We start from the raw sequence: 288,358 nt of genomic DNA on the forward strand, positions 1-288,358 counted from the left end.
TTTATAATGCTGGTTTTTTGCTTCACATTTCACTTACAAGTTATGTAAAGCCTCCACGGAAAGCCTCATCATCACCTTGTGAGACAGACTAGTCATTTTCTCTCTCAAGCCCCCAAATTCATTCCCCAGGAGCGTCACGCAGAGATCTTCAGGCAACGAGAAAATGGAAAATGCACGTTTCTTCACTGTCTGAAGTGTGTTTAGTTTCCAAAAGAAAAATAAAGAAGCATCTGAATGACTCTGTCTACTTTGTATGTAAAACCAACCACAGAAGGGATGAAGGCAAACACAGACAAGGTGCATAAAGGGCCCGCATTGTGGAGATGGGCCCCTGCTAACTCACTGAGGCCTTTCTTACCACCCCTCTGAGGAGTTTCTAAAGCTGAAACAGCGTCTTAGAGATTTAGGCCCTCGCAGGAGGCTTCCCAGACTAAATTCGTTCCAAACTAGAGGTTCTAAAAAGTTGCCCTGTTTAACCTCCTGGAGGCTTCACTTCCTCTTGTGCAAAACAGAACCCTTGCTCCCCAATATATCACAGTTGTCATGAGGATTGAGTCAATGAATGAGCATAGAGGAAATGCTCTGCACAGGGTGGGGAGGGCATCCTAACAACAGCGACTTTCCTTGCAAGGTTACTATCAGAGAAGCTCTGAAGAAGGCTTTTAAAAAAGAGAGTTTTCTCCAAATCCAACCAGGCTGGGAACTCTGAGAGACCCCACTTCTCATGGGGCACAGGGGGTCCGGAGTGCCTTTTCTGGTCTTGTGGGACCTGCTCGCCCAGCTGGAGTTATCCATCTTAAGCAGCGTGGGACATCTCAGCACCAGCGACTGCCACCCAAGGTTCACTGCGCAAGGTCTCCTGAGAGGGAACTCTGGTGAGTTAATGTATTACTTAGGGCTCCTCCTGCTCCAGCCCCACAGCCTCAACAGGAAGGGGCCAGGAAACAAGCCGCTCCTGCCCCAGGGCCCCAGTGAGACATGTGTCAGTGAACTGCCATCACCAACAGGGGGTGCAGTGGCCTCTCCACCTGCCAATGCTGATGTTACTCAAGTGTTCAAGGTGACTTTCAAGTCCACATCCACCTCTCGGTATTTTTTTATCAACGATTTCACAAACTGTAAACAAAAACTTGTAAATGAGCCAGTTCTTTAGAGAAGGAACTGAAAATGATAAACGGCATTCTATATTGGCGTGGATTCTGAGTTTGCAAATACATTTTTGTGTGCAAAAAAAAGACACCATTTGAAAAATGTTAAGCTACTTACATATGGTATATATGCTACACACACACACAGCTTGTTTGCAAATTAATTTGAAAGGTTATTTAGCTGTGAGCTATCACTGCATTCAGTTATATCTGACTCACACAGCCTGCAAGTCCAGTAGCGATACTTTCCAATAGCAATTCTTTTCCTGGGATTTGTTTGAAAGCGTTTAGGTTTTCACGGATCACTGGAGGTTCTTCATTTTTTTCCCCCTTCTGTGTCATGTAGGTATAAGCTGTCTCTCTAGACATAAACTGTCCACTGGTAAAAATCAATTTTGATTTTATCAGTATTTATTACCGCTGCTGCCAGCAGTTTAGAAGACCAGAGAGAAGGAAAACATGCAAACGAGGAGGAGAAAAAAAAAAATTAAAGCCAGGTCCTCATGCCTACAAATAACACAGCCTGCTGGTCTTTTAGAGGTGTTCCGTATGGTGCCAAGGGAGCCTAAATTATCAATTATCAGTCAATAAAAATTTATAGGACTCTGTTGCTGCTTGCAGTCTCTTTTGTATATGTGAGCTCAGGGGTGGATATTTCTATACCAGGGAGGGCACTGCCCTCACAGGTGCTATGAGCAGTGACTAGGGCTGCAGGCACCGGAGCTGCCTGACCGTGCCTGCCTAGCCTCCCTTCCCAACCGACACTCTAACCAGCTTCAACCTAGCCTGATCCAACCCCGTTTATTCCAGTGACTTGACTCACCAGCTCAAGACAGAATAGTCTACGGGCAAGACCACCATCTACCTGCCTCACTCTCAATTTCCAGAAAAGAAACCCCAAATCTCCACACTCGTCCAGGTTCAAGATCTTGAGTGTCCCTGGCTCTTAAAATCATGAACCAAAGCAGCAGCTGCTCCACACACGTTTTCCTCTCCTGACATGCTCTTCCCTGACCAGGGTCAGTGACATGAGGTCCGGTCTTCGCATCACTACCCTTCTCTCCCTGGCGGGGGTTCCCTTCTTCCACTCAATCAGAAAGTTCAACAAACTAACAGGTGTTCACCAAGTCCTAACCCCTAAAGCAAGAGGTTTAATGAGATGAATAGTTTGAAAAGACAACCTTGGATTTTAAATTTTGATTTTTAGCTACACACAAATAGCCCACATCCTCTGAGACACGGATTTGTTTTTTCTAGATGTACACAAAATACTAAGCAATTTTCAAACACCTGAAACACAGGTGCCCCAGGCACTCTTTTTGAGAACTTAAGACACTTGATACAGGCACCAGCAACACTGTCTCACGGGCCAGATCCCAGCAGCTGTTCTTGTGAATAAAGTTTTATTGGCACACATGGCAACCTCCTTGAAGGAAAAGTCTTCGGACTCCTGCTCTAAGGAAATGGGACTGCGCTACATCCACAGGCACTATTTGTGCGTGCTCAGTCATATCCGAGACCCCATGGACTGTAGCCAGCCAGGCTCCTATGTCCATGGGATTCTCCAGGCAAGAAACTGGAGTGGGGAGCCATTTCCTCCTCCAGGGGATCTCCCTGACCCAAGGATCAAACCCGTCCTCCTGCACTGGCAGGCAGGTTCTTTACCACTGAGACACCTGGGAAGTCCCAGGCATGATGTGAGGCCCTCCTAATCACTGCCCTTTCGAGGCCAGGAGTTGCAGCAGGTTTATCACATGAAGATTAACCTGCTGCAACTGCTACACTTAACAGAAACTGGCAGAACGCACACACTTCCCTGCTCAGTCTTCTCACCCCTTTTCTTAAGTACCTGGATCCACATGGAATAGACACTGGAGACTAACTCATAACTGCTGGCCGGGCTTCCACAGCTTCACGCGATAGGTCTGTGATTGGGAACTAGGTCTCTTCAATGTTTACCGAGAGTGCTCAGCATGTAAACATATGTATTTCTCATACATTGGGTCATTTTTCTTTTTAAATAGGGGTCATTTTTAAATCAAGCTTTCAATGACAAAATAATAATGATAAAAATAGTAAGTACCCCCACCCACTTAGCAAAAGTGACAAAATGACAAAAGATCTCTTAATTTGGGGGCTTTATTTTTTTTTTTTTTCTTTTTAAGATGCTACATAGTCAAACAGAACTGGATTGGTCTTTTATGGCATAAAATTAATTCACAGTCAAGCTCTCCATCACTACTTGACGGCTCATCCAAAGTTCCTCTCAAAGCCCCTCCCGCACCACCCCCACGCCCCGGCCTTGCCTAGCTGGCTCCCTCTCCCCAGCCCCTCTGCTGCCTGCCTCTCTCGCCCTGATTCCAAGTCAGGGCTGCCTGGGAAAGCCAGGACTACACTGGGGCATGGGTGCTGAAGTGTGGGTGGTGGTGAGGAGCAGAGAAAGACGGCACAGGAACTGGCTACTCTTTCCCCTAGACAGTGACCTCGAGCTGACTGCCGCCACTGAGTCCTCTCCCCATGGTGCCTATTACTTATCTACACAGAAAACATTTCCTGGCAGTTGTTCTCCAACGTTCCCATGAGCACAGCTCCGTGTGTATGTATGTGCACATGCACACAGCCCTGAACCTTCGGCAGCAACGCCAGCTTCACTCCATGGTGTTAGGTAGCACAGATGGGTTTTAGGCCACAGAATTAATTATAATCTTGTGACAGAAGACATGAGATGAAATACATTATATAAGTTAAATATGCATTAAACATCTCTGAATAATAATTCAATCTCACTACATGAACCAATAGTTATCTGGCTTGGTCCCTTGAAGAGAACAGCATTCAATGACTTTGACTTCCAGAGCGTTGGGTCAATCAGCAACACACACTCCCCACTGCTGATGAGCACAGCGCCGTTCTTGGTGCCTTCAGGCCCTGTTCATCAGTCCCCAGCAACTGACAGCCAGGGTGGACATGGAGAGGCTGCCTGCAGTGAGTGAGTGGCGCGGGGAAGGACATCGACAGGGTAGGCTCCAGCTTCCCAGAGGCCAGCACCAACAGACAGGGAAGACTGTCATGTTTGCAGAGAGGAAATCCAGCAACGTGGACCAAGGCTACAGACGCTTAAAATGACATTTACAACATGCCATTACCATTTAATCATGGTTTCCCTTGTCATTAATAAGGTTCACTCTTTGCCCCAATCATTTACTATGCGTTTTAAACTTTCTAAAAGATTGTTATATTATGTTCTATTTGTGTGTGTGTGTGCATGTGTGCACGCAGGTGCACACAAGCGGGGAGGGGTAATTTAAAGGCAAGACCTGTGAGATGTCATCATACATTAATTTCTCTTTACACATGGTTATGATAAATTTAAATCCCACACTACGGCGGACCCATCAATCCAATCCCCGTCTCGCATGCTGCCTCTACAAGGCGATCTTCCCTATGATCACGCCAACGATAAAGAAGAGGACGACGAGCGCCAGCAGCCGGGTGCTCAGGCCCTCCTCTTTCCCAGCCGTGGCTGACGCGGGAGCGGGGCTGTTGCTCTGCACTGTCTTCCTCATCCGAAGTCCGTCTTCCTCCTAGGGGAGCAAACACATGTTTCAAAGACAGTCCAAAGCACCAGAAGTGGAAGGCAGCTGTACAGCTTAGCTGCGGTTTGGTGGGGGTTGGGGGGGAGGTGGGCAGGGAGTTACGCCCCGACTCCATCACACGAAATGGTCCCCACCTCCTCATTTTGCAAATGGAGAAACAGCCTACAGAAGAGACTGGCTTGAGGCCCCTCTTCTTCCAAGCATCCACCACAGTGCTGCTGGTCCCTTTGTTTCAGCAGTGCACTAATGCGTTTCTCTGAGATTTATAGAAAAAAGTTCTTCACAGAAAAGAATCCCAAGAAATGACTGAGTAGGGGACCTGGATGCTTTTAAATGTAGAGCTCTGTCCATGGTTGATACTTGGTGAGTTACACGGAGACTGCGGGACTGAAAATGGGATGTCTGTAATATCAAAATATAACTGAACTGGATATACATGTCTCAAATATTTTCTACTTAATGCATGGAATTTCTACCAAAGAAAGAATCTTTTTCATACACATGAAGATAACTTGGACATTTTCCCCACCTACACAGACCTGTGAGAATCGACACTTTTCCTTTCTTCACAAGCCCAAATAGGGCATGCATCAAGGCCTTCCTGTTCTAATTACCCTCAATCCACCCGACGCCCTCCACAACAGCTGCACTTTCTTTTCTTCTCCTTCAGTTCGTTCACACTAATCAAGTGTCTGATAGATCTGACGACAAGAGGCAGCCAGCACCTTAAGCCCACCCCCCACAACACTCATGGCCACCTCTGTGGGGCTGGTTATCAGTATTTGTGTCTCCCCGGCTACCCTGGGGCTTATTTTAAAGGCAGGGACCACCCATGTCTGTATCCCACAGTGCCGGGCACACAGGAGGGTCATAGGAAATGTGTGGCCAAATGAAAGTATGAAACAACACAAAACAAGAAATCCCTGCTTGGCAAGATAAAGAATCTTCTAATGTCAAGACTGGTCTGATAATATTTTAAAGACACTTTGCTTGAGGGGCATGGCCAATATTGCTGCATGCTGATAAATGACTGGTGCTATTCGATTAACTTCAAAAAAAAAAATGGGCACAACAAAATACAGCATTTATTTTATTGGGTTTATATAGAAGCTATTTCCACCTATTTATCACTTTAAATGGCACAGAAGAGAAATACATTCAAGAAGAAGCTTTAGGCGTATCTTAGACTTTTAGCCAAAAGTAGAGTGTCAGCCTCATAATTTACTCCATACCAACAGCAGTCACTGAATGAGGCAAAGCATGATTACTGCAGAGAAAGACAAGGATGCCACTTTCTAAACCCCGTTGGCCCCCCGTGTCTCCTACCTCATTAGAGTAAGAGAAGAAGAGTCACCTGCAGTGAATTTATGGTTGTGTACCTGGTGCTACGCAGTCAGAGAGTGACAGTCTATGGTCGCTGGGGACATGCTCAAGATGAAAAGAACAGATCAGCCTCAAGACTTAAGCTGCAACAAAAGATCCTACAATCAGATGTTCAGAATCACTCTCTTTAACCCTGTGTATGAAAGGCATACTTTCAACACTGGAAGGGGCCTTAACAGGGTCTTGCAAACAGAGGCCAGAAGCCGCTGTGATGGACAAAGTTACACAGTGAGTCCAAGTTTGGCTGGTCATTTCCACACTACCACAGGCCTCCAAAGCCAAGAGGAGCACACCTGCCTCGCTCCAGCACCAGTGCAACCTCACCCCCCAGCACCAGAGCCACTCGCCAGGTCCAGGGCCACAAGCTGGAGCCCCTGGTTCCCTGTAATCTCCCCCATGGATGTGACAGCATCCCAGCTCCAGTCTCCAGACCATACTGATAGAGGATGAGACCCCACTGCTAGACCTATTTAGGATATTCAAAAATCAGAATGATGATCGCCTTAAAACAGAATACACGTCAGTCTTCACTCTCTTCAAAAAGATTCTCATCCAATGGGGATGGAAAAGGGGCTTGAAAATGTGAACTCAAGATAACCATTGTTGTTTTTTTAATTTCAATTTACACTAATGGATTTTTTGTCTGTTGTCATTTTATGAGGGGACAGGAGTTTAAATAGTTGAAAAACTACTGCTCAAGGGACACTGGTTCTTACTTTGGGATGCACGTAGGCATGTGTCCAAGGATTGTTTTGAGAACCTTAGGAAACTTCAGCCTGGAGGAAAACCGTGCAAATACAAGACAACTCCACAAATTTCATCAACCTCCTCACCCAAGACCATAGTAGCAAAGCCCCCATTCCCTGGAGACGATCAGGAAACAAAATGCCATTACCTTGAACTGCTTGTTCTCCTCCCGCAGCCTCTGGACTTCGCTCTGCAGCCTCTTACACTCTTCCATCACCTTCTTAACTTCAGTGTCATCCAAGGAGGAACTCAGAGCTTTAGACACCGTTGGTGTTTCTGTCTTTGATGTAGTTGTGGGTATAATTTTATTTATTTCTACATCATGCTGTTCAGAAATAAATGAAAGCCCAAGTGTCACCAACCACGTATTAAAGGACTTCTTCATGCAAAGTAAAGTAGGTCTCAGCAGACACCACCCAGGGTAGCGTTTCATCCAAACTGTACAATGTCACATTTACTTTTAAAACAGATCACTTTATCACCTAGTATCTTCATAATCTAAAACCGGGCTCCAGAAATTATGGATGAGGGCAAATAATGAAGTCCGGCTGAGACTAATACTTCAAAGAAAGAAAAGGGGCTGTGCGCACTGCACTATCAAATTCCTGCCATGAAAAATCAGCAGAGCATAGCTGCACAAGCTCAGGAATCATCAGCCACAAATTACCGTCACTACAAAGACGCGAACATCCCCCAGACCGGCTGGGCGGGGGTAGAAGGCCAGAGGGGACGTAACTAAGACGGTGATTTGTCTCCTGAACTTAAGACAACTGCAGCGATGGGATGAAGGTGCAACAAATTCAGTGTCTATGGTATTTCATCCTGGGGAGGCAATGTGTTCCTCACTTCCCCAGCCACAACTGCGCTGTCATCCCCTCTGAAGACCCACTGGGGATGAGTGAGTATGTGGGGGCCGGGGAAGCACGGAAGCCCTTGGGGGTCCATGCGGCAAACGGAGAACAGCGAGCTCTACCCTTAGTCTCCCAGGGGAGAGGAGTGAGGCCCTGGCAAGCAAGACCTCAACACGCAGAGCTAACCTCCAAGCGCACAGCTGGGGCCAGAATACAGTCCTCAACTATCCACAACTGACAGAACATGCTGTGGGAAGAGGGAAGGGAAAAAAGGAACGAAGACCACCAATCATTCAAAGAAATGGGATAGTGACGGTGGTCAATTAGCGAGCAGAAAAAAAATGTTAAGTAGTTTTGAAACAAAGCATCAGCATTCCTGGAGATTGTTATGGATAACGTTGAGAGTTTGAACATTTCTATTCCCACCACCAGCTATTAACAGCCAGGGTGGTTTAATACTCTGCATGGGTTTTAAACTGTGTTAACACAGTTTAAGTTTTTTGACTAGGGTGAAGGGAGGTTCATGCCAACCAGGCTCATGCTTTGGTTTCACACAGAGAAAAGTGAGCCAGCAGCTGGGAGGGAGTCACTCCTTACCCTCAGTGCTCAGGCAGCAAAGAGGGTGATTCTCAACGGGAACTGACTCTGCCTCGGGAAGGGCATACCGGGCAACATCCAGAGACGCTTCAGGTCGTCACGACCAGGGATGCTACTGGGGTGAGGTCAAGGGTGCCACAACACACCCTGCAAGGCACAGGACAGCCCCACAGCGAAGGACTCCTGGCCTGAAAGTCAGCAGGGCTGAGGGTGAGAAATCCTCATCTAAAAGCACAGTTTGACTGAAGAGAATCTGGGGTTCAAGAGGTGGAGAGTTGGTGCTCAGGAGAAATGCAGACAGGGAAGCCTGCAGCAGCACTGTACAAGAGGAGCTGAGCGCTCACTGTCTTTCCCACTGTTAAATATAATAGCAACCTAGAACTTTGCCCAAGTCAAAGAAGCTCTTCGGAATTTATGACATTTCAACAGTCAACAGGTTGTGCTTTTCAAAGGCAAAAAAAATTTCAGTGAGTTCTTTCTGTGAATCTTTCAAAGGCAGATTTCACAAAGGCCCACTTATTTGTTGACTTCAGCTCATTTTTCTCTTCATACATCAGAAGAAGGAAAATAATTTGCCAACTTAAATCTTGGTTTTGCAGGAGATGGTATGCAAATAAGTATCAGCTTGCAACATTCAATTATTGTTAACTATAAACATACTTACTGGTTTATCATTTTCTGCTGGCAATTCAAACACACATCTAAGTTTTGAATCCATAAGGTCTTCCGGTTTTGCCTCCTTCCACTAAAACAATTTAAATTCAATAATCAGGATATTATAAAGCTGCTAGAAGAATGATTTTCTTCCTATAACTGACAATTTCAGAAAAATACGCTTAATGAGAAAGCCCTGATGTACATCAAATAAAGAACTTAAGTCTGCTGAGATTTCAATATTTTTAACGTGACAAGATTAAATACACCAGCTCCCCTGAACATTGATTATTCTTCACCAGCTCCAGTCGTGCTGCCTGACTCCTCTGTGTCCACCGGAGCTCCTGTCACCAGGCTGTGAAAAGCACACAGGACAGAGGAGACCACCACTGGACCCAGAGGCGTCTTCTAGCCTGCATCTGGATGGCCTAAGGACATCTGGGCTCTCCTTAAGAAACGACAACTTACTTAGCAGGGCATGTCTTTCTAAGCGGAAGCCCATACTACTTGGAGGTGATTTTAGAACACTGCCAACTACCAGCAGGGCACGGGAATGGGAAGGCCACTCTCTGTGACCCCTACTGTCTGGGCTGAACCCCACTCCCTCAGCCTGCTGGGAGGAACACGTTCCTGACTAAATCCATGTTCTGGGAGGAGGCACTCCTGGCTTACTGCTCCTCGTTTTGGCAGAGGAGAACAGGAATCCCAGATGTTCTGAGAATTACAGAATAAACCAGCACAGCAAGAAGGTGATACAGCAAAAGGAACGAATCCCCCCACCCTGACCCCAGAACCATGCAAGAGGCAGAGAGAGCAACAGGTACCAAAAGTCAAAAATGGGAAATAATCTCTGTGTCAAGCAAAACAGGAACGCCAAAGTAAGCCATGGTGGGCACAGTCATGGAACAGCATGCCATTCAAGGGATACCGAAGACTGTTTAATTACACGGGGAAAATTCACAGAAAATAAATGAAGAAACTGCAAGCAGTATTTTAAGTCTGTTCCTCTGTACACACACACACACGTGTGCACAGATACATGTGCCTGTGCGCGTATCGTAAGAACTTCAGGCAAGGATCATCTCAGCATGTTAAAAATCACCAAGTGAAAGACTGCTGGCAGGCAGGAAGTTCAGTGATCTTCGAGGATCTGACTGCTCTGAGTATCAGAGGTCACCCCTTAACTGCGGGGCAGATGTGCTCTGCACTGGACAGAGGTGGCAGTCACCACCCTAACCAAGTAATCAGACCTGATGTCACCAAAGGAGGGACATGATGCCCACAGGACACTGCCTTGCAAAAAAACCCAAAAATACCGAACCTGAATTTGGTCGTGAGGGGATAATTTGGTAACTCCAGGATGCGGGACCTTCTCCGAGGCACCTGGTCTGGACTGTGGACAGGGTGAGTGTGCACCAGTAGACGAACAACCAAAGGCCATCCTTGAACCGGGAAATGCTGATGTGAGTTCCTCTTCTAACCACATTGCTGAATTAACGTTGAGCCCCTTAGCCATGAGTGACAGGCTACTTAACAGAGCTGAGTCTATGAAAGAACCTGCCCTTGTTACAATGCATTCAGGGATGGTGAAGTGTCATGAACAGTCAGGGAACTCGGCAAAAAAACAAAGTTTAGGGCAGAAAAGAAGCAAACGTGGCATAAAAGGTGAATCTTAGTAAAGGTTAGACGAGTAGGCACTACTGGTTTCTCAACTTTCAGTACATCAAAAATATGGAGAATAATATTTTAAAGTGAAGAGAAACCACCAGGCTCTCACTAACAGTGGTTGGGTCTAGTATAAAAAACTATGTGACTCCAGGTCACACAGTTTTATTCTTGCTTGTTTGTATATATCTCAGATTTCCAACAAAGTACATTTCATTTTTTAATTGTTATGAACATTCTCATGAAAGAAAGTAAAATTCACTTTTATTGTACCCTGAGGCCTGGCCTACAGCAGCACTCAGATTAACCCAGTTAATGAAAACTGCCCGAGGCCACAATGTTAGTAAAAGGCAGAGTCAGCTTCACACCCAAGACACCCAAGGCCATGCTCTTGCACCAAGCCATGCAGCAAAGCCAAACAGGACACATTCTGGAGTCCACGCTGTGCATCTGCCATACATTCTTTTGCTCACACAAAGTAACATGAAGCGACACACCATGTTCCAGGAAGTGAAGGTAGTGACTATATCAGTAATTATTTCTATGAGAAAGAATGTGGACACAAAGCCTAAGATTGCTGGTCTCTGTGAAACCTCACTTGTCTGTGAAACTTCTTGTCTGTTTCACTTCTCTGTGAAACCTCAAATGTCTCCTTTACCGCTCACCTCCTGCCCACGTGTTACATAAGCATAAAGGTGGTCAGCTATGCTTTTCTAAGAATGAAAGAAATGGCTGTGTGGTCACACAGGGGCCTGAAGGTAGGCTGTGCATGAAACAGTACTTCAAATAAAACTTCGAAAGAGAAAAAAAAAAACCTAGTGTGAATCCTAGCTAACTCGAATTTGTAGGCATTCCTCGGACGACTCCAGTCTCTAGGTTTCAGCTGATGATCTGGAAAGTGGTGAATATGTTGAGGCAGTCCTGCCCTTCTTTTCCAAACTGTGAGGACTAGACAGTCTGTCCTTCCTGGGCTGTGGATATTAGGGGTCTATCAGTATCCTGTGACTCTCGCTCACAGCACCAGGATGCCTGCTGATTTATTCACGCGTGTAAAAGGCTGGGGGTAGAACTGCCATTATCATCATCTTCTAGAAAAATCAATACAGGGGACTGGCTGTGGTGCTCTGTCCCCATGGCGACCAAAGTCCGTGGACGCTCAAGTCCTTCATATAAGATGCAGCTGCTGCTCGCACTTCACACCCACAGAGCAGAACCCAGAGAAACGGAGGCCCAACCATAACGTATCAATTGCTTATTTTATGAAAATGAAGTCAGCTTATTTTTACCAAAATTAAAAGATGCAGTTGAACATGTATTTAAGGGGAGGGTGTAGAAAAATCGAAGGAATCTGGGGGGGGGGCAGGGATACAACAACAAAAACACAAAGAATGGCACTTACTAGAACCAAGCAGGGGGGGAAAAGCCTAAAGGGTTGAAGGATACTTAATATTCAACTCTCCCCCATCCCTCTAGATTCTGGGGGATCGGGAAGAAGAGGCAGAAAGCGTTTTCTAGAATAAAAATTGCCCTTTTCTGTAGGGGGAGGGAAGGGGGTGAAGGTAGAGAACCCTCAGACCATTCAAGACACAACCCACCAGAACAAGGAACTGCTGAAGGAAACCAGGCAGAAAAGTCAGAAGAGTGTTCTGAAAGTTACATAAAATGTTAAAACCAAAGTTCTAGAAACCCATGAAGGCAGTCAAAGTACAAACCTCCTGAAAAGCACCATTCCCCTTTAAAAACAATTTTGACATATTTTGAAATGCATGCACCCACAATTCTGCACCTATTCATTTTTTTTTTTTAATTACTTGGGGGAAAAAAAAAGCATTCAGTACTTACTACTGCTTCCATATCAGAAGTGTCAGTTGGAGCAAACATAGACTGAACCATAAACTTGTGTTTACTTTTCTCATTGGGATCATAATCGAAAGGCTGTAACATCACTGAGAAAGAAAATATTTCATTAGGAGGGTCAGAGCTTGGTTACCGGCAACCATTTGTTACGTTAATACTTGCACTTTGGTGGTAAAGCAGTTCACCAGGATGCTCTTCTCTGAGCCTCATGAAGCCCCTGGTGAAGTGAGCACTTTGAGATGAGCAGCCTCTTCCCCACCCTGCGGGTGTCAGACCTGAGGTCAGGGACGTGAAGGGACCTGCCCGAGGTCAAACAGCAGGCAGTGGCAGAGCCAGGACCGGGGCTTAGGACCCAGGTCTTCAGACTCGCAGCCCCTGATCTGCCACCACGGCACACCTGACCAAACACCTGCCACAGGCCTTCTATCCAGGTCAACCAGATACAGACACCTGTACCTGTTCTGCTCAGGGAAGCACCCACCAACGATCTCCTCAAGAACTAAGGACGGTCCACGACATCTGAGGAGTGGTTCAGGCTTCTCTCTGTGCTATTCTCCGTGTCAAGATCGTCATGATCACACTTCAAATACAATTTTGCTAAGGATGTTAGAGAATTTTCACAACCCACACCCTCACAGCATGGAGAAGACCCCATCAGCTTCCACAACCTTTCTCCCAAGAACCTAGAGGACTCTCCCTTGCAGGCTCCCCGGACCGAGCACATCCACAGAAGGAGGGGCTGTCCTATTCTGGCCAGCCTCCCCAGGACCTACCACCCTACCCTGCTAAATGACAGCTGCTTTACAACACGAGGTTTCCTACAAGGCTCTGAGAAACCACACATCTCGTTGAGCTCCCTGAAACCTAACTTGTTCACACGCAGAGAAAGCCTGCTGTAGCCCTGATGAGCGACGAGCTCCCCGGGACTGAGCGTCCCCCTGGGGCCAGAAGCTGGACTCTGCCCTTCAGCTTTACCATCACTTTAGTTAATCCTTCAGAGGCAGGGAGTGTTGCGGAAGGTATTCTGACGCTTACTTGCAGATGGAAAAACTGAAGCACAAAAAGGTTAGCTAACTTGCCCAATACCATGACGGAGCGGCCTGACTAGAGGGTCAATATTCAGGGCCACAAGAGGGCTGAATCTCTGTCCATCCCCACCAGCACCTCCTGGGCTGGCCACTCACCAGTGTTTTCCTGCCTTTGAGCTCACTGAGAACTACCTGGGTTCTTAAAGCCTCAGTCATCCACCCCTGCAGCAGACAACCGGCCCTGCCCTAAGCCTGGTTTATAAAGGAATCCGGGACCAGACAAAGTGAGGGACCTGCTCAAGGTCACCACTCTGGGAAGCAGCAAAACATGCAGTTCAGCACCCCTTCTGCCACACTGGATACTCTGAGACAGGTGGGGTCACATCCCCAGATCCCCCATCACGGATCTTACACGTGATGAGGAAGAGGAACACAAACATCCCTCTCTGTCTTGGAGGTGCACGGGTCCTTTCTCTCTTGGGGATAGAGAAAGTCTATCAATAAAATAATACGTTCAATCTGAGGATCTGATATTCAAAGTGAAACCATCAGCAGAGAGAACAAAAGGTCATTTAAAACAGGCACAGGGCTACTCCACTTGAAATTTTATTCTTGCAGGTGTAAAGGCAAGGCTCTATCCTGGAAAAGCAGTCCTTGCTGGTGGCCTGGGACCTGGGATGGAGACAAGTCTGCTGCTGGCCTCACTGAGCTAGTAGGAGCTCTCCTGGAGCATCGCTACACACTGGGGTTTGACATTGAACCCCAGGGACAAATGGCCAGACTAGCAGGTCAACATCACAAACTTTTATTCTGAAAGCTGAATTTCCATTGCATTTTTTCCACCTCTAAGATTGCAGTAAGGAAGATGTATGTGATAAAGAAGCCACTATCTTCACATGCACTGTGATCCTGCCTGGACAGGGAATGTCAGCTTTACTGGAGTTGGGTCACAGTCTTCCAACTACTATCAGATTAATGTTTATTTAAAAAAATTAAAGTGAATTAGGTTTTGAGAATTTCAGATCTCACCTAGCTATGACAAAATCACGCTCTAGTATTTTTTAGAACGGGAAAGAACTTAGTCTTAGACTGCATTTAGATTTCAGTAGAGCACAGGTCCAGCAGAAACACTGTCTCATCCTTGAGGCTCTGCTTTCCCGGCTGTGAATGGGTTCCAGTCCTCCACCATGCAGGCCTCTAAGGCTGAGCCAGGATTATCTGTAAAGATGCCCAGGAGATGAGAGCCATCAGAAGACACTGCTAATTCTCAGAGAAGTTGGCTCTTTAGCTTCAACGACACTGGGTCACACACAAAGAACGGCTGCATCCAGAGACCCTAAGACAACCCCATGTAAAGAGCTGTTTCCTCCCACTCTTTTCCCCTTTCCTCCAGAGGTGCAAGCCAGAAAGAAGGGCCTGTGAGTTGCAGGCCCGTCCTACAGTAAACTGACCCTTCCTTTTCATCTCTCCATCTTGTACCATGCTCCTGTCCCCAGTGCCTTCACAATGTCCCGAGAGCAAAAGAAAATAATTCTTACTGGCACCTAGTATGGACCAGGCACCAATGAAGGCATATTTTCCTTAGTTCTCCCATCAGTCTTCACAACAACCAGAAAGATGGTCATGTCTTCCTTTTCTAGATGAGAAGACAGGGCTTAGAAGGGCTAAGCAGGCTTCTTGGGCCTCACGGCCAATATTAACTGACGGACCAGAACTCCACACTGGTTCTGCGTCCACAGTCTGACTTCCACGGCACAGGTTCTCAAAGCATTACTCGCAGACCCCGAGACACTCCCACCCTCACGTCAGGTGGCCCATAAAGTCAAAGCTGGTCCTGATGATACCAAGACATTACATGTCTTTTCCACTGCACTGCTACCCCCAGTAACAGTGGGCACAAAAGCAACAGTGGGTGAACCTGCTGGTGCCTAAGCGTGGACACCGGATGGCAGGCACCGCCACTCACGTGCAGTGTGTTTAAAAGGCCACCTCACTTAAGAATATTCTTGATGAAGCAATAAACATCACTCACTTCACTAAATCCCAACCTTGGACAGTGCATCTTGGCACTCTGCTCTATGAAAACACACATCAAGCATCTCTGCTGCCCTGGGAAAAGCACTTACGTAACCGTTCTGGGTTATGAGCTAAACTGGACACTTTCTCATGGAACCACTGACAGAAAAACTATGGTTCATTCACACCTGGGTATATGGCAGATATTTTCCTAAAAATGAATGAAGTGAACCAGTCACTGTAAGGAAAACAACTTGTAGCTGTGGTTGGTGATAAAATCCAGGCTTTCAAAAAAACTTAGAATCTTGGGAAACCTCTCTCAGCCACCAAGTGCTTCAGTCTCCCCAGTGAGATCAGTAAGGAGAGTAACAAATGTACGTTTTTGGTACTGGATAATGAAATCTGTCGACAGCTGGAAGGTCTGTGTAACTCAGCTGGCATAATACTACCAAAGCCATCAAGTGCACGGGAAAGTGCAATGCATCTTGGTGAAACAAAGTTCAAATGGTTTACTAATATGGTGTCAAAGTCTACACTGTACTGACGAACTTGAAGAAAAGTGTTGCTCGGCAAGTTCTGGCATAGTATCAAAGAAGAATACCTACAATTACAATACATATCAGTGGTAAAGGTGGTTTTACTTCGTATACATTCACCGAAACAACACACTGTAACAGACCGAAATGCAAAAGCAACAGAGAATCCAGCCTGTCTTCTATCAAGCCAGAAATTAAGGAAATTTGCAAAACGTATCAAATAATGCCATTTTTTGAAAAGTTATCTTTCACTAAAAATGTGTGAATTGTATTTATTAAAGTTATGAAAGAATTAATACTTTAAAAATTTCTCAGTTTAATTTGCAATACGACAAATATTGATACAACCCACAAACCAAAAAAAAAAAAAGCTTTTTTGGTCTTTAATTTCTAAGCATATACAAAAGGGGCCCTGAGACCAAAAGGTCTGAGTACCATTATTCTACATCAGGGTGCCTCGCAGGCCCCTCTAGAAGGAAAATTATCTGGTTGCTAATTCAAGTGAAGGCACTGGTGGCTTCCTACAGTCCCCTCTTGGGAGAATGTGCCATTTAAAAGAAAAAGCAGTTCACACAAACCAAGTTTCAAGCCCCATGTGCACACACCTGTCCCTAAGAGGAGGAGACTGGGGCACCCCGTGCTCGGCTAACCAAACCACCTTGCCACAGCCTGCTCCCCTCTGCAGGTGCTGCCGTCTGACACCCCTGCCACCCTCAGAACTCACAGATGTCATGAGCCCAACTCCAGGCCTAGACTGCACTGCCTGCCAAGTCGCCATGTGCAGAGTTAGAAGGACCTCAAGAAGACAGAACTTACACGGAGACCTCCAAGCTCACAAGAACGCAAGCACACAAAGAAGTGGGTACTGGTGGCAACTAACCCACCTCACAGGAGCACTGGAGACAGCGGGGGGGGGGGGGGGGGGGGGGTGGTCAAATACCCTCTGTAAAAGGCAGGGACTCAAAACATAGAAGCACAGATGCCCAGTGCACCCTTAAGGCTGGGGAGGAGAGAGCTTCCAACTGAGTGAAAACGGTTACCACTGGTGACCTTCAGGAAGCACAGGGTGTGAGACGGGTGCTTGGCCCCTCCCTCTCTGCAGCGACGCTCCCTCCACCTAGACCAGCAGGTGGAAAACAAGGCATTTGCCACCTACCAGCTCTCCTTTTCTGTGGGCTCCCCGATCAGCGAGCAAGAGTGAGGAGGGCAGGTGGCACCCAGACTTCCTGAAACTTCATGAAGGCTCCTGGGCTTCAGCATCTGCATCGTGTTGCCCCCAACTCATGCCCAAAAGGCTGTATTTCTCAGCCGCTATCATCTCATGTCAAGTTCAATTTGCTATACCCTATTAGCTGGAACTTTACGAGAACATGACAGAATAAATGTTGTTAATCGTTTGTTCTCTCAGCTCCATACATGCAAATTGTGACAGAAATTATGTATTTTTTTCCATGACAGGCTATAAAAGAGCTTCCCATTAACTTATTTCACTTGAATTCCAGAGACACTGATGATAAAACCCTCTTAAATGAACCATCTATCCTACTCTTTAAAATGTATCGCTGATACTACATTAAAAAGAAGCCCGTTACCAGGAGACGGCCTGGAGACCAGGTCACCACTCACCAGCATTAATGCTTTGTGATACATTGTCAGCTGAATGCAGGTTGTAAAAGTGGGATCCTGATAGAAAAGGGCCTTTCATAAAACACTGGATCAATAAGATCAGACTTTCTTCAGAAGATATGCAGAATATACACTACTTAACACACACAAGCACACACACCTCGGAGAAATGACTTGATTAAATGCTGCATAAAAGCTTTTGAGAACCCGGGCAAGTCACAGATCACTTTCATCTCCATTATAATGGCAACAGAGCAAATGAACAAAAGCTTAACAGGCACCTTGGCAACTGCTTTATTATTATTTTTTCATCTCAGGATTTTATCTTTGACGTGCCTCTCTCCTGTTCACAGGACCATCTCAGTGCAGGCCTCCTCCAACATCCAAGTTTCTCCTCCCAGACCTCCTACCTCCTCCCAGTTTCTCTCAGACAAGTTCTCTGCAGAGCCCCCATAACCCACGTACTCCATCTCCCCTAAGCACCCGGCTCTCCAGCTCGATAGTCCTCAAACGAAAAAACCCCCTTCCCAAGTAAGAGGTCATTAGTCCACGCCCATAGTCTCGCTCTCGCAGTGTCCTGATGTGATCCAACAACTGGTCGCGCTGCTGGCCCAACAGGCGTGCACAGGGCGCCGGCCACGCCCACACCCCCGGTGCTCTCTACGGCTCCTCCCACCACGTTGGCCTTGGGCGGCTGGCGCCTCCCGCAGTCTACGGGCCCTACTCCCATCCCAGTACGCCACACCTTCTCAGGCTTTCTCAGACTCTGAACCTTCTACTGGTCTGACTGTCACTAGGGGGTCTCCAACTTCAGCTTGCAGCAGACGTACCTGGAATGCGCGTTAAAACACAGCTGGCAGGGTCCCACCTCCAGTTTCTGATTGCACAGGTCTGGAGTGGGGTGACCTGTTCCCAGCTGTTGCTGGTCCAGGAACCATGCCCGGAGAAGGTGGGCTGAAAGCACCCCCTGAAGGCCGTCTCACCCTCTCGTCCTTCCTGGGGATTTACTCTGTCAGCGGACACCACCCATACAGAGCTCTCCCACAGGCTCACCTTTCCCACACTCACTCTTCATCTCGTGGTTTAAGACAGTGGTTTCTAAACTTATCACCACTGTCCTCTCACAATCTCTTCACTTTATGCCTCTGTCAAACTGTCCTCTACCAAACTGCATTTACAACATCATAATGAAGTCACTGTTCCACTTCTTGGGAAACTGATCAGAGACAAACCAGAACTCTGCCAACAGATTAGAATAACCAGTGTTACCACAATGAGGTGACAGAATTCTAGCCTAAAGCAAAGGACTCAGACATTTTAGTTAGACTAGGTGCCCTTATCAGGAATAAATTTATTGTTTCCTTCAGGATACTCAAAATGTTGAAAACAAGACTAATTTCCTGGACTTCTGCCTATTCAGGGACCCATGGATGGAACTATGAGTCTAGTGGGTAATTAATCTTATCTACTTATAAATTAGTTGACGTGGAATTGTCCTTGCATCCTCTAAAGGATCTTCCAGTTCAGCACAGATCATCTTAGATAACAAACTCCTCAGAGTCTGATTATTTGTGCAGTGTTCACAGTACAAATGTACCCCAATACTGCTGGAAATGAGGTGCATCATATACACGCCTAAGAACATGGCTCACTCACTCTCTTTCATAAGTATCTTTTAAAATGCACATCTATTTTCAAAATTCCAACACACTTTCCTATCTCCATTAATGCTTTGTTGAAGAATCCCACATAGCCTTTCCTGAGTCCTCTCATGTTCTGATTATCAACTCACATTACATCTGTCTTAATATGAACCACATGCCAGGGCCACTGTGCAGGGAGAAAGGTTTGTCCTGAGGCTGGGGTTAATTTCAGACCCCTGTTATCTCTCCCATACTTGTCCTCTGGAGTGTTCCTGTCCAGGCCTTCACTGTGGCCACCTCTCACAGCTCTTCCCTTTCATTCTGGCTTGTGATGGGCTGGACATCGCAACAGGTTAATAGAGAGTCTAAAGTAAGAGTATAAACAGGAGAGTTAAGGTTAGAAGCCCAGGTGTATCAATGTGCAGGGAGCTGCCATCAATGAAGGAACATGACTTTTGGCTGCTCCCAAGTTGTGCTTGGTTTCTGCTCCTTGGTCACACTGTAACAGCTGACACTTTCGTCTAAGTGAGGTGGACTGAATGTACTTGGATAAACCCTCTTGACCATGATCTTTTAAAATGGAAAGACTAAGTAAACTGTGTTAAACTCATAAAAAGTGAAACATGGGATTCTTCTTAAGAAACTTAAAAATTATAGTAATCTTTTAAAGAAACCATTAAAAGCACGATTAAGCTAAATTTTTATTGGTAATCTACCCCCCTCTTTTTAAAAAAAACAGAATCTCAACTGGGGAAAAAGATTAAAGGCATCTTTTAAGTATGACTCTGAGTTGTTCTTATCTGAGAGTAGTAAGCCTGATTCATGAAAACCATCTATAACAAGGTTTCGCTTATCAGAGACTTCCAAAACAGACGATCACACGAAGAATGATGCTGTTAAGATGCCCGAAGCCCCCAAATACAGCTCGCGCTATCAGCACTTGACAGACGGATGCCCGACTTCCTTCTCTAAGGGCAGTGGGCTTAGACTCTGGTGCTAATCACCTAAAAGCTGCTGCCCAAGGTTGGCTGGTCCAGGGCAAGCGGGCTGTTCCACTAAACTGAGTCAGCAAAATCTTAGGAGGATTAATTATCAATTGCGATCCTACCCAATTACATTAATTGACCAGTGATTCCATCCAAGAAGAGCTGCTGATATTCATTCTCTGTCCTCAGGATTTTACTGGAAGAACTCTGTGCTTTAAATGTGATTGAAGTGAGTGCTGAAAGGGGCTATATGTCAGGAATGAACATTGTTCCTGAATTCTTTGAATTTAAAATACAGATTCAGACACCAGAAGATTTGTGTCTGTTTGTCTTTAATCCACTTTTGATTCCCAGGGTACACTTAGTAAAGTGTATCTGTACCTACATACTGGTATCTTTAACAACTCTTTCCAAGGCCCAACCCGCCAAACAGATATTTTGCATTTCTAATTTGCTTGGTACATAGGCAACCAATGTGCATAATTGAACTGCAAATGGAAGCGCGCTTGGTACTTTAGTGAAATTAGAATTCAGTGAAGGTTATAAAAATATTAAACTTAATATCATATTACAGGAAGCGTAAGTATTTTTGATGGGCCCATAATTTTACCACTTCACCTGCTGTATCTGCTGGCAAACATGGTTTGGAATATTAATGGAAAACTCCCTCGTTATTAAACAGCAGTATTAAAAAAAAAAACCTACAACCACTAACAGCTTACCACAAAGACATTTTCAGAAATTATCTACCTTAAAAATATTTCCCCACCAGACAGTTCAGAAAACAGATTTAATTTTGTAAAGCTAGAACAAATGGAGAGACCCCCCCACCGCTTCAAACAATTCATTAATTCAAAAAGTTCTATTTTCCTTGCATTTAAAATCTCTGGGGGAAAAAATCCAATCTCCTCTTCTCCAATCTCCATTTAAGTGTGCCTATTTTGCTGAGGTCCAGATCTGAATAATTCAAAACCATCTCTAATAGATGGTGTGTATCAAAGAGCAAGGGGCCAAAACCATGGCATTCTGGGCCAATTAATGCAAACACAAAGCACCCAGCACCCTCCCACCCACTGCACTGCCTCATCCAGCAGACAAGACCCTGACGGGGCAATCAGAAAGAGATGAAAGGAGGACCTATCCTCATCTAAAGGGCAAAGAGAAGGACTCACTCAGAGACTCGGGTGACTAGACCCCACCCACAACAGCCTGCTGGGAAGTCCATAAGTTTCCAGCTATGGCACTTAAAGCTCAGTTCATACCGGTTTCCAACTGTAACTTCACCATCTGAGTTTATAGCACGGGGATTTGTTCCATTTAAGGACCCCAGTACGAGACAGAAAGTGCCACTTTCTGAAGAAAATAAAACAGGTCAGAGCCGAGATTTTTGACGCAGAATGCGAGGTCCCGAGTATCAAACTAAGCTGACGGTGGAGAAAAGGTTCACAGGGTACATCTTGAAAGACATCAGACAGCTAGAACGTCTCAGTCCCCCATAAAAACCCAACCTGCAAGCCTTCAAAACCGCAGTCTCTCTGGCCAGCTCCAGATACCATCCTCCTCCTCCTCTTTCTCTCCCTGCTTGCTCCCCTTCTCTAACAATGATTTATAACCTTTCCTAATAGCTGTTAGGGTTTTCAGAAATGGGGAAAGAACAACTTCCCTGTACAGTATGTTGCGACAGTCTGTGTAGACAGGGCAACACTGCTAGTTATTTTTGGTTGACCTGATGACCTCCTTTTCATATTTGAAAATCTACTAGTGACTTTTCGCATAAAGAAGAAAAAGAAAAATTTTTTGAATTAGAATTAGAAAAATTCCATAAATTAGTTAAATACATCAAACTGATGTTATTTCTAAAAATGCAATTCAGATATGTACAATCCACCTTCAACAGAAACCAGCCAGTCTTTGTCAAAGTTAGTCAAAGAAAATGCAACCCCACTCTTGTGCCACACTTCCAGTTAAAATCCTGCAGCACTAGTAGAACACTTTGCGACATGAATGCCATCCCCTCCATCTTACAAATGAGCAAACTAGAACCGTCAGAGGTTAGTCCTGGCCAAAGACCGGCCAGCGGGCTCAACAGCAGGGCTTGGGTTTCCTCTCAGGTTTCTACACCCAGGCCTACTCATCTCTGAGTAGAGTGGGTGCAGTCCAGCTCAGCCATGCGTGCCCACAGAAGGGAAGCTGGCCTGAACCCTCTGCACTGCCCCCCGCTGGCATCCTCCTCCTCTTCCTGAGGAGAGGCTCTCAGCTGAAGGAACCCGGAACTCCACGTTCTCACCTAGACGGCATCACCTGGCTGTATTGTAAGAGAACCCTTGAAAAAGTACAATGCTTTCTGCCCCAAGACAAAGCTGTCTAATAAACAATACAGTGGCACCTCAGCACAGAAAACCCCAGCAAGCAGAGGCTGGCCTCCTTTGCTGACAGGTGAAGCTGTCCTGGAAAGGCAACGAAATCAGGCTTCACCCAGGTGCCCCTCAGGCACTGAGGCCAATGCACACCAAATAAAAACAAAGGAGCCCTTTCTCACGTGTAAGCATCATCTTGTCTCATTAGAAGGAAGGCCTGCAAACACAGGACATTTTGTTATTCAACTGCTTTTTCCCCCAAGTACATGATACTCTGAGAGCCAAGGTATTTTGTTCTATATTTATTTGTAAGCGGGGCCATCCCCTGACACTGCTGAGGCAGTTGTTTTGTTCAGTCACTAAGTCATACCCGACTCTGCAACCCCGTGAACTGCAGCACGCCAGGCTTCCCTGTCCCGCACCATCTCCTGGAATTTGCTCAAATTCATGTCCACTGATGCCATCCGACCATCTCGTCCTCTGTCGTCCCCTTCTCCTCCTGCCCTCAATCTTTCCCAGCATCAGGGTCTTTTCCAATGAGTCAGCTCTTCACATCAGGTGGCCAAAGTATTGGAGTTGCAGCATCAGTCCTTCTAGCGAATATTCAGGGTCAATTTCCTTTAAGACTGACTGGTGTGACCTTGCTGAGGCAGTTGGTGTCACCAACGAGCCACTGGATCAGGACAGACACCTGGCTTCCACTACCAGCTCTGCCATCATCATCACGTGCCTCTGATTACCCCACCCCCCACCCCCTGAACCTTTCCTTCTTATCTGCAAAAGGAAGGCCACAACCACAAAATCTTGGTCTTCCTTAGCAAACAATCATAAATCAAAACAAATGCCCAGGGTTAGTTATTACTTTAAAAACCACTCCTCTGATGGGGGAGGGGTGAGTCTTTCTGAAAGACATACACTTCTGCTCATCCATTCATATTGAATATCAGAAGGCACACCTACACTGTACATCTGCCTGTTGAGACTATTTTATATTCAGAAAACGATGCTGCTGCCCCAAATTTATTGTGAAAAGTGGGTAAGTCTCATCTACTGACAACCGTGCTTAAATATGTCATGGGCAACGAAATCAAGAGGTAAAAAAGAAGTCAACTTTAAAAAGGGAATAAAAAACATCAATTGCCCTTGATTTCAACAGAAAAACGCAAACCACATGAATCCAAGGAATGCTGAAATGCCAATATCCTGGGTCCCCCTCCCTGACCAGTGAGCTACAGTGCAGAAGGTTTGGGGACCAGAGCCAGACAAGCAGGATCTACATCTTGGTTTTGTCGCCGGCCAGTTTCGTGAGCCTGTGGCCACCGGAGTCATTCTGGTACAACGGGGTAACAACAATGCATTACACGCTGGGCAGATAACAGAAATTACATGAGATAATACGGGTGCAGACCCAGCACAGATATCCTCAACAAATGTTGGCTCCCACCCTCCTGATTCCTCCTGGATAATAACCTGATTCGAGAGTCCGAATCAGGTCTTGCAGCCTCAGAGAGAAATACACAGGGAGACAGCCAGTGTGGGTGCACCCTAATGAGAGAACCCACAGGATGCAGGGAACAAGAGTCTGCAGAAATCATGAGATAATGAAACACCTTATATCTTTCCAAAGAGGTGAGTCATTTTCTTTCAGGTGTCAAATGAATAGCCAAATGTATCACAATCAAAATTCGTCAGGAAAAAAGTCAGCCAGATACCCATTTCAAATGAGGAGTAGCTTCTAATGATGCCTCAGAGGCCCTGGTGACAGTCTCCTGATACTTGAAGGATTAACACACACTCCCCCACACCTCCTCCACAAATACAAAAGGCACTGCTGGATCCAGAAGTCCTAATGAGCTCAAAGTTTATTTCATTTCTAAAATACATTTAAACTCAAACCCATCGCTTACATCTCCTTAATTCTGAAATCCAATTCTCAGTTTGGGCACTCTACCAGCATCTTTTCAAAAGTTGGACTCTGGAAAATAAATGCACTCTCAGACAGAAGCGGGGAAAAAACCCATCAGACATGCACAAAACTTGCACCCTTGAATACATTCCAATTTCCTCAGCCTTCATCTCCCTTAGCTTTTCACAATCAGTAAAGTGCAGTTACCAATCATTGGAAATGACATGAGCTTAATGTCAGAAATCATTTAGCTTAAATAAGAAAATAACTCCATTTAGCTTTCTCCCACAAAGTAAAATTAAGTTTGTTTAGCCTTTTTTTTATTTATTGCCAAAGGGCAGATTTAATTTCAAGGGAGTGAAAACCCAACTCATTCTCAAGTAAAGTCTGATGTTACCACTTTAATTTTGCTCTAACTATTGAGGCACAAAGGCTGTAAGCATTAAACTAAAGAGGCATTAATTATGGAAAAACAATAGGTGAGTGGGACCCACCGAGCTTTTTAATCAGAGGGTAGGGAGCTGGGGGGAGATGCCTACCATCTTCCTTTGCCATACTGTAAACACAAGCTTGAAGAGATCCCACTGAGTCTAGGGAGCCTTTTTAGCCCACCCTTCAGGCCTTCATTCTCAGAACTTACCAGATACGTTAATCGAGGCCCCTGCATCAATGATCCCACTGTTGGGCCTCACGCAGTACCTACGTGGTGCTGTGGTCTTCACTTTAAAACACACATTTCGATCTGTCGGGTTGCCAAGCTTCAGGTTGGTGGTGACAACATCGGTGAAAGGACCTGCAGAATGAGACAGGGACTGGTTCGGGATCCCATGAGGACCACGCGGAGGAAAGACTGATTTATGGTATGGGGTCAGGACGGATGTGGAACGTGGTTGACTCATGATCATTTCATCATGACACGCAGGAGAGATGGGCTGAGGCCAACACACTAACAGTGACAGCTAAAATCCACCACGGTCTCGTCATACCACCGGGCACCTGGCCTAGTGGGCATTCCAGCAGACAGGGTCTCCCTGATACCTCACAACTTTACTGCCGGACAAGAACACTGAGGCTTGGGAGAACATACCACTTGCCTAAAATTTTCATGGTAGTTAGTGGTAGCAAGGGTCTGCAACCAGGCAGCCTGAGTCCAAGGCCAGCTCTTAACCTATGCTGAACACTGATTCCCACAGTAACCAGATGAAATCTAACACAGAGAAGGTAAAGGACTAGACTTGGGTCCAAAATGATGATCAAAGGCAGCGTGCCAAAGGCAGCAGATTCAAGAAAGACTTCGGGGTGTTAGTGGTCTGTAAACATAACCCCCCAACACACAATACAGTGATGCTACAGCAAGGTCTGAGTCCTGCAGGGCAGCCCACACCTAAAACAGCGCGTTCACTTTTAACTACCCAGGGTATTGGAAGATTGAAACAAAGCTTAGTGCCCTAAGGGTATTTTTTATTATTATTTATTCATTTTCTACTTTATTAGATTTTTTTAATTAAAAAAGTAAAACATGCTTCTTAAAACAAGCCAAACAATAAAAGATGTATAAAGAGGAAGTTAATAAGCTTTCCCCTGTCCCTTGAGGTAACTAATATTAACACTGTGGGAGATCCAGCCGCATCATCTATGCTTACACAAACTGTACATACATACAGGAGTGTGTGAGTGTGTGTGTGTGTGTCGGGGGGAGGGGGGGGTAACAAAAATGAGATCATACTACTCACAGTACTCTGAAACTTCCCTGAAACCTGACCCGTAAGGTTTACAAAGGAGTCAGGTGGGAGGGTTGAACTATAATGTCTCTTAGGTCCTTTTCAACCCCTTTTCAAATTTACATCTTTTCATTGTGTACAGCAACAGTGTCTTTGTGCATCTTCCAGGCAAGCTCTTTACGCCTATCTTTATGTTCACAGGGAATTCAGAGATGGGGTGGGGAGGTATATGTGGCCCTGTGCTCACAAACTAGGAAATACATACAGTTGGTTCATCTGCTCCATAAGAAGATCCTCAACAAAGATATTTACATCTGTGCCTCGAACATTTTTCAATGAAACTCTGAGCTTCTGAGGACAAGAATGATACCGTACCAGTTTTCACATCTCCGACACAGTGCCTGGGATCTAGTAAAGGGATGGGGGCAGGGGGTGAGAGATCGAGATTGACTGACTGAGAGTCCTTCACCAAGGAGGAAACCGCCTCGTGGATTACCACCAGCAAAATTAAAATCTCAGGCTGCTTTCTCGCCTCTGGAGGTACTCTGGGTATGAAAAATCAATCTGATATGGGCTTAACAAATATAAATTAAGAAATCAATAACGGTGAAAAGAAAGAAAGGAAAAGAGACTCAATTCCAAAATAAAATAAACTACAGCCAGTTCTGCTAGAAAGCTTATTTTGAAAATGTGAATCTGTTTCAATGTGATTGATGTGCATATTAGAGGGACAATCTGAGCATAAAATGAATTTCACATTTGCTTATGTGTGATTTTGTCTGCAAGTAACGCTAAGTGATCACAGAAAACAACATCCAGCTGAACTGAATGGCACAGAGATACAGAAAACACAGCTTCACACATCTCCACCACCACCAGCTAACCGGGCTCACCCTGTGGCCCTCGCAAACTGTAACTCTTCCAACGACCACTTCCACAGGCAAATGTCAGTTTTTCATGCTAAAGTATCATATTTATTGCAGTATTTATCTATTTCTGAGCCATTTAATGTGTGCTAAACTGTGCTTCTGCTTATATTAGGTTCCCATTTTTATGTCTCTGACCAACAAAGCTTTTGAGTGTTACGCACCTAACCTTGTTCCTTCCTCTTAAGTCTTAGTCTTTTGTGCTATTTTGTATAGGATGGCGATTTTTAGGAATGCATATATCATATTATAGCAGGAACTACCATACTACTGGATTATCTATAGTTTTGTAGTTATTTATACCAAAAGCTACTTTCATTCTTTGAGCAATGACACCTTCAAGAATGAAATGGCTAGGGAATTTCCCAGTGGTTCAGTGGTTAAGACTCCAGACTTTCACTGCCGAGGGTGATAGTTCAATCCCTGGTTGGGGAACTAAGACCCTACAAGCCACGTGGCGAGTTAAAAAAGAAAAAAGTGAAATGCCTAATAACAATTTCTCCATTTGCTTACCTTTCCCATAAGCCCTGCCTTTGACCCTCTGGTAGCCAAACTGGAAGCCACAAGAGCAGGGCATTCTCCAGGTCCAACTGTGGCTAGACATGGGGTGTTCTGTCTCCCCTACTGACTCCACCACACAAAGCCTCTCCCTACAAGCTACGTCACCCCCTTACTGAGGGTGGGCACCCTGTGGCTCCAGGGGATTTGCAGCTACAGTGAGGGAAAGCCAGATGCTGACCACGCTTCATCCTTGTATCAAGTTGTTGGGAGGGAGAAACAGGACACTTGGTGCTGAAGGCAGCACCTTTATGCCCGACTATTCAGGGCCCCACCCCTTTCTAATCCCCAACACACGCAGCCTGGCTCACAACGAAGATGGAGGAAGTTTTCTCCCAGTAAGTCTCTTTGCTTGAAATGGTATCACTTCAGCAATGGTTAAAAAAAAAAAAAAAACCACAACTCTGGTTTCCTGGAGTTAAAGAAAGCGATTAAACAAGCACACAAACATAGCTCAGACCTACACGGGCACGATCACCATGTGCATGCATTCTCCGTCCCTCACATAAAAAGGGCCCACTACAAGAACTCCACATAACCATAGCTCCAGCTCTACAGGCGCCACATTACTTGGGGGGAAAGGAGAAGAAAACAGATTTTAAATATGTAGACATCTGAAAAAAGGTGAGCTTTCAAATACAAAGCCTATGGGGGAACAGTACTCTCACTGATGATCTGAATCTGATTCATAATCCACCAGGCCTTAAAGCTTTCTAGATACAAGGTGAAATCTGTTCAACAAAATTCTGCTTCAAGAACATGGAAGCATCTTCAGATAAGAATGCCAAGAATTCATAAGCGCCCACAAATCCACATCCACCACCCCACCCCGCCAAAAAACAGCATTTTCTAAGGTGGTTTGAAGTGTACTAAGCAGAAAACAGGGATTTGGCGAGATTTCACTGTGATGAAATTAAGAATACTCATTTCCAACTCAGTTTCTCCTGTCCCTTCCTCCTCCTGCTGCCTCATAAATCGGAGTCACGGATAAGTTTAAGTGCATTTACCCTTTGCAATGACCTTTTCTTCTAGGTAGTCCACAAAAATAAAGCAAATTTAACTGCGGACACTAATCTGCTTCTGGAAACTCCATTGGTTAACCTATTACACAGCAATCTAAATAATATTTTAACCTATATGATTCACTTACAAGGTAGTTTAAACTATTAAAAAACAAACATTATTTGTAATAAATAAGCAGAATAAATATCCCAGATTTCTCCCTCAACACTCAGTCCTAAACCTTTAAGTATTAGAGACTTATTGGGCTTACGTAGAGCTTTTTTTTTTTAATCTAGAGGAAACAATACTAAAAATATATGCAAGTGAACAACATCACTGATAAAACAGCAAAGTCTAATGTGAAAAAATCAAGACATTCTGTAAAAACAGGCCAACCCTTCAATCCACACTCCGGACAATTCAAGAATTTTATTGAAAACAAATTCTATTTGATTTCAGTAATTACAAGAAATAAACTATGTTAGTGTTCTCCTTTTGTCCTGTATTAATGAATTAGAATACACAAAAATCCCAATAAAAATGATGTAAGAGCTTGTGAGCATCATTCAGATTTTTACTAGTTACTTTCCTTTCATAAAACTGCCATTTCCATTAAAGCATTATGTAAAAATGGGATTTTACTATACCAACATGGGTGTTTATCTCCAATGAACGTAAACACTGCTTACGTAGTAGAGTCAATTTTATAAATGAAATATTCAAAAACTAGACTTTCTTCTTTGAAGAGATGAAAAAACGATTTGTTATCTCTAGAACTGCAGCACATTCATTTAATCAGTTTTCTTTCTAATCTTCTAGTCTTTCAACAGTTATGCAGATATTTTAAGAACATCTAAAATGTGAAATAGGAGGTCCCCCAAAATGAAACAACATGAGTTTGAGAGAATAGGAATATTCCTTAAAGTCCTAATTTTTTTCTTTTCAGCCATTTGAATAATGTTCTTTATGCCCTACGTTATGCATATTCATCTGTGAAAATGCTTGTGAGTTTGATAGATGCTCATGAATAGCATTAACTAACTTGAATTCAAATTCCGGAACATGCTTTAGCATGTATTAAGATAAAACTAAGCACAGTATAAACCATTTCCTCACTCAGGTTCAGCTTATTGTCATTTGAAAGTGTATATTTTAAGATACGAAGAACATCTAGAATTGTCCTGTCTTAGAAAGTAAATAATAGAATGTCAGCAGAAATATGCATAGCATTAAAAGTAAAAGCAGAAACAGTGAATCTTTCAGTCTTACAGAAATGGAGTGTCATAATTATAAAGCTCTGGTTTTAAAGGTCAAGGAAACAAAGTCACAAGCCAGCAAACTTCTCAACAACATGACATCAGATTTCAGGTAGTGGCAATTTCATAAAAAAATGGCAGGATAAACTTATCAATCAAGAAACACAAGAGCATTTTGTGGAAAAAGTATTCCATTAAATCTTGAAAGATTTTACCAATATATGCATGGTTTAAGTACTTCCTTTCTGTGACCATTCACTCCAAGATCCATGAGAGAAAAGACTATAACAAAACTCTTCCTTTCAGAAAGAGGAAACAACCATTTTCATGAAAGAATGACCTAAGCATTCAGGTCCCAAAGACTTTTTAAAAGCTAACAGTGGAAACGCCAAGTGAACTCAAAACTCAATCTTGACCTTACTTATCTTTGTAACTCTAGCAGATCATATCACCCCGCATGTAAAGCGCAGGACATAATTTAAGCGGTATTACTTTTACTTAGCAACTCAACTAGAAAATAAAGATACACACACACACATACAACTATAAACCCCCTAGAAGATAACATAAGAAAATCTAGATACCTTGGGTTTGACATGACTTTCCAAAAGATACAACATGGAAGGCACAATCCATGAAAGAAATAGTTAATAAGCTGGACCTCATTAAAATTAAAAAGATTTGTTCTGCAATGGATACTGTTAAGGAGAATGAGAAGACGAACAAGCCAAATACTAGGAGAAAATATCTGCAAAAGACATATTTAATGAAGAATTGTCACCCAAAATATATAAAGAACTCTTAAAATTCAACAATAAGAAAATGAACCACCGAACTTTTTAAAAAATGGGCAAAAGATCTGGACATCTCAGGAAAGAAGATATACAGAAGGAAAATAAGATCTACAGATAGAAAAAAATATACAAATGAAAAGATGCTCAACATATGTCATTAGGAAATTGCCAATTAAGACAACACATGAGATACCAATACACACTTATCAGTGGCCAAAATTTAAAACCCTTACAGCATCAAAGCCTGGCAAGGATGTAGAGCAACAGTTCTCTTTCCTCACTGCTGCAAATTCAAACCTCTGGAAGACAGTCTATTTAACACACACACACACACACACACACACACACACACACACACACACATACTCAATATACTCTTACTACACAATCCAGCAATCACACTCCTTGGTATTCACCCATGGGAGCAGAAAACCCACATGCACACAAAAACATGCACACAGATGTTGACAGCAACTTTATTTATACTGCCCAAACCTGAGAGCACCAAGATGTCCTTCAGTAGGTGAATAAGCTGTGGGACATACAGACCATGGAGTATCATTTCACACTAAGATGAGCTATCAGACCACAAAAATTCAGACGCAGGTGAGTCTTAAATGCCCATTACTCAGTTAAAGAAGCCAATCTGAAAAGACTATACTCTACATAACTTCAATTATATAACATTCTGGAAAAGGCAAAACTATGGAGAGAGCAGTTTCCAGGGCTTATGAAGGAATGGAGGGATAAACAGACTGAGTACAGAGGGTTGTCAGGGCAGTGAAACTATTCTGTATGATACTACAATGGTGGATAAGTGTTATTACACACCTGTCAGAGCCCACAGGATGTACAACAGCAAGGCTGAACCCGGACTTAGACCGTGGACTTTGGGTGACAAGGACGTGTCAGTGCAGGTGTATCAGCTGTAACAAATGCACTACTCTGGTGCTGGATGCTGACAGCAGAGAAGGCTGTGCATGCAGGGGCCAGGCACAACTCTGTGCTCAAGTTTGCTGTGAGCCTAAAACTGATCTTAAAAAATAAAGCTTTCCACCCTGCCAAAAAAAAAAGAAGCACCCTCAACATCTCAGATATTAAGTACCACTGATTTTTAACAGACATTATGTAGATGTAACTGGATAAAGATAAATGAACAAAGATGCTGTGTTTTGCTCTTCCTTTTCTGGAGTTCATGAAAAATTCTGGTGTTGCAAATAAATATTCTTCCTATGTAATATGTCTCCTGATGTAGCTACAATACTTTGAAACTCAAACTGTGTGTTACCAAGAAGTTATATACCAATCTGATATACTATCTATCAGGTCTCAGCTTTCCAGATATAAACTTAGAGTTATTAGTTCCACACCAGTTTTTTTCACACTGCATAAAAAGAGCTATATTATTTTATACTCTTGCAAACACAATTGAGGTACATCATCTCTCTTTTCTTCAACCCTTCCAAAAAACATGTTACCATATTTCACTTCAACTCTGAAAAGATTACCTTCTGGGAAGGTAATAATCTGTCTCCAGAAGCCTAGGACTCATGATGGATTTTGTTAAGACAATGCAATTATGCTTGAGGTTTCAATACAACAGACTCTGTGTATGGGAAAATATATTAAAATGGGGGAAATGGCCACTCTGAAGTAAAAACTGGCTGGATATCTTACAGATGTCTTCAAAACTGATCCTTTGACAGTCTGTTTTCATTAAAGGTGTCCTAATGCTTTCTGCCTTCCCAACCTACCTGCAGTACAACAGCCTTCTCTTTATTCTTGTTTATGTTAGGCTTCCGCTTTCAGAATGTAAACTGCCTGAACAGAAAGACTTTTCTTGTTCACTCCTGATCACAGGTTTCCAGACGTAGCATGGATGCTCAATAAATGTCCTGGAAAATGAGTGAATGGCCATGCCACCCTTCCATCTATTTTATTTTATTATTTTGTTTATTTATTTTTACTTTACAATAGTGTGTTGGTTTTGCCATACAAGGCTTTCACTCTTCCTGCACCCTCCCTCCTGGAGGCACCACTAGGCTCCGGGTGAATCAACACTGAGCTAGCTACTGCTCCCTCTGCATGATGAGTCCCCTTCTCATCTTCTGCACAGAATCAACGGACAGTTCACGTGTTCCTTTCCTGATCGCTTCCCACCTGGAGTGAACCTCCACACAATTCAGCACCGGACGTCCAAAGCCTAGAACCGCGCGTACAACACGCAGAGTAAAGGGCTCACTAAGCGTGGGCAGTCTGAATGAATACCAGGCTTCCTCAGAGGCAACCCAACTCTGATTCTGACACGTTTCCTGTAAAAGAATGCCTCATCCATAACTTCGCTCTGAAATCATGATATATTTGCACGGACCATACACAGGTTGAAGGGACTAGGAATAAAAATGTTCACTTGTGTCAATAAGGCTTTCGTCACTATTATTCTATGATAATTTTGTTTAAAGTTGTCCCTCTAAAAAATGAAAAACAGATTTCATAGTAACAGATATTCAAAGAGGGTAAACTCTTAAATAACCATGAATTCAAGAATAACAACATTGGGAGATTTTTTTTTTAATCTATTTTCTTGATTTAATTCTTAGCTCACACATTAATTCAATGTTTTACAAACAAAAATAAAGCTTTGCAATTAATGTGCCTTTACTGGCAGACACTGGATTCCAACATTTCAGCAGAAAGCCTTATTATATATCTCTGATTCTGAAAATACCACAAATAAAAAGAACCTGACACACACAAAAAACTTTCCTAAAGAAATCTTAGAATGCAAAGTGTTCTAAATTAATAGAGCAACCAACCCACCTGATATTCCTGGAAGACAGCCAGCTATTGAGAAGCATCACACCCATTATTACAGCAAGAAAAATCAAAACCCAAGAATATTCACTAGTGATCCCATCAAAGGCACACTAGACGCTGGCTTGATTGAAAAAGACTATACCAACCTCTAAGGCTGCTTATTCAACTCACTAGTTTCCTAGCTCCTCTGGAGCAAGAGGAAATAAAATTCAGTCTCCCATCAACTCCATGGGTGGGAAACTACACCATAAGGCGCCCTACTGTAGTGGAAGAACTCAGTGGATGAAAGTACTATGGAAGCTCAAGAACAAACTCAGGAAAGCTCCCTGCGAAAAATAAAAAGCTGGACAGCAAGGGACAACCGCCTAACAAGTGGAAGGATATTTGGAGCTTACGTTAACAGACAAGCAATTATTCAGAACATATAAAGAACTCTTATTAAGAACAAATGTGTCAAATTCTTATGAAGGAACTCTACACAACAACTGAAAAGAATGAAGTAGATCTGTATTTTAACAACAGATGGCCTTAAAAACATGTTAAGTGATACAAATAGCATAATACCACATTAGGTAAAACAAGAAAAAAAAAAAAAAAACGAAATATTTCACACTAAATTCCTCTGAAAAGTAAAGAAGAGAGGAGCATGAATGGGCAGAGGTGGAGGGCAGACATGTCTTCAAATTCTTGGTGAAGTTTATTCATTAAAGAAAAACTTCAAAACAAGTCTAAAAATTATTAAAATTTAGTTATTTTGTATTTAGATGTTTATTACATGATCTGTATTTTTCTGTAATTGTATTTTTTCCACATGAAAAGAGCTATAGTTTATGTAAGATTCAGACAATGTTCTGAGAGAATTTTCTTCTTGCCTAGAATACTCTGTATATATAAAAATACTAGAATCCTGAATTGTGGAGTTTCTTGAAAACCTATACACACACACACACAGACATACACATCAATAGCCATTCTTATTTTTATAAAAATCAAAGTAATTATTTAAAACATGTTTAGAGTAGCAGTGGTCTCAATTCAAGACAGAAACCCAAACCCCAAATTCTTACAAAATCTATTGTGAAAACCTTGAAGACTATAATAAGCCTTTACACACCTAGAAGTAAGACTAGAAGCCTTTACACACCTAGAGATAAATTCTATGACTACTTTCGTTAATGCAACACCTCTTTTTTAAACAGAATAATGGCAGAATGTTTATATAAGAGCTGAAGTTTTGTACATTCCATCAATACACAGCACTAAGACAGATTATGGTACACCAGTGAAGATTATTTTAAGGTGATGGCACACCTGTCTAGTGTGAATTTTACATCAGTTCTAAAAAGATCTTAGACTCAATTTTTTTTCAATGCAGAATCTTTGGTCCCACTAACAAAACATCTAGTAATTTTTCTCTATTTAGAAGATCAAAATTTGTGATTTAGAGAGATCAGGGAAATAAACAAAAAGGTAAGCAATACTCTGCCGAATTAAAACTCTACTTAAATATGAGGGGCAAAACATGACATTTTTTTCACACAAAGCAGGAAGAAATCAAGACAGAATTATGCCCAAATGAGAGAGACATGCGTGATTAGAGAGCAAGGGGTCCCAATTTCTCCCGGTCATGGTTGTGGCTGTTAACTTGACAGAGTTATAAATTAACAGTTCAAGTCAAGTGTTGAGAGTCAGTATCAGCAGAAGTAAAAATTTCCCCAAAATGTTCAACCTTTAATGGAGATGAGAGACAGCATACAAACAGCCGCCACACCAAAATCAACACATCCCAATTCACAGCAGACACACAGAGGAGAGAAGCAAACACACACTTAGCATTCTGCACCTCTATGGTCCAACGTGAATTTTCAATTTGTGAACAATGAGAAACAGCAGAATTCGGTTTATCAGTTAGTATGTAATCTGCTTTGGTTTCCTTTTCAACAGAGAATCTAAGTGGCTATACCAGTGAAAAGAGATTATCAACCAGGTCAGCAGCTTCTTAAACAAATTCAACAAGAGGCCAGGGAAAAAGGCTATGAGACTTAGATGAAAAATATCTTCTATTTTCCTCCTCTGCCTTTGGAAATCATATTCATTCTTCAAAGTTTTGCTCAAATGCATTCTCTTTTGAAAAGGCTTACCTAATCTCTCAGCTGGAAAAATTATTCCTTCCTATACTGTGTTCTAACAATAAGCTGATGATGACCAAATTTATATCCTGACCCTCTCCTCTGGTGTCCACTTGTGGCTGTAATAAGCATCTTAAGTTTATCATGGCCAAACAGCAGAGCCCCATTCCCTTCACCCAAACACACTGCTTCCCATCTCAGGGAAAAGAAACCACCATTCACCAAAAAGCTTGGGCCAAAAGCAGTTACCTTACTTCTCCTCCCATTCCACATTTAATCCTTCAGCCAGCTCTACCTTCAAAAGAGATTTGGAATCTGAGCACTTCTCATCCCATTCTCTTCATTGCCACCATGCTGGTCCAAGCCACAGTCTGTTGGCCTGGGTTAGGGATAACTTATGGATGATGCATGCGTGGACAGATTATCAGGTAACTGTGTGGAGGGTGGATGGGTGGATGGATAATGGGTAAGTGTAGCTGCCTCATGGCTTCCACACACACCACCAACCACACATCTAAATAGCCTACTTTCCCCACACCAGCCATGGTCTTTTAAAAAGACTCCTGCTCAGAATCCTCCATGGTTTTCCAGCTCAGAACAAAATCCAAAGTCCCTCCCATGGCCAGCCTGTCTACCGGGAAGGTGTCTCCTTCCCCTCTGAGCTCCTCTGCAGGCATACTGTCTCTGCTGCTCCTCGAACATACCAAGCTTATCGCCACCCTAGGGCCTTGCACTTGTCCTTTCTTCTCTCTTGAACGTTCTTCCCCTCAAATGTGTGCACAGCCTGCAGACTCATTTTACACAGGTCTTGGTTCCAATACTGTATCGCCTTCTCAAAAACTTGGCCTTCTCCAATTGCCCTCTCTATAACAGAACCCACTTCCAAACCCCTTTAAACTTCATCCACCATCCTCTCAACCTCATTTAGCACCTACCATTATCTCAAAGTATATTCTACATATTTCCCATTTTCTTATTTAGTGCCCATCTCCCCCACTAGAAGATGAGCTCCATAAGGCAAAGGTCTTGTCAGTTCTTTCATCTCAGTCTCTCAAGCATCCAGAACAATATTCAGCACAGTGCAGGCATTCAGTAAGTAGCTGAGGACTGCACAGGCCAGGTACTGTGCTAGGCCCTCAAGCTCAGCGGCAACACTGCTCTCCTGCCCAGAACCCTGAAGAGGCCGAGCCAATACACTTGGACAGCCGTCCCAGGACCCAACCAGAACTAACGAACAGGAATCTCTGAGACTGAGGCTCCGGAATGATATATCTTGAAAAAAGAAAAAATCAAACAATAGTGACGTTAGTTAACACTTAACAGGTCTATTCTAAGCACTTCATATGCACCAACTCACTTAATCCTTCTAACATACCCAGAAGTGAAGAATTCGAGGCATGGAGACATTAAACATTTTATCCTAGATTTTCAGGTGGCAGATCCAGCAGTCACATCCAGGCAGTCTGGCCCCAGAATGCACACTCTCAACTGCTGTGTTGTACTCGACCTCTCACTGCACAGAAGACCATGTGGAAGTTAACACATAAAGTGTTGTGTAAACACAGGAGGGTGTGGAGGGCGGGGAGCTGAACACCGAGGGGAAATCCCAGAGTTTGGAACGATGAAGGAACACACTTTCTGAGTTGAAGGAAAAGTGTTGGTGTGAGTACGGTGTGGTGTGATCAAAGCACATGGGGGCCTTGAGAAAGGAGGCCACATGGCTACAGCAGAAGGGGTCTGAGCGAAGGGAGTGAAAGGAGAAATGGGGCGAGGGGCGATCCCATCTGCTGTGCTTTTAACACCTTATAGTTTCAAAATAAGCTGTAAAACTTCATACCTATACAAGTCTGGCAATGGGCTCTACAGGAGAAAATGAAAGGAAGAAAATCAAAAGTGTCTCTAGGAATGCAGGTGTGATGAAGGAAAATGGGCTTCCCTCTTCTCTTCATGGGCTCTAAACAGTATCCACTGCCTCTGCCAGCCTCTGGGGGAACCCAGATGTAAGTAAGAAGAGACGTACTCACACAAGTCTGTGTGTGTCTGAGTGTTTGAACATTTCAGGTGTCTAAAATGGAGAATAAAAGCTAAGACTGTTTAAAAAAATAAAAAAAAGCATGGCCCAGTTTGAAAGCCTGTGATGCTGGCCTAAGAATTCTCAACACTAACCTGTAGGGTTGAGGGAGCCAACAAATGTTTTCAAGTTTAGAAAAATAACTCTGACAAGTGTACGCAGGGTGGCCTGAAGGGGCGGGGAAGGAGAGAGTATATAGAGCCAGAGGGGCACATGGGGCAATAATCCTACACTCAGGATATGGCAGTGAGGAGAAGCGGAAGCAACGGGGTGCAGGAGACACTGCTGACGACAGCGACTGATGAGATGGGAGTGGGATGGGAAGAGGGGGCAGTGAAAGACTGGCCTAGGATTCCTGGCTTACCTACGTGGGTTCAGGGGCCACTCCCAAGACAGGGAAGGCACATTTGAGAGTGTAAGTCAGAAACACAGCATGGAATACAGCGAGTCCTGATGTACTTTCATGACAACCAACAGGCAGGAATGCCCAGCAGGCAGAAAGCCTCGAGACCAAGATACGCTTGGAGATACAGATTTGGAAGTTTTCTGTGTAGCAGTGAGAGTTGAAAGGACTGTGAATGCGATAACACACAAAGAATGCTTAAATGGAGAAGATGGAGAACAGAAGCTTGGGAAATGTCAACATCCAGTAACCATGATCAAGGGCTAGGGAGTTCACCAGAAAAGTCAAAGGGAAAGTCGCACAGAGAAAATGGGTGAATTGAAAAGGGCTTCAGTGGAATGTAAGGTATGAGAACTGAAAGGAAACTAGATGTAAACCACTCACTGAGATTCACTGCTTCCAAAAATTAGTTGTGACGTAAGACTGGGCATCTGCTTAAGCGGGGGAAGATCTGGAGGAAGGTCGTTTCTTTTCAGGAAGGGGAAACTTAAGCATGTTTGTAGGCCCTGGGAAAGCATCAAGTAGAAGAGAAATCTTGAGGCACCAGGAGGAGGCTGACTAATGGAGCAAGACACCACAGGGATGGAAAAGGAATGGAGCAAAGCACACTACATGAGAGGTGGTGCTGGGTCTCTGTAACAGGAGGGGAGGATGGTGGAAAGATACATTTGCAGAAGAGAAAGAAGTGACCAACCCTAGGCAGAATATCTTAATACCGAATGTCAGCTGCACACAGCAGGCCTTGTTGATGGGTTCCACCATTCCTTTCCACAGAAAGCTGTCTTTTGTCTTCCCTCTTTACCTTTCTCGACACTCTCAGACCTGGACACCGACTCCCTGGAACGTGCCAAGCACCGTGCATCATGCTGAGCACTGGGATCAGGGGTAAAGAAACCCATCCCAAAGGGCAAAGGCATTGCTGGTTAGTGGGGAAGGAAAGCAAGTAACCAAACACAGCTGACTGTGCCAAGTGCAGGGGCACAGGCATGGTGCGTGTGGACAGTGTCAGGAAAAGGACCGCAAAGACGCGGAGGAGGGAGCAGTGGGACAGGAGGAGAGGTGAACGCAGCTCTGGGACTGGGTGAACCAAAGGCCAAAATGCAAGCACGAGGCAGTTGACGCCGGGGAGATCAAGGGCACAAACGACTTCGCAGGTGTTATTAGAGAATGCAGATTTTATTCTTTTGGCAATGGGCATACAAAAATTTAAGATTTTTAAGAAAGCAAGAGAGAAGCTGAGATTGGCCCATCTCAAAGTGCCATCAGTACAGAGACAAGCATAAGGACTGGGACAGGAAGACCAGGTAAGAAACAATTACAGTCATCCACGGGAAAAGGAGGCAGTCACGGAGGGGACAAGAAAGAAAGGGCAGACCTGAACACCGGGCTTTCAGAGTGTGAGCTGCTTAACTGTGTGCATGTGGGTACCATTCCAGAAGGTGTGTGTCAGAAAAAGAGGTCCAAAGGAAAAAGGGAAAGGGAGTGGGGAAGAAGACATTTTGGGGCGTGCGGCACGTAAAGTGCCTGCAGCCCACATCTGAGCTTGGGTCAGTCCTAGGATCATTCTAAATGCTGGAAGAACCCAAGGGAACTGGCAGAGGAGACAGGGAGCCTGGGCGGGGGCTGAGAGAAGGAGAGAAGAGGAACAAGAGCCAGGAAGGGAAACCTGTGCCCCTCAGCACCATCTTCAGGGCTCCTTAAGGAGCAGGCCGAAAAGGCCAAAGGATGGGGAGACAGCCGAAAGGTGGTGCTGGTGCGGGAGGAGGTGAAGGGGAGAGCGTTGGGTCCCACGCCGTCACAGATGCCAAATGCTCCAGAGAGTACTGTACATGTGAGGTAAATAATAATATAAAATAACAGATGTAGTAACAAGGCAGTGAAGTTCCCAGGTCATGGCTCAGGAGTGAAGCTTGCTAGCATATACGCTCCATCTGGAAGGAAGGAGTGAGGAGAGCAAGCCCCCCCGCGGACCTGAGAACGCAGTTAACTCTTGTCTGAAAGTGGACAGGGAAATATTCAGATGTTTACTGAAGAGGGCTAATTGCCAAAGCTGGGCATGTATGCCTAGAGTTAGGCATGTAAAAGAAAAAAAAACAAAAAAATCTTATTATGAAGGGCACTGAAAGCATAACTCATTAAAAAAAAAATTTTTTTTAAAGGAATAAAATAAAGAGACCCAGGTAAACTGACTGAGTTTTCTCTGGACTGCTCCAGATGACCTCTCCCATCTTTTTCATTTCTGTCATTCTCTGGGCAAGATGGGAGGTTAACCAGGCAGGCACAGTAAACTGTCACCTCCCTGCACCCAAACTACATGAGAAGTTCTGAATGACTGGATTCTCCAAGGAGTGATTCAGGACTTTGCTTCGTTCAATTAGTAAAGCAGTGTCTGACTTTTAAAAGGTCAAAAAGCATGAATTTGGATTTTCAGAGCAGTCCATCAAGATATATTAATATGCCAACAAATCAATTCAACCAAGAGAATGAGAATTCAAATAAGCCTCCACGAGGACAAACCTTTGGTTTTTCAGCAAATCCTTCTTTTTATTCTTTACGTATGTGTCTATTTCAAATGGTCAAGCCAAACACTGAAAAGATGACCTAGTCCAGGACTGTATCCCTTCTTTGGGGTTGCTATTAAATAGCAGAAGACAAGAACATACCCCATAGTTACCACCGGGGAAATCTACGGAAACAAAAACTATGGGGCCTACAGTCTACAGCACGGAAGCCACCATAAATGAAGCACAAGGAGCAGGGGCCATAAACACGCACATGGTGCCCGGTTTGTACAGTTTGAGGTGATGCAGAAAACACTGGAGCTGGATAAGAGTACCCAAGAATGCTCAGGAAAAGTTACTAGAATACAGTGAGCTTTTCAACAGGAACAAAAGGGCTCATTAATTAAAGATCTGACAGCCCTCTAGTGCAAAGCACTGGTCTGTACTAAGAAAAATACAAACCCCAGTTTCTGCCCTCAGGGGGCTTTCCATCTTTCTTCTTCAACTAAAACAAATTTCAACAGCATGTTCTCAAGACTGGAGCTGTAAGGAACTCCAAGCGGTCTTGGGGTCAAGCTTCCTCATCCAACAGGAAAGGGGATCAAAGCTGGGCAGGGAGTGACAGGGAGGGCAGGAACACAAGCCGCCCTTTGTAATACAAAGCACACAAGCTTCAGGGGCTGAAAGCCAGAGGTGCAAGTTCTGCATTCCGCCAAGTGCCAGTCCAGTTCCTCTCATCTCTGAAACGCAGAGGATGATAATCCTGGCTGTTTTCCTAGATCTGAAGTGCTGGTGATGGGGCTTGGAACATTTAGGACTCTAAAGGCTGGAGAGTGCTCAGACTGTGCAGAAGCACAGAAAACTGACCCAGGTACCCTTCCTTTCTATCCCTTTCCCCCATTATACTATAAATGTTGAGTGATGTAATTAAATGGTAAAACAGTACCCAATCAGCCTGCATTGTTTGTGATAACAAGCACTGAGGCAACAGGACACGTGAGGAATGATGGTAGAAGGGAAAGTATAGTGATAATATCAGCAAATAATTTTCAACATTAATACAAAAATGACACAATCAGAAGTCACTGAGTTAGGATGAAAAGTTCTTAGGGGAAACAGAATTGGTACAATTATTTTTTTTAATCAGTCACTCTAACACTCCAGAACAACACTGCACTTCATGGAAGCAGTGACAAGGAAGCCATTACTAGATTACAACGACAATTAAGCACTTTTCCTTCATTTTTATATTTCATTTGTCTTTCAGTGCTCTTTCTCAATTCCCCGTGTCCCATTTCCAGTCCTCCTTTCATCTTCCTAACAACGTAATAAATAAGATAAAGTCCTGGGCCTTCCTCCTGGGTCACACGCCCACTAACTTTTTAAGAGGAGCAACACAGTCAATGTGATGATAAAGAACAGGGGCTCTGCAGTCAGAAAGATCTTGCTTCAAATCCACATCTAATTCAGGTTACAAACCTGAGAATCGTAACTATCTACTTCCTAGTCCTGTTTTAAGAATAAATGAGCACTTACTTATAAGAGGCTGGACACTTTAGGGCCAGGATGCCTCTCCAGCCCTCACCCCAGGGCCTGGCCCATAGGAAGCTTTTGGGATGTGGCAACCAGACCAACCCTGAATCCCAACCACGTTATACTCCATCAGACAAGAGGGGGCCCTCTGTCCGTGAAGAACACCTCAAAGCCTGGGCTGTGGAAAAAGAAGAAACTCCAAACATTCCCAACTGGACAATCGTCTACTATGCACACAATCACCACACCCCTGCACATCTCATGATTCCTATGAGTGGCTGTCATCATTGAAGGAAGGAAGACTTCCCAAAGTATACCCCTACAGAATGGAAGAGCACCTTCTAATATTCACTGTGAGTCAGTCTCTTGCAGCGTTTGAGAAATCGCTAGTCATCTCAGCCCCACCTGTAAGCTTTACGGTAGCACCAATGAAGGTCATATTTCAGACATTCTTATCTTTTTTTATTATGTGCATAATATCATATATAGTATTATAGTATAGTAAAACATAAATCTTTCATGTTGTTATTTAGTCACTAAGTCGTGTCCGACTCTTTTGCAACTCCGTGGACTGCAGCCTGCCAAGCTCCTTTGTCCATGGGATTTCCCAGGCAAGAATACCAGAGTGGGTTGCCACATCCCCCTCCAGTGACATTCCTATTCCTAATAAACACCCTTTTGAACTCTAAATTCCCACTTTACAGATCTTCAAAAACCTGTGATATCTCTACCTCACACAAGTTTCATCCTATCTTCCAAAGACTCCAGAGCAGATCTGCAGATTACTTGAAAGTTAATGTGTTCTAAACATACAGAATCATTAAACACCAACGGTTTCTGTTACAAAAAAGAAAAAAACAAAATTCACAAGGTAAATCAAAGAATGCTTTGGAGTCATCTGTAAGACTTTTTCAAAGAAGTAAGAAATTCCTCCTAAAAATTCCACAAATAGTAACTCTTAATTAACTAATATTCTTAAGAAATTATCCTGACAGCTACTAAGACATCCATAATGGTTAAAAATTCTCTGCCTTCCTTCCCCGCAAAACGAAACCTTGTTCATGAGTTCCTTCCAGAGATGATGTGAAAGAAATGGGCTTTGCCGCTACACACCTGGGCTAAATCCCTGCACCACTTTTTACCCAGTGGCCCCATCCAGGGGCAGGCCTCCTGACCACTGAGTAACTCATATCACAGAACTGTGCTATAGATTAAACAACAAGATGAAGAACCTAAAGCCTTTACCATTGTCCCCACCTTCTGGAAATCAAGCGTTTCTCTTCTAGAAACATTCATTCTTCCCTTCCCTTTCCTTTCATATTGCATAACGGGTGGAAGCATCACTACGGCCACTGCTTTAAATTCCAGACCCAAGTAACTGCGGGGGAGTGGTGGTGTCAGTCTAGCACTTAGCCCCTTACAAATATGCCCTCTGTTCCGAGCTCAGCCAGTTTTCTGCTCCACTCCACTCTCTGAGCATCCTTTAAAGACAGCCCAAGGAACTTGGTTCCTAAAGCTTATAAGCAATTCAAACCTAGATAAATGGCCCAGGGGGCCATTATATTGTCTTAAAGTGGTTCAGATGGCAAAGAATCTGCCTGCAATGCAGGAGACCTGGGTTCAAACCCTGAGTGGGAAAGTTCCCTTGGAGAAAGGAACTGCTACCCACTGCAGTATTCTTGCCTGGAGAACTCCATGGACAGGAGGAGCCTGGTGGGCAACAGTCCATAGGGTCGGACAAAGAGTCAGAAACGACTGAGCGACTAACACACAAAAAGCACAATCCAAAACACACAACAGCCTCAACCTCACTCTCCTCCAAAACATGTATTTCCCCAACCCCCTCCCAGACAGGTTAGGGCTGAAGGACCTCATTGAAATGCCAACTGTATACTAATTCAAGCACATCAGCTATCTGCGTGAAGGTGTGCCCACATGGGCCTGCACACAAACGCACAGGCACAAACACACACACACACAACCAGAAGAAGCCTGATTAAGACACTACTTGACAGATGAAAAGAACTGCTAACCTACTCGTCAGAAAGTAATAATAACCCTTCTGAAAGGATAAAGGAAACCTCTAGGAAAGTATTCCTATACCTTTAGAGTTTTGTGCCATCAATGCTAAAATATTATTAAAAGAAAGCACTACAAGATTTTCCCCATGGGATGATGCCATTTTCTCAAGGATTTTTTTTTTCCCCCATGCCAGGGGCAGGGGGCCAGAGGCGGGGAGAGGGGGGATCCAAAAGCACATTAAGGCATTGTTTCTAGACATCAACAGCTTTTGTTAAAACAACAGTTTAACATTTTGAAAAAACAGATATTCTAGAGATACTATTTTGACACACTGGCATTTTAAAAAATAATCTTAAATTGACTGTTGAGTTCAGTAATTTCGCTTGCATAATGAAGCTCTTTAAACAACTCATGTTTTTGGAAAGCCAACAGCCTAAGTCTGTCAGGTAAAAACTTCAAAGAATGAGCCGATCCAGCAGGCAAGGGCCAAAGCAATCCTGGATACGCTATGCCGATGACAGCCTGAGAGGGGCCTAAAAAGACAGAAAATGAGGGCACAAGCCCGCAAACCATAACGCAACTTTGTTTCTAACACAATCCCAGTGCGAAATGACTGCAGAAGACTTTTATTTTACTAAAGACATTCGATGGCAACCTTGTCTTGACTAATGGAAGTCAGCACTCTTTTTGTTCCTCTTTCTTGTGCTGAAAGCTGTGCTGATTTGTTTCAAATCATGGTCATCCTTCAGACGGCAAATTCTTCACATACAAATGGGAGATCTATGAAGCAATCTCGGAAATAATGCCTTATGTAAAAACTCAAGTTTCAGGTTCTAAAAATCAAGCCTAAGGGCCATGTGTGAGCATAATCAATATAGTTTATTCCCCTGATTCCTCCCCTAATTTTCAGCTACTTAGTGGTAATATCGCTGGGTCAAAGTTCTCATATTTTACCTTCAGCACTGGAAGGAAAGATGCTATATAATTTTAATAAATAAAAGTGTTAATAATGTTTAAGAGTTCATTTCTTTAATAAGCATCAATTCAGACTAATTATTTTAACAAATCTACACTTGCATGCAGACCTACCAGGTAATTATCAAGATAATCGTGTTCACATTACAAGCGCACACAACAAGGAACCATCACCATTTTCCAAATATAAGCACACAGCCAAGAACTATCCATTTTCTCCTCAAGGAGTTAACTGTAAAGAAAAGAATAAGTGAGTAAAAATAAGTTAATGTCTAGTTCACATTTTTCTCCCAGGAACAAAAATTTAGGAGTTAATAACACAATCTATGAAGACTTAAGTTTGACTAAAGGTTGGTAAGTTTAATGCCACTTGCTTCTGATGAGCAAGCTGGTTAATATTTAAATAAATGAACATAATCTATTCAGGATGGATTTAAACCACAACCATAAAGAATCTTAAGCACACTGCTGACATTTTGTTGTGCTGTAAAACACAGTCTGCTCTATGTGATCATGAAATGTTAAGGAAATCAGGGCTATGCTAAAACTAAAGAATTAATGCTGTAATTATCATCTGAAAGATAATTACTGCATAGAACAGACTATATCTACAAGGTTTTCTATTTTTTAGCTTCCTAAACAATCTTCAGCTACAAGTTAACTAAAGAGGGTGAACTAAAGATTCTAAGCACTTTCCTCAAACAAAGAGAGGTCCCTAACCCACTGACCCAAGCTCCTCTTTCCTCCGCAAAGTGGTAATCAACCACAACAATCCAGTGGTGCTACCCCACCTGTTATCCACACTGACCAACAGGACTACCTGAGGTTTCCTGAAGGTCACTGGTTCAGTCGCAGAATCAAGCAAAGGTAAATGGGTCCACAGTGGATTTAAACCTTAACTAACCAGCTCCTGAGGACAGTCAAGAGACCATTCTCACGTGACAGTATCATGAGATGGAGGAGGACGCTAGGGTATGAAGAAAGAGGAAGAGTCCTGGGCAATGACCAAGAAAATACACAACATACTACTTAACTATGGATGAATCAATGGAAGGGGAGGGAGAGGAGAAAGAAAAGAGATATGAAATGCCCTAAAAGTTGACTCTTTCAGAAAACTCTCATTGAGCTGGGCAACAACTGGAACCTCAGAGAGAGAAAGTAAAGGATTTGGCCTTAAAGGAAGAACAACAGAAAAGAATAACAATGCAAAGCACACTTTTCACAGGTTTTAAAAGCCTTTAACTCTTTTCAGAAGGGTGACTCCAATCCAAAGAGATCCTACTGTTCCACCATGGCAAGTATCATGGCACCGTGCTTCTTTTGGGAGGCCAGGAGGCCTTCTCCTTCTGACACTTAACCACAATGCAGATCAGCACTTTCTTTAAGACTGAACAAGGTTCTGCAAGGCTGTGTCCTCTTTTCTTCTGTAACATTCTTAACTTCAACATAATCACACAAAATTTCCAAGATGAAAAATATACAACTCTATACCATCTCGCCGCTGCTGCTAAGTTGCTTCAGTCGTGTCCGACTCTGTGGGACCCCATAGATGGCAGCCCACCAGGCTCCCTGGTCCCTCGGATTCTCCAGGCAAGAACACTGGAGTGGGTTGCCATTTCCTTCTCCAATCCATGAAAGTGACAAGTGAAAATGAAGTCTCCCGGTTGTGTCTGACTCCTAGCGACCCCATGGACTGCAGCCTACCAGGCTCCTCCATCCATGGGATTTTCCAGGCAAGAGTACTGGAGTGGGGTGCCATCGCCTTCTCTGCTATACCATCTTAGGCTACGCTTAAAAGATGACTAGTTCTTTTCCTCTAGATGACAGACATTTAAATTATATCTTCTTATGTAAAGTTAGCTTAGAAGTTTAATTCATCTAAGTGAACTGTCCGAAGTCAGAATCATCATTCCAAGTAATCTGGAAGATACTAGTTAAATGAGCCAGTTCTCATCCTGAAATGAATGCTCTCTATACAGCAAAACAGGGTATTGAACCTCATTTCATGATTTTAGTGCTCAGTTTAAAACAAACCCACAAACAAATAATGAAAGTGCTTTACTGAAGACTGCATATGCCTCTTCTGAAGCCAGAAGCAACAGCCCTCAACAATCTGATACCAGGACTTTCCTGGATCACTTCCCCAGCCAACATATCCAGCGACTTTGGCCATCATTACTCTGGCCAACCCTAGGCTGAGAGATCACTCCTCAGCCACACCGTTCAGGTAAAGAAATTGAAATGATGAAACCAGTTGTGTAAAATACAACCAATCTCTGTACAATACTGCAGATTTACGAAGCAGCTGAACAGCCATAATCTCAACCAAACTTTCTACAGGAAGCAAGGTAGATATGAGCGCCACTCCCATGGAGAAAAGAGTAATCCTAGGTTTTGGAGAGCAAAGTGGTCAGCCTAAGCTCAAACATCATTAAGTAAAAGAACTGGAACAGGAACTGAGGAGAGTGTATGTACAAGAGTGGGGTTAAGGCTGCAGGGAGAGGTGGGGTTAATCAGGGAGAACTAGCTGAGGAGACACAACACAATCTGCACTTGGACACAGGCTGTATCTGTTCACAAAGGCCTTGGAAGATATGACTCCTGTCAACCAGCCAGCCTCACTGTTGCCTCGTGACCCCAACAAAGGCTCTGTGCCCTAGTCATTCAGATATACTAATGGCATCCCAAAGGAGCCCAATAGTCTCAGCCTTTGTGCCTCTGTACCTGCAACTTCCTCCAACTGACACACTCCCCACTCCTTTCTCCCTTTCACCCACTTCCATCTGACCTTTGAACTCAGGTCAAATGATACCTTCTTTGGGTGTTGATCTTGGAGCAATCTGGATTGCCTTGTATCACAGCACTGTTCTGGCTGATTCTGTTGTTAGCTATCTTGCCAAGACCTAAGCTCTGGTGTGGGGGGTTGAGGGAGAATGGGGGCATCTATGTGATGTGATTCATCTTTTCCTGTTACCTGTCACAGGGAGCAGGTAATGGGTAAATGCCTGTGGACTCACAGAATGGACATGCCAACTTCCAGGAGTTAAGCCAGGCTTCCAGGGTAGAGAATTTCAGACAACTCAAGTGGAAACCATCACCTTCCACATTCACTTGAGTTACCAGATTCCTCTCTCAGCCTGGCTCCTCTAGAAGGCCTGACCTTAAAGTACTGCCATGGAATTATAATCCACGTCACGGTTTTGTCGTCTGTGTTTGAACTGGAAAACCTTCCACTGTTTATACGTTTGGAATCACTTCCAAATGTGACAACCTGAGATTGTTAACCTGGGAGGCAAAATGACAGCCACCACAGTGGAAGAATGCCCAGGGATCAAGAAAGCATAACTGTTAAAAGAGCGTGAGCTCTGGAATCTGGGTTCCAATGTGCCATTTGCCAACTGGGTGACTCTGGGTAAATTACCCACACTACCTCCTGCCTTAAAGTGGGGTGTGTGTAGCCAGCAGTCATAGCAATGCCCCAAACATCTACTGAGGAGCTACTCTGGGCCAAGTGTTGGTGACACTGCAGTGACCTGGCTGTTCAATGGAAACCATGCTTGCATCACGCCAGCCTGTGTTAGTCCCTCCTGAAATACTCTGGAGTACAGGCTTGCCAACCTTCCCTAGAAGCTAATCTTTAAGAAAGCAAGGGTCTTGTCTGTCTTGTCCACTCACCCCTCTCAAGTGCCAATCAAACGTCTGCCACACAGTCACTCAGTACATTTGGAAAGAAGGAATGGTCAAATCAGATGAAGACCTTCTTGTCCCCTAGCACTGTGTTTTGGTGGTGAAAGTAGGGAATAACTAAAGATGAAGGCACACATTACAAGGGGCTTGGGCTCGCCACAAACATATAGGTGGCCCCCTGGGCTTCCTCGGACTCCAGTTCCAGGCTCTTCTGGGTGGGGAGGGGGAAGATCTGACAGCCCTTCCCCCGCCCCCTTCCCACGGCTGCACAGCTGTGAGCCACAGGCACAAGAAAGGCAGAAGAAGGAAAGTTGAGTCCAGTGCCGATGAAACTTCTGAAGAGGTTTCTATCATTCACTTACTCAACAGGTGCTTATCAGCGCCCTAAGGTGTGCGGGGGATAAAGCGGAGACGTGACCAGGTCCTGTCCTCATGGAGCTTCCCTCCTAATGTGGAGGAGACACAGTACTCAAGTGTGTAAAGTGGTCCTCGCACGCAGGACTAAGTTGCCGAGCTGCCAGGAATGATGCTACAGGGGCGGCCGCAGGTGTCCCGGGAGGGGTGGCGGGTCGGCGCGGGCCTCCCGGGGAGGCGACCTCTGACCTAGGACCTGAGCCTTCCGGGGACAGGCGGTCGCCGGGGCCCACACTCTGGGCGGAGGCCGCAGACCGGAGAGGAAGGGTCACAGCGGCAACTGTGCGAGTGTCTGGAGGGCGAGGCGCGGGAGGCTGTGGAGGAGCAGGCCCTGGACTCCCGCACCCGACCCTCGGGGCCGGGGAGGGGGTGCAGGCGGACTCGCCGTCGGACGGGGGCGGGGCGGGGGCCACGGCCGGGGGGCCGACGTCACCACCGCGCCGCCGGGCCCTCCGGAGCGCGGGAGGGAGCGCGGGGCGGCGGGCCCGGCCCGCGGCCGAAGATGGCGGGCCTCCGGGCTTACCTCGGAATTTGAGCTCGTGCTGCGGCTCGAGGCTCAGGACCTGCTCCACCTTCGCCATGTTCCTCGGCGGCGGGGCAGCTCGGGCGGGGAGACCACTGAGAGGTCACCTGGGGCGGGACGCGTGAATGCTGCGCCCCCTTTAAATTTGGAAAGGGGGGGCCTGCCGGGGCTCGGGCGGGGGTCGCCTATGGGTTGCGCGCGGGGGGGGGGGGGTGACGGCCTACGCGGTGCAGGCGCAGGGGCGGAGGGCGAGGGTGAGGCCGCGGTGCCCAGCGAGCGTACGACACGCACGCACGCACGGACGCGCCGACGCACGCACGCACACACGCAGCAGGCCGGCCGCCTTAACCCGGCGCGCGCTCGGGAACGGCGGGGAGCAGAGCGCGCGAGCCCCTGCCGAGCAGTGCGCAGGCGCGGCGGTGGCCGTGGAGGCGGGGCTGCCGGGAGGCAGGGGGCGGGGCGTCGCTCAAGTCCGGGGGAGGGGCGGGTCCGGGACACCCAGAATTGAGGACCATCATCCTGAAGATTATTTATTTAGGCAGGGCGCATGGGAGGCAGATTTTGTGTTAAGTGCTTTAGTCAATAATTAATAAAAATGAACTTCCACTTCTCCTTGCTAATGCCAGGCACTTAGAGATTTTGAATAATAATGAAAGCACGATTTATTCTTATTATAAACATGATGTTTGTGAGTGAATGATGTGTGTTAGACACGGTGACTTGTGGTAAGCAATAAATATAAATTTAGTAAGCTACCAATTATTGCTTGCTTATTTTGTGCCACTCTGCTGAACGCTTCACATAACAACAGCATCGATTATAATAAATAAAAGCTACTCTACTTTAAATGTTTACTATGTAACAAGCACTGTGCTGAATCCTGTACTGCTAAATGCAACAAATATTTAGAAATACAGTGATCAGAAAAAATGACCTGGTTCCTGCTTCTTACTAGAGGCCATAGATGAGACAGCCTTTGAATAAATAACCACCCACACAAACAAATACACTTTTAAAAATTACTGAGAACCTATATCTGTTTGGTTTTAAAGTGAACACTCTACCTCATTATCTCATTATTGACATTTAAACTTTACTTCATTATGTAGTGTGTACTACCTGAAATATGTTATTAATATTTTCCTTTTCATATATAAATGAAAATAGCAAATAGCTAACATTGACTCTACATGACAGACATAGAGGTATTCTTTGTACTGTTCTTTCTACTTTCCAAATTGAAATTTTTTGTAATTTTTAAAAAAGGGTTTTTTTTTTTTAAGATAATCTTTGTCTTTTAACTACAGCATTTGGTCCATTTATACTTATTATATTTATGATATATATGGATATATATCTACCATCTTATTTTGTGCCTTCCGTTGGTCACATTTGTTTTTTTCTTTTTCCTTTCCTTTTTGCATTTTTAGAGCTAATTTTTTTCTCATTCCACTTTTCCTCCTCTTATATACTCTATGCTGTTTCAATGATTACTCTTTACTTGCCTCCCTGAAAATAAAAGGACTTAAGTGTACTTTAATAGCCCATCCTCTAAATTATGTGCCTTAATTATACTATATTTTAAGTTTAATCTTTTCCTTTTTCACCCTGTGAGCCATTACGAAGTTATTTTATACAGTCAATATTGATTTAGACTCAACCACACAGTTACCAATTTCTTTGCTCATCTTTTCTTCCTGCATCTCAGAATTTACAATCAGGATCACTTTCCTCATGCCTGAATCTTTAAATTCTGTTTCAGGAAGTTTGTTGGAGCAAATGCTGTTGGATTTTGTTCTTCTAAAATTGATTTTATTTTTCTCCTGTTTTTACAAGATATTTTGGCTGGTTTACTAGAGGGACAATGGTTTTCTCTGAGAGCTGTTGGAAGCTACCACTGACTTCCAGCTCCCATTGTTACTGCTGAGGTTTCAAATGACAATCTCCTCATCATTCCTTAAGAAATGTCCTGTTTCTTCCCATTGCCCTGGGGTTCTGCAGATTTATCACAATGTATCTTCTAATTTATTTGTCTTAGCTCATTCAAGCTGCTTTAGCAAAATACCATACAGACTGGATGGCTTAGATAACAACATTTATTTCTCAGTTCAGTTCAGTTCAGTTCAGTCGCTCAGTCGTGTCTGACTCTTTGCGACCCCATGAATCGCAGCACGCCAGGCCTCCCTGTCCATCACCATCTCCCGGAGTTCACTCAGACTCACATCCATCGAGTCCGTGATGCCATCCAGCCATCTCATCCTGGGTCGTCCCCTTCTCGTCCTGCCCCCAATCCCTCCCAGCATCAGAGTCTTTTCCAATGAGTCAACACTTCGCATGAGGTGGCCAAAGTACTGGAGCTTCAGCTTTAGCATCATTCTTTCCAAAGAAATCCCAGGGTTGATCTCCTTCAGAATGGACTGGTTGGATCTCCTTGCAGTTCAAGGGACTCTCAAGAGTCTTCTCCAACACCACAGTTCAAAAGCATCAATTCTTCTGCACTCAGCCTTCTTCACAGTCCAACTCTCACATCCATACATGACCACAGGAAAAACCATAGCCTTGGCTAGACAGACCTTAGTCAGCAAAGTAATGTCTCTGCTTTTGAATATACTATCTAGGTTGGTCATAACTTTTCTTCCAAGGAGTAAACATCTTTTAATTTCATGGCTGCAGTCACCATCTGCAGTGATTTTGGAGCCCCAAAAAATAAAGTCTGACACTGTTTCCACTGTTTCCCCATCTATTTCCCATGAAGTGATGGGACCAGATGCCATGATCTTCATTTTCTGAATGTTGAGCTTTAAGCCAACTTTTTCACTCTCCTCTTTCACTTTCATCAAGAGGCTTTTGAGTTCCTCTTCACTTTCTGCCATAAGGGTGGTGTCATCTGCATATCTGAGGTTACTGATATTTCTCCTGGCAATCTTGATTCCAGCTTGTGTTTCTTCCAACCCAGCGTTTCTCATGATGTACTCTGCATAGAAGTTAAATAAGCAGGGTGACAATATACAGCCTTGATGTACTCCTTTTCCTATTTGGAACCAGTCTGTTGTTCCATGTCCAGTTCTAACTGCTGCTTGCTGACCTGCATACAGATTTCTCAAGAGGCAGGTTAGGTGGTCTGAAATTTCAAGACTGAAGCACCAGCACATTCTGTGCCAGGCGAGAGCCCACTTTCTGGTTCATAGTCAGCTGTTTTCTTGCTCTCTGGAGTCATTTTTATAAGGACACTAACCCTGTTCGTGAGGTTTCCCCGCACATGACCTTATCACCCCCAAACACCCCATGTCCTAACACTGTCTTTCAGGAATCGCATTTTGCGTATGAATTTTGGGGAGGATACAAATGCTCAGTCTGTAGCATTTATCCTGTTTGAATACTCAAGAGTTTCTGAATTTGTTGACTGGAATTTTTCATCATTCTGGAAAATTCTCAGCATTTAAAAATTTTTAAAAATTGTTGTAAAATACACATATGATTTACCATCTTAATCATTTTAAGTGTACAGTTCAATAATATTGAATACACTTACACTGTTGTGCAACCATGACCACTATCCATCTCCAGAACTCTTTCATATTGCAACTCCATATCCAATAAATAACACCCTCTCTTTATTAAAAAAGAAAATTTATTTATTTGGCTGCATTGGGGCTTAGTTACAGCACACATGTGGAATCTAGTTCCCTAACCAGGGATCAAACCCAGGTCCCCTGCTCCCATGGAGTCTTAGCCACTGGATCATCAGAGAAGTCTGAATAGTTATCTCTTTTACATGTTACCTTAGCTCCATCCTCACGCTTTTCTCCTAGATATCTGACTAGTAGTTTATTCAACCTAGATTTTTCAAGCTGTAGGTTGTTTCCCAAAGGTGACTTATAAAATCAATTCAGTAGGTTGTTACCAGCACTGAGAGAGAAAATGAACAGAAAATATCAGACTGCATTATATATTTTCATGAAAATTTTGTTTCATTGTGTTTATTAACAACATACCGATACATAAAACTGTCAGTTCAGTTCAGTCGCTCAGTCGTGTCCGACTCTTTGCGACCCCATGAATCGCAGCACGCCAGGCCTCCCTGTCGACCACCAACTCCCGGAGTTCACTCAGACTCATGTCCATCAAGTCAGTGATGCCATCCAGCCATCTCATCCTCTGTTGTCCCCTTCCCCTCCTGCCCCCAATCCCTCCCAGCATCAGAGTCTTTTCCAATGAGTCAACTCTTCTGTAGTGAGTTACAAATAAAACCTATTCATTAGACCTTCTCACACCATTCTCCCTGTCTCCTTGCCTCTCTGTCAGGGCTTCATCTCTCATCTCTGTATCCCATATTGTGGGTATGTCTTCAGATCTTTCAGTCCGTAATTGTTCCTGAGGCTGCAGATAAACCTATTCCAGGAGTTTTTCATTTCAGTTTTTTTTTTAAGCCTCTATGTTCTATTTGGGCTTCCCTGGTTGCTCAGTTCCTTTACACAACTAAGGATCACACAGGCAGGTCTTTAACATCAGTTCCAGCCACGCCCCACCCCACTGAGGGGTTTTGGTGTTGGTCTCCACTATCGTCACTTTAGGCAGCGGCAGTGGCCAGGTCATCTTGATGGGGGTAAGTCCATGTTCTTGGGCCCATGCAGAGCTTCTACACCTGCCTCCACGGGCACTTTAAAATAAAACTCAGCATGTAAGCAATGGCTGAGGGGCCCAGAATGAGTCACCCTGTCCACTGGATTATTACTGAGTCACTGATGCCCTTGGTGAACATTCACAAGGGACACTGTGAACACCTTCAGATTGTGCCCATCCCAGGAGGCATCCCCATAACCCCTTCCCACACCTCCTTCTCATGAAATTCAATTCTGCTGTATCTGTTCCTAGCTGCCCACTACCAACGGGTCAGTGTACATCTGTGCTTCTGGTCGTTTCTCAGCCAGATAAACATCTGAATGGACATCTTGAGATTCTGGAAAATCAATGGATTCTCTTTATTTTTTAATTCTGCAACCTAACCAATTTAAGTTTTGGGTAAGTGTGCATGCTAAGTCACTTCAGTTGTGTCCAACTCTTTGTGACCCCATGGACTGTAGCCTGCCAGGCTCCTCTGTCCATGGGATACTCCAGGCAAGAATACTGGAGTGGGTTGCCATGCCTTCCTCCAGAGGATCTTTCTAACCCGTGGATCAAACATGAGTGTCTTATATCTCCTGCACTGGCAGGCAGTTCTTTAACACTTGTGCCACCTGGGAAGAACCTATTTGGGGTATGGTTTTCAGCAAGGTCAAAAACCTATAGTTGCAAGAAATAAAGGATTATTTCAGGGCTCCATGGAATCCCTCTGGCTTTCCCACTGGGACTTAACTGAATGTTTAGAGAGCTTGTCATTTTCTTTCCATAATAGCTCCAGGGAACTCAGACATAGCTACTACCCACAGTCCCGGGATCATCACGGCGACATCAGGGCAGTGGCCGCAGGACTCTCCTGGGCCCTTGTGGTTGTGGGTGCTAGTCACCCTCATGATGTGAAGGCAAGTAGTACGGCTGCCACTGCATATACTTGCAGATTACTTGTAACCCGTGCTCAATGCTAAACTGACTCTCTGGGGTAAAAGTAACTCTGAGCTATAGTTTTTGCAGATTTCTGTGGTGCAAACACTCACACCATGACTAATTTTAAGCGACCCGGAGGTCATTGCTGAACACAGAATTAAAAGAGGAGTGCACCATTGGCTCCTGCAAGCTAGTCTGAGCCCAGCACACCCCTGCCTCTATTCCACGCCCTGTGGACACCTCAGTCAGGCATGAGGATGTGGACTAGTCAGACTCTGCATCCTGTCTGAGGGTCCATCTCCTGGGACCACTCTTGGTACTAAGTGTTCTACCAGTCCAGGTCCAACCAGGAAAGCAGAAGTTACACCAGTTATTTTGACAAAGATAACTTAGCATGAACAAATGGTTAGTGGGGTAATGGGGAACTGTAAAAGCAAGAAGATGAAGACACCAAGGTGTCTTGTGGGTAGGGGAGCAGGGGAGCCAAGAGACACAGGCAAGATATTGGGTCATTAGGACCCAGAAGCTCAGAAGAGGGACTTCATTCAGGTAGGAGCAGAATTCTTCTTCCTCTTTTTTAATACTTACTTATTTGGCCATGCTGGGTCTTAGTTGTAGCACATGAAATCTTAAATGCTGCGTGTGAGATCTAGTTGCCTGACCAGGGATCAAACCCAGTCCGCCCCTGCCTGGGAGTTCAGAGTCTCAGCCACTGGACTGCCACAGATATCCCAGACGGGAGCAGATTTCTGAGGAAGGGGTACAGACTGGCCAGTGCCCAGGCCCCTGAGGAGATGCAGTGAGGCTGCCTCTGGGCTAATCCCCCCAAAAGCTGCAGATTGCTGCCAAGGTGAAGGGTGGCTGCTCAGATGACACTGAGAGCAGACGGGAGGAGCAAGACCCCCTTCTTAGTCCTCGGGTCTCCCTCAGTTGCCTCAACTGAGGAAAGTACCTGAGGAGAAAGAATAGAGGGAGCCGCAGCCCCCGCACCTCAGAGCAGACAGCAGAGGGTTGATTTAGAGACCAGGGGAAACGGATTCCTAAGGCCCACACCCTCTTTTACTTCTTTAAACACTGAAGACACACTTCTGTTTCTAGCCTCCTGTTGCTGAAGTGTGTGCCATTTCGAATTACAGTTCCTGCTGACTCAGGGCGTCCTGTTTCCTTGTGTGTTTTATGATCTTTCAATCTATTTAGGGGAATTCTTTGAGGCCTGGTGTTGCCATCACCTATCACCACTAGCTAGTCACTCCAAAGTTTGGTGCTTCAGACATCAACAATTCACATCGTCAGTCTCCCTCAAGGGCATTGGGGTTGCCTGGGCTCTTGCGGGGCAACAGGAGGAGAGTGGCTAGAGCCGGGCAGGGAGTTTAGGTGCCCCCAGCCCCTGGGGGCACCCTAATTTCCAACATCAACAGCTAAGACTCTGCTCTCCCAATGCAGAGGGCCCTGGTTCAATCTCTGATCAGGGAACTCAGATAAGAAGTGGTGCTCCTAAAACCACCCTCCAGTGTGACAATTCAAAAAGAGGACTCACAGAACTCATGGAATCGCTATACTCATGGTTATGGTTTATTACAGGCAAAGGATGCAGATTCACACCAGACAAGGTAAGAAGCACACGGGGAAGACGATTCTAAACACGGAGCTCCCATCACCCTCTCCCTGTGGAGTTGGGGTATATCACTCTTCAAGTTCAGTGTGTAACAGTGTTCGCAGAGGATCACCACCCTCCTCCTTGCAACTTTTTTGTAACTCCAGATCTATTTTAAATTTAAAAGTCTATTTCAAATATTTTTATTGGATTCTCAACCTTCTAAATTGGCATTCTCTGCAGCGCAATCAGTTATTGTTACTCTCCGGCATTCAAATTCTGTGATAACCAGGATGCAGGCAGGGGGCTGAACCACATTGAATGGATAAGAAAGCTGTGGTACATATACACAATGGAATATTACTCAGCTATTAAAAAGAATGCATTTGAATCAGTTCTAATGAGGTGGATGAAACTGGAGCCTATTATACAGAGCAAAGTAAGTCAGAAAGAAAAACATCAATACAGTATATTAACGCATATATATATATATATATATATATATATATATATGTATATATGGAATTTAGAAAGATGGTAACGGTGACCCTATATGTGAGAGAGCAAAAGAGACATGGATGTAAAGAACAGACTTTTGGACTCTGTGGGAGAAGGTGAGGGTGGGATGATTTGAGAGAATAGCATTGAAACATGTATATTATCATATGTGAAATAGATCGCCAGTCCAGGTTCGACGCATAAGACAGGGTGCTCAGGGCTGGTGCACTGGGATGACCCTGAGGGGTGGGATGGGGAGGGAGGTGGGAGGGAGGGTCGGGATGGGGAACACATGTACACCCATGGCTGATTCATGTCAATGTATGGCAAAAACCACTACAATATTGTAAAGTAATTAGCCTCCAGTTAAAATAAATTTTTTAAAATTAAAATTAAAAAAAAAAGAAAAAATGGGTAGCTTTGTGGAACTGGTGTCTCACCCCTTTTCTTGCTTCAGAAATGCTCCTGGTTGTCCAAGGCCCACCCATCCTCCCTGCTGTCACTCATTCATTCTCTCTCTCATTCATTCACTCGTCCAAGTGGCATTTCCTAAGGACCTGCTACTTCAGCATCCCACAGTGGATGGATTTAACCCTGGCTCTAAAGGACTTTACGTCTGCTAAGGGGAGTTAAAAAAAAAAAAAACAAAAACCCACCAAAATTGTTACAATCTGTGATAAACACTAAAATAGATGAGAAGAAAGCTACTAAGAGAGACTTCCCCAATGGTCTAATGGCTAAGACTCTGCACTCCCAATGCAGAGAGCCCTGGTTCAATCTCTGATAAGGGAACTAGGATTCTATATGCAGCAACGAAGAGCTTGCATGCTGCCAAATAAGACCTGGCACAGACAAACAAATAAATAAATATTTTAAAAAGAAAGCTACCAAGACACAATGAACTTTACTCTGGGGGCTGGAAGAAAACTTAAAAGCTCATATGGCATTAGAGAATAATCTTGGAAAAATAGTAAGAAAGATCTTGCTAGACAGAAAAGAGAAGGAAGAGTCCTCCAAGTGGAGGGAAAGCAAATGCAAAGGCCCTGGGGTACATGCCTGCTGGGGCTGATCTGGAGGAAAGGCAAGGAGGAATAATACTTTCTCAGGGGACCTCTCTGGAGATCCAGTGGTTAAGATGCTACGCTTCCAAAGCAAGGAACATGGTTTCAATTCCTGGTTGGGAAGCTAAGATCCAACATCACACAGCACAGCCAAAAAATAAGCAAGTAAAAATTTTGAAACTTATAATATTTTCTCACATTTATTTAGCTCCTGCTCTGTGTCAGGCAGTAGATTAGCATATGTTTTCATTTCCTCTGGTGCTGTAAAATGACCCACAAAAGTTCTGGAGGTTGAACGTCCGAAATTGGCTCTTACGAGGCTAAAATCCATCTGCATTCCATGGTCTGCAGGCTCCTTGCCTTTTCTAGCTCCTGGAGCTTGGCCAGAGACCTTGGCTCCATGCCCCTTCCTTCATCTACCAAGCCGGCAATATAGCATCTTCAATCTTACTCTCCCTTGGACCTCTAAATCCATCAGATCAAGTGGATAACTGTGGGCCAGATACTGCACCAAGGGCTTTGTTTATGTTATCTGGTTTAATCCTCCCACGTCAAGAGGATCATTTATCCCCACGTTACTGATGAGGAGACCAAGGCCCTGAGAAGTGTACCAGGATGGCCCAGGGGTGATGGGTCTTCTGTTGTGCTATGCAGTCTAGCTGTCATGGTTGGATGCCCTTGGTTGTCTCAGAGGACATTCTATTCAGATGAGTAACATCACCAAATGCAGTGGTTCTTTGTGTGTGTGTTCTGTTAGTTTGCATTGTTAAATTTTTAAATTTTTGTTTTTTAAAATGTATTGTGTTTACTTATTTTTAAGTTGAAGGATAGTTGATTTACAATGTTTTAGGTGTACAGCAAAGTGATTCAGTTATACACATCGAATGTATTGTTTTTCAGAAATAGATCCACAGCCATAGAAAACAAATGTATGGTTACCAAAGGGGCAAGGGGAGAGGGATAAATTAGGAGTTTGGGATTAACATATACACATTGTTGTTGTTTAGTTGCTAAATTGTGTCCAATTTTTGCTGACCCCATGGACTGTAGCCTGCCCGGTTCCTCTGTCCATTGGATTTCCCAGGCAAGAATACTGGAGTGGGTTGTTATTTCCTTCCGCAGGGGATCTTCCCGACTCAAGGACTGAACCCGAATCTCCTGCACTGACAAGCACATTCTTTACCACTGAGTCACCAGGGAAGCCCCAACATATAGACGTTCAGTTCAGTTCAGTTGTTCAGTCGTGTCTGCCTCTTTGCAACCCCATGGACTGCAGTACGCCAGGCCTCCCTGTCCATCACCAACTCCAGGAGTTTACTCAAACTCATGCCCATTGAGTTGGTGATGCCATCCAACCATTTCATCCTCTGTCATCCCCTTCTCCTCTCGCCTTCAATCTTTCCCAGTATCAGGGTCTTTTCCAATGAGTCAGCTCTTCACGTCAGGTGGCCAAAGTATTGGAGTTTCAGCTTCAACGTCAGTCCTTCCAATGAGTACTCAGGACTGATTTCTTTTAGGATGGACTGGTTGGATCTCCTTGCAATCCAAGGGACTCTCAAGAGTCTTCTCCAACACCACAGTTCAAAAGCATCAGTTCTTCGGCGCTCAGCTTTCTTTATAGTCCAACTCTCACATCCATACATGACCACTGGAAAAACCATAGCCTTGACTAGATGGACCTTTGTCGGCAAAGTAATGTCTCTGCTTTTTAATATGCTATTTATGTTGGTCATAACTTTTCTTCCAAGGAGTAAGTGTCTTTTAATTTCATGGCTGCAATCACCATCTGCAGCAATTTTGGAGCCCCTCAAAATAAAGTCTGCCACTGTTTCCACTGTTTCTCTATTTGCCCTGAAGTAATGGGACTGGATGCCATGATCTTTGAGCTTTAAGCCAACTTTTTCACTTTGAGCTTTGAGCCAACTTTTTCACTCTCCTCTCACTTTCATCGAGACTCTTTAGTTATTCTTCAGTTTCTGCCATAAGGGTGGTGTCATCTGCATATATGAGGTTATTGATTACTATACATAAAATAGATAACTAATAAAGACCTACTGTATAACACAGGGAACTATACTCAGTAATAACCTATGAGGGAAAAGAATCTGAAAAAGAATATATTTATGTATACATACACATATATATGTATACATATATATATAAAACTGAATCCCTTTTCTGTACATCTGAAAGTAATACAACATTGCAAGCCTATTATAGTTCAATAAAAAACAAAATAAAGAAATAAATAAAACCATTCCAGTAGTCAGTTCAGTCAGTTCACTCCCTCAGTCATGTCTGACTCTTTGCAACTCCATGGACTGCAGCATGCCAGGCTTCCCTATCCATCACCAACTCCTGGAACTTGCTCAAACTCATGGCTATCGAGTTGGTGATGCCATCCAACCATCTCATCTTCTCCTGCTTTCAATCTGACTATTTCAGTAGTCAGGAAGCCTTAAAAATAATAAAATATTTAAAACAAAAAATAAAATGTATTATTTTAAAATAAACTCTTAATCTTGCAACCATTTTAGACTTACAGAGGAGTTACACAAGTGGTCTAGAGGGTTTCTTCTACTTCTTACCCAGTTTTCCCCATGTTATCATTTTACACAACTACGGTGGCAACATTGGAACATTATCATTGTAAACTCCAGACTGTTTGTAGATGTCACCAGTGTTTCCACAAATGTCCTTTTCTTTTCCTGGATCCAGTCCAGGATACCACATTGCACTTAATCAGTTTGCTTTCCACAGAGATGCCCTGGAAGCTGACTGGGGGACAGATTGATGTCAACAACAATCGTAGCCTCTGAGAACCAAGTGCCACGTGCCTGGCACCATCCTGAGAAGCATGTGTGTTTCTCTCTGCTCTCACAACGATGATAGGTGACATCAATTCCTCTGGCTTGAAGCTGAGAAAACCGAGGCACAGGGAGGTTCAGACACTCACCCAAGAGGAGTGAGAAATCGGAGATGGAGGATGAGGACCTGGATGAAAGGGACCACGGGGTGGGGGAGGGGTGCATGTCTCAGAAGTGGGGGTTATGGTGAGGGTTGGGGGTGACCACAGAATTCCAGTGGCCCTTCCCCAGGCCCCTTCAGTGGCTGTTCCTGTTCCTGCAGTGGTCTTCCTATGGCCACCTGACATTGCCACTGTCATCCGATCACTTCCTGACCACTTGCTGTATGTCAGGCACCTTGCTCAGTCCTGGGCACACGTGGAGACAGGTGCATACAGGTGAAAAAGAACCTCCGGGGGGTGGTATGAAGAAAACATGGCTAGAAAGCTGTTCCGTGAGGCTTCTGGGACGCCAGCTCGTCAGGCAGGCTTTTCCTTCCCAGCACTTTGGTGATGTGCAATCACTTCTTTATCTGTGGCCTGTCTCCCCACTCGGAGAAGGCAATGGCACCCCACTCCAGTACTCTTGCCTGGAAAGTCCCATGGACGGAGGAGCCTGGTGGGCTGCAGTCCATGGGGTCGCGAAGAGTCAGACATGACTGAGCGACTTCACTTTCACTTTTCAGTGTCATGGATTGGAGAAGGAAATGGCAACCTACTCCAGTGTTCTTGCCTGGAGAATCCCAGGGACGGGGAAGCCTGGTGGGCTGCCGTCTATGGGGTTGCACAGAGTCGGACATGACTGAAGTGACTTAGCAGCAGTCTCCCCACTGAGACACGAGTTTCATGAATGATCCATCCCTGATTTGAGCTTCTAGCAAAGGCTTGAAGCAATCCGCAGAGGGATGAGTGGAGGAAAGAAGGAAGGAATGGAGGAAGGCAGGGCGAAAGAGAGAGAGAGAGGAAGATCCAGGGTCACCAGGCGTTGAAGTTTCAGAACTAGCTCATACAGTGTTGTTGTTTAGTTGCTAAGTCATGTCCAAATCTTTTGCAACCCTATGGACTGTAGCCCACCAGGTTCCTCTGTCCATGGGATTTCCCATGCAAGAATACTAGAGTAAGTTGTCATTTCCTTCTCCAGGGGATCTTCCTGACCCAGGGATTGAACCCATGTCTCCTGCATTGGTAGGCGGGTTCTTTACCACTGACCCACCAGGGAAGCCCAGCTCATACGTAGGACTTGTTAAAACTCATGCAGACTGAGCACCTCCAAGCTGGCCTGGATGGAGGTGGGGGTCATACTCAGAGCTGCCCCACATCTTTGCACACAGGGGTGTGCAAAGGCCTAACCCTTATCCAAAGAAGTGGGCCCTCCAGGCTCAGGCAGGAGGACTCAGGAGGGGCTGTCTGCTCAGGGAATGGGGTGGTTGTTGGGAGGTGCAGAGGAAGGAAACCAGTGTTTTTCTCCCTTTGCCCCCATAAGCAAACTCGCCCCGCCACCCTGAACCCCCTTGGTCTCTAATTCCTAGCTGGGAGCAATCAGAGAGGAGATGGATTCATGGTCCCCATCTCTGTGCCTGGCACATAAAAGGTGCTCGTTACATGTTTGATGAATGAATAAAATAATGTAATTAAAAATTTGAAGGGAGGTGGGAGAGAAAGTCTTTTCCATCCTTAGGCCGTGTCCCTAAGCACCCAGAAGGCCACATTTGCATACAAATAATTGATATTCTAATTACAAATCATTCGTATTGATTTATTAACAGATCCCCAAAGGATTTCTAGAAGATAATTAGATTCTAAGCTCCTTAGGGGTTAGGAAGGCATATTTACCTCGCTGCTCCCCCCGGGCCGTGCAAGGAGCGGAGCTACCTGATAAATGTTTGATGAGGTCAGGAGTAAGCCTGGTTTCCCTGTGGGGAGAGGCGATAGCCGCCCCACAGACAATTTCCAGTGTGTATGGGGTTCTGTGGCAGGGGGAAGACGGTGCATCCACTTGTATGTGTGTGTTCTTGTGTGTGTGTGTGTGTGCGTGCGCTTAAAATGTGCAAAGCTCGCTAGTCTCTAAGCCCCAGTGGTTTTTCACTGTATATGCAGCTTTCCCTCCAGAGTCCTCGCCAGGGGGTGGCAGGGGGCTGGGGGTGTTAGACCTTCCTCATCGTCTCTATGGGCCTTTCCCCGACACCCCAAATAAATAACATTAGTACATTAAGAAAAAAAAAGCAACTAGTGAAGGAAGTCATCAATAGAAAACTTGACAGTTTTCATTGATCTGATTAAAAACTCTGCTGGCTCTCTGAATGCAGCTTCGAGTCCCCCACCTCTACTGTCTTGCTGAGCCATTGGCCACTCCCCAGGGCCCTCTGAGAACAGAAACTGTGCTGCAGCCCCGGACGCCAGGCTCAGAAGAGGAGGATGAGTCCCTGTAGCCTGACCCCCCCAGAATGTGGTGGCAAAGCCAGTGGAGCAGGGGCCCCAAGGGGAGGGTGGAGGGAGGCAGAGGTGATGGGGTGGAGGTGTTTAATGTTTGGCTTCTCCATTTTCATGTTCCTGCGATAGCTCCCATGAATCCTTAGCGCCATGGATTCTCAATACTGTCACGACTCTGCGTTTTTATCTGGGGGAAAAAACAAAACAAGTGATCGCAATATGTAAAGCAAATGCAGTGTTCTCAGGAAATCTGAATGGTTGCCATTAACACCATCATTTCATGCTGGGAAAGGTGTGATCCTATGTGGGGCAGTGGAGCCTGCTACCTAGGCCAAACCCCAACTGAGCAGCTCTCGACCCGGATAATCACAATGGTGTGATCACTCATCTAGAACCAGACATCCTGGAATGTGAAGTCAAGTGGGCCTTAGGAAGCATCACTACAAACAAAGCTAGTGGAGGTGATGGAATTCCAGCTGAGCTATTTCAAATCCTGAAAGATGATGTAGTGAAAGTGCTACACTCAATATGCCAGCAAGTTTGGAAAACTCAGCAGTGGCCACAGGACTGGAAAAGGTCAGTTTTCATTCCAATCCCAAAGAAAGGCAATGCCGACGAATGCTCAAACTACCGCACAATTGCACTCATCTCACATGCTAGTAAAGTAATGCTCAAAATTCTCCAAGCCAGGCTTCAGCAATATGTGAACCACGAACTTCCTGATGTTCAAGTTGGTTTTCGAAAAGGCAGAGGAACCAGAGATCAAATTGCCAACATCTCCTGGATCATGGAAAAAGCAGGAGAGTTCCAGAAAAACATCTATTTCTGCTTTATTGACTATGCCAAAGCCTTTGACTGTGTGGATCACAATAAACTGTGGAAAACTCTGAGAGAGATGGGAATACCAGACCACCTGACCTGCCTCTTGAGAAATCTGTATGCAGGTCAGGAAGCAAAAGTTAGAACTGGACATGGAGCAACAGACTGGTTCCAAATACGAAAAGGAGTACGTCAAGGCTGTATATTGTCACCCTGCTTATTTAACTTCTATGCAGAGTACATCACGAGAAACGCTGGGTTGGAAGAAACGCAAGCTGGAATCAAGATTGCCGGGAGAAATATCAATAACCTCAGATATGCAGATGACACCACCCTTATGGCAGAAAGTGAAGAGGAACTCAAAAGCCTCTTGATGAAAGTGAAAGAGGAGAGTGAAAAAGTTGGCTTAAAGCTCAACATTCAGAAAACAAAGATCATGGCATCCAGTCCCATCATGGGACTGGATGGGAAATAGATGGGGAAACAGTGGAAACAGTGCCAGACTTTATTTTCTGGGGCTCCAAGATCACTGCAGATGGTGACTGCAGCCATGAAATTAAAACACGCTTACTCCTTGGAAGAAAAGTTGTAACCAACCTAGATAGCATATTAAAAAGCAGAGATTAAGGTCCATCTAGTCAAGGCTATGGTTTTTCCTGTGGTCATGTATGGATGTGAGAGTTGGACTGTGAAGAAAGCTGAGTGCCGAAGAATTGATGCTTTTGAACTGTGATGTTGGAGAAGACTCTTGGGAGTCCGTTGGACTGCAAGGAGATCCAACCAGTCCATTCTGAAGGAGATCAACCCTGGGATTTCTTTGGAAGGAATGATGCTAAAGCTGAAACTCCAGTCCTTTGGCCACCTCATGCAAAGAGTTGACTCATTGGAAAAGACTCTGATGCTGGGAGGGATTGGGGGCAGGAGGAGAAGGGAACGACAGAGGATGAGATGGCTGGATGGCATCACTTACTCGATGGACAAGAGTTTGGGTGAACTCTGGGAGTTGGTGATGGACAGGGAGGCCTGGTGTGCTGCGATTCATGGGGTGGCAAAGAGTTGGACACGACTGAGCAACTGAACTGAACTGAGAGGTGCTAGGTGTGTGACCTCTGGCAGGTTCCTAGGCTCTGGGCAATTCCCTCCAGCCAATGCTCCGAGAACACACCTGTAAAGGAATGCATGCCTGAGTGCTCAGTCATGACTGACCCTTTGTGACTCCATGGACTGTAGCCCACCAGGCTCCTCTGTCCATTGAATCTTCCAGGCAAGAATACTGGAGTGGCTTGCCATTTCCTCCTGCAGGGAAAGTTCCTGACCCAGAGGTTGAACCTGTGTCTCCTGAGTTTCCTGCATTATAGGTAGATTCTTTACTGCTGAGGCACCTGGGAGGCCCCTCTAGAGGAATGAGGAGGGGTTATTACTCACTGTGGCAGGGAGGAGAGAGCTTGCAGAACGCCTGAAGGACTTGAGGAAGTAGGGTTTCGCTCGGGGTTAGATGCCACGTGGCATGCTACAGTCCATGGGGTTGCAGAGTCAGATGCAACTGAGTGACTGAACAACAAAAAAGATGCTGCCAGGAAGGGGTGATTCCATGATCCGACGGGGATCCAGAGGGGGCAGACCAGAGCCAGCCTCGAAGTGTGAGCAATTGGCAAAGCAGCAGCCTGCCCACCACTCAGGTTAGCTGAGAGAGGTCAGTCTGGGTGGGGTTAGACAGTTTTCTTTCTGGGCTCAGAATGACGACTGGAGCAGATTCTTGTTATTGTCTGGACTCTCTGGTCATGCAGTGGCCTGTGTGATGCTGGTGTCCTGTGAAATTCTGCTCAATAGGAGAGAGAGCATCAGGACCCACTGTGAGTGCCTGGCCAGTTCCTGGCCACCATGAGTGGCTTTTCCTTCCCTGTCCATGCCCTGTCTGTAAGGTGTGTGCATGATCAGTTGATCAGTCCCTCAGTCGTGTCTGACTCTTTTTGAGCCTGCCAGGCTCCTCTGTTCATGGAATTCTTCAGGCAAGGATTCTGGAGTGGGTTGCCATTCCTTTCTCCAGGGGATCTTCCCGACACAGGAATCAAATCTGCGTTGATTTGAACACAGGGCCTTCTGCGTTGCAGGTGGATTCTTTACCATCTGAGACAACCTGTAAGGTGGGATATAGTCAGTTTCTCTTGCTAAGTTTGGGGTAGGATGCAATGAATTGGTCAGTGCCAGGAAAGTCCTTACTGCCCTGTTCTGGGCACATGGTAAATCCTCAGTGAAGTGTATCTATGACCATGAGGGTGGCATTTCAAAGAGCTCCCCTGGTCCCTTGTGTTACATCTGGGAGGCTTGTATGCTGTGTGGGGTTGGGAGCAGTGATGTTCCTGGAGATTTTAGTTATTTCAGGGCAGGTTTGTTTTTTGGTAATTTGTAAAGGAAATGAGCAAATATGTCTCACTCTAAGTACAGCATATCCAGGAAACAGCATGAAAAACAGGCTCTTCACAATCAGTGTGTAACTTGGTGAAGACATCCCCTATCCACCTATCTTTTATTCAACACAAGCAAGCTATTCTTCATTCTCAGCAATTAGAAAAGGGGGCATGTAGTAAATGCCTTCTGTTATTTCCTGCCATGGGAAAGGTATCAGAAAGAACCAGCTTTATCTCTTAGAAGATTAATTCCCTCATGGGGTCCTCAGGTATTTGTGTTGTGATAATGCATGGTGTGTGATAGGGGTCATAAAACCTTGTGATTTTTCATCCAGTTATTCCTCCCTGTCCAAGATGTAGGGCTTTGCAGTGGCAGGAAAGTTTTAACATTGGACGATATTAGTAACAAATGATGATGGATCAGCCTCTGAAAGCTGGTACCTGCGAGGGCAGGGAGTGGCATTTATCTTGCTGTGGCCATGGGCATCAGTGCCTTTGGGCCCAGGCACTTCATCACTTCAGCTCTTCTTGTCCACTTCCATCTCCTCTGTGCTTCCCCCTCATAGCCTCAAAGTTCTCCGGTCCAAACCCTTCTCATTCTGTGCCGTTCTCCTGAGACTGGGGCTAAAGACCGCTTCTTTTTTCTTCATTTTACTTTGCCATTTAAGTCATTGCCTTTGCTTCATTTTGTGTTAGCGTGTGTACTCAGAGGCATGTGTGGGTGTGTATTTTTATTTAAACTACAGCATTATGAAAAACAAAGACAAACTTTTATATTTTTTAGGCTGTAATATAGAAACAAGCAAAGAGTCCCTAAAGGGGCCATGGTGGAAAAAAAGCAGGCACTGACCCTGTGTGGTTTTGTAACAGGCTATCAGATGCCAGAGCTAATAATAGAATTTGTATGTTTATTATTGATGCAATTAATAATATTGATTTATGGAGCTTGAGTGCTTGCCATCATTAGCTATTCACAGTAGCCCCAGGAAGTTGGCATCGCTATCATTTAGCAAATAAAATCACACGCTGCTTCACAGAGGAGGTAGCCAGAGTTGAAGCAGTCACTGAGTTGGCAAAATACTAAATGTCTTCGGGTTGGCCTTGGAACCCCCTTCGAAAAACGAGCCCTGAGTTATTCATCTCAGAGAACAGCTCAAGGAAACATAATCTTATTCCATATCTTGAAATGCTCTCTTCAAGATTACTGGATCACTGAAGCCTGCACATCATTTTAATCCAGTTAATGCCAAAGAGTCTTTCCAGGTTGGTCTTCCCTTCAAGGTGGCCTGAGGTTTCTTTTTTTGGGGGGGGGATAACTTGATACACACAATAATCATCACCATATTCGTATCATAAGAGGCTGTCCTTTCAGCACCGTGAGGTCATTAACAGGCCATCTATAAAAACTGCCACTTGGCCGCCCATGTTCCCATCTCCTGTTACATTCAGAAGCAGATTTGTCTGGCAAGGAGTAATTTAAGACCAGGGAAAAGAAAACCCACAGAGACTCTACTTCTTTAATATGGGGCTATCACAGTGGAAATATCAAATATAAAAATAAAATTAAAAAAATTCAAATACCCTCATTGTTCAGCCACCAAGTCATGTCCGACTCTTTGTAACCCCATGGGCTGTAGCACTCCAGGCCTCCCTGTCCTTCACCATCTCCTGGAGTTTGCCCAAGTTCACGTCCATTGAATCAGCAATGCCATCCAACCATCTCATCCTCTGTCACCCCTTCTCCTTCTGCCCTCAATCTTTCCCAGCATCAGGGTCTTTTCCAATGAGTCAGCTCTTTGCATCAGGTGGTGAAAGGATTGGAGCTTCAGCTTCAGCATCAGTCCTTCCAGTTAATCTTCAGTGTGGATTTCCTTTAGGATTGACTGGTTTGATCTCCTTGCTGTCTCAGGAACTCTCAAGAGTCTCCATAGTGGGATCTTTTATGATTTGATGGCTCCAGGTACTCATAACTAGTAATTCAGGCAGGCCTTCTATTGCCTTGCTGGTAAACAGCACCCAGGTCATTGCTATCATGTCTGCTCATTTTTTCCTTTGCCATTTTTCCAAAAAATTACGATGTGTTCTCATTTATATGCAAAGAAAGAGGTGACCTGACCTGGTTGCTGGAGTGGGTGATTGAAATTCCAGTGTTGATGATGGTATATCGTGGGCACAGATTTTGTGCCCAAATACCGAGCATTATCCTCACATTTTTATCCACGACCCTACAATTTTCTTCTTAAAAGTGACCTTTCTCTAATGGAGTGGAGCCTTGGTAGCTTTCCCGTTATGTTTTCCATATATTTTATTTAACAGAGGCCTGAAGGTAATAATACTGAGTACACTGAGTCTTAATAAAGAGAATTCTGACCCTCTTGTCCTGTTTCCCACCTCTTTAACAGTGATACCTGTGGTTGTGTCAGCATGACGCACACATCTTAAAAGGTGATCTCTGCATTCTTACATTGTTTTCTGGAAGATGCTGAGAGGTTATACTGAAAATAAAAAACCTGAGTGACCAGAGGTCTGATTAAAATTATTAACAGTGATTCATTTTGACAAGGTGTTGGCTGTAAAGTCTTTCTTTTTTCCCCTTCTTCTCCCTTATAAGGGCTTCCCTGGTAGCTTAGGTCTGCCTGCAATGCAGGAGACCCCGGTTGGATTCCTGGGTCAGGAAGATCCACTGGAGAAGGGATAGGCTACCCACTCCAGTATTCTTGGGCTTCCCTTGTGGCTCAGCTGGTAAAGAATCCGTCTGCAATGTGGGAGACCTGGGTTCAATCCCTGGGTTGGGAAGATCCCCTGGAGAAGGGAAAGGCTACCCACTCCAGTATTCTGGCCTGGAGAATTCTACGGACTGTATAGTCCATCAGGTGGCAAAGAATTGGACACGACTGAGTGACTTTCACTTCACTCCCTTTCAAGCTCCAGCAGTGGTATCTCAGAAACAGAATAAAAAGAAGTGGTTGTTTAATATTCCTGGTAAATTCTAGAAGCCTAGTGATGCTTTACTTTTCAACCAACACTGACATTTTCAGTGGAGAATCATGTTTTTGGCTAGTGTTATTATAAGCCAAACAACTGAAAAGTTTTAAAGGTTTTGCATTTTAGATTTATAATTTACCATCTTAATAGAAATGTAGTTCTAAAGTTTTAGTGGGGAAAGAAAAATCTGCAATAAACATTAAAATTGCTTAGAAACCTGGGTCCGTGATTTAGTTCCTATTTGTTCTAAGGCAATAGCCAGTTGCTTGTGGAAAAATAAAGCACAGTTGTTTTGTGCATGTGTTCAAAACATCTTTGTTTCGGGTGGGCGCTCATTTGCTGCTTCCCCTTTGGCACGGAGTCTTCTCTTTCTTGGCATCTCTAAATAAGACTGGCTTGGGTACTATTTTGACAGGTTAACAGTCTAATATGTGGGCTTCCCAGGTGGTGCTAGTGGTAAAGAACCTGCCTCCTAACGCAGGAGACATGAGATGTGGGTTTGATCCCTAGATTGGGAAGATCCCCTGGAGGAGGAAATGGCAATCCATTCCAGTATTCTTGCCTGGAAAATCCCATGGACAAAGGAGCCTGGTGGGCTACAGACCATAGGGTATAAACGTGTACATGTGTGTAATTTGTTTTATATACTCATACTCTATACATCCTGCTATTTTTCACTCAGCAATACACTGGGCACACCTTTCCACATTAATTTGTATCTGACATTTTATTCCTTTCTGCTCCTTTTCTAGAAACTATGTACAAGGCTGCAAAGACTATTCTACTCTTTGTGTAAATTCTTCCACAGGATCTCCAGGGGGTGGTGCCTTTAGATGAGGACTGAGGGGTGGGGTGTTCTCCTCTAAGAGGTTGGGTTGTGTTTCCTTTTCACCAACAGGCCAAACACTAGTTCACCAGTTTGGATGTGCATTAGTGTAGTTTAATCCTCTGTAATTTGTTAATTTGCTACTTGTGTTTTTTTGTGAATTGTTTTCTCATGTTATGGGTCCTTTCATTTCCCTTTGTGAGGGTGGTTCTTTCTGCATCCTGGACACTCTTCGTTCACTATAGATAGTAATTCATTCTCTCATATATGCAGCAAGTATTCCCCCACCAGGTTCTGGTTCCCCTTTCAACTCCATCTATTGTCTGTTCTGGTGTATCTGAACAGACTAAGGACCTGTGAGTCGAGCCTGGGTCTGGGGCTCCCCACACATGCAGCTCTAGCTGTGGGTGTCGTATCACTTGTAACACTGGAGGATGTGGACTAAAGAACCCATATCGAACAGGAAAATGCAAATTCCACTGTAAGATATCACTACCCCCCTGCCAGAATGGCTGAAGTGGAAAAGAACATACCAAGTGTTGGCAAGGATGCTAAGCAACTGGAGCTTCCTGCAGGTCTCAAAAAATTGGAAGAAACGAAAAAACCCAAACTAATGACAAACAACTATTTTATCTGAAACAGATGAAGACTCTTCAGTTGAATTTTCAAACAAATTATATGCAAGGACGTACTCTTTGTTAACACTGCGCTGAATGGCACTTATACGAGCATCTCCCCCCAACAGTCAAGTGTACTTGGCTCTCTTTCACCTTCTCACTTTACGGATGCAGGCCACAAAACTCAGAGAGGGTAAGAACTTTGTCTAAGGCCACATAGCCCAGGAAGGGCTAAGCTGAAGCACAAACTCCAGTCTGTCGATCTGCAGGCTTCTCTGCTCTCAGGTTCCCTCAGGTGAACACACCTGCTGTTAACACAAACACGGCATGAAGACAACCGTGCTTCTATATCAGAGGGAGGGCAAAGAGAAAACCAGTGTGTGAAGCTGTGCTTCTGTGGGCACTGCATGGCACTGAGGACATCCAAGCTGAAGTCCACTCTGAATGGCAATGCTGGCATCTTTGATGAAACCAACCAGATATCAGAAGATGGTATAAAACCTTTTGCTCATGAACCTGAGTTAGTGAGAAAACAGTGTTCCCTCAAAATGCTTGCTGGAGGCTTTGCGGGTCTGTCTCCAGAAGGGTTCCCCATCTGAACCCTGGGAAGGACATGGGACAGGAAGCAGGAGGTGACTAAGGGAGAGATGCTGGGAGCTGGGTTGATGGATACAAATACCATGCTGCTCACCAGACACCACAGCTACCAAAGTTCTGGCATTTTAGTTTTCAAAAATCATTTTAAAATGACTCCAGGAGATTCAGTTAAGAAAAACACATGATGAAGGACTGGAATGATGCTAAAGCTGAAACTCCAGTACTTGGCCACCTCATGCAAAGAGTTGACTCCTTGGAAGACTCTGATGCTGGGAGGGATTGTGGGCAGGAGGAAAAGGGGACGACAGAGGATGAGATGGCTTGATGGCATCACCGACTTGATGGACGTGAGTCTGAGTGAACCCCGGGAGTTGGTGATGGACAGGGAGGCCTGGTGTGCCGTGATTCATGGGGTCGCAAAGAGTCGGACATGACTGAGAGACTGAACTGAAGGACTTCCCTGGTGATTCAGTGGTTAAGACTCTTTGTGCTTCCACAGTGGGGGCGATCCCTGGCTGGGGCACTAAAATCACACATGGCCCAAGACACAGTCAAAAAAAAAAAAAGGAAAAAGAAAAATGTGTGATGAAGACTATCACAAAGAGAAACCAGCTGAAGGACAAATATGTTATCTGTAAACATAGCACTTTATTAACAAAATGTTTACACTCGCCTTACAATACAACAAATTTTGTAGTGACTTAGCATGTTATACTCTATAAAAGTTTAGTATAGAATATTCAAGCTGAAACAATACAGTTTAGAAGTATGCCAAATCAACCACCATTTGCAAATGATCTATTACCAGCCTAAACATAAAAAGAAAAATCTTACAACAAAAATCAAAAGATCAAGTTTTCTTTCGTCAGCATCTACAAACAATACAGACACCATATGGTTTATATATAGACTTAGGTCCAGCCCAAGGTTATGACTGCAAAAATAAAGTCTTCAAACATTCATACAAGCTTGGCAAACCATCATTACAATATTTCATCACAGGTAGTCAAGCAACGCATCATGCAGGGGAGCCATGGCTAAGAATCTGGGCTGCTTATAGTGCAACAAGGCGGTCTAAACTGTAAGCAACTTGATTTTTTTTTTTTTTTTTTTTGCCATAATAGACACTATTAGAAAAAGGCACAAATATTTTACTCCTTGCATCAGGTCTTGAAAAGGCATGACATTCTTAGGAGAAATAAGAATTGCTGGTACATCGGCTTTAGCTTAATTTTTTTAAATGTCTAGGCTCATCTACCTCCGTATCTCTTTTCAAGACTTCAGGCTTAGGGTTTTCCAAAGTTTAACAAATGTTCTAGTACAAACTAAGTGAAAGTTCTGACACTTAACCTGCCTTGTTGCCAGTGGTCGAAAACATTTTGTGACGCGGTCATATTGCCACTGTAAAGCAGTACCACCCATCTCTCTGGAAATACTGGGCTTCTTCCCCTAAATTAGTCTGTGTGTTGCCTGACATCACTGGTTGCCTCTTGCTTTTTCCCCCCGCCATGGGCCGAGGTGGGCAAATCTCATTGCTGTGACCAAGTAAGGCAGTACAAGAAGGCACGTCGCACACACTGAGGTGGTGGCGGGTGCCCTGCGTCTTTAAGGGAGAGCCCGCAGCAAAAAGCGAAGGAGAAATAAGGCAAGAATCACGGCCTCGATCACAAGGAAGTCAAGATGTCAACTCTTAAGAAGGTCAGAGGCGTGATGGACCATTGTGTGAGTGACTCGTAACGTGGGATGATGGAGAGACTGAGCTGCTGGAGGAGAGTGAAAGAAAAAAATCTTTTCCAGGGCCATAAAACTGTCTACACGACACAACAAATGGTTTAAAAACAGAGGCACCCATCGGTGGCTCTGACCAACCAGATGCTGGTAACTCTCCCCACGCTGGATTGACCTGACATTACGTGCATAACCCATATTAAGAAAAAGTGTCCTAAACTGTGTAATAACCTCATAGGCAAAGTAAGTGGAGGTATACAAATTTAAGCCCTGCTTTCAAGGTTTTTCCAGTGGGTGGGTATGTGTGTGTGTGTGTGTGTCAAACTGACAATTCAAGTATAAATTTCATGAAAAAATTAGTAACAATTAATTAAGCGTTAAGCTCCAATGTGAAATCATGGGCTGCTGGGTGCTATTTCTGAAGTAGGAGGGGGCGTGTTGCCTGCAGCCCTGGCCTGCCCCACGGCAGCTGGGTGCTCAGTGTGGGCTCTGGCCTTGCCTTGTGGAAGAAGGGGTGGTGGGCTTGTCTCTGTGACCTGAAAGGTGGGTGCTTCCTGAACAATTTCAATCCTGAGTGAAGATTACTGGCTGTGTGTGTGAAATGCTGTTTTAAAGATGGATTTCTTCTTCAGTATTGCATTAAACCATTCACTTCCGGAAACACGAAGACGTTCCCAAATCAAGAAGTTGCATCAAACCAGTGTGTTTTGTTTCTTTTGTGGGATTAACCAGATGATTAAGGTCTACACTTTAAAACTGCCAATTTAGAGAAGGCGCTTTCAAAAAGCAATCAGTACTATCTGAGGATTTTCCATTAATTAGCTGAATTCTTGGCACTTGAATTCCTGCTCATGGAAAGCTACCCAGAATTTTGTTTCCATTATGAAGCATTTTGATGAGGCACTGGACGCCAGGGCCATCCACACTGATCTGAAAATGAACTGACAATGAATTAAAAAAAAAATTCGGTTAAATTTGTTAAGATTCCATGGTTTTAACTCTACTATCTACTGATGATAGATTCTAATCTTACTATCTAACTAAAACGTTGAAGGTAATAAAAGGAAAAGATGGAAGATTCCATATTTTTCTTTTTATTAAACTTCTGAATCCTTTTGTTTGGAAGCCACACATATTCTAACCTATCTGGAATTGATTATGCTCTAAGAGGAAAGAACACAGACATTAGTTATTTCTGATGGTACAGACCAAAAATTAAAGTTGATCTATGACACTGGAAGTCCTTCTAGATTTGGAGGGTAAATCATTTTCCTTATATGCTATGAGAATCCTGAAGGACAAACTGAGAAACAAGGAGAGTCTTGGTTCTATTTATTCCCTTTCTTCATTATGTCTAATGAAACTTCATTGTAACAGTTCGCTCACTTATCATTCTCTTGGACTGAAAAAGTGGAGGCTCCTGAAAAATGTAACACCTTCCTAATTTTTTTTTGAACTTTCATTTGCACATAAAACAGGACAAATGTCCCAGAATTTCACTAATGTTTCTTGCAAATCGGATGATCACATTGCCTGGATTTCTATTACTAGAAGTTGAGACAAGTAACCTTACTGTCAAGAGAAATGGGCAGAGGTCATTTCTTTTAGTCCAAGGCCAGCCAAATTCTACCCCCACTTCCCTCTGCTAAAACCATACAGCATCATGTTTATCTCCTGGATAATTCTGTTGCTTGGACTGTTTTTTAATTACAGTACCACAGGAGTTAGAACACATCTCCTAAGTATTCTGAATCACTGAAACATTTTTGATGGACCACGTGTAAGTGAGAGCAGGTCTATAGTTACTGCCCGACCCCTGAAGGTACATCCTGTTTGTTCTTTTAAAAAATACTAACTTTAAAGAGGGAGACGATCTCCTGCAGACAAACAAGTCATGCTGCTGGCCCCTTTACAACAAATTTAAATAAGAAAGGATTTTCACAGGTTTCCACTCTCCAGCTTATCACTGTCGTTTAACTTTCATTACGGAGATGGGGGAGAACATTTGCAGCCTAATGAGTTGAGAGAGGAAAGGCAGCCTGAGTCTGTGGGCTGTCATTACCCCCAGATGTTCTACAGCGGGTCCCTGGTATAGATGAGAGTGAAAGGAATTCCAGTGACTTTTCCCGTTTCCTCACTGCTTATACAGGTTCTTGCAGAGACATCTGAATGTATGGGGTGGGGGTCTCATCTGTCACATACGTAACATGCTGCACACGTTATTTCTTATACACTAAGGGGCCATGAATCATGTTCTCAGCGTGTTCTGAAAAAAAACAAACAAAAAACCAACAACAGTGAAAAGATGCTTGTAAGAATTTATATAACCTCTTTTGAAACATACTCTCAGACCATAAAGGATGCATTTAACAGTGAACAAATGCCTTTTCAAGCTCTGAGGCTGACATGCCAATTAGTGTACTGCTGTCTCAATTAAACTTCCCCATTTTAATGTGATGCTGTAAAAGTTTGGATACACTGGTCTGACGTCTCCAGGAAAGCCATGGAATGTCATCTGAGGATGTTTTCATTACTCTGTCAGGGTTTAATTTAGAAGGTCTTGCAGACCTATGTTCCTTCTTGAGAACAGAAAAGAAATAAATACAAAAACGTAAAGAGAAGTTCTGGAAGTAAATATGGTTTTCTTACCTTTCTACACATTTAGAAATGACAAAACCTGATAGCCTCAAGAAGGACACTGGCCCACTTAAGACATGGAGCCTCTGGCACAAAGGGTCCAGTCCTCTCAGATGCGAGGAGGCACCCAGGAAGTGTGTATATAATGTGGGGCAGGCACTTCCCACAAAATCATACATGGGCGACAAGGAAGTGAGTTATTGTAAAGGAACCGAACCTTTCTGTTGCAACGTGTAGCACTTGGGCCTGACTGTGGCTGAAGAGCAGGTGATGGAGGTTTCATTTAGAACCAGAAGGACTTGCAGTAGGTACTTCTCCCTAATCACTTCTTAAAAGGAGTTTAAGATGAAGGACACTTAATCATACTCCCCCTTTATGTTCTTTTAATCACCAAATGTTAATTAATGAGTTATTACAGAATCAGAAAAACACCTGTGTGAAAGGAGAGTTCTGGAGATCACTGGTTCCTAGGACTGGACGCCAGCAAAGACCTGATTTTCATTTCTCTGAGAGGAATCAACAGACACTCAGAGCTAATGAATGGCTTTTCTCTTTTCAGTCCCCCAAGTTCTTAAAGATGGCCCTGCGTCATAAGAGAACCGAAAGCAGATTTTTATAGATGGGCTGTGTCTCAATTCCTTCAGAAGCTAGCTTTTTCTCATGATAAGAACTAGGAATAAAGGATGTATGAAACATGTATTAAATCACTGTTTACTCAGGTGAATAATCCAAAGTGGGCTCAAAATAAAACACTGCTTCTGACGTTAATATCCATCTTTGTGCTTTAGAAGCAAACAAGGTAACAGAAAACATCCTTTCCCCTGTTCTCATCGAGTATGGATTATGGACTCTGAGAGAGCAAGGTGCAGTTGTTGCTGTTGACTATTAAGAAAACATCATGTGAGGTACAGAGCCACCTTGACTTCTGAGACAGACTGAGGAAAATGAGGGCAAGAGAGGGCCCCGAACTGTGTGGGGAGCATGTGGAGAGGACCACGAGGATTAGGAGGAGAAGGCGGCTGCAGGGGCTGAAGGATGGACTGTGCTGGGCTCTGTGCAGCCCACGTCACAATGAGGTGAGAGACGCTTGGAGGGGAGGCCTCACCCACCAGAGAGGCATGGAAGCGCTCTGCCCGCCGTTCCCTGTGCACCCAGACACCATGAAACCAGCCATGCTGATGGACAGCTGTGGTAGAAAAACTGTGAAGGTCATAGATCAGAGCCATGTCATCTTTTGGTGAAATAAGAAAGGGCCACACGCGCCTCACCTCTTGGTAAGTCGAGTGTTTTTATTTTGTTGTCATGGAGACAGAGGCCCAGTGGGAGGAACGTCAGGGACCAACCAGGGCAGTGGCCTGATGGCCAGTCCATTTGGATGTATGTGAAGTAAAGCCTAACCACCCTCAGGTGTGAAGTGCCTGGCCCTGGAATCACGCATGCTGTCCAAATCTTGCTAATCTCACACTGGGGAAGAAAGCTAGATGCCAGGGGAGGAGAGAGTCCATGCGCACTTTAAACAAAGCAACATGAGAATGTTCACTACCTACATTCCTTCTGTATGATTTCAATAAGAGAATAAACAATTCCAAATGCTCAAGACATATACACTATGGGGAAGGGAATTGTTTTTCACTTAATCTGAGTTATAATTTTCCCATTAAAATCTAACTGTATCAAGTGGGGGGCATGAAGAAATAATCATTATTTTTAAAAGTTTTGACTGTTCAGTTTAAGGATAGCTCTGAAAACACAATTTGGTTTGAAATTCAAGCTGTTTCATTTCCTATTTAATCTTGTAAATTTCCTTCCCTTACAATACTCAGGTTGGAAGGGTGCCAGATTAGACCAGTAACAAATTTTCACCAACTTCACTTCAGTGCTTTATTTTTAGATTATATTAAAAAGCTCATTAGGCTCCCTGAGGGAAAAGAGTGTTAACCACTAAGAGAGGCAGGGGAAAATAAGGGAAAGAGACGCAGAATTGTTAACAAGAGAAGAAGCGCTCTTCAAACAGTTGGTCCGAGGCTGCTGTGAAAGCTAGCAGCAGCTTTATTTCCAAGACCAGGTAAATGACATGGGCTCAGGAGCTTGGTCTTGTACCCCGAGGCTAGGAGGGACTCGTCAGGCTTCTCCAAGTGGCATCTGTCTGCACCGTGGCTTCCAGATGAGACTGCAGGGGAGGGGTGGTGGGAGGGAAGGCAGACAAACCCTTGACAACCTAGAGCCACATGCTCTATGCTTCTGCACCACATAAAATGTGCTTCAAAGAACTTCCCGTGCACAAACTGAGAAATGGGGGGCGCGCGCCAGGCCGGTGCAAGAGTAAATGGAGTGGTAAACGAAACATAGAATTTATTAATGTATTTACATAATTTATAATCTGTAAGCAGTGGTCTCATAAATATATGACTACAACTTTACATGTGCTGAGCAAGCGGCAGATAACTGTTTCCCCCACCAAGACAACTCGGTTAAATAAAAAACGGACAGCATTTATTCCACTTTCTGGGCTTCCTCTCTTCCTTTGGAAAACATGGCCAGTCAGTTTAAACTGAATCTGCAATTCAACATGTTCCAGGCAGCCTCTCTACCACCACCATCTTGATCATCAGAGCTTACCTAAAAAGGTGCCAGTGACGTGCCTGGGGACACGCATGTGACAGGGTCCTGGGCTGCTGCTCCCAATGGAAAGTGCATCAGAGACGGCAGGAGTGGGTGCCTCTCCGTCAGCCCCGGAAACCACCCACGTTAGCTTTAGACGATCATAACTGCCATCTCTCCACGGTGGTAACTGCACACATTCTAAATGCTACCACTCCCTCTAACAGTGGCAATGGGAAACCAAGGGAAGGAATGTCTCCACAAGGCCGTTTTTTTTTCCCTCAAGAACCACGAAAGTGCTAATTTTCCCTTTACAAATGTGACATAGAATCTCGACTACAAAGCTACTCAATGATCTCATTCTACCATCCACACAACTGTACATTCCTTCTCAGCAAGATCAGGAGCCAACGATGCAGTCCCTGTGTACAGAGATTCTTTACAGGACGGAAGTCCACAGACTGACGTATTATTGCTGCAGTCTCCCAAGAGGAGACGAAACCGGTCAATTCCTGTGAATCCTTGTTGCCCGAAGAAGATCCAAGACTGGCAGGTGACCCCCGGAGGCGGGGCCCAGCCCTCCCGAGACCTGTCAGGACCACCTACTTCATCAGGAAGCCCGGGGGGCCGAGGCCCGGTCAGCAGCAGCTCCGCTTTGGCTCCGAAGGCTGTCTGCGGAGTTTGAAGCCCTTTCCGCCAGAAGGTGGGCTAGCGTCAGTGGATGGAATTCTTCGACCTAAACCGAGAGGACAGGAGGGAGGGCAGTGAGCATTCACTTTCTCAGGCTTCATTCGCATACATGACCATTCTACACCTGCAGTTTGACAGGTCTCACTAAAATTAAAAAAAGGTAATAAATCTCTAACTTTGGAAGGTGTTTACATGTACAGAAGAGCTGCAAAGGTGACATGCAGCACTGCTGGGTTCCCTCACCCAGCCTCCCCCGGTTTTGGGACTTCATGGGATGACCGTGGGATTCGGCAAAAATGAAGAACTTGACACTGGAACATCACTATTCACCCAACTCCAGACTTTCTGTTGCCATCAGTTTTCCCACTAATATCCTGTCATGTTTTGTGGTCCCAGGGTCCAAAGAGGAGTATCACCTGGCATTTAGTACACACTTTTTAAATGTGTAAAAAAGATTTAACATGTTAAAAAAAAACTGCATCAGAACGTTCCTGTCCTGTCTTGTAACAGAGGCCACCTTCCAGAGAGAGGTGTGCGCAGACGTGCATGGAACACACACGCACCCATCCCTGTTCTTAAAACCCAGGCAGGAGCACAGACTCTTCTCATGTCATGCATCTGGGCACTGCTCAAGCAGAGTTCGTCTACAAGGCTCTGTGATGCTGAGTCTGTGGATGTCCTGCCATTGATTCCCAATTCACAGATAGTTAGCTTGTTTCCAGTATTCTGATGTCTTTAACAGCAATGCAAAGACTATCTTGGTATAGGATAAATGGACTGGCTGGGAAGAGCTGGGTCATGCAGTTCCACTCCTGGGTGTTCGTCTGATACACACTGCACTCCCAGGGTCTATCCAGCACAAATGCAGGAAGGACGTGCAATTTAAATTTTGACAGATGCTGCCAAATTGCTCTCTGGAGAGGCTGCACCACTTTATTCTCCTACCAACAGTGCATGAGAATGAATGGGTTTCACTTTACTGCTCTGTGAAGCATAGTGTCAGTTTCGAGAGAAGCCTTAAATCACCCAGTCACCCACACTCCCTGATAACTTCAGGGCTGCTCCCGGTACAAGGAGCAGTTCCTAACTCTGTCTAGCACCTTGGACGCTCACATTAGTCAGGAGCCAGAAGCCCATTATCCCACGTTTGCTCAGGCAGCGATCTCCTCCCCCCTTGAATGGGGCCCAATGCTCTTGGAGGAAAGCAGCATGCCTCTGGCTCTATGTTCCCAGTGTCCATTCAGCACACCACCTGGTGCTGAGGTACTTTGAAACCATGGGACGAACTGACACCCACGTTTGGCATTAACGAGGCAGAACAGCAATCTGCCAACTCCCAGGTCCTCAGGTGCCTAGACTGGAGCCTCCAGCATGTCCAGCAGCCTGCAAACTGGGGGGCGGGGTGGGGGGGAGGGCAGTACATAGCATGGTGCCTACGAGGCGAGGAAGCACCCCTAGTAAGTCCTACAAGCACTTTCAAATGCCTGCATGCACTGTTATGACCACAACACAAATTTATTTAGAAGTTCTACTGACTCTTGTCATCATTTATTTCTCAATAAATGAATGCTGAAAACACAGCTGGTATTACAGAGCCATCTCTGAAATACTTTTAGAAGAAAGCAGAGGAGAACACCTTCGTGACCTGGGAATAGGGAAGGATTTCTTAAGCAGGAGCTAACTGCAAGGGAAAGTAAGGACAAAGTGGATACAATTAAGATTTAAAGCTCCAGTTCACGGAAGGAACTGATCCAAAAATGAAAGTCAAGGCGCAGAGTAGAGCTTTCCAATAGACATAATCAACAATGGACTCACAGCCAAAATAAACTATAAACATTAAGACAAAGGCAGATAAATCCAACAGGAATACAGGCAAAACTACACAGAAGAGGCTATCTAAATATCATAAAAATGTAAACAAATGCCGGAAAGGTGCTTGACTTCATTCACTGTCCAAAGTGGTGGGTCACGACCCTGCCGGCCCTACATGGAGTGACTGGGGTTCTCAGATCCCACTGGTGTCCGCGTTGACGGGTGTGACCACCCTGAAGGCTGCTGGGCAGTAAACCTGTACTCAATGTTCGCATACCTGATGACTCGGCAAATCTTCTCCTGGGTGTAAACAGACCCCTAACAAAAAGTGTCCACGTCGTGCCCACACTGGACATGAAGCAGAATGCTCACAGAGGTTCTACTTGTCACAGCTTGAAACTGGGGACAACTACCAGATGCCTATCCACATGGCGGGTAACTGCCCTGAGGAGGTGGCCCGTCCTGACACACACTCCACAGCGATGACAATGAGTCACATGCTCATGGGGACCTATCTACCAGATGTGATGCAGAGTCAAACACACCAGACACACGTAAGCAAACCCAGTTCATTTTAAAAAGCATAAAGTCTAAAAACAGGTAAAACAAGAAGAGCTGGTGGTCAGGATGGGGGTTCCCTGTGGGAGGGGGAGGAGTGAGGTTCACATGCGTGCTGACCCAGGAGGCTACTCAGTCCATGAACACCCCTGGAGCATTATACTTCTGATGGGAGCACTCTGCAGCATGTATATTAGACTCCGATAAAAAGCCAGCAAACCCAGGCCCCATGCTAACTCGATTTTACAATGCCCAGTAAATAATAAACTCAATTTACATCTAAGTTTTTCTAATCTTTTGGAACAAACATTTTTTTTTTTTAATTCTTCACAGTTAAAATCAGTATGTACAGGCTAGTTTTTATATAGGAATTTTCACTGTTGGTAGGCTTCACTACCTTCCTATTCTTAATATTGCTATAGAACACTTTACAAAAACAGTGATAATTATGATACCACATACCTAGATATTTTAGCTTGAACTAAACTGTGAAAAATTCCCGACTACCTTTACACACTGCCTTTTAGGAATGCATCTGAGTAACTGCTATTTACAATCTAGGAAGACGATAAATATTGTTGCTGTTTAATGTTGGAAAGAAGGGGCTGGACTAGAGCTCACACACCAGTGTCTACCAGCTGTTCCAGGTGGCAGATGGGCCCAGCAGGCCTGCATGGTACTCTGAAAATATTTCAGTAAGTGGCCAGATTTAAGAAGTGTGACATGTTACATAAATTTCAGATCTCTGAACAAACTAAAAACATCAAAAATTAAAAATAAAACCAAAAGTAACCCCAGTAATGGGGTGGCCAGGTAGCCAGGGGCCTACCTGCCACTGTTGTCCACTTGCCAGAGCCGGGCCTGCCGTGGCCAGCTGTCAGGGTCACCAGGGCTTCCTGCAGCCCCCAGGTCCTGGTGCCCCTAGGTCTGCTTCCCTGGGGGCCGTCCCAGCCTGGCCCTGCTTGCCCTTCCTCTACATGCTGGCCAAGCGCCCTTCCACTTTCAGATCTCCCCAAAGGATGGATCTCAGTGTGGCTTTCTCCTATCCTTCTTGTGCAAGTCTGACCTGTTCAGTTAACACGAACCTTAGGGCTCTGCACATCTGCTGTGTCAGGGTCTGGCTCCAATAGTGCCTCCTCAGAGAAGCCTTCCCTGACCATCTGCAGAAACTCTTTCCTTTCAGTCTATCTTATGTACTTTGTATTCCTGCTCATCATCAGAAAGGGTCTCGCTTCCCTGTGTGCTGTCTCTCCCCCAGTGGACTGCAGAGGCTGCCCCGTCACGCTTGCTGCTGTCTCCCCCGAGTCTGAAACAGGTCTCAGTGAACAGTCTGATGAATTGGAATGAAATGAATGAACAGATACGATCCATGGATGCTCCCAGAGGTATGTGGCAGACTCTCCCATTGAGTGTCATCACTGTAACATTTCTGAAAAGGTAAAGAGGAGGGGAGGGGAAGAGTGTCTCAACCTCTCACTGGCAAGAGCCTCATATTAATTTCTGAGGACTTTCTTACGGGGGAATTACACACACAGTCCATGTCCCTTTTTTTATCTTATTCACGCTCCATGACTTTGGATGACTAACTGAAACACATTTAAAGAGAGAGAGGACGATGACAGCTTCCAGGACCCCAAGGCCTTGCACATTACTGATTCAGGAGCAACACTCCTCCTAGAAAGAAGGGCCAGTCGTCAGGCAGCAGCTCTCCAGCAATTATGGCCCAATATGAAAACCCGTCGTCACTCTTCAATTCTCAAATCTCATTCCACTGAGAACACCACCAGTCTAGACTGCTCTGTGTAGGGAGGAAATTCCCCCTGACCAGATAAAGCTGCATTAAGTTGCTCCGCACAGAAGAAATGCATGAGGTAGGGATACTCACTAATTTCTATAAAGAGTTCATTTATGTTTATCGCATTCTTCGCACTTGTCTCTACAAAGACTGCATGGATGGAGTCAGCGTAGTCCTTGGCATCTCTCTCCATGACCTCTCTGGAAAACAATAAACTGTAGATCACAAACTCTATCTGTCAGGAGCTTAATGTGATCCCCATCTACCCAGTAATTAACCAGATTTATGATGATCAGAACGGAACCTGGAACCACTATCAATGCGTCTAATGGAAGAGTCAGAGAATCACCATGGTTTCTCCCCTCCCCCCTCCCCCACTAGAGCCCTTGCTTGGAAGATCATGGAAGTGGTACAGAGAAACTGCCAATCGACGTGCTTTCCTTAAAATATCCCTTCCCCATTCGAGTACCCTGTGCTACGGGAGCTGAGGCTACATCAATCTCAGATCATGTTCAAGTGTGCTGCAACTGACGTTTAAATAAATTACACACCTATCTTGATACATAATCTAATGAGCTCCAAGTGTCTGAACTCTTAATTTTAGTTTGAAACTTCAGGACCCCAACCAAACAACAAAAAGGAATTTTTCAATGTTAGAGATAGAACAGAAACTAGATTCTTCTACTGGATAGTGTTCTGTCAGAAGAACACACAATCAGCACTGGTATCTCCTGCACTAGTAACTTACCTTACATCGATAAGATCACACTTATTTCCTGCAATGGCAACTACAATATTGGGTGGGCCGTGCTGCCGAAGCTCTTTTACCCAATTCTTTAATGTTGAAAATGTCTCCTGTAACACAAAGGAGGAAAGCAACTGGAGACTGAAGCGACCTAAACAGAGTTTTCAGAATAGTCTCAAGAAGATGGTATGTCAGGCCTTACTTCTTTCGTGATGTCATAAACAATTATAGCTGCAGCCGAGCCTCGGTAGTACATTGGCGCTAAGGCACGAAACTGCAGAGAAGAGGGAAAAATAAACAACAAAATCGGGAAAACTGGTTAAATATGCTTCTTACTAGACTTTGAAGCCCATTATCCCCACACAAAAGGTAATCTTTCTCTTAAGCCAAGAAAGATGACATGGTGCTTTAAAGCAAATGAACCAGTAATTACCAAAGGCAAAAACTTCAAATCTAACACTGAAATGCCACTCAGAAGGTAGTTTAGAATACAGTTTTATGGGAATTAAATACGTGCTATAAACAATTGTTTCAGCTGAAAAGGCTAATTGAACTCAATGTTATAATTTCCAAATTTATTTGTTCAGTAGTCTTTTAAACTTTGGCTCCCCAAACTAACAAGGAGATAAAAATAATGCTGTAAATAGTTCTCCAGAAGTGCCTGCATTTGGGTGCAATCTAAATGCTGATTGTGCTACAGAAATGAGTATACATTTACATTCATGACCTGGATGAGCTTGTAACTCGCTTTTTTGATATCGTCCACATACGTGGCAATTCCCCAAAGCAGGTACATATCTCATTCCATTTACATGCATTTAACTCTGTGTACAGGGCTTCTTCCCACCAATCACCCTCCAGCTCTCCCCCTCCCCCCAACACAATAGGGAAGAGAAGGAAGGACAATCTAAATAGTGAGGCTGATTTAGCGGGCCATTTGTTTTGATAGGGTGTGAGATGGAAAATGGGATGTGCCCACCCCAGTCAACCCTGGTTTCTGGGCATGTGTGTGTGTTGGTCAAGCCTCCCGCTCGGTGAATGTGAGGTCAGTGTACGAGACAAGACACTGACTTGTGCTTGATCTTTGTCGTATCCCCTGACTTTGAAACCTGACCCCTACACGTGATGTGAGAGGTACTACGGGACTCCCCTCCTGCTCTCTGTTCTGTGGCTTCCCTCCAAAACACAGGAAGACACCATTATCAGAAGTGAGTACCTAAGAACTGTTTAGGTGCAGGGCAATGCCAAAATAAATGCCAGCCTCAAACATCCATCCAGGTTCAGTTCAGTTCAGTCGCTCAGTTGTGTCCGACTCTTTGTGACCCCATGAACCACAGTATGCCAGGCCTCCCTGTCCATCACCAACTCCCGGAATCTACCCAAACCCATGTCCATCGAGTTGGTGATACCATCCAGGTTAAGCGTTACTAGTCTCAGGGGGAAAGATCCCTGCCTCTGGGGTCAGAGTCGGAAAACTTCCAATAAAATGTTAAGTTTTAGAGAGAGAAAAAAACAATAAAACTTGTAAGAAACTAAGGAAACCAGATGATTAGGTGGGAAAGACTCTGAATTGCCCTCCCTGGGATGACAGTCAGAGAAGCACACAGATGGCGCAAAGGCTATGGTACTAGCTGTCACTTTTGATGCATTATCCCAGCAACTTCCTTTACACGGTTGTTGGATTTTGTGTGCGTGTGGTATTTAAATTTGTAAAGTAAGATTCATTTAGAGACGTGTAAAGATTTTAAGGCTGATAAAAGGTCTTAATTTTGATAAGATGACAAGTGTGTATGTATACGTTCATCCTGTCCCATCCCAAGATAGAAAATGTCTTTATCAACACAAAAAGTTCCCCAGTGCTACTCTTTTTATACCCCTTCTTTGTTCTCGATGGTAACCTTTCTCTTCAAGTCTATTTATTGATATAAAAACTACAGTTTTCTCTTGCTTATGGTCTGCATAGAATATCCACTTCCATTCTCTTCATTTTCACGTGATGTCTAGGTTTCTATGTAAGGTAATCCCTTCTATAACCAGCATATTGTTTGATTTTGACTTTTGATCCAATCTGAAAACCTTTGTCTTTTAAGTGGAATATTTAGTTCCTTTACACTTAATGTACTTCCTGATATATTTGTTTTTTACTGATATTAGGACTACCATTTTGCTATTTGCTTTATATTTTGTTACATTAAAACAAAATAAAGCCCTGTTCTTCCTTTCCTTCCTTCTTTTGCATTAACTATTTTTTACTATTTACTTTTAATGTATTCATTAGTCCATTGGTTTTTTAGTTATACCTCCCTGTATTACTCTTTTAAGTGGTTGCTCTCGTAACTACAATATATGTCTCTCATAGCTGACTTAGATTTTAAAATGCACCACCTTATGTGAAAGATCAGAACCATGCAAGATTTCTTATCCCACTGTCCTTTGTGCTGCTGTCAAATATTTTAAATCTATATGATAACACACATAATTCAATATTATAATTTTTACATTAAATAACCAATAATTTCTTTTTAATAAAAAGAAAAATCCCCAGATTTTTATATTAACCATTCCGAGTGCTTCTTGTTCCTTCCTTGGATCTCAATTACTTAGGCTAGAGGTGGTGCATCCCCTCTCGCCTAAGAACCTTTCTGAGGCCACTGCTGCTAAATCCTCTCTGCTTTTCTTCTTCTAAACATGTCATGAATTTGACTTCATTATCTGAAAGATAATTTTGGTAAGTGGACGATTCTGACTCTCTAAAATGGCTCCACTGCCTTCTGGCCTCCACTGACAGTGGAAGGCTAGTCCTCTTTCTTAGTGTGTCCTGCATGTGCCTATGATATCACCTCTAGCTGCTTTCAAGATTTTCCTCTTTAACTTTGATTTTTAGCAATTTGACTATGATAGACATAGATTTCTTGATATCTATGAGTCTGCTAAACTTGGATTTGTGAGTTAATTCCACCAAAATATGGAAAAATTTTAGCCACTGTTTCTCAAAACATCTTTTCTTTCTGTCCCCCCACTTTTTTTTCTTTTTAACAACTCTGGGTCTCCAGTCACACATATGTTTGATCATTTGAATTTGTCCCTAGGGTACCATCTTCCTATATTTCTACTCTCTGTTCTTCTGATTGGTTAATTTGTCACTTATCTGGTGGATTTTTCATTTTAGATCTTACAGTTTTCAGTTTTAGCATTTTCATTTATCAGTTGCCATTTTGTGGGAGACTCCCCATCTGTAGTTACATATTTAAAATATCTGGTTTCCGTTATCTTCTCTGAAGTGTTAAAACACTGGCTTATCACGCTAAGATGGTTTTACACATGGTTAGGGTGGGTCTATGTGGGTCTCTACTCCTAAGACATGGCCCTCTGGCAGTTTCTGGGGGACCCTAGGGTACTGATTAAGCCTTACATAACAGGCAGGACTGGACTCTAAACCCTGCTTACTCTCACGAGCAGCAGCAGGATCTCTGCTCAGTCCTGTCGCCTCTCCAGCTGTTGGTCTCTGTTGAGTCCCTTACTGTCGCTCCCATGCTTTCACAATTTGAGGGTTGAGCAAAGCCAGGAAAGGGATTTATAAGCTGATTTTCAGGGCTTCCTGCCTTGCGGGATTCATCTTTTCTGGGATGTGCCTCCTCTTTTCCCAGCTGCTCTAGCAACCTTAACCTCTGCCCTCAAATACAAAGACAGTGCCCCACTTGAGTTCTAGCTACCCTGTGCTGCATGGTCGTGGGTGTGCCCTCTGGGGGAAAAGCCATGAAAACATGAGTCTCATTTGATGTCATTCCCCTTTTAGTCCCTGACTGCATCTGGCGGCTCCACAGGACCTTCAGAGAATTGTTTTTTAATGCTTCGCCCAGTGTTTATATGTAACTGTTATCTGTGTGAGGGTTAGCCTGTTACAAGCTACTCCTCCATGACTGACACTGAAACTTTCTATATACTGTACTTGTGGTATAAAAAAAGAAGGCAGCAGCTTACAAAGAGACTCAAAGGATGTGAGCATAGTTCTGCTCCCAATCAGGCCCTAGATCAGGGGCTGGCCAGCTTTTTCTGGAAGAGGCCAGTGGTAAACACGTTAGGCTTTGTGGATCACGTGATCTCTTGCCACAGCTCCTCAACTCTACCATGGAAGCAAGAGAGCAGCCACAGACAGCAAGTTAACCAATAAGCACGGCTGTGCTCTGAAAAAACAGAAGCAAGCTGGATCTGGCCTGAGAGCCACAGTGTGGACCTTGGTCATAGATGTTAAGCGATGTGTACACATTTTCCTGATTTCAAACTTGAGTCTATCCCTTATGTGACTCCTGTGACAACAAATGACTCCAAGTCTTCCTGGCACTCTGACCTTTAGAAATGGTCGTCAGGAGAAACCACATTAAGATTCAGAGATATAAATCTTCAAGACTGGCTGCAGTGTCTATTAGACTTCGGTTAAGAAGCTTTTTTTTACATGATCACACGCAAATGGCAAGTATCTGAACTACTGCTGCTACAATTATGGAGCACTTCTGACATGGATGTGAGGTGCATGTTTGCGCAGCAGCTAGGTCTGTCACTATGCTTCTGGAGGAGACCTTGTTGGTGAAGGAAGATTGGTGGGAAAAGATCATTTAAAATGAATTCATTTAGGGATGAAAAGGTCTGAAAAGGCTCTGTCTTGAGAAAAAAAATTATGAAAACAAGTTTCATTTTATCTGATATTAGAAAAAACTTTGGTTTATTATTGCAACCAGTTTCTTGAATGAACACTGAGTCCAAGTTGACTGATAACTGGACCATGATTCTTCTGATAGAACCATGTTGTTCTTGTTCAGTCACTAAGTCACGTCCGACTCTCTGCAACCCCATGATCTGCAGCACACCAAGCTCCCCTGAACCATATGCTGGCACAATATGGTATCTATTTTTCATTTTGTGTTTGCCTTTCCTAGTCCTGTCATAGGAAGGGAACTTTTACAAAGTATGTGAGGACTCCCATCGGTTTTCTCTAGGCCTTCTGATACACAAATCATTATCTTCTGGGGCACTTATGCCATCATTTTGATCAGTAGCTTTCTCTTCACTTAATTTAACAAGCTCCCTACCATCAATGGCTTTGTATAACATCTGCGGAATTCTCCAAATCACTTTCACTGACTTAATGAAATTACTTTGCAATTAGTTGTGACTGGACCATCAAGGATAATCCATCTGTGAAGACGTGAGGGTCAAATGGGAAGGATGTTCGAATGGTCAGTTCATCATGAATGGCTGCATCTTAGGATGACTTCTGATTCCATGATAAATCTCGTTACAGAGAACTGAATAACAAACACATAGATGTCAGAAATGCCTAATTTGAGGCGTGCGCTACTCACATGACAAAAGTAGGGGGAGGATCTGGGCCTGTTTCCCTGTGCCAGAGTAGGGCTCGCAATTAAATGACATAAATCCACGGGTATCAGTGCTGAGCATCAGGGGCTGAGCACACAGATGTGAGGACAGGCCCTGCCCCCAAGGAGCTAACAGAAGATAAACAGGCAAGGAGACGGGGAACAACCTGGGGGTTGTAGGCAATCACAAGGATGGTTCAGGATATAAAGAAATACTCTGAAGAGTCTACCTGCTAACTAGTCTACCTGACACCGGAGCACCAGGTCAGGCCCCGTGCTGGGCCCTGGGAACATAACCCCGCGGGCCTGGTTCTCAGTTTCTCGTCTGTGGGGAGAGCCTGTCGGGAGAGGTTGTGGGCAAGTATCTACTTACAACTTGGAATGAGGGTCCTGAGGGAAATGAATAGGGCACAGTGATGTACGACGAGCTGGGATGGTGCTGAGGGGCCGAGGGATGAGGGGAACAGGGAGGGTGCGGCACTGAAGCTGGGACGGAATGGCTGCTAAGGAGCCAGACAGCCATGCTCTGCGTGAAGGGAGACAGCCTTCTGGTGCAAGGAATACTATATGTGAAGGCCGACTTTGGTGCGTCTGAGGAAGTGAACGGAGGTCCTGGGCTGGAACTCAGCAGGTGACAGGAGGCTGGACCGGAGGCCCTGAGGGCTCTGCACACCCCTGGACAGGGTGCGGCTCCCAGGAGAGGGGCAGCCGGCAGTTACTGAGGAGGTGAGCAGGAGGGTAACAGGGTCTGATTCAGGTTTTCACAAGGGAACCCTAGTCCTGTGAGGAGAACGGACACAGGGTGACGGGGCTGGGAGGAGGGAAGGTGGGGAGAGCAGTGACCAGGAGAGAGGGCTCTTGGGTGAGAGTGAGAGGCGGCAGGCCGCTGACAGTAGGCACAGGGAGAAGTGAGTAGACTCAGAAGCTGCAGCTGTCAGGACAGCTAACGGGGAGGGAGCACCTCCAGACTCACGCGTGAACGAGGCGGGCCTGTGGCAAACTGAGGAAGGCAGGGGTGGTGGGGAAAGCCCCCTCAAGGAGACATGGGATGAGAGTTTTGAAGGCTGAACATGAGTTCTCCAGGCTAACACCGGGAGGGAGGGTGGTCAAAGCAGAGGGAATGACAGGCCGTGGGTGTGAAAGCAGGCACTGGCCTGGTGACGGCAGATCTGAAAGGTTTGGTTGGTCTTGGAGGATGAACTGGTGGGAGGAGGTGGCGATGGAGAGTCTGGCGGAGGTTGGCACCATCCAGGCCCAAAAGGCTGTTGTCTGGGACAAACAAGCAGGAAAGGCTCACAGAGCCGCCCTGGAGGATTTTCATTGCATTTCAAACAGTCTCTGATTCGCTGTTGATGTTGAGCTCTTCTTAAACCCTATGATTTGGCAACGACCAGCTGGAGCGGCGGCGCACAGCCAGAGTCCCTCTCCTGACAGTCTCCACGGCACGGGGCTCTGCTGGGCAGGTCTCCCGGGCCTGGCTGCCTCATCTGTATTCCCAGCGCAAGCCCTTGGCTGGCTCAGTGATCGAGCTCCAGGTAGGGGTGAGGGACATTTGCATCTCAGAGCAATGACTCCTGGTGCAGAATCAATTAGAGGTGGGGAAACAAGAGGCAAGCAGACCAGCTAATTACAAAACTTAACAGAATCCTGCTATCATGGCAACAGCAAGAGAGACGCATAAACCCTCGTGTTATTCTTTTTTTACGTTCTGAAAAAAAAAAGATGTTATACGTCACTGTGTCTATGAGGACAGGCTCTGATTCAAGGCATAATGGAATCTATATTATAGTAGGATGCTTTATGATGAGGGCTTTGCTGTCTCATTAAATATATGGGAGGGGTAACTGAGATGTGGGATTCACTGAAAGGGTACATATATTACTGGTATGAAAAGCCATGAGTTTGTGTCTAATAGGCTGGATGCCAGGGCTATGTCTGCGGACATACTCAGGGAGGCTCTGTGGGAGGTGGCCCTTCTGAAAGATGGGCGAGTGATGCTTGGCCAAGGCCCAGCCACCTCAGAACACATGGCCCAGACAACGCAGGAGCAGTGGGGACTGGAGACCAAGCAGACACATCTCGGATGAGGAAGTGGACACAAGGTGTGACATCCAGTGGTTTAACAAAATAACACAAAACAAAAGAAACCAAACAGAGCGAACTTGAGACATGAAATCTGTACAAATGTGCGATGTTTACATCCAGGATAACAGTAACGGCTTGTTGTGTTTTCCTCCATTTGTCTGTGATGATGCTTGTCGGGTTTTACACCATTCGAAGCATCTACGCTGTCTCAGATAAGACTGTGAGGACAGACTATTTCTCCTGATTACTTCCGCTATACTTTTAAGAGCTTTAAGATAGCACAGTGCATCCATCACATGTTCTGTTTTGATAACACTGTTTGAAAACAAAATTAAACAGGAGCTGAATAATAGGGCAGCTGCCAGACACACCTCAACAGGGAACTCAACACAGGGAAGAATGGGGCAGCAGCAGCAGCCAGACCCTTCCCCACCTTCCCGTACCGTCCCATTTGGGTGGGCTTTGTCAAATGTTCTGCACCGCGGTACCATGGCCCTCGCCCCACTTCTGGCCCAGGCCCTCCCAAGGCAGACAGCCATCCAGGACACCTTTATCATTAGGTGTTTATTAAGCACTATTGCATGGCACTGTGTTAGCTCATCCATTTCACTTAAAGTCTCAAACTTTATATGCTGTTAAAGTTCCCTCTTTAGCTCTTAAAAGGCGGCTATGAGATGTGCTTCACTCTCGCTTCCTACCACTAATTCTTTTATATCTCTGCTCTTCAGGATGGAGCCCCAAAATTACACACCATGCTCTGAGCGGGGTTTCATCAGGGCTGTTAGTCAGAATTTACTTGAAGACACTAAAATGTATAAAAATGCCCTCAGTGCCCATGAGCACTTTCTCCATCTGTGGACTTCATGGTTCCAACTGAGAAGGACAGGGCTGGCCGCGCAAATGGGAATGTGTGTGTCTCTGGTGCAGAGAAGGGAAGTGAGTGACGTGAAGTGATGGGACCCAGCAGTTGCACTGGTGCTTTCATCTGGGCCTCAGAAAAACACACAGTAATGTAAAGAGTGACTTACTCGTTCTTGTCCAGCTGTGTCCCAGATGAGGAATTTATGTAGTTCATTTTGGTACTGGACAGTCTTGGTCATAAAAGATGCCCTACAAAGAGAGACCTAAACGATCAGAACACAGTTATTTAAAGGATGTCACCAGCCCCAGCTGGAAACATCGCTCAGACTCCACAATTCTCACACTGCTGTTCCACACTACATTCTGACTGTGGTCCGCTTGGGAGTACTGATGAGACACTCAGATGCTGGCTGCAATGCTCTAAGACGGAAGGGTTCTTTGGCTTGTGGCTGCCTAACCTTCACATCAAAAGAACCATGAGATAATTTGATAATCCAGACATTAGCCTCCCTTGTAATATATTCAAGCTGTTCTTTAGAAAGATGGCACCATGGGAAAACTTTCGTGCGAATCTGTGTGTCCAGGAAATGAGTGCACTAGTAATGAGCAGGAGGTCATTTGGCTTTGTCCTCAGCCTATTCCTAAACCAAAGGATCATGTGAAGAGCTAGAGTTAGACCAGGGTTAATAAAACTAAAATGCCAACAAGAAGCTGGAAGACTCCCAATCACCACTTCTGTGTTTCAGTAACAGATTGGCCCCCCACTGGTTGTCCTGCTGGGCCACGTAGGGCCTTGGGGCCACCCCAGTCCTGGGTGGAGAAGGAATGCTTCTGTGCAGGTCTTCCTGCTCTCTGTGAGGGACTGCTCCATGCAGGGGCTTCTGAAGGCAGGGCCAGGGGCTTGCGCTTTTGGGAGAACCTGTGAGGGGCTGTGGAACACATGCCTAGACCCTCTGGAGGCTCCTGGCTGAAGATTCTAGAGGCCTGTCCCAGGCCAGCACTAGCTCCAATGGTACCTTTCACTCTCCCAACCCACCAGAAAGCTCCCTGCTGGGAAGTCCTTTGTCTCCCAGCCTCCTCCGGGCATCCCAGTCTGGCTAAACAACCCAGAGATGATTATGTCTTCTTTCCCACTGAATAAACCTTCTGGGGCTGAGGGTCAAGCTGTGCTCTTGGAATCACACCCTCATCATCCTAATCAGGACAATGAACTCAATGGCTAGACATTTTCACATATTCTGAATCTGAAATATTTTTGAAGACATTCAAGTAGCAGTTACATAATTTTCAAGAAAGTGCAGGCTGAAATCGATAGAATGACTTTCTGAAGCATTACTGAGCTTACGTAAGTATCAGAATTCTTAGTTTTAAAAACTTTTTACACTTGCCATGGTTAAATCAGAATGTGCACCAGGACTTCTCACTTTAAGGAAGATCTAAGCCTTCACACGGACCACAGCCTTGTCTAACTCAATGAAACTAAGGCATGCCCTGTGGGGCCACCCTAGACAGGTGGGTCATAGTGGAAAGGTCTGACAGAATGTGGTCCACTGGAGAAGGGAAAGGCAAACCACTTCAGTATTCTTGCCTTGAGAACCCCATGAACAGTATGAAAAGGCAAAATGATAGGATACTGAAAGAGGAACTCCCCAGGTCGGTAGGTGCCCAATATGCTACTCGAGACCAGTGGAGAAATAACTCCAGAAAGAATGAAGGGATGGAGCCAAAGCAAAAACAATACCCAGTTGTGGATGTGACTGGTGATAGAAGCAAGGTCCAATGCTGTAAAGAGCAATATTGCATAGGAACCTGGAATGTGAGGTCCATGAATCAAGGCAAATTGAAGTGGTCAAACAGGAGATGGTAAGAGTGAACGTTGACATTCTAGGAATCAGCAAATTAAAATGGACTAGAATGGGTGAATTTAACTCAGATGACCATTATATCTACTACTGTGGGCAGGAATCCCTTAGAAGACATGGAGTAGCCATCATGGTCAACAAAAGAGTCCAAAATGCAGTACTTGGATGCAATCTCAAAAACGACAGAATGATCTCTGTTTGTTTCCAAGGCAAACCATTCAATATCACAGTAATCCAAGTCTATGCCCCAACCAGTAACGCTGATGAAGCTGAAAGTGAATGGTTCTATGAAGACCTATAAGACCTTTTAGAACTAACACCCCAAAAAGGCGCCCTTTTCATTAGAGGGGACTGGAATGCAAAAGTAGGAAGTCAAGAAACACCTGGGGTAACAGGCAAATATGGCCTTGGAATACAGAATGAAGCAGGGCAAAGGCTAATAGAGTTTTGCCAAGACAACGCACTGGTCATAGCAAACACCCTCTTCCAACAACACAAGAGAAGACTCTACACATGGACATCACCAGATGGTCAACACCAAAATCAGACTGATTATATTCTTTGCAGCCAAAGATGGAGAAGCTCTATACAATCAGCAAAAACAAAACTGGGAGCTGACTGTGGCTCAGATCATGAACTCCTTATAGCCAAATTCAGACTTAAATTGAAGAAAGTAGGGAAAACCACTAGACCATTCAGGTATGACCTAAATCAAATCCCTTATGATTATACAGTGGAAGTGAGAAATAGATTTAAGGCAATAGATCTGATAGACAGAGTGCCTGATGAACTATGGACTGAGGTTCGTGACATTGTACAGGAGACAGGGATCAAGACCATCCCCATGGAAAAGAAATGCAAAAAAGCTAAATGGCTGTCTGGGGAGGCTTTACAAATAGCTGTGAAAAGAAGAGAAGCGAAAAGCAAAGGAGAAAAGGAAAGATATAAGCATCTGAATGCAGAGTTCCAAAGAACAGCAAGAAGAGATAAGAAAGCCTTCTTCAGTGATCAATGCAAAGAAATAGAGGAAAACAACAGAATGGAAAAGACTAGAGATCTCTTCAAGAAAATTAGAGACACCAAGGGAACATTTCATGCAAAGATGGGCTCGATAAAGGACAGAAACGGTATGGACCTAACAGAAGCAGAAGATATTAAGAAGAGGTGGCAAGAATACACGGAAGAACTGTACAAAAAAGATCTTCATGACCAAGATAATCACGATGGTGTGATCACTCACCTAGAGCAAGACATCCTGGAATGTGAAGTCAAGTGGGCCTTAGGAAGCATCACTACAAACAAAGCTAGTGGAGGTGATGGAATTCCAATTGAGCTGTTTCAAATCCTGAAAGATGATGCTGTGAAAGTGCTGCACTCAATATGCCAGCAAATTTGGAAAACTCAGCAGTGGCCACAGGACTGGAAAAGGTCAGTTTTCATTCCAGTCTCAAAGAAAGGCAATGCCCAAGGATGTTTAAACTACTGCACAATTGCACTCATCTCACATGCTAGTAAAGTAATGCTCAAAATTCTCCAAGCCAGGCTTCAACAATACGTGAACCATGAACTTCCAGATGTTCAAGTTGGATTTAGAAAAGGCAGAGGAACCAGAGATCAAATTGCCAACATCCGCTGGATCATGGAAAAAGAAAGAGAGTTCCAGAAAAACATCTATTTCTGCTTTAATGACTATGCCAAAGCCTTTGACTGTGGATCACAATAAATTGTGGAAAACTCTGGAAGAGATGGGAATACCAGACCACCTGACCTGCCTCTTGAGAAACCTATATGCAGGTCAGGAAGCAACAGTTAGAACTGAACATGGAACAACAGACTGGTTCCAAATAGGAAAAGGAGTATGTCAAGGCTGTATATTGTCACCCTGCTTATTTAACTTCTATGCAGAGTACATCATGAGAAACGCAGGGCTGGAAGAAGCACAAGCTGGAATCAAGATTGTTGGGAGAAATATCAATAACCTCAGATATGCAGATGACACCACCCTTATGGCAAAAAGTGAAGCAAAAAGCCTCTTGATGAAAGTGAAAGAGGAGAGTGAAAAAGTTGGCTTAAAGCTCAACATTCAGAAAACAAAGATCATGGCATCTGGTCCCATCACTTCATGAGAAATAGATGGAGAAACAGTGGAAACAGTGTCAGACTTTTATTTTTTGGGGCTCCAAAATCACTGTAGATGGTGAATGCAGCCATGAAATTAAAAGACGCTTACTCCTTGGAAGGAAAGTTATAACTAACCTAGATAGATAGCATATTAAAAAACAGAGACATTACTTTGCCAACAAAGGTCCATCTAGTCAAGGCTATGGTTTTTCCAGTGGTCATGTATGGATGTGAGAGTTGGACTATGAAGAAAGCTGAGCGCCAAAGAATTGATGCTTTTGAACTGTGGTGGAGAAGACTCTTGAGAGTCCCTTGAACTGCAAGGAGATCCAACCAGTCCATTCTAAAGGAGATCAGCCCTGGGTGTTCACTGGAAGGACTGATGCTAAAGCTGAAACTCCAATACTCTGGCTACCTCATGCTAAGAGTTGACTCACTGGAAAAGACTGATGCTGGGAGAGATTGGGGGCAGGAGGAGAAGAGGATGACAGAGGATGAGATGACTGGATGGCATCACCAACTCGATCGACATAAGTTTGAGTAAACTCCGGGAGCTGGTTATGCACAGGGAGGCCTGGCGTGCTGCGATTCATGGGGTCACAAAGAGTCGGACACGACTGAGCGACTGAACTGAACTGAAGCCTTCAGAAAGCCTTAGTTATTGTGAAGATGAAATGATATGATATAGTGAAAATGCTCTGCAAATTATAAAGTAGTGTCTCTAAACAAGGTATTATTATTGTTATTATTACTATTGAAAGGCAGCACCAGGAAATGTCTTAGTTTAGACTTTGCTCTATTAGTCCTAAGAGGTTGCAACTCAGTCCTCCATCAATTATGGCTGTGCTGTCAGAGGTACAACAGGCACCGGGCCTTTAAACGGAGCCAGAGCATCCAACATGCCCAAACTAACTGCTCAAAGGACAAGAGGAGAAATATGCCTCAAGGAGAGAAAAGCTGAGAAAGTTACACGCAATGTTAAAAGCAAGTGTTTCGCTACTGGGATCAGAATTCACTGAGGTCCAAACTACCTGCCAACCATCTCCCTTTTACTGAAGAGTATAGATTCATGACTCAGACAAGAGCAGACAGACAAAATAGCGGCTGCTATGTAATGTAAGGATGTTATGGGATTAAACCCAACTTCTGGTCTGTGACCTTAGACCATCCATCCCCTTCTCTCCCATGGATGCTCTGAACACAACTCCTTTACAACTCCTTGTTATGCCTCCACATCTATTGGTCTCTTGTCCTTGCATTGCCAGTGTCACTGGCCAAACTGCCAATTTTTAGGGGTCTTATCTGTCCTTCTGTCTCAACCACCCAGGACAGCCTCTCTCCCTGGTTATTCTGCACACAGATGGAGTGGCTGTCTCGCTGGAGGAAAGTCCCCAAGCCATGAGGACCGGTGTAGGGATGATCCTATGTTAGCTGGGCCTATCCCAGGCCTCTCACTCCACCCAGCAACAACCCCACAACCCTATGACTGACTATTTTCCAGCCCCCGGTCACTGCCTGCCACCCTTGTTCCCAGGCAGCAGCTTGTTTCTTCCTTCTCAGAGAAGACAGAGGTTATACGCCCAAGCTCCCCAACATGGTCCCCAGTCAACCCTCCCACTTGACCATGCACTCATTTCATTCACACCAGCTGTAACCCCCACTTTTCTGATTCTGCTTGTCTTTATTCACCTATCACCTCTGCCCTGACCATGAGTCCAGCACAACCTGCCTAGGCCACTGCAGACATCAAGCCGGTCTCCTTCCCCCAGACTTGAATCCTTCTAATTGTTCGTGCTTCTGACTTCACGATGATACTTCCTTTTCCATGAATGCTTTTCCCTCTGGCCAAACGCTCCTCAGGCTTTAGGTCTGAGCGCAGCTGCCGACAGTCACAGAAATGTGTGTGGTCCACCTAAGCCAGGTGGCTTCGCACCTCAACTTCACCCTGCAACACACACCATTCCATTTTGTCCTCAGAGTGTCTACCACAAGGCCTGTACAGTGTCTGTCTGGCTTATTTGTCTATTTTTAAATTTATCTGTTCAGTGCCAGGAAGTATGGAGCTTGCGGTTCACATCTTCCTCTGTAACAGGGGCATCTTCCTCACCTCCCCACTGGCTACCCTGGAATTCTGACAAAACATCTACTATGTTGCTATAAGCCACCTGGCCTTCCATGATGTCCACAGTTCCAGGGAGTCTCAGCCAAGCGCTCCCCAGAGCACACAGTGAGAAGTACTTTTGAAGCGCAGAGAGAGCTTAGAGGTGACTTGGGGGGCTCTTGAGCCAGGAGTGTGGCCTCTAGGGGGTGGGGTTGGGTGCCACCAGCAGGGCTGACCACGCCCAGGGACGTCCTCACGACCTGCTCCCGCTCAGCTGTTAGGCCAATTGCTGGGCATCAGCCAGGCATCTTGCCAGAGACGGGTTCCTGGAACCCTGCTAAGGAAGCAGCTGCGATGCTGGACGGGGCCCAGCGCAGGTGGTGGTGATGGGACGACCACACCCCTCCTCCCCGTGCCCCCGAAGCCTCTCACTCCAACAGGCATCTCTGTGGATTTCTGAGAACCAGAGGTCTTGGCCTGTCACACCAGTAAGGACCACTTCCTCCCCGTCGGCACTTGGATTTGGCTGGACTGATCTAGAGTGATGACGCTGGGGGTCGGGGTGGGCATGGGGCGCAGGGACGCACTAGGCAGAAGGCCTCCTGCATGGCCCCCGCTTCAGGGTTTCATCTGTGGAGGACATGCTCTCCTGAATCTGACTGACTGCAGCTCTGCTCCACCGTCGGGACACTTCATCCCTGTCCCCACACTAAAGGCAGTGAAGACAGGGCTTAATTCTACTCCACCCTCACCGCAGTCTGTCTCCAGTTCTGAGTTCTCAATCAGAACGTGGTGTCGGCCTTCCACGCAAACGTTGGTCTGCAGCTCTTCTTTGTTACTTCCATCCACTCTGAGAGAACTGTCTGGCTCTCCATTTCATATTTAATCTACACTTGAACTTCAGTCCCTGAGGTAAATTCATAAATTGGACCCTCATCTTCAACCGGGATCACTACAATTTCTCCCTCCCAGCATCACTCCATCCCAGGATCATTCCTTTAATGTTCAAGTTAAATGACACGGATGGTAGGATAAGTTCATATCTGGCATCCTGAAAAACAGGCAATGGCTTCCTGCCATCCAAATGACACATTTTTATTTTCCAGCCTGCCACTTACTTGTATGACACCCTTATTTTTCACTACTAAACCATCTCTCTTCACTCTGCCTAGGCAGATCTTATTACCTCTTTAATCTAAAATCCCTACTAGCATTATTTCCTAAAGCTAGGCTGCCTTTCATAAACTTCTCCGTTTTTCCAGACATTCCACGTCACCACAATCTTTGGTGGGAGCATGAGTTCTCAATGGAAGTACTTGCTACAAGGGGTTTTAAAAACACCTTTTGTTTACCTGCAGTGGACTCGCTGGGCTCCTTCAAAACACAGGTGTGCCCTGCCTCACAGTCCAGTACCTCTGAGCCCTTTCTTGGAATGATACACAGATGCTGTCATCCTCATAATGGTGAAAGCGAAAGGTGCTCAGACATGTGCCACTCTTTGCGACTCTATGGACTCTACAGTCCATGAGATTCTCCAGGCCAGAATACTGGAGTGGGTAGCCGTTCCCTTCTCTAGGGGATCTTCCCAACCCAGGGATTGAACTCAGGTCTCCTGCATTACAGGTGGATTCTTTACCAGCTAAGCCACCAGGGAAACCCCCTCATAACGGTACGTGGTGCCTTTTAATGAGTGTCCATAACCTCAGCTCTGTATGCAGGTTCTAGAATCTCATGTACCTTTAAACTCTACCATTTCTCAGACTCATGAGATCTAAGGGCTGATGTGCCATTTCATACCACCCTGCAGAGGGCCCCCTCCTAGGCGGCTCTGCCCACCTGCACCAGAGCTGTAGGTGCACATGAGATGGCTGAATCTGCAGGCTCATTCATGGGTCACCCTGAGCAAATTCTCCAGGACCTTCTACATTGTTGTCATTCTACGACTGTTTGTGAAAATATTTAAACTCAATGAAGACATTACTCTAAACCTAAAGATAATTAAATTTAATAATGAAGAGTTTAGCATCTCTTTTCCTAAGTTTGTTAAGAATAACTTAACCCAATAGGAAAACCGTTTCAATCATACACAGTAAAATCAACAGTAACAGGGAAGGAATGAGCTGCCCCGTTTGAGTGGTCATCATGGTGAGTGTTCTTCTCGTCCATCATACATGTGGCCCCACTGAGTCCTTCGTGTGAGCCTCTGGGGTGGATCTGATTCGTCAGCACCAGTTTGCAGACAAGGCGTGGAGGGGATGGAGGAGGACAGCAGCGCAGCTAGGACCCTCATCAGGCAAGACCTTGAGCCTGGTCTTGGTACCACAGCACCACAGGACTGTAGTGCGCTGGGGGAGACGGGGGTGACTCCCTCAAACACATGCCTCCTCTTGTTGAGCAGGAACTCCAGGCAGGCAGAGTGAGTGCGACCTCACCCCCATCCCCCGGAGGCTCACAGGTAAGGCTCACAGGTAAAGCCACACCTGAGTCCCTAGGGGAGCCGCGACTCCAGGTGTGGGAGGCTGGATGACCGCCCCGCCCCGCCCCCCACTCCCACCCTAGAGGATGGCCACATTCCAACCCTAGAACCTGTGAATATGTTACTTCCCACTGCAAAAGGGCCCTTACAGATACAATTAGGTTAAAAATCTCATGTTGGGGTAAGGATTTTGGATTAATCAGACGGTCCAACATAATCACAACAGTCCTTAGAAGGAGACCAGAAGTTGGAGCCAGAGATGGTGATATAACATGGAGTAGAGAGCAGGGCTGTGTGCCCTGAAGATGGGTGAAGGGCATCTTCCGGGGTGCTGCTCCCTTCCCCTGTGTTGTGAGGAGCTCTCTTGCACTGGAGCTTGTTCTTCAGAGGGTGCTGGGCCTGAAGTGACCAGGGGCCCAGCACCTGGCCTGGGGGGAGGAGAGCCATGCCCTGCTTCTTCCCCCAGCCTTCTGATCTGTTACTATTCTGCACTCTTAACACCTAACAATAAACACTGCCCATGCCGACAGAGGCTGGACGACAGGACGCCCCTGGAAGTTGGAGGTCAAGGAAGCCAGTTCCCTCCTCACAGCCTCAGGGTAACCAGCTCTGTCAAGACCCCGGCTTTAGCCAGAGAAACTGATTTTGGACTTCCAGAACTATAAGATGATAAATTTGCTATATTTTGTGACAGCAGCAAATGGAAACTACTACACCAGGGAGGACTTCATGAACCCAGAAGTTTAAGGGGGGTGTCTGCCCAGCAACAAGACCTGAGAGGGGGTGGGGACACATTCTACAAGAGAAAAAGCAGGAAGAGAAGCAGAGAATGATGAAAATGTGCAAGAAGAATGCCAGTGGTTCTGCAGAGTGAGCCTGGTGAGGCAGGGCTGGGGTGGTAACCACATGAAAGGCTCTGGGAAGGGTGGGGGCAGATGTGGGGTGAAGGTCGGCAAGACGCTGCACTTCACACTGATGAGCCTCGGCTCTGTGAGGCCCTGTTTCCTGTTCATCAGGATCTCCCAAAGGCCAGGGCGTCACCATCACCACTTCTGCCACACTCGTGCTCCTGTGCTATTACTTACTGCTGAATGGTGTGAAAAAGTTCATTCTTCTATTGTTTTTTAACTTAAACTTGTCTGAGCATTAATACTGGTAAAATTAAAATCCCACAGGATTCAGGGACTAGTTCTGTATTTTCTAATACACAATGAAATACTTCACAGTATAAATTTAAAACTTCCACCTGTGTACTGTGTGGAGTTATCTGAAGGGTGACGTTCTGGGAGAGACAGCTTAGACTGCGAGGAGCCCCAAGGGAAGGAAGGGATGGTGTCATCAGATCTATTTGAAAGCTGAATTCTGGAAGTGCACAATAGGCCTCTGGTCCTTCAGCCAGATACCAAGCCCTTAATAATCCATGGGTGAGTGAGATGGATGGCTATTTTTAAGGACCTTATGGGGCAGAAGTGGAGATGGAATTCTAGGCAAAACCCAGCGAAACTGAGTATTGCTGAGTGCTCAAACAAGACGGAGGGAAAACGAGGTGAGCTCCGAGGCCATGAGAGGGTCCTGCAGAAAGATGGGGTTGGCTTGATGGGTGTGAAGGGACACCATGAGGCTGACCCCCTAAAGCCACAAGGTGTGGGCTGCTGAGAGGGACAGTTCTAAGAAGTCTGAGGCAGGCTTCTGCTGGCTCAGGCAGCAGTGTGTGAGATGAGCTATTCAGGTACTTCCAAACTATACTCTGCACCTTGATTTTCAGAACAGGCAACATGCTCACGGGCTTCATGACCCACAGTGCACAGAGTGGGTGCACTGGACTGAACTCTCCCGCACACCCCCCTCTCCAGCCACTCAACTCCTCACCCTGGAAACTATCTCATCTGCTTCTCAGGTCGCGTTTCCAATACACCCATGGTTTACACAGTATATGTACATGCAGTTTCCCCTGCAACCTTCTTTATTAACACAGATGGTAGAACATAAAACATACTTTTGATTCTTTCACCCTGTGCTACAACCTAGGAGGTCATCCAATGTAAGCACAGGAAGTTCTCTCAAGCTGGCCTTTCCCCCTGTATCACATTTTATTGAGTGATTATACTATAAATTATATAATCAGATCCCTGCTAATCAACAGTGCTGCAATTACTAACCTTGGACAGTTACTGCCCTTATTGTCTAAAACTTACGTGACTAAGTTTATCTGAAAGATAAAGTCCTAGAAGTAGAATTTCTGAGCAAGGAAATGAGGCAACAGCATTCTCACGAAGCATGCAGGCTTTTTAGACAGACTACCCACTCTGTGTGTAATTACTCTCTAAAGCAAGATACAGAACATTTCCCTAAGCCCAGAAAGTTTCCTTATGCCCATTTCTAGCTAAGTCTCATACCCACCTCAGGCAAACCATTTTTGACCTCTACTTCACAGATGAGTTTTGATTGGCCTTTGGTTTCCTATAAATGGACCACCAGGGAAGTCCTCTCCTGACCTGACTTTAAATATAAATTTCACTAGATGAGCTTCACGGCTAACTGGATGCAGTGGAGAAAGGATCAGTAAATGCGATCACAGTTCTGAGGAGTTATCTTGGTGCTCCAGTTCCCCGCCTGGATGCCTGTGCCCTGGCTCCAGTCACCCAATGTCCAGCGAAGATGGGGACTCCCTCAGAGAGGTTTCTCTGGATTCGCCCATGGCCTCAAGCCTCCACAGCTGAGAGCCCATGGGCCCGTCTCCAGCAGCTCCCACAACTTCTGTCTCTGTAGAGACGGACAGCAGCCAGGGGTCACTTCTCTCTTTTGAGTGGCTTGTCACTGTCTGAAGTTGCGTTCATTTAGGTTTCTTTGTGAGCTCAGATGTCTAGTGGGCTTTTAAAAATTAATTTTGCTTATTTTTTGGACGAGAATCTTCTGACTTCTTATATCTGAACTGTGAGTACATAGGGCTGTTTTAAGAGTTAAGTGACCACATCTGAAGAATGGAATATGATGAACATTATCACTATTACTTGCAGCATGTAGTGCTTGTACCAATTTCCACTCTGTGGTGGACTCACTGACAAGGCAGGCTGAGGCCTCTGGGATGAGAGGGTGGGGAGAGGAGGTCAGAGGCGGACATGTGGTGTCCAGAGTGTGTCTGTAGCGACACAGCAGGCATACAGAGTCACTGGAGAAAGGGGATCTTCTTAAGGCTGTGAGTGTGAATGAAGTCACCTGGAAGACCCAGGACCATGGCAGAAACCCTCCCTGCTCCCACATTTTAGGAGTGGATGCCAAGGCCAAGAAACAGAAAAAAGAGGACCATCCCACGAGGTAGGAAGGAGGAGAATCAGAACTGTATGCCAGGTAATAAGAGGCTCTGCAGGGAAAAAAGAATATCAGATACTTCTAGAGAGGACAAATACAATCAAATGGCCATTCATGAGTTGATGTTAAACTCTGAAACAGTGGTTTCAGTGAAATAACAGGGCAGAAGATGATAAGAGGAGGATCTGAAATCAATTAGATTGGTAAAGAGAAATAATGGCTGTATTCAACTATAAAAATCTTTTAATTAAAGAAAATTTTTTTTTTTACTGAGCAAATAACTAAGGGCTAGGCACTGAGGATACATCAGTGGTTATTTTGGATAAGGTTCCCCTTCTCATAGAACTATGGAGTGGTGGGGTCAGACAAAAAGTAAGTAAATAAATAGAAAAATGACTATAGTTTTCAATATTTACTAAGAAGATAACAAAAGATTGTATCATAACAGTGATTAGTACAGTAATTTCAGCAAAAACAAACAAACAAACAAAAGGTATGCTAAAGAAAATCAACAGTATTCTAGAACTTTAGAAAAATAATAACTGAAATGAAGAACCTCATAGATAGGTTTAAAATGAGATTAGAATTAGTTGAAAAAGTGATTAATAAACTGGATGAAGGGCTAGGAGAAAATACCTAGTTTAAGGCATGGAGGAAAAAAAAGGAAAATATAGAAGAGTGGAAGAGGCACACACACAAATTCTAAACTATCTGTAATAGCAGCCTGAGAACGTGAGGAGAGAAAATGGAGCAATATTGAAGAGATAATGGTTGAGAATTTTCCAACTTGAAAGGCATCAAACCACAGGCTCAAGACATCCTATGAACCCAAGCAGAATGAATAAACCAAAAATCTCACCTAAGCATATCTAAGATAGACTGCTGGAACCTAACAACGAAGAGGAAATCTCAAAGGCTCCCGGAAGAAGAAAATGACACATTAATATTGAGACAGCAACAAGACTAACACCTGACTTCAATCAAGACAGATGAAGTCATATGAAAATGGGATACAGTATAGTCAAAGGCCTGAGAGGCAATAACTGAAAACTGAGAATTCTGTATCTAATGAAAACAGGCCTCAAAAAATGATTGCAATCTGCCAAAATAGCTAAAATTAAAAACAACTGATGAAAATGTGGAGCAAATGGACTTTTCATGTAGTGTCGGTAGGAACGGAGAAGAGTATGTAAGCACTTTGGAAAACAGCAAGTTCTTATAAACATGCCTTAAAACCTACTGTGGTGCCAGCATTCAAGACGGCCCTAAGGGTATTCGTGGTATGGATGTCCTTGTGTAGTCCCCATCCACAGTGAGTGAAGCTGTCCCGTGTAACCAGAAGGATATCACGGAAATGAAGGTGAGGTCACACAGACATTGTGGCTTCCATCTCGGGCTCCGGTGTTGGGAGGACACTCAGGCAGCCCTATAGAGGGGTCAGCAGAATAGCCAGCTAAGCTGCTCCTGATTTCTAACCTTCAAAATCTGTGAGACAATACATATTCATTGTTGTTTTAAGCTGCTAAGCTTAGGTTAATGTTATACAATGATAAAAAATATGCTCAAAAGTATACACTTTTCAGGTATATGCTCAAAAGTAACGTGTATAATACAAAGCAATAGAGGAAAACAACAGAATGGGAAAGACTAGAGATCTCTTCAAGAAAATCAGAGATACCAAGGGGACATTTCATGCAAAGATGGGCACAATAAAGGAAGGAAGTGGTATGGACCTAACAGAAGCAGAAGATATTAAGAAGAGGTGGCAAAAATACACGGAAGAACTATACAAAAAAGATCTTCACGACCCAGATAATCACAATGGTGTGATCACTCACCTAGAGCCAGACATCCTTGAATACGAAGTCAAGTGGGCCTTAGGAAGCATCACTACAAACAAAGCTAGTGGAAGTGTTGGAACTCCAGTTGAGCTATTTCAAATCCTGAAAGATGATGCTGTGAAACTGCTACACTCAATATGCCAGCAAATTTGGAAAACTCAGTCCTGGCCACAGGACTGGAAAAGGTCAGTTTTCATTCCAATCCCATAGAAAGGCAATGCCAAAGAACGTTCAAACTACCACACAATTGCACTCATCTCACACGTTAGCAAAGTAATGCTCAATATTCTCCAAGCCAGGCTTCAACAATACGTAAATCATGAACTTCCAGATGTTCAAGCTGGATTTAGAAAAGGCAGAGGAACCAGAGATCAAATTGCCAACATCCACTGGATCATCAAAAAAGCAAGAGAGTTCCAGAAAAACATCTACTTCTGCTTTAATGACTATGCCAAAGCCTTTGACTGTATGGATCACAACAAACGCTGGAAAATTCTGAAAGAGATGGGAATACCAGACCACCTGACGTGCCTCTTGAGAAATCTGTATGCAGGTCAGGAAGCAACAGTTAGAACTGAACATGGAACAACAGACTGGTTCCAAATAGGAAAAGGAGTACATCAAGGCTGTATATTGTCACCCTGCTTATTTAACTTATGTACTCTGTCATGATGCAGAATACATCATGACAAACGCTAGGCTGGATGAAGCACAAGCTGGAATCAAGATTGCTAGGAGAAATATCAATAACCTCAGATATGTAGATGACACCATCCTTATGGCAGAAAGCGAAAAAGAACTACAGAGCCTCTTGATGAAAGTGAAAGAGGAGAGTGAAAAAGTTGGCTTAAAGCTCAACATTCAGAAAACGAAGATCATGGCATCTGGTCCCTTCACTTCATGGCAAATAGATGGAAACAGTGACAGACTTTATTTTTGGGGGCTCCAAAATCACTGCAAATGGTGACTGCAGCCATGAAATTAAAAGATGCTTCCTCCTTGGAAGGAAAGTTACAACCAACCTAGACAGCATATTAAAAAGCAGACATTACTTTGCCAACAAAGGTCCGTCTAGTCAAAGCTACGGTTTTTCCAGTAGTCACGTATGGATGTGAGAGTTGGACTATAAAGAAAGATGAGCACCAAAGAATTGATAACTTTTCAACTGTGGTGCTGGAGAAGACTCTTGAGCATCCCTTGGACTGCAAGGAGATCCAACCAGTCCATCCTAAAGGAAAACAGTCCTGAATATTCATTGGAAGGACTGATGCTGAAGCGGAAACTCCACTACTTTGGCCACCTGATGGGAAGAACTGACTCATTTGAAAAGACCCTGCTGCTGGGAAAGACTGAAGGCAGGGAGGAGAAGGGACAAGAGTTTGAGTAAACTCCGGGAGTTTACTCCACACACAAAAATGTATACAATTATTCAAAGCATCTTTATTTATAAGAGCTTAAAACTGGACTCTATTTAAATGCCCATCAACAGGAGACTGGATAAACAAATTGTGGTATATTCATACAATATTACTGAGCAATAAAAAGGAACAAACTCCTGATACATGCAAAAACATGGATGACTCTCAAAAACAGTATTGTGAGCAAAAGAAGGCAGCACAAATGAGTACATATAGTAAGATTCCACTTATATAAAGTTTAAAAACATATATTTACTCTACCATGATAGAAGTCAGATGGCGGTTAGGTTGGCGAGGCAAAGGTGGATACAGCAGGAAGGGAGCTTTCTGGGGTAATAGAAATGTCCTATAGCTTGGTGGCACTTAAGCACAACACAAAGACTAGGTAAATTATACATTTTATTGTATGTAAATAAAAGCTCAATTTAAAAAAGATGACATAAAGACATTTTCAAACAAAAAAACCCAGCACCAGAAGAGTACAGTAAAGGAGATATGAAATGGTGTTTCTTCAGAATGAAGTAAATAACCCAGATGGAAGGACAGAAATGCAGGCAGGAATGTAAAGCAACAGTAAAAATAACATGTGGAAAAAAGGGACAGGAATGGTGACTGTGTAGCAATAATAAAGGTCCTGTGAGGTCTGGAATTACAATACAAGGTAAGAGCATACAATCCAGGAGATAGAGAAATTAGATTTGAGATTCTTGCGTTGTTGGAATGTGGTGAAAGCAACTTACATTAGACTGGAATAAGGCTAGGATACATAAGATGATGGTGAGAGTAAAGAGTTAAAGAACAACTAATGAATTATTTAGTTGTTCTTTAACAACTAAATGGCATCACCATTTAATAGCATCACTGACTCAATGGACATGAGTCTGAGAAAACTCGGAGACCATGAAAGACAGGGAAGTCTGGTGTGCTGCAGTCCATGTGGTTGCAAAGAGTCAGACATGACTGAGAGACTGACCAAGAAGAATGTGTAAGTACCGAGATAACTAAGGGTTCAGAAACATGGCATTAAAACCAAAACAAAATTCAGTCCAAAGAACACAGGACCAGGTAAATAAGAAGCAAAGTGTAAAACTGCTGTATTTAAACATAATACACCAGTAATTATCATAAAAGCAAAATTAATTAAAGATTCAAATGAAAAGTCAAAGTTGAGAGTTCTGGAGTCCAGACTGGTGGTGGTACCTGCATGGGGAGGACCCTCCCCAACTGATCAAGCAGAAAACTGCCGGCTAGACGACGGGGTCTGGGGCTACCATTGTGCTGGAGAGGGAGAGGGGGTACCCTGGGAGGAAGATGGTGCAGAGGAAGCCTCAGATGCACACATCAAATCCGCTCAAATCCAGAGTCACTTTAAACCACTCACACATGGCGGTTGGGGGTGGGGGGGTGGTGGGGAGAGAGGGGTGGGCTGCAAGGACAGCAAGACAGCAGCTGCCAACTGCAGGACAGGAAGAGTTGGCAGTTTTGATCCTGCCAAGGATCAAAACCCAGATAGGCCACATTTCAGAAGTAAAGACCATGCACCCAGAATAAGGATGTGCCATGAGGCTAAATACTCCAATGGAACCATCCTAACAGAGTGTAAAACCAAACCTGAACAAATTCAAAGGGATACTCAGCACTCCTTAGCAAAAGATAATATAAAATCCCCACAACAACATACCTTCTGCAGCAGTCAGCAAACAACAATAATTAAAGAAAAACTACTACAATTGCAAAGAAATGTGATCCAAGGTCAAGAGAAAAAAAAAGAGTAAACACCAACAGATCATGAGCTGATCCAGATGTTGGCACTAGTAGACAAATGCTCTAAAAGCTGTTATAATCAGGATTTAAAGAAAAGGAGTTATATTGAGTGAACAGAGAAGCTTACAAAATATTTAAAAACCACCACCAAATAAAGATTCTAGAATTAAAGACAGTATCTGAAGTGAAAAAAATATACAGGATGTGCTTAAAAGGCAGTAGGAGGATCAACTGAACTTAAAGACAGATCAACAGAAACAATGTGATCCTAAGAATAGAGAGAAAAAGGTGGAGAAACAAAGTGAAACAAAACCGAGGGCTCAGTCACCTGCTTGAATAATACTGAATGGCTTAACACTCGAATAACTGGAATCCTACAGGCAGAGCAAGAGAATGGGGTAGACAAAATATTTAAAGAAATGATGGTTGAAAATGTCCCAAGCCATCGTATTTCTAATCCAAGCAACTCAGTCACCCCAGAGGACAACAAGCACCTAGTACACAACAGTAAACAACGGAAGACAAAAGACAATGAGATCCTAGAACATATAAAGATCCGCTGTAGAGCACAGAGGACTCTGTTCAACACTCTCCTGTGACCTACATGGGAAAAGAACCTAGAAGAATGGATATATGCATACATATAACTGATTCACTTTGCTGTAAAGCAGAAAATAACACATTACAAATCAACTACACTGCATCAAAAATTAATTAAAAAAAAACAGAGATCTTAAAGCAGCCAGGTAATAAAAAGATGTTACATACAGAGGAATGATGCTAAGGATGGTGACAAGCCACTCAGCACAAACCATGGAGGCCATAACACAGCAGAAGACCATTTTCAAAATGCTAGAAGAAAAAAGCCTGTACATTATACCTCCAGGACTTATTTACCGCATAACTGGAAGTAGGTACCTCTGACACCTTCACTCACTTCACCCACGTAACATACAGCATGGTGACTACAGCTAATAATACCATACTGTGTATTTGAAAGTTGCTGAGTAAATCTTGAATGTTCTCATCCCAAGAAAAAAATTTCTAACAATGTGTGGTGACTGGATGTTTAACTAAAGCTATTATGTTACCATTTCACAATACCTTCCAATATCAAATCATTATGCTGTACAAAACAAAATAAAAAAGGGGGAACATTCCAGAAATCTTTACCTAGCAAAAATATCCTTTAAAAGTGAGGATGCAATACAGACTTTTTTAGAGCAACAAAAACTGAGGGATCTATTACCAGTATCCCTGAGAATACATGAAATGCTGAAACAGTTCTTTAGGCAGAAGGGAAATGACATCAGATAAAAAGTCAACTCTAGGAAGGAATGAAGGGACATGGACACAGGTAACATGTGTGTCAAATAAAATGAAAAGAGTTTTGCATTTCCTTCTTTTCCCTACCCTGAATAATTACTCAATCTCAGAGTCCCTGTAAGGTGGGCCAAGCAGGGAGGTATGTGGCCAAGGGCTGGGGTGGCCCAGGCTCATGGAGACAGCATGAGGGCATCAGCAGCTCAACATTATACTCTTTCATACTGAGCAATCAGCTGTCTTTTCATGACACTAGGGAGATAACAGTTGGTTGTCTCTTAATGCCTTTATTTACAGTAAAATAGCCATCATTAAAAAACACTGAAACAGTCTCTAATTTAGAGAAAAGTTACAAATACAGAATTTACTTATCTTGAGCCATTTGAGAGTAAGTTGCCTCATTACCTCTGAACATTAGTGGACATTTCCTACAAACAAGATTATCTTTCCTACAAACATAAGCAGAATAAGATAATCAAAACTGTGAAATTAACACCAGCACATTACTACCATCTAGTCCTCAGAGCCCATTTGAGTTTTACCAATTGTTCCAATAATATCCTTTGTGGTTCAAAACACATGCTGTATTTAGTTGTCATGACTCTTGAGGCTCCTTCAGTCTGGGTCCGCTTTTCAGTCTTTCCTTGGCTTTTTAAACTTTGAGACTTTTGAGGATTATACACCTGTCATTTTGTGAACAGTTTCTCAATCTGAGTTTGTCTAATGTTTACACATGATATGATTATACAGTAATAATGATTAAATTAATGTAAATCAAATTAATGTGATTCTGTTAGTTATAATAAAGTATGTTCATTTTTTGCCTTTTGATACTCCTTCTAGACTGGAGCTTAATTCCATACCCTGTGAGTCTGGAATGGGCTTATTAGTAACTTCCTTCCAAGGGGTCATAAAAATACTTCAGATTCTTCTTTGCTCTCTCCTGGGTCACTTGTCCTGGGGAAAGTTAGCTACCCTGTTGTGAAGACACTCATGCAGCCCACTGGTGAGGCCTACATGGTGAAGATTTCAGAAACTGAGGCCTCCAGCCAACAGCCATGTGAGTGCGCCATCTTGGAAGCAGATCCTGAACCCCAGCCAAGCTTTCAAATGACTGCAGCTCTGATTTGACTGGGACATCTTGACTGCACCACCACAAAAGGCCCTGAGTCAGAACCATGCCAGATAAGCCACTCTGATTCCTGATCCACAGAAAATGTGGAATAAAGTTTGTTGTTTCAAGTGGCTAAGTATTGGGATAATCTAAGTATTGGGATAATTAGTTACTTAGCAATTGATAATGACCACAGTTATCCACCACATTCACAGAAAAATGGTGGCAAGAAGCTATAGTATCATCTAAAAAGATGCATGAAAGTATTAAGACAAAATTTAAGACCTATTCTTGATTTAAAAAAAAAAAAAAACTTTCAGCAAACCAGAAAAAGAAGAAATTTTCTTAACAATGAGCACCCTACAGTGGACATCATACTTAAGGGTACAATGTTAAATGCTCTCCCACTAAGACTGGGAAAAGGCAAGGATATTGTTCACTAGTTTTATTCAATATGGTTGTTCTAGACAATGCAGCATGGTATTGAAAAAATTAAAAGGAAAAGAAGGCAAACTGACTTTATTCTCAGACAACATAATCATGGATGTAAAAAATTATAAGGACTCTACAAAACAGTTATCAAAAAAAGGTGAATTTAACAGTATTAAAGTATACAAGGTAAACATGTGAAATTCAATGGTGTTTCTACAAAAAACTGCAGATAAAAATACTACAATTCCATTTACAGTAGTTTAAAAAACATTACTACTTAGGCAAGATTTTTCAACAAAAACACTTTTTTAAGACTCCTGCATTGAATACAAAATGATGCAGAGACAAACTAAAGGAGACCTAAGTAAATGGAGAAAGACACCATGTTCACGGATCAGAAGACTCAATATTATGATTTATTAAGATGCCAAGGCTACTCAATGGGGATAGAAAGGCTTTCAACAAATGATGCTGGGACAACTGGATAATTACATCAGAAAATAATGAATCTTACCTCTACTTCACAGAATACAGAAAAATTAATCTGAGATGGATCAAAGAACTAAAACTAAAGCTAAAACAACTAAAAGTAAAGCTAAAACTATGATGAAACATAGGAGAACATCTTTGAGAACTTAGGGCAAGCAGTGTTTGTTTAGAGGACCAAAAAAAGCATGAACCCAGGAACACCAATTGCTAATACGGACTTCATTAAAATTAAAACTCCTCATTAGTAGACATCATTAAGAAAATGAAAAGGCAAGCCACAGAATGCAGGAAAATATTCACAATAAATATATCTGACAAGAGTTCTATTTGTAATATGTAAAGAATTTCTACACGTCTGTAAGAGATAAGGCAAGAAGTAAGAAAAAATGGGCAAAAGACTTGAGTAGTGACTTCATAGTGAATGACAAAGAAACACATGCAAAGATGCTTAATATTACTAGTCATCTGGGAAATGCAGATTAAAAGCACAATGAGATACCATTTTAAATCCACTAGAAAAACTGAAGTTAAAAAGACAACTGGTGAGGATGTAGGGCAACTGGACTTCTGTACACTGCAGGTGGGAGGGTAAAATGATACATCCAAGTTGACAACTTCATACTAAGTTCTATAAATGCACCTTTCCTATGAACCAGAAATTCTACTCTTAGTTATTTACCCAAAGGAAACGAAAACCTATGACTACTAAAAGCGTTGTAAAAGAATGATCACAGTACTATATTCATAACAGCCCCAAACTGAAAACAACCTGGATGTCCATAACCAGGAAAATGGGTAAACAAACAGTTACCTATTCACATAGGAGAGTATCAGTCACCAATTAAAAAAAAAGATTATGATACATACAACAATATGGTTGAATCTCTGAAACATTGTTTTATGGGGAAGAAATAGGACACCAAACAGTGCATTCTGTATTATTTCACTTACGTAAAATTCAAGAACAGCCAAATTAATCCACAGTGACTGAAGTCAGCACAGATGCCACTTATGGGGAGTGGGACTCACAGAAACAGACTTCTGAGATGATGGAAATCTCTGGATCTTGATTAGGGGTGGTTATATGGAATATATATAATATTATAAAATTCAAATCATAAGCTGCTTACAAGAAACCCACCTTAAGTAAAAAGATACAGAAAGGTTAAAAAACAAAAAAGAGACAAAGATGCGCCACGCAAATACTGACCACAGGAAATAGTGCTGTTATATTAACAGTCACAATTAGACCTCAAGGCAAAGTGCATTGCCAGAGCTAAAGAGAACAGCTCAGATGGTAGAAGGTTTGTATCGTAGTAAGATATAGGATTCTAGATTTGTTAAGTACTTAATGCAGCTGCAAAACAGATAAAGTATGCCATCTTTTCAAACACATATGAAACACTTACCAAAATCAACATATGCCAGGCAAATTGCAAATTATATCAGTAATAAAGGATTTAAATATGTTTGCTAATTTCAATGCAATTATGCAGTAATCACTAAAAATATTAACTAGAAAATTTCCCTATATTTGGGATTCAACAAACACATCTAAATGATGTTTGGATCAAAGATGAAATCATAATAGAAACTTGAAAATATTCCGAAATGAATGACTGAGATGATATTTTATAAAAACTAGTCTGATCTGGTAAAAGCGATGACTACAGTTTTAAAACAAGGAATACAACTGAAAATAAGGAGTGAAAATCAATTATATGACTATCTATCTCAAGAATTTAGAAAAAATTAGCATGTTGAACAGGACAGAAACTATAAAGAATAGGAGCATGGATTAATGAAATAAAGAAGAAAGACTGTAGAGCTCATCAAAGGCAAAACCAGTATCAGAAATGTAAAAGGGATATGTGTAAAATGTAAACAGAATAAAATGTTAACATCTTTTTGCCAATAAATTGAGAGAAGTATATGAAAATAGTCAAAATCCTTAAACAAACAAACCACAATCTATCAAAATCAAAGCAAGAAATAGAAAACCTGAAAATGAATAACCTTACAACTATGAATGAAATTGACTTCTTAAACCCTATTACACAAGGACAACTCAAAACCCACATGCATTTTGCTAATCATTTAAAAGTCATAGCAGCATTTTTTTTTTTTTTACAAACTCTTTCATAAAAGAGCTTCTCAACTATTAATAGTTTCATCAGGGAAGCAAAACTTTCATACCAAACCTGACATGTACATTACAGAAAGGGATACTTCATGACAATCTTACTCATAAACATACATGGAAGTTCTAAAAGAGAGTAAATTAAAGCCAGTGATACGTAAAAAGAATAATATATCACAATATAAGTGGATTTATTCCATGAAAATTGAACAACTTACCACATTAATAGCATAAAAAAGTAATTACACAATCAAGCCAATAAATGAATAAAAATCTCCATCCACACTTCACACTTAAAAAACCAAAAAACAAAAAACTCCAGCATATGATTAAAAAAAGACACTCTGTAATATGCTAAGGTGTGTGTATAAAAACCCTACAGCAAACATATTTAGTGGCATAATAGTGAAAACTTACCTGCTAAGATTAGAATATCCAGTATGATCATTTCTATTCAAAACTGAACTAGAGATCCTACTCATTAAAAGATACAAAAAGTTTAAGGATTAGAAATGAAGACTTCAAAGCAATACCATTTAGCACAAAAACAGCAGAAAACTACATTGAAACATCAAACCAGTTGGATAAAATCTGACAAAAGACGTACCAGGCCACTAAACAGAAAAGCAGAAAAAATGCTCAGGAAAAATTAAAAAAGCCTAACAAATGGAAGAATACATCATATATTAGAGATGCAATATCATATAGATGTCATTTCTCTCCAAACCAATCTATAAATTCAATGAAACGTCAATCAAAAACACAATGGGAATTAGTGTGTTGGTATGAAAAAAGAGACCACTAATGTTCACATGGAAATGTAACAGGCCAAGAATAGCCAAGAAATTATTGAAGAATAACACAGAAGTACTCACTCCACTGGACAGAGAGACTTATTACACAGATAAAGGAATTAAGAAACTGTGACACTGGGACAAGGACCAAAAAAAAGGACTAATAGTTTCTTTCAAAGATCATTGACTAAGGCAAAAAAAAACCCCAAAACAAAAAAACAACTGTACTGTGGATTTTATAAGATGCAGAAGCAAAATATATGACAGTAATAACACTATGGATCAGCGAGGAGAAATGAAAGCATACTCCTGTAAGGTTCCTATACTATATGTGAAACTGTCCATTATTTGAAGGAAGAATGATAAAGAAGTATATTGCAAATCAAAGCACAACCACTAAAACAACAGAAGTGGTAGGGCTAAAAAGCCAGTAGCAGAGAGAAAATGGAACCATTAATAAGGGGCAAGTAGAAAAATACAGCAAGATGGCAGATTTAAGCCAAGCCATATTGATAGCTATAAAAAATAAAAATGGTCTAAACCAGTACTGTACAACAGAGCCTTCCACAAGGAGAACCTGAATGGTAGCTAGTGTGACCAAGGAACTCAAGATAAAATTTATACTTAAGTTCAGACAGTCACATGCAGCTACCTACAACTGTATTAGACGGCTGGTGCAACTACTCCAATTAAAACGTGAGACCCATAATGCTGTCTATCTGCAAAAACTCACTTTAGATATAAAGATAGAAATAGGCTGAATGTAAATGGATGGGAAAAGATATGCAAACACTAATCAACACAGAGCTGAAGAGCGTGTATTCATATAAGACCGAGAAGAATTCAGACTCAGGACTGTTGCCAGGGAAAAAGAGGGACATTTCATGATAACAAAAGGGTCACGCCATCAAGAATAAAAACAATAAAATGTTTGTGGCAAGACCAATACAGAATTGTAAAGCAAAATAAAGTAAAAATAAAAATTAAAAAAAATAAATAAAATGTATTAATAGATATGCTCAATAGTAAGAGCTTCAAAACATATCAACCAAAATTGATTAAACTAAAAACAGAACTAGACAAATCTTCAATTAGGGTTGGATTTCAAACACTCCTTTCCCTGCAAATGAGGGGGAAAAGAATGAGTTAAATATACAGAGGAAAGGAACAGTGCTATTAGTCAAGCTGATTGTTTAACATTTACAGAACACATTTACAGCAGCAAAACATATTCTTTTCTGCTAAACATGGAACATTCATGAAGATCACATGCTAGGCCATAAAATAAGCATTAAATGTAAAGAGGTGTGAAATAATTTAATGAGTTACGTCCTCTGATCCAGTGGATTTAAACTACAAATCATAGTAGTTGAAAATTTATGGAAAATCCCCAAATAATTGGAAGTTAGAAAACATACTTCCAAACAACTAAAAAGTCACAAGGGAAAGAAATACTTGGAACTAAATGAAAATGAAAATACAATCATCAAAATCTATGATATTTCACCCAAACCAGCACTTACAAATTTATAGTTCTAATTGCATACATGTAAAAAGCCTTAAAAGTCAATATGCTAAGCTTCCACTTGAAAAAAACTAAAAAAGAAGAAATTAAATCAAAATAAGAAAAGGAAGGGAAAAAATGAAGATAAAAGTAAAGATCAATAATAAAGAAAAGTGGGAAAAAACTGTGAAATATTAATACAATAAACAACTGGTTCTTTGAGAAGACCATTAAAATAGCTAGACAGATTCTAATGACATTAAAATGATAGTAGAGAAATATTATGAACAACTTTATGCCAATAAATTAAAAGACCAAAACAATGGACAAATTCTTTGCAAGACACAAACTATTAATACCAAAACTTACTCAGGAAGAAATGAATAGGCCCATAACTATTAAAGGAACTGAAAGTGAAGTCGCTCAGTCGTGTCCGACTCTTAGCGATCCCATGGACGGCAGCCCACCAGGCTCCTCCGTCCATGGGATTTTCCAGGCAAGAACACTGGAGTGGGTTGCCATTTCCTTCTCCAATGCATGAAAGTGAAAAGTGAAAGTGAAGTCGCTCAGTCGTGTCCGACTCTCAGCGATCCCATGGACTGCAGCCTACTAGGCTCCTCCGTCCATGGGATTTTCCAGGCAAGAGTACTGGAGTGGGTTGCCATTTCCTTCCCCAATTTGTCAGAATTCATCAAAATGTTCACTAAAAATGGGTGCATTTTATTGTATGTAAACTATACTTGAGTAAGTCAATTAAAAACACAGATCAGGGCTTACCTCTAAGACTCTGCCAGCCAATGCAGGAGATAAGAGTTCAATCCCTGGTCAGGGAAGATCCCACATGCCGCAGAGCAACTAAGCCCGTGCACCACAACTACTAAGCCTGAGCTCTACAGCCAGGGAACCGCAACTAATGAGCTCATGCACTGCAACCACTGAAGCCCACACACCCCGGAGCCTGTGCTCCACAACAAGAGAAGCCACTGCAATGAGAGCCTGGGCATTGCAACTGGAGAGCAGTCCTTGCCTGCCAGAACTATAGAAAAGCCCAGGCGGCAACCAAGATCCAGCATAGTCAGAAATAAAAACAAATAAATAAAATTACAAAAAAAACTAAAACACAGATCGATGGGATACAATTTAAAAAATCCATAAAAAGTGCACTAGAAATACAGATGATCAATTTACGACAGTCACAGCTCTCGGTACACAACAGTGAATTATGGATAATCTTTAAAAAAAAAAAGTGAGATGTAAATCTCTGCTAGAATTAAAAGAAAAAAAAAAAAAGACAATCCCCCACAACCTAATTTTACATCTCATACAGAAATTAATCCTAGGTAAAAATTAAATCTAAATCTGAGAAGCAAAACAAAATTTCTATAGGATAACAGGAGTGTATTTTCATGACTTTGGTAAATCAAAGTTTATTAAAAGGACATAAAAAGCACTAACATAATATCTTTCATTGAAAGACTGATCAAATGGATATATTAAAAGTAACAACCCTTCATTAAAAGATGCACAGAGTGAAAAGGATAGTCACAGAGTGTGAGAAAGTATCTGCAATAGTCAGATGCAACAAATGACCACAGAATCTACAATATCCAGAATACATCACACCCATAAGTCAATGAGAATATGACTAACAACTCAACAGAAAAATGAACAAGATTCTCAAACAGGCAACGTATCCAGGTGACCAATGAAGATATGAAAATGTGTTCAGTAGCTGCAGTCTTATGGGAAACAGGAATTAAAACCAGAATAAGGCAGTACCACCAATCCTCCAACACAGCTAAATTGAGACTGATGACAGCTAATGTTGTAGGGGACATGAAGCAACCGGAACTCCCAAACACTGCTGGCAGGAACATAAACTGACACAATACTTCAGAAGACATCTACTAGAGTTAAGATACACATTCCTTCTGAGCCAGGAATTCCCCCGCCAATTCCCAAACCCTGACTAGAAACAACCACAATTCTGACAGTAGAATGAACTGGTGCATTTAGTGTATTTATCCAATGGGATACTTACTGTACAGAGATGAAAAAGAATAAAGTATTACATGAAATGACACAGATGAACCTTACAAAGTATGAATAAAACAAGCAGATACAAAACAATATCTACTAATTCCATTTAAATACAGTTTAAAAAAACTATAGTGTTAGAAGTTTATCAAAAAATATCAGTTGCTGCTGCTGCTGCTAAGTCGCTTCAGTCGTGTCTGACTCTGTGCGACCCCAGAGACGGCAGCCCACCAGGCTCCCCCGTCCCTGGGATTCTCCAGGCAAGAACACTGGAGTGGGTTGCCATTTCCTTCTCCAATGCATGAAAGTGAAAAGTGAAAGTGAAGTTGCTCAGTCGTGTCCGACTCTTAGCGACCCCATGGACTGCAGCCTACCACGCTTCTCTGTCCATGGGATTTTCCAGGCAAGAGTACTGGAGTGTTAGAAGTTTATCAAAAAATATCAGTTGCTAAGAAATAACAAATGCTTACCATATGAAAGTACCATTCTAAGCAATTTTTACCTATTTTAACTTGATTTTCACAACTCTATAATTAGAGGCAACTAATTATCCCCAATGTGCAAATTTAGTCACAAAGAGGTTAAATACTTTGCTCAAGGCCACAGAGCAACTATGTGTTAGACCTGGGATGTGAAGGCAGCTAGACCAGCTGGAGACCTTGCAGGCGCTACACTGCCGCTCAGTGCTAGAGCTGTAATGGAAACACGGAAGGAGGAGGGCAAATGAAGCAGGAGAGGTAAGAGAAGCAGGATTACTAAGTTTCCATCTCCCAAGAACACAAGCACTAGAAACTGCCTAAAATTGGGGGATGGGGTAGGGGAGAAGAGAAGGGATCAAGAATTAGCAGTATATGCATGTTAACCAAAAAATCTGGAGGAAAGATCATAAAAAAAACAGCTAAAACCATCACAAAAGTAGATGCCTCTAGGGAGTGAGTCAGAGTGGACCAGGGAACTGTTAATACTTAACTTATAAGCCTCGCTATTACAGAAAAAAAACCACACACACATTACTTTGGTAAAAGCAATTTTGAATGGTTTTAAGAAGATCTAAATATTTTAAAAACAACGCTATCATGTATTGAGCCCCAGTATCCCTGGCACTTAGCTGAACATTTGAAAAGAAGTATCTCATACAGAGTTGGTGCCAGTTATTACTACGATTTTGCTGATGGGGAAACAGATTCAGAGTTAACCAGCTGGTAGGTGGCAGTGTCCATGTCTGGACCACCATCAGGGAAGATGAAGGTCTAGAAGTCAACAAAGTAACAGGGATGAAAGGATATTCAAGAGTCCTGGACAGGAGCAAGTGACTCATGTTGGCTTCAGGGAGTTGCCGCTCAGTGCTAGAGTTTTAATGGAAACACGGAAGGAGGAGGGCAAATGAAGCAGGAGAGGTAAGAGAAGCAGGATTACTAAGTTTCCATCTCCCAAGAAAACAAGCACTAGATAATGCATAAAACTGGGGGGTCGGGTAGGGGAGAAGAGAGGGGATTAAGAATTAGCAGTATGCATGTTAACATGCATATACTGTCCCTCTCTCAGGGAGGAGAAGCGACAGTAGGAGGGGATCTAGAAAGGATGCCCAGGGTTCTGGCTTGAGTACCTGAAGACATGCCTTTTCTCTACCACAAGGTCCATGGAAAGAGGCGCAGAGGGCCAGGCCTCTGATGGGGAGCTCCTGAGCTTAGTCACGCATAGGCAGAGCCCCTACATGTTTGGGAAAGGCACAGAGGAGTCAGGCAGGATGCATCAGGAAGACCTACAGGTGTGAACTCAGCAGAGGAGGAGGGGCAGGCAGAAGACTGAAGAGCACGCGAGCACACAGGGAGAGAAAGAACACCCGTGGCCTGGGCCTGCAGCCTGTCCGCCTCCGGGCCGCCCGTCCAACATGCCCTGTCCCCCATGCTACTCACCGCCCTCAACACCACGAACAGCTACCTTCCACTCTTCAGAAACTTTTGTCTCTAAACTATCTTCTGAAATATAATCTACTCATTCATCAATATTGAGATGTCAGGGCTTCTAAGTGCTTCATACTTTCACCGCAAGGCACCTTGGGAATTGGCAGAGCCCTGGGCCAGGGTCAGGCCCTGGCTACATGCTCTCGCTGGGCCTCCACATTCCTCCTTCAGAGCACAGAAAATGGCCAAAGAACTCACTTCCTGTGCTTTGGTTACACAGTATGTCTCTCTCCTTCTTGGCAGGTACCTGAGGGCAGGAGGGGCTGGTCAACTTTTCCTGAAAAGCTCTAAATAATAAATACTCTGGGCATTGTGGACCATGGGGTCGCAGTCACAGCTATTCAACTCTGCCCTGGAGCCGAAAAGCAGTGGAGACCACATATAAATGAACAGGTATGCTGTGTCTCAGTAAGGCTTTATCTTTGAATCGAGAAGTGGGCCAAAAGGCCAGGGTCTGCTGAGCCCTGCTCCGAATCGCCAGCACCCAGGCTAGCATCTGGCATACAGCCGGCACTGGATGAGCAATAATGAAAGGAAACAGCCCTTGGCTTTGTCAGTGAGACAGAAGCAGGTCCTGAGGGAAGGTGATTTCAGGAGAGCAGGGGGGTGGGATGGTTGGCAGGGGGCTGAAGAAGCAGTAAGCTCTTGTTCCAGAGCCCCCAATTTGCCCAGCAGGCCTGGGGAATGGCCCTGTCTCAGGGGAGCAGGTCTGTAGGCAGGGCTGGGGAAGGAGTCGGGGGTTGCTCCTGAGCTCAGGCGTGCGTGGGGTTGATCGTAAAGGAGGAAGACACATGCCAAGGACAGAGAAACAGGGAAGGGTGGAGGAGATGACGGGAAAGCCTCACATCACTCTTGCCTGTGAGACATTCACCCAGACTAAACGGGGAAGACAGCTGGGCTTGGGGACTGGGTACGTGGTCAAACGGGGAGGACTGGCCGCTCAGAACAGGGCCACGGACCTCCGTGTGAGCACCAAAGAGACCCTCAGCACCCCCTCTTCTCTGGTGAGGCAGCACCTCTAACCAAGCTGGCGGTGGGGTCTGGGGCGCTGACTAGCGTGAGGTGTGTCACTCCTGAGGCAGCAGCAGGGCCTGTCACTTCCTGTCCCTTCACTTTCCCACGCAGGTAGTGACAGGCAGGCCTAGAGGAGGATGAGTTCACACATTACACGTGCAGACACTTGCCCAGTCCTTTCCTGAAGAACATTCAAAGTCACTTGAATTTCAGAGTCAGTGGTTATTTCATCTTGATGCCTTCAAACGTGGACGTGCACGCTGTGAATTATTTCCCAATTAGGCAGAACAGAATTTTTCTTTAAGTGGAAACAACCAATTGGGTGAGGCTTTGCATAGGAGCTACCTAGTTTTATAAGCTTAACAAGAGTATTAAAAGACACAAAACACAACTTCTCACAGAGGAAGTATTAACAGTACGATATTTAAACAGCCTGAAAAGTTTAGAGTCAAAAACCTATAGCCAGTCAGTTTCACTTTTCCTATGAACCAGATACCTCCAAAAGGCTTACATTTTGATATTACTCTGTTAATTCATCACTGCTACTGGAATGTGCAGCCATAGTGCTGAAATGTGTGAGAAGGGTTCAGACTCCAAACTATTTTTCAGGAAGAGCTAAAGCCATCTAAAGTATCTTTTAGTTGACATGCCAGGGAAAAAAAGCATTAAGACCTCTTTTCTTCTGCCTTACTTCAAGGTGAAATTTGCTGTTCCTATTCACAGATCGAAGGCTCTATGTATATTCTAGTAAGTAAAACTTTAATTCCATACTTTCACTTTCAAGTTTTCACTCCTCACAAGTTAAAAGACGATTTTCCTAAAACACATCAATCCTTGCTCTACTGTTTCAAGTTCTTCTAGAGATGATGGTAATCACTGTCTCCAAATTCACTAGCTTTTAGAATGGGGACGCCTACCCTCATAACACATCTTTGTTTGAAAGGACTTTTCAGTACACCCTTAGATGCATATTCAGTAAACATAATCTCTTACCCTATTGTTGGGTTGATGTTGGGATCAAAACTGTCTTCCACGAACCGCCACACAATACTTGATTTACCCACACCTGTATCCTGAAATACAATGAGAGGTGAAGAAGAAAAACTTACTTGCTGGCACTTACCAAAACCTGCCTCGTGCCCTAAGTTCAGGATTTTGGAAGAATCATCCTGGATAGGTGAATTTTAAAGAAACGTAAAGGAGGTTTTCATAAAAATTCAGTGGAGTAATGATAAAGATTTCAAAATGTATTGTAGGAGAGGATATCTGAGTTTACAAAAGATGTGAGGATCTTCTGAAAGACCCCAAGTTTCTGCCTAGTGTGCAAAGTGACAAACTCAATTGCTCTCTAACAAGTCTATGTTAAGAATGAACTCTTGAACTACTTCTGAGTAATTCCTGATACATCCCAGCCCCACCCAATCTGGGAAGGGGTAAGACTAGTTATTGAAATCTTTCTCTGTCTTTAAAGCAGCAACTCTGGTAAGAGAGCATCAACTTCAGAAAGTATGCTCTGAAATTGCAAAGTTGCCTTGACAAGTTAGGAAGCTGAAGCTTCAAACCAGTTTTGGGGGCTTTCTGATTTGAATGTCCCCACTCCCGCCCCAGGAAGGTAAATCTGCCTGAAGTATCAGGGATATTCCACAAGTTCAAAAACGCCAAGCAGACAGGAAGGCAGACTAATGCTGCTTGTAAAACATAAAGACCTGTTCCTAGTCTTACTCTGCAAGCCTTGGCCAACTCCTAACCAGTACCTGGGGAAACTATTTAAGACTGCTCTTAACCCAGAAGCAATGGAAGGGCAGGGAGGACTCTTCACTCTTTGGGGGGCAGGAAGAGTCCCTGGGCACCAGGGAGGGACAAGGGTGAACCCTACCGACAGCAAATCCTTCAGGAGGGTGCGGCCAGGTGGGCGGGACGGCCCAGGGGACCGAAGCGAGGGTCTGGGCAGGTAGGCGGTGTCCCGCACCCAGTCTGGGGGAAGGGGCGGAGGGGACGTGGGCACGCCCGGGTCTGCGGCCCGCCCGGCCTCCCGCGGCCCTCCCGGTCGGCCCGCCGCCACTCACCCCCAGCAGACACACTTTGAGCTCCCTCAGCGCCATGGCCTGGGAGCCAGGGGCGCGGGCCCGCCGCCGCCCTAAGTTGAGAAGGGAGAGGCCCGGCCCAGCACGAGCATCCCCCGGCGCCGCCGCCACACGGCCTAGCCCCGGCCGCGGGGCGCGCAGAGGCGGCGGCCGCCCGTTCGCTGGCCCTCGGCCCGGGCCGTCCGTCGTCAGTCGCGCGGGGCCCGTCTTAGCAGCCCGGACGGTGCCGCGGGTTCCCGGGCGCCACCGCAGCCGCCATCTTGGGACGCCGGCCGGGTCACCTGACCTCCCCGCCCACTTCGGCAGCCACCTTCGCCGAGAGGGCGGGGCCGGCCGGCGCAGCGAGGCTCGCGGGGAGGCCCGGGCTCGGGGGCGGGGCTGGCAGTGAGGGGGCGGGACACTACGCCATATGCCCCGCCCTTATCCCTCAGGCCCCGCCCCTCGGGCGCCGGCCCCGCCTCCAGGTCATCCCAAGATGGCGGGTGAATGGGGGGGTCCAGCTCCTGGGGCACCCCCTCCCCTTCAGCCGGAACCACCCCACGAGGCCCGAGGACCCCCCCCCCCGCCCGTCCCTGAGCCCACCTGCCGCAGCCCCCTCGTAACTCCTTGTGTGTCTCTTGGTTTTCAGAGATGCCCCTGTACTTTGTGGACTTGCGGGATGACTTAGACGATTGTAAGTAACAGTTGGGGCATCCCGCCCCTCCCTGGGAACTTCTCGCAGAATTAGGGGTGCTCAGAAGCCGGGTGTGGGATCTACAGGCTGGGCTCTTCGTGTTGGAACCAGACAAGGGGGACCCCCAATTGCCTTGATCACTTGTGGCGGTCCCTCCTCACTGGGCGGGGCGGCCGAGGACGGGGAGCCCTCCCCGCCGTGGAGAGGATTTTTGTTGTTGGAAAACTTCTGACTTCCTGTTACTTTGTTTCTCTTCCTCCTCCTCCTCCTCCTGCTGTGGCCCGGGAGAGCTAGTCCTTCGTTCATCCTGGCGATTCCCGGCGGGAGGAGGGGTGGTCCCCTCCGGGGTCGGGGGGCTTCCAGCCAGGGTCTCCAGTTGTCCCCCAGGACTTCTCAGAATGCCAGGGAGTTTGGGAGGTCCGGCTCTCCATGTGGCCGGCCACAGACTCGCACAGACTTCTCCAGTGTCTTGGCCACAAGCCCAGCCCTGTTTCATCCTGAGGAGCCCACTGGTACCCGCCTTTCTCGGATGGGTCTCCCTCCTATACCTTCCTGCCCTCTCCTTTAGACTCACTTTAAGGACTGATGGGTGGAGAAGATGTACCTGTTAAGGCAAGTTCCCACTGGTGGTGAATGAAGCATTTCTTTTCTATTCAGCAAACTTTTCTTGAGGACCTCCTGTTTCTGGACCAGGCCATGTGCTGATCCCAGAAGCTACAAAGATGAACCTGAGACTGTGACTGCTCTCACAGGCCAGGGAGAGAGCCAACTTGTAAACAGATAATTACCAAACCCTGGGTGCTTGCTGATGAAGGAAGCCTGTACAGACCATCACAGTAACCAAGATCAATGGGGCTTACTGTGCTCTTTCCTTCTGCATCTACAAGTTTCCTACTAACAAGAACTGGGGTTTACGGAAAATACCATAGGTCAGGCACATTTATTTATACACATATTTCTGAAAGAAATATGTGTATTTTATTCTTTCAGAAACATGTGTAATTTATACACATCATTTCTTTCAGAAGGAGGCAACTTTACTAAAGTAAAATGACCCTGGAAGGGGCCAGTAGTTGTGGGTTCTGGAGTCAGATGGCCAGAGGGTGAAGTCCGGAGCCACTCTTTACGGGCTGTGTGTTCCTGGCCAAGTTACTGTACCTCTCTGAGCTTCACTGGCTTCATCTGTAGAATGGGCGTAATAATGGTCCACCTCAGAGGGCTTTAGTAGAGGTTAACTAATAAAAGGTTTAGGAACTTCTTTGGTGGTCCAGCGGCTAAGACTCTGTGCTTCTAAAGCAGGAGGCCCAGGTTCAATCCCTGGTGGGGGAACTAGATCTCACATGCCACAACTGAGAGTTTGCATGCCGTAACTCAAGATCCTGCATATTGCAATTACAAGGTCCTGCATGCCTTGATGAAGATCAGAGATCCTGTGTGCTGCAGCTAAGATCTGGCACAGCCAAATAAATACATAAAAAATAAAAGGTTTAGCATGAAGTCTTGTACATAAGAAACAGTAAATATTGCCTGCCATTTTTATTGATGTGATCATTATTCATAATTATTGACTACTGTGGAGCAAGGTACAATGTGGGCTGTGGGTTTACAAAATGTTTCAGCCAATGGGTATCTTTGAATGAAAGGAATGTAGCATTGCTCTTGATAAGCAACAGAAGGTGCTATTAAGGCACCTCTCATTCACAGATTTAACATTTGGCCTGGCTGGAAAAGCTGGTTTTAGGCTATTTCAGTTATCTAACTAACAAACTACCTGAACACTTAGTGGTTTAAATCAACAGCATAACAATTCTGTGCATTGACTGGGTGATACAGAAGCCCCATGTGTTCTCTGGAACTCTGGGGAGATGGGAGGGTTCAAAATGGCTTTCCTCACCTGGCTGTTGGCAAGGATATCTGCTGGAACTGTAGATCGGGGCCTCAGTTCCACAGTTGCTTCTTCCACTTGGCTAGCTTGGACTTTCAAAGGGTGGTTCAGTTCAGTTCAGTTCAGTTCAGTTCAGTTCAGTTGCTCAGTCGTGTCCGACTCTTTGCAACCCCATGAATTGCAGCACGCGAGGCCTCCCTGTCCATCACCAACTCCCGGGGTTCACTCAAACTCACGTCCATCGAGTCGGTGATGCCATCCAGCCATCTCATCCCCTGTCGTCCCCTTTTCCTCCTGCCCCCAATCCCTCCCAGCATCAGAGTTTTTTCCAAGGAGTCAACTCTTCTCATGAGGTGGCTAAAGTACTGGAGTTTCAGCTTTAGCATCATTCCTTCCAAAGAACACCCAGGGCTGATCTCCTTTAGAATGGACTGGTTGGATCTCCTTGCAGTCCAAGGGACTCAAGAGTCTTCTCCAACACCACAGTTCAAAAGCATCAATTCTTCGGTGCTCAGCTTTCTTCATAGCCCAACTCTCACATCCATACATGACCACTGGAAAAACCATAGCCTTGACTAGACGGACCTTAGTCGGCAAAGTAATATATCTGCTTTTCAATATGCCATCTAGGTTGGTCATAACTTTCCTTCCAAGGGGTAAGTGTCTTTTAATCTCATGGCTGCATTCACCATCTACAGTGATTTTGGAGCCCAAAAAATAAAGTCTGACACTGTTTCTACTGTTTCCCCATCTATTTCCCATGAAGTGATGGGACCAGATGCCATGATCTTCGTTTTCTGAATGTTGAGCTTTAAGCCAACTTTTTCACTCTCCTCCTTCACTTTCATCAAGAGGCTTTTTAGTTCCTCTTCACTTTCCGCCATAAGGGTGGTGTCATCTGCATATCTGAGGTTATTGATATTTCTCCCAGCAATCTTGATTCCAGCTTGTGCTTTCCAGCCCAAAGGGTGATGGTGGCAGGCAATTGGATCTCTTCTGGCAGCTAACTTCCTTTTGTCTTTTCTGTATATGTGTACAGAAAGGAATTAAGAGATTATATAGGAAAATAATTCTGATTTTGGCTCTGTTTGTACATATCTTAGGTGACACTTGTAATAAAGAATGCATTCAATACTGTTTAGGAGACTGCTGAAGACTTGTCCTGGTAAGGAAGGAAACCAGCATCATGGCTCTGAACACACCCAGCCCATGGGTAGGGCCACTCGGGGCGCCTCCTGAGGCTTCCTTATTGCGCAGAGGTGGAGGCTTCAGGATGCTGTATCTATGAAATTACAATATAATTGATCTAATTAATAGCCATAATAAGAGGGCCTTTTCCCCCCAGTAACTTACGCTGCCCTAGGTCCCACCTTTACACTTTACTGTGGTGGTATTAGGGAGGCATTATTACACTGTGATTACAGCAAAAGGTCCAATGATCCATTCCTGTCTTTAGCTGAGTCAGCATAAGCCGATCACTCACCTTTGTTCACTTTCTTCATCTGGAAGACCTGACAACTGGAGATGCTTCATAGGACTGATACGAGGATTAGATGAAACAGAAGACACAAAATGTTTTAGGGACTTCCTTGGTGGTCCAGTGGCTAAGACTCACACTTCCCAAAGCAGGGGGCCTGGGTTCCATCCTTGGTCAGGGAACTAGGTCTCACATTACCCAACTAAGAGTTTGTATGCTGCACCTAAAAAAATCACACATGCCTCAAAGATTGAAGATCCCAAGAGCTGCAACTAAGACCCAGCAGATAAATAATTAATTAATTAAGTATAAAGAAAAAAAAAGACAGCCCTGTGCCTGGCATAGAGTATTACATTCAGTGATTATTACTGTTATTATTTTAACTGTCATCATTACTGCTAGGCATTCATGTAAGATTTTCTGTTCCTGTGTTAAGGGTTGCTACTGTGTGGTAGGCGGGATTGTTCCTATTTTATAAATGATGAAACAGAATTAGAGAGGTTAAGTAACTTGTTCAGTACGGCATAGGTCATAAATGATAGAACTAGCAAAACTAGCAATCAGACTGGTTTGACTAGTCCTGACTCTTCCTTTTTTTATTCCATCACAGAGATCAATCTCACAAATATTCTTAAGCTAATGGTAGGGCACATTTTGTTGGTTTGGGTGGGTTCTGCATCTGTTGTCCTCCTTGGACTTTTTTTGGTCTAAATGATGGGATAGCCATTCCATCTAGGCTGTAAGTCTCCTTGGGCAGGGACACTGCTCATCCTTTTTATAACCTAGTGTCCTCCATGATCTAGGCGTTCAATTAATGTCATTACTGGTAACCAAGATGGATTACCAAGGCTTGTCTGATTTACTTTGTGATTTCTTGATTAAATTGGCTCACTTCAAAAAGAAGCCATCAGGAAAGGTTGCCATGTTTTTTCAAAATCATTCAGTCTCCGGGCCATTGGAGCACAAAAAAGACTTAATTTTAATGAATTAGCCTGCTGAAGCAACCCAAATTCCTTCTCTTGAGAGCAAAAAATGTGTGAGATGGCCAGACACAGTGGTCCTGGTGGTAGACTGCACGTGGAAGGTGGAGCTGGACGCATCTCTCCCTCAAGGGCTTATAGCCTGTCAGCGGCTGGGTTGATTAAAGCATGTGGGGACTAAAGAGGTGTCACTCCAGGTAAGGCTTGCTCGACCAATTAGAATTTAAATGTGTACTGGTGGTGGGTGAAAAAAAGTGAGGGGACTCTGTTGCAGATATAAAGAGACCTATCAATAAAATATAATATATGGGCATATTTGGATCCTTAGTCGAACAAACGAGCTATAAAAAGACATTATTGAGGCAGTGGGGAAAATTAAACTTGACCCAGGTATTAGGTTATATTAAGAATTATTATTAATCTTGTCAGATGTGATAGTGGTGTCATAGTTTTGTTTGAAGGAGAAAGACCTTATTTAACAGAAGCAAGTAGGCATTTGTGGGTAAAACAATATGATCTGTGAGGTCTGCTTTAAAATACTGCAGCAAACAATAAATAATCAACAAGTTGGAAAGAAAGATGAGTGGGAAAAATAGGCAGACTATTTATCTTGTTGAAACTGGCTGGTTAAGGGTGTGGGGATTTATTATATTAGTATATTTTTGCATATGTTTGAAAACTTTCTTAATAAAAAGTTTTAAAAAATTAGGTGAAAGTTTCATATATGATCAAACATCTATATGAAGAGTTTAATGCTGGGTTTCAGTTCCGAAGTCAGCTGCCATGTTATTGTAAGATATATTTAGCTTCAAAAGACAGACTTGGAAAATGTATTAGTATTTGCAGGACAGTGTATTTCTTTCCAAATGTTCAGGTTTTAAGAGGTAGCTATGAAAGAAGTTGGAAAAAGGTATACTCCTATTGATGAAGAAAACTAGATGCCAACAAATGGTGTGTGTTTCTTTGTTGGAAATAGGATTAGCTAAGTTTGAGGAATACAGATAGACTCTTGGAATAGAACGAGTGGAGTATGTTCAAGCTTGAATAAAAGACACCCTCTAGAGCAGGAAGGAAGCATTCTGTTTCACCTGCCCACTTTGGTCAGGTTTGTAACAACGTTGTGCTCAAGGACCACAACCAGGCGGAGAAACTATATTAATTTGAGCCCCAAACCAAACCACTGAACTTTTTCTCGAACTATTACATAAACTTGAATCAAAGATTGTCAAAAAAAATTTTAAGTAAAAACCTCCCTGTTGAGTGAACTAGTTTGAACAGGAACTCGAATGTATTAACAGTTGGGAAATAGAATGAAATCCAGGCATTAGATTGTTCTCTAAATCAGAGATGGGCATTTTTTTTTCCCATAAAGGATCAGACAGTAAACATTTTAGACTTTGCTGGCCTGAAGTCCTAATGCAATCACTCAAGTCTGCCATTGTAGTCTAGTAGCACCCACTGCTGCTGCTGCTGCTTCTAAGTCGCTTCAGTCGTGTCTGACTCTGTGTGACCCTATGGACAGCAGCCCACCAAGCTCCTCTGTCCATGGGGTTCTCTAGGCAAGAATACTGGAGTGGGTTGCCATTTCCTTCTCCAAGTAGCACCCACAGTTCAGTTCAGTAATGGACATAGTTGTTTGCTAATAAAGTTTTATTTACAAACACAGGCAGTGGGCTGGATTTGGCCTTCTGCTCTAAATCAAACTTGATTCTATTTTTACCCTCCTTTTTTGAGGGGGTGGTTTAATTGAAGTGCAATTTACAATGTTGTGTTAGGTTCAGGTGTACAGCAAAGTGATTCAGTTATATATATATTATGTATGTATATAAATCTTTTATATATTTATCTTATAGATATTCTTTTTCAGATTCTTTCCCGTTATAGGCTATTGTAAGAGTCAGTGTGGTGGGAGCCGAGTCAGCCTTGCTTCCTGTCGATAATCGTAATGCATTTTACTCCAGTTGTTCTGTATTTTCCATTTCCTGTGAGAAAAACAGATGAACACCAGAGATTCCCTGGAATTGTCTCTGTTTAAAAAGAGAGTTTTATATGGCTTTCTACACCACAAATTAAGATTTTTTTAAAGCAGAAATTTCTGCAACAAAGTCTAGCTAATGAAAGAGGAAGCAATTCTGAGCTTCAGAACATCACTTAGCCTTAACCTGATTGGGGAAAAAAAATTAGAGATGAGGGCAGGTGCTCACTTTCCCTGTGTGGAAAATCATCTGGGTAATAGAGTTCCTCCGGCACCTCCCAGGCACCAGCCTGTGGGAGGTGCTGGGGGAAGAGGGATGAAGAATCCCTGGGCTCCATCCCAGAGCTGCTCCCACCTAGAGGGCAGGCAAGAGTAGCGATGGCGCAGACGGGAGGTGCCGGTTGATTTGGCTCAAGCCCAGGAGGGCCATGGGCAAATGACCTCAGTGAGAACTTCCCAATGAAGCCAAGGAGCAGAAGCCAGGCCAGAATGAGTTGGGAAGGCTCCAGGGGTTGAGGCAGTGTTGGCCTGCAGTCCTGTAGCTCAGTGATCATGCATTGAGCACCCACTGTATTCCAGATGCTGGCTGGCCTTTGGGCATTTTGAGGAATAGTCACTGCTTTGGAGAGCTCCCAGTCTAGCAGTGAAAACAGACCCTTTCCAGAAGAAGCAGTTGGAGAGGTTAGAGAGGTTGAAATCATTTGCTTTTCTTCTTAGATAGAAGAGCCCAGAACAGATTTGTGTTATTTGTATCTATTCTGAGAATCTTAAACAAAACAAAACAAAACAAAACAAAAAACAGTTCCATGCCTGGTTATTTGCCCAACAAAATGTGAACACATGTTTTCAAAAAGTCACTGTCAGAACTTCCCTGGTGGTCCAATGGCTAAGACTCCGCTCTCCCAATGCAGGGGATCCCTGTTCAATCCCTAATCAGGGATCTAGATCCCACATGCCATAGCTAAGAGTTCACATGCTGAAACAAGATTCTACATGCCAAAATGACCCAGCACAGCCAATAAAGGAAAGAAGACAGGGTCATAGTTGCACTGTTCTTAATAGTTAAAAACTAGAACCCACCCACATGTCCTCATTGAGTACAAAGGATTATAAAGTGTAGTTATGTTCACACGATGGAAACAATGCCGCTGTAAGAGTGAGTGATCTCCAGCTTCACTCAGTAAGACGGATGAACATCATATAGTGGTCGGTGAAGGAAGCCATACACAAAAGGTAGAGACTGCGTGACTATTTACACAGAGCACAGAAATGGCACGGCAATCTCTGTAATCTGATGAAGAAGGCAGGAGAGTGTGCCCCCACCCCCCCAACACATGTAAGGCAGAAAGTGGGAGGGAGAATGGGAAGGGGAGGGCAGGTTGGAGAAGCTGGAAGGATTCTTGAGCTGAGTATATTCAGTTTAAAAGTTTGTCATGCGGATCACTTACTAGCTATACACTTTTCTGAAAAGCATTGCTTTTTAATGAAAGGCACAGGGGAGAGCATAGCCATGGGTTGGGGGGAGGGGGTCAGTGCAAAGAGGAAGATGGTGGAGAGCAAGCGGGGCAGGTGAGGGCAGGGCAGGACGTGTGAGCTGGGCATGGAACTCGTGCATCCAAACGCGCATCCAAACTAGCACATCCTCAGAGGAGTGTGCTTCTTTCCACAAGGAGAAAGGTGACCCTCCTGGCAACTTGGCCGAGGTGACTGTTAGGAAAGTGGTGTAATGTCGGCCCGCATTGCTTGACTGCATCAAGTATCTTGAGCAGCAAGAAAATAGAGCCAAGACTCCACCTGCTAGTGCAGGAGACATAAGAGACTCGGGTTGGATCCCTGGATCAGGAAGATCCCCTGGGAGAGGGCATGGCAACCCTCTCTGGTATTCTTGCCTGGAGAATCCCATGGACAGAAGAGCCCGGCGGGCTGCAGTTCGTAGAGTCACAAAGAGTTGGACATGACTGAACTGACTTGGCACACACATGCACCCACCCATAACACTCACCCCCAAGGTTATTGGTTTTCTTTTCCAACCTTTTTTCCTTTTTGAATCTGCCTCATGTCTGGGGGGGAAATCACTGCATTTTATAGCAGCACTCTTGCACTCATTAATGCTGTGTAGACTCTGGCCCCCTCACCCCCACCTCCTCCAGTTCTATCCCCAGCCAGGTGGGTCGGCAGGAAAATTGAGATGTGTAATATCACCGTGGAGCCCATGGCAGCTGGGAGCTAAAGAGGGCTTGCCTGTCAGGTAACCTGAGTCAGTGTGTCCCCTTGACCGTCAGTGTAAAAGTCAGACTCATAAATAATGGCCAAGTTTTGGAAGCTGTGATTAAAGCCACAAATCAAAGAGGAATTTCCATGTATGCAAGGTGTAGAAAGGCCAGCGTCTTGTGAGTTGGGTTGGTCTGTTCAGCCAACCCATAGTGCAAGTAGTAACAACCATCAGTAGCCCTCCAAGATCTGTGATAGAGAATATTATGCATCAGACGGATCTGCTCATACAGGAGCTAATAAATCTGTGTGGGTCTTGTTAGAGAATGGCATTTATACAGAGAAAGTTTGCCTGAGCAACTAGCTGTTGAAATTTAAGTCAACAAGGACCTGCAGTGTTCAGGGGTCGATCCTTCTCCCGCCTCCCCCAAAGCCAGTGAAGAATCAAGAATGCTCTTTCTTTTTCAGATGGGTTGGGTTTGTCTAGTCTAGCTTTTAGAAATAGTCCCAATTTAAGAATTCGCATTAGTATTTATAAGCCTGTTAGCAAGAAGGATGAAGCCACTTTAAATAATACATTAATGGATGGTTTACTCTTGTCTCCCCCCAAATCATTTAAGGCCTTGCAGAGACTTAGTTATTGTTCATTGAAGAGTGGCTAATGAGAAGCGCAAGAATTATCAATTATGTAAGTTCTACATTAATTCAGTTTTATCACTCTCTCCCCCCTTTTTTTTAAGTGCACATTTTGCAAATAAGGCTAGACTCCTTGTCAGCCGTCATCAACCAGTCTTCTCACATTTTGAAACGGACACAGACGGGGGCCCATCTGTCATCTTCTCTCAACCAGTGTCCCCGAGTGCTGTGTTAAAGAATGGAAAATTGAGATTGGGTGGCTAATTGGGCTGGCTCAGGGTGGCCTGTCTCACTGAGTCATAGTGACAAGATGGCACGTTGAATGGAGAACCCTAAATTCTGGGCATGTCTGGAGAAGGAACGCTTAATGAAAACACTGGGCTAGTCATGCTCTAATATCCTGCCTCCATTTCTACTCCTGTTCATGTCTGGGCCAGTAAAGTTATCTCTCTGGGCATGTTTTACTGTGTTTATTTTTTCTCACCTTTCTGCTTCCAACCAGTTCTGGGATAGCTGCTCAGCCAGGGTTTGGTGGCTTCGAGGGAAGTCTCTGGCTTCCCAAGCCACTCCGAGGCAGCAACAGCCTTTCTTTTCCCCCTGCTGTGCTCTTCCCTCATCCAGAATTATCTCTTTCCCTTTCCCAGATCCCCTCTCTCTTCCTCTGTGGTGGACTCCTACTCAATCTTCAAAGTCCAACTCAAATACCCACCTGTCCTAGGGAAACACTTCCTTCCACCTCCTTCTGTAAGCAGAGCCAGTCTCCTCCCTGCTTTGTTTATACCTGAACTCCATGGCTCTTGTCACAGGGGGATTGTGTGTTGTTATGTGTGGGAAGGTCTTTGTTCCCTGGGGGGCCTCTGGAGTCTGGGGACCATGCCTTTGCCATCTCTGAATCTCCAGTACTCTGTTGAATTATGGTTTACTGTCGTCTCCTGAAGTCAACCACGGTGGATAGAGAAGAGGGTGCTTGCAATGGGTCTGCTGTGAACACACCTTCTGTTTTTTTTGTACCAGATCCTCTAATCCTTTTCTTGATGGGAAATGATGTGTAACATTTCTTTTCTTTACCTCTTTTTATTAGCTTGTATCTAATGTACTTTGAACCTGTACGTCATATCCACCTAACATTATATTTGAAGTGTTAGTTCACACTCAGCCTGTTTTAAGACAGATTCGTGTCTTCTGAAAAGCACTGATGCACACGCAGATGTCCACTGTGTGTTTTGGCCAGAGCAGTCTCATCCAATGTATTCTTTGTCCCAGCCTGTTTTAAAAGATGCATATACTGACAGCGTGCATTATTTTTGGTAGATGACCCTTGAGTAACCAGTTAGTATAGAAGAGGCTATAAACCCCTTTTCCCACCCCACCCCCCAGGTTTATAACTTTCAGAAATATAGTTAATGAGAAAAGAGTTTTGTTTGTTATTTCTACTTAGTCACCTAGCATCAGGTTAAAAGGGTAATAGTGCTATTATAATTCGTGAACTGACCGGGACCTCACTGAAGAGAAGCCAACCTCATCTTTGGTTGTTGTGAGCTTAAGACCACTGCTCCACAGCCACTCTGGCTTTGGTTGGATGAGCATTATATCTCTTAGTTGGTCAGCTGGGTTTTTTAACTTGGACCATTCCACTGGAGGGCAGGTAGCCACCACAGCTACTGACTGATATGCACCAGAGTCATGGGAACATGGACCCTATAGTTCAGGAACCATGTGGATATGGAGATGTGCAGTGGGGGACAGGGTGCTGAGCAGAAGGTGTGGTGGGAGGGGGCCCTCACCCCTACAAGGCAAAGAGCCACTTCTTAGCTCTTCAGCCTTTGTCATTATTTGTCATTTTTTGGTAAGAAATCAGTGAAGGTGAAGGTGTTAGCCGCTCAGTCATGTCCAACTCCATGTAACCCCTGTGGACTGTAGCCCACCAGGCTCCTCTGTCCATGGGATTCTGCAGTCAGGAATACTGGAGCGGGTTGCCAATCCCTCCAGGGGATCTTCCTGACCCAGGGATTGAACCTGCGTCTCCTGCATTGCAGCAGACTCTTTTCTGTCTGAGCCACCAGGAATCAGAGCCCAAGAAGTCAATGTGGTCCTGTGTAGACTTGCCAATGAATCTAACACATGGCACAAACTTAGCAGCTGCTGCTTGAAAGTCATTGCATAGATGGCAAATGAAGCCAGTCATGATCAGTATTGTTTTTTAAATGTTTTACATGGGACCAAGAAGCCTTGAAGTTATTAGAGTCTATTTTCTTAAGAAGTCTTTGCTTTTCCATACTATTTTAAGCTTTCATGAATGGGGTAGGTAATTTTTTTTTTTTCAAATGTGAGAAAGTATAAATTTGAACAAATTCATACCCGACTTCATATTTCATTTCTAGCTTGGATGCTTGAGATTCCTGATGTTTCTGGGTGACCTGGACTCGTGGAGCTTCAGAATAATCAACTGCTCCTGGTGTCACCGTGTCCATTAGACCTTTACTTCTTATTCCCGTGAACAGTTGCCAGACAGTTTGCTCCATGGGCAGTGGCTAGAAATGTACATCCTAGAAAATTCTTTCTGAGCAGGGGCCATTTTGTGTGTTACTGGCACTGTCAGGAAGGCACAGCAGGCTAGCTTGACAGTTCTTTACCATGTATCCATTCGTTCATTCAGCAGCTTCTACTGATTGCCAGCTGTGTGCCAGGCATGTCAAAGAGTCAGTGACAGATTTTTTCCCTGGGTGCAGCGGCGGGGGTGTGGGGGTGGACCCGCCGTAAGCAGCAGATGCAGGAGGAGAATGTTCTCTGTCTCAGGAGATGATCCAGTCCCTGAAAAAATAGAGAAGTGGATCAGGGTAGGGTGGGGCATAGGCGGGAGGCGTGCAGTTTCAAAATCAGGTGGTCAGGGCGGACCTCAGTGAGAAGATGAGGGAGCAGAGATTTAACTGAGAAGAAGGACTTTATCAAAGAGGACACCTTGGGAAGCAGACCTCTGGGCAGAGGGAAGCCCTGGGTCATGTAACGACCCCCCTACACCAGGGAAGTGACCAGAGTCGGGGAACAGTGAGGAGCTGCGTGGTTGGAGGACAGGGTTGGTGGGGGTGGGGGCAGGAGTAGTGGGAGGTGAGGTCTGAGAGGCCAAGGAGGGCCAAGGGGGCATTCCTGCTGACCTGAAGCCCCTTCCCTTATGGGACCATCCACTCAACCAGGGGCTGCCCAGGTAACGACACCTGACACGTCTTTCTTTTTCAAAGTGGTTCTTAACTAGGGACCTGTGGCAATGTCTGGAGACGTTCTTATTTTCAGAGTGGGGACAGGGTGCTCCTGGGCACCTGTGAGTTGAGGCCAGGAAAGCTGCGGGGTGTCCTGTGACGTACAGAGCAGCCCCACAACCAAGACTGACCACGCCAACTCCTGCCGGGGCTGAGAAACCCTGCTCTGTTATTATATAGGTCATCCACTGTTGGTTGATTTTGTTTGTCTTTGAAGACTCAATTAGAAAAAAATTAAAATGTCATAGTGTGAAGGTCACTCAGTCATGTTTGACTCTTTGCGACCCCATGCACTGTAGCCCACCAGGCTCCTCTGTCCATGGAATTCTTCAGGCCAGAATACTGGAGTGGGTAGCCATTCCCTTCTCCAGGGCATCTTCCCAACTCAGGGATCAAACCCAGGTTTCCTGCATTGTAGGCAGATTCTTTACCCTCTGAGCCACCAGGGAAGCCCTAAAATGTCATAGGAAGAAGTTATTAACCCCAGTGTCTGGTCAGAATGCCATCAGAGTTGACACTGAACTTGCTGGCTCTTTTCATTCCCTTTATGGGAAGGGGTTCCATATCGGCCTTGCATGTTCTTCTCAGTAAACTCTGCTGCTTTTATGGAGTAGTTAAACAATTTAAATACTTTATTTACAAGTAAATAGTAATACTCTCATTGATATGGTTTCAAGTAGGATTTTTGAAAAGGGCCAGCATGTTGATCCACACAAAAGAAAATGTTCACCTACATTTGGAATTTGGAATAAAAGATACTATTGTTTGCATACGAATGTGATCCTATTAGTGGGAATATTTTCCCTGGATTACACAAATCCAGTAATTGTCAGGAGTCGGTCATTTATGTACCACTTTTCTTATTTCTGCTTTATCTATATACTACCTGTAATTGTCTTTATATCAACTAATTTCTTTTGTTTAAAAACATGTTGAGAAACTTGTATGAGTCCTACTCTTTGTGACCCCATGGACTGTAGCCTGCCAGGTTCTGTCCACGGGATTTTCCAGGCAAGAATACTGGAGTGGGTTGCCAGTTTCTTCTCCAGGGGATCTTTCCTACTCAGAGATCAAGCCTGCATCTCCTGCACTGCAGGTAATTCTTTACCAACTGAGCCATCAGGGAATAAGACAGAAGTAAAATGACATGATAAAACTCTAGATAGACACAGTTGTCTGGTAAAGATCTAAGTGTGAGATCTGCTCTGTATTCGAAAGGAAGATGAGCCAGTTTAAAACAGACCAGTGTGAAAGGAAGCTTTCTTTCTTTCTTTTCTTTTTTTAAATTGTTTTTTGCCATATCGTGAGACGGGATTCTAGTTTCCTGACCAGGGATCGAACCGCACCCTCTGCATTAAGGCAGAGTCTTTTTTTTTTTGTTTTTGTCTGATAATCTCTTTATTTCTCTTTCTTTTCTAAAAAAAAGCTTTTTGTTTTACATTGGAGTATAGCTGACTAACAGTGTTGTGATAGTTTCAAGTGGACAGCAAAGGGACTCAGCCATACATATATCCATTCTCCCTCAAACTCCTCTCCCATCCAGGCTGCCATATGACATTAAGCAGAGTTCCCTGTGCTATACAGTAGGACCTTGTTGGTTATCCATTTAAAGGATAGCATTGTGTAAATTATAAATTCTATGATACCAAGTTATAAGGTTTGGTTCGTATTGCTTTTAAACCATCATGTATATTTTGAAGAAATTAGGCAGAAGAATAGTTTTTAAAACTTTTACCCATATATATACCGTTTCCAGCACTCTTTACCTTCTGAAGGTAAAGTTTCCAGGTGATCCCGTTCTTCTTCAGCCTACAGAACTTCCTCAAGTGTTTCTTGCAGTGTGCATTAGCTGGCAATGTTTAAGAGGATGTATTAAATAAATTCTTGGTGTGTGCTTTTTTCTGTTTCTTGTCTGATGGCGTCTTTGTTTCATCTTCCTCCCTGAAGGCCGTGTCACTGGATGTCGAGTTCTGGATTGATGTTTTCTCTTTTGGTGCCTCAGTGGTTTACTTCCATGGTCTTCTCCCTCCACTGTTTCTGGTTGAGGAGTCAGGAGATACCCCGACCATTACTCCTTGTACGTCATTTTTTGTTTTTTTCTTGGCTGCTTTCTAGATTCTCTTTGGTTATCAGCATTTTGAGTGTGATGTGTCTAGCTGTAGTTTTCCGAGTACAATTGACCCTCGAAGAACTTGGATTGGAACTGCTCAGGTGCACTTATAGGCAGGTTTTTCTCAGTAGTAAATACTCCAGGGCTCCATGGTCTGTGGCTGGTTGAATCTTTGGATGCAGAGGAACCTCTCATTTGGAGGACAGACTCTCAAGTTCTATTCGGATTAACCCCGACGTGTTCAGGGGCCAACTGTATTTATCTTCTTGATGTTGCTGAGATCCTTGAATTTATGTACTTATTTATTTCATTGAATTTGGGGAATTCTTGGACATTATTTAGTCATCTTTATCCTGTTAAGTCTGCTCAGTGAATTTTTGAATTTGAGATGCTGTTTCAATTTTAAGAATTTTATTTGGTGTCTTTTTATAGTTGACATTTCTTTGCTGAGACTTACTGCTTTTTCAGTCATTATAGGCATATTTTATTCTCATTAAAAAAAAATTGTATTTATTTGGCTGCTTCAGGTCTTAGTGGTGGCACCAGGGCTCATTCTTTAGTTGTGGCATGCGAAATCTAGCTCCCTGACCAGGGATTGAACCTGGTTTTGCTGCATTGGGAGCCCGAATCTTGACCACTGGACCACCAGGGACATCCTTAAAGGCATATTTTCTTTTACATCCATAAGCATTTTATAATAGTTGTTTTAAAATATTTATAATTCCAACATTTGGATCCTTTGAGTCTGCTTTGACTTTTTTCTCTGTTAGCTAGTTTATGTTTTCTTTGTCTATTGAGTAGCTTTGGATTGTACCCTAGGTGTAGTGAATAGCCTGTACTGTAAAAAGGTCCCTGGATTCTGCTGTATGCCTCCAAAGAGTGTTGATTTCTTTGTTTTGTTTTATTTCATTAGGCATTCAGATTGACAGTTCCACCTGTTCCCATTGTCTCTCCAGTAATGGAGAGTACCCCCAATCTCAGTTCGATTCCCTTAGTCTTAGCTGTGCTGGAGCTTGCCACACAAATGCATGGTTTAGGGGCCAGGCCAGAGTTTAATGCGAGGACTTCCCCTTTATGATGTTTTCCTTTCTGGTTCTCCCCACCCCCAACTCCTACCCCCCCCCCCCCCACACACTTTCTGGTGGCTGTGGTTACCCTAAACTGCGGAGGTAAAAGCATACATAATGTCAATAATATAGTGTATGAAGTGATTTAGTAATAATAATAGCAGCTGACATTTTCAATGTGTGTATGTATGTCATATGCTATATAACTGTATCTAACTATCTACTACTGTCTTTTAATCTACACTACAATAGTCATCACTGGTAGGCATACATTTTATTAGAGTGAGAAACTGTGCATCAGAGAGGTGAGCTGTTTATCTGGAGTATGGACCTTCTAAGAGGCAGAGCTGGGTTTCAGATCAGGTATTTTGACTCATTCTCCTATTGAACATACGTTATGCCTCTGATGTCTATTAAGTGAGAGGCCCAGGATTTAATCTTTAATTTTTTCTCTGTTTTCTTCAGATGGCTTTCTTGGCCATTGGTGTTCTACATGGCTTCTAAGTAAGGACTTGTTATTAATCATTCAGTTCAGGATCTGTAGTTCTTTAAATTGAATATTCACTTCCCCTCCCCCCTCCCCCATTCTGGAAGGTTGTTAGCCATTATCTCTTTGACTATTGCCTCTCCCTATTTTCACTAATCCCTCCTGGAATTCCTCTTGGGCTTATCTTAGACCTGAGCATTCCATTCTTCAGGTGCCTTAATTGCTGTCCCAGATTTCCAAGCCTTTAGTTCTCTGTGCAGAGTTCTGGGTGATTTGTCAGCTCAATCTTCCAGCTCACTAACTCTCTCTTGAGCTGTGTCTAAACTGCTATTTAAGCCAGCTACTGAATTTTTAATTAAATTGTCTTTATTTTTCATCTCCACTTGGTTCTTTTTCAAACGCGCCTGCTCCTCCTACCCCTCGCTCTCCTCTTTTTCCGTTATGATATCTACTTTAAAATCCTGTTCATTCTATGCATAATTATTTTGATAGTCTATTTCAGATTTTTTTTTCTCATATTTCTCATCTTGGGGTGCAAGTTCTCATTCGTTGTGTCTGCTCTCTCTTCCTCTGGGTGATAGTTTGAAGGTTTTTTTTTTATTGCATATTTATCTTCAGCAAGAATCATGTGATGAAGGCATATGCTTACTGAATTGTGAAAGTCTCTTTAGAACAGCTTGGGTGCTTCTGCAGACATACTTGGTGTTGGAGTAATTCTGGACAATGAGCCTCCCAATTGCTCAATGAGAGAGGCTCCTATGCTCTGTAGGCTGGGTCGGTCTGGTCTCTGCTCCCATGGGTCGTGCGAGGCTGTGGTTTTGATTTCTCAGGAGTGACTGTCCTTTACCTTGTTCCCACCTTAACTGTATCCTCTTTCCACAGCTGTCTTCTACAGGAGGCTTGGCTTCAAATTGACCACCCCTCTCTTTTATCCCCAGAAGTCTACTGCCTTAGACCTACCTGTGTGTAGGTCTTAAATGTTGACCGTAGGGTGTCAGCTTCTGCTGAGCAGTTGTTTCCTAGCAATGTACAAATAGTTATCTTCCAGGGGGCTGCTTTGCTGATCTCTGAGGCTCCCTCCCTTCCCCAGCCTCCTCACACTTCCTGCTCGGTGGCTGGAAACCCTCTAGGCGGTCAGCCACTGCTGCCTGGGCACAAACAAGGAGAGAGAGAGACCTTCTCTCAGGTATCCTCGAACTGGGCTGCTTGCTGTCCAGCACCTGAAAACTTTCCTTTCATTGATTCCCCTCCCCGCCCCCCCCCCCCCCCCCCCACTCCCCGCTTTCTGCTTGTGTTAACCTGGCAGGTCTTTTTACCTTCCTGCTGGAAGCAAAGTCTTTTCTTTCCTTGCTTCAGTCGCCTCAGAAGCCGTGACCCTTCCCTTTGGCTTTGTTGTTCTGTCAGCCTTCATCTCTGTAGGTTTTTCTGCTCATCTCTTGAAATAACACTGGGCTGGAATGGAAAACATTTAGGTTCTAAGAATCCCAGTTTTTGCTGCTGGCAATGGGGGCCCTGAATCTTAAATGAGGGAATTTATCAAGGCATGTTCTAAGGTCCCTTCTTGCTTCTTTATGATTCCATATTATAACATTCTTTTTTTTTAAATTTAATATTTGTTTTCATTCAAGTTTCTTTTGGTGTTTCTTCATTTCAGTACTTTTTATTGAGCACCTGTTAGTTGTCAGGTCCCATACTAGGTGCTGCGTTGACAGCCCCTCCATGGAGCGGGCAGAGCTGCTGGAGGATGAACACAAGCAGTCACAGATCCTGGTGCAGCAGCTTTCTTGGGATGAGGGGTCAGGACAGGAGAGCTGCAGCTCCAGGAGGGGCTGCTGCCGGAGACTGGCCTTCCCCTAGAGGTCGGGGAAAGGCTGTTTTGGACAGCACTGCCCAGGCTTGGGTAGGGTGTAGGGATTAAGAAGCAATAGTTTCTCAGGCAGTGGGACAAAATCATTGAGATGAAGCCTTTGGTGCATTTGAAGAACTAAGGGAACGCCTCATTAGCTGAATCCCAAATAGGGAGGAGGGAGGGACTTCTTTGAAAATTAAAATTAAAATTTTGGTTTCCTCTCTGGTAGTACAACACAGTGCAGTGTCTAGGGTCTGACTGAGTTCAAATTCTGACTCTGTCACTCTCTAGCTGTGTGACCTTTGGCAACTTTCTTAGCCTCGCTGAGCTTCAGTTCCCTTAACAAAACTAATACGGTATTGTCAGGGTTCAGTGAACTACTGCTCTACAGAAAGCTCTTAGCACAGTTCCTGGCTTACAGGAAGTAACCAATAAAATTTAGTTATTATCTGATATTTTATGGCTTATGGCTTTTACTTCCATGTATATAATTTGTGTAGTTTTATATAGTTAGTTTAGTAGAATCATTAATATTCTCTAATAACAACTATTCTTTTGTGGAACTAATTGCTAGGTTCTCTAGTTCTCTGATAAATAGAGTTTTCTGAAGAAAGCCTAGATATTGTTTGTTACTTTTAAAACAGGAGTTCTTAACCCATTAAGTACACAATTGGGCCTTAGAGAATCTTTTGAAACTTGATCCTTATGAAAAGTTGTGTTTGAAAAGAGTGTGTGTGTGTCTGTGAACATCATCCGGTCCCAAAGCTTTCTGCTTTAAACTCAGTGTCTTGAATCCCACTCCAGGCCGAGTCCGCAGTGCTCTGTGAACGCCTGTGGGACACAGGCTGGCATGTTCCTCCTGGTCCCTGAAAGGCACTGAAAAAAGCTCATGCAAAGCACCTGTAGTTGGGGGGCTGGTCCTCCCCATCAGGGATCCTGCAGAGAAATGACATAGTTGGTGGTGTCACACACATTATTTCTCCAAACCTATAATTCTTTAATAGAGTGCTCAGGGTCACTGTTACACAGTGTGAATTTTTAATAGGCTCTAACTACTAGCCTAAAAGAATTAGTTCAGAAAAAAATGTGATTAATGTTTCAAAGAGGGACTTCCCTGGTGGTCCAGTGGTTAGCACTTTGCCTGCCAATGCAGGTTGTGTGAGTTTGATCCCCGGTCAAGGGAGCTAAGATCCCCTGTACCTCCCCGTTTAAAAAAACCAAAGCATAAAACAGAAATAGTACTATAACAAATTAAAGACTTTGGAAATGGTCCACATATAAAAATCTTTAAGGAAAAAAAAATGTTTCAAAGAACAGTAAGCACCTAGGCACAAACTTGTCATTTCTTATTCTCAAGTCTGATCAGTTATTGCCTAAGGGTTTCTCTGTCTTCTGGGTAGGAATCCCCTGCTTTTCTGCTCCAATGGTGCTTCTTGCTCAGCTGTTGCTGTGCTGGGGAAGGGAAGGAAGCCTTTCCACCCCTGAAACGTGGGTTCGTAGAGGTTGGTGGCCAGGCTCAAGGCTGGACCCTGAGGGGCCAGATCTCACCGTCTTGACACACATGAACTCACTTGTTCCAGTGTCCGGACAGGGCCAGGTCGGGTGTAACACCCACTCTGCATATTAGAACATGGGAATGTAGACAGGCTGTCACTCTGGTCACACTGCCGATGCATAGAAGTTGGCGGATTCATTCCATTCCAGGAACGTTTGGTTCAAGAGCCCCTGAGCTCAGCCACCCCGCTACATTGGAGGGAGGGGGTGCCTGCCTCGCTGTGGGGACAAAGGGGAGTAGGGTTGAAGAGGAAGAGTCAGCATGACAGTGGGCTTCTCCTGGAGGAGGGTATGGCAACCCACTTTAGTATTCTTGCCTGGAGAATCCCCATGGACAGAGGAACCTGTCAGGCTACAGTCTATGGGGTCGCAAAGAGTCAGACACAACTGAGCGACTGAGCATGCATGCATAGGCTCCTTTTTGACCAGGGTGAGCTGGAGGCACCGTTGACATCCATGTAGGGGGGGTCTGGTTGGGGGCTGCCAGGCCAGGGCTTACTTGATGGGGATCGATGTCACAGGGTGGGAGAAGCTGCGTGGTGGGACTTTCAGACTGAGAGAAGATATGGTGCTGTGGACTTGCTCTCAGATTCTTGCTTAGGTGTCAGACTTCTTTCTCTTTTGACTGTTTTAAACCATCATGTTTGTGTAGAGCTCCGTGGCCAGTTTTCACAGGGGCGAATACTTTGTGAATGAACATCCTCTGCATCCCAGATGGCGGGGAGGGTCCCCTCCACGGCGGTGACAGGTGACTTGACATCAGACCCACAGCCCAGAGGGGTGGCGTCCGGCCCTGTGCCACAGCTCTGGTCTTATCACCTTCTTCTGGTTAGACACCTGCCCGTGTCATCCCCAACGAATTGTCAGCAGCTTCAGCTGGAAAGACCTGCGAGAGCAGAAGGCATGCAAGTGGCCACATCTTACCCAGGTGTGACCCATCCAGTCATGCGAACTTACAGTGTGGTCCCCTTCTTCCCCTCCAGATGGATTTGAGGAGTATGGCCCTCAAAAACTGCAATGGCATGAGGGTGACAGCTTTCTTGGACATTCCAGGCCAGGACAACTTGCTTCCCCTCACTCATCTGCAAAAGTATGCTTTTTCAGCAGTCACATCTTCAACTGGTAAGCTGCACCCGGCCTCCACACGGTTAGGTGGCCACTGGTGGCCACGTGTCTGTGACAGCCTCATGGGAGCATGTGGAGGAAGAAGGCTACAGGCTCTTCCCTGGATGCTGGGATTCTTGTTATTAGGCTCTCCGATTATTCTTGTCACTGTCTTACTGACCACCTGGTAAGCCAGGAAAGGAGATAGTGATGGAATGTAATGGGGTTTAAACAACCAGGAAGGGGGACGCATCGGTGGGCGTGCCGCTCACCTACCTCGTGTCCTGATGGCACCAGGCTTCTGGGACCCTCGTGCTGCTTGTCCTGCATGCTCCATTGTCACTCCTCACGGTGCTGGCAGGACCATCCCCCGGGCTCAGCCCATGCCTCTTCCCTTCAGCAGCTGACCCTGACTGTTGTATCAGAAAGCTGAGACATGGCTTGTCAGTTCACTGTCCGCCCAAACCTACGTCTGCCAGCACTGCCCCCGCCTCAGAGAGGAGGGTGTGCTCAGGTTCCTGGCATCAGCTCTGTCCCCCGGCTCCTGTCTCCTCCTTCTCACCCTTCTACCAGCCCTTTCCTTCCACTTCTCTCAGTCGGAACAGTCCTCTGGGTCCACCTGGGCCTCCCGCATCTTCCCCGAAGGACAGGTTCTGTCAAGACTGGTTCCTACTCTGTTCACTGTCTTTTCTTATTTCTGCTACTCTTTAAAAAATTATATTCTCTGCTTTACATCTATTAAATGATAGAAGGCTCGCAGCAATTGCCACAATTATTATCCCAATTTTACAGATGGGAAAATGAGGGTACTCTGAGCCGTGTCCTTGATGAGCCGCTCTTCACTGAAACGTGGTCCACGATTCAACAGCTTTTTCTTTTAGCGTTGCTGCTCTTCGCATCCCGTGTAAGGCACTAGCGTATTTTCTCACCCTGAAACTTTATTGTTTCCCTTTCACCACCGGATCCGCCGTCCACCTTTAGTTGCTCTTCTTGTTCCTGTCTGATGCAAGGAGGGAGCCAAGTTTCGTTTCCCTCTACAGTCTCCAGTTAATCCAGTGCCCTTTATTGAAAGTGCTTTGCTCACTGAGCCCTGCTGCTTGCCCCCTTCGCCTTCCGTCAGGTGTCCCTTTCTGGACTCCCTTGTCAGTTGCGTCGGGCCGTTTATCTGTGGTTGCACCAGGAGCACTCTGCCTTCATCACTGCAGCTGTGTCGTCCCAGGCTTGGTATCAGGTAGAGGAAGTGCTTCATGGAAGGACAAGGTTATCCTGACTGCTCTTGGCCCTTGGCATTTCCAAATGTATCTTAGTACCAGTTTGTCAATTTTAGAAAACAAAACAAAAAATGTGCTTCAATTTTCATCTCATTGCATTGCATCTGTAAATCAGTTTGTAGAGAATTAGCATCTTTACCATACTTAGTTTTCTATTCCTTCCATTTTTTAAGCTTTTCTTCAATTTCTTTCTCTGTGTATATATACATGTATATACACATATGTATAACACATCCACATAAACAACTGTAAAGCTATAATACATAGTTTTCTGTTGTAGAGATCTTTCATATCTTGTTCAATTCAGTTCTAGGTGTTTGGTCTTTTATGCTAATATAAATTGTATCCTTTCTTAGAAGTTATAACTGCTGCTGACCTATGAACATGGAGTTGATTTTTATATTCTGATTTTGTCTCCGTTGATTATGTTAAGTTCACTTATTAACTTTAAGAACTTCCCTGTGGATTCTCTGGGTTTTTTACACATTACAGTGATGTTTGTGAAAAATGACGGTTTTATTTCTTCCTTTCCTATCTTGTTTTATTTCTTTGTTAGCTGCCTTTCATCAGCCTAAGAAAATTTGTATTTCTGATTTGTGTCTCTTTATATTCCTGTTTTGCCAGGAGATTATTTTTAAAGTTTCAAAGATAACCTCACACTTTGAGGAAAGTTTCACGAACAGTAGAAAGAATTCTTGTGTAACTTTTACCCAGATTTGTCAGCTGTTAACACTTGGCCACATTTGATTCATATCTCTATCCTTCTTTTCTGTTTCTCAGCTATATAAGAGTACGTTGTACACTTTGTGTTACTTCTCCTTTAGATCCTTCAGTGTGAATTTTTCCAACACGGACATTCATCACTCACATAATCCCAGGACAGTTATCAAAATCAGAAAATTTAAGTTTGATATAGTACTGTCATCTAGTGAATGGACAAAGGAGTTTTTCGTGTATTCTAGATTTCAACCCTCTCTCAGTTGTGTATGGCAGACATCCTCTCTCATTCTGTGACTTGTGTTTTAGCTTTCATTATGGTGTTCTGTTGGTGACCAGAGGTTATTCCTTTTAATGTAGTTAAATTTATTGTTTTCTTTTATCCTTAATGCACTTTGAAGTTCCTTAAAATGTCTTCCTCTACCGGAAGATCATAAGCGTGTTCTTTCATATTGCTTTAAAGTCTCTAGTTGTTTTTTTTTTTTTTTTTCCTTTCACATTTAGGTCTGAAACTGTGAAAGTCTCATTTTCCTAATTGTCACAATTTATTGTTGTTCAGTCGCTGAGTTGTGTCTGACTCTTTTGTGACCCCTTGGACAATAGCTCTCCAGGCTTCCCTGTCCTTCACTGTCTCCCAGAGTTTGCTCACACTCATGTCCTTTGAGTTGGTGATGCCATACAACCATCTCAGCTTCTGTTGTCCCCTTCTCTTAAATCTTTCCCAGCATCAGGGTCTTTTCCAATGAGTTGGCTCTTTGCATCAGGTGGCCGAATTATTGGAGCTTCAGCTTCAGCATCAGTCCTTCCAGTGAATACTCAGGGTTGATTTCCTTTAGGATTGACTGGTTTGATCTCCTTGCTGTCCAAGGGACTCTCAAGAGTCTTCTCCAGCACCACAAGTCAAAAGCATCAATTGTTCTGTGACTTCTTTTTGGTCCACCTCTCATATCTGTACATGACTACTGGAAAACCCATAGCTTTGACTATACACTTTTGTCAGCAAAGTGGTATCTCTGCTTTTTAATACATTGTTGAGGTTTGTTATAGCTTTCCTTCCCATGAGTAGCGTCTTTTAATGTTATGGCTGCAGTCACCGTCTGTGGGGATTCTGGAGCCCAAGAAAATGAAGTCTGTCACTGTTCATACTTTTCCCCCTTCTGTTTGCCATGAAATGATGGCACCAGATGCCATGATCTTAGTTTTTGAAAGTTGAGTTTTAAGCCAGCTTTTTCACTCTCCCCTTTCCCCCTCCTCAAGAAGCTCTTTGGTTCGTCTTAACTTGTCACAATAACACTTTATACGACCTCTCCCCAGTGCCGCCTGTTATGATCTGGTGTCTGTTCATGACTGTCTGGACTGTCTCCTTTCCCAGTGGTCCATTTGTCTCCCCTGCAACCAGAACCACGCCGTCTTGATTACTATAGATTTGTAGTAAGTCTTTATATTTGATAGAGAAAGAGTTCTCACCTTGTCTTCCTTCTTTGACATAACTTGTTAGGCTTGGTCCTTTGCATTTCCATATAAATTCCAAAATCAGCTCATCAGTTTTTAATAGAGCAAAACAAAAATAACACCTATTAGAGTTTTGATTGGGCTCGCATTGAATCTTTATGTCGATTTGGGGAGACTTGCCCTCAATACAGTACAATATTTAGACTTCCAATCCATAGACATGGTATATCTTTCCATTTACTTAGGTTTCCTTTAATGTCCCAGTAAAATTTTGATCATTTTTCTGTAGAACTTTTATGTTCTTTTGCTAGTGTGGTGGTGGTTTAGTTACTAAGCAGTGTCTGACTCTTGGCATTCCCTGTATGGTAGCCTACCAGGCTCCTCTGTCCATGGAATTTTTCAGTGCATTTTAAAGCAAATCTTAGATATTATATAATTTTATCCAACTAAAGACATAAATTTAACTGTAATATCATTATCACAGTCCACAAAATTAACAGTAATGCATCCCAATTTCCCCTGACTGTCTCAAAACGCCTTTTAATGGTTGGTTGATTTGAATCCTGATCCAAATAAAGTCCACACATTTCATTACATAGATGTTGTCTCTCAAGTCTTATTTTTTGTTTATAGTTTTTTTTTTTCCTTTTGATATTAAATCTCTTTTACTCTCTCATTGATTCTCCCTCTCATCTTCCCCCTACATCACTTATTTGTTGAAGGGATCATTAGTCTTGCAGAATTTTTCACATTCTGGATTTGTGATCATTATTCTCATGGTGTAATTTAATGTGTTCCTTTGTTCTCTGTATTTTCTGTAAACTGAAAATTAAACCTGGAGACTTGATTAGATTCTGCTTCAATTTTTTTTTTTTAAAACAATACTTTATATTTTTTTGTGTACTTCTTATCACAAAACATCGTGAGACGGGGTCTGATTGTCCCACTCTTAGAGCTGTTAATATTGAGCAGTGGGCACAGGTGTTTGATTCTTTCATTACAAAATTCCCCACCAACCTTTCTTCTAATGATTTTAGTGGTCACAAATAATCATTGCTTAGATCTGTTATTTCATTGTCTGTTGGAAAATGGTGATTTTCTTTCTATTGTCTACGAAATCTATAGAATAGCCCCATTTTCCATCCTGTTGTTGGCTCTTGTTGCCTTTTCTCTTTGCTTTTCCCAGATAATTCTTTCCAGAGGATTATCCATTTTATTAGTTGTTTTGAAGAATCAACTTTTGCCTTTGAATTTCTCTGTTGTATGTTCATTTTCTAGTTTTCTAATTTTTGCTCTAATCTGTATTATTTTCTTCCTTGGAGGTTTTTATTTTTTTCTGGATGGGGATTTAATTGCTGTTCTTTTTCTTACTTTGTCTGAGGGATGCTTAACATTTTGCTTTTATGGTCTTTCTTTTATTACATTTGCATTTTACATTAAGTACTGTATTAAGTATTATGAATACTTAAGTATTGTATTAATTGTGTCTTCAAGTTCTTATAAGTAATATTTTCATTCCCTTTCAGTATAAAGTATTCTTAACTTCCATAATGGTCTCTCCTTTGACCAATAAGTTATTTAGAAGTGTGTTGATTAATTTTGAAATATTTGAGAATTTTTCAGGCATCTTTCTGTTACTTGATTCTGAGTGTAAGTCTTTTGTGGTCAGAGAACAAACTGTGTGTGATTTCTCTTCTTTAAAACTGTTGAGACTTGTTTTATGGCTCCGTGTCTACTCTTACTTGTTGAATGCTTCACATGTGGTTGAAAAGAATGTGCAGGAGTTTGGGGTAGAGTTATCCTATCAACGTCAACTGGGAAAGTTTGTTGAAAACATTATTCAGGTCTTATATATCCTTATCTATTTTTTTCTTGTCCTGTCAGTTACTGAGAGGGATGTTGGGATCTGTGACTTCCTGATGTTTCCTAAATGAGCGTATGTGTATGTGAGTGTTTTTGTGTACACGTGTTGTACATCTGGAGAACCCCATGGACAGAGGAGCCTGGTAGGCTACAGTCCATGGGATCACAAAGAGTTGGACAAGGCTGAGTGGCTAACACATACCTACACACACACACACACACATTGCACATTGATGTATAAACATTTTTTTGTTAAGAAATGGGCTCATACTATATGTGAAATTATTTTTCTTGTTTTTTCTTTTTATATATCATGGACAGCTTTCTAACTCAGTGCATTTCTATAGGTACCTTTAATAATGATTGTATAGCATGCCAGTGTATAGCTACATCCTAATTTATTTTAGCTTCCCTCTTCTGATAGGCACTTTGATTGTAATTCTTTGCCTATATAATACTGACTGATGGCTGACTTGCTAGAGGGCTCAGCATGAACCAAGTAGCCAGACTGAGCTTCATGGACACAATCTCAAGATTTCATTTAAGCTTCCTCACACTTTTCTGAGGCACACAGTTGTCCTGTGTTCTTTCAGGTCATCAGCACAACAAGCAGTGAGAAGTCTTGAGGCTTATGTTCATCCACTGTGACCTCGCTAGGTCATTCCAGCATCAAACAGCCAGGTTCTCCAAAGTGCTGGTGCCAGAGCACCAGCCTGTTTGTGTCTTTACTCCCTCACACTCTGTATTTGCCGCAAGGTCTGTGTCTCTGCTCCAGGGCCCTCTCTTACTGCTTTCCTGGCTCCCCTTAAGAGGGCAGGGCCCCTGGGACCACTTGAGGCTGGATGCACTGCTGGGTATCCATTCGGTGGCCCTACAAGCAGATTGGCGATCTTAGCTGCTTAATTTCCCAGGGGAGGCTGCCATCACTGTGGTCCAGTGGAATGTAATCAGGGGCTTGACTGACTGTTTCGGCTTCCCCAAAAGTCCCAGCTGCCAGACCTTGGCCTTGCATCCCGGGGGCGGGGGATTGTGAGGGTGCTGTACACCTCTCCCTGGACAGGCCTAGTCGGGTGAAATTTCCTCCTGGATTGCCTCTTTGCATTCCACATTGCCATCATCTTTTTCTGAATATCCTGGTGGGTTTGTCTTCCGCTGTTCTCCAGTGCATGGCCGGAAATGAAGCAGAGACAAGTATTATTTCTAGGCTGTCAGAGACCCAGAGGAGCAAGCAGAGACTCCTTTCCATTTGTTCAAAGATACCTCCCAGGGAGTCCAGGCCCTCTTCTCAGGCATCCAGGCCCTCCTCTCAGGCATCCCTCGGCCTCCAGGCCACCCAGCGTTAGCGACTGCTGCTTGCATTGACTTCTGTCATCAGTGTCTTTGTTTAAAATGCCTTTATCAAGGCATACTTTTCATGCAATAGAACCCACTCACTTAAAGCGTCCCCTGCAGTGAGTTTGGGGTAAATGTGTGCACTCATGTCGTGTGTACCCGTGGTCAAGGGTGAATATTTCCATCCTCCCCGTGTCCTTGTTTGTTCCTGCTATCTATCTCTGCTGTCTCACGACCACTGACCCAAGCAACCACTGATCTGATTTTTGATGCTAAGGTTTTGCCTTTTTAAAAATTTCCTGTAAATGGAATCACGTGGTATGTAGTCTTCTCTGTCTGGCTTCTTTCACTTAGCAGAATGCATTTGAGATTCTTTCTTGTTGTCCCCAGTAGTTCTCTCCTTTTTTTGGCTGAGTTGTGTTCCATTGAATGGATATTCTGTGTTTTGACAGACATGGAGATTTTTTTCATTCTGTGACTGTTGTGAATGCTGATAACGTGAACATTGGCGTACAAGTCTTTGTGTGGACATATGTTTTCATTTCATTTGGGTAAATACCTAAGAGGGAATCTCTGTGTTGAATGATAAGTGTGTATTTAACTTTTTGAGAAACTGCCAGATTGTTTTCTGAATAACCTGCGCTATTTTGCATTCCCACAAAGTCTGAGTTTCTATGGTCCCTATCTTTGCCCAGCACTAGGTATTATAATTATAATTTTAGTTCCTCTCGGGGGAGTAATGTTACCTCATTGCGGCTTTTTTTGGTCTTTGTGTTTTGTCTTTAAACCTTCGTGTGAAGTAAGTTTAGATTCATGGGATTGTTGTCAACGTCGTAGCCAAGCATCCTTTAACACGGTGGTTCTCAAACCAGGGTGGAATTTTGCCCCCGATAGGCATTTGACAATGTCTAGATGCTGATGCTGGGAAAGACTGAGGGCAGGAGGAGAAGGGGAAAACAGAGGATGAGATAGTTGGATGGCATCACCAAGTCAATGGACATGAGTTTGAGCAAACTCTGGGAGAGTGAAGGACAGGGAGGCCTCATGTGCTGCCGTTCATGGGGTTGCAGAGTCAGACATGACTGAGAGTGAACAACAGCAACAGTAGCCACTTCTGATGGTCACATCCTGGGGAGGGGCAGCCACGGAGCAGTACTGACACTCAGGGGGAGGCCATTTGGGATTGAGGTGGCCATCAGATGTCCCTTTGGACCTTTTCCTTCTGCATTTGCTGGTCACTTAATTCCCTCCCGCTGTCATGGGACCTCTTTTCCAAGTCTATCTAGGCCTGAAGAATCTGTCAGAGAAAGAGAAAAAGGTTTTCTTTTGTGCACATGGACAGTTTTGACCTCCAGAGACTGCCAGCCTGGAGGATATGGGTCCCCTTGCTAGAGGATGTGGACCCATGTTGAATGACCGCCTTCAGACATCCCTTGATGGGGTTTTCTCCCTCTGGATGTAGGTGCACCCTGATTGCATTACCTGCTCGGAGCACATGCTGGAGTGAGCACACGTAACTGTGTGGACCCTTTCTCATCTCCACTGTCAAGTTATGGCCCGAGGGCTCCTTGATATCTTCATGGACTTCAGTAACAATGAAGAAGACTTCCTGACAGTAATGGGCATCATGGTCAGATTGTCAGAAGACGCAGGTTTGTACAGGGACTGGAGGCTTCTACTTTTAAGGTGTGCTTTTCCAAGAAATTGTGTATCAGCTTTGATAGCTAATTTAAAGTAAAACCTGTTTATTCACTGGGAAACTATACACAGTGTCTAACCATGAGTAGATTTTTGTCATGAAGAATGGCCTCTTAGTTGGCATCAGATTATCCTTACTTTTAGAAAATTAGAATGACTAAGGACATGGAAAAACAGACTGGTTCCAAATCAGGAAAGGAGAATGTCAAGGCTGTATATTGTCACCCTGCTTATTTAACTTATACGGAGAGTACATCATGCAAAATGCCAGGCTGGATGAAGCACAAGCTGGAATCAAGATTGCCAGGAGAAATATCAGTAACCTCAGACATGCAGACCCTTAGACATGACAACACCCTTATGGCAGAAAGCAAAGAAGAACTTAAGAGCCTCTTGATGAAAGTGAAAGTGTGAAAAAGTTGGCTTAAAACTCAACATTCAGAAAACTAAGATCATGGCGTCCAGTCCCATCACTTCATGGTAAATAGATAGGGAAACAGTGGAAACAGTGGAAACATTGAGAGACTTTATTTTGGGGGGCTCCAAAATCACTGCAGATGGTGACTGCAGCCATGAAATTAAAAGATGCTTGCTCCTTGGAAGAAAAGCTTTGACCAACCTAGACAGCATATTAAAAAGCAGAGACATTACTATGCCAACAAAGGTCTGTCTAGTCAAAGCTATGGTATTTCCAGTAGTCATGTATGGATGTGAGAGTTGGACTATAAAGAAAGCTGAGCACTGAAGAATTGATGCTTTTGAGCTGTGGTATTGGAGAAGACTCTTAAGAGTCCCTTGGACTGCAAGGAGATCCAACCAGTCCATCCTAAAGGAAATCAGTCCTGAACATTCATTGGACGGACTGATGGTGAAGCTGAAGCTCTAGTACTTTGGCCACCTGATGGGAAGAACTGGCTCATTTGAAAAGACCCTGATGCTGGGAAAGATTGAAGGCAGGAGGAGAAGGGGACGACAGAGGATGAGATGGTTGGATGGCATCACTGACTCGATGGACATAAGTTTGAGTAAGCTCTGGGAATTGGTGATGGACAGGGAAGCCTGGTGTGCTGCAGTCCATGGGGTTGCAAAGAGTCGGACACGATTGAGCGACTGAACTGAACTGAACTGAAGGACTCTGAATGCTGTTTGTCCTGGCAGTTAGGACTTTTTGTATTTTGTGAGTTTTGTCAGAATACACGGAAGAACTGTACAAAGAAGATCTTCATGACCCAGATAATCATGATGATGTGATCACTAATTTAGAACCAGATATCTTGGAATGTGAAGTCAAGTGGGCCTTAGAAAGCATCACTACAAACAAAGCTAGTGGAGGTGATGGAATTCCAATTGAGGTGTTTCAAATCCTTAAAGATGATGCTGTGAAAGTGCTGCACTCAATATGCCAGTAAATTTGGAAAACTCACCAGTGGCCATAGGACTGGAAAAGGTCAGTTTTCATTCTAATCCCAAAGAAAGGCAATGCCAAAGAATGCTCAAACTATAGCACAATTGCACTCATCTCACATGCTAGTAAAGTAATGCTCAAAATTCTCCAAGCCAGGCTTCAGCAATACGTGAACCGTGACCTCCCTGATGTTCAAGCTGGTTTTCGAAAAGGCAGAGGAACCAGAGATCAAATTGCCAGCATCCGCTGGATCATGGAAAAAGCAAGAGAGTTCCAGAAAAACATCTATTTCTGCTTTATTGACTATGCCAAAGCCTTTGACTGTGTGGATCACAATAAACTGTGGACAGTTCTGAAAGAGATGGGAATACCAGACCACCTGACGTGCCTCTTGAGAAATCTGTATGCAGGTCAGGAAGCAACAGTTAGAACTGGACATGGAGCAACAGACTGGTTCCAAATAGGAAAAGGAGTATGTCAAGGCTGTATATTGTCACCCTGCTTATTTAGCTTCTATGCAGAGTACATCATGAGAAACGCTGGACTGGAAGAAGCACAAGCTGGAATCAAGATTGTTGGGAGAAATATCAATAACCTCAGATATGCAGATGACACCACCCTTATGGCAGAAAGTGAAGAAGAGCTAAAAAGCCTCTTGATGAAAGTGAAAGAGGAGAGCAAAAAAGTTGGCCTAAAGCTCAACATTCAGAAAACGAAGATCATGGCATCCAGTCCCATCACTTAATGGGAAATAGATGGGGAAACAGTAGAAACAGTGTCAGACTTTATTTTTTTTGGGCTCCAGAATCACTGCAGATGGTGATTGCAGCCATGAAATTAAAAGATGCTAACTCCTTGGAAGAAAAGTTATGACCAACCTAGATAGCATATTCAAAACCAGAGACATTACTTTGCCAACAAAGGTCCATCTAGTCAAGGCTATGGTTTTTCCAGTGGTCATGTATGGATGTGAGAGTTGGACTGTGAAGAAGGCTGAGCACCGAAGAATTGATGCTTTTGAACTGTGGTGTTGGAGAAGACTCTTGAGAGTCCCTTGGACTGCAAGGAGATCCAACCAGTCCATTCTGAAGATCATCCCTGGGATTTCTTTGGAAGGACTGATGCTAAAGCTGAAACTCCAGTACTTTGGCCACCTCATGAGAAGAGTTGACTCATTGGAAAAAACTCTGATGCTGGGAGGGATTGGGGGCAGGAGGAGAAGGGAACGACCCGGGATGAGATGGCTGGATGGCATCACGGACTCGATGGACGTGAGTCTGAGTGAACTCCGGGAGATGGTGACGGACAGGGAGGCCTGGCGTGCTGTGATTCATGGGGTTGCAAAGAGTCGGATACGACTGAGTGACTGAACTGAACTGAACTGAACTGAACTGGTTGCTAAGAAATACCAAGTCAAAAGAAGTCCTTTGGATTAGAATAATCCCAATCATTAGTTTCCCTCATGATCTTTGTAGGCTAATCTTGATTTTTCTTTCTCTTTGTACCTCTCCGTAATTGCTGTCTCAGAAGAAAAGCACACTACCTTATGGTAGATACTAAGACATTGTCCATCTACCGCCCCCCTCCCGGCACCCCACCCCCCACCCGCCACCACCTCAAACACACAGAGTTGCGATTAGTAAAATGAGTTAGTGGGGTACTAGTCACTCATCTTATTGCCAGTACTGACAGCTGCTCTGTACCCCTACTTGTCCTCTGCATGGATAATGTCTGGTGAACAGCTTCAGAAAGTTTCCAAAATCTTACACTTGCTCTAGATTTTGATCCTTTTACTAGAAAATAGAAAAATAAGCCTTTCATATAGCTCTCCTATTAGTTTAAAATATTCATATATTTTAATGTGACACAATGCTTTTAAAAAGGCCCAAGTGGATGTTTTGAGTCCTTAAATGGATTCTCTTTGTAAATGAGTCACCATTTACAGTGCTGAAGCAATTATACATTTGTGTTAAATTTAATGTGGTATATTGGAGCTAGAGCCGCTCTTTTGTTTAATGCTGTGCCTCCAAAGTAATTGGGATGCGTGGATTGTGGGGGAGCACATTTATGAAAGGATTGTTTATAATGTATACATTCTGGCTAGAATTTAAATAAGCACAACCCATAGGTCTGGCATATATGCCATTAGTTGTAATGGGTTTTGGACCCTGGCCCAGCACGCAGACCTCCTGTTCCCACTTCGATTTATATACGGCTTGTTATAATAGAGTTGTCATTCTCTCTTCTTTTTATGTTTTTATATTGCCCTATAGCTTATTAGCTTTTTAAGCTTGTCTGTAGCATAAGCACTCTAAATTGGAAATGATTTTTAAACTGCATTTGTCTAATTTCCTTGATGAAGTATTTTAGTAAGAAAAGCTTAGAAACTATCAGTATATACTGTATAAGATGCTTGGCTTATTCTTATATAATTCTTTTGCTCTTTTTTTTTTTTTTGATTGCTGCAGAGCCCACAGTCCGGACTGAGCTGATGGAGCAAATTCCTGCTCTTGCCATTTTTCTATAAGAAAACAGATCAGATTTTCCAGTGGTGCTCTCTGAATGCCTCAAACCCATCATGGTGTGGTACCTCACAGATCCAGACAATCATTGTTGTGAAAAATTACAACCTGAAGGTCTCTGCAGCAAATTCTCTTTTGTCTTACTTTAGCTGATATTCATAATTCAGAGAACAGCTACTTAGGATTTAGTGACTCCAGAACAAAAGGTCTGTTTTTGCCCAGTTTCTTTAATCATGTAGGAAAATAGAAGGCCTGCATTCTTATTATCATGAGCTATTTCTCTTTAAAAAAAAAAACAACTTTTTATTATGGAAAATTTCAAACACATCCAGTAGTCCAAGAGGTATTAAAATGAATGTCCACGTACTCTCCGCCCAGCTCCAACTGTCGTTAACATTTGACCAATCTTCCTTCATTTTTCTTACCCAGATAAAAGCAGTCCCCAGACATTTCAACTATACATGCATTAGTATTGCTCCCTAAGAAATACAGACACTTAAAAACTCCCGTAATGACAGCACCATTATCACAAGTATAAAAATTTTTAGTGGTTCCTGAATAATATCATCTAATATCTAGTCCTGTTCAGATTTTGCCAGTTTTCTCATACAGCTGCTTTTTGCAGATATTCTGTTCAAATCAGAATACTCCAAAGTTTCATATACTGTTGTATATGAAAAATCTCCTTTAATCTGTAGTAGTTCTTCCTCCCCTGCTATTTATTTGTTTAGGATATACTAGGTTATCAGTCCTATAGGGTTTCCTGCATTTGGGATCTGGCTGATTGCATTTCCAGTGCCATTTGAGAAGTTCCTATATTCCCAGTGTTCCGTCCAAATTGGTGAAGTCTAGAGGCTCAGTCAGACTCAGATTTTTGTGTAGTGCTGAGAGAACACTTTTTAGATGTTGCTGTGTTTTCTTGCTGCATCAAATGAGGAAGCGCAAAAGCCATGTGGTCACTGGATTAGGTTCTGTCAGCCTTAGCTGTTTATGATAAAGTTCCTCATTGGCCCCTAAGCAGCCACTAGTGAGCCTTGCCCAGATCTAGGATTTTGTTAGAGGTTGCAAAATTGTGACGCTTTAATTCCATCATTCCTTCATTTATTTTTTATTTTTATTGAAGTCCAGTTGATTTACAATGTTATGTTAGTTTCAGGTATACAGCCAAGTGATTCAGTTATACGTGCATGCATGCATATATATATATATATATATACACGTGCTATATATACTCTTTTTCAGATTCTTTTCCCCCATAGGTTATAACAGAATGTTGCGTGCAGTTCCCTATGCTATACGGTAGGTCCTGGTTGGTTATCTATTTTATATATAGTACTATGTATCTGTTACTATCATTCCTTCTTAATTTAATAGCTGGAATACTTCTATAAAGAACTTCCCCTGCAGCTATTTGGTAACCCTGAAAAACTGTCTAGGGGAGACAAGTTAAATGTTGCACTCTTCCCCTTTATCTGCCAGTTTTTAGAAGAATTAGTTGGTGTTCTTATAACCTTCAAGGTTACCAATTAGGTTTTGAAATTTTATTTTGAGCATTATTATGAACTCCTGTATCTTAACATATTAGATATGTCTTAATCCACCGTAATTGTTATTCTTTTTGATAATCAAATTGTCTTAATTTGACCAGTGGTGGAACCCTTCAAGGTGGCTCCTGAATCTTCTTAATGTGACCCAGTAGACTTTGCTACTAGCTCACTTCTACCTGGAATCAGCCATTTCTCCAAGGAACCCTGGTTCCTTTATGAGGGAAATGATAATTCGAAGCCAGAACGTGGATACCAGAGGTACTTACTGTTACAAGACTGGTCATGGCTTTTAGTGACAGAGCGATTTATTTTCTTAAAAAATAACAATTCCTCTTGAGTTTATATTGATATTTCCTACTCAAATTTAGGATTATAGGGCTTTTGTACCTGTGTGCTAAGTTGCTTCGGTCGTGTCCGACTCTTTGTGACCCCATGGACTGTAGCCTTCCAGGCTGCTCTGTCCATGGGATTCTCCAGGCAAGAATACTGGAGTGGGGTGCTATACCCTCCTCCAGGGGATCTTCTCGACCCAAATATCGAACCTAGGTCTCCTCCATCTCCTGCATTGCAGTCAGATTCTTTACCACTAAGCCACCGAGGAAGCCCTATAAGGGCTTTTACTTACTTAATTTTATATTTGTATCTTTTTATTTGATTTTTTTTACATAGTATAAATCTGCCTTCTTAATGGTATTTATGTGTGTTTGGTGTATGTGTATCTAAAATAAAAATAGCAATATTATTACTAACAGCCTGGTAGAATTACTGAGTATAGTTTACGATTTCTTTGCAGTTCTTTTTGCTTTCAGGCTCTTTCCTGCTGGAGATGGCACAGGCATATTACTATCAGTGTGCTTTAAAGTCACTTGCACTAACACTTCTTTTTGTGGTTAAGCTACCATCTTGATACACAGTTAAGCTCATTTGTTTTCATTTATTTTTCATTTTTAGGGATTGCTTTAGCTTTTACGTGTTGATTTAATTTAGATGTGTAATTATTTAAAATGTTTTTACATGATTCTAAAGTCAAAACTGTGAAAGAAAGTACATTTAGAGAAATCTGATTTCCACTCCTGCCTCCCTCACCATCCTCTCTCTTGCCGCCACGGAGAGCCATTTTCATTAGGTTTTGGTTTATCCTCGCCTTTAAAAATTACCCCCACACACACACACATAGCTCGCAGCAGATGCATGTGCGTCCTTGTACCCTATGCTGCCTTGCTCCCTTCTCAGGCGTGAGTGGAGTACTGTACCTGGCACTCTGCCCGTGGCCGTCCCCATTGTCGTGGGGTCCCGAGGTTAGCCCGGTCTGCTGGAGGAGGCATCCCAACGCTTTCTCTATCATCACAGTGCTCCACTGTGCTTTACCCTAGACCTGACGCTGTGCCTGCCCTTTGGCATGTTAAAATTGTTGCAGCAAGTAACTTTGTGTCATTTCTATTTCTGCCAGTTTATTTGGGGGATGGATTTCCACAAAGGCTAAATGTATTTGCAGTTTTTTACATGCCAAGTTTTTTCTTTTTTTGGTTACTGTCATCACCAAGAATTATACATTGAAAAAAAATTGGTTTTATTTATTTTATTCTGGCTGCGCTGGGTATTCATTGCGGCCCATGGGCTTCTCTAGCTGTAAGGGTAGTGCTTAGTTGCCCTGAGGCATGTGGGATCTTAGTTCCCCGACCAGGGATCAAACCATGTCCCCTGCACCATGGATTCTTAACCACTGGACCACCAAGGAAGTCCCAAGAAATTCTTCAGTTTTGACTTGTATTTCTTCCCTTGATCCAGGCCTTTTTAAAGAGCAAATACTCCCCTCTAACTATTAGACAATGTGCTAGGATTAGGCATAGTTTTTAAATAAGTAAAGAAGTCATCCTGCCTGCACTCTCCTAATATCAGTATTTTGATTATTTTTGCATTTTCTCCTCCAAGGGCTTACTTTTTTTTTATCCTCCTGCATGGGTCTAATCATAATGGGATGCAGTTTCCTCCATCCGTTCATTTGTTCAGACAGCTTCTGAGTGCCTATTATGCGCCAAGTCTGGCGCTGCGTGCTGGGGATGAAGAGATGAGCAGGACAGGTTTTCTACCCGAGGAAGCTCGTCTGCGTGTCACAGACATGATATGTCTTCATCATCTCTATATTTTTAATTTTGTTTTGAATGCTTAGCTCTCTTTCAGCGTTTTTCTTGTCCTGTAGATGCAATGAGCCTCATAAAAGGTGAAGTTTTATTTTTCTCTTGGTTTGTTTTCCCTTTGGATGCATTCTTAAACGTGAGGTTCTGCTGGGTCGGGGGGATCTGACAGTCTCGTTGACCTTTGTTCTGTGTCAAGGTCACATATTTGACTCCAGAGCAGGGAGTCAGGGACTGTGGTGTGTTTCGGTTGTTTTTTTTAAGATATTTGTTTTTGGCTGTGCTGGGCCTTCTCCAGTGCGGGTGAGCGAGGGCTGCTTTCTAGCTGCGGTGTACAGGCTTTTTGCTGCAGAGCCTTTTCTCTTGTTGCAGAACAGGGATTCCAGAGCGCAGGATCAGTAGCACAGGCTTATTCACCCCATGGCATGTGGGGTCTTCCCGGACCAGGGAACAAACCAGTGTCCCCTGCATTGGCAGGTGGGTTCTTAACCACTGGCCCACCAGGGAAGCCCAGGAACTGTGGTTTTGATCCTAGGCTCGAGTGTGGTTCCTGACACCCAGCCTGTGTCTCCTGAGGAGAGAGACACATGGCCAAGAGTGAGCGCTACTTGCTGTCAGCCTCTGCTGCTCACGCGCCCCCACTGCCCGGGGTCACTGCCCCCGCCCCGCCCCGCCCCGGGGGCCCCGCAACTGCCTTCTCGAATGGAGATGCCATCCGCTGGGATTTCCCACCACCCTGAGCTTGCCGCCCTGGAGACCTCTGTCTCCTGACTCCCTAACCCTGCCTTTACTTCCTGCTGTTCCTCAGCTGCTCCCTCTCTCAGCCCACCCACCCTTCCGGCCTGTCTCCACCGTCACTCTCCGTTTTTACCCTGTGGGCTCTGCTCCCAGGCTCGCGGCTCTGCCCGCCCCTCCCCAGCCCGTTGCTTCTCCCATCCCCGTTGCCAATGGTGCATTGATTGGTGCCATCGCAAATGTATGGGCTCCAGTTGGTGCTGGAATTGTGGTGCTGCCCGCAGCCCTGCTTGTCCCTCCTCAGCTGCTTTCCACATCACCGTGGCAGCTTCTTCAGACCTTCCCCACTTCCATCAAGCCTCTTCCACTCTCCCTGCCTCACCCCTGGCCCCTGACCTTGCCTTCCCCTTCCCAGAGAAGATAGCGGCCTGCAGTCTTCATCCGCTCTCGTGAGGAAGGGAACCACTGTCCACTTTATTCAGTCTCCCAGAACCACATCTGGGGACCATCCACATCCTTCCTCGTCTCTCCTCCCAGGTCTAGTCGGACCCAAGTCTCCTTTGTTTCTGTGACAAATCCAAAACCCCGTGAGGACACCCCTCTGCTCCCGCCTGTCATCTTTGAACACAGAAATGAAATGCAGTCACAGTTTCAGTTCAGTCGCTCAGTCGTGTCCTACTCTTTGCGACCCCATGAATCACAGCACGCCAGGCCTCCCTGTCCATCACCATCTCCCGGAGTTCACTCAGACTCACGTCCATCGAGTCCGTGATGCCATCCAGCCGTCTCATCCTGGGTCATCCCCTTCTCCTCCTGCCCCCAATCCCTCCCAGCATCAGAGTCTTTTCCAATGAGTCAACTCTTCGCATGAGGCGGCCAAAGTACTGGAGCTTCAGCTTTAGCATCATTCCTTCCAAAGAAATCCCAGGGTTGATCTCCTTCAGAATGGACTGGTTGGTCGGATCTCCTTGCAGTCCAAGGGACTCTCAAGAGTCTTCTCCAACACCACAGTTCAAAAGCATCAATTCTTCGGTGCTCAGCCTTCTTCACAGTCCAACTCTCACATCCATACGTGCAACTTACTGAATAGTCTTCAGCCTCCTTACAGCCCTGAGGCACAGCCCAGCCTCCTCCATGGGCCGGCCGTCCCCAGCGCACTGTGGACACCGCAGGCAGCCAGTCCCTCCCTTCTGCTCATGCTGACCTCCCTGCTCCTTCCACACCCCTCTCTGCTGCCCACAGCAGATACTATTCCCCGGCCCCTGCCACAGCCACCCTGTGGGCAGGCCCGCAGGCCCCTGAGGCAGAGATGCAGGTTTTGCTGCATGCGGCAGGGGGCGTGCCAGCTCCCATCCGGCCTCTGCATTTTGGGCCTGCCTGCGGTTCTCTGTTCCTCATCAGGTGCTTTTCATGGCCACTGAACATGCAGTGACTCCTGTGAGGTATGAAATTCACAAAATTGGGCATGATAGCAGTATTATCACCATGACTGCTGCGATTGCCAAGAGCTGCAATTTCTTGAGCTCTCACCATGTGATGTACGCGGTCTGGTTTCCTCTTCCTACCCACCCCAGGGAGAACGGGCCCGCTGGGCGTTCATCCTTGCTTTAGCGGTGAGGAGGCCAGGGTGCCAAAGTGTGCGCTCATGTGTGTTGGGAGTCCGGGCTCCTGAGGCCCATCTGGTGGAGGATGACTCTGGGATCGCCCATGGTGCTGGATATCCTAACCAGTAGTTTCCCTCCCATTCAAGGCTCTGAGCCCCTGACACCAGCATCTGGATTATCTCCATCTCTGTGACTGGGCACAGGGACTGGTAGCTGGTGGATTTTCAGAACTGTGTTGGCTGTGAACTCTCCCTTTGGTGATGTTGCTGTCCTGGGCTACTTGTCTCTGCTCGGGGTAAGAGACGTCCCACCCCCCTTTCCGGCCTAATGTCTTCCTTCCCCTCTTGGGTCCCGTCTCTTGTTCACAGCTTCTCAGTCTCTCCTGCTGGCTTTTCTCTTCTGCTTATAATCATACCTAAGGCTCCCTCCTTTTTGTGGCCTTGACTCCCGAGTGGGTGTACCATCACTCCTTCTCCAAGCGTCTGTGCTACAGCCAGGACCCCCAAGGGGGCTCCTGATCAGGGCTCTGCTCTGCGGCTGGTGGTGCTGAAGCCAGTGAGAGGTCTCTTCCCTTGGACTCAACAAATCTCATTCTGAAATCTAAGGTTTTTACTTCTTTTCAAAAGCAGTTTTAATTTTTTTTAATGTTATAAAATATTTTAATCATGTGGGAGGATTATGTCATAAATACCCATATATGCACTGCTCATATTTAGCAAATGTTAACATTTTAGAATTTTGCTTCAGACCTTTTTGTTTTTGTTATAGGTCACAGATATGGTGAGAACCACAGTGGGCCCTCCTTCACCCCGGTCTCCCTCGAATGTAGGAGACACTGCCCTGGCTTGGGGTGTCCCTCTCACGCAGGGCGTTATGGTCACACCGCACGTGTCGGAGTCCTTGAATAAGAGAGTGCATGTGGACACCTGGACGCTGCTTATCAGCAGGTCCCTGACCTTGCCCCTCCCAAGCTCAGTGCCCCGCACCACGTGGAACTCCAATGCTCCAGTGCCCAAACCTGTTCTCTTCATCTTCAATCTTATCTCTCCTGTTTTCTCCATCTTGGTCAGAGAGCCTGAGTCCTCTGGGTTTCTGGGACCACGTGCATGCAGGGGAACCTTCTCCTCTCTGTCTACCACCCCTGAGTCCAGGCCTGGTCAGAGTTAGAAGTGTCACTGCCCAGGAGCCCCTCACCTGCTCTCGGCATCTAGAACCCTTGGGGTTTCAGCACTTTCACCTTCACTGAGGCTGAGAGGATCTTGTCACACCTCTGCTTTTTCTCCCTGGACTCCCTGCCACACCTGAGTGACCACCACAAATATCAGTGGGACCCTGGCTGCTGCTGCTGCTGCTGCTAAGTCACTTCAGTCGTGTCCGGCTCTGTGTGACCCCATAGATGGCAGCTCACCAGGATCCCCTGTCCCTGGGATTCTCCAGGCAAGAACGCTGGAGTGGGTTGCCATTTCCCTGGCAACCTTACCCATCTGATTTCCCTGGCCTTTCAGCCTTCACTTTGCCATCCAGCCGCCACCCCCATGCTGTTCTCCGGGACTTCTCCGCAGGGCTCATTTCTGCACATGAGTGTGCTGTCCTCTCCCCTCTTCTTGCTTGGTGTATTGGTTTCCTGGGGCTACCTGAGGACTATGTTGCAAACTGAGTGGCTTAGAACAACAGAGCTGTATCTTCTCACAGTCCTGGAGGCCAGAGACCAAGATCCTGGTCATGCTTGCTCCGGAGGCTCCAGGGGCTCCATTTTTGCCTCTTCTAGCCCCTGGCAGCTGCTGGCTTCCTTGGCTTGTGGCCGTGTCACTCCAGGCTTGGCCTCCATCTTCACATGGCCTCTCTCCTCTTGCGTTTCTCTCCTCCCATCTTTCTCTTCTGGAAACCCTTGTGGTACAGGTGATGACATGCCCACCCTGATGACCTTGGGTGACAGCGGGATCATCAGTTTAGTCACATCAACAAAGAGCCTTTCCTCAAATCACTTTCAGAGATTCCAAGGTTTGATGGGGACAGAACCTTGGGGGCGTCACCCTTCGCCCTGCCACCCTGGCAGGCTTCTCAGTGCCTTTGACGTCTGGCTCTGCCCCTGCTTGGGGCCTCCCCCTGCCATGCCGGGCTGCTGCCTCTGGCCTCTCCGCTGCCATGTGCCACTTCTGCTTTGTGGTCTCTCCTGTCCCCACTCTTGGCACATGCTAGACACTCAGTAACTGTGTGACACCTCAGAGTGATTGACGGCTTTCCCTGCCTGTAGTCAGATACTGAGTACTGTCACAGGTGCTGAGTAATACTGCTGGGGGTTCCCTTCCCGCCCCCACCCACTCCCCCTGGCTTGTTGCAGCGGCTGCCTTGCTGACCTTCCTGTCCCAGCCTTTCATCGCCGCCACTGCTGGAATGATGTTTCTAAAACACTGTTTTCAACCTGACACCTGCTCAGGAACTTCGATGTTGCAGCCTCCGGGGCTTCAGTCTCCCAGGCTTGGCCCCCACCCCCACCTTATAATCACCTGTGACTCTGCCTGGCACATTTCTGGGTCCCGTTGCTGTTTTCCTGCTCTCTATCACTGCGATGAGCTGCCTGTTTCATTACTTGCTCCACAAATTGGAGCTTCCTGTGCTTTCATGTCTCCAAAAAATTCTCTTTCCAGCTCCTTAGGAGCCCTCTGAGCTCTGATGTCTGCTCACCTGGTGCAGAGGACAAGGGGCAGGTAGCCCCCCCCCCCCCCCCCCCCCCAGCTTTCCCTTCTCTGGCCTGAGGAGCATTTATGCTTGTGTCCCGCCCCGGGGGGCAGATCCTCCTGGCCCACGCTTTACAGAGTGTCTGGGGACGGCGCTGCCTTTCCACCCCTATGCCTGCATGGTACCCCCCACCCCCGGTTCACTCTGCAGTGGGAAGACAGGCATCAACATGTCATCATACAGGGATAATGTGTGTGTGCGTGTGTGTGTGTGTGTGTGTGTGCATGTAGAACTCTTGCGTAGGAGATGTGAAGGCGGAGTGGGGCCTGGTTAGGCCATTAGAGTACAGCTGGGGAACCTGACCCACAGGGGGATGTGACCTGTGACCTGAGCGCTGAGGAGCAGCAGGTGCCGTTGGCAGCCTGATCTAAGGCCTCAGGGAGGATGGGGGGCTGAAGGAGACCTGCGAGCCTCAGGGGAGCAAGAAGGGGCTGGCTCGGCACTCGGTTTAGGGAGTCTGGTCTTGATCCTGGAAGCGCTTGGGCTCACACTGTGCTGCCCCTTTTCACCTCTTCCAGGTTAGAAAGTCAAGTCAGGAGGTGCTGTTGATGCTGCTGGAGCAAGAGCTCATCTTTCAGCACGACATTGAAAGTAAAGTGTGCCCAGTGCTGCGGGTGTCGTGGGCCCCCAGCGGTGACAATGAGTACAAAGCAGGAGGCATGAACGTTAGTCTGTGTGGGAACAGCAGCCCCATGTCTCTGCTGACTGTCCCAGAGCTTGGCGTGAGTGTGACTTTGAGCATCCTGTGCATACAGTGGTGACCAGCACTGTTCCCATAAACTAGGCAGCTGGCAATGCAGACTCGGTCAGAGAAAGTTCACAGTTCAGATTCAAGTGATTATCCTTATACCCAGTTGTTTCACGAAGGCAAAGCTTGGGACTTAGCGTGATTCTGGCAGAGGTGAGGAAACTGGCAAGGTGCTGAGGTTTCTAAGTAAATCCTTGAGCCACCTGGGATCATGGGCCCCTTTTCCCAAAGTGAAGACCCGAGGTGGTGTGGGAGATGCTTTTAGGTGCTACTTGGACAATTTTTAAAAATGGAATAGACATGGATATCTGTTTTATAAAGTAAGATGAGACTGAACTGGGCATGTCAGCAAATAAGAAAGAGTCTCTCTGGAGAAGGCAGTGTCCTGTTCATCGCAGTTTGGGAAACACCGTGATATCTGTGCTTTTACCAGTAAAGGTATACAATGAAAAGATGAGTATAAGCACTGACTGTCTTCTGCTTTTAGTAGCGAAGTTTGTGGTATCCTTGGGTTTGTAGGATTCTACACCCATTATGAGGTGGTTATATAAGCAAGGACTTTTTCCTTGCTTCCAGAGCCCTTATTCACAAATGAGCTGCAGAGGAGGCAGTGCTGTCCTTCACTGGCCACCCTTGGACTAAGAGCCCAGCTTGTCCTGCGCTTATCCTTCATGGCTCAGGGGAAGGTCATCCAAGGCCACCATGTGTTCTGTAGCTGCTGCTCCCTCCCCAGGGACTCTGGTAGGTGGTGCTGCACAGTCCATCCCTTTGTGTTGGCATCTCAGAACCAAAGGTGATGCTAGAGATAAAGAACCCACCTGCCAGTGCAGGAGAATCAAGAGATGTGGGTTCAGTTCCTGTGTTGGGAAGATCGCTTGGAGGAAAGCATGGCAACCAATCCAATACTCTTGCCTGGACCCCAGCGGGGTACAGTCTATAGGGTTGCAAAGAGTGGGACACGACTGAAGTGACTTAGCATATACACACAGCACAGAAGTAAATAGCTCCAGGATTATTCCAGCATTTTGAGAGACATGCACAAGGATTTTAGAAAATCTTAAGCTTTAATTATGAGTACATTAAGATATAGTTGTTTCCTTGGTTGCAAAAGAATGATGTTCAAGAAAGGATTTCTAGGGCAGAAACATTACACACCGTGGAGCTAAAAATTTGTAATACAGCATCAGAACATTCGATCATCATTCTTCATTTATGTAAAAGTTGTTCTCAACTATGAGTTAAAGGTCCGGCTTTTTAAACTAATTTAATTTTTTGCATAATCCATATGTTTATAAGATGAATCAGGCTGAAGAATAATTGATTATTAAAATTCAAATTCTCCAGGGTTCTTTTATAAATTTCAAGTTTCCCTGTAAGAAATTAAATTTATTTTGCAAAGTGAACCTAGATAATATCATTTAGTTGGGATATCTGGCAGCTGAGTGGTGAACTTTGCCAATTAGATCTTCGTTTTTGTTTGAAAGTTGGCTAGGAGAGTTTCCAAGGCTACAACTGACAACCAAATACCTTATCCCTAAAGACTGATAATAGCATGACAAATAATTCTAAAGGCATTTTTGCATGATTTTTATTTTGTTTTGTTTCCAGCCACTCCATTCTTGTCAGCAGTATTCTTCTATTTTTTTTGTGTGTGCGAAAATATTTGGAAAATATAATGTCTTCAAAAAGCTCTCTTCACATGTCACTTGCAGAACAAATCAATTCACATAAATTGTATTTTTCATTCAACGTGGGTTGCCGATTTCATGACTTGAAATGTGCAGGCTTTTAAATGTGGCTGCAAAAAGCAAAAATGATCTTGACCTGTGCCCAGGTGGAGGCACATCTGCATTTTAGAGGATTTCTGGAAGGCTACCACTTCTCTTCCCTTGGAGCCCCAGCGGGAGCAGGACTTTGGGGGCCTTGCCTGGCCTGTGTATACCTGGGTTGGACTCAGAAGCTCCCTCCCTTGTTCCTTGGAGGCCAAGAGTCTAGGAGCAGTCTCACTCCTTAGGACCCTGGAGCCCTGGAGCACAGAGATGCTGTTCTCTTTTTAGCGAGGAAATAACAGTAGGATAGGAGTGGATTTCATTCTTCAAGGAACAGAGACCACGTGCGTGATTGGCAGAGCTCCCTGGGGAAGACAGGTTCTCATTTAGCCAGCCTGAGTGACACCTTGAACACTGTGGCTATCGATGTGTGTTTGTGAGGAGGTGAGAGGAGAGAAAAGAAGCGAATTGCAGTGCTCCAATGTTCTTGTGTTTTGGGCTTTCTTTGCAGTCACATGGTGTGAATATTGCTACATCCGTGTGTTCACAAACACATGCACTCTTGGAACAGTGCTGTTTTGAAAAGATTGCTTCTGCTCCGAGGCACCTGCACGCCTCCATAGACAAAAACGTGTGTCTATTCATTAGACTTTACATTCTCTCTGGAAGTTACAATCAGTTGATTCTGATGCCAACAACCGTAGTGTACACATGACTGGGAGTATCAGAGCGCGCCAACTGGACGCGTTCTGGGCATTTTAAAACTGAGTTATGCAGTGCAGATTATGTGTACTATGTGGTGGCTTCCTATGTCCCGGTTTCTCACATAAACGCAGTTTGTTTCGTGAAGTCTGTCCAATATGCCAGGTGACATTAGCTACTCCCTCCTTCACACAGTCAGAAGACTGGGCTCCTATCTGTCTTGTGTCATTTAGCAATCGAATCGCAAACGTCATTTGTTTATTTCTCCCTTGAAATGGTGCACTTCTTAAACACAGGTGGCTTTCTATCACCGGCACCCAGCACAGTGCCAGGCCCAGAGTCAGCACTAAATAAATGTTAGTTGTTGAATGAATGAATTGGTAAAACCTGGAAGCGCCGTATCCTGTAATTATATCTCGACAGCATAAACAGGCCACCGGAGACCAATTACAATTCCTCTTGTTTGCAGGAAGGCCATTAGCATTCTGAGATTATAACTAATTGTCAGAAGCCTATTTTTCTCTCCCAACACGTTTTTGCATTAAGGCTTCCTCATTTTTTGTTGTCATTCCTATTTTTAAGCTCATTTTTATTTGTGCATTCATTTAAAAGGAACGTTGCGGTTCCCTACTGTAAATAGCTGGGTCCCAGCAAAAACCTGAAGGTGGTCATTCCACACACGTGGTTCCCAGGGCCAAGGGAATGTCATGTCTCGTCACGCGGTGTGCTGACTTTCTAATGATTGTGAATTTGTTTTGTACGGGCAGTAATAAGGTCCTGTGGGTGTGGCCAATGGAGAGAGTGGATGGAGATGCCGGCCTGTTGCCCGTTACCCTGGATACGGAGCCTCATGTCTCATTTCTGTGGCTGTCACACCGTGCAGCTCTGCTGAGCACCAGATCAGCAATACATGTCTCCTAAGTCCTGAAGACACACCCTTCTCCTTATTTGAGTTGTGGGGCTAGTTCCCTCTCCCCCTGCCCCACTCCATTTGCTTCTCTTTTGCCTCTTGTCTGCTGGGTGCAGATTCCAAATAGAATAGCTGGTGAACTGCTAACCAGGAGCTTGCTTGGCTATAAAATACATAAATAAATAAAGGCAGTGCTGTACAGTGGGCAGAGCAAACGAGTGATGGGAAGCCTTCCTTCTTTCTTCTTCCCCTTTTCTTTTCTTTTTTTTTTTTATTTTGAGGAGGATGGGAGAGTTCTTTAAACATTTTTTGGAATAATTTTTCATTCTGTCTTAATTTCAAACTTGTAGAAGAGTTGCAGGAATGAACTGCTGTATACCCTTTGTCCCACTTCACCCGTGGTTTATATTTATCTCTGTTTGTTTAATCACATCCTCTTTCTTTACACATGTGCACACACCCCCACCTCTCTCTCTCTCTCTATATATATACATATATACATGCACGTATGTGTGTATATTTTTCTGAGCCACTTGAGAGTAAACTAGAGACAGTGTTTCCCCTTTACTCCTAAATACTTCAGTGGATGTTTCCTAAAAACAAAGAAATTTCCTCTTAGACATCCACAGTACATCGATCAAAATCAGGCAGTTTAACCCTGATGCAATACTAATACGTCATCCACGGTTCATGTTCCAGTGTTGCTGTTTGTCCAGGATCACCCCCGGTACTGAATGGCTGCACGTCCTTTGTCTCCTTGGGCCTGGGATGGATGTGGAGTCTTTCTCTGAATTTTGTAACATGAACGTGTGGGAAAGGGACAGGGCAGTGCTTCCAGTGGAAGAAGAAAAAGTGAAAGTGTTAGTCGCTCAGTCGTGTCTGACTCTTTGCAGCCCTATGGACTGTAGCCCGCTGGGCTCCTTTGTTCATGGGGTGTTCCAGGCAAGAGTACTGGAGTGGGTAGCCATTTCCTTCTCCAGGAAACCTGCCTGACCCAGGGACTGAGCCTGCATCACTCGCGTTGCAGGCAGATTCTTTACCATCTGAGCCACCAGTCTCCCAGTTTAGGCTCGTGTGGCGTTTCCTGGTGGCTGTAGAGTCCAGCTCGGCATTTCTGGTGGGAAATGTAGGGCTGTGCTCTTGTGTGTCACATGAGGGGGCCCAGGGCTTAGGTTTGACCTGATATTGGTGATGTGAGCTCTGGTGACTTAGATGGAGGTGGTGTCTGCCAAGTTCCTCTGCGCTTCTTTTCCCCTCTGAATATAATAAGGGGAGTTACTTTGCAGCCACACAAGTTTGTTGTTCATCAAACTTTCACCCGCTCCTGTTAGCGTCCATCGATAATTCCAGCCGACATTGCTGTGAAGTGTCCCGTCTCCATTATTTGCTAACATTCTGTTGAGATTTTCACATCTATATTCAAAAGGACTATTGTAGGCAATTTTCTTTCCCTATTATGTTTTTGTCAGGTTTTAGAATCAGGGTTATTCCAGCTTCAAAAAATGAGTTGGGAAGTATTCCCTGCTCTTCTATTTTCTGAAAGATTTTGTTTAAGATTGGTGTTATTTTTCCCTTAATATTTCCCTTAAATATTTGTTAGAATCCCTCAGTAAAACTTCTGGCTGTAGGGTTTTCTGAGATGATTTTTGATGACAGATTCAACACAGATATGGCCTGTTCACATCTGTTATTTCATGTATGTTATTGCGTAAGTTGTATATTTTCAGGAACTTATTAATTTCATCTGAGTTGTTAATTTATTGGGATACAGTTGCTTACAATATTCCCTTATTCCTTTACTCCCTGGGAAGATCTGCAGTATTATCCCTTCCATTTATAATATTGGTAGTTTCTGCTGTTTATTATTTCCTTCCTTCTACTTACCTGAGTTCAATTTGCTTGTAGTTTTCCGGTTTCTTAAGGATAAAGCTTAATTTTTCTCAATCTGGCTTCTTTTCTACTTTAAGGGTTTAAACCTATACGTTTAACGTTAGTGTCTTTGTCATGTATTGGCTCTTACTAAAAGGTGATGTTCTCTATCACTGGTAGTAATCTGTATCTTGTAGTCCACTGAGATAGTATGATTAATATAACCACTCCAGCATTCTCGTGCTTACTGCCCATCATAGTATATCAGTTTAGATCTGTTTACTCATATGTCTATATATGTCTTTACATTGAAAATGTTCTTCCTTTCGTTGACACAGAGTTTGGTCTTGCTTTTATATCCAATCTGATAGTTTCTGCCTTTTAACTGGTGTGTTTATCGCACTTATGTTTAATGGAATTATTGATATATTTAATTTAATTCTGCCACTTTTTTTGTTTTCCATTGGTCTCGTTTGTTCTTCTGTTAATCCTTTCCTGCCTTCCTTGGCCTAATTGACTGTTTCTGTAGTATTGCATTTTAATTTCTCTCTTGAAAATTTTCAAAAAATATGGTACCTTGCCGCAACGCAGTTCCCTCAGCCCCCTCCTCTGTGCTATTGTTTTCACATACGTTATGACATGTACATTACATGACAATCCCGGTAATATGATATTATAATTTTTTATTTGAATGATCCAACCAGTCCATTCTGAAGGAGATCAGCCCTGGGATTTCTTTGGAAGGAATGATGCTAAAGCTGAAACTCCAGTACTTTGGCCACCTCATGCGAAGAGTTGACTCATTGGAAAAGGCCCTGATGCTGGGAGGGACTGGGGGCAGGAGGAGAAGGGGATGACAGAGGATGAGATGGCATCACGGACTCGATGGACGTGAGTCTGAGTGAAATCTGGGAGTTGGTGATGGACAGGGAGGTCTGGCGTGCTGTGATTCATGGGGTCGCAAGGAGTCGGACACGACTGAGCAACTGAACTGAACTGAATTGAAGTTTTAGAGCAAGTAAGAAAAGAGAAAAAAAATTCATAGCCTTTTATACCCACATTTTTACCATTTTTGATGCTTTTGTTTCCTTTCCTTGGTCTGAGTGTCCATCTGATGTCATTTCCCTTCAGTCTGAAGAACTTACTTTAGTACTGTTTTTAGTTTGGTTGGCTGCTGACGAAATCTCTGTTTTCATCTGAAAATGTCTTTTTTTTTTTTTGCCTTCAATTTTGAATGATAGCTTTACTGGATATAGAATTGAGGTTTGTTCTTGTTTTCCTTGCAGCGCTTTAAAGATACCATCCTGCTGTCTGCTGGGGAGGTCAGCTGTCGTTCATATCATAGCCCTGTGTAGAATATCCTTTTTCCTCTGTCAGCTCTTGAGATTGTTCTCTGTGTCTTTGTAGAATGGGTGTTTTTCCTGCTTTGTGTTTCTGAAACTCCTTGGATTTGTGTGTTGATGCCCTCCAGTTAATTTGGGCAGTTTTTGGCTATTGTTCCTTTAAGTGCTTTTTAAAATCTCTTTTTTCTTTCAGTCTAGGACTTGGATCACATAAAATTGGAACCCAATTAGGGTTAGGTGTTTGAGTTTTTGTTTCTGTTTATTTTTTTAAAGTGATTTTTCTGTCTGATGCTCAGATTTGGTGATTTTCATTGCTCTTTAAGTTCGGTGACTCTTTCTGTCACCTCCAATCTGCTCTTAGGCCTCTCCATTACATTTTTTTTTTAAACCATAGTTATTATGGTTTTTAGTGCTGGAGCTTCCATTTTTGACCTTTTTGTAGTTGACATATCTCTACTATGTAGAGATTCCCTGTATGTTCTTTATGCTTGTATTTTATTTTAATCCTTGAATATATTTATAAAAGCTCCCTGAAAGTTTTTGTCTGGTGCTTACAACATTTGGATCATCTTGGTGTTGATTTCTGTTGCCTGTTTCTTTCTTTACTATGGTTCACTTTTTCCTGTTAACACATAATTAGTTAGTTTTAATTGAATGTTGTTGTTGTTGTTGTCTGACCAAGCTACTGTGTCTTGGTCAGAAGTCTTGATTCTTTTTTATTTCTTTGATGAGATTTCCTATCTGTTCATTTGTTATGAGTATTTTCCTTTTAGTTAATAGCTCTTTAAAGTCCTTTTAAAGTTCACTACTTGTAACATCTGGATCTTCTGTGGATTTGTTTCTACGGACTGAGGTTTTCCTTGAATGTAAGTCACATTTCCCCATTTGTTCTTATATATATGAATTTTTATTATCTAATGTGTCTTCTTGACGAAACAGTTCAGAAACTCTGGACTCTGTGTTTTTCCTCTGAAGAGTGCTGACTTTGTTCTAGAGTCTGCTTTCTCTTCAGCCCTCAGCAGCTGAAACCACACAGCTCCAGAAGCCTTCCAGCTATTGCTTCACTCTGTAAACCTTACCCCCTCCCCAGTGCCCACATAGTGCCGAGATCAGCTGAGAGTTAGAGTTAGTTAGAGTAAGGTTTAATCTCAGGCAGGTGGGGGCTTTCTCCTCTCTAGCTCTCTTCCAGGATTTCTTCCTCACTTTCCAGCTGCTCTGGTCACCTCTGTCTCTGTCCTCTGACTTCTCAAGCCAATAAAATGGTAGCTTTTACTTTAAGTTCAGCTACCCTGCATGCTGGTGCAGAATGAGGGGTGCCCTGGGCAGAAAGACAGCAGCAGGGCATGTTGTATCCCAGGTCTGCTCCCTTTTAGTCCTGCCAGTGTTTGGTGAGTCTTTGGTGATGGCCTGCAAGCCAGCTATTCCTATATATCCCACTTCACCAATGTTTGGTTTGGGTAACAGGACTTCCCCTCTTTGAGTGTTAGTTTCCTCATCTGGAAAAATGAAGATGAGTGATACTTATGTCATAGGTTTTGAGGAACGTGAAAGAGGGGATGTACGTAAGTGGTTCATGCATGTGTCAGGCACACAGTAGGCATCTGGTAAGTGGTAACTCTCAGGCTTTAGACAATCTGAGTAAGACTTGAAAACTGTTGGCATTCTATTGCTATAACTTGGCAAAATGCAAGAGAAGGTGTTCTCTGTTTTGACTCCTGGGGTGTTCTGGCAATATTTTGAACATTAGCTTTCAGAATCTAGTTAGTGATCCATGTGAGATCTGTGCTGTGGTATCTCAAGTGACCCGGGTTTTTTCTTGTTGTTTGTAATCTGCAAGCTGTCGTCAGTGCTGAGCAAGAGCACAGTTGAACGCCTGCTGTTCCCTCAATTCTGTGAACTGTGTGGCTACGGGAAGCTCTTTCAAGTTCGGAACGTGGGATCATGTGGTTTCAAAACTCAGAAAGTTAAAACATTCAAGATCGATTCCTTTGAAGTGCCTGGACTTCCTCAGTAGACACAGTCTGGATGAAAAGCATGGCCAGAGTAAACTGTGTAAGACACAGTGAATACCGCTGCCAGTTTTCCCTGCCACTCGGGGCCGTGGAGATCTGGGGAGGCACAGGAGGGAGGGACCTGCTGACACCTGTCGGCTAGTGCTTAGACGCCCGGCCAGGCATGCAAGGCCTCTCACTGTCTGGGCTGAGGGGCTCTAGGACCCTCTTAGGTTTGCTGCCATTCTGACTGCACTCGCTGCTCTGCCCTCCCCTTTGATGGCTGGTCACTTGGGCATCAGAGTCTTCCTTCTGAAGGCCATTGCCTCCCTACCCCTCTCCCCCACCCCAGCAGCCTTCCCCTCCACCTTTCTGTGCAACTGCTCATCTTCTCTATGGCGTCTCCTCATGGCACGATGTGGAGCAAAGGAGACAGGGCTCATTTACCATGCAGAGAATATTAAGGGTCTCTTTTGCTCTATTGCTAACCAAATGCATTATGTATTGAGACAATTAGGAGCCAGAACGTCCTAGCATGTGGTGCTCAGTTGTAAATCTTCTGTTTCCAATGCAGCAAAGGCACCTGGGTGGTGCCGAGTGGGCGCTGGACTCGTAAGTGCTTGTTAGCTGCCTGACCAGCAGAGTAATTGCTCTCAAGCTTCCTGCTTGTTGGTTTTCACAATTTGTTAAGACAAAAAGAAATCTGAGAATAATGAGCATGCGTTTTGCCTCTCTAAGGTGTGTGCTACAAATTTTGGTGATATTTGTCACGCTGTCAGACAAGAAAGCCTTGAACAATTTTTGCTACGTGACATTTTGCAAATTGTAATTGCTGACGCACATCTTAGGGCACTTTTGAAATTAGTGGTAAAGTTTCATCTTTATGAGTCTGTTGCTTTGGAATGGCAGCTCAATTTTGCATTCATCAGTTTCAGGTTTCTTGACTCCAGGAGCTGAGGTTTCTTTTAAGCACCGGGTGGCTGGTTGCAGGGTTGAGCGGAGCAGCCCCCGCCTCTTTCCTGGGGGCTCCTGCTGTGGCTTCCTCACTGGTCACTTCCCCCAGTCTCTTCTTGCTGTCTAAGCCACCCACTCTGTTCCTTCATGACTGCTCTTTCTATAACACTATTCCACCACCTCACTGCTGGGCTTCAGTACCTGTGGGACTTTTCTTGGTTTACAGATTAAAATCCAGACTCCCATTTCCTCCCTCCCTGCCCTGGTCCCTTTACAGGTGCCTTTCCTGTCTCACCTCCATCACCTCCCTTGGGTCTGATTGCTGCTCTAACCATTGGTCATGCATGTGAATCACGGGGAAGGTGAAAGAGGAGGTATTTTTGATAAAGTCCCTGGTGATTCTTGCCACAGCAGGGTGGAGAACCATGTCACCCTTTGGCTGGGAGGCGTTTCAGGGCCTCGAGGCTTTCTGCTCTTGCATACCGCCTCTCTCCCCCACTTCCCTGCTCATTACTACCCACTTCCTTCCAGAGGCTTCCCTGCCTGGGGGGACCCTGCTCACAGTTCACACCCAGCTTGCAGGTGCGTTTGCTTTTTCCCTGTCTGGACTCACCTGCTGCTGTGTCAGAATTAGTTTCTCCCTTCTTAGCATTCTATTCAGGATATGCCCCTCACACTTGTGTGTCCCTCTCACGCCTCTTTACAGTGTTACTGATGGGGGACCTTCACCTAGTCATGTTGGTCTGTTTCTCCACTGCCCGCCGAGCACCAGGGCCCCAGAGAACTATGCTGAGTAAGCACTTGCCACTTTTATGTGACAGGGTGTAATACCTGTATGGTTTGAATTAACCTCAAAAAGTATCATCTTTAAGTTGATTTTTAAATTTAAGTTTAGAAGCTCATTTTGTTCTATTTAAACTGTAGCCATTCAACATAATTCTGAAATAATTTTTAGTGGGCTGTTGCCACGAACACACAACGTTATCTCCTATAGCAGACAGGAAAAGAGCAGTGACCAACATACTAATCCTTCTGTAAGTGGATATTTCCACAATCATATGTTTCTATTTGTGAAGCATTTTGGCTAATTATTTTACCTAAGGATATTAAAAACAAAGTCTTATTTTTAAAGGGTAAATTTAAAAAGAGGTCATAATCATGACCGCCATACAGATATAAGACGAACACAGGTCAGAGCATTTATTGAATGCATCGATTAGTGAAGGAACCAGTAAGATCCAGCAACTAGCTTAACTGAAGTGCCATATATTCACAGTCACACTGAGGAGGACCGATGTGAGGTTGTAAATTGACTCACCACCATCCACATCCAGGGTGATGATAACCTATTGCGTTCCATTGCTCCCAGCTTGCCTTCTATGGCTCCCAGCTTGCCTTCTATGAGCAGGAACAGTTTGCATTACTGTCAGGTTTTAACAGTCTGCTCTCTATGACTAAAAGGGAGACTGTGCTCAGACATTTAAAAAAAAAAAATCTGCCTGCAATGGAGGTAAACTCGGGTTTGATCCTTGGGTGGGGAAGATCCCCTGGAGAAGGGAATGGCAACCCACTCCAGTATTCTTGCCTGTAGAATTCCATGGACAGAGGAGCCATGGGGTTGCAAGGAGTCGGACATGACTGAGGGACTAACACTTTTCCTTATGACTAAAACATCCCCAAAGACCATCTTACCTTGGTCGGTGTGCTGCTTGGGGAATCCAGAATTTCAAAGTCATCCACAATTCTTCTCTACAATTCACATAACAGATACCAGTCATTCAGCCTTTGGGAGGTTTTCTGTATTTATCTTGTTGGATTTAACCCGGTCATTTGCTAGGATTAAGGGGTAAAGGAAGTTACCTCTCATTATTTCTGTTTGTTTCAGATGCTTCCTTTTGGACTCACATCTGGTTCCCTTTCCTGCACCCTTAACTTATGGCTCTGCCTCCACGGCATCACTGAGTGAGGCCCGCCCTTGCTCAGGATGGCTCGGAGCAGCACGGTTCTGTTTGCTTTGGTAGGTCCCGAAGTGTTTTGAGCTCTGCACGGACAGCGTGTTGGGGATGCGGAAAAGCCTGTGCTGAGTGCTTCCTGGCTGTGGCCCACGACATGTCCCCTGAGGTCTGCAGGGCCAGACTGTGGCCCCCTTTCATCACACTGATCAGTGACCCCTGCCGATGGGTGAGTGTGGCCACTCTGGGGCCTCAGCGTGCCCTCCGGACTTGTCTCTGTGTCCTGTGTCTTTTCAGTAATGGACCAGCTTATTTAGACTTTGTGAGGATTATTAGGGCACCTGAAATCTCAGAAGCCTGGAGCATTGGTCGCAAACAGATACTCCAGAAATGAAAATGAGGAGGAGAAAACTGTAACTGCCAAGTTACCTTTTCTGTTACAGTCATAAACATGCCCACAGTGATTAATAAGCACTGTTCACATGCTTTACAAAGTCTGGAATTATTTGATATGGACTTAATATTCTGGAAGCATACAAACTACATGATGGTACTACAGTTTTCCTGATTTTCTATTGAAAAATAGTTTATTTGAAACTCAAGGACTGCTTTTAGAAAGCAATACACCTGCTGAGACATGATTAGGTGGACAGCAAGTTGTCTGGTGGTCAGCCATCTGTCCCACCTGGAATCAAGTGAATCAGACCCCGTACCCACTGAGCCCTTCTCTCTGGTTGCAGGTGCTCCAGGCTGCCTTCCAGTCCCTGGGCCCCTTCATCTCCACCTTTGCCAACCCCTCCAGGGCTGGCCTTTATATTCAGGAAGATGGTACTTTGAACATCTGACCACTGGCTCTGGGTTTGGACTCGGACATCAGCCTGGGCTACCGGGTGCAGGCGGCTGTGGGGACTCAGCCTCCGCCTGGTGAGTTTCAGCCGGATAATTATCAGGGTCTCCGCTTCACCTCAAGCGTCCACCTAAAATTCTAGCAATTATCTCGTCTGGAGTTTTAGTAACAGTGACCTTCTGGGCAAGATGGAATATTAGAGCTTTAATTATGTAAAGAAGCAAAAAGTAATTGCAATAATGATTTTGAAACATGACTACTGGGTTATAAATAATGAAGCTACTGTCTCCTAAATTTAGATAAAATATTCATTGAGAGTAGTGATTAAATAACCTATAAAGAAAATTTTCTTTTACCATTTGATGAATGAAGTTCTTTGGACAATTCACACAGGGAAAATGTGAAGTCTCCCAAATAGATTTTTGTGCCATAGGATTTTACATGCACATGAAGGTGACGTTCCTGACCCACTGTTTGTTGGCCCTACACTGTATTTCTTGTATGTTCTAGTGATTGATCTTGGGTTTTGTTTTTTTTTTGTCTTCCCTCTGAAGATGACGGGTACACCCTAAGCAGATCATTCGAGATGGTTCACAAGCATCTCTCCAGTGTTAATGTTACTCAGCAGTGTGAGAGGAGGTAATTCACATCTCAGGTGGTATGGATGCTCTATAAGGGTGGTGGATCCTTCCCTCCACCTTTCTTCACCAAAATTCACTTGAGTTCTTGTTGAAGGTCAGACCTGGGGCACCACATCTTCCTCATCAAGACTTTCCAACTGGCTCGCGAGTAGCCAGGTCTTACCAGGTCCAGCACCTTTTATTTTCTAACGCCTGCCCCCTGGTGGAGGGACTGATGAGCAGTACGTGCAAGAAGTTTTGCCATGCCAAGGGGTGCCAGCGCACTGAAGCCAGGGCTCATGCACCACTTGGGCATGGTGGAGGGATTGGCTGCACCTTCCTGTGCCTTTTTCAGTGCACAAAGTACCCCCCAGCGGATCCGAGGGTACTGACTGGGCCTGTCGTCCCCTGTGAGGTTAGTATCTTCTGGCCCCAGGAGACCTGAGAGGTTGGGTCTCCAGGTAGACGGGAGAACTGGCTTGCGAGAACGTGGGCCTCACCTTTTCCCATTTTCCTTCCTGTCTGTTGTTGTTGTTTATTGTTCAGTTGCTCAGTTGTGTCCAATTCTTTCGACCTCATGGACTGCAGCGCACCAATCTTCCCTGTCCCTCACTATCTCCTGGAGCTTGCTTAAACTCATGTCCGTTAAGTCGATGATGCCATCCAACCATCTCATCCTCTGTCACCCCCTTCTCCTCATGCCCTCAATCTCCAGTCTGTTGTACGGCGCTAAAAACTTGCTTCCCTCAATTTAACCTAGTTCAGCACAGCCAGGCCAGACAGAGCCAGCTCTGCCCAGAGAACTCTGGGCACTCTGTCTGTGCCCATCCACAGACACCAGCACCTTCCCACGTGTCAGTAGCTCCTCTGGTGGCCTGGTGGAGAACTCTGTCTTGGCTGGAGCCGAGCTGACCAGGCTTCCCCCAGAGGCCATGAAGCTCTCCAGTGTTAAGGACCTCCCCATCCATGGCCATCCTCGACCAGATTCCTGGCCCCACACAGAGTGTCCTGAGGATGCTTTCAATCATTTCCTTTATTGGCGAACTCCTCTCCCTGACACAAGCAAGGACTTAGAGCTGCTGCTGAGTGAGGCTGGCCACGGGAGGAAGGTGGGATTTCACCTGGGGCCATGCACAGGGGCTATGTGGCCAGGAGCAGGATCCAGAGAGTTCTGGATAGCTTGCAAGAGCACATGATGGACGATCCAGGCATTCAAGATAACTGTTGTCTGTTGTGATGAGAGAAAACAGCATCTTTCTCTGTATGTGCGCTCCCTTGTGTCCCCCGCCTCCCCGGGGGGGTGTGCAGGGGGAGCCTGGCTCAGTCTTTCCCCACTGCCGTCACCCCGGGGATCCCACTGAGCAGGTCCCAGCAGGGGTTTCACCTCCTTGCTTTTCAGCCATGCGTGCATAACTGGAGCCGGCTTTCAGGTAAAATCGAGCAGTTCTCAGGCACATCCTAAGCAGTGGAAATTTCATTAGCTCCTTGGACCCGGTTCTGTCACTTCCTGTGTGACAATGCCCTTTCTACTTATGAACAGCTAAGGACAGTGCTCCTTTCAGAGCCTGTTAACTCAGCCCTCACCTAAAGCTGAAGATGTTTGCCTTTGTGCAGCCAGGAAAAGTACAACTTCTTCTCTGGGGTATTTTTCATGCTGTGACTAGTGTTCCCACAGAGTGTCTGATCTGGGAGCCAGGCCCTGCGGTCCATATCCATCATCACGCCTCTTCTTTCTCTAAACACGGCTAGATTTGTATTCTTCCCTGAGTTGGGGAAACTGGAAAAAAAAAAAACAACACTTGCTGCTGTTGCCAGGCAAAGATTTGTGAAGCCTTTCGGGAAAGGAAATGTGAAAATCCAGTTAGCCCTGTGATTATTCTGTGTCTTTAAATTCATAAAGGAAATTAACTCAGCGTTTGCTGAAGGATCAAGCACATGTAACATATCGCTCCTAATAGTTATAGACAAAGGTCTGTTTTTTGGAAAATGCATTTCTAAAGCTGAGTTATTCAGTGCCTGGACCTGGACTGGGTGCTGAGGCGTTGATGACAAACAGAAACACGAGGCCCTTATGGCCTGGTTGAGGGGATTGTGGAAACAATCCCCTGCATAGGGAGTGTCAGGGGCCGGGGCAGGGGTGGGTGCACAGGCCAGGAAGCCATCCCTCCTGGAGGCAGAGGAAAGGTCTGGGAGAAGACCTGGCAGAGCAGCTGACATGTGAGGCGGGCTTTAGGCAATGGCCAGGACTCTATCATCTTGAGAAGTCAGGGATGAGTTCAGAGGTTTCCTCCAGTTTCCCCAAAGCATTTCTGAAATCCTGCATGCAGATGCGGACTTAATCTCTTTGTGAGAAAGGACCCACAACTTTCATCAGTGCTCAAAGGGATCTGGGACCCTCAAAGATTCAGAAAGAAACCCCACATTGGGGATTTGTGCCCTAGCCATGGCAGGGTGTGGTCTTTGCAAGCTCCAAATATTTCAGTGACTCTCTTGGATTTGACTGGGGGGAAACAGGATGCAGGGAGTGCTGTGTGTGTGGAGCCGGGGCCTTGGAAACATGAGTTGGTTTTTATAGAAAGGCATATGAAATATGTCATCTTCACTGTTAGGAGAGCCTCAGGTTGTCAAGTCGTGGACAGAAAGAGCGAGTAGCCCTGGGGGCTCAGGAGTGAGGTCTTCACTCATCCATGAAGATCGCCTCAGCTCTTGCATGTGCCTGTGTGTGTGGCAGGGCCAGTAGCTGTCCACTTTATAAATGGGGGACCCCTGCCCACTGTGCTTCTGGGCCTCCCGGACAGCAGTGTTCAGGACACTGTGTTATCTTTCTGTGAAAGATGATGAAGTTAAACTCTGATTTTCCCAATTGAGGCTTTTCGGCTTCAGGTTTGATGCTCTGTGCACGGCTGGTGTTTAGCTGGACTAAAGTTAATGTCTGTAAACCTCAGCATCTCGGCAAGAGCTCGTGCGGGGGCCAGGGGGCAGGGTGGGGGTGCTGTGCTTGTGCAGCGCATTTGCATCCAGCCTGTCTTATTGTAAAGCCAAATCCAGTTATTAAAATTCTCAAAACTTCTCTTCCCGCAGCTCAAGTTCAGGGATTATCAGCTACACGGAGAGCTGCCCAGCTTAACTCTGTGAACAAGGTCCAGCACCAGCCAAGAGAAGGGCCAAGTGAAGTGTCCATGCCAGGTCCCATCCCTGCCCCTGACAGCCAGGGCCCCCGGCTGACCCCACCACCGTGGGGCGAGCTCTCTGCAGCCAGGATATTAGCAAGCACGGTAAGTCTCTGCCCTGTCCCTCTGTCACCGAGGATGTGACAGAAATCACAAAGCTGCATTTTCTTTTATTAATATATCCTGGCAGAGATGATAAATGGCAAATTTAATTTTATTCTTAAGGTCATGTGTTGGATAACTAGACAACCAATCAATGGGGTGATTGATAACACTGACTCTCCTCCACGAAACAGAGGTGGGAGACCAAAAAGCGCCTTCCCCCCATCCCCAGAGATGACGAGACCTGCTTCTTTCGGGGGAATTAAATGTCTAAAGGCTCCATCTCACCGCTGACCGACATTCACATCTTTCAGTGATGAGAGGAAGTGAGTTCATGCAACTCCTGGAATGTAAAGTTGACAGAGGCCTTCAAGCTGTGTGTCACCTCCAGCCTGTCCTGCGGGCCTCCTCTCACACCTGGCTGCTCAGGATGGAGTGGTGGTGCTGTTTCTTGGAGGAGAGATTTTGAAAAGCCAGTAGCTCATCACTTTTTCTCCTCTAGTCTGGAGCCAGCCCAAGTGAGAATTGGACTCCACGTCTAGGGCAAGGAGGAAGCCCAGCACTTCTTTCTTTAAAAAAAAAAAAAAAAAATTATTGGACTGTAGTTGCTGTGGGCTTCCCTGGTAGCTCAGATGGTAAAGAATCTGCCTGCAATGTAGGAGACCCAGGTTCGATTCCTGGGTTGTGAAGATCCCCTGGAGAAGGCAACCTACTCCAGTATTCTTGCCTAGAGAATTCCATGGACAGAGGAGTCTGGTGGGCTGCAGTCCATGGGGGTCACAAAGAGTCAGACATGAGTGAGCAGCTAACATAGTTGATGTGCAGTGTGTTAGTTTCAGATGTACAGCAAAGTGAATCAGTTTCGCATATCCACGTATCCACTAGTTTTTAGACGCTTTTCCCATGTAGGTCATTAGAGAGCACTGAGTCGAGTTCCCCGTGTTACACAGCAGATCGTTATTAGCTATCTATCGCGGTGTGTCTGTATCAACCGCAGACTCCCAGTTTACCCATCCCCCTGCCTTGTCTCCTGGCAGCCATATGTTTGTTTTCTACATCCATGACTTCACTTCTGTTTTGTAAAGAGGTTCATTTGTACCTTTTTGTTTAATTTCTACACGTAAGCGATATCATATGATTTGGCGTTTATTTCTCACCTTAAGTTTCTCCAACTTTCCAGCTTGCTGTGGTTAGAGGCTCTGATGCCTTCCTAATTCCTACTAAGCTTGCACGCAGACCCCCTGGAGCTGGGGTCCTTCCCAGGTAATGGTAAGCCTATCGAATTAAAATCAGTGAGGAGTCTGTGCTCATAAAGTCATGGTGTGTTGGCACTCTTTCATTTTTGTGTGCTGTGATGGGCAGTCTTCAAAATTGTGGTCTCCAGGGCCAGAGTACCAATTGTTTGTCCATTCTCACAGTTTATATTTTGGTTTTCATGATTAAACCAACTTATCACCTCCCTTTACCCCCATTGGTTCACTCCAGTAAAGCAAAACAAAAGACGAATGAAAACGGTCCAAATCCTAAATGTTTAAGAGTTCGTTAAGGTTGCCTTTGACTAGTAAGGGATGAGATGATATCCTATTTTGCTGATTTGTTTAAAAAAATAGGCAAGAAAGCTCACATTGTTACCCTTTTTGCCTGGAGTATAAAAACCATCTGTGTGAAGTGGAAAGGTGTGGTCATGTTTACCTTGGTGGGAGACGTGGTACTCTTTGGGCTTCTTTGTCATACATGGACACAAAAACAGAAAAGAAAGAACAGGTGCTTCCAAGCTGGTGCTCTTGAGTGATGGATGTTGAAGGGTCTACATAGTTGGGCTTTTGGTTTATCGTGAGGTATGTCAGACAGCTTGAACTTGACTCTTAGTTTCCTAAGGGATCAGTCAGGATGCTTCTAGTTGCAAAATAAGAAAAAACAAACAAACAAAAAAACCTCAAAGAGCTTAAGCAATGAGGCAGAAGAGGTGGTGAAGCTGGGAGACTGGTCCCCTCAGCCCTTGTGTTGACCCTGGTCCAGCTCCCAGTCTACCATCTTTGTGTGCCGACTCAATCCAGAGCTGTCCGGGGGAAAGAGGGTCTTGTTCTTCCCACTTGTCTCTTTTGACTGCCTGGTGATTTTCTGGGGAAATGACCTCCCAGCTCCTTCTGGGGTTGCCTTGACTTGGGGTGGTTTACTTAAACCTTAACTTGGCTCCGGGAATAAGTTCTGTATGTAATGATGGCACTGAAGACTTGGGAATAAAATTAATTCCTGGAGGAAGAGAAATGATCTATTATTTATTAATCTCTGTGAATTTATTAACTTGGAGAAATTGAGGTCTTAGGTTATCACATCAAAATATTTCTGTTTTATCATGTCCCTCTATTAAAATGAGCGGTACATTTCAGTGAAAACCTTGGGAATTGAAGGTTCTGGTAGCATGCCTCAGAGCAAGCGAAGCATCTATTGGTGTATTAATCGACTTTCCTGGATCATATATTGAGCTGATTTGTCAGAATCCATTAAGCTAGTCGACAGTATGACATTTCAAGTGCAAGTAGGAAAATCCATGTTATGGTTGAAGGAGAAGGTCAGGTCCATCTCAGTTAATCAATGATCAGAGACCAATATGTCACCGCTGGACGGTCCTGCTCATTTTAATTGTTAACCTAATGTAAAGGTTCATCAGCAAACATTAGAGGTATTTGTACATGTGAAAATTGAGAACAGTTTCCTAAGTAAATACTCTTTTTATCAGCCGTGTCTTTTCACTCAGATTAAATGGGTCCTCCCCTTCCCTGTCCACCCTCTCTCTCTGGAGTCCAGCCAGGAGGCCCTCTCCCATTCCTGAGAAACGCTGGGGGTACTGATCACCATTTCCAAACCTTGCTCTGCCTTCTGGAGTGGTCTATGCTTTAAACATGTGACCGTTTGTCAGTTAACCATACCGGGGATCCTGGGGCTTAAAGAAGGGTAAGTGCAGACTCAGGTTGTTGGTACCCACCAATGGGAGCCTGTCTTTTGTAAGAGACTCAAGCAGCCTTGAATGTAAGATGCACCTGCAGTGAGTGACCTGTGCGATATCAAATATAAGCTTGCAAATGTATTTTTTTGCATCTAGAGAAATGCCACTGACTTCAGGGGGAGCTCTGGCCTTGGTTTGCAGAAGTCATTTCTGGCCTTGAAAGAGGGTTCTTTGAAGGGGGAGCAGTAGGACAGCTTCCTCCTTTGGACTGTGTTGCTAACCTGCCCACTCTATTCTGCAGGGTCCAGGCAGACCTGGCAATGGGGTGAGGGGCCTCCAGTCCCTTCGAAGAGAATAAATCTAAATTACAGGTTTGTTCCTTGACAAGAAAAGCAACTCAAAATTTTACATTATCTGGAAGTTAAATTTAAGAATGGCTGTTGGAGCCAAATGTTTTTCTTCCATCAATATTGATGACATATCTTTGTTCATAATCTCTGTTGCTAATATTTCCTCTCCAACTGAAAAAAAGTAAATTCTCAAGTAGTATTTAAAGTATTCCAAACAATCTAGAATGGTATCTTAATAAAACAAAATGAAGTATGAGAAAAGAATTTGACGCATATACATTAATGTTTAATGTCTATTTATGCAAACCATTTAAGTCCTTTTTTTTTTGGTCTGAAAACTTTTTGACAACGTCCTTTGCTGAACCATGTTTGGTTTTGTTCTATCTCATGGCTTGTTTCTTGTGGTATGGAAGTTCTCTTAAAGGTTTTTAATCACTGAATCCCATTGTCCAGAGAAAAGGTTAGTAGGTAATGTCTTAAGAAGGCAGCGTTTCGTCCACTGGAAAAAGGTGGTAGTGAGCAGAGTGAGGGCCTCACGCCGTAGAGGCTGGGACAGTTACAGGAGAAGAGGAGAGGGTTTGCATTCTCCAGAGCTGCCTGGGCCAGTCTAACCAGATGAGGATGCTCTAGACTGTCCTCTGTGACATGGTGTTGGACCAGTTTGGAAACGACCCTGCTTTAACTTGCTTCCAGGTTGAAAACTCACCCCCCTGCAAAACCAGAAGTCGGTCCAGGCCTCTCGTCCCTCTTACGTCTCTGCTTGGCTGTGTTCACATTTAAGTTCCAACCACCTTGTCTTTCATGAGTATTTTCTCCCTCTCTCCTGCAAGCATGATGGTTTCCTTTCTCTCCCATTTCCCAGGACATAAAACCGCAGCCCCTGCTAGATCAGTATGTGTCCATGACCGACCTAGCTCGAGCGCAGACCGTCAATACCAACATAGCCAAACACTGCGCCTGCAGCCTCCCTGGGGGTGGCGCTCACCCTCGGCCGGCAGAATTGGCACTGCCTGAAAGATACATACAAGACGCTGGCCTCCGACATGCAGGTAAAAGGAGCCTTTGCAGAGGCTGGGACAGAACAGCTAATTAGGAGACAGGGAAGCTGCGGCCAGGCCCACTGACCTGTGGCCGAAGTTGACATGTTTACTGGCCTCTGATGAAAAGGCCAGCACCTGGCAGTATCAGTTTTGCTTCAGAAATGCCACCTACGCTCTTGATAATGCTGAGTTCTGCTTGCCTTCTGCGGTCCACCCAGTGGAAAGTCCAGTGCACCCTGGCCTTCTTCCATGAGCTTGCTGTGATCCTCAAGGATCAGTTAACAGCAGCCCACCTGCTACCCGTCTTCAATGGATTTCTAAAGGACCTGGATGAAGTATGAATAGGAGTCCTCAAACACCTGTATGACTTTCTAAAGGTAGGGAGAAGGGTTAAAACAAAAAACAAACGTCCCCTCTTCAATACAATTTTTTTAAACCCTGGGTATGTATAGATTCGGTTAAAAAAACAACAAAAAAAAGCAGCTGTCTGGGTTTCTTCAGTTGAAACGTATCATCCACAGTGTTAAAGTGGGCATTCTTTCAGTGATGGGTAAATATTTTTCTGTCGTTCCTCCTAATCTCCCTGTCCCTTAGAGTTCTAATGCCATGGAGAATTACACTCCGGGAAAGGAGAAGCTGGGCTGCCGGGTGGCGTGTGCCTTGCGCGGGGTCATCTAAGGGAAGAGCCCGGCTGAAATCCAATCTCAGTTCTGCATGAAGAGCTTGCAAGATGGTGCTGATTGCCTCCCTGCCTTTTTATTTCTCCCCTCCTAAAGGAACGATGAGTGTAAAACTGAGAGTTTAAAAATGACCTCAAGAAACTAATTAGTCGCATCCAGACGACCGGGAGCTGCCCTTGACAGAGCTGGGTGCCTGCTGCTTGGCTGGTGTGGGCACAGAGCTTGCGAGCAGCGCCTCCTCCCCGGGAAGCAGCGTGGCATTATCTCCCGAGCACACACAGGCCTGGGTTTTTTTGTTGTTGTTGTTTTTTTTTTTTCAGGCAGGAAATTGTGAAAGATGGAAGAGTGGAGGGCGTGTAGAAATGCACAGCACATACACGAAACAGGGGGGAAAGGGTGGAAGCAGTCAGGGAGGCACTGTCCGTGTGTTCACAGCAGAGCTAATTCACAGCCACTCTGGGTAATGGAGACACAGGTGTCAGGGAAACATACGGCTATGGCCAGGGACAGATGAATAACCTGAAGTTTATCAGAAAACAGAGTATTGGGGGGCATTCTGGAGGATTATATATTCTTATTTATATGTAAATTTTAAAACACTAGTTGCTTCATGGAGACAAGAGGAGAGAATATCTTTATCAGCTTCAAGAATTGTAGTGACCGATAACAGCAGGAATTGGAGGTTTTGACATGAATTAGCAGAGTAAGTAAAACCTGTTCGGGGATATGAGAAGGCAAATTAGATGGAATAATTCTTAATTTCCCTACCTTATAATTGATTTCTAAAGTAGCAGTAAGAGTCTTCTTCTGGATAAAGAGATTATATTTTTATTAAGGGATAAACTGAATTCCAAAGCTCTAAGTTACAAATACCACAGTCTCTGGGGAGACATTCATTTTCAGAGGCAGACAGGGCGAGAGTCACTTTGGAATTAGAGTGTTCTGCTGTTCTATAAGGCAATTTATTCGAACCAAATAAAAGATGAATCACCCGCTCTTCAATATTCTCCTATTAATCGGAGCAGTTTTTGCCAAAGCTTTCTTGAACATTCTGAGTGTAACCCTCTGTTTAAGGACACAGCGTGGTTTATACACTTCAGCTCCTAAAGAAAATTATGCTACAGTGAGAGAGATGAGAAAGTCTAACCCAGATGAGGTGATTATTGAATAAAAACGTCCCCCAAGGTGGCTCAGAGCTGCACATCATTTTGTGTGTGACGGAGTTATTTAACTCCATTGTGTACCGGCAAGAAGAATGGTCAAGGTTTTAGTGATTGCAGAAGAGTGAGATCGTCCCCTTAAATAATTCCCCTTTCTGGGGTGTAGAATGTGCTTTCCGCAGTATTGAGTAGATTTGTTTGTGGTGGTGGTGTTTAGGTGTTAGTTTTCACCTCAAGATTTATTTCTGTAATCTCTTGTTTTCATTTTTCTTGCCCTCAACTAGAAATCTCTCAAATAATTGTCTTCCCTGTAGAAATCCATCAGGATTTTGCAGCTCTTCGGGATAAGATTTGGCCGATGCCAGGGGCAAACGAAAAGATTTTCTCTTTGCTGTGATCCTTAATCATTATGCTTAATTTGAGAGATTGAGGTTTCAGTCATTATGCCTTGTCCCCGGCGCATATTCTGAGAAAAACAGGCCCACGTTTTTTTTCCGTGAAGGCATCGCGCCCTCTAGCGGCCGATGCGAGAACTCGGCGCGGTCCGCCTTGGGCTGGGCTGAACCGTCTTTCCCGAGTGGGGGGCGCCGATGGCGATGCAAGGACCGAGACCCCGGGTGGGGTTGGGGCCGGAGGCCGGCAGGAACCGGGAACGGGGGGCTGGAGACCAACGACGGAGTCGGGACGGGGGACCGGCTGATCCACCTCCCGGGGCCGGGGACCGAGGCCGGGCATGGTGTGGACCCGGTGCTGGTGCCGATGCCGGCTGCGAGGACCCTTTTCCCGGGCCGGGCCGGGCCGGGCCAAGCCGACTAGCCTCGCCCGACGGCGTTATCGCCAACATCTGTGCGGTGGTTATTGAAGCCGAAGCCCACCGATATAAATTCTGTGTTCCGTGCCCACGATACTGGTATCATTTTTCTGAAAACAGTGCTTTTTTTTTTTATGAAAGTATTCATCGGCACCCCTGGCTTCTGGTTCTAACTTCCACGCAATCACTCTTTCGTTTCCTTTCCTTTGCCAGGGTGGAAATTATGCCGTTTGTTTCTGTTCCCTTCTCCCCTTCCCCACTTGGAGAGAGCTCTCTGGCGGTGGCTTGCTCCCACCGGCGGGTGATGGATTTTCCCGGGAGCGCGGAGCCCGGCTCGGTTCTCCCCAAGCGGACCTCGTGCGAGCGCGCGAGCCGAGCCGAGAGCCCAGGCAGTTAGTCTGCAGCGTCGGGGGCTGCGGCGACCGGGAAACCTCGTTTGTTTTCTCCTTGATCTGCGGATCTTTGGGAACTTCAGCGTCCTGGCTATTTTTATGTTATCTGATTTGTAAAAGTTTTATGTGTGTTCGAACTGGTAACCTAAAGTTGAAAGATTAAAGCCCTTATTCATAAATTTCTCAACCTCTGTTTTACAAAGTCTAACTTATTTTCTTTTGGTTTGATTTGTGTGCGTGAGAGAGATGAAGAATTAAGATTTCTTTGTTTTTCTTCACTTTTCTTTGCGTAGCCATTTTCCCTCAGCTTCCGTTGATCTCACGGCCGGCTATTTTCATCTGTAAGATGAAATGAGAGTAAGGAAAGATAAAAAATGTTTTTCACATTTCATAATTTATTTTCTTTCGGACAGTTGATACTGATTTTGGAACTCCATAATCCCAATGATGTTTATGATTATTTAATGCATATTGCCTTAAAGTTGTGTGCAGATAAAGTTTCTGAGGTTCAGTGAATCTCTTTCAAATTAGTCAGGAATCATGGCCTTTTCTGTTTATGATTTTTAGAAAAAGGAATATGTTTCTTCCATTTTAACTCCTGTATTTTATCTGGGCTTAATTTGTCCATTTACTCTTGAAAGCAGCTTTTATTTTGAGATTAGAAACTATTATAGTTTTATTAATATAAAGTTAGCTCTTTAACTGTGTGCCTGAGTATGAAAATTGTAGGTAAATTACTTTATGTATCACACCCTTTAAACAGTGGCTTAGTGTTTTCTTTTAAACATAGATTGGGTTGATTCTCTAGCACGGTTTTATAAAAAAGAGTAGTTAGTAAGCAGACTCCAGTGAAGAAAAGATGATCCTGTTTTATGTGAGCTTATATCAGCTGAACACTGAGGAAAAAAAACCAAAAACGCACTTGAAAATATCGATTTACTAAGGTACTCTGATGGTGTTAAAATGTTATAAAAATGACATGTTCTGAAAGGTAATGATTTAGTTAGCAAGGGGACATTTTCTCAGATTTGGAATCTTAAGATTAATAACGTATTTTTCTAATGCCATTCCCTTTTTAAAATTCTGTTTTTTATGAAGGGTTTTGTGTGTGTGTGTATGTGTGTGTGTGTAATGCCATATATTTAAACATCTTTTTTCCTCTGTGTTCTAATGATCACTGTGACAAAAATTACTTTCTCCCGTGCTTATAAATTCATTTTAAAAGTGGAGTGCATAAAAACGTCTCGTTTCCATGTAGAGTAGTATTCATAATTCAAATAGATGGCAGCATTTTAAATTTGCTTTTCTAATATTTTTCACAGGTTGTGGCAATTCTGCAGAAGTTCTGTTCAAACAGTGAAAGTGCACCGGGGTTCAGCTTAATCATGAACTCATCCTACGGTTCCGGCACTGTTCTAAGTGGGTCGGAAGGCAAGCATTTGCTTTCATTTGTCAGGTTAGCAGGGGCCCCAGGGGGGCATCCAGCACGAGCATACGTTTCCTGTGTGACGTCAACGCACAGCACCAGGCAAAGGATCCCAGCCCTGGAGGACTAGCCAGCAGCTTGGGGGTCAGGGAACCAGGCCCCCTCACATCACAGCCTGGTCAGGCAAAGAACCTGCCCAGGGTCCCCCAGCCATTCTGTGCAGTCCTCTGTGGATAGTAGCCGGGCACCTGCTGTGTGCCAGGCGTGCTGATGCCGTAGCAGGGTGGGAAACACCTCCTGCTCTCCCAGCACCTGCTATCCAGTGCGTGGGGTCTCGGCTCAGACCCTGCTACGGTCATGCCCAGTCTTACTTCCTGGGAAAGTGGGGGATAGGGGCAGTGAGGAACAGAGCAGTAGGGCAGAGACTGCTTCATCTCTTTAAGGTGAAGTTCAGGTCCCCAGGGAACCCTCTCTAACTGTTGCCCAGTCATGTCATATTCTTTGCGACCCGGTGGACTGTAGCCCACCAGGCTCCTCTGTCCATGGAATTCTCCAGGCAAGAATACTGGAGTGGGTTCCCATTGCCTCCTCCAGAGGATATTTCTGACCCAGGGATGGAACCCTCATCTCTTGCATCTCCTGCGCTGGCAGGCAGCTTCTTTACCACTGCACCACGTGGGAAGCCCACCCTGTCTACACGGCATCTTAGAAATGAGGGCGTGATTTGTGTTTGGCTGGGGACGATGGCTGCCACTTTTGATCGCCTGTGTGTGCCAGGCCTCTCATCCTACGTCTAATGCCAACGCATCTGATGCTGACAGGAGGGTCCCCCAGGTGTGGAGCTCCGTGTGCCCATATACCTCCAGTTTGTTTTTAGTTGGAGGAATTGAAGCCCAGAAAGGTTAAGTAACATGCTCAGGATCACATAGGAAGTATAAAACCATGATTTTTTGTTTGTTTGTTTGTATGTTTGTTTGTTTTCTGCTAAAGTGCTATTTTAACAGTTTTAACTTTTCCTCATGCACTTATCCTGTACACAGAGGGAGCGAGAGGAGCATAGTGAACTCCGTGTGCCTGTCACCCAGCTTTGTCAACAGTGTAGTAAAAGCTGGGATTGGCTTCCACCTGACCCTGGCCCCAGACCCCCCTTTCTGTCTCTGGGAACCAGCCCCCCTTCCCCACTGAAGAACTCATGAGGGGCTGCCACAGGCCCACAGGGGTTATCACAGGGGAACCATGGCCTTTTACTTGTAGAAGGGCAAACATGGGATAGAGTTAGTGCCAAATTCACCAACCACAGGCCTGGCACTGCAAACTTTTATCAAGAAGATAAGATAAAAAGATAAAATCCTATTTTGTGAAGAAAGGGTAAATGAGAGACATTCGCTTTTATCTTAAAATTCTTTTTTTCTGAGATTTAGACAGTCCACAGTGAAATCAAGGGAAAAGGGAGCAACTAATTTTGTCTAAGAAAAATCAGTTTTCTTGTGTGTGCTTTCATTAAAGATTTAGAAAACCCTATAGTAACACAATCAGAAGGACAGGGGACTCAGCCAAGAGAACCTCCCAAGGGTCATGTGGATTATCATTTAAAGGTGGGGAAAGAGCATAACCTGCAGGTTAGCGGGGTCACCTTTGGAGTCAAAACCGGTTAGTCTGAAGTCCGAGTCTCCTGTCTCCCTGCCGAGTGGTCTTGGGCAAAGCCCCCTCTCTGCGTCTGCGCTGCCTCTCTGCCTTCTGTGAGATGGGGCTCCGGTGGCAGGGGCCTGCCTTCCGGCATGGTCCTGAGGCTTCGATGAGCAGATGCGCCCACGTTACCTGGCACAGTGCCAGGCACCTGGAAGGCACTTGTAGATGTCAGCTGCTATTGCTCCCCTGTAGGGGGAGGAACTTCAGGATTTAGAACCCATTTTTCTGGTTTAGAATCCCCACCTCGCTCATGCCTATGGATCAGGAACCTTTGGGTGTCACTGTCACAATGGACTCACCTGTAAAACTAGGCTCGCTCTAATTTCCACCACTGGCTGTGAGAATGAGTTGGGAGCATACACGTGAGACTCTTTGTAAGCAGAGCAGCGGTGAACGCTGGTGGTTATCACAGAAGCTGCATTTCTTACCTATGCACAGATGGCCGGGCGCTTTATTGGGGTCTGGGGTTTGACTGTCATGTGACAGGCGTGGCCCCTGTCCTCAGAGCCTGAGGCCTGGCAAGTGCCAGGCGTGAAGGTTGCTTACCCTTGCTTTGGTGCCATGCTAGACTCCACAAGGATGTCTGCATTCCCATTGCTGCTCCATTGTACAGATGAGGAAACTGAGGCCCAGAAAGGTAAAACCACTTACTCATGCCCACGAAGCCAGTAAGTGATCAGATTGGGTTTGTTCTGAACCCGGACCCATCTGACTCCAAAGCCTTTGCCTTCTCCACCAGATGTTATGGCGCTTGGACCCCAGTGCTTGGCAATGAATTATAAAGTGGTAACTGTGTTTCTAACCAAATTCAACAGTTGAGATTTTAAAATTCACACACATACTTCTCAGACCAAAAGATCCTGAAATTACTTCTTTGGAATCACAGAAGTGTATGTTTTTAGAAAAACTGTGCTGATCCCTACTGAAAAATGTCCACTTTTTGGCTGTGACTTTCTTTTCATCAGAGGCAGTAGTGAGCAAGGAGTGTATCCCCATGGACCAGTCTGTCAAACACATACTGCCCAGCCGTTTAAGCCTCATATCAGATCCTGTGCCACACGTGAGGGTTTTGCTTGCCAAAGCTTTGAGGCAGATACTATTGGAAAAGGGTACTGGGGCCAGTTTTCTGAGCTTACAGATTTTAAGTTTCATCAGACAGCAGCTACTTTTCCTCTTTCAGGAACTGTGGCGAATGGTGTGACATGGCATCCTTCAGATTCATTATACAAATTGATACATTATGTGTCATATCCCACTCTCTGCAACCCCATGGACTGTAGCCTGCCAGGTTCCTCCGTCCATGGGGCTCGCCAGGTGAGAATGCTAGAGTGGGTGGGTGTTTCCCACTCCAGGAAATCTTCCTGACCCAGGGGTCAAACCCAAACTTTCTGTGTCTCCTGCGTTGCAGGCAGATTCTTAACCTGCTGAGCCATCAGGGAAGCCCTACTTTATGCATAAAATGTTACTTATAAAATGGCTAGTAAAATTCGATAGCTATTTTATATTTAATAAACATATGCTAAAATACAAAACATTACGTAGTCTTCTGGAAATGAGAGAAACTTTTATGAGTTTTAAGCTCTGACATAGAGATTATGAAAGGAAGTCAATTTAAGCATTAACTATGATTGGGTTTTAATGGTATTAATTTTGTCATCAGTCAGAAATAGTTTATATCCCAACCTAGTCAATTATTTTAAGCCTGAACAGGGCCTAACATAAGATAGTTCAATTCTACACCAGGGGTACAGGCAAACGTCTTAAATCCTGCCCTGCATATACCCATCTTGCCTCTTCTCTCCCATCCTCTACCCTAGCTTGCCAGCAACCTGCCCCCCACGTCCTGTGTTCTGAGTTGCCGATTCTTTTGTATTGGAGGGAAGATAAGATAATATTAAAAGATTTTTAGTCATAGTTTTAGAAATACACCTACCTATTCTAAAAAGTTTGTGTTTACAAGGTAGGAGATACTCTTTCATTAAAGGAGTTTTATCACTTTAAAGGACTTTATGAAACATGGTTTATTGTCCTGAGAGGTGGTTTTAAAAAAGAAAAAACCCAGCCTAAACCAGCGTATGTTTTAGAACACAGTTCATGGCACCTGTGATTCAGTTTCGTGTCTTTTCTCTTTAGCATATTTTAGAAATGCCGATAACCCTCATCTTGGAGTTGTTGAAGAGACTGTCCTGGCTTTGCAGTCAGACCAGAACCACGATCTTACCTTTTTCGCTGCCCTAGAACCAAAGCGGGGGAATGTTACAGACCTCGGCATGCTGCAAGAACAGAACTAACCCATCTGTGATCACTGCAAGCCGGTTACTTCGAGCTTGGCATGTGCTGCTTACGTAACTTGAAGGGGAGCTGACGGTGTCATACCTGCCTGGGGAGGAAAAGTTTCTGAGACTTTGGTATTGTGTCCTCCAGGGACCCCTTTCCCATCTGCGGTCACAGGGACTGCTCCTGGGACAGGCACTAGCAGGCACTGTGCTTCTGTGCCCCTACATGCCAGATCAGGAAGTCTGTGCAAAGGTTGTAGAACCAGGTGGCTCCCTGAGTGTGGGAGCCTCCGTGACATCAGACTGTCTGGTAGCAGTTTGTTTTGTCTATTACTGACGATATTATTTGACCCCCAGTTACCCCCTCTCCAAAAATAAAGTACTTTACTAGAAGCTTTTACGTCTTCAATAGATTTGCGTATTTGGCTTCCGTCATGCTTTCCCATAAAATATAGTTTATGGTTTTATATTTTATTTTTAACTGAAATATTGTGCATATGTAAATAACTCTTGACGGGAAGAAAATATATTAATGTAAGATTAGTCTCCTATCAGTGAATAGAACAAATACATCATTTAAATTTATGTTCTACTTGGAGTTGCTGCAAATATAGCCCCATTTTTTTTACTTGTGAAAGATGTGATAGTTAAAGAAATCTACTAAAGCATGATTTATAGCACTCTTTCTAATATTGTACTTTTGTTATAAATTGTACTCTGACCTTTTTCTCAGGCACTCACGCCTCCCCTTCTTGCAGGAACCTTTTCCATAAAGAGATATATTGGCCTTTGATAGAGACATAAAGCAGAAAGATTTTCATTCTTATATGGCTATATTATCATTTGTATAAGAGATGGGAGGGAAGTTGATCACTGAGATACATGGATTTGAACTTTATATCTGATGCTTTAGAATCTTAAAAATAGGAAAGCACAGTTCTGATCAATCTATATAGTTGGCCACAAACACCAGTGATGTAGGGACTTAAGTTATGATACACTTCAAATCTGAGTACATAGGACTTAAGAGTTTGTGCTTTTAAAGTCTAGACCAAGAGAAAGATGCTCTAGAATTTAGAAGGTTTTTGATTAATTAATAACTCAAGGTTCTAGAAACATCTGATTGTATTTTGCATGCATGTATGCTGATGTTTTCTTTTTTCTATTTTTATCTTCTCAAAGGCCAACAGGAGGGGAGGAAGGAGCAGCCTGTTTGGGGTCCAAGAGCGGGCTGCAAAGGGCACATGAGTTATTTCCATTCTTCCCTGGGATTTTTTTCTTATCTTTCTTTTCTTTTTTATTAAATAAAATTTCTCGAGCTAATATTGAGTTTCCTGGTATACAGGATACTTTCCCTTCCCCCAAATTCCACTGGGCTGACTCTAAAAAGTAAGGAAGGAATCCATACCATGCCAAAGAAAAAAAGGCACATGTATGAGAATTTCAAATTGTATTGATAACCGAGGAGATAGCATTTTGGCAGCTTCAGGAAAGAGTGACGTAATACATTGGCGACTACATATTAAGAGAAAAAAAAATTATCTTGTATTCAGTGCTTGCTTAGAGTAAATATGGAGCTATTGTTTTGCTTCGGTAACAAGCAAATTTTAATTTTTTTATTGCTTAGAAATTGAGATTGTCGTGTTGTTGAAATCTGCTGATCCAGCAGCGATGTAGAATTATTCAGCTGGAATCTTGTATTCTGTGCAGAGCTTCACTTTCCATTAAAGAAAAGAAATACAGTTTGTGTTGTGATGGGTAGGATTTGCCTACTGAATCATCTATGCTGGTAGAGACTGGTCAAGACTCTTTGGTGAATAACCTAACCTTTAAATTTTCAGTTTATAAGTGTTAAAATTTTCTATAGTTTTATATGAATGCCTTTCCAGTGAAAAGATTTCTTTTTTTTAATGACTGTCACTTCTCTGCAAAAAGTATGTTTAAAGCTCACATTTTATTCTTCTTTTGTAACAACTGAGATTTTTTTCTAAGATTGTTCATGTTTCCCTTGCTGTTCTCTCCTGTAGGTTTCTCAACAGTTTAGGTCTTTACATGTTAGTTCATAAATGCAGCGTTGAGTGTCTGTGATCTGACTGGCACTCAGCCTCCTCTGGCAGTATAACGGAAAAGCACAAGCTGGTTTCTCACCAACAGGGCTGCTTTGAAAAGCATCTCAGCAACAGAACTGTCTCACACCGTCCCTAAGTGGACGTGTCCTTCACTGTCTTCTCATATGTTTTCTTTGGCACTTTCTCACTCCAAGAATCCCAGAGCGTTTTCAGCACTGATGGATTTCAGTGCAGATTTGCAAATTTTGGGGAAGGTCCATCTCCCACTTCCAGGGTAGCCGAGTATCTTTTATTTCTCCCCACCCCTCACTGTCAGGTTGGGTCCAGATCTGCTTGAAAGGAGTCATATTTCTGCAATGTTGCCTTTTTCATTCATGCTCGAAATGCGATTTTAAAGCATGACTAAAGACTGCACTTTACAACTCTCCATAGACGATGCACGCAGAGATGATTTAGAGCGTTATTCAGGCATAATTCCTACAGGTAGTTGGCCCCGAATTGTGCAATGAGTGTATTTTAAGCAGACGAGAAGAGGCCACAGTTTTCCCGCTTAAAGGACCTGACGTTCAGCTGGGAAGGGGAGCTGGGGGTGTGGTGCGGGGGGGGCACGCCTCGTGGCGATGCCTCTGTATTGATCTCAGTATATCTCCCCACTGTTTTAGAAGTGCCCGTGCCCACTCCCCTTATTCAAGAAGCTGCACCAGGTCCGGGTGAAGCCCGCTTTGGTTAACCGCAGCCCATCGGCCCACCGCGGGGAGGTGGGGTCACCTGTCGGGGGAGGGGTGGGGGCGCCAGTGACGCGCGGCCACTTCGTGGAGCTGGGACGACGCGCTCTAGACGGGCCCAAGCGGCTGGGGCCGGGCGGCGGGCCATGAGGAGGGGGGCGGCGGAGGCAGCGACACCGCCGGGGGGAGGCACCATTCACCCTGACCCCGCTGCGGCCTGGCCGCCCACGCCGGGGGCGGACTCGGTCGGCCCGCGGCCCCACTCCCCACAGCTCCCGGCCCGCACCCGCGGCCGGAACCACGTCGGGGACCCGCAGGCCGTGAACCAGGCGACTGACGTGGTCCCGGATGTCTTCGCCATGCGAGTGCTGCTGGAAGATTCCGGGGAGATGTTCCGAGTGACAAACTGCCGCAGCAACATGACGGTGCGGGAGCTCAAAGAGGAGCTGGATCTAACAGCCGGCATTCCCTTCAACCTGCAGCGGCTGCAGTACCTGGACCAAGGTGGCCCCTGCCCGACCCCTTTCCTGGCCAAGTGTACTCCTCTCCACCCCAGCTGCCAAGTCCCCTCTGAACCTACAATGGGGCAAGGGAAGCCCACCCAGACAAGGACCCCCAGATGGGTCAAAACAAACCCCACACCATGAAACTCCAGGTGGAAAAGCCAATCCTGGCCACCTAGGGACTTCCCAATTCCAGAAAAGTCAGGTTCATGGTAGACCTCAGATCTCCAGGCACACCCTGCCCACAGCAAGACCCTGGTCGGTAGCAAATCCTCCAGTCTCAAAGCCAGCTGTCTAGTCCATCCTGCCAACCTGAGACAGCCCGGTCCAGGTCAGAGCCCCCAATCCCAAAGCAGACACTGCCCGCCCTCCTAGGACCCTCAGACACCCAGACCCTCAGACGGCCATGTCTCTCTTCATCAGGGACCCAAGTCCCAAAGCCAGCAGTGCCACACAAGACCTCAAGCCTGAAACGTTTGTCCTCAGCAGACCCCACAAACCTGCTTATGTCAGACCCCCAAATGGAGGCGAACCTCTAGTGTCTGTGCTACGCTGTGGGACGCCAGGACCCCCAATCCGCCATCCAGTTGTATCCATGCAAGGACCCCAAGCCTAGAACAAGCCTGCCCAAAACTTGCCCCAAATCTCCAGGGTTACCGTGACCACTTCAGAACCCTGGATTCTTTGGCAAAGTGTCCACACACGGACACTAGAGCTTGGAACAAGCCCTGCTCACTTCAGGGCCCTCAAGCCAAGAACCAATCTGCCCAAGACTGAACCCCCTAATCCCCAGACTAACCAAGTGACCGTGAGAACCCTGAATCCTCCAGCAACCATGTAGACTTCAGGACACTAGAGCCTTAAACAAATGCTGTGAGCCTCAGAACCCACATCTCTCCACAAACCATACTCATGTTTGAACCTCAAATACAATCCCCAAGTGACCCCCTGCTCACAACAGAAACCTGAATCCCAGAGCAGATGGGCTCAATTCTGAGTCCCTCATCTCCGCCTAACCAATCACGCATCTGAACCCCACCCCATCAGCCATCTCTGTCTACATAAGGATGTCAGACCCCAAAATGAACTCTGCCCACATCTGACAGCTCACTGTGACCACACCAGAAGCCCAGGCCAAGAGTCTTCAGAAGAGCTTCAAGGCATGAGACAGATTCCGCCCACAATAGGACCCCAAAACTCAAGTCCAGTGTACCCATATCTGAACCCCAAACCTCCATGGAAATCACGTTTGCACTCAGAGGTTTAAGCCAGCCATATGTGTGTAAGGAAGCCAAAGCTCAAAACAAGCCTTGCCTACATGAGGACCCCCCAGACTCAAAGCAAACTCTGCTTGTATTTGAAACCCAAATCCCACATCAGCCTCAGTCACATTTAAACCCCAAGTTCAAGACCAAACCCTGCCTATATTAGGACTCCGAATCTCATAGCAGAACCTGTCGCCACTGAGACACCTGAGTCCCAGGGCAGACCTGTCCGATTCCTCATCCCTATGCTCTCCAGGACCCCCAAATGCCAAAACAAATCCTTCCCACAGAAGGACTCTACATCCCAGAACAGATCCTTCCCACACCAGGACCCCCAGGCAGAGCGCAAACCTTGCCTCCATCAGAACCCCAAATCTCAAACCCTGTCCACATTTGAAGCCCAAATACTGGCACTGACCCAGTCCACATCAGGACTTTAAATCTCAAGCTGCCTGCTTGTCCATGTCAGGAGCTCAAAGCTAGCCCAACCAGAATCAGAACCCAGCACCCAAAGCTCACTGTGACTGACTCAGGACTCCAAGGTCCCCTGTCCAGATAAACCCCACATGGGAGACGTCCAGTGGAGAGCGAGCGCCCAGAGCATATCCTCTCCCCTAGGGTCTCCTTCCCTCAGCCCGTGAGTCTGGTTGTCCCCATCCCATCCCTATGATATTTAGAATATTAGAGCAGGATCAAAGCCCCCCAGCCTCCACCATCTCCCCACCTGCTTGAAATCAATGCAAAAACAAGAAAACAAAGGTAGAAAATAACTCTCTGGGCTGCTGCACAGAGAAAGTAAACAGCCGGTGGCGCAGAGAGACTGCAGTTATACTGCAGGGGCTGTGAAGCAATAGAGATGAAGACTTGAAGCAGCCTGTCTCCCTGAGCTCCCAGCTCCCAGACATTGCCCTTCTGGGGCTCAGTTTCCTGATTTGCAAACCACAGCCCCATTAGCTCTGGAATCCTCAGTGCCATTTCCTCCTTTAGGCAAAAACGACTCCAGAAACTCAGAATGCATACTGAAGACCAAAGTCCTTTCCTTTGCCCTCTTGGAAATTGGTTAAGCATTTTTCATGATGTATTTGCTTTGCTAGAGCAGTATTTGGAAGACGTTTAAGAGCCTTTTCAAGATTTTATATGGAAAGAAATGTACCTGGATTTAATGTGTTAAAAGTGAAGTGAGCTATGGAAGTACTTAGAGTTCCAAAGCAAGTAGTTCAAGAATTATGTGTCCTGAACTGCAGATGTCTGACACCCCTCTTGTTAATTTATTTTCACCCATGAGCTATGCCGAGCGATACATTCAAGAAAGCTAAGAGGGAAAGAAAGAGACGAAGTGGCTTAACACTGATGTCACAATCCTGTTAGTCAGCAAGCACTTAGCAACTGTTAGAAGCTTGACCTCTCTTGTGGTTGCCGTCCCTACTGTTGATGGCAAACAAGAAAGAGAGAAGGTATACCACGATGATGGAAGAAATTTGGGCTTCTGCCAATAAATAATCAGTCTGATGCCTCTTTACCCACCTCAAAGGTTGCCAGGGAGGATCAAATGAGATAATGTTTGTGAAAACCTTGAAAGACTTAACTCTAAAAGGGGGTGAAGCGTTCTCCTGGAGGCGGGTCGCCTTCCCATGTCTGTTGTCAACTCTAATAATTTATTTAGGTGGTGATAATTAGTATTTGTTTAAGCCGAAGGCAGTTGCTGCCTGCCTGTAAAAGGAGAATGTGCTCTGATTTTCTCTAAGAGCTGTTTAGCTGGTGTGAATTGTGCTCTTGTCTTTCTCGGAGAAACACAGCCTTGCTCCAGTTTTTTCAAAGTTCTTAGGAAGTCGTCGAGTTGTCTTACTTAAACTAATTACTGATTATCCTCAGTGTGAGAACCACAAATAAGACCCTAATTAACAGATTTGCTAATCGCTATTCCATGTTTCCATCCACCAACTGGAGTTGCTGGGAACCAAAGGGTGCCAACAAAGTCTAGAGTGAGTGGCACAGGGCATCAAGGAGAGGCAGGGCTGGTTGGAGTCCTGGTGTTGGTGTTCACTGGCCATGTGAGCCTCCATCTGCTTTTGCAGCAAATGGACCAGCCAAACCTGGCTTGTCGTGACGATTAAAGAATGTGGGTGCTGAGTACTGGCACTTAGTAATCACTCAATCATGAAACCAAAAATGCTCACAAATTCTACTCGGAATAATGATAATCCACCCTGGGCAGAGTTGAGACATTCCATTCTTAGGTCTGCTTATTGGAAAAAGCAGATTAATCCTTCAGCTAGATTACAGGTGGCCAGGTAAGAAGATGTGTGTGTGTATTTCCAAAGGTAAACTGAAATCAACTTCATTTTCTTAAAATGTTCTACAGTCCTTTTCTACTAATTCTGACCATCTTCCCCCAAGAGTATGAGTAAGGGACAGTTTTGGGTGATGGCACATAGACAGGATATTCTTCCACACCAAGTCCAAATTATGGTGGGGGTTGACATGGAGATGCTCATATTACCATAGGGTCTCCACTGGGGCAATTTTGTCCCCCTGGAAGCCATCTGGCAATGTCTAGAGACATTTCAGTGGTCACACCTAGCTGAGCGGGCTGCTGCCACCTTGGGGGTAGAGGCCAGGAATGCTGTAAAGACCCTGCAATGTCCAGGAAGACCACACAGCAGATAGTCATTCGGCCCCAAGGGTCACGAGTGCAGAGGTTGAGAAATGCTGCCATAGGCTATAATTTGAAATATCCAAGAATTGTTTCTCATTATTACCTCTTTAAGCTAACTGATGACAAGATTAACCAGAATTAGTATTTTAGTTTAAAGGTATATAACTTGTATAACCACTTGTATTACCTGTCTGTAATGTAGAGTTACTTCAAGTAGTTCTACTTAGAGTTGGCCTCCTGAAATGACTTTTGTTCACTGCATGTATTTTTGTGTGATGGGTCAAGTTATAATTGGGCTTCCCAGGTGGCGCCAGTGGTAAAGAACCTGCCCGTCCATGCAAGAGACGTAAGAGGTGTGGTTTGATCCCTGGGTTGGGAAGATCTCCTTGCAGAAGGGCATGGCAATCCGCTCCAGCATTCTTGCCTGGAGAATCCCATGAACAGAGGAGCCTGGCAGGCTACAGTCCGTAGGGTGGCAAAAAGTCGGACATTACTGAAGCGACTTGGCTTGCACACACGCAAGTTATAATTACAGAATTTTATGATTTATTACTTTTTTTTTGGTGGGGGAAGGTTTGGCTTCTCTTTGAGTTAAGCCAAATTAATTTTCTAAAAACTATCAGCTACCACAAACAGATATACGTGGTTTTATCAAATGAGACTAGTGCTCAAGTGTCTCAAAGTATTTTTGTGATACCCAAATATCACAAATAAGATAATCTCTTAACTAAACCAGTGTCACAATTTATCTTTAATGCCTGATTTTTCTTTTTAAAGATAAAAATTATTCCCCATAGGAATTTTGATGGATGATGCTACGCTGAAGTTCCACGACGTTATTCCTGGTGGAATTATTTCATTATGTATCTGGCACTATGATGGATGGACGGAACTGGTTTTGGCGGCTGTGGAAGGGGATTCCAGTAAGGTGTTTTCATGCTTCTTTAAATGGATATTATACTTCATGAAGCAACTGTAGATTGTGTGTGTGTGTGTGTAGGGGGAAGTTGCTTGTTCTTTACTGTGAATATTTATTGAAAGTTGCAGAGTAGAGAGAATAACAACGGCTTGTCATCATGATCAAATCATGTGTTTCCATTTGCCGTTTGCCTTTGCGGTTTCTCCCTGTCCACGGACTTGTGATCTGTAACCCAGTCACTCTACCCCGAAAGGAGCCAGGGCCGCCCTTTCCCTATTCACGTGTATATCTGCATGCCTTCTAAGTCTCTTCAGTCGTGTCCAGCTCTTTGCCACCCCATGGACTGTAGCCCACCCGGCTCCTCTGTCCATGGGATTCTCCAGGCAAGGGTACTGGAGTGGGTTGCCACTCTTTTCTCCAGGGGAGCTTCCCGACCCAGGGATCGAACCTGGGTCTCCTGCATTGCAAGCGAATTCCTTACCACTAGCACCACAAGTTTATTTGGTAAAGTTGAAAACCTAATTTAACAGCGGAGGATGCCAGATAAATTGGAACTGTGTGGTTCAGAGCGTTCATCGCTGCAAAAATAAAATAAGTCCCGAGGGTCTGCCCCCACCTGACAGGGAGAGGCTTGGAAACACAGAAGCCCTAACCCTTGGCCAGGCCTTGAGCAGGGCTCTGGTATGGGGCGGGGGGCAGGCGGGGGTGGGAGTGAGACAGGAGGAGGAAATGTCTACCCAACAGTGAAGGTGAATCGCTCAGACACAGGGGGTGAGTGCACGTTCTTTGTGGAAAATAAATTCGGATGAGAAGCGAGGAACTTTGGAGGAGAGTTTACTTCTGGCCGGGATGCGGATGAGGGGGTGGTTGGGATGGGGTTCTGGGGAGCGGCGGTGGTTCTAGGAAGTCAGGGCCGACCCAGCAACCCTGCTGCCCTGGAGCGAGGGCCTTAACTCTCTAGTTCCTTCTCTGCCTTTCTCCCCCTCCTCTGCCTTCCCTGGATTCCTCTTGGGCTGTGTCCATTCTGGGTTCTCTGACTCTTGTTCGGAATGTGGGGTGAGTCCCCCCCAACTTGTCTTGGGCCAGACTGTCATCACTACCCTGCACCAGGGACTGGGTTCCTCTCTGTTGGAGCCGTAGCCTTCCTCCGAGGTTCAGAACTTCAATTCTCCCTGAGAAGATTATGTCCCAGGGCTGTTATTCACCTGAGAGCAGAGCTCAGAGTCCCAAACTTCACCGGAGACAATGGGCCTAAGAATAGCCCGGAAGGCCAGGGTTCATCAGCTCTCCCTAGGAGTGCGTGCTCCCTTGGGGGAGGGAGTGTTCGGTGTTGGCGGGGGTCTTCCTTCAGGGCTGCAGCCCCCTTCCTCTGGACACCCAGAAAAGCTATTTTTCTCTCTTCAAAACATGGACAGGAAGAATTTCCTGCCTCCCAAGCCTGTCTGGTGGTAAATTTGTGTTTCCTGGACGTGCAGAGAGAGATACCCCTGGCTGGTTTCCAGCTTCTCCCTCCCCTAGGGGCTGCTGCCAACCCCCCCAACCCGGCCTGTCCCATCCACCTCCTGCATGTGGCATCTGAGCTGACTTCCCCATCAGGGTGTCCCGGGACCCACCAGCCAGGTGCCTCTGTGTTCCTGAAGTCACTGAGACTCACGCATGTAACTGTGTGTCTCATCCAGCTGGCTTGCCTCGGTGTTGCTGAAGACATTTTCTACCGAACTGCAAATTCGGGGCGTTTTGACGACAGGCAGTGGAAGAAGTGGATTTCCCAGAGAGCATTCGTGGCCTTGTATGTTGCCTCACACAGGGGTCACTCGGAGGCTGTGCAGTACCTTCTAGAACATGGTAAATCTCATAGCGGCTGGGTGTGTTCACATGGCTGGTGTTCCGTCAGTAAGTCATGTCTGACTCTTTGCAACCTCATGGACTGCAGTATGCCAGGCTTCCCTGTCCTTCACCATCTCCCAGAGTCAACTCAAACTCATGTCCATTGAGGGGCTTTCCTGGTGCCTCAGACGGTAAAGCGTCTGTCTGCAATGCAGGAGACCTGGGTTCAATCCTTGAGTTGGGAAGATCCCCTGGAGAAGGAAATGGCAATCCACTCCAGTATTCTTGCCTGGAAAATCCCATGGACGGAGGAGCCTGGTAGGCAACAGTCTATGGGGTCGCAAAGAATCAGACATGACTGAGCGGATCAGCTTCTTCTTCATGTCCACTGATTATGTTGAAGAGTAGGGGTCTTTTGCAGGCAAGGGGGACACAGTGGCTTGTCCTCCTTGTTCGCTCAGTAGTGGTTTCCTGGACCTAAGTTTGTCAACCACCAATTAAGGTCCCCATTGGGCCACCCGGTCACTGTCTGAGGGGGCTGAGGACATGCTAACTGAGGCCAAGAGAGGCTATATTGTCTCTCTCAGCCAGGGCTCAGGAAGTCAGAATTTTTCAGGACACCAAGTCACAGGGCTTCCTGGTTCATAGTGTCCAACCAGATCCCGCTGGGGATATTCCCAACCCATCCTGTTATTTCCTCCCCACCTCGGGTCCCTTTTCTGCCCAAGGAGTCTAGCCCCATGCTGACATCCCTCCCTTGGTGGCTGGCAAGCTGGCCAGTCTCCTTTCTCCAAGCCTTTGAATTATTTGCCCCACACCCTAGTTTTCATCTCTCCTCCACCAAAGAGCAATTACTCTCTGTCCACAGACACAGAAGCCTTAGCCTGGCTTGTCTCCCAATTAAAGGGCTTTGCCTGGGGAGTTCTTTGGGAGTACATTTTATCTTTCCTGGATGTAGAGTGTTTTGGGGAAAAGAGGCCTGGGATTGAGGTGCAGACCATTCAAAAACATGAGGAAACCATGTCAGACATCCCAGACCGCCAGCTTCCTCCAGAAAAAGCACATAGTATTTGATCACTGGTTTCCCAGGTGGTTCAGTGATAAAAGAACCTGCCTGCCAATGCAGGAGGTGCCTGTTTGATCCCTGGGTCTGGAAGATCCCCTGGAGAAGGGAATGACAACCCACTCCAGTATTCTTGTCTGGAGACTCCCAGGGAAGAGGAGCCTGGTGGATTATAATCCTTGGGGTTGCACGGAGTCAGACATGACTGAGCATGCACACACTACTTGGGGCTCAGGAGGGGGCTTCATCTGAGGATCTCCCACATCAGCTTGGCTCCAGATTGGATCCCCTCTTCCCAGCCTTTGGCCTTGATCCCAGGCTCTCTGTGCTATTCTCCCACTTTCACCAACCAACCTGGGAAAACATCTCCAGTGCTTGGGCAGGATGACAGGCCGTGTGTCTGTGATGGGTAGGGGTTTTTGTGACGGTCCTCCCCTCTTTCTGCACTTCTCCTGTTGTAGGATGAAATATGGGCTTTTCACGGCCCAGCAGTCCTTTAAGCTCATAAAAAGTCATTTTGACTCTGATGGAACTGTGATGTATTTGAAAGCACCAGTTAAAAAATTACAGCCGGCTTGGCAAAGTTTTCTGTCCTTTGCAGACAGTAGCTGTAAAGAGGTGCCGGGGCCAAGGCAGGGTGTTGTGAGAACCCATTTAAAACTTTACCTCACTGACCAGTCATAGCTCATAAAAACTGGCTACCGAAATGTCAGCTGCGTGTAATTGAATTGCCTTGTCCTCTCTGTCAATGGTATTTGTTACCCAGAATTTGATTCAATTCAACAAGTCTATATTGGACACCTGTCATTAGCCCACCCATCTGTGGGAGGCAGTGAGGGATTCAAGCCAAGTGAAGTCTGTCCGTGAGTCAGGCTGCTCAGCCTCTGACATCTTCCAGGCGCCCGTCTTCTCCAGGCATCGCCCAGGCTACGTGCCGGGGATGAAAACAGCAATGATCAAAACAAGCGTGTGTTCTGCCCATGTGGAGTTTATGAAGGGAAGTCAGCAAATTATTACAAATAATTAATTCCATGGTCAGTCGTGCGCGGAATGTTCTGGAGACGCAGAAGATCTACTGAACGAAATGCAGGGGCTCCCCAGGCGGCTCAGGGGTAAAGAACCGTCCTACATAGGTAGATGCAAGAGATGTGGGTTCAGTTGTTGGGGTGGGAAGGTCCCCTGGAGGAGGGCATGGCAACCCACTCCAGCATTCTTGCCTGCAGAATCCCAGGGACAGTGGAGCCTGGCGGGGTGCAGTCTGCGGCGTCACAAAGAGTCAGATATGACTAAACTGTGCACAGGGGGGTTCTGGGGGAGGAGGACTAAGGAGCGTTTTCCTGAGGAAGTGAATGAAACCTCAAGAAACATAGAGTTACCCCAAGGGGGGAGAGAAAAGTATGAGAGTGTTTTCAGCAAAGAAAACAGCATGTGCAAAGACCCTGAGGCAAGATAAGGGAGTAGGTGTGTTGAAAGGATAAAGCTAGAAGGCTGGTGTAAGGGAAGCATGGAGTGGTGGGGGAGGAAGATTGCTGAGTGGGGGGTGGGGTGGGTATTACTGGAGTGATAAGGCGAGGTGGGTAGGACAGAGCAGTGGAGACCCAGAACATCGCCCCAAGGATTTGAGGGAGGATTGTAGAAAGGTCTTTGTCTGCGACAAGAGGAGCCTGAGGGTGAAGCAGGGCTGGATGCTGGGTAGGGGGGGATACAGGAGTGACCCCTTCATGGCACTGGGTACCAGGGTGGGGAGCAGTTATTCATTCTCCCAACTATTCCTTTCCAAACCTCGGCCCCTCCCTGTGAGTCTCTTCTTGAACAGGTTTCTGAAGGTTGGCTCTGGCCAGCAGGGTGGCCCTCCCTGAGCCCACTCTTTTATTTCCCAGGTGCCAACTGTCAGGGAAGATCCCCCATGGGCAGGACGCCCCTGCATGTGGCTGCAGCCATGAGCCGGCTGGACTGTATCAGCCTCCTGCTCAACTATGGGGCCTCCATCAACGACAAGGATGCCAAGGGGGAGACGCCCATGTCTGTCGCCCGCCGCCTGAACCGTACCCAGAGCGAGCGACGGATGTTCCTCTTCTACTGGCTGGTGAAGATGGGGACTAAGGACCCACTGGACCCTGTGGTGAACAAGGCTTTTCAGAGAGTCAAGTCCGGGTTCGGTACCAAGAAGGAGAGCAAAGTGTAGGAACGTTTGCATGTTGACACTGACTCGAGGTAACTTTCCTGAGTTCAGGTCCACGGTGAACAGTGGCCGTGGTGAGCAGAAATTCAGGGAAACATGGCAATTAATCTGAATCAGGCACGAAATGATCTGTCCTGTTTGCAAATGACGTGGGGAGAATATTGATAGAAGTGGGTGACTTTGTGTTCATTTCCTAACCCATTATGGACCTAACAGACTCCCACGCCAGCCTTTAATTTCGAGCTATTTGTTCATTATACCCAGGAACGCTGCTTGGGGCGATGGGGACCAATTACCTCCTCTCCCGTCCGGACACCATCTAATGCATCTGCCTAACGGGGTAATGGACACAATGAGAGTAGTTCTTGTTGTTATGGTACAAAACCAGGGCGGGCAGTTGTCGCCGGGTGGTGGGCAGTGTCACCTGTGAATTCCAGCTTGTTCAATTCATGGAACAAAATGCTCCCTGAGCTCGCAATGTTCCAGAAGTTTTCCTGAGCCTTCCTGGAGGGGTCTGCTGTCTGAGTCAGAGGTAGGGTTGGGGTGGGAAGCTAGGCTGGCCAGAAGACATCCGAGCTTGGTTGCCCACAAAGGGCATATGGTTACTCTTGGTGAAAGGGGGTGAGTTGACATTGGATTTAAAGGAGACCAGTGCAAAAGATGACAACAGCTCGTAAAGGAGAGAGTTTGAACTGGCAGCTTCTTTTTGTCCTCTTGTCCCATCCCCAAAAGTCCAAGCACTCTCCTCCCCTACACTAGCTTTCTCCTGTCCTTCTAGAACTGGGGGAGCTCCAGCATCCTTACTAGGGGGCAGCGTTTATGCTGGGCTCTAGGCTTGACAGCCCACGAAAGCTGCCATGTGAGTGATGAGCTGGGTGTGGGAGACCAGACGGAGGGGTGAGGACTGGAGCAGACTGACGTGTACCAACCCTCCCCCCCCAAACCTTGCCTGAAGAAGATGCTGCCACTCAGCTCCAGCAGTAAGTGAGCCAAAGGCAGCTAGAGCTTTCCAGAGCCAGGAACCCGGCTTTTTAATCTAAATCCTGATTTTCAAGTGTTGGCTTGAATTATCCCCTGGAGAAAGGAAAGGCTACCCACTCCAGTATCCTGGCCTAGAGAATTCCATGGACTGTATAATCCATGGGGTTGCAAGGAGTCGGACACGACTGAGCGACTTTCACTTTCTTTTCTTTTGAATTATTTTAAGAGCAGCATATGGTACAAAAGGAGAAGATTCGAGGCCGTGGATGGGCCTGCCAAGCGTCATCAAACTAACTTGTTTCACGTGGGAGATGGGTGGACACAGGCTAGGACTCCTCGGACTGTTCTCTGGCTCCGACACCTCAGGGTGGGAATGGCCGCGGCTGTTCCTGGGCGGTGCTGTCCACCCTCGCACCCACAGCCACGTGTGTTTCTCTGAAGCCCTGAATCCCGACACAGCTTCCGGGGCCAGTCTGTGTGGCAGCAGTCCCTCTACTGTTGTAGTTATGTTATGTGCTTTTGCAGATTTTTTTTTTTCTTTTTTTTTTTGGTTTCAGACCTGAACTTACTCGTTTTCTAAGGAACCCTGATTCTGAAGTTCTGATTTTTAAAGAGCTGGAAAATGGCACTGCATCCCAGCCGCCCTTCTCTCCAACTTACATCCCAAGAACTGGAACTGGATTCAGCTTTTACATCAATGGGCCGCATTTCCTGCTGTCTTTGCAAGGAAGATCCGTGTTGATGATGTGGCTTTACGCTTGGTGGACGTGACTGGACCCAGCTCAGCAATCTGTTTGGCAAATAATAGTCGGGGAAAAAGAAAATACAGCTTGGCATCAACTATGTCAAAACAGAGATCTTGTTTTTGGCAGATGTTCCCCAAAGTCAATAGGCAGATATTAAATAGCCTCACCCAGTGGGGTCAGTTCATTTAGCTAATGAGGTGTGTTGGCAGGGGGACCTGGGCACCCTTTTAACTTAACAAGGGGTGTGACTCACAGTCATGGGTTTTCCGGGAGTTCTGCTCTCCTGTCTTTATTGTTAGGAGAGTCACCTGCCTGACACTTCTCCCCAAAACTTTGGAGGGAAGCCCTCTGTCTTCATCACCCCCAGTTCAGCTGAACCCTTGGCCAGGAGCTGAGCAAGTTCCAAACTGTGATGACATTTTGCTTGGTCTGTGGCAGGGCCATTAAAACACTCCTGTAGGTCCTGGGGACTTTTCCTTTCAGACCATCTTAACATCCGAGCTGTTCTAGTCAAATAAGCTTGCATTGCCTTGTCAATAAAATTTGTCCACAGCCTCAGAAGAGTTGATTTGCAATTGGTTGCAATCATGTTACACTTTGCAGATAATTTTATTCAACATTTGAAGTTTTGTGGGGGTCATACTTTGGAGCCAACAGAATTTTTTTTTTTTTAAAGGAGTTGATCTCAAACATTTGTATAGGATCCTGAAATCCTTTTCGGCCCAAGATATTGAGGGCAGTCTTCAGTGGTGGTCTGCTTTTGCCCGGGTGGGCCTCACCTCTGTGTGGAGAGGAACTGGCTCCCTCGGAGTTATGGTAGACTGGGTATAATATCCGTCTCCCTGCTCTGTATCTTGTATCTCCTGTGAGACTGAACTCGATTGCCAGAGTGGGATTGCTACCAGGGTAGCACGGACGTAAGGGCTGGGGGTCAGAGTGGACCCCAGGTTGCATCTTGGTGGCTCTGCCCTCTGGCCCTGGGGTGTCGGGGGATGGAGGTTGGTCATGGTGTCTGGTCCCCCAGGTTGTTGGGTGGGGGCACTCAGTACATGCCGGCTCTTCTCAGCTGAGAGCTTGGTGCAGGCTGGCTAAAGTGAGCTCCATTATTGATGAATGAGGAGGGGGAAGAGAGGAGAAACATTTAGGACCATTTAGAGCCCTTTCTTGGGCTCTCAAGTTCTGATGAGCAAGAGACAGATGATCTCTGAGCTCAGGAGCCCATGGAAGAGCTGTCCAATGTCCTCTGACCCCTCAGCACCTCCTGGCCTTCGGGGACCCTGCTCACCAGGGCGCCTTATGTCAGCCAGGAAAATAGCCATCGGAGCCAGGAGAGCCTCTCTGGAGAGGTGGGCGGCTCACGCTGAGCACAGCCGTGCCCCCACCACATGGCTGCTCGCCTTGGCCACCCCTCTGGACCCCTGGCCGCCAGGTCCCTGCCCCGGCCTCGGGCATGTGGCCGTCTGTCTCCAAAGACTCGGCTAAGAGGCCTGAGTTCTGCCCACCGGGTCCTCCCTCCATCTCTGGTCTGAACGCTCCATTCTCTGCAGCATAGACACTGACCAGACCTTCCCAGAGAAGCGGAAGGGCACCCACTGGTGGCGTCTCAGGGGACTTTAGGTGGCCCTGGTGCTGCAGTGAGTGGCATCAAAACACAGGGTGAGAAAGTTACTCCCTTTTCAAACTGCTCTCAATCCTTTAAATTCTGACAAGAGGAAAGTCTCCGCTTGGTGTTAGAGGGTCAGGTCCCCCCGCTGACCCCACAAATACCCTTTTTATAAGATACACAAATAGGGCTACCTTCTGCAGGTAGCAGTGTTTTGCTAGGATTTAATGACATCGTCTGTTTTCAATGTATCTGTAGGCCGGGATTCTATTTTTATTTCCACTCCTAACTAGTGTATGACCTCAGGGCAGACTGTCACCTCTCCAGGGACCCACATCATCTCCATCCCAACCGAGTTGTGATGACCAGTGTGGGTGGTCTTCAGAAAGGGCCTGGGCCGGCTACCCTGCAGGTCCCACTTAGGATTTCCCTCTGCCATCAGATAGGTGGCCTTGGGCCAGGCAACTGCATGTCTCAGAACCTCTGCTTCTTATTCCATAGTGTTCAGGAAATAAAACCTGCCCCCGCCATCATGGGAGGGGTGCAATGCCTGACACAGAGCAGATGCCTGAAAAATAGTATCCATTATTACTAATATTGCTACCATCACTTAATTTGCTTAAAATGTTTGCTCACTGGGGAATCAAAAGACTCCCCATATGCAGAAAGCCTCATAAATGTTCAGCAAACCTTATATCATGAGAGTCTCCATCCAGAACTAATCATTCCCAGGGTGGGAGAGATCATTTCTCTCCAACTTTGCTGATTTCAGTATTAAGTACAAGCTTCCGCAGCAACTTCTAGAAAATCTTTCTGAACTTAAAACTTCAGGGCCAGTTCTGCAGGAGAGAGAGAGAGGAAAAAAAAAAAAAGAAAAGAAAAGCTCTAGCGCGAGAGGAAAATTCCAGCCTCTCAGCTCAGCCTCCGCAGTGCTCCTGACTACGCCAGCACCCAGCAGAGGGCACAGAAGCCCATTAACATTTAGAAAAACGCGGCTGTTTGTGCTCATCGGAAATGTCAGAGCTGCGGCAGCCTGTGCCCCACTGGAAACTCGAGAGTGGGGCTCAGCCACGGGGACTTTCAGACGGCTTCTCAGCCTGACCTGAACCCCTGAAATTGTCCATCAAACACACATTTTCTGAGAACATTCATTGTGTCCAGCGAGGGTCCGTGGATCCCCCAAACCTGGGCGTGTAACAAGGGAGGCCAGCCGCCCCAGTTGTCGAGTCAAATCAGTACCTCCATGCAACGTCTTTTCTACCCCCTTGGGTGGGTGCGCACTGTCAATTTGCAATTTGGAAAAAATGATAAAACACTGGTTCCATCTGGTGGTGCTGTGTGCGTGTGCCTCCGTGTACGCCAGTGTTTGGGTCACAGCTCCCTCTAGTGTTGCAGAGGGGAACTTGCAGCGTCCTACAGCCTCGCCAGATTACAAGGTAAGGCAGGCATTCAGAAGGCCCATCTACCCCACTGGGTAAATCTCCCCTACAGAGACGAGAAGACCCTGATGGTGGGCAAGATTGAGGGTAGGAGAAGGGGGCAATAGAGAACGAGATGGCTGGATGGCATCACCGACTTGATGGAGATGAGTTTGAGCAAACTCTGGGAGATGGTGAAGGACAGGGAAGCCTGGTGTGTTGCAGTCCATGGGGTCACAAAGAGTTGAACACGACTGAGCAACTGAATAACAACATAGACAAGGCTCCCCCGTTCATGATGAGATGCGTGTGTCAGTGTTCATGGCAGCTGTTTCTGGTGGTGAGTGCCTGGAAACCCTCCAGGTGCCCACCATGGGGGAAGGATGGTGCCAAATTTTGCAGCTATTAAAACAAAACAAAACAACAACAAATGATTTGATGTCCAGGCCAAGGCGTGGCCATGAGGGTTGTCTGTGTTGTGTCATTACGTGAAAAGCAGCAAGTTGCCCAGGAAATGTGTATGAGCTCATGGACTTAGAATGCTAGAAAGGAGGTGAAGCCAAGAAACGTGGACATAAGTTTATTTGAGCAAAAAGGATGATGTCAAAGGTCCTTAAACTCTTAGCATCGCTTACTCCGGGGTCGCAGGGCTGCTCTGCACAGCTCTGAAGGATCACAGCAGGCCTGTCTTGTCTTCTATTATGTTGGTGAAAGACACATAATATAAAACTTGCCATTAATGATTAGTGGATTCACTGTGTGGTGTAACCATCACTCCTATCCAGTTCTGGAACATTTTCATCAACCCTAAAAAACAAAACAAAACAACAAAACCTGGACCCAGTAACAGTCCCCACCCCTCGACAAACACTAATCCATTCTCTGGCTCTGTGGATCTGCCCATTTTTGGATATTGCACACAAACAGAATCCTACAATGTGTGACGTTAGGTAGTCACTTCTCTGAAATGTTTTCAGGGTTCATCCGTGTTGCTGCGTGGACCAGTGCTCTCTATTCCTTTTTGTGGCTGAATAATATCCCATCATGAAGCCATTAGTCAGTTGATGAACATTTGGGTTGTTTCCATCTTTTGACCATTGTGAATAATGCTGCTGTGAACATGGGTGTATAAGATTTGTTTGAATACCTGTTTCTTTAGAGTATATACCCAGGAGGGGAAGTCGCTGGGTCATAAGGTAATTCTATGTTTAACAGAATATGTTATATTTGCAACTAAAAAAATATGAAAAAGGAAGAGAATCCCCTTCCACCTGAACTCTCCAAACTTTGAGGATCACAATAATCATTTACTTATTAATTATCCTGGGCCAGACATTCCACACGGCTTCCCTGGTGGTACCAATGGTAAAGAATCTGGCTTCAGTGCAGGAGACCCGGGTTCGATTCCTGGGTGGGGAAGATCCCCTGGTGAAGGAAATGGCTACCCACTCCAGTATGCTTGCCTGGAGAATCCCACAAACAGAGGAGCCTGGCAGGCTACAGTCCACGGGGTTGCAAAGAGTCAGACATGACTCAGTGACCAACAGACATTCCGAATGTCTCATTTAGTGGTTTCAGAGATGCTGAGAGTCACAGGTTCTCAACCTGGAGTGCAAATTGGTCCCAGGAAGGGCTTGTTAAGACACAGGTGGCTGGGCTTCCTCTTCTGAGATCTGGATTCAGTATGCCACGAGCTGCTACTGCTGCTAAGTTGCTGCAGTCGTGTCCGGCTCTGTGCGACCCCAGAGACGGCAGCCCACCAGGCTCCGCCGTCCCTGGGATTCTCCAAGCAAGAACGCTGGAGTGGATTGCCATTTCCTTCTCCAATGCATGAAAGTGAAAAGTGAAAGTGAAGTCACTGAGTCGCATCCAACTCTCAGCGCCCTGTGGACTGCAGCCTACCAGGCTCCTCCGTCCATGGGATTTTCCAGGCAAGAGTACTGGAGTGGGGTGCCATTGAGATTTCTAACAGATTCTCAAGGATGCTGGTGCTGAGCAGCACTGAGCATGATCTAGTCCATCCAGGCCTGGTTTTCATTGAGGAAACTGGAGCTCAGAGAAGTCAGCAAGTTGCCCAGAGTCACACAGCATGTAAATGGCAGAGTGAGGATGTCTGACTCTAAACCGTGGTTCTAGCAAGCACGGGACAGTACTGAACTACGTCTGACCACAGACCATGATCCTTCTCCAGGCATGAGCCAGCCATTCTGGGAGGACTTCCTGGGTGAGATCTCGGTTACCTCTCTGAGGGCCTCTTTCCCTGCTTGTGAAACGCAGAAAATACTAGCATCTCTCAAAGGGGTGCCCACCCAGAGCCTTCTTGACAGGACAGACCCCTGGGCTGGGCACCACCAGGCAGTGCAGAACACAGGATGGAGAGCAGGTAATCACACCCCACTGACACCTTCTTGTATCAGAGCCATAGCAGGACAGGCCCTCGGGGCTCCTGAGCGTTTTCTTCCTCTTTCTGCCTTGAATTCAGGAAAAAGACCCTTCCCAAGACTCCCGGGGTCAACTCGAGGTTGCCAGCCAGGTGGCGCTGCTGAGCGCTGTTGCCGCTGGTGGGTGGACCCAGCGGCCACCAGGTGGCGCAGCGAGACCGCAGATGGGCTAACGGTACCGAAAATGTCCCTCCAGACGTCTGGAACCAGCTGTATAGGTTGTAGACCCTGTTGTGTTTAATTTCTTCCTCTCCCTTTATTTATTCATTTTATTTTAAAAATTTATTTAAAATTGGTGGATAATTGATTTACAGTATATGTTGGTTTCTGCCATACATCAACATGAAGGTATATGTCCCCTCTCTCTTGAACCTTCTTTCCACCTCCCACCTCCCACCCCATCCCACCCGTCTAGGTTGTCCCAGAGCACTAGGTTGAGCTCCCTGCGTTGTTCAGCGAATTCCCACTGGCTGTCTCGCATATGGTAAGGTATATATTTTCAGTGTGCTCTCTCATTTGCCTCACTCTCTTCTTCCCCACTCTGTGTCCACAAGCCTGTTCCCTGTGTCTGTGTCTCCACCGCTGCCCTCTCCTCTCCCTTCAGACATTATACCCCCAGGGACTTTCCATTCTTTTATTTCATGCTGTTTTGATCTTTGCATAGAATAGGGGCTTCCCTGGTGGCTCAGATGGTAAAGAATCTGCCTGCAATGTAAGAGACCCAGGTTCCATCCATTGGTCAGGAAGATCCCCTGGAGGAGGGAACTGCATAGCATAGAATGTCTTTTAAACTATCTAACTTTGATTCCTTAAAAACCTAGAAATAGAACTGCCTTATGACCCAGCAATCCCACTGCTGGGCATACACACTGAGGAAACCAGAACTGAAAGAGACACGTGTACCCCATTGTTCATTGCAGCACTGTTTATAATAGCCAGGACATGGAAGCAACCTGGATGTCCATCAGCAGATGAATGGATAAGAAAGCTGTGGTACATATACACAGTGGAGTATTACTCAGCCTTTAAAAAGAATACATTTGAATCAGTTCTAATGAGGTGGATGAAACTGGAGCCAATTATACAGAGTGAAGTAAGCCAAAAGAAAAACACCAATACAGTATAATACATATATGTGGAATTTAGAAAGATGGTAATGATAACCCTGTTGCAAGGCAGCAAAAGAGACACAGATGGATAGAACAGTCTTTTGGACTCTGTGGGAGAGGGAGAGGGTGGGATGATTTGGGAGAATAGCACTGAAACATGTATAATATCATATAAGAAACAAATCGCCAGTCTAGGTTCAATGCAGGATACAGGATGCTTGGGGCTGGTGCACTGGGATGACCCAGAGAGATGGTATGGGGGGAGGTGGGAGGAGGGTTCAGGATTGGGAACACGTGTACACCCGTGGCAGATTCATGTTAATGTATGGCAAAACCAATACAGTATTGTAAAGTAAAATTAAAAAAATAGAAATAAGCAACATTTACTTAATAATCATTATTACATTGGCAGTTTTTGTGGATTGTCAATAAAGTATGTGATGAATACTTATTTTTTTAAAAAAAAAACTATCTAACTTTATGTGGATGTTTTCACATAAAATTAATGAGACAAGACTTTTAAAAAGAAATATGGCCTTCCAAAGATTCTTCCTCCAGGGGATCACCAGTGGTCTTAGGGTGAGGAATAAAAGCCAGCCAGCTTTAGAAATAAACTTTATTTAAACCCCCGCCCCAAGGGAGGAAAAGTCTAGGACCTTCCTTGCAACTCTCATGAATGTTTAAATTAATGTCTTATCACCTGGGAGGGTCTGCAACAAAAAAAGGAAAGAATTTTGCTAAATTAGGTAGATCCTACATATTTTTTCGCAAGCGAAGTATTGATATAGCACATAGAGAAGGGCTGAGATTAAAAATGAGCACACATCAGAATTGCTATTTTTTTTTAAAACCAAATTACACCTTCAAAGAACTTCATGATTTATCTCCACCTTTCAGCAGACTGCAGTACATTTCACACCTCGTTCTTCTCATGCATGGTTTAGGAATTTTATTTAAATGATGAAAAAAATGTATATGATCTGCATTTGCCAGCGCTATAAAGTATCTTATTTGCGTCTTGTAAAGACTTCATGTCTTATTCCTGGCTCACAGTGACAGAGGCTTGGGGAGCAAAGCCACTTCCTTTGAGAAGAAATGAGTGGGTACCCTGAAGCTTGGAGCCCTGGACTTTTAGATGGACGGACGTACTGACGATGAGCTGAGGCGTCAGAGCTGCTACCCACCCTGCGTCCCACGGGTGCTGGGACTGGGCCTCACAGGTGACGGAGCTCCGCCAGGCTCCCGGCTCCTCGGACTGGGGGCTGTTGGGAACGGTCTCATGGATGCCCCACAATCGCCCTGCACGCCCACCCTTTCGGCTTCCTCTTCCTGCCTCAGGGAGTTAACTAGATCCTTCAGCCGTCTTTTGCAAATCTTAAGAAGTCCAGCCTGGCCCCAGTAGAAATGCCATCTCCTCCACTGTTGTTCCTCTAGCTCAGGGCTGGCCCAGGCTGGCTGGTGGTCCTGGGGCTCCAGCCCCCACATTCTTTCCCCCATGGCTTGGCACTTGCCCAGCTGTTCCTGTGTCTCCAGGGTGGGCCCGGGATGCTCGGGGGAGTGAGAAGGGCTGCATGGCCCCCTGGCCCCCAAAGACCCTCCATCGGGGGGAGCCAGGCCACTTGTGGGTTTGGGAGACCCCCCACGTGACCTTTCGCAGTGGCAAACCTGCTCCCTGGCCTCTGTGCTCTTGGGGACGAGGAGACCGTACCTGCATCCCGCCCCCGCCTGCCTCCCGGCCTGCCTTCCGTGTGTCCACTTGGCCTGCAGGAAGAGGGTCCTTGCCCTTGTCCTGTGGGGGCAGGAATGGGACCATCTGATCACTGGAGGCCTGGCTGGTGGCTGGACCCCACGCTGATGGCCGGGAGGGTGGCGTGGATGTGAGCTGTGGGGATGGGAGAAGGGGTGTGGAGACCCTTTCCCCAAGTAAGGTCATGTTCACAGGCCCCACCCAGGTGGACACGTCTTTTTTCGGGCACCGTTTCACCTCTCCAGTGTTTATGTTCGAGGTGTCCACACACCTGAGTGGAATGGGTTCACGGGAGAGGGACTCAACCGACACACGGTGAGTTTGGCAGTTGTCAGCAAGCAGGTGGAATCGAGAGGGTGCCAGGACGAGGAGGGGAGGGTAGAACAGAGGAGGCGCCGGGACTGAGCCCTGAGGCTTGCCTGTATTTAGAGTTCAGATCAAGGGGGTCTGGCAGATCAGGAGAGAAGGGGCGCAGGGGTTGGGGGAGGAGGGGAACGCTGAGGGGGTGCAGGGCGTGGCTATGAGAGCTGGAAGCTGCTGAGCAGTCAGCCGGCTGGGGATGGAGAGACCAGTTTCAGTGGTGTCTTTTCACTTGTCTCCTGTCCCCTGCCTTCCTGTGAACTGTGACCTCCAGAGGGGTCAGCTTCAGGCTGGTCCCACCATCAGGAGGAGAGATTCAAGCCTGGGTGAGGTCCTGCTGGCTGCCCCTCACTGGGAAGTTAGTTCTGTTTCCTCCTTTGGACTAGCAAGTAATTTTGAGATGATCCCTTCTCACCCTGTGAACACCCGGTCCCTGGCTCCCTTTTTTTTTTTTTTTTTTTATGGTAAAGCAAGCATAACATGGAAGTTACCGTTTGGACTATTTTCAAATGTGTAGTTCAGTGGAATTAAGGACATTCACACTGTAACCGTCAGCCTCATCCAACTCCACAACTTTTTCATCTTCCCAGACTGGAACTCTGTCCCCAAGAAACTCCCATTTTCCCCTCCCCCAGCTGCTAGCAACCTCCGTTCCTTTTCCTGTTGCCATGAACTTGACTGCTCTGGGTCTCAGGTGAGTGGAATCACCCCAAACTTGTCCTCCCAGCCGCCTTTTCAAAAAGCAGCTTTACTGAGGTTGAGTTTTAATTCACAACCTGTACACTTCACCCATGTATAGGAAGGATGCCATTCAACGATCTTTAGTATGCTATTATTCAGTATATAACCACCTTCTCTGTGTAGTTCCAAAGCATCATCATCACTCCCAAGGGAGACTCCATGTTCATGAAATACTCACTTCCCATCCCCGGTCGCCCCAGGCCCGGACAACCGCTAATCTTTCTGTTGCTACGGATTTATCTGTCCTGGACCTTTCATATTCATGGAATCAGTACATGGCTCTTGGCGTCTGGCTTCTTAGTGTGACCTTAGTTGTCAAGGTTCATCCATGTAGTTCTCTGTGCTGTACAGTAGGACCTTGTTCTGAATCCAGCCTGTGTGTAATAGTTTACATCTAATCGCAAACTCCTAATCCATCCCCTTTGGCAACTGATCTCCACGTCTGTAAGTCTGTCTCTGTCTTCTAAATAGGTTCATTAAGTCATCTTTTAGATTCCACAGGTAAGTGGTATCATATGGTATTTGTCTTTCTCTTTCTGACTTATTTCACTTAGTCTGGGTCCATCCGTGTTGCTACAGATAGCATTATTTCATTCCTTTTTATTGGCCGGAGACTCACATTTTAACATGGCGATTTTTGTGCGTTCTCAGTTACCTTCAATTCCAAGGTGTGCAATGCTGGTGAATGTATAGGAAGCTCCCCGTGAATTGGCCTTGACTCGCTGACCAGCACTCAGGCCTGTGGGCAAATCCCTGTGATTCGGCCAGTGGATTCTGGGTCTTCAGCACCTTCTAGGAAGCACTTTTTTTTTTTTTCTTTTTCTTTTTTATTGTTTTGGCTATACTACCTGGCATGTGTGATCTTAGTTCCCAGAGCAGGGATTACACTGGTGCCCCAGCAATGGAAGCACAGTCTTAACCACTGGACCACCAGGGAAGTTCCCTGTAGCACCATCTAGAGCTTCCCTATTCTATTTGATAGCACAGTCCCTGGACGAGCCTCATTGGCCTCGCCTTGGAGTTTGCTAGGAATGCGGAACTCGGTCTCCACTCCATACCTATCAGATCAGCATGTGCCTATTAATGAGGTCCTGGGGAGTTTGCAGGATGTTCTTGAGGTCTCCATCATGTTGGCACCAAGGTAGCCCCACCCTCAGAAAGCCTCAGCACAGAAGGGTGGGTGTCTGGCCCAAGCCCTCCAGCTTCCTGAGACAGAGAAGTAACTTTCTTTCGCATTTCTGCCCTGGGGCATTTGTGGTGTGCCTGAGCGTCAGGGCTGGGCGTCTGGCCCCTGCTGGGACATTTGGTCCTGCCTGACCCTCAGACTCTGGTCTGTGCAGTGTCTACCCAATCCTTCCTTGTGATGTCTGCAGGGTCGTGCCTGCCCCTGCACTCCCTCAGCCACTTTCTTCTGTTCTCAGGGACAGAGGGTGTAGGGAGCTGCTCTCACAGCACTGGGGGCGACTTGGGGGCCCACCCTGCTACTCCCCTGACATCCTGGGGTTCCAGCTCCCCTCTGCTGTCCCTTCTTCTGCCCCAGCAGCACGTCCTCTCTACCTGGGTACCCCTAGGAAGCCATAGCTTCAGGGGGAGCTTGTCCACTCCAAGGGGGCTCTTCCTGGAAAGATCCCCCTTCCCACATACCACCTTGGAGAGAGACTCTGCCTGTCTCAGGGATGGATGAGGTGGGAGGGCACGTTTTCTAAGAAGCTTTTCTCTCCTTCGTCCTGCTCCCAGCTTCATTCTCCCTGAGTTCTTGCCCTGCTCTGTGGATGAGACTTTTGAAATAAAAGCAGAGTTTTGTTTTTGTTTTTTTCCTCTGTTTCCTGGAGCATCCTTCTTGCTCAAAGGAAGTGGCACCAAATGCTTGCTTCCCACACTGGGAAAAGGGTCATGAGAGAGCAAGAAGAGGGACAAATATGATTTTATGCAAATTTAATTGGGACCCAGGGCTTTGTCCCTTTGGGGCTGGTGGTAAATTGAGCTTTGGTCAGTCTTACGGGTTCTGCCGCTCTCGGGGGTGGGATTGTAGTCATTGATCCCAGAACACTTGGTCCTTCCATGGCCTAATGGTGAAGGATGTATATACCTATCTGTGGGGCAAGGCCAAGAACCCTGGGGTCTGCAGCTTCTATTCCCAGGCAGTGACTGATAGGCTTGGCATGGCAGCTGCCACCTTCCTGACTTTACCCCGGTGCCTATCACTCCCTATTGCCTCTGTCACCTAGCAGTGCCACACATTTACACGATTGCCAGGCCCCTGGAGGCATTTAGTACTAAATGAACGCTTCTCCCTGATTATAGCCATTTCTTTCCCAGTCAGCTTAAACAGAGGGGAAGTGAAAAATGTGAACATGTCAAATAACTTCATATTTCAATAAGTACAGCTGTCGTGACCTGCCAGTGATTTATTCTGAGAAAGGCTATAGGTTGAGTGAGCCCTCCTGTTGCCCCCCTCCAGGAAGTTTAGAATTAGAACCAGAGGATATGATTCTATTGAACTTTTGCCAGAGTAAGTTCAAGAGGGGAGAACTTGACCTCATATATTTGGTTTCAGACCCCATGACCCTCCTTTCGGAAGGGAAAAAAGTCCTTCTGGCATCTTTTTCCATTTTTTTTGAGCAAAAGTTTTGCTAAATCCTTGGGAACTAGAAACCCCAACATCCTGTTGTTATATGTCCAGAGCAAAAGATAAGGATCTAATTTAAACCCTGATCCTATCTCAATAAGACCCAATTCATGCAGAGCACGTATGCTCTCCCATTCCCAGAGTCTGTTTCTGCCCAGATTAACGCAAAGCCTTCGTAGTTTGTGAAACACTTCCCCCCCAGGGAGTCCTGAGGTCAGGGCCTGCCCAGGGCAGTTAGGGAGCAGGACTACAGGGCCCTTTGGTCAGGGAGAGGGTGTCTATGGCATCTGGGGGTCTGATGGATGTCACGTTGGTTATTTGGATGCTCATGCTGGTTTGCCCTGTGGTGGGGCAGGCCCATCCGTTTGGGGTTTGGGGGTATCGTGGTGTAGGAGCAGGAGTGGCTGCATGCATATACCAAACACCCCTGAGGGCTGATCCCCACCTGTATTCATTGAATCAAGCCCTGGTAATACATTTGGGTAGAGGATCATTTGGGAATTAAAGCAGGCACAAGACGTGCTGGTTACAGAAAACATGGAAGTTTGACACGTGGGCCGAGAACAGAGGATCATTTCACAGTGGTGCCCGTTTGCTGAGGACATGAAATGGCCAGGTGGCTGCTGCCTGGAAGGGTGGGCTGGATGCATTTTCAATTACCTGGCAGTGCAGAGGGGCTGGTGAGCAGCCTATGAAAGTTTATTGCCAAGCTGTGTTAGATAGTGAGGTTGGGGCCTGAAAGTCACTGGCTACTTTGGCCAAGAATTATGTGGGATAGTGATCCAATGGTGCCCAGCCCTGGATGCCCCACCGATTGCTGCAGCTCCACCTGCCCCAACTCAGGATGGAGCCCCAGGCACCCCTTCCTCTCTCCCACCCCTGTGTCCAGCCTGTCTCTGAGGTCTATGGCAAATCATCCCCCTCTTCTACCACAGAGCCTCACCTATCCCTGCCTTCAGAACCAACGTGCAAATCAAAAGTGTGATGACATCTCTCCTCTGCTTGGAACTTTCAATGGGTCCCCATTGCCCTTCAGATAAAGTTAAAGCCCCTGACAGGAGGTTTCGAGGCTCCCCACTCCTTATGACTTCATGTGGATATCATTGTAGGCCATATTCTTTCCTGTGGGTCTCCAGGCACGTGGCTTTCTATTATTTCCTTCCTGGAGCAGGGCCTTTGCACATGCTAAGTCACTTCAGTCGTGTCCGACTCTTTGTGACCCCATGGACTGTAGCCTGCCAGGCTCCTCCGTCCATGGGGATTCTCCAGGCGAGAATACTGGAGTGGGTTGTCATGTCCTCCTGCAGGGGATCTTCCCGACTCAGGGACTGAACCTGCATCTCTTATGTCTCCTGCATGGAGGGTTCTTCACCACTAGCGCCACCTGGGCCCGGGGTGCTTTTCTGGCCTCTGCTCACCTGGCTAATCCCACCCACCCTGCTGTTCAGCAGCCTCATTGCTATGTCCCTGGCCTATTCCTGCTCACCGGCCTGGAGCTCACATTCCTTGGAGCACCCCTGAGCTCTCCTTATCAACATGGTAATGAATGATCTGGGCCATCATTTCTGTTCTGTCTCTGCCTCCTTCACAGAGGGGAGCTGCCTGAGGGCAGAGACCAGAGCTTATTTAGCTTAACACCATGTCCTCGTAGGTGGTCTGAAAGGCAGAGCCTCAAAAATATGTTGCTGAGTGAAACATGGTCCCCAAGGGCCACGTCCTGTAGGAGTCCACTGACACGAAATGTCCAGCCTAGACCAGTCTACAGAAGACAAGGTCCTGGAGGCTTAGGGCCATGAAGAATGAAGACTGACTACAAATGGCGCTTCCTTTTGAGGTGATGAAAATATTCTAGGATGAGATGATGGTTGCGATGGGTAATTCTGTACAAAGACTCAAAATTATCGAACTGTGTACTTTCTATGGGTGATCTTCATGGTATATGAATTTATCTCAATGAAGCTGTAAATTTTTTAAAAACATTTTTTTGGAGTGTGGTTGCTTTACAGCACTGTTACTGTCTGCTGAATGAAGCTGTATATTTTTAAGGCACCCAGCAGATATTTAACAGATGCAAGTTTGTGAAGTTCAAGAGAAGCAGAGAGTCTCTTCTGCAGAAAAGCAGTCGACTTAATCTGTGAGCATCTAGGACAACGAGTTGATGGGCTGGAGAGGGGTCCAGGCCTGGTTGTGTCCTCACTCATGTGCTGACCTGGCAGGAGGGAGGAGGAGGCGAGAGGAGGACGCTGGTGATGGGCGAACGGGTGCTTATGATGCGATGGGCATGTCGGGCGTGGTGGGTGGTGTGGGAGGGTGAGGGGCCGAGGGCCTTGTGGATCCGCTGAGTCTCAGACCAGAGGGACATGGGGGAGATAGCACCCACGTGGGGTCTCCAAGGCCTGGGGATTTGGGGACCTTAGAAAATCCTGAAGGGAACCTGGAGGGTGAGGAGGAAAGGGCCAAGGAGAGACTCGAAGAAGCAGGCTGGGGAGGGAGGCGGAGAGAGGAGCTGGGGGTAGGGTGTTGAAGCCTTTCCCCATGGCGTGGCAAGGGTCACTCTTCCTGGCTGTGGAGCGCTCTTGCTTGCGGGGCATTGAATTCTACTGTCAGCCGTTCAGGCATCTTCCTGGGAAAGCCCCTGTGCCCTCCACCTCCGAGTTTCCAGGGGACTTCAGGTTGATACCCAAGTACTCCTGAGCTGGTCTGTCTGTGGCTCATCACTGCCCTCTGCTGGTGTCCCTGAGCGCTGTGGCTGCGGGGGAGGGACAAGACCCTGACTCCTGGGATGCTGTTGGGCCAGGGGCGGGGATGGGGGTTCCCATCGGTGCTGATGGGCCCCACGTCTCCCCATTTCTGCTATGACTGTACAGCTCCCTGGCTCCTCTCTCTGACTCAGACATGGTGTTCCTTTCTCATTATTCCAGCAGTTTGGGACCCCTCCTCGCTCCGGACCACGTGCTGGGCTATGACCGCCTAGTCCAACACTTCACACAGGGCTCATGCCTCCTCCCTGACAAGGGCAGCACTGCCATCTCCAATGGGTACAGGGAAGCTCAGGGGCTAGGGGAGGAGCTGGGGTCTGGACCCTGTGTGTCTAGCACACCCAGAGTGGCTGAAGCCTGGTCCCATCCACGCAGGGCCCCAGTCCCCTCACACACTTGCTGGGCCAGGGGACCCTCAGACACTGTCTTCACCTCCAGCCTGCTTTCTCCTCATACCTCCTCATCCTCCACACCCCTCTGCTGTGTGTCTGTGTGTGAATGTATGTGCAGGCACGTGTCTCTGGGTGTGTGTGTGTGTATCTGTGAGTCTCTGTGTGTGCACATGTGTATGGTTGCACATGTGTCTGTGCATGCCTGCGTCTGTGTGTGTCTGAGTGTACTGTGTGTGCGCACCTGTGTGTGTGTGTGTGTGTATTTGTGTCTCAATGTGTGTGCATGTCGGTATATGCACGTGTGTTTACCTGTGGGTGTGTGAGTGTCTGTGGGCACATGTCTGTGTTTGTTACCTCTGGTGAGACTGCAGTGGGGCTGGCAACACACCCTCCCAGGAAGGTTTTCTGTGTGTGACCCGGCATAATGTGGGGGGAATTTTAAACCCCGCTGGTCCTGGGCCTCTGGTCTGCAAGCCTCCCATGCATCCTCCTGGGAGATGCTGAGCAGTCAGGCCTTGAGGGGTGGGGTGGGGTGAGGAGAACGTGGCTCCCTCCACACATTGTTTCAGGGCCTTGTCTGCAGCCCCTCCACCCTGGCCTCTGTGGAGCGAGGAAAGTGTTTATCTCTGCACAGGAGGAAGCAGAGGCTTCCCTCCAGAGACGTGAGTGACAATGTTTATTTCCCCCAGAGGATCTGGTATCCGTGATGACTTTAGAACTCAAAAAAGAAACCCTCTGAAACAATAGCAGAGAGTTCAGGAGCTGTGGTCATTTCTGGGTCATTTCTGGGGGAGGGTACCCAAGTTCCCCACTGGGGGGGCCCACCTTGGCACATGCCCTGAAAACCCCAGTTTCTCCTTGGTGGCCCTCATCACCCTGTCAGGGACCAATTCTCTCAAGGACCAGCTGCTGTCTCTGCTCAGCTCTCAAGACTGGGACAGTGTCTTTTGTGTTTGGTTGAGTGAGTGAATGAATGACTGAATGGCAGAAATTCTCTGTATCACTCAGGACATTTTTGGGTGTAAAAGATAGAAAATCAACCCGAACTGCATAGCCTAAGTTGGACATTGTTGGGCTCATGAAACCCAGTAGGCTCAACCATTGGGTTGAGGGGCTCCAGGGATCAAATGATCCCACCAGGTTCTCTCTCTTCCTCTCACATCTCACTAAACTCTGTTTTTTTTCTCACATGTCCCTCTCTTTTCTTGCAGTTGGGTTCCTCCGTGCATCAGGGGACAACGGTACCAGGAAGCTCCAGCTTATGTGGTCTTCATGGCTTGAGAAAGAATTTCCTCCCTTAGCATAAAGTCCCAGGGAAGACCCTGATTGGTCTGTTTGGGTCACATGCCCAGTAGAATGGAGCCTTCTCATTGGCCAGCCTGATTCAGGGCTCAGTACATCTGTTGGAGGTAGGGTACCATGACTGACACTTGATTGTGGACTCCCAGATCGCAGGAGTATGAGATGCAGTTTGCTGAAACAAAGAATGTTGAGCAGAAAGAATACATTTTTCTATTCAATACATTCTTTGATAATTAAACAAAGGCAGCATCCTCTTTTTTCCTTAGATTGACCTAGTTGGGATATCAAACTTTGTGTGTGGATTTTATGTAACTTTGAGAACTTTCAGAGCTCTTGTGATACATGGAACTTAAAACTAAAGCAAAAAAAAAAAAAAAAAAGTAGAATTTGATAGTAATCTTCTAGCTGCTGCATTTTTGCTTTTAGCTGTCCATCCACTAAATGAGTATATATCATTAACTCAAAATGTGGCCCCCAAATGGGTTCTCCCTACCATTATAGTCTGAGAATTAGGTTCAGGACACATTACCCCAGATCTCACTGGGGACAGCTAATGAGCAAGATTCATTCCCCTATGGGCTGGTGAGCAGAAATGCATGGCTGATTATTAGAAGCATTTGTTCAGGATATTTTTTTTCCATTAACATGACTGAAATTGTACTGAAAGCTAAGGCATTATGTTTGGGAGGGGACGGAGTGTCAGGCAGGAATTGGGGAAGAGTCATCAGTTTAGCATACAAAGTGGAAAATTTGTGGGAGGCAGGTAGGGGGGAGTGGCCTTGTTGCCTGGGAACACCTAGGAACCCAGTGGAGTCACTGGGGGCCAGTGTGAGCCAGAGGGAGGGCTGGGAGCTTCCCTGTTGTGCAAGGAGGATCTGGGTGGCAGGAGCTCTGAGCTGAGATGGGGAAGGGGGACTGGACAAGGGGCTCTGAGTCCTACCCCCTCTCTCTTCCCCTCTGCTCCCTCTTCCTAGGCCCCTCCCCCTCCCCATTTAGGGTCCAGCTCTTGATAATCCAGGATCATTTCCCCATTTTAAGATTCTTAACTTAATCACACCCACAAAATCCCTTTTGTCCACTAAGGGTACAGAGACACAGGTTCTGGGAATAGGAGCTTCACTCTTTGGGGGCCATCCTGCAGCCCCAGAGCTGCCCACAACTCTTCCTGCACACCCCTTCTGTGCACACACCCCTCCTCCCATCGATGGGGAGGTGCTTTCCCGCCCCTGAACCGGGGCTGGCCCTGGTCTGCTCTGACCAGCAGGATGTGATCACCGTGACACTGCCTCAGTCTGGGGCCTGGCTGTGACAGGTTATACCCTCTTGGGTTCTTTGAGCAGGTGTGTCAAGAAACACTTCCATGTGACGTGTTTATATCCGATGCCAGCTCAGGGGCACCTGGCCTGCCATGTGAGTTGTCATTCTCCAGGTCCTTGTCTCAGTCAGGGTTCAACCAGAGAGTGAACCAGCTGCAGATGAATGTCAGGGAGGGGAGTTGGCTTAGGTGCCTGTGGGGTTGGCTGGGCTGGCCTGGAATCATGGGACGTGTCTTCAGGAAGGGCTGAAACTCCCAGGCACCAACTCAGGCTGCTGTTCACGGGCAGGATTTTCTCTTCCCCAGGGAACCCCAGTACTGCTCTTAAGACCTTTCAACTTATGGGACAAGGCCCACCCAGGTCATCTGGGACAATCCCCCTTGCTTCAAGACAGCTAACTATGGGCCAATACCACATCTGCAAAGTACCTTATCAGCAACACCTAAATCACTGCTTGACTGAATCACTGGGGATAGTAGCCTAGCCAAGCTGACACAACAAACTGCCTGCCCTTGACAGTCTTTCTTTGAAAATGTGCTCTTAAATTCTGGGAGATTGAAAGTGGTGTGAAAAAAATATAAATATGTGTATCTATATATGCATACACACATACATATATGTATTTATGTGAGCATGTATGTATATATAAATGTGTGTCTGTGTCTGTATAATTTAGATATATAAAATCTATATATTAGATGGGCCCACTGACTCTCTTTTCTTTGGAAATCAGCCCTGCACAAATTATTGAGATATAATTTATATGCTCCCCTAAGTGACAAGAGTTTGCTCATATAATTAGCAATAATGATAAATAAAAATAAAATGTGGGCTTATATATGGCCAATTATACAGTATAAAGCTATCATTCCATCTGCAGGGATCATAAACCACTACAAGCATGTGCGTCCCATGAGGTTGGTTCCTGTTGCTAGAAATTATATGAAATGACAGCTGACCATGGGAAAAATGGTGGGATGAATCTCATGTTTCAATGATGTGGTGGTGCTTGGTGGTGCAGGGAGTGGTGGGGGGACTGAGATACTAAGGAGGAGAGAGGCCTGGACTCAGTTCTCCCACCAGTTCCCCTAGGGTCATTCTCCTCCTGCGGGCAGTGGGGGCGGCAGGGCAGCCCCTCTATGGGCCAGGCAGAGAGTGCAACTTTCTATGCGCACCACGTCACTTAATCTCACCAATGACCATGTCATGTGGTCATAGTCATCACTCCATTTCACAGACCAGGTAACTGAGGCTGGGAGATGTGAGGTCATGTGTCCAAGGGCACAGGTCTGCCCTGACCCATGCTCTCTTCCAGCACTATCAATTATGATTCTTCTACTGAAGATAATATTAGTTAGTATATATTGTGGTGCCAAGGACTCTTCAAACGCTTGTTCCTGGGACCTTAGGGGACACGACCAGCATTCCCATTGGACAAAGGAGGTAACAGAGGGTCCAAGGGTGAATGTCATTGTCCCAGGAGTCCCAGTGAGGGAGGGTGGAGCTGGGGGTGGTTTGTGGACTCTTGCTTCCCTGAGGCCAGGTATTGGGGGATTTGGAAGGGACAGGTGTTCAGAAAGGGTGCATGGTTAGTGACTTGTTGGGAAAGGCAGCAGTGTTTTGCCCAGGGCTTTGCTTCTCCATAAGCATCCTTGGTAAGAGGAACGTTAGTCCTTCTGCTAATAGGCTGTACGTATACATCCCTCTGAATCACCGCTGGGTTCTGAATCATGTACTGTAGAAACAAAAGCGGTCACAGGCCTTTGCGAAGATGCTGGCTCAAGGTTCACTGCTGCACGCCAGAGAGTAGCTCATTGAATCCTCCCAACAACCTGCGTTGCAGCAACTGTGATCCTCTGTAGCAGATGAGAAAGCTGAGGATCAGAGAGGTTGAGCCGTTTACCCCAAGTGGCCCAGATGAAAAGAAGCCACATGGGACTCCACCAGGTCTGCCTGCCTGCAAGGCCCAAGGACAGGGGCCGCAAGGCCCAAGGACAGGGGCCACAGGGCCCAAGAGTTGGGGGAGAGCCATGCAGGGCCGGGAATAGGGTGAGCCAAGTGCCGCATTCACCTCTGTGGCAAAATTCAAGGAGATGCAGTAATAGTAAACAAGATATATGATATTTTCATGCAATTTGCAAAAAACAAAAATTAATACAAAAATCCGTGATGAACAAAATATCAAAGCTTTAAGAGGAAGAAGTAACAGGGTTGTGCTGAGCCACATTGGCACCTGAAGCAAAGGGAAAAATCAGAAATATTGATTCTGTTTTCACTTAAAAATTTCCATTTTTTTTTCATCATGGAAATTTTGAATTTTTAAAATAGTATTTATCTTGAACACTGTGTTTTGGGGATGTCTCATTAAAATTTGCACCCCATTTGCCCCACTCATGGCCTTTGGGGAGCAGCTCCCAGAGGCCAGTTACCATGAAAGGATGGAGATTGGCATTTCCAGGGACCCACTGGGCAGGCCTGTTCAACCCAGTTACCGCCTATACTCGTTTCTGATTTGGGGCAATCCTTTGCCAGGATCCCTTCTGTCAGTGCTCCCCAGCTGGTCAGCCGCTCCCTCACTTCTTTAAAGCGTTCAGTTCAGTTCAGTTCAGTCGCTCAGTCGTGTCCGACTCTTTGCGACCCCATGCATTGCAGCACGCCAGGCCTCCCTGTCCATCACCATCTCCCGGAGTTCACTCAGACTCACGTTCATCGAGTCAGTGATGCCATCCAGCCATCTCATCCTCGGTTGTCCCCTTCTCCTCCTGCCCCCAATCCCTCCCAGCATCAGGGTCTTTTCCAATGAGTCAACTCTTCGCATGAGGTGGCCAAAGTACTGGAGTTTCAGCTTTAGCATCATTCCTTCCAAAGAAATCCCAGGGCTGATCTCCTTCAGAAGGACTAGTTGGATCTCCTTGCCGTCCAAGAGACTCTCAAGAGTCTTCTCCAACACCACAGTTCAAAAGCATCAGTTCTTTGGCGCTCACCCTTCTTCACAGTCCAACTCTCACATCCATACATGACCACAGGAAAAACCATAGCCTTGACTAGATGGACCTTAGTCGGCAAAGTAATGTCTCTGCTTTTGAATATGCTATCTAGGTTGGTCATAACTTTTCTTCCAAGGAGTAAGCGTCTTTTAATTTCATGGCTGCAATCACCATCTGCAGTGATTTTAAAGCTTTAGTTGCCGCTAAAGAAGACCCGGAGCTTCGTAGGGTAGGCGCTTGGGACTCCAGCTCTGCAGCTTCATTCCTCAGGGACCCCGGCAGCCTTTAGCTTTGGGCTCTCTGCTCTTGCAACTCCACATCTTCCCAGAAGGGGACGGCATGGGCACGTGCATTCCCAGCCTCAGACCTGGGGGCGTTTTTTTTTTTTTTTTTTTTTCCTTCCCACTTCTGCGGCTTTTCCTTCTTGGTGCAAACAGTCCCCAGTGACAGCACCCAACAAGGCTGCTCTTTAATCCCTTGCTGACAATCCCTCTCCCAGGTAAGGATGGTGTAAGGGAGGAACCTCTTTTGAGTTCTGTTTTGGTGAACAGCGTTTTCCCCCATGGATTTGAACTGAAAAGAAATCTACAGGTTCAGACAGACAAAATAAGTATGAATGCTGACTATGTGCCAGATCTTCTCTCCCTGACTGCGCAGCAGTCCCAAGAGGTGGTCACTACTGTAATCCCTTCTTCGGAGATGTGCAGGTTGCCTGGGCTTAGTGGGGCCGGGTGTCCTGGGATACCTCCCTGTGGCTCCAGCTGGGTGTCCTGCCCACTCTCTCTCAGCACTCACCAAATGCCGAGGAGCTCATGGCCCCCCTGAGCAGCCCCCAGCCAAGGCGGTGGGAGCGGAGGATGAACGCCAAGCTCTCTGTCTGCAGGTGAGATGAGCAGTGGATGCTGGGTGCCCCTCCCCTAGTTTTTAGGTGGGCTTGAGTGGGACCCCCTTGGTGGTTGTTGGCCTTGATAACACCACCCCTGTCCCATCATATGGCCACCAGCAATAACATTATTGGTGCTGTTAACTGAGCACTTAATGTATGCCAGGAGCTGTGTCAAGGGCTCTTGCAGAGTTTGACTTATTTGTTCCTTCAGCAGCCCCATTTTATGGATAAGGAAAGGTCCCAGGTCCCAGGGTCACAGGATTCAGACCCAGGTGTGATGGCCTTAGCTAGCCGCATGAACCATAGAGTGAAGTGATAGCAGGTGGAGTTTTTCCGGGTGTGAAGAATGAATGGATGCTCCCAGGACAGTCACTTTGGATGGCTCTAGGAAGCATGATGTCTCAGGCACTGGGTGTGTCTGTGGGAAGCTGGGATGCATCCCAGGCTCCGAGAGTCACACCTGGAACGGGAGGATTCCATCCCTACTCCATGCCAACTGTGGTGGAGGGACCTTTGTTCATCTTTCTGCATTTACTTACTTTTTTTTTTTTTTAACCATAGGTGAGTAGGCATTGCTTCTCATAATTTGAAAAGAAAACCGTAAAAAATCAAGACTTTCAGATGAGAGCACATTTAGAGATATATTAACTGAGAAAATGTAGCTAAAATGAGCTCTTAGCAGGATGCTTGGTCAAAAGTGGTTTCTGGGATAAAGACAAGTGGATGGCTGGGGAGCTGGATCTGGTTGATCAGTGCCTGCCCGCTGTCCCCTCCAAAGGGCAGAGGGCATTGCTCCCCTCTGAAGAGTCACCCCCTCAAGGACCCAATAGTTACTGACATACTGTGCTGATCACATGTTATTAATCCTTTTACTTTCCACAGTAACCCCATAAGGTAGGTATTACTATTACTATTATTCCCATTTCTCAGCAAGATGGAGGCTCAGAAGAGTTAAGTAATTTGCTGAAGGTCACACAGCACAAAGGAGTGGATCAGAATTCTAGCACCAGAATTTGGCCCCAGAGGCAGCTCCTGACCCCTTGGGGAAGGTGCCCCTCTGGCTGCCTGACACCCCCCTCGATTGGTTCTCCAGCATGGTCAGCACAAAAAGCAGACATTTCCAGAGTTGGTAAATTCCCTGTGGGCCAATCAGAGACTTTGAGCTCCACAGAGAGAGCATGATGTCCTCTGAAGCAAGAGTTCAGGGTCAGCAGACTCGGGTGTGTGAGACACTGCAGCTCTACCCCCGCCTCTGAAGCCTCGGATGAGGAAACTGGGGCACAGAGATGCCAAGCTCTTGCCTAGAGCCAGCTGCCAAGGGGCAGGCCTCCTGCACCTGCTGGATGTGGACTCTGGGCCCACAGGTGAGTGCTCCGTTGCCAGCCTCTGAGTTGTGGGAACGGGAGCTGGCAGGGGTGCAGGCAGGGGTGGTGTGCAAGCCCCTGTCTCTCTGGAGCACCCATCCAAGCCCCACTTCCACCCCATCCCTCTGCCCCAGTCCCTCTCTCCTGGCCAAACTCCCAGCATCACTGTGACCTTCTCAGGTGCCTCAGAGCCCTGGTCCCAACTGGCCGGTTCTCTCCCTGGATCCGTGGCTGTTGGGGTGACATCTTCAGGAGATGATCAGCCCCAAGGGGCTAGGATGCCTGGCCTCGCTCAGTGCAGCCCTGGAGCAGAGCAGGTGCTCAGCCAAGCACGTGCTGGTGAGTGAAGAAAGAAAGAGCAAACAAATGCGGTGAGCACTCGGCCTGGAGGTGTCACAGGGTGGCTGAGGTGTAGGCAGGCAGAGTCTTCAGCTGCAGCGAGGATTTGGTTCCATTTTCTCACAGAAGGAAAACAAAAAATGCGTGCTGATCATGGAAGGGGCCTTTGGATTTCTCTCCCCAGGAAAAGCAGCGGATCGCTTATATTCAGCTGTCCTGGCCCACAGGTCTGTCTGGGAGAAGAACTTTCCTCCCCCTGGTGGGTGGGGGCTGGCTGTGATGCCTTGTCTTGGACGACCTCTGTCCCTCCCTCGCCCTGAAGCACGGGGGCGGGGTTGGTCGCGGTTTAGTTGCTAAGTTGTGTCTGACTCTCACGACCCCATGGACTGTAGCCTGCCAGGCTCCTGTGGCCATGCGATTCTTCTTGCAGGCAGATTTGTTACTGACTGAGCCACCGGGGAAGCCGGATAGGGGAATGATAGGGGTCGCAATCCAGCCTCCCAGCCCTGGGCCCCGCACTTTGAACAGTGTGGCCAAGTGACTGAGGCTCACAGACTGCCTGAGTGGAGCCGGGCTTGTGACAGCTGCGCTCCATTTCCGTGGCGAAGGGAGAAAGTAGCAGGGATCTGCAGTTGCTGTGCTTTCATGAGCAATTTCCTCCTCAGGGCGTGGGACCATCACCTGGCTCCGGGGCCCCAGCATCTCCAGGTGAAGGGAAAGAGCCTAATAGGGAAGCCCACCCTGTCTGACCCCAAGGGCTTCCTGGTCCCCAAGAGAGGGCACAAGAGTCTTTTGCTGCCACTTCCAGAGGCTGTTGCGGGGGAGGGCAGAAGTTGAGAGGGTGATGATCCTGGCAGGTGGGGGCCCTGGCTGCTGCCCTCTCACCTGTGCCAGGCTCTACAAGCCAGACAGGTGGGGGAGGAGACGGAGGTGGAGAAAGACGATGGGTGGTAGGGGGCCCCCAGATGGGTAGCAGTGGTGGCTGGCTTTTCTCTGTGTGTCTGGCTGGTGACCTTTCAGAGGAGTGGATTCAGAAGCGACTGCTGTTTGTCGAGGCCCAGTTCAGAGACATCCTCAGTGTTAAATGTCAGGCCCCCACTGTCACCAGGAAGCAGGAAGTGCCTCTTAGTAGGAGACAGACTGGCTGACACCAACAGGGTGAATGGGCGCCCTCCGCTCTGCCAGCCCAGGGTTGGGGATTTGAGGTGCTTCTTGGGGATCGGAGCAGAGCGTGGGCTGCGAGCATCTGGAGAGTCTAGGAATCGGCAGGCTCCCCGCCCTGCTCTGCGGGAGGCTGCCCACCTGGTGTGTGTGTGTGTGCACGCACATGTGCATGGTGCCTCCAAGGGTAACCTGATAGCTGCCTCTCCCCCAACCCTGAGGGCACCCACTCTGCATGTCACCCCTCATGCTGACAGGGCCTGGGCTGAAGTGGTAAGATCTCCTCACAGGGTCAGGCATGCTGGGCCTCGCTTGGGGTTGACAGGGGGCATCTGAAAGGCCATTTTGAGGTGGGGGCAGTCACTGGCCTTTCATAGCCTTTTGTGTGCCTGCAAGCCTAAGGAGGGGAGGTCGGGGCAGCAGCTTCTCCAAGGACTTAGTAACAGTCCTATGCATTTGGATTCTTTCCGAGGAAATTAGAGAAGTGTTTGCCCTCTCTGAGTCCATGTTTATTTTCCTAACTCTAAGCCCAGGAACAGTTTGGCCTGGGCTAGTAATGTCCCAGTCCCCCATTTCATAGCCCACATCTCAGGGTCTGTGAGAGCAGCTTTGGAGCCTCTGCTTCCTGTGCTGGGCGGGGCTGAAGTGATAAAGTGCAGGCACTTAGCTCTTGATCTCCAGAGGGGACCCTGAGCTTCTTGGCCTTCTGGCTAAGATCAAGTGCAGAGAGGACCCTGAGCAGGGGATAAGACACACTCTTGTTTGCGCAAGAGAGAAGTTGTAATAAGCATTTTCCATCCACCTCCTGAGCGTTGATTTCCTTAAATGGCATCTGAACAACATCCCAGGGCCTGGAGGACTGGAGCCACAAACCTGCATGTCTCTTGGGGCTTGCCACCTGAAGCCAAGCCCCTGGCCAGTGTTGCAAAAGTTTGGCAGGAAATTAAATGTATCCAATGGATTTATGCACTTATTATTTACTTTTAAACGTTTTAATACTGAAGTCTATCGTAATACACTCTTCCCTAGTGGCTCAGATGGTAGAGAATCTGCCTGCAATGTGGGAGACCTGGGTTTGATCCCTGGGTTGGGAAGATCCCCTGGCGAAGGGATTGGATACCCACTCCAGTATTCTTGCCTGGAGAATCCCATGGACAGAGGAGTCTGACGGGAATACGCATGCATCATAAGCGCTCAGCCTGATGTGTTTTCACCAATAGAACATGCCTGTGTCACTGGCATCCAGACTGAGACCTGGAATGTGACCACCCCCTCCCCATTGCCTGTCCCAGCCCTGAAAAGATGCTCCCATGCTGACTTCTCTCAGCATCCATCCGGTTTGTCTGTTTTTGCACTTTATATAAATGGAATCATACAGCACGTTCTTGTCTGTATCTGGCTTCTCTGGCCCAGCAGCCTGCAGATTCATTTTTATCTCTGATCCCACCAGAACTGTTTTCCTGAGGCTGGGAAAGATCCCACTAAACAGGTCCCTGGGGCGGAGATGGCCAACAGAGGCAGTGACCACATGGCCACCAGGAATGACTGAGATCTGATGGGGCAAACTGGTGGCTGGAGGGCTGGTTGTACTCAGCTTGCCCTCTGCAGTGGGAAGTATGTGTCTCTGTGTTATATATGTCGGGTATATAAAAAATATATATAAAAGAGTAATTTCATGCACGTTACCCAGAATTGACAACTTAATATAACTTTCAGTCCTTTAAGAAAAATTGAGCTGAATTCACATTACGTAAAAAGAACCCTTTTAGAGAGCACAGCTCAGTGTTGTTTCATATATTCACAATGTTGTACAATCACTGCCTCTGCCTAGTTCCAAAGCTTCTTTATTGCCCCAAAAGGAAACCCTGTATGCATTAGCTGGCAATCCTCAAGCCCCCTTCCTCCAGACCCCGGTAGCCACAGACCTACTTTCTGTCTCTGTTTATTTGCCTGATCTGGACGTTTTGTACAAATGGGAGCCCGTAATAGGTGAGCTGTGTTTGGCTCTTTTCACTTGCATCACGTTTCTAAAGTTCTTCCATGTGGTAGTGTGTCTCAATAACTTCTTCCTTTATGTCACTTTTGCTCCAAGTCACTTTTTTCTGTATTTTTAATTGAAGGATAATTGTGTCGGTTTCTGCCACACACAAACATGACCAAGTCATTTTTTTTTTAAAGCAGAGGAAAGAGTTTTTATTGATGAGTTATTTCCCAAAACCACACAAATGGTGTTATCTGCTGCTGTGTAACAAATTACCCTCAAACTGAGTGGCTTAAAACACCATTTGTGACCTCCCAGCTTCTGGGGGCCAGGAGCCTGGGTGCAGCCTGTCTGGGTCCTCTGGGTCAGGGTCTCTCACAGGCTGTGGCCATCGCAAGGCTCTGCAGGGAAGGATCGGGTTCAGGCTTGTTCATGGGATCGCTGGCAGGACTCAGCTCCTTGTGGGCCATAGGGTCAAGGCCGCATGAGCTGTTGGACAGTGGTTTCCCTCAGCTTCTTGTCATGAGAGCATCTCCACCAGGCATCTCATGACATGGCAGCCGGGCTCATCGGGGAGAGAGAGAGAGAGAGAAAGAGAAAGAGAGAAACAGGAGGGAGACGGGGAGGAGAACGCAGCTGGGCCTGGAGTCACAACCTGTTGTAACCTCATCTGGGAAGTGGTGACAATATTTTATGTCCAAAACGATGACTTACCAATTTCAAACTCTGAAACACTTCCAGGTCCAGAAATACTCATTTGACAGCAAAGTTCACTTGGTAGCAAAATCTGAACCAAGAATCCTTTGAGTCTTTATTCCTTTCAGTTTGAGCCTTCACACATTTTACAACAAAAACACGAATGGATTTGACTTGGTGGGGCTGCCCTAGATCGTACCAGAAAGTGAAAGTGAAAGAGTTAGTCACTCAGCCGTGTCTGACTCTTTGTGACCCCATGGACTATAGCCCACCAGGCTCCTCCGTCCATGTTATTCTCCAGGCAAGAATACTGGAGTGGGCTGTCATTTCCTTCTCCAGGGGATCTTCCCAACCCAGGGATCAAACTTGGGTCTCCCACTTTGCAGATGGATTCTTTACTGTCTGAGACATCAGGGAAGCCTCAGACCTTAGCAGAAGGGTTATGTAATACATAATATATGCACTATCTAAAATCTAAAAAGCTCTAAATTCTCAGACACATCTGGTCCCATGCTGTGGATGCTGAAAGCCCCGGGTCCATTGGGTGGGTACTCGGGTGTGTTTGAACACGTAAGAGCAAGAGATGTGTTTTCCACTAGCTTTACTTCCTTCAATCATGTAATTTTCTTGAAACTCAAGCATCAGAGTTTCTAATTTGTCTTGGATGAGCTGTGCTTGTGACAGCATCCATTCCGAGTCCTTGGCCCGATTATGTTTTGCTTCATTTCCGAGGTCTCTCATTTAGACTGAGGCCGTCTGGATGGTCATTGCTCTGATGTATTTCAGCATCTTGTGTCCAGGTTCGCCAGCCTCGTCTTGACCTTGGAAATGTGGTGACATTTATGAGGCCATTTGGACACCCACGAGGAGGTTGATTTCCTTGGATTAAATGTCAAGTTTGAGACGGTCCAGGGTGATGGACTCCTCTATCCTGTCCACTCCCATTCTCAAATGTCCTTTGACTGGACATTTCTGCTCCATTATAAGCCCACAAGTGCCAACCAAATTACTCAGGTCATCTGAATCCAGGGGATTGGGGTGGGGAGGCTCCGGGCAGTGTCAAGTGAGACGGGCAGAAATGTTGTCTCATTTTTATTTTTCAAAGAAAACATACATGTGGTTAGCTGGTGAATATATTACTGGAGGCAGGAAAAAAAAATCCCACCAACTGAGGTTTCTGAGATGTTAGTTAGTTTATAAAACCTAACTACCTGTGTATTGACCAGCACAAAAGGGTAAAAAAGAATCTCTGTACATCAATGTTCTAAGTAGAAGTAGTTTTATGGGGCGTTAAACACATGGACATAAACTTGGAGTAAGCATTATCTAAATTAAGTAGCAAAAAGCATTACATAGTCTTCTGGAAATTTAAATGTGTTTGTGTTCTTGTTGTCTGGAGGATGTGTGTCTTCAGATTTTGATTTGAGTCTCTCCCTCTCTTTAAAGAAATCTTGGAGTTTATGGTCACCATGCTGAACGTTGCATACAACTGTGCATGCCGTACGATTCATCTGCCTTATAACTGGAAGTTTGTACGTTTGACCTCGTTCACCCATTTTCACCACCCCCACGTCTGACAACCATCAGTCTGCGCTCCGTCTCTAAGAGACTACGTTTTTTTTAAGATTGCACATAGAAGTGAAATCATACAGCATTTGTCTTTCTCTCTCTGAGTTAGCATCATGTTCTCTGTCTATCTGTGTTGTTGCAAATGCAGGATTTCCTTCCTTTTGATGGTGAATGACATTTCATTGTATACACACACACCACATTTTCTTACCCGTTCGTCCACTGATGGGCACTTAGCTTGTTTCCAAACCTAGACCCTGCGCAAAATGCTACAGTGAACACGGAGACGCAGATATCTCTTCCAGAGATTTCATATCCTTCAGATAAATGCCCAAACGTGGAACTGCTGGATCATATGACAGCTCTATTTTAAACTTTTAGAGGAATCTTCATGACTGTTTCCTATAGTAACATGTCAATTTACATTCCCACCAACAGCACACAGGGTTGATCTGAATCTCTTGAATTTTTATTCCCTCAAGGAACTGAAGTCCATCAGATCTAAGTATGGATGTGCCCATTTCCTCTGCTGGTACACAGTGGGCACCGGGGCCAGGAGAGCCCTGAAAACCTTTAGAACCCAGAGTTCTGGTCTTTCTGAAGGTTCAGCTGTTCAGCCATGGCATGGTCCACTCTACTCCTCCAGGTCATTTCCTTTGACAGCGCTGACCAGTCTCCCTACAGCCTGGCTACTGATTAACACAGACCAACGAATTAAAGTGAGAATTAAAGTTTTAGAAGAAGGATGTCCCTGGTGATAGAGTGGATAAGAATCTGTCTGCTAATACAGGGGGCACAGGTTCAGTCCCTGGTCTGGGAGGATCTCACATGCTGCAGGGCAGCTAAGCCCGTATCCCACAACTACTAAAGCCCATGTGCCTTAGAGCCTGTGCTCTGAAACAAGAGAAGCCACTGCAATGAGAACCCCACACACTGCAACGAAAAGCCGCCCCTGCTCGCCACAACTCGAGAGCAGTGAAGGAGTGAAAGTTGCTCAGTCACGTCTGACTCTGTGACCTTATGGACTGTTGCCTGCCAGGTGCCTCTGTCCATGGAATTCTCTAGGCAAGAATACTGGAGTGGGTAGCCATTCCTTTCTCCAGGGGATCCTTCCAATCAGGGATCAAACCCAGGTCTCCCACACTGCGGGTAGATTCTTTACTGTCTGAGCCACCAGGGAAGCCCACAGCTAGACAAGCCTGTGTAAAGCAGCAAAGACTCAGCACAGCCAAAAAAAAAAAAAAAGTTTCAGAAGAGTCAAACGGGATATATTGAATTGGGGTCCAGACAGAAGGGAGCCCTTCCATTTTGCTAGATATTTTTGTTGACACACTGTCATGGAAGATGGCTCTCAGATTCATTTTATGATCAGAAATTAGAACAAAAAGAAAAATCAGAATCACATCCGGGCTGCAGGGATGTGCTGTGTCACACACAGCAGTCAGACGGGAATGTGGTCCTGGTGGGGTTGAGACGAAGTTGGCAGACAGAAGAGTCTGGCTGCTCCGCTCGACTGCGGCGGCATCTGATCACAACAAGGGACGTGGGTTTCTTCAAGGGCAGATGCCTTGCCTGCAGCAATGACCGAGATGCCAAAACATTAGGATTTAAGCTGGGAGGACTTGGCCGAGCATCCTGGTGTTTAGTCTACATCAGGCTCAACATCCGGGTGATTGGAGACATCTTTGGAGGTGAATGAGCCACGTGATCTGGTCTCATGTGAACACAGCCTGGATCAAGAGCAGAGAAAGAGAAACGCTCAGCAGAGAGTGTTTTCTGAGCAGGGAGAGGAGGCAGTGAAATCTACTCCAGACTCTGCTTGGCTCCAGCACGGCTGTAACCAAGGACCACAAGCCAGGTGACTTAAGCAACAGGAGTTGGTCCTCTCCCAGGGGAATCCGTGGTCCGTCTGCAGCCTGTAGGGTGGAATTCTGCCTTGTCTATTCCCGGCTTCTGGTGATTTGCTGGTGATTCTCAGCATCCTTGGCTTATAGATTGCTGCTATTTAATCACTCAGTCGTGTCTGACTCTTTGCGACCCCATGAACTCTAACCCAGCAGGTTCCTCCGTCCATGGGATTATCCAGGCAAGAATACCCGAGTGGGTTGCCATTTCCTCCTCCAGGGAATCTTCCTGACCTGGGGATTGAACCTACATCTCCTGCATTGGCAAGCAGATTCTTTACCATCAGGCCACCAGGGAAGCTTGTGGATACACATCACTCCGATTTCTGCCTCATCACATGGCTTCTTCCCCATGTGTCTGTGTCTCCACCTGGCTGTCTCCTCCCTGTGTCTCTCTTCTTACAAGGACACCAGTCATATTGGATTAAGTCTCCCCGCCCCAACTCCAGTATGACTTCATCCTAATTTAACTAATTCCCTCTGCAATGACCCTGTTTCTTAATCAGGCCACATTCACAGGTGTTGGAGGTTAGAACTATGACAGATCTTTCTTGGGGGGTACACAGTTCATCCCGTGATGCCTTGGTCCTCTTTTTCTCAGGACCTGAAGAGCTGTGATATCTCTCCTTTATATGTGTGGTCCTTGGGATATCAGCATGATGACTGAGGGATTTCCTGGTGGCCATGGTCCATGTGATCCACGTGGCAGGCAATAAGGGCGGGCACCATGCTCAGAGGGAATGACAAGGTGTTTTGAAGGGCTGATTCTCTTGTGTTCTGGCTCTTCCAGGCCAGGCAGCCCGTGAGAGCCTGAGTTTCCTTCTCTGGTTTGGAGGCAAGCCTTAGGGGGCAGAGAACCAAGGAGAAGCCTGGGAGGAAGCTCTGTGCTGTGCCTCTGTTCTCAGTGCCTGATCAGCTGGCTCTGCAGCTGTCTGCAGCCAGGCCCCATCCCCCACCCCCGGGATAGTAGGGAGACCGATCCCTCAGGGAATAGCCTGCAGACTTTATAGAGAACCACGCCCCAAACAAGAGCAATTCTCCCCCAGGGCCTGTGGGGTTCCAACACTGAGCCCAGAACTTGGAGGGGATGGTGGCCCAGACTCAGCAGGAATCCTCTCCCCTTAGCACTGGGTGCCCCAGAGTCACAGAGCCCCTTTAGAAGTGCGCTAGTTGAGGCCTAGCACACTAGGGTCAGGGAAAGGTTCTAGATGAGGGAATCTTGGGCTGGTAAAGCATACCCACCACACCTGGACAGGAAGGTGAGCAGGAGAGGTGTGGATGGGTGGGCCTCGCAGGTGGGTTCCACCAGGTACAAGTGCCTGCGGCCCACCTCGGTCAAGCAAACACGGGGAGGAACCCACCCCATGAACAGTGACACTGGGACCACCAGGAGGAGGAAGGAGCGTGACGTCATGGAGGGCAGGTAACTGACGTTGCTGCCCCCGCCCTGCCCACCTCAGGGCTGAAGGAGACACCATCCTTTGCTACTCAGAAATGAAACGCAAACCCGCCTCCACAGGCCACGTGCAAACTCTCCCCTCTCTGGCTCCCTGGGGTCCAGCTGGTGGGGCCCAAGGGCCTGCTGGTTGCTCCTCATGGTCCTCTTGCACCAACTGGATGTCCCACTCTCCACGTCCACCCCCATTCGTAGGAACTGGAGCAAAGCCTCAGAGACAGGCAGAGAACTCAAATGCTGACAACAGGGTGGATGTCAAAGGCCCCCAAGGGGAAGGACAATGGCCAGCTCAGCTGCTGTCTTTGCTGTAGTGGGTGGGTGGGTGGTTGGGTGGGGTGTGGACCAAGTCAGGATGAGGTTTCTAGGGAGCACTGGGAAACCCATCCTTCCTGGAAATCTGTGCTCACTGCTAATTTTGTGCTTGTTTCTGCTTTAAAGCTGTTCATATATTGCCAATATTCCGGGGAATGACTGTGGAGGGGTCCTCAGAGCACATTATTCCTCCTGAAAAGCAGGCCTAGGGGTTCTGGGGTACAGAAACACCTGGCCAACCACCTCATCTTAACAAGGATGGTGAGAAAGGGGATGGAAAGCGACAATAAGGGTTTAGACAAATATTCAAAAATGAGATCACATTGTGTCTTTTAAAGCTACCTCTAAAATTTCCAAGGTTTGAAAAAATATTCAGAGTCTATTTTGCCTTATTCATTGCATTAGCCAGGAATGAATGCATTACAAGAATGTTCCAGAAAGGAAGAACTGACGAAAACGTCTAAAGGCTGTTTTGTGTTCTTTGCACACGCGTTGGGGGGAACCTCCATTCTCAGGGGGAGGCCTGGAGCTTGTCCTTTCCTGGGCACGTGCACTGGGGCTGGCGGTCTGCCCTTCCTTGCCCCAGGGGCCAGGGTTTCCATCTGGACTCAGTGTATGCCTTGTTTCGGCCAGTTTAGCTCCTTGGCATATGCCCCTTTGCAGCTTCTGATCTCATCGTCGTGCTCCAGACACTGGTTCAGGCCCGGCACCCCGGACCGCCAGCCGATGAAGCCCTGCGTTGTCTTTGGGACTGGGGGGGAGGGCAGCACCTGCAATAGAAAGACAGAGGGTGAGTTGCCTTGGGCCACAGCCACAGGAGGTGTGGCTCCAGAGGCATCAGGATCGGCGTGCGAGACCTGGTGTGGAAAAGACAGAAAGAACCCTGGTACAGGCCACCAACAGACACATCGGTCAATGGAATAGAATAGAGAGCCCAGAAATGAACTTGCACTTCTATGGGCCCTTAATCCACCTGAAAGGAGGCAGGATATATAATGGGGAGAAGACATCCTCTGGGATACATGGTGTTGGGCAAACTGGACAGCTACTCGGTGGCTCAATGGGTAAAGAATCTGCCTGCAATGGAGAAGACACAGGAGACACAGGTTTGATCCTTGGGTGGGGAAGATCCCCTGGAGGAGGAAACGGCAACCCACACTTCAGTATTCTTGCCTGGGTAATCCCATGGACAGAGGAGCCAGGTGGGCTATAGTCCATGGGGTCACAAGAGTCGGACATGACTTGGTGGCGAAACAACAACATGTGAAAGAAGCAAACTGGTCCACTTCTCACATCATGCACAGAAATGAACTCAAATGGATTAAAGCTTAAAGCTAAGATCTGCAATCATAAAACTTCTAGAAGAAAACCTTGGCAGCACACTTTTTGATGTTGGTCTTAGCAATAATTTTTTGGATATGTCTCCTAAGGCAAAGGAAACATAACCACGTGGGTACTACATCAAACTAAATGGAAACTATCAATAGGACAAAAAGACCACCTACTGAACGGGGGAAGATATTTGCAAACGTATTCAATTAAGGGTTAATATCCAAATGTACAAAGAACTCATATAACTCAGCATCACAGAAACAAACAACTTGATTGAAAGGTAGGCAGAGCACCCAAGTAGACATTTTCCCAAGGAAGATATACAGGTAGTTAATAGTCACACGAAAATGTTCAGTGTCACTAAACATCATACCTGGCCATCATAAAAAGACAACAAGTAACGTGTTGGCAATGATGGTGGGATGTAAACTGGTGCAGTTACTGTGGAAAACAGTTTGTTAGAAAAGTAAAAATAGATCTAACAATTCCACTCCTGGATATTTATCTAAAGTAAATGAAAGCACTAATTCAAAAAGATATATGCAATTCTATGTTAATTGAACATGTTAAAGAAGGTTGAGCGCCAAAGTGTTGATGCTTTTGAACTGTGATGTTGGAGAAGACTCTTGAGAGTCCCTTGGACTGCAAGGAGATCAAACCAGTTAATCCTAAAGGAAATCAACCCTGAATATTCATTGGAAGGACTGATGCTGAAGCTGAAGCTCCAATCCTTTGGCCACCTGATGCGAAGAGCCGATTCATTGGAAAAGACCCTGATGCTGGGAAAGATTGAGGGCAGGAGGAGAAGGGGATGACAGAGGATGAGATGGTTGGATGGCATCACTAACTCAATGGACATGAGTTTGAGTAAACTATGGGATGCAGTGGAGGACAGAGGAGCCTGGTGTGCTGCAGCTCATGGGGTCACAAAGAGTTGGACATGACTTAACGACTAAACAACAATAAATGTTAACTGAACCATTGTTTACAATAGCCAAGATAAGGAAGCAGTCTAAATGCCCATCAATAGATGAATGAATAAAGATGTGGTCTGTACACACAACGGGATATTACTCAGCAATAAAATGAATGAAATCTTCCCACTGGTGACAACATAGGTGGCCCTAGAAAAATTCTTAGCAGTGAAATAAGTCAGACAGAGAAAGACAAATACTGCATGATTTCACTTACATATGGATTCTTAAAAAACAAAGGAACAACAGAAACAGAACCACAGAAACAGAGAACACACAGGGAGTTGCCAGAGGGGAGGTGGAGGAGGAAAGAAATAGGTGGAGATTAAGAGGTACAGACTTCCAGCTACAAAATAAATGAGTCACGGTAGGAAACGTACAGTGTGGGGAATATAGTTGGTAATTATGTAATATCTTTGTATGGTGACAGATCATAACTAGACTTGTGATCATTTTGAAATGTTTAGAAACACTGAATCACTATGCTGTATAACAGAAACTAACAGTGTTGTCGGTCAATTATCTTCTAAAACAAACTCATAGGAAAAGAGATCAGTTTTGAGATTACCAGAGGAAAGGCTGGAGAGGCGGGGGACAGGATGAAGGTGGTCAAAAGGTACAAGCTTCGAGTTACAAGATAAAAAATACTAGGGATGTAATGTACAACACGATAAATATAATGAATGCTGCTCTATGTTATATGCAAAAACAGTTACGATTAAGAGAATAAATCCTAAGAATTCTCATCACAAGGAGGAATGTTTTTCTAGTTCTTAAATTTTGTATCTGTATGAGATGATGGATCTTCACTAATCCTAGTGTGATAATCATTTCATGATGTATGTAAGTCAAATTCTGATGCTGTGTATTTTCTACTTACTCAGTAATGTATGTCAATTATAGCTCAATAAAACAAAGAAAAAAAAATCAGAAAAGACAGAAAGAAGAGCCAGTGTCCCTAAGAAAGCTTCCCTGAATGTAAGTACGCGCCAACTCGCTGGACTCAGAGATCACATGTTCTCTGAAAGTAATGATCAATCATCAAACATGTCTTTTTATCTCATAATGTTTAACATATTTAATTCATGACCTCCAGTAAAATAACTAAAAGAGCAAAAAAGAGAAACAAAAGCAAGGTGCAGATATATAGGATATTATAGTGCATAGTTGCTATTTAGTTGCTAAGTTGTGTCTGACTCCTTGTGACTGCAGGGACTAGAACCCGCCATCCTCTGTCCATAGGATTCTCCAGGCAAGAATACTGGAGTGGGTTGCCATTTCCTTCTCCAAGGGGAGATTTCTGACCCAGGGATCAAACCTGTATCTCCTGTGTCTCCTGCATTGGCAGGCAGGTTCACTACCACTGAGGCACCAGGGAAGCCACAGTTTACAGTGCCCTTTATAAAATATATGGCAATATTGTCAGATGGTAGCCTGGCAGTTATAGACCTTCCAGGTATGATTAGAAGGCTTTATGATATGTGTGTAAACACACACACACATTGACACACACACCAAACCATAGATACCACAGAAGTGAAAAAAATTGATTCTAATTAAAAACCAAAAAGGAAATGGGATTCTATCTGAAATGAAAAAACACAATTTCATTTGTCAATTCCTTGAAATTTGAAAAAATTTTGGAAAATGAGGGTGAATGCTTATGCGAGGTTTGCCTTTCTATTTGAATAACCTTCTGTTCTGCTCTTATGGGGGGATTTGAACCAAGACAGCAGTAAGGAATATTCGTTCAAGCAGAAGAACTGAGATGAAGAGGTTTAATATGCTTGGGGTTATGAGTTCACGCTTAGCTCAAAGGATCTTTGAATGAGGTGGTGGCGAGAGGGGATAGTCCTGGTGGGCCAGCTGCCACTGGTGGATGAAGCCCCTTAACATATGTTCTTGATGAACTATTAACATTAATCTCCTGAGAGGCCCCACGCAGGGAGGGTCATGAACAGATGCTGGTGGGGCCAGTTTGCTCCAGCCAGCAAGTTCTCCACAATGCTAGTCCAGACTGGCTGTCAGGCACACAGACTGGCTTTCAAGTCCAGCTTGTAAGAGAAATGCAGTCAGAATCCACCCCGGGAGCTCACACTTCACCCATCAGATTGGCAAAGAGATGAAGACACCACTGTCAACATGGGTCTAGAGGGAAAATCTGTGAAGGGCAACATTACCGCTATCTATGAAAAAGGAAAACACAAACATGCTTTAACCTGACAATCCACCCCTCAGCATTTATCCTAAGACATCCTAATACCTGCACGTGCACGTACCAAGATTATTGTGGGAGACTGATTGCAGCCCTGTGTGTCACAGCAGATGCCTGGACACAGCCCACATGTCCATCCCCTGAAGACCCATTCAGTCACAGCCCCTCCACACCATGGAAAACTATGCAACAATGTAAAAGATGGAGGCAGCTGTGTGTTCTGAGATGGGATGACTTGGAAGATAAACTGCTAAGAGAAAAACGATGTATACAATGTGTAAAATATGGTATAAATTGTGTGTATTAGCTGCTCAGTTGTGTCCGACTCTTTGTGACCCCTTGAACTAGAGCCACCAGGCTCTTCTGTCAATGGGATTTCCCAGGCAAGATTACTCGAGTGGATAGCCATTTCCTTCTCCAGGGGATCTTCCTGACCCTGGGATTGAAATTGGGTCTCCTGCATTGCAGGCAGATTCGTTACCAGCTGAGCCACCAGGGAAGCCCGTCCAGGGTTAAGGGAAGGGTTATATAAATTATGGTCAATCCGTACAATTAAGAAAAATGCAGTCATTAACATATTAATGATTCAGAATGCTATGGGTAACTGCATGGAAAGATAAATAGGATATATTGTTGAATGAAAAAAGATTACAAAGCAGTCTGCGGAATTTTATTTTAAAATATGTATATATGCATGTATGTATGAGTGTGTGTGTGTGTGTGTGTGTGTGTGTGTTGAAGGAGTAGCTGAGGATAGCACTTAAGAGCAGGGCTCTGAAATCAGACACACTTGACCTTGGAAAAGTTGTTCAGTCTTTGTCAGCTTCGGTTTCCTCATCTGCAAAATGTGTTTGATGGCAATTATATCCATTCTCCAGGGATGTTGTGGAAATAAGATAACCATGTAAAGCACTCAGTATGGGGAGTAACTAAAGGGCAATAATAAAAGAATATGAGCTAGCATTTATTGGTGGTACATGGAGGTGTAGAAGGCATATGGAAGAACTCCCCAAAATGTTAACCATGGGTCAGTGTATATACGTGGATATTTTAATTTATGATTTATATTTTGCTGCATTTCTAGAAAAATCAGCAAGTCTCTACTGCTGTATAATCAGCAGAGGAACCCTCTCAATATCTCAGTGGAATGCATTCTTTCATTCATTCAGCTAATAGGTCGTACCCACCGAGCACCTAACTCAAACAAGCTGGCCATCCCATCTGATCCTGAGGGTGTCAGAGAAAGAAAACCCAGAATCGAACTCACCCATCCCTGGCCTCCTTCATCCTGAGTTTTCATCCCCCTTCCCCACATCGGGACACGGAAGTGCCTGCTCCATAGCTGGATGGAGAGCAGAACCCAGGATTAAAGTGACAGAGAAGGCATGAGAAGGGCTTTCCTGGTGGCTCAGATCATAAAGAATCTGTCTGCAAGGCAGGAGACCTGGGTTCGATTCCTGGGTTGGGAAGATCCCCTGAAGGAGGAAATGGGTACCCACTCCAGTATTCTTGACTGGGGAATCTTATGCACAGAGGAGCTTGGTAGGCTACAGTTCATGGGGTCGCAAAGAGTCAGACACGATTAAGCCACAAACACTTTCACTTTTCCCATGAGAGACGACCAGGGATATACAGAGCTCAGCAACTTCTAGAGGCATCTATCCCATGTCCACATCTGACTGGTCTTTGGTGGGAATACTGTCTATGTCTTCTCCCCTCTGGATGACCTGGTCACTCACTCAGGAACAAGAGTGACATTTTAAGAAGGCAATTCTCAATATTCGGTGGCCCTGCTTCCCTCTTCAAATCAGGCTCAGATCCCAGTTCCTTCCTCTGGACTCCAAGGTCCTGCACATATAGGGACCAATAACATGCTGTGTCTCCCATGTGTGGGCTTAGGAAGGACTGGAAACCCATGTCCCTGTGGCCTGGGCACTGCTGTGCCCAAGGCTTGGCCCACCTGAAGCAACACCCTTTCCGGTGGGGTGGAGATTTCTTACTTAGGAAAACAAGTACTTAAAAAGACTTTGCAAACCTTGATGTAGTTCTCCACTGGGGTCACTGGCCGGATGCGGAACCGCTCAGGAAGCTCGATTTTGGGCTTTGGGGTGGCTGGTTCTTCTTCACACTTGATCAGCTGAAACACAATCCCCAGAGGCAGGGCCCCACAGGTTGAGACCTCAGGAGCCTGCTTTCGCCGTCCCCCCAGAACAAGACTGTTCACAGGTGACAAAGGCGGGACTCAGGTCAGTGTTAGAAAGGGGCAGAGTGGGGATGTACAGGCAGCCCAGCTCAGGCCCAGGCTCCCACAGACTGCCCATTTACTGCCCCGCCGTTGATGTGAGAACATGTTACAGGTTATGGACTCAAACTAAAAACCTGCCAGCAAGGCTCAGGACCAACCTCTTAAACTATGAGGACAGCCCCCAACCCCCCCACTTTTAATTTTTAAAGCAATTTTGAACTCTTCAAAATCCTGATTTAATTACACATGAAGACTATTAATACAGATTCTTTTATGCATATCATATTAATAAGGACTCATTTTATGCATAAAATTTCAAATTGTGTAACTCTCCAAGTATTAAGAAAGCTCATTAAGAATGGCATAATTTCAGAGCCAGTGGGACAGGGTGAATTACAAAGGGGGTTTATACTGTCTAGAATCAAGTATGTTTTGAATTATGCTGCCCTTGAGTGATTCTGCCTCCCTCTAGAGAAATGTGGTGTCCTCATGTTGTGTCCTAGGGATCTCATGGAAGGTTGCAAACCGCTGGCCACCATCCTGGTGAAGCCCGCACAAGCCCACATATATGTGGGTCTTTATACGGTGTTTTATAAATGGAGCCACTATTCTAGACTCAGACATTTTCATTAAAGCATCTGAATTTCCAGACTCTCTTGAACGATAAGAAAATGCAGCTGAGTCTGTCTTTCCTGGGAGCCCTCAGCAGGGTGATGATGGTGCCTCTGGCTGGGGTCAGAGGTCTCTGCTGATGTCCCCAATCCTCCCTATTTATTATCTCTGGTCCTTTCCCTCCTTTCTGGTGTAGGAAATACCAAGAGGTATTTTCCTAATAATCCTGCAGATGCTCACTTGGCCTCGCCTGTCTTTCCCTCTGAACCTCACAGTCACTCAACGAGGCAGTGAAGACTATCACCCCATTTTACAGATGGCAAGTCCAAGGCTGAGTAGCCCTGGAATCAACCAGACCAGCATCTCCCTTTGGTGCCTTTCTTAGCTGTGTGAATTTGTCCTTTTTTGAGCTCAAATTCCTCATGTGTAAAATGGGCCTCAAATAGCATCCTTCTCTGCACAGGGGTTGTCTTATGAACTCAACGAGCTGGTTCTGATGAAGCACCTAGAATGTGCCTGGCATGTAGTAAAAGCTCAATAAATTAGTAAATCAAAGGAACTTTCAGGTGTCAGCCATCTTCATCTATAACATGCTGGATAAATTTATTCCTTTGAATTAAACACTTCATAACTATTTGTTCTTGAGTCTATAACTTCCAGGGTCATCAACTCTACATTTACCTCCTCGAAGGGTGTTGATAAAAATCCCCAGTTCTGGGCCCAGTTTTGCCGTGCTTCATTTTCAGCCTTCAGGCGATATTTCCTGGAAAAAAAAAAAAAAGTTCTTAAGTGATGTACAACATTTGAAAAGGGTTGACATAGCAAACCCTAACAGGTGCCCTGGGGAGAATTTGACCTTCATTGATGCACCTGGACTGAGTGATGATTCCAAGACAGGGAGAGAGTGGGAGGCCCTGTCGCTGGGGGATTGTCACTCATGAAAGGGAGACACGTGTCTTAGAACCACAGATGCTGGTTGGATGGTACATCAAGGACCAGACAAGACTGGGGCTGCCTCTGCCTTAGGGATCATCTCGATACTGGATCCCTTATTTTAGGGGCCCTTGGACCTACAGTAATGGGGGGGTGTTAAATCATGGTGGAGGTACAAGTAAAGTTCCTTTGTTTTCAGAGCAAGGACCAGGGCAGCGTGAGGCACTAGGGTGCAAAATTTAAGGAGGCGTCCATTCCCAGTTCCTGCAAGGGCAGAGCCAGAACCTGCATGACCTTGACATGGAGCACTCCTTAAACATTACACCCCAGGCCCCTCATTTGTTCCACCCTAATCCTGGCCCTGCTTTTGCTGCACACGTAATATAATTTATACATAACTACTCACGAGCTGAGGTGAGTTTCAGTTGAAGTGCAGGTGTGTCTTTTGCAAAAAAAAAAAAACTGATTAGACATTTATTCATTTTGATTTTCAAGTTTTCTTTCCTATTTTGGAGCCAGTGTCTGCACCCCAAGCCCCCTCTAATGTCTCAACAGTTTCTGAGGCCCAAGCGATTTCCCCGGGGGCTGAGCACCTGTTAAACCACTCAGTCGTGTCTGACTCTTTGCAACCCCATGGACTGCAGCACACCAGGCTTCCCTGTCCATCACCAACACCCAGAGCTTGCTCAAACTCATGTCCATCGAGTTAGTGATGCCGTCCAACCATGTCATCCTCTGTCGTCCCATTCTCCCCCCACCTTCAATCTTTCCCATCATCAGGGCCTTTCCCAATGAGTCAGTTCTTCCCATCAGTGGCCAAAGTATTGGAGTTTCAGCTTCAGCATCAGTCCTTCCAAGGAATATTCAGGACTGATTTCCTTTAGGATTGACTGGTTTGATCTCCTTGCAGTCCAATGGACTTTCAAGAGTCTTCTCCAACACCACATTTCAAAAGCATCAGTGCTTCAGTGCTCAGCTTTCTCTATGGTCCGACTCTCACAATCATACATGACTACTGGAAAAACCATAGCTTTGACTAGATGGACCTTTGTTGGCAAAGTAATGTCTCTGTTTTTCAATATGCTGTCTAGGTTGGCCATAGCTTTTCTTACAAGGAGCAAGCGTCTTTTAATTTCATGGCTGCAATCACCATCTGCAGTGATTTTGGAGCCTCCCCCCAAATAAAGTCTGATCTCACTGTTTCCATTGTTTCCCCATCTATTTGCCATGAAGTGATGGGACTGGATGCCATGATCTTAGTTTTCTGAATGTTGAGTTTTAAGCCAACTTTTTCACCCTCCTCTTTCACTTTCATCAAGAGGCTCTTTAGTTCTTCTTCGCTTTCTGCCATAAGGGTGGCGTCATCTGAATATCTGAGGTTATTGATACTTCTCCCAGCGATCTTGCTTCCAGCTTGTGCTTCATCCGGCCCAGCATTTCGCATGATATACTCTGCATACACGTTAAATAAGCAGGGTGACAATATATAGCCTTGGCATACTCCTTTCCCAATTTGGAACCAGTCTGTCATTCCATGTCCAATTCTAATTGTTGCTTCTTGACCTGCATACAGATTTCTCAGGAGGCAGGTCAGGTGGTCTGGTATTCCCATCTCTTTCAGAATTTTCCACAGTTTGTTGTGATCCACACAGTCAAAGGCTTTTGCATAGTCAATAAAACAGAAGCAGATGTTTTTCAGGAACTCTCTTCCTTTTTTGATGATCCAACGGATGTTGGCAATTTGATCTCTGGATCCTCTGCCTTTTCTAAATCCAGCTTGAAAATCTGAAAGTTCATGGTTCTTGTACTGTTGAAGCCTGGCTTGGAGAATTTTGAGCATTACTTTGCTAACATATGAGATGAGTACAATTGTTCAGTAGTTTGAACATTCTTTGGCACTGCCTTTCTTTGGTATTGGAATGAAAACTGACCTTTTCCAGTCCTGTGGCCACAGCTGAGTTTTCCAAAATTGCTGGCATATTGAGTGCAGCACTTTCACAGCATCATCTTTCAGGATTGGAAATAGCTCAACTGGAATTCTATCCTCTCCACTAGCTTTGTTTGTAGTGATGCTTCCTAAGGCCCACTTGACTTTGCATTCTAGAATGTCTGGCTCTAGGTGAGTGATCACAGCATCATGGCTATCTGGGTCATGAAGATCTTTTTTGTACAGTTCTTCTGTTTATTCTTGCCACCTCTTCTTAATATCTTCTGCTTCTGTTAGGTCCATACCATTTCCGTCCTTTATTGTGCCCATCTTTGCGTGAAATGTTCCCTTGGTATCTCTAATTATCTTCAAGAGATCTCTAGTCTTTCCCATTCTATTGCTTTTCTTTATTTCTTTGCATAGATCACTGAGGAAGGCTTTCTTATCTCTCCTGCTGTTCTTTGGAACCCTGCATTCAAATGGGTTTATCTTTCCTTTTCTCCTTTGCCTTTCACTTCTCTTCTTTCCTCAGCTGTTTGTAAGGCCTCCTCAGACAACCATTTTGCCTTTCTGCATTTTTTCTTGGAGATGGTCTTATCACTGCCTCCTGTACAATGTCACGAACCTCTGTCCACAGTTTTTCAGGTACTCTGTCTATCAGATACAATCCCTTGAATCTAGTTGTCACTTCCACTGTATAATCGTAAGGGATTTGATTTAGGTCATGGTAAAGCATCTGTCTACAATGTGGGACACCTGGGTTTGATCCCTGGGTTGGGAAGATTCTGTGGAGAAGGAAATGGCAACCCACTCCAGTACTCTTGCCTAGAAAATCCCATGGATGGAGGAGCCTGGTGTCCATGGGGTCACAAAGAGTTGGACACGACTGAGCGACTTCACTTTCACTTTCTTTTCATACCTGAATGGTCTAGTGGTTTTCCCTACTTTCTTCAATTTAAGCCAGAATTTGGCAATAAGGAGTTCATGACCTGAGCCACAGTCTGTTCCGGATCTTGTTTTTGCTGGCTGTATAGAGCTTCTCCTTTGGCTGCAAAGAATATAATCTATCTGATTTTGGTATTGACCATCTGGTGATGTCCATGTGTAGAGTCTGCTCTTATGTGTTGGAAGAGGGTGTTTGCTATGACCAGTGAATTCTCTTAGCAAAAACTCTGTTAGCCTTTGCCCTGCTTCATTTTGTACTCCAAGGCTAAATTTGCCTGTTACTCCAGGTATCTCTTGATTTCCTATTTCTGCATTTCAGTTCCCTATAATGAAAAGGACATCTTTTTTGGAGGAGCTTGACCCTGCCCATCAGAACAAGACCCAGTTTTCCGTACAGTCAGTCTCTCCCATCAGGAAACTTCCATAAGCCTCTAATCCTTATACCTCAGAGGGAAGACAGAATGAAAACCACAATCACAGAAAACTAACCAAACTGATCACATGGACCACAGCTTTGTCTAACTCAATAAAACTATGAGCCATGCCATGTAGAGACATCCAAGACGGATGGGTCATAGTGGGGAGTTCTGACAAAATGTGGTCCACTGGAGAAGGGAATGGCAAACCACTTCAGTATTCTCGAGAACCCCATGAACAGTATGAAAAGGCAAAAAGATAGGACACTGAAAGATGAACTCCCCAGGTCAGTAGGTGCCCAATATGCTACTTGAGAAGAGTGGAGAAATAACTCCAGAAAGAATGAAGGGATGGAGCCAAAACAAAAACAACGCCCGCTTATGGATGTGACTGGTGATGGAAGTAAAGTCCGATGCTGTAAAGAACAATACTGCATAGGAACCTGGAATGTTAGGTCCATGAATCAAGGTAAATCAGAAGTGGTCAAACAGGAGATGGCAAGAGTGAACATCGACATTTTAGGAATCAGTGAGCACCTAAAGCTGAGTCTTTATTTCCAAAGAAAGTGTAACATGAGACAAAAATATGAGCCATATATGTACTTAAAGTGTTCTAGAGCCACATTTTTTAAAAAAAGCAAAAACAAACAGATAAATTTAATTCTGGTGTCCATTTTCAGGGGCATGAAGTTTTTGAAATCTAGTGTTTTATATTTATAGCTCATTCCAGTTTGGAATAGTTATCTATCCAGTGCTCAATAGCCACTGTGACATGGGACAGAACAGTCTAAGGGTTTAACTGGCTCTGTTCACCAAGGAGGGGCCCTCTGATTTGGGTCTTGAAGGATAGTAAGAGTTTGTTTGGTGGGGGAAGAGAGGAAAAGGCATTCTAAGCAGAGGAAACAGACCCTGCTATGGTAGTATAATATTCCTACTGTGGGTACCTGGATCAAAATAAAGATTAAAAAAATAATAATAGCATGTATTTATTGCAAATAATACTGGCTTTCCATTTTCAAGAGTGATATAAAGTTTTCTATAAAAAACTGGAAATAGAACTGCCTTATGACCCAGCAATCCCACTACTGGGCATACACACCGAGGACACCAGAATTGAAAGAGACACGTGTACCCCAATGTTCATCGCAGCACTGTTTATAATAGCCAGGACATGGAAGCAACCTAGATGTCCATCAGCAGATGAATGGCTAAGAAAGCTGTGGTACATATACACAAAGGAGTATTACTCAGCCATTAAAAAGAATACATTTGAATCAGTTCTAATGAGGTGGATGAAACTGGAGCCTATTACACAGAGTGAAGTAAGCCAGAAAGAAAAACACCAATACAGTATACTAACCCATATATATATGGAATTTAGAAAGATGGTCATGATAACCCTGTATGTGAGACAGCAAAAGAGACACAGATGTATAGAACAGTCTTTTGGACTCTGTGGGAGAGGGAGAGGGTGGGATGATTTGAGAGAATGGCATTGAAACATGTATAATATCATATATGAAATGAATTGCCAGTCCAGGTTAGATGCATGATACAGGATGCTTGGGGCTAGTGCACTGGGATGACCCAGAGGGATGGTACGGGGAGGGAGGTGGGAGGGGGGTTCAGGATGGAGAACACGTGTATACCTGTGGTGGATTCATGTTGATGTATGGCAAAACCAATATAATATTGTAAAGTAATTAGCCTCAAATTAAAATAAATAAATTTATATTTTAAAAAAGAAGAAAAAAGTTTTCTATAAAAAGAAGTTCATTAGGTCAAACAAAGCTAATTTAAAGAAAAATATGAAGTGACTATTATAGAATTTTCAAGGAGATGGTAAAAGTCTTAAGAGATGAAAATAGATAACTGAAGTTTAAGAGGTTAGCGATGATGGTTTGTTGTTGCTAAATATCCCCTGGTGAAGGGAAATGACTACCCAATCAAGTATTCTTGCCTGGAGAATTCCGTGGACAGAGGAGCCTGGCAGATTACAGTTCATGGGGTTGCAAAGAGTCAGACACTACTGAGTGACTAACACTGCATTTGCTTACTTGTTTCTAAATTAGTAACTTTCCATATTGGTTAAAACTTCTAAGAGATGGGATATTACCTAGCAATGGGACAGAAAGGCAAATAGAAACATCCATTATAGATGTTTACTGAATATGAATCTTTTGGAAAATGGATTTAATTCTTTAAAACTTCTTGTTAAGAAACCAGGATAAGCAAGAGTAAATGTAAAGTGCTCTCTTTCGAACTGAACAAATACTCAGTTCAGTTCAGTCTCTCAGTTGTGTCCGACTCTTTGCAACCCCATGAATCGCAGCACGCCAGGCCTCCCTGTCCATCACCAACTCCTGGAGTTCACTCAGACTCATGTGCATCGAGTCGGCGATGCCATCCAGCCATCTCATCGTCTGTCATCTCCTTCTCCTCCTGCCCTCAATCCCTCCCAGCATCAGGGTCTTTTCCAATGAGTCAACTCTTCGCATGAGGTGGCCAAAGTATTGGAGTTTCAGCCTCAGCATCAGTCCTCCCAATAAACACCCAGGACTGGTCTGCTTTAGGATGGACTGGTTGGATCTCCTTGCAGTCCAAGGGACTCTCAAGAGTCTTCTCCAACACCACAGTTCAAAAGCATCAATTCTTCAGCGCTCAGCCTTCTTCACAGTCCAACTCTCGTATCCATACATGACCACTGGAAAAACCATAGCCTTGACTAGACGGACATTTGTTGGCAAAGTAATGTCTCTGCTTTTTAATATGCTGTCTAGGTTGGTCATAACTTTCCTTCCAAGGAGTAAGTGTCTTTTAATTTCATGCTGCAATAGCCATCTGCAGTGATTTTGGAGCCCAGAAAAATAAAGTCAGTCACTGTTTCCACTGTTTCCCCATCTATTTCCCATGAAGTGATGGGACCGGATGCCATGATCTTAGTTTTCTGAGTGTTGAGCTTTAAGCCAACTTTTTCACTTTCCTCTTTCACTTTCATCAAGAGGCTCTTTCGTTCTTCTTCACTTTCTGCCATAATGGTGGTGTCATCTGCATATCTGAGGTTATTGATATTTCTCCCGGCAATCTTGATTCCAGCTTGTGCTTCCTCTAGCCCAGCGTTTCTCATGATGTACTCTGCATATAAGTTAAATAAGCAGGGTGACAATATACAGCCTTGACGTACTCCTTTTCCTATTTGGAACCAGTCTGTTGTTCCATGTCCAGTTCTAACTGTTGTTTCCTGACCTGCATACAGGTTTTTCAAGAGGCATGTCAGGTGGTCTGGTATGCCCATCTCTTTCAGAATTTTCCCCAGTTTATTGTGATCCACACAGTCAAAGGCTTTGGCATAGTCAATAAAGCAGAAATAGATGTTTTTCTGGAACTCTCTTGCTTTTTCCATGATCCAGCAGATGTTGGCAATTTGATGTCTGGTTCCTCTGCCTTTTCTAAAACCAGGACAAAGCTATTGGAGGTGATGGAATTCCAGCTGAGCTATTTCAAATCCTGAAAGATGATGTGGTGAAAGTGCTGTGCTCAATATGCAAGCAAATTTGGAAAACTCAGCACTGGCCACAGGACTGGAAAAGGTCAGTTTTCATTCCAATCCCAAAGAAAGGCAATGCCAAAGAATGCTCAAACTACTGCACAATTGCACTCATTTCACACGCTAGTAATGCTCAAAATTCTCCAAGCCAGGCTTCAGCAATATGTGAACGGTGATCTTCCAGACGTTCAAGCTGGTTTTAGAAAAGGCAGAGGAACCAGAGATCAAATTGCCAACATCCGCTGGATCATGGAAAAAGCAAGAGAGTTCCAGAACAAATATTACGATTTTTAAAAACATTGGGTAAATCTTAAAAATAAGCACTCAACCGTCAGCTCTCAACAAGCAAAGCTTTGCAGAGGGCTGTAGAGCCAGATGCAAAATGTTTCAGGCCTTTACGGTGCGCCAAAGAGAAGAGAAAGAGAAAGGCTCTTTCGTCAATGTCCCCTTTCCGCAAGGCATCCCCACCACCTCCAGCACACGCTCCTAGCGCCCAAAAGTCGACCACTTCCAGGACTTGGTGGGAAAACTGAGGCTGCCAGGTGTGCACACTTTGGGTGGGAACGGCCCACTGGGTTACTGAGTCCCCGGCGTTACCAGATCTCATCCTGGGCCACGAGGTTCATGCGCTCGGCCGCAGCCGAGCTGATCGGTTTCTGCGCCATGCGGCCTGGGGTCTTGGCACGCCCCAGCGCGCTCAGGCCTCGGGCTCAGCGTCTCAAGTCTCCTGGGAGACCGGTTGCTGAGCAACGAGGGACGCGGAGGCGGAGCCAGGGCCGCACCTGGGGAGATTGGGGCAGCCGGGCTCTCCTCTCCAGGCGTCAGGGCTCCTACTGACGACCTCCGTCCACAGTCACGGTCTTCGCGCGCCTCTCCGCCCACCAGCTTTGTCCGGGGCTGTCACAACCCTCCTCCTCTGCAGAAAACCTTGGGGAAACCTCACGACCTTACACCCCCTCCTCCTTTTAGACCTGTCACGCAAGTATACTCGCCAGGTGTACCAAGCCTAAGCGTACGGAGCTTAATGGATTCTGTCATAGAGACTCCTGTAACCACCGCCTAGATTACGAAATAGGTCACCCCAGCCCACCTCTTTTGTCGACTTCTCTTAGCATCCCGGTGTCGTTTTTCTCTGGCTTCCTTGTTCCAGTGTTACGTTTGAGAGGTTCATCCATATTGCCGCGGGTACCCAGGGTGCGGTCACTTCCATGCGGACGGCACTGGGGCCAATCTTTGGGGCCTGCATGAAAATGCTTCTGTGAATTTCAGCTCACGTGGCTTTTGGCTATACACGCATGTGGCTATACATGCATTTCTTTGGCATCCATTCTTTATAATTATCTCCAAATGCAGCTCAAAGATAATACTGCCTTCCGACCCCACACTCCAACCTCTCTTTCATGCCCATCAACACTAATCCCTCATCACTGGGATGCTCATGGGGTGTTTGTTGACTGACCTATTGACCTCCCTGCCCTAGCTTCCATCCCACCATGTTGTCATTGGCCTGGGACTGAAAATGTGTCTAAAACAACAGAACATGCATCCACTTCTTAGGGCAAGGGAAGGTTCCTCTGCTTGAGCAGCTGCAGGGCACACAGGTGTCCAGAGCCTAGCGGTGCTGAGAGAAGGAGGCAGCAAGCTTCTCTGACCTATAGATCATCTCCGGATGACTGAGAGCCTGTGAGTGCTTTCATCTCCTCACTGGAGATCGGGGATTCTCCCTGGCAGATAAGTCTCCCTCCCTTCCTAACCCTGACCTCCTGGGGTATTCACAGATTTGAGCGTTTATCACAGTGTTTGGATGATCTATCTTCCCCTCTTGATGATATTCCCCACAGTCAGCTGTGTGATGCTCCTCTCCGCTGCTGGAAATGCTGGGTGGAGGCCCAGAATTGGGTGGTCCCTACTGCTGCTTCAACTAAAGTACTGAGGGGGCCAGGCAGGGGCTGGAATCAGAGCTGTGGGTATTCATCAGCCTGATGGTTAGCACCCCATGGCCACAGCTGAGCAAGCCGGCCCAACAGGCTGGATTGCTGCAGGTGGACAGGGATGAAGGTGGGCCTGGAGTTTCCTGCCTGGTCTTGTCTCTGAGGTCGCCATTCCTACGATGGGAGAGAAGGTGTCCTGAGAAGAACTGTGAATGGTGGATACTAGGAAGAGAAGAGGATCTGTTGTATAGGGGACAAAGTCTGCTACTCACTTGGGAAGTTTCTAAGAGGATTTTGTTACAATGATTAATTAAGAATAAATTTGTTTGCTGAATGTCTGTATGCCAGACACCAAGGGTTCATTCGTTTTTCAAATGTTTGCTGAGCGCATCCACGTGCCTGGGGATCCAGGAAGGAACAAGGCTGCCAAAGTCATTGCCCTCCTGGGGCTGACTTGTCTGGAGGGAAGACACACAATGAAGCAAGTGAAGACGGATCAACAAATGTACTGTCACCCCGGACAGAGATGTGTGTTGCCAAGAAAGTTAAATCAGGGAAGGGGGCTTGAGGTGACAGGTCCAGGGAAGGGCCTATTCTAAGTGGGTGGTCAGGAAAGGCCTGTCCGAGGAAAGGATGACTGAGCACAGAACTGGGGAGGGGGGCCCCCATGCAAAGGGGTCAGAAGACCACTTTACCCTTTCCATGGAGGACAGAGATGCAAGACAAAGGTCCTGAGGCAGAACAAGCCCAGGGTGTTTGAAAACCACTGAGGAGGCCAGTGCAGCTGGCGGGCTCCCTGGAAATGTGGCCAGGTGCAGAAATGAGAAAGCAAGCGCAGTGTCTTCCAGTTTTACTAAGTGAGCACACAGATGTGAATGCAGCCACGTGAGAATGAAGCCTGATAGATGAAATACCAGTAAGAGGAGAGCACCCCAGATGAGGCAGGAAAGTACAGAGGAGGTGATGAGTGAGTGGGGTTTTGAAGGATGAATAAGAGTTTGCCAGTCTTGCCCATTCTCACCAGAGCCTTCTATTGGTAGGGTTGCATGTGGAAATACACAAGACAGCATAATTTCATGGAGCACACCTATACTATACTATATACTAATACATTATGTATTTATTAAATATAGCTGGGCATCCATATCTTATATGACCACCCTACCCTTGGTGAGTTTCTTCACCAGTGTACCTACCACACTCAAACAAATACATGTGCATATATGAAATTCTATTTATTTTTTACTTCTGGTGGCCTGTGTTTCTTTGTTTTATACACATCCACCTTCTCTCCTGGTTCAAGGGGTTGAAATCTCCTCCTCAGGATATTTGAAACAAAAGATTCATGGACCTCTGACAGACATAATTTATTCACCTATTGCTTTTATTTTATTGGAAAATGTGTTTTGCAGCACAGATTTTGAAGGGAGAGCTGAGAGATAAAAAGGCCATATTTGTTGATTAGATGTGGGAAATGGAGACTGTTTATAGCTTGCAGAGGCTTTGCCATGTTCCTGTATATCAATATTTTGGCCCTCTCTCAGCATTTCAGGATGGTTGATTTCTGATTTTTTATTTTTTTCATCTTGCTGTTGCTTTATAAAACATCCCAACAACTGGAGCCAACTGCTTCTTTTAGGGTTTTAAGCTTAAACAGTTTTCTTTTTTATTGTATGATTTTTTTGTTTTTTTTAAACCAAAAAAGGCTTTGTGCAGGGAGCGGTCCCTGCCAGCCAGTGTGCCGTTTTTCTCAGCACGGCTGATTATTATCTCGACTGTACAACAAAGACGCGGAGGCTTGAACTGAAGGTGCCAATTTGCACGGAATGTACTTGATGGCTTACTGGAGCTTCAGCTTAAGGATCTTGAAAGTTCTCGCCTTCACACACCCATTATGCTCTCTTTAGTCCCAGCAGAAAGAACTCTTGTCTTCCTTCACAAATAGTCTACACTCCACACACCTAAGGTAGCAATTATTGTCATTCTCTGTGCCTTGTGGTGGAAGAAAAAGCTGAGTCCCCCTTGCCACCCCCGCAACACCCTAGAAGCCTCCCTCCGGAGCTTGTTCGCCATCCAGCTTAATTATCAATTATTGCTCCAATTAGAGACCCCACAGCAGGCGAGGCTTCCATGCGTCCTGCTCTTTCTCCCCTGCCTCTCTTGTCACTGCTCTTATGATGTGAGAAAAGCGCAAGCCCTGTGTGAAAAGGAAAGTGAATTTGGATGTAAAGAAAGGAAACTTGATTTCCAGGTGTGAACGTGGCTGGAGGATCTGGGTCATTTAGGGTGGTAGGTGCATGGACCCCCACCTTCTTCTGGTGGCTCTTAGGATTGGAAAGAGAAGGTATCTGTGCACCTGCAATGAAGGGCTTGGCAAGAATACAGCTTGAAGATGCATATGCTCCGAGGACAGGGGTGTCACCTCTGAAGGGTTTAGGCGTAGCTTCAAGTCACAAAAACTGAACTTGAATGGCACTGTAAGTACAGTAATTATCTATTATCCCAGAGGTATTTTATGGAGCTGGACTGGGCACGCAGAGGGATCAGCTCCCACAGAGGACCCAGCTCCCACAGAGGACCTGCTACCCTGTGTTCTGTTGACAGAGGGTCAAACGGGGTTTCTTTGTTTGTTTTACTTAACAATTCCATTCTTTTAAAAAAATTGTTATTTGGCTTCACCAGGTCTTAGTTGCAGCATGCAGGATCTAGTTCCCTGGCCAGGGATCGAAGCTGGGGCCCTGCCTTGGTAGCTTGGAGTCTTAGCCACTAGACCACCAGGGAAGTCCCCAGACAGAGGTTTTTAATGGGAAAATGGATCACTGGGCAAGGAGCTGAGGAGGGAGCTGGTTTCCAGGGTCTATTCCCTAAGATTACAAACATAGGCATTTACCCACCAGGTGGCTCCAGGCAAATTTCTCCCCTCCTCCACTGGTTGAAGCTTAAGGCCAGATGACTTTGAATGACCACTCATTCATCATTCAACCAACAAATATCTAGGGTCCTTTCTATGTGCTAGGCTTCCCTGGTGGCTCAGATGGTAAAGAATCTGCCTGCGGTTCAGGAGACCTGGGTTTGATCCCTGGGTCAGGAAGAACCCCTGGAAAAGGGAATGGCTACCCACTCCAGTATTCTTGCCTGGAGAATCCCATGGACAGATTACAGGCAGGCTTCAGTCCATAGGGTCGCAAAGTTGGACATGACTGAGTGACTAACATTTTCACTTTGGGGTTTCCCTGGTGGCTCAGACTTGGGGTGGGGAGTTTGGACCTTATTCCAACAAAGGTCCTGAGTGCCTTTGGGTAGCTCTGTCCAGCTAAACACAGGCCTTCCTGTAGGAATGATGCTCATTGTTATTTTGCAGAAGCAGACACAGGATCAGAGAAGTTAGGTCACTTGTCCATGTCACACAGCTGTGAAGACAGAAAGCCAAGATCTAGGTGCCCTTCATCGTCAGTGTGGTAAATGCAAGAAGAGAGATCACCTGGAACACCTGTTCAGGCCTCTTAGATGGATAATCTTCAGGAATATGTCATTTCCCATGTTATAGCCCAGACAATCTTAACGCCTATATAGGAAACCAATAGCACTGCACATTTCTGCGTCTGCCCCCCCACCACTCCCTACCACTTGTTGAGTCCTGCCCCAGGCCGCAAGTGCAAGACCCTGCCTGAAGGCCACAGAAGTGGAGCTGAAAACCAAGTCCACCTCTGAAGCTGACTGAGCCCCTTTGTAACCTTGCCAAAAGCCCACTGATAGTCACTAACAAGCTTCCTGACTCCCAGTTAAGCAAAGAGGCCCACTCCAGTGAACACCCTATAGCGCCCCAACGAACCAGCTAACACTAACCTTCCAGCAGGAGTTTTTTATGTCTTGAGGCTAAAAATTGGCTTTTAACTCATGATAACTGTCGGCTTTCCCTGGTCTGTCAGGAGGTGGGCCCACTGTGTTCACAGTGCCACATTATCTCTGTTCTTTGTTCTTCATAAACTCCCTCCCTTCTGAAATGCTTTGTGTCTGGAAATTCTTTTCCAGCCCACACTCAGACTGCCTCAACACCCCTTACCTCTACAACCCAGGCTCGAGTGGAGGCCCTCCCCACGAGCACCTGCAGGGCATTTGTGGAGAACCCAGCACGTGCTAAGCTCCGGGTGTGGGTGGTTAGGGCTTAAGTCTCATTTCTCCCTCCAGACCCAGCCACTGGTGGGGCCCAGCACACAGTAGGCCCTCAGCAGACTCTAGTTGGTTGCGTGAAGTCTGTTCCAGCCATTCGCAGTTAGAAGTCTCACCCAGGGCGTGAAACGGCAACACGAAAGGCTAAGAAATGTGTTAAGGAGAGGCCTTTCTTGTCATGGACATGGAGGCAGGACCCACTGGGATTTTGCAAATTTGATATAAAAGGCAAGTTGATTTTGTGCATTGATCTCTCTCTGCATCCTTCACGCTGGTGTCTAGGGAGACATCTCATGGAGGCGACTATTGTTCATGTTCAGATAACTTCATATAAAGTGGATTTTAAATGAAGGCTTGGGGGCTCTATGAAATCCTGAAGGCTAAGTTGGGAATATCTCTCATTTCAGAGATTTGCTACCACTGTGACTACTGAGGGTCTATGTGCGTGCCAGGGCTTTTAAAGCTGGTTAATAAGAATAGCAGCTGCGGTGGCTCCCAGTTCCTGCCCATCTATCTGATCATTGAAGAGGCTTAAAAGGGAGCATTTGGATGGGGATCCAGGGAGACCACCATCTACAGTGGCACACAGCTGAGGAGGCCACCATCTACAGACAGCCTCACCATCCTTCAGTTCTTTTTCTGTGACTGGGGGACAGGAACAGAGAGAGGACAAAAAAAGGTGAGGAGACAAAAGATGGAGTTCATGAATTTTTTGTGGCCTTCTGATGCTGTACATTGTGGAGGGGAGATCCTAGGCTCTGAAATATGGAAATCTCCCAGACTCACTGAGGAACCTGAGGGTCCCCTTGGATGAGAGAGCTTGGAGCTTCCAAGGAAAAATAGAAACCCACTTCTGGAGACCCCTAAAGCCCAACTGACAAGTACAAGACACTCACATGCCGTGTAATCAGCTTGGACTTTGTTCTAGGTTTTGTTCCAGGGAAGAGCATACTGTGCCCTATATTGTTCAGGTTGCCCTGGCCTGAAGAATGGACTGTATAGCAACTTGGAGGCCAGGGGGCCAGTTGGGAGGTTGATAATGATACCTAGACAAGTGGTGATGAGGCCTGAGCCCTGAGAGTTGGCATTTGGGGTGGGAAGAAAGAGTTAGATATGGTGGGAAGAGGGGAAATTAGGAGGATGTATTAGCCAGGACTTTTGCATGAGTAAAAAAGGGGGATTGTTTAGTTTCTGTATTTGAAGAGTTGAGAAGCTTCAGGTAAGGCTGTATCTGGGAGTTACAGTGGTGCCCTCAGGACCTGGTCTCCTCCCCTCTGGGCTCTGCACATCTGCCCGCTGGTTCATCTCGAGCAGGCTCTCGTGCCAGTGTTCATCAGAAGCTCCAGGCTCCCAGTGGACGGAGGCTGCTCCCTTCCCCGCGGCTCCTGCACCAGACTCAGCATTCTAACTGGACTGCCACAGGCTTTTGCCCATCTCTGGCTGGATCACCATGGCCAGCAGACAGAATGAGATGAATAACGGGCTGAAGCTACAGGTCTACTTTAGCGTCTGGATGGGCAGGGAGGCATGTTGGTTCCTGGAGAAAAGGTCAAGGTACAGGTAGGTAATCCTGGCAATGGTCCCTGCACAGGGCGTGGAGGCCCGGTAGATGATGGGAGGAAGTGGACGTCATAGTTGACTCTGAGCATCATGCTGACCAGGGGATGGTGCTGGGTCCCGTGAACTGAGCCCGCTACCAAGGGGGTAGGGGAGTGACAAAGACAACAGTGACACTGGGACCAAATTGAAGCAAAATAACCCGCTGGCTCTGGACTTCCCTGGTGGCTCAGTGGTAAAGAACCCACGCACCTGCCAACACAGGAGACTCGGGTCTGATCCCTGGGTCAGGAAGATCCCCTGGAGAAGGAAGTGGCAACCCACTCCAGTATTCTTGCCTGGCAAATCCCTGGATAGAGGAGCCTGGCAGGCTGTGGTCCATGGAGTCGCAAAAGAGTCAGATATGACTTAGTAACTAAACAAAACAAGCAAGCTATTAAAAACAACCCTCTGCCTCAACTCGACTTAGATGTCCCTGATTTATAAATCTGTGACTTTGTTTGCTGGTAACTCAACTGGCATTTCCACTTTATCTCTCAGTTAAGATCTTGTCACCCTACAATGTGTTTACTGTCCTTTGTTCAGGAAAAAAGGATGAACCAATACAATTTTGCTTTTTATCTCTAAGAATGATTGGTTTATCACAATAATGATAATCAGGATGAGTGTTATAGGAAAAGCATATATTTGGGTCCAATACAAAGAACATTTTCCAAACAGGTCTGTTGGGGAGGACTGTTGGAGCCTGGGTTCAGGGGTGTCTTCAGGTGAGTTGGGGGGCTCTAGCTGTGTGGTTAAACTGTTAGGCTCACTCCCCACCCAGCTTGGGTGGCTCCAACGTGCCTTTGGCCCTTTCCTTAGGCTGCAGGGTCTTCTCCCATCCTTGTGCTTCTTGCACAGAACTGTTGCAGAGGGGAGCTCGCACAGGATGCTGAGATTTCAGGCTGCTCTGAGGATCTTTCCTGAAATGTCTGCCTGAAATGTTTATATTTTTACGTACCTGCCCAGCTGGGTACAGGAAACATCTCAAATTTCTCCTGGCTTTGTTATACAATTCATTTGACTTTTAATATGGCTACACATTGGGCTTCCCAGGTGGCGCTAGTGGTAAAGAATATGCCTGCAAATACAGAAGACACAAGAGACTCTGAATCTATTCTTAGGTCGGGAAGATCCCCTGGAGGAGGAAATGGCAACTCCAGTATTCCTGCCTGGGAAATCCCATGGACAGAGGAACCTGGCGGGCTACAGTCCATGGGGTCTCAAAGAGTCAGACACGACTTAGCACCACCATCATCACCATGGCTACATATTAGCCCTCTTTAGAACTTTCCCAGGAAACAGGGGTTTCAGGAAAATTTGGGGGAAGGACTGGGGATAAAAAAAACCTGACTTTTTCTAGATGTGACTGCAAATTTTAATCAATGCTTCCAAAGTTATAAAAGAGCTACATTATCTTCATAAGAGGTTGTCAGTGTTTATCAGGCACTTTACTATATGCTGGTATTGTGCACAGACAATACTATACTGAGCTTCTGCATTCATCCTGAAAGGTAGATATTGTTATCCCATTGTGCAGATAAGAAAACCAAGGCTCAGAGTGGCTGTACTCCCAGCCCAGGTCAGCTGACTGTTACCAAGTCCAAGTTCCTATTGTTCTCTGCATGACAGGCCTGTAAACCAAGAGACAAGTTGTTAGGACAAGGAATAGCAACCATTAGGAAAGCCAGCAGACTGAGATGATGGTAGGCTAATATCCCAAAGAACCATCTTCGCCCAGTTAGAATTCAGGCTTCTTTAATACTAAAAGGACAGGGGATGTCATTGGTTGTTGAAACTTGGTGTCAGAATCCTTTGTTATTGTGACTGTCCATGTAGGTCAGGTCACAATATTCCCATAAGCCTCCCAGACAAATGTTGTTCTCTGTTCTGCAAGTTTTAATCTCTATATGAATGGGAAAGTGCTGTACCCTTAAAGGTCAGAGTCTTGGGAATGGACTCTGATATATTTCAGGCTCTAGGCAACATTCTTAACCTGTAGCAAAAGCAACAGAACAGTAAAGGTTAAAGTAAAAGAAATACCGGATATGATGTCAGATTTGTTCTTCTCTGTTACATTGAGGGCAGGAGGAGATGGGCGTGACAGAGGATGAGATGGTTGGATGGCCTCACCAACTCAATGGATGCAAGTTTGAGCAAGCTCCAGGAGATAACGAAGGACAGGGAAGCCTGAAGTGCTACAGTCCATGGGGTTGCAAAGAGTTGGACGCGACTGAGCGACTGAACATTTTACAACTACTGTATGTGATGAAATCTAAAATGCCTTTGATTGTTAGATGCCCTGTTATTTCATGTGCCATAAACACACATACAGTTTAATTTGCTGCTGAGAGACTGAGCCGAGAAGTAGCTGAGTGTGCTCCGTTCCTGAGCTCTAGGTGTCGCCTGGGAGGTGTGTTTGGCTTGCTGTGGATGGATGGGGTATAGCTCAGTAAAATCCTGGGCAGAAGGATTCTGTCCTTGTCACACTTTTCCCATGGACAGGGGTAGAGTCCAGGGAACATCTGACAGCTATCGGAGGCCTCGCTGGAAACAGACAGCCTCCAGAGCCTCGCAGCTGGATTGTCCTGCTCTTCACAAAGGAAACTCCGACCTGCAAGGGCCAGCTTCTTGCTCAGCTCTCAAAAGAGGGAGAGATCAAACCACCAGCACCCTCTGGGCGTCACTTCCCTCTGCCCATTAAGTCTGACATCCATCAAACGTAAGTTGTGACTCAGTTTCAAAGATGTTAACATGTGAAATAATGTACATTTAGAATCAGCAAAATACAGGACCTCGAGCCCAGGTCTGGTAAGAACAGAGCGCGCATCCAGCATGAAGAGCCCAGATGGGTAATGCCCCTCTTCAGCCCTGTGCCTGGCCCTTCCTCCAGACCACACTCTGCATTTGCACAGGGCACTACTGCTGCTTCCTTCCAGGTCATGCACAGGGTATATTTCATCTCTGTCTTCATGCGGAGCTGGTGCTGATAGGGACTTCCAAGGTGTTAGCGGCAGGGGCATGGGGACAAGAGATGAAATGTCCCTGCCAAAGATTTGCTGAAACTCTGGACACTCAGGGACTTGGGCCATGAGATGAGAGGGGGATGTGTTCCTGGTTGCGGGGTTGGGGCGGGGGTCGGGAGGCAGGTAATCTCAGGTGGCTGATGACATAGCAGTTGCCTGATGACATAGCAGTTGCCTAGAATTTCAGCTTTTTATCAGAGAAGTGACAGAAATCCATGCTGTCATCAATTTCGGAAGACTTCAAAGTTCCTGACCACGTGGTTTGTCCAGTTTAGTTCAGTTGGTGTGGAAATTCACTCACCAGAAGTTTACAAGTGTCCCGTGTGCATGTGGTGAGGAGGGCAAGGCTGTGTGGTCCCTACCTTTCTGTGACCCCTGCTTGGGGGCAGGCCTGTGGTGGACGAGGGCGGGCAGTGGTGAGTAAACCCCGAGCGTTCAGGAGCCCCTGGCCTGTAGGGTGGATGGCAGAGGGGAGGGTCCAGTCCTTGGGACAGTGAGGGCAGGAGTGCAGGGCTTCACTGGGGACCTGGCACAGCATGGTCATGGCACGTCCTACCACGACTGAGTCACCAAGGAATGAGAGGAACGAGCAGGTGGGGACTGGGAGGAGGAACCACTGACTCAGCACTGGGGTGGGAAGTGGCATGTTCATGGCCCCCTCTGATCTCGCCTAATCAGCCCCCAGCAGGCCCCTCCCACTCCTCTCCACCGGCAGCCACAGTGGGCTGAACTCTCACAGACTGGCTGTGGTCCCCCTCCCTCCCTACGTTAAACCCTGGTGGCTCCCTCATCCCAGTGGTGATGCTGCAGTGTGGTGAGGCATGGACTGCTGAGCGAGGCTCCCCAGGTTCAAATCCTCTTCTGTTTACCAACTGAGCAGATCTTTTCTTCATCTGTAGAATGGAGATCATGATGACACCCACCTAGACCACTGTTCTGAGGAAGGAATGAATGAACACCACCCTGAAAGTCCCTGCATGTGCAGAGGACAATGAAAGTCCCTGCTTTTAGGGTCAGTTTGAGGCTTCTCATGATGGACACTGGTCCTGCCTGGGCTGACCCGTTACCTCGACCTTCACCTCCACCCTCTCTCAACTCCTCCCCACAATCTGTGCTCCTGCCACATCATCCTGGTTTCCATCTAGGAAACCCTTGCAGGCAAATTCCTACTTTAGGGCCTTTGCGGTTGCTGTTCCCGGGCCTGGCATGCACCTTCTCTCTCCTCTTCCCTTAGAACGTATCTCTGCTGTCACTTACTCCAGGAAGACTCCTCAGCCAGGCCAGATGGCCTCCCCACCCTTTCATAGCTTCATGTCCTTTCTCATAGTGTTGCCCTCATTGTTTCTATAGTTGAGTTGTGCTCCACACTGAGCTGGCACAGTGGTAAGGAATCTGCCTGCCAGTGCAGGAGATGTGGGTTCTATCCCTGGGTTGGGAAGAGCCCCTGGAGGAGGAAATGGCAACCCACTCCAGTACTCTTGCCTGAAAAATCACATGGACAGAGGAGCCTGGTGATCCATAGGGTTGCAAAACTGTCAGACATGACTGAGCATACACAGCACAGAACTCTCAGGTTCTAGGATGGTGGTGGCTTTTGAATATTTGTTAAATAGATGATTGGATGATGATAAGAGGATATCTGTTCACTGTTCTTAGCACACACTCACACCAACTGGCTCCAAAGACCACCTGGGTTGATGAGTATTTGCAGAAATCAGGAAAAAGCAGGAGCAAACCAAGATTGTCTTTGCCCTTCTGTCTTCCTCCTTCCTTTGGGGTTCCACGTGCCCAGCTCTGAGCACTGCAGGCCACAGAAGGTGCACACCTTGTTGGGTTCCCCCATACCCCCACTGAGCCACTCCTGGCTCTGCCAGGCACACTGGGGCAGAAGTCCCAAGGCCCAACCTGAATTCTTTGGCTCCTGTGGGTTTAAGTCAAGCTCTTAGTGTAATTTTAAAGTAGGCTGCTTTTTTCTTTTCCTTTTGGGTATATTTTATAGAGAGTGTGTTTCAAATCAAAGAGAGAGAACATTTTCCTCTCTTCTTCTCGTGAAAGGCAGGGGGTCTAAGACATTTTAATAGCTTTCATATTCCTTGCTCCAAATATATTATTTCAGCACAATAGTTTCTTTGCGGGAGAATTGCTTAAATGATTCAAAATGGATTTAAAAATATATTTCAAGTTTTAATTTTATGCACAGAACATTAATGAGCGGAGTGCCTTAGAGACTGCCTGTCAGTTTAACATATTCACAATATTCTCAACACAGATGTTATTCCATCTAAATCCTTTTAGAGGAAAGAAACCAGTAATTTTTTTTTTCCTTGGGGGATGTCAGAAAATACATTATTTTTGAAGTTGTATTTTGATCCCAGAATTCTGCACAAAATATCATTGTTAGGGTCTGGGTTTGTCAAGTCACTTGGACACCAAACTTTTAAAAAGTCAAGAAAGGAGTAGCAGCTGAGAAATTTTATTTATGTTATTTGTGTTCTCTCATGAGGACTTTGAGCATTGACAAATGAAGGTGAAATACTGATGATATTACTGAGCTGTGCATTTGAAAGTTTTCACACCCTGCAAGCAATGGCAAGGGGTTGAACAGATAGTGGATTTGAGACAAAAACACTTAGAGTGATTCTGTCTCTCTCTTTTTTGGTCTACTCGAAGATGCTGACTTCCAGCATCAATAATGCTGTATCTCTTTGCTTTGCAGGTGATGATTCTCCTCCAGATATGAGCATGTGCTTGAAAGGCCTTGCAAACAAGTCAGTTTTTGTGCAGGGAGCAGAAAGTTCCTTAATGACACAGATGGTGTTTGCAGGGAGAGCCGATGGCATAGTTCAGTTGTCAGGAGGCAGGACTGACCCACTGACAAGTAGGAGGAAAAGAAAATGAACCCAGTTGTCCACCACACACAGAAATAAATTCTAGAAGGATTAACAATATACAAGTAATAAGTTAATAGTATACTACTGCAGGAAATTTATGGTACTATATGCAACAATCTAGGGTCTGAGGAGACCTTCTTAACCAAGACTGGAAACCTAAGAGCTATAAAGAAGAGACTGATTTTTTTTAATCTATGAAATTAACAAGTTTTTCATGCCAAAGATATCACAAAGACACTATCCACATGACCATTCTGGAAAAAAAAAAAATGTTTGCAAATGAGGTGTTAGATCAAAGGGTTAATTTCTAGGCAACAGAAAAGCTCCAAACAACCCACATGTGTTTAAAAAAATGAATGTTTTTCCCCTGCCCCCATACCCTTTCCCTAGGGGGAATCGCTTTTAACAGTTTAGTGAATTTCCTTCTGGCCGCTCTTTCTCCTCCATCACCCTGCAAAGGGAATTAATTTCAGTTTTTGTTGGAGCTGCAGCGATGGGAAAGCAGGAGACTCAAGTTGGATTTTCTTTTTATTGATTGTACTCTGTCCCAGACCTGTCATTGGCACCCCACCTACCACATCTGTGCTATTATTTACTTAATCTTTAAAATTTTTACACACTTTTGAGAACATACATTTATTCAAAACGGAAACTTTAAATCATTACCATCCACAGAAAACCAGTGTTTTTTGCCACATGTAGAAGGCAGTCATAAAAGTAACATAAGCCGATGTTATTAAATTCCAGTTTGATGCTGTAGCTGCTCACTGTTTATTAAAAAGGGTGGTGGCACCATTCGGGATGTATTAAATATTGGCTGGTCCCCCGGTGGAGGCTGTCCTTGGTCCAGTCAGGAGGATTCCAAAGGAATAAGTTTGTCAGTGTGTGTTTCTGTGCTTTGTGAAGCCACTTTACCTCCAAAGTCACCTTGTGACCTCCCTTTGGGGTGTGTCCCCACCAGGCACTGCAAATTTGGTGGCACCAGGTGGAAGGAGATGGCAGGGCTCCTTGAAATCAGCACAGCCTGCAATTCAGTCTTCTGTTTTCCAAATACAACAACTTATACTTACAAAGAACGTGTCTTCACAGGAGGCCTCACGTGGAAGGAAAACTCGCATACTCTTACCAGTGCATTTTCAATCTCCCAGTGCAGCTTTTGATGACTTGAACTTGTCTGTGCGGTATTCTGAGCTGCAGTGAAATATTTAGAGAAATTTTGTTGTAGCCAAGGACAACTAAATACCCTTGCCTTTCTTTTCTTTTTTTTCCCTTTTAATACAGGAAGGAATAATCATTTGGTGAAGTTTTCAAAGTGGTTGCCAGTCACTGCTGGAAAAGATATCATTTGGTTCTGGCAAGTCAGAAGTGAACGAAGAAATTGATCTTGAGATTTTTTTTTTTTCTTTTTCATCTCTGTACTTTTCTTCCTGACACCGAAAGGTTTGTCTTTTTGACAAGTTGATGTAGAAAGCAGCACATCTGTGACCCAAGGAGAAACTGGAAAATATGCCTAATTACAGAGTTCAGATATTGCTGCTTTCATGTGGATTTCAGAAGTGAACTCCTAAAAGATGCCACCTCTGAGCGTATCCTGTGGCCGACTTGGAGCTGGACACTGGGGACCAGAGGATGCAGTCTGTGAATAAAAAGAATATTTGAGCCCACCACTGGCTATGGCGAAGAACAGTTGATTTCAAACAGAATATTTTTTAAAAGCAGAATTTAACTCTCGTCTGAAAGGTGTGTTCCCATGCTCTGTCTTCCAAAGAACTCCAGAGGGAAGGCAGTATTCCAAAGTGCTATTTCTTCCTGGCATTCTTTGCAACCCTGTAATTACATGTTTCTCTGTGTTACTATTTGTTAATGCCTGTGTTCCCAGCTGCTCTCTATAAATGCAGCCCTCATCTCCTGCCCCTGGTATCTTGCTCACTGCCGGGCATAAAAAGGCAGAACTAAAGAAAATGGAAATGAAGGTTTACATCCCAAGATATAAATAGATACAACAAGTGAGCATGTTCTGATCATCAGACCGTCCTCGGTCTCCTGAGGAGTGTTCGGTATCTGAAAATCTCCCAGCATTGTCAAAAGCAAGTGGCCTAATTAAGTTAATTCAACTAAAGCAAAGAAGGGAGGAGAATAAGACGGCTTCAGTTTGTTGGGAAGGAATCAAGGAGGATGAAAATAAGGCAAGAATTCACTAGAGGAACAAAACTGCAAACCCATCCGAACAAGGTTCTCATTTGCTCGTACAGGCTTGCCCCTGAGAGGCCAAGTTCAAAGCCATCAGCAAAATGATTCCTCAGCATTCACTGGACAGATCAGAGAAGACTGGGGGTGAGGCAAGGGAAATGGAGGAAAGTGAATTGACATCAGCGCCCACTCACCCACCCACCCACTCTATTCGACAAGCCCAGAAGGGTTTGACTTCCTGGTATGAAGCTGTAGAGGAAGAAAGTTGAGAAAGCCTTCAAAAATGTTCAGAAATTGCCCTAAGCCTGAATTTTAAATATTGTTTTTAATTTTCATAAGATGCAGCATCTTATAGTTTCAGTCCATGCCAGTCATTCTTCCTGCTTCCTGGGGGCTCCCCCCAGACCTCACTTGCACTGGATTTCAACTTTTATTTATCAGTGGAGGGATCCTGGTTATGTTCTCTTCCCATCTGGGCCGCAGGATTCAGTGAGTGATGCTACATAGCCCTTAACGGAGCCTGGGGTCTGCCATTCCTGAGCTGGGACGACTGCAGCAGCCTGAAACTTCTGGTGATTGATACACATTGACCTCTCAGAGGATGTGACTGAGGAGGGGGCTCCAGAGAAACAGAAAGTGAAAAATACTCTGATTTTCTGTTGTCAATTATAGCAGTAATGTGTGTATGCTAGTTGCTCAGTCGTGTCCAACTCTTTGTGACACCATGGAGCCCGCTGGGCTCCTCTGTCCATGAGATTTCCCAGGCAAGAATACTGCAGTGGGTACCCATTCCCTTCTCCAGGGGATCTTCCTGACCCAGGGGTTGAACCCAGGTCTCCTGAACTGCAGGCAGTTTCTTTACCCTCTGAGCCACCAGGGAATCCCACTAATAGGTCATATCTATTCTCTGCCTCCTATTACGAATTGCTGTCACCCATGATCTCAGGCAAGTTTGTGTACTCACTCCCACTTTATACACCACAGCTCTCAGGCTCAGAGAGGTTAAGTTTCTTGACTGAGGCCCGACAGCTCATGAGCTGTAGAAAGAGTAGCCTGGACCAGCTTTCCTGGCATGAACTCCTGCAGACCTCAGGCTGTTCCCTACAAGGATGGTGGTCCAGTTTCCTGAAGATGAGAGCTCAGAGGGGAATTTCATTTGCTTTAAAGAAAAGAAAAGAAAAGGAAACTGACAGTTTTGGGGCCCCAGAATTTGTGGCTGCCAATTTATATTTGATACACAAGCCTGTAGATGACTGGTTTACATATCCAGGGAGCATTTATGGATGATGTACAGAGTGAAAGGACAAAGATCTCAGGGTGTGCACCGCGGAGCTGTGTGCGGGTGTGGGGAGGAGAAGGGTGTGGTCATGGAGGCAAGACGGGGAGCCAGGTGAGGAGCCAATAGATAGGTCACTTTGAGAATGCAGCTGGGTGATAAGTGCCAGTGTGAACTCAAGGAGGACAGGCTCTCTGCTGCTGGGGGCACAGGTCTGAAATGGGCAGTGTGACAACATGAAGCTAGAGAGGGAGGGCGGGGCTGGGGGTGGAGAGGGAAGAGGTGGACGTGCCTGCGTGGGCTGCAGTCTCTCCACTTACGTTTGGCTGGCTTCTGAAGTTCCATGGCTAACCTTAAAGTCTGCACATGATCCCCCAGGAGTGCAGCAGAAAAACTCACAGAACTTTTGGCTCCCCGAAATCCTTACTAACAGCCCAAAAGTCAAAACTTGAGTTCGAGAGAGGTTGAAGGGAAGAGCTGTACTTTTATTTTTTGTTTTTAGAGATGCACTTTTGTTTTCTTTGAAAAGTTAAAAAAAATCTTTTATTGGAGTATAATAGCTTTACAATGTTGTGTTAGTTTCTACTGTACAACAGAGTGAATCAGCTATATGGATACATATATCGCCTCCCTCCCACCATCTGACCCCACTCCTCTAGGTCATCACAGAGCACTGAGCGGAGCTCCCTGCGCTCTACGGCAGCTTCCCACTAGCTCCCTATTTCATACGGGCATGTATATATGTCAATGCTACTCTCCCAATTCATCTCACCCTCCCCTTCCCCCACTGTGTCCCATGTCCATTTTAAAGTCACCTGCACTTACCCTGCATTTCTAGTGATGGAATGTGGAGGCAATTTGGGTAATTTTGACCTGACACTGTGGGGAAACAGGCTTGCCTGTCAACCAAACATGTCACCAATATTGAAGCTGGAGTTCGAGAGAGGAGCAATCTTGACAACAGGGTTGATGGAGTGGAGTGTTTTTTGTTGGAATCCATGACTTTTTGTTCCCGCCAATTAAACGGAAAAGAAAAATTTTGAGCGGGTTCCAACCCTTGGCTCAAGGCAGCTGCTCCATCAATGGATGGAGACACTCAGTATTGAGGCCATTCTGCTGTAACATGGGAGTAGAATTTGGGGGGTACCCACTTGCTTTGATTTTTTTGCTTTTAAAGACAAGAATGGGTTTCTCTTTAAAATAATTTTTTAAAAACTTTTGGCTGCTTTGGGTCTCCGTTGCTGCATTGAATTTCCCTAGTTACGGTGGGGTGGTCTCTAGCTGTGACTTCTCATTTTGGTGGCTTCTCATGTTGCGGAGCACAGGCTCTGGGGCACGTGTGCTTCAGTAATTGCAGCATGTAGGTTCAGTGGTTGTGGCACATGGGCTTAGCTGCTCTGTGGCATGTGGGATCTTCTTGGACCAGGGATCAAACCTGTGTCCCCTGCACTGAAAGGCAGATTCTTAAGCACTGGGCCACCAAGGACACCCAAGAGTAGATTTCATGGCATGGGCCTGCCCTAGCTTTTCTAGAAATTATTACACTTACGAGGTGGCCTTGAATTGGACCCAGGTTGGGCAGGTCTGATCACTGACTGGCCCTGGACTGATGTGTACACATCAAGGTACACATGACATAGGGAAGGAGAGGACTCACTGAAGGGGCGGGTGTACCCATGAGAGGGGTGGCTATGCAGAAATGCAATATGTGAAGGCTGAAGACATGTATGTTCAGCCGGGCAGGGTATGGATGATGAAATGGAGGTGACCATGAAGAGATGGGTCCTCTGGAGTGTGCCCACTTGTGGATGTGCTAAAGCAGAGGAAGCTCTCTCAAGTAGGGGGACACCAAGAAGGACCCACGTCTGGCTGCACCCTGGTTATGATTGCCAGTTCCCTCTGAGACTTAACCTCTAAGCACTGCAGATTCCTTGTAGACCTTGTGAGGGCTTTGGTACAGGCTTCCTTAGGGAAGTTCCAGAGTAGGCCCTACTCTGTGGTGTGGTTCTTACTCTTGGGAATCTTGAGATGTCTCAGCTGGAAGCCAGGTGTGTTAATGAGATGTTAGTAAGATCTTCTCATGATGGTGAGGGTCAGAACTATATCTCCAGTACTGGTCAACCTCTCACATGCCCATACCTTTTTAGTATAGCAGCCACTGCCTATACTCAGATGGTCTACAGCTTATCCTCAAATAAAGAGGGGTCCCCAACGTGGACCTCTGGGGCCCTTTGTTGGCACTGTTGCTATAATTCTGATACCCTAATACAGTGGTACCATTTTCTGTGTACTGGATTGCATCTCCCCTTCCTAACTTCACGTGTTAAAGCCCTAAAACTCAGCGTGACTGTATTTGGGGCGAGGCCTACAAGGAGATGAGAAAAGTTAAATAAGGTCATAGTAAGGTCCACCAGGATTAGTGTTCTTGTAAGAAAGGACATCAGAAGGGCTTCTTATGCTCTCTTTGTGCTAATACAGCAAAGAAAGGCCATGTGAGGACAAAATGGCCATCTGCAAGCCAGGAAGAGGGCCCTCACCCGAAACCAAATTGGTTAGAGCCTTGATCTTGGACTTCCCAAACTCCAGGATGGTGCAAAAATAGATGTCTGTTATTTAAGGTGCCCATGTGGTGGCATTTTGCTGTGGCAGTCTGAGCAAACCAAGAAACTGTTTTTACTTTAGACAGTTACCTTTACGTTTGAGTACAAATATGAAAAATAGAAGATTTTATTTTCATTTATATCTCCTCTGATGCTTTTTCCTTTTAAAAAAATATACATTAAAATTTTTGGGGAACTTTTATGGTGGTCCAGGGATTAAGACTTTGCACTTTCAAGGTGAGGGACTTGAGTTCGATCCTCGGGGATCAAAAATTAAAAAAAATTTTTTGACCTTTATTCTTTTCATTTTGCCTGAGAAAATCTCCCAACATTTCTTGCAGAGCACATCTACAAACAATATTTTCCCTTAGTTTTTACTTGTCTGAGAAAGTCTTTATTTCTCTTTTATTTTGAAGGATAATTTATCTGGAGATAGAATTCTAAGTTGGTCCTATTGTGTGTGTGTGTGTGTGTTTTTTTTTTTTTTTTTTGTCCTATTGTTTTCGTGATTCAATATTTTAAAATATTTCACTCCACCCGTCTTGGTTGCACAATTTCCGATGTGAATTCTGCTGTAATTCTTATCTTTGTTCCTTTAGAGGTGAGGTTTTTTTCATCCCCTCTGGCTTCATTCAAAATTTCTCTTTATTTTTGGTTTTCTGTAGGTTGAGTGGGATATGCCCCCAAGTGCAGCTTTTTGGTATTCTGAGCCTTCTGGATCTGTAGTTTGATATCTGTCATTAATTTGGGAGAGTTTTCAGCCATCATTTCTTCAAATATTTTTCCCCATTCTCTTTCTCCTTCTGGCATTCTAATAATGCCAGAACACCCCATACTTCTTGGATGCTCTGTTTTTGTCATTCTTTTTTCTCTTTGCTTTTCAATTTGGGATGTTTCTACTGATGTATCTTGAAGCTCACTAATTCTTTCCTCAGTCATATCCAACCTGCTGATGAGCCCATCAAAGGCATTCTTCCTTTCTGTTAGAATGTTTTTGATCTCTAGGATTTCCTTTTGACTATTTCTTAGAATTTTTATTTTTCTGGTTTTATTACCCACCACTATTGCATGTTTTTCCACGCACATCCTTAATATATTAATCATAGTTACTTTAAACTCCCTGTCTGATGATTTCAACATCTGTGTCATATCTGAGTCTGGTTCTGATGCTTGCTTTGTCTCTTCAGAATCCTTTTTCCCCTTTTGGTATGCTTTGTAGTTTTTGTTGCAAGCCAGACATGTTATCAAGTAATGCGCTTTCTACTGTAATCCCCTGCTATTATACTGGAGTCCTGTTGGTGTAGTGGTCAGCAGTGGGAAAAGGGGAGTGCTCTATAATCTTTAGATTGAAACTGTCTTTTAGTGGGCCTGTGGATCTTGTTTGTGACTTCACCAGTGTCTCAATAAAACTTTATTTGTGGACCCTAAAATCTGAATTTTCTTTAGCTTCCACATATCACTCAATAATAGTCTTCTTTGGGAAAAGTCTATTTATCTCTATTAAAAAATGTTAAAACTGTTATATAGTTCAACAGGTGTACAAAACAGGTGGCAAGCAGAGAATCTGGCCCACAAGCTGTAGCTTGCCTTTAGTGTCACAGACGGTACCAGGTTTAGGATGGAGGCTGAGGACTGCATTTGAAGGGACAGTGTAAGCTTTAAAAGTATCTTCTACACTGGTCACAAAGACCTGCTGCTGCTGATAGGTTTTGAAGAGACACACAAGTGATAAGTCCTTTACATACACTTGCTCCCTCAATTCTCTCTTAGCCCTGAGATGGAGCCATTATTTTTATACCCATTTCACAGATGAGAAGGCACTTCACTAGTGATTCAGTGACACCAAATCCACCTGCCAATGCAGGAGACACAGGGTCAATCCCTGCGTCAGGAAGACCCCCTGAAGAAGGAAATGACAACCCACCCCAGTATTCTTGCCTGGGGAATCCCATGGACAGAGGAGCCTAGCGGGCTGCAGTCCATGGGGTCACAAAAGAGTTGGACACAGCACAGCAATTAAATAACAACAGATGAGAAAGTTGAAGCTCAGAGTGGCAAACTTACCAAACAAGAGAGTGGACAGTCAGGTTGTCCTAGTGGCTCTAGTCAGTTCCATGTTGGTGGGGTGAGTTGGGGATTAACTGGTGTATGACATCTGATATTTGTGACAGATTCTCTATCACACATTAAAAGGATAAACATAAAGGCTTATCTCTGGATTCAGGAGATGGGACAACCCTATTTTTCAGGTTTCATGGACTTCTCTTTCCCTGGTGACTCCAGGGCTGTGTGAATCCTACCCACTCACCATCCCCAAGACGGTCCGTTCTCTCTGAGTGACCCCTCCTGGACCACCACATTGGATATTTCCCCTAGACATGTGTTGGTGTGAGAGGCACATTGTGACCTCTGGACATCGCTATGAACTTTGGCATGAACATGCCTTATTACTGTGAAACGATGGTTAAGTTGACAGAGCAGGTGGATGTATCACTTAACCTATAACATAATTTAATGAAAACCTGCCTCTTGGTACCTTAGCCTGTGGACAGCTTTGTGCCTTTGTACAAGGCGCTTTGCACATTAAAGTAATTGCGAAAACTTATGAGGACGACAGGAAAGTTTACTCTTCCTCTTTATGGAGAAAACAAATGTGTTTTTCTGCAGACTCTGCCAAGGCTGAGTTTTAATGATTTAGCAGATGGAGCCGGCACATGTGAGCCTGCCGGGCGCAGCTGTCTGCTTTTTCTAGTCTGAGGGGTTTGTGGCTGCCCCCGTGGAACAGACGTGGGCAAAAGAGCATCTCTCTGGGCAGCTGCACTCTGCTAACCTGCGATATCACTTGAGGTGTGGGTGGGGACCTACTGGGAGACTAGGGTAAAAACAAGGGCAGAATCTTAGCAATTGGAAACATTGGCTGATTGCATTCATTGTTGTACCTACATTAGAACTGATGCCTCTTGGTATCTTCTGCTCCTGCTGGGATGGGTGGCCCTGGATGGCCATGAACTAGGAGCTCAAGGCAGAACTACTGCATTTCTCCAAAAGCCCTGATGTTTTGCTAACATAACCTACATCAAAGAAACCATCTGAGTGTGAAAGACAGCAAGAGGAAGGATGGGGAATTTGCTTTTGAAGATTCATGTGGTTGTGAGGCTTTAAACTACTTTGACAAATGTGAAACTGTTTTTTCCATTAATTGCTTCTTGTTTGGAATTCAACTAGAATTCAGAACCCAGGTGCATTCTTTGATTGACTCATCTTCCATATGAATAATTGAGGGGAAAAAGAAACAAGAATTTAAACAAGTTCGGGGGCTGGGCTTAGGAAGAGTACACTAGTCAAAGTTGTATTGCTTTCCTACTTCTGCTTTACAGATTAATACAAATTTAGTGACTTAAAATGACATACATTTATTATAGTTCTGGAGGTCAAAATCAAGGTGTTAGCAAGGCTGCTCTCCTGGGGCCTCAGGGGGAGAATCCATTTCCTCCCCTTTCCCAGCTTCTAGAGGTACCTGCATTCCTTGGCTTGTGGCCCCTTCCTTCATCTTTGAAGCTAACAGCAGAGCATCTTCCAATCTATCTGACTCTTCTGTTTCCCTTTTCCCCTTACGAAACCTTTGTGACTATATTGGGTTGACTTCAGCAATTCAAAATAATTCAGGGTAGTCTCCCCATCGCCAGAATTTTAAGGTAATCACCTCACAAAATCCCTTTGCAAAACAGATACCTAAAGAGAACCTACTATAGAGCACAGGAAATTCTACTCAATGCTCTCTGTGTGTGTGGGTTAGTCTCTCAGTTGTGTCTGACTCTTTGCGACCCCATGGACTCTACCTGTCAGGCTCCTCTGTCCATGGAATTCTTCAGGCAAGAATACTGGAGTGGGTTGCCATTCCATTTTCCAGGGGCTCTTCCTGACCCCGGGATTAATCCCAGGTATCCTGCATTGATGGTGGATTCTTTACCATCTGAACCACCAGAGGAGCTCCTCAAAATACTGGAGTGGGTTGCCACGCTCTCTTCTATGGGATCTTCCCAACCCAGGGGTTGAACCCACGTCTCTCTAGTCTCCAGAGAGACTAGAGAGACTAGTCTTGCCAGGTGGGTTCTTTACCACTAGGGCCACCTGGGAAGCCCACTCAGTGCTCTGTGGTGACATAAATAGGAAGTAAGTCCAAAAGAGAGGATATATGTACAAGCATGGCTGCTTCACTTTGCTGTACGGCAGAGACTGACACAGCAGCGTAAAGCAACTGTACTCCAATTTAAAAAAAAGCAAGCGGGAACTTGATTAAGATGATAGATGAAAAACTCAGTCAGAATTTTTGACCATGCTGATTGTTTTCTCCTTTTTATTTTTATGTTTATTTTTTAATTAAAATATATACATAAGTGCAAAGACAAATCCCTTTGCCATATACAGGAGTATACTCACAGGTCTCGTGGAGTAGGATGTGGATATCTTGGGAGGCCATTATTCTGTCTACCACAGAAGTTTTTTGCATTAAATGTCTCTTTTCTGATGGGCTAAGGACATTCATAGGAATAAGGTCTCTGGGTGATGGTCCGAATCATGAAACCAAATTATGTGGTTAAGGCTGCTTTGGTCAAAAGTAAGTTTAGCATGAGAATTGTTCTTGTTGTTCGGTCGCTAAGTCGTGTCCGACTCTGTGACCCCATAGACTGCAGCATGCCAGACTCCTCCGTCCTTCACTATCTCCCAGATTTTTCTCAAACTCATGCCATCCAACTGTCTCATCCTGTCACCCCCTTCTGCTCCTGCTTTCAATCTTTCCCAGCATCAGGGTCTTTAGCAAGAGAGGGGAATTTGTTGTTCCTGAGATATGAAGGGCAGCAGTAGAGTCAAGTCCCGTGAAACTCTGTGTCTCTCCCTGGAATCCCTGACTCCCAGCTCTGCCTAACCTTCAGGCTCCTCTTCTCTGCTGACCAGTTATGATCATCAGCCTCTGGCCACCAAAGCAAAAGACCATAGACTGAGAAGCTTAAACAAGAGAAATGAATTTCTTTCCAGTTCTGGAGACTAGAAATTTCAGGTCAGATGTGGGAAGGGTTGATTTCTCCGGAGGCCTCTCTCCTTGGCTTGCAGAGGGCTGTCTTTTCCCTGTCTTCACACAGTCTTTCCTTTGTGCATGTCTGTGTTCTAGATTTCCTTTTCTAATGAGAACAGCAATCATATTGGATTGTTCAGTTCAGTTCAGTCGCTCAGTCGTGTCCGACTCTTTGCGACCCCATGAATCGCAGCACGCCAGGCCTCCCTGTCCATCACCATCTCCCGGAGTTCACTCAGACTCACGTCCATCGAGTCCGTGATGCCATCCAGCCATCTCATCCTGGGTCGTCCCCTTCTCCTCCTGCCCCCAGTCCCTCCCAGCATCAGAGTCTTTTCCAGTGAGTCAACTCTTTGCATGAGGTGTCCTAAGTACTGGAGCTTCAGCTTTAGCACCATTCCTTCCAAAGAAATCCCAGGGTTGATCTCCTTCAGAATGGACTGGTTGGATCTCCTTGGATTGTTAGTTGTTTAATTGCTCAGTCATGTCTGACTCTTTTGACACCCCATGGGCTGTAGCCCACTGGACTGCTCTGTCCATGTATTTTTCCAGGCAAGAATACTGGAATGGGTTGCCATTTCCTTCTCCAGGGGATCTTTCCAACCAAGGGGTCGAGCCTATGTCTCCTGAATTGGCAGGAGGATTCTTTACACTGAGCCACCAGGGAAGCTACACTGGACTGGGCACCTTATTGAACTTATTCCAACTTGGTTACCACTGGAAGGACTCTATCTCCTAATATAGTTGCATTCTCAGGTACTGGGGGTCAGGATTTCCACTTAAGCATTTGGGACACAACTCGGCCCTAACACCAGCTTTCTCCTCCCTTCTGAGCCCCAGACCACCCGATGGCTCCTACTCAGACTTATCTTCAAGCAGCCAGTAAAAACCATTTAGGGCCCTGAGCACTGAATCCAAACTCCTTGGAGAGGAAATCTAGTGGGTCTAATTGAGTGGGATAATCACCCTCATGCCAGGTGCTGCTGGCCACAAAGGCAAGAGTCCCTTGGGGTATCAGTCAGGATTGGCCAAATATTGTGACAAAACCCACAAATCTCAGTGGCTACACGTCATCAGAATGGGTCCTGGTTCATGGCATAGCCCAGTGTGGGTGGTGAGGAGGCTGCTACACACCATCACTCAGGGACCCAGGCTCTCCCAGCAGTTCTGTGAAGACACCTGGGAGACTGGACAGGCTCTGAAGGGACAGCTTTGCTCAGCTTAGATTCCACAAAGTGAAGGTCAGAAGGAGTGAGGTCTGACCTTGAGTCTGAGGGGCATGGTCCCCACTGTAGCCACAATAACTCCTCAAAGGGTCTTGTCCCTTTTCAAACTCACAGACTTCCATGTGGACGTGGCCAGATGGCTTACTGAGTGTCTCTTTGTTTGGGTGACCAACTGTCCTGTTTTTCCTGGTCTCGGGGGACTCTGTGGGATGCAGGACTTTCAGTTTTAAAACTGGGACTGCCCTAGGCAAACTGGGACAAGTTGGTTACTTTGTTTGTTCAAATACACCCTGGAATTAGTGAGAAACATTAATGTGACACAGAGTCACAACCAGCCGTGCTGCTGACAGATGCCTGGTTTTCAAATCTCATTGATAGAGGTCTTTTGTTTCATATCTGGTCTGGGGCAGAATCCAGTCTGAGACCCACTCAGCATCTCTCCAAATTCTTTTTTAAATTTATTTTTTGGCCATGCCAGGCAGCATGCAGGGTCTTAGTCCCCCAACCAGGGGATTAAACCCAAGCCCCCTACAGTGGAAGCTCTGAGTCCTAACCACTGGACCACCAGGGAAGTCCCCAAATCCTTTTTTAAAAATGTGAATTGTTCTCATTGTGGAATATTTGGATTTTAAATACAGGTATTTAGCTTCTGTTGAAAAATCAAGAGGTCTGGGGACTGTGTTCTCATGCCATGTGCAGGGGTCAAGTGAGATGGGTCCAGCTTCCCGGCTTCCACAACCATCACCATTCTCTGGGCTCCTCTGTCCTCTGACTGTGAGGTCCCTGGCTGAGCTGCTCAAGCAGTTGGGTTTGTCACAGGTGCTGCTTTGTTTCTTGACATTAAGCCAATCAATCTTGGAAGACAAACTCTCAGTCTAGATTTCTTCTTGTGAAACTCTTCAGGATAGTTGTAAACTCCAAACTTCAACCCCCATCTCAGTTGCTAGGATATCTGTTACTTTCATGAGGAGAGAGAGGTCAGGAGAAAGGCAGCTGGCTGGGTACAGGTTTAAGTAAGTAAGTAAAGTCACTCAGTCATGTCTGACTCTTTGTGACCCTGTGGACTGCAGCCCACCAGGCTCCTCAGTCCATGGGATTCTCCAGGCAAGAATACTGGAGTGGGTTGCCATTTCCTTCTCCAGGGGATCTTCCCGACCCAGAGACTGAACCTGGGTCTCCCGCATTGGAGGCAGACGCTTTAACCTCTGAGCCACCAGGGAAGCCCAGGTACAGGTTTAGAAACTCTTTTTCCTGAAGTGATTTGGAGTCAATCAAGCCCACTGCCTGCATCTGCCCGCATCCTGACATCCCCTTAGTAACACCCAGACATGCAGCAGCCCTGAGGCAGGGGAGGCTCAGAATGTGGGGTAGCTCAAAGCAGAGCCCTTCACCTGCCATTTTTTCTTAGCAACGGGGCCTTCCCTGCCGTTTGGGCTTGTCTGAGAGAGTCAGGAGTTCCTATTTACCAGCCAAAAAAGAGCCTGAAGCTTTTGACGCTTGCTTTGAAATCAGTACCTGGGGTTTGGATTGCGCTCTAAGTCAGCTAGTGTGTCTCCTTTTCTCTCTGAATCAAAAGCAAGAGGAAAAAAGGGGAGACTGGAGGAACACATCCTGGTGAGACTTCAGAAAATGCTGTCCTAGTTCACCTCTAAAGGATGTGAACTCAGTCCTTCCGAGAGTGCAGAAATTTGCCACAACCATTCCTAGCTCCAACAGACCCTTAAGAAATTAGGGGACAAGGGTGGTCAAGGGAGCTTTGAGACGTATTTATTCACTGGGCATGGGTGTTGGGTAGGACAAGGTAGGGGAGGGAGGGAACACCTGATAGCAGCTACTCTTCAACCGGCCTGGGATTCAGAGTGCTCAGAACGGCTACCAATGGCTTCTAGAAAGACTCCAGAAGCCGAGATTAATTTCTCCTTTCCAGTGAAATTTCGGAGAAGGCAATGGCACCCACTCCAGTACTGTTGCCTGGAAAATCCCATGGATGGAGGAGCCTGGTGGGCTACAGTCCATGGGGTTGCTATGAGTCAGACACAACTGAGTGGCTTCACTTTCACTTTTCACTTTCATGCATTGGAGAAGGAAATGGCAACCCACTCCAGTGTTCTTGCCTGGAGAATCCCAGGGACCGGGGAGCCTGGTGGACTGCCGTCTATGGGGTCGCATAGAGTTGGACACGACTGAAGCGACTTAGCAGCAGCAGCAGCAGCAGTGGAATTTACCTGGACTGGTGCTCCAATGCTCCCCAGAAGGTTCCCTCCAACACAGAGAAGTTGAAAATTCCTGGAAAGGAAAGAGAGGGCTGGAAAGAAACAGGCAGTCCCTTGAGAAAACTCTTTATTTCTTTTCCTGAAGACTTGAGGCTGGAGCTCGTATTCTGTGGCTGTGGCCATGGCAGGGGGTCAGAGATGCCTGGATGCTGTGTCCTTCCCTTCTTTCCTCCTTGCTCCCCCCTTCCACCATCCCACTTTTTCCTATCATCTGCCTTCAGTTCCTCCTTTCCAAACGTTTACCAAGCACCTACGGGCCCCCATGCTCTGTGCTGGGCATTTGGTTACTGTTGGACTTTCTTATTGGGTTTTTATGTCCGTGGATTCAAACAACCAAGGATTGAAAATATTCAGGGGAAAAATTCCAGAAAGTTTCAAAAAGCAAAATTTGAATTTGCTATACAAAGGCAACTATTTACATGCATTCCCATTGCATTAACTATTATGAGTAATCTAGGGATAATTTAAAATATATGGGAAAATAATGTAATTTATTAAGTTGTTGTTGTTGCGGTCCAGTGGCTAAATCATGTCAGACTCTGTGACGCCATGGACTGTAGCCTGCCAGGCTCCTCTGTCCATGGGCTTTTCCAGGCAAGAATACTGGAGTGGGTGGCCATCCCCTCCTCCAGGAGATTTTCCAGACTAGGGGTTGAACCCGAGTCTCCTGCATTGGCAGGTAGATTCTTTACCAC

General features: G+C 45.5%; 4 protein-coding genes and 1 pseudogene across 4 annotated transcripts; 2 read left to right on the forward strand and 3 right to left on the reverse strand.

The window, feature by feature from the left end:
- Nucleotides 1-3,269: 3,269 nt before the first annotated feature.
- VAPB (VAMP associated protein B and C) lies at nucleotides 3,270-50,200 on the reverse strand. Its single transcript, XM_052650554.1, has 6 exons — nucleotides 49,929-50,200; nucleotides 25,237-25,389; nucleotides 12,484-12,587; nucleotides 8,987-9,067; nucleotides 7,023-7,199; nucleotides 3,270-4,732 (listed from the first exon to the last, which is right to left on the reverse strand). Exons 1-6 carry the CDS (start codon nucleotides 49,984-49,986, stop codon nucleotides 4,574-4,576), a joined length of 732 nt encoding a protein of 243 aa, XP_052506514.1. The 5' UTR covers nucleotides 49,987-50,200; the 3' UTR covers nucleotides 3,270-4,573.
- Nucleotides 50,201-78,596: 28,396 nt separating this feature from the next.
- Nucleotides 78,597-124,967, reverse strand: RAB22A (RAB22A, member RAS oncogene family). The gene is made up of 7 exons (XM_052650821.1): nucleotides 124,809-124,967; nucleotides 123,736-123,815; nucleotides 93,207-93,288; nucleotides 84,921-84,992; nucleotides 84,722-84,828; nucleotides 84,064-84,173; nucleotides 78,597-79,854 (listed from the first exon to the last, which is right to left on the reverse strand). The coding sequence occupies exons 1-7, from the start codon at nucleotides 124,842-124,844 to the stop codon at nucleotides 79,757-79,759; spliced, it is 585 nt and encodes a 194-aa protein (XP_052506781.1). The 5' UTR covers nucleotides 124,845-124,967; the 3' UTR covers nucleotides 78,597-79,756.
- Nucleotides 124,968-132,194: 7,227 nt separating this feature from the next.
- Nucleotides 132,195-196,871, forward strand: LOC128058070 (serine/threonine-protein phosphatase 4 regulatory subunit 1-like; annotated as a pseudogene).
- Nucleotides 196,872-199,796: 2,925 nt separating this feature from the next.
- On the forward strand, nucleotides 199,797-210,068 carry ANKRD60 (ankyrin repeat domain 60). The gene is made up of 4 exons (XM_052650440.1): nucleotides 199,797-200,154; nucleotides 204,872-205,002; nucleotides 206,673-206,838; nucleotides 209,764-210,068. Exons 1-4 carry the CDS (start codon nucleotides 199,797-199,799, stop codon nucleotides 210,066-210,068), a joined length of 960 nt encoding a protein of 319 aa, XP_052506400.1.
- Nucleotides 210,069-244,872: 34,804 nt separating this feature from the next.
- Nucleotides 244,873-260,075, reverse strand: C13H20orf85 (chromosome 13 C20orf85 homolog). The gene is made up of 4 exons (XM_052651364.1): nucleotides 260,008-260,075; nucleotides 252,324-252,405; nucleotides 250,821-250,922; nucleotides 244,873-245,034 (listed from the first exon to the last, which is right to left on the reverse strand). Exons 1-4 carry the CDS (start codon nucleotides 260,073-260,075, stop codon nucleotides 244,873-244,875), a joined length of 414 nt encoding a protein of 137 aa, XP_052507324.1.
- Between the last annotated feature and the right edge of the window lie 28,283 nt (nucleotides 260,076-288,358).

Source organism: Budorcas taxicolor, chromosome 13 (genome assembly GCF_023091745.1).
Source record: "Budorcas taxicolor isolate Tak-1 chromosome 13, Takin1.1, whole genome shotgun sequence".
Classification (NCBI taxonomy): domain Eukaryota; kingdom Metazoa; phylum Chordata; class Mammalia; order Artiodactyla; family Bovidae; genus Budorcas; species Budorcas taxicolor.

What these genes read in the sequence shown, in the direction of transcription:
- C13H20orf85 (XM_052651364.1), bottom strand. Translation starts at nt 260,075, where the DNA reads ATGGCGCAGAAACCGATCAGCTCGGCTGCGGCCGAGCGCATGAACCTC. An exon ending in GTGGCCCAGGATGAGATCTG is followed by an intron (nt 252,406 to 260,007) that starts GTAACGCCGGGG and finishes TTTTTTTTCCAG; the next exon opens with GAAATATCGCCTGAAGGCTG. An exon ending in CAGTGGAGAACTACATCAAG is followed by an intron (nt 245,035 to 250,820) that starts GTTTGCAAAGTC and finishes TTTCTATTGCAG; the next exon opens with GTGCTGCCCTCCCCCCCAGT.
- RAB22A (XM_052650821.1), bottom strand. Translation starts at nt 124,844, where the DNA reads ATGGCGCTGAGGGAGCTCAAAGTGTGTCTGCTGGGG. An exon ending in TCAAAGTGTGTCTGCTGGGG is followed by an intron (nt 123,816 to 124,808) that starts GTGAGTGGCGGC and finishes ATTGTATTTCAG; the next exon opens with GATACAGGTGTGGGTAAATC. An exon ending in TGTGATCTTATCGATGTAAG is followed by an intron (nt 84,174 to 84,721) that starts GTAAGTTACTAG and finishes ATTGTTTTCCAG; the next exon opens with AGAGGTCATGGAGAGAGATG.
- ANKRD60 (XM_052650440.1), top strand. Translation starts at nt 199,797, where the DNA reads ATGAGGAGGGGGGCGGCGGAGGCAGCGACACCGCCGGGGGGAGGCACC. An exon ending in GCTGCAGTACCTGGACCAAG is followed by an intron (nt 200,155 to 204,871) that starts GTGGCCCCTGCC and finishes TATTCCCCATAG; the next exon opens with GAATTTTGATGGATGATGCT. An exon ending in GCAGTACCTTCTAGAACATG is followed by an intron (nt 206,839 to 209,763) that starts GTAAATCTCATA and finishes TTTATTTCCCAG; the next exon opens with GTGCCAACTGTCAGGGAAGA.
- VAPB (XM_052650554.1), bottom strand. Translation starts at nt 49,986, where the DNA reads ATGGCGAAGGTGGAGCAGGTCCTGAGCCTCGAGCCGCAGCACGAGCTC. An exon ending in CTTCTGATATGGAAGCAGTA is followed by an intron (nt 9,068 to 12,483) that starts GTAAGTACTGAA and finishes AAATTGTTTTAG; the next exon opens with TGGAAGGAGGCAAAACCGGA. An exon ending in CAGCAGAAAATGATAAACCA is followed by an intron (nt 7,200 to 8,986) that starts GTAAGTATGTTT and finishes ATTTCTGAACAG; the next exon opens with CATGATGTAGAAATAAATAA.